This window comes from Equus caballus, chromosome 4 (assembly GCF_041296265.1).
Source record: "Equus caballus isolate H_3958 breed thoroughbred chromosome 4, TB-T2T, whole genome shotgun sequence".
NCBI lineage: Eukaryota > Metazoa > Chordata > Mammalia > Perissodactyla > Equidae > Equus > Equus caballus.
The window spans coordinates 88,191,903-88,480,260 of record NC_091687.1 but is presented as its reverse complement, the minus strand read 5'-3'; the positions used below and the strand labels follow the sequence as shown (position 1 = coordinate 88,480,260).

At 40.7% G+C, this 288,358-nt stretch overlaps 3 protein-coding genes, 3 long non-coding RNA genes and 1 pseudogene across 36 annotated transcripts; 2 read left to right on the top strand and 5 right to left on the bottom strand.

The window, feature by feature from the left end:
- Positions 1-52,872: 52,872 nt before the first annotated feature.
- SMKR1 (small lysine rich protein 1) lies at positions 52,873-61,302 on the bottom strand. 4 transcript variants are annotated; one of them, XM_070264293.1, is made up of 3 exons: positions 60,686-60,824; positions 60,519-60,571; positions 52,878-53,561 (listed from the first exon to the last, which is right to left on the bottom strand). In XM_070264293.1, the coding sequence occupies exons 2-3, from the start codon at positions 60,519-60,521 to the stop codon at positions 53,364-53,366; spliced, it is 201 nt and encodes a 66-aa protein (XP_070120394.1). In that variant the 5' UTR covers positions 60,522-60,571; positions 60,686-60,824; the 3' UTR covers positions 52,878-53,363. The 4 variants fall into 4 exon arrangements, with proteins under 4 accessions (NP_001420501.1, XP_070120394.1, XP_070120396.1 ...); XM_070264295.1 differs by having other exon boundaries at positions 60,669-60,779; XM_070264292.1 differs by lacking the exon at positions 60,686-60,824 and adding an exon at positions 60,949-61,302 and having other exon boundaries at positions 53,037-53,557.
- On the top strand, positions 59,539-64,215 carry LOC138923828 (uncharacterized). 3 transcript variants are annotated; one of them, XR_011437986.1, is made up of 3 exons: positions 59,539-59,734; positions 60,212-60,546; positions 62,879-64,215. It is a non-coding gene; the product is annotated as an uncharacterized lncRNA (long non-coding RNA). The 3 variants fall into 3 exon arrangements; XR_011437987.1 differs by having other exon boundaries at positions 59,559-59,734; positions 60,278-60,546; XR_011437988.1 differs by lacking the exon at positions 59,539-59,734 and adding an exon at positions 59,785-59,910 and having other exon boundaries at positions 60,278-60,546.
- A 2,321-nt stretch (positions 64,216-66,536) lies between these two features.
- LOC138923827 (uncharacterized) lies at positions 66,537-68,046 on the bottom strand. Its single transcript, XR_011437985.1, has 2 exons — positions 67,906-68,046; positions 66,537-66,701 (listed from the first exon to the last, which is right to left on the bottom strand). It is a non-coding gene; the product is annotated as an uncharacterized lncRNA (long non-coding RNA).
- A 3,672-nt stretch (positions 68,047-71,718) lies between these two features.
- Positions 71,719-115,384, bottom strand: STRIP2 (striatin interacting protein 2). Of its 4 annotated transcripts, none has more exons than XM_023639668.2 (22): positions 115,182-115,379; positions 109,828-109,897; positions 106,457-106,531; positions 105,986-106,064; positions 105,318-105,452; positions 103,603-103,723; positions 102,741-102,809; positions 102,435-102,541; positions 101,626-101,753; positions 100,537-100,740; positions 99,061-99,296; positions 98,735-98,800; positions 97,953-98,016; positions 96,839-96,910; positions 93,957-94,031; positions 93,221-93,318; positions 92,627-92,753; positions 89,282-89,382; positions 86,107-86,173; positions 77,487-77,591; positions 76,420-76,624; positions 71,719-74,132 (listed from the first exon to the last, which is right to left on the bottom strand). In XM_023639668.2, the coding sequence occupies exons 1-22, from the start codon at positions 115,259-115,261 to the stop codon at positions 73,882-73,884; spliced, it is 2,535 nt and encodes an 844-aa protein (XP_023495436.1). In that variant the 5' UTR covers positions 115,262-115,379; the 3' UTR covers positions 71,719-73,881. The 4 variants fall into 4 exon arrangements, with proteins under 4 accessions (XP_023495436.1, XP_070121159.1, XP_023495437.1 ...); XM_070265058.1 differs by having other exon boundaries at positions 100,648-100,740; XM_023639669.2 differs by lacking the exon at positions 105,986-106,064 and having other exon boundaries at positions 115,182-115,384.
- On the top strand, positions 80,316-83,445 carry LOC138923826 (uncharacterized). The gene is made up of 3 exons (XR_011437984.1): positions 80,316-80,446; positions 80,881-80,945; positions 83,308-83,445. It is a non-coding gene; the product is annotated as an uncharacterized lncRNA (long non-coding RNA).
- Positions 115,385-119,070: 3,686 nt separating the features above from the next.
- Positions 119,071-287,877, bottom strand: AHCYL2 (adenosylhomocysteinase like 2). Of its 23 annotated transcripts, XM_070265051.1 has the most exons (20): positions 287,495-287,597; positions 286,918-287,271; positions 240,081-240,227; positions 176,366-176,447; positions 165,854-165,965; positions 156,406-156,549; positions 155,134-155,234; positions 148,374-148,476; positions 146,621-146,715; positions 143,664-143,770; positions 142,428-142,544; positions 139,032-139,095; positions 138,574-138,662; positions 135,892-135,962; positions 133,563-133,657; positions 126,551-126,649; positions 124,799-124,867; positions 124,597-124,675; positions 122,784-122,904; positions 119,071-122,132 (listed from the first exon to the last, which is right to left on the bottom strand). In XM_070265051.1, the coding sequence occupies exons 4-20, from the start codon at positions 176,420-176,422 to the stop codon at positions 122,126-122,128; spliced, it is 1,530 nt and encodes a 509-aa protein (XP_070121152.1). In that variant the 5' UTR covers positions 176,423-176,447; positions 240,081-240,227; positions 286,918-287,271; positions 287,495-287,597; the 3' UTR covers positions 119,071-122,125. The 23 variants fall into 23 exon arrangements, 22 of the variants coding, with proteins under 22 accessions (XP_070121152.1, XP_070121153.1, XP_070121148.1 ...); XR_011437983.1 differs by lacking the exons at positions 176,366-176,447; positions 240,081-240,227; positions 287,495-287,597 and adding exons at positions 126,776-126,907; positions 132,691-132,843 and having other exon boundaries at positions 286,918-287,355; XM_070265052.1 differs by lacking the exon at positions 176,366-176,447 and having other exon boundaries at positions 165,854-165,962; positions 287,495-287,594.
- LOC102148992 (ATP synthase subunit g, mitochondrial pseudogene) lies at positions 128,126-131,454 on the bottom strand (annotated as a pseudogene).
- Positions 287,878-288,358: the final 481 nt, after the last annotated feature.

Below are 288,358 nucleotides of genomic sequence, written 5' to 3'. Positions count from 1 at the left end.
GTCTCAGCAGGTTTGGTTTCCTCTCAGGCCTTTCTCCTGGGCTTGCAGAAGGCTACCTTCTCGCTATGTGTTCACACAGTCATCTCTCTGTGTGTGCATGTGTTGGGTATCTCTCTCTCTGTGTCTCTCTCTGTGACCAAATTTCTTCTTCTTAGAAGGACACAAGTCACATTAGATTAGCGCCTTACCTAACAACCCCATTTTCACTTAACCCTTTAAAAGCCCTATTTCCAAATAAAGTCACATTCTGAGGCACTGGGAGTAAAGACTTCAACATACAAATTTTCATCCATAACATACATATAATATAGAATTTACAATCTTGGGGCCGGCCCCCTGGCTAAGTGGTTAAGTTTGCGTGCTGGGGTTTCCCTGGTTCAGATCCTGGACACGGACATGGCACCGCTCATCAGGCCGTGCTGAGGCGGCGTCCCACATAGGAGAGCTGGTGGACCTACAAGTAGAATATACAACCGTGTATTGGGGGGCTCTGGGGAGAAGAAGAAAAAAAAAAGAATTTACAATCTTAACCATTTTTAAGGTACAGGTCAGTGTTTTGTTTATGTATTCATTGTGTCTTATGTGTCTTGCTTGCTTTCTATAGCAAGAAGATATGCCGGGAAAAATGAGATTTCTCAGGCTCACTCCTGCCACATCTGGCAATCATTGATTCCCACACACAGCCCAGGCGTCTTGTAGTGGTAATGGTATTTATAGAGCACAGTCTAGACACTGGGAGTGATCGTTGCTACTGGGTTGTCATTTTCAACGGACAGTGATGTGAAATAAGTATCTTTTGAAAAGAACAAAAAGTTTATACTGATAATTCCAATTCAAATTTAATCTTGCAAGTGTTTACTTAAACTTAACTGATTTTATACTTGTATCCTATTCACTTACACTGAAAATATTAGTTCCTAATAACATGAAGACAATTACCTATTTGCTTTATCATATAATGTATGTAAAATAGTTTCAAAGTGATAATACCAATATCACTATTTACAGTAAGACTACTGAATAAAGTTTAAGATTTCTTTGCAGCTTTAAGTATCTTTAAAAAAATATTCCACTAAGGCTGTATAGTCAAAATACTATGATCTAAAGTGACTTGAAATAATTTTTTTCTCTTTGTGTGACACCAGCGTGATATATACTTAGGCCCGTTCATCCCTGCTGTGTTCAAAACCGTGTTTTGGCCGCCTGCGTGTCTGTGTCCTGCCGTGGAAAATCACGGGATTTGATTTAGTTTTCTTTTTGAATACAGAAAACATTTACATGATTGCAAAACTGAAAATATAATACAAAATAGAGTCAGAGAAGTCTTACTTTCAGCCTAGTGCCTTCCCTTTGCCCTCACCCATGGGTAATCATTTTGTTAGTTTTTATTTCTGCTTCTGGCATTTTCTTCTTGCAAAATCAGCACATGCAAACATACAAGGGACATTTGCTTCCACACACATTCTCGTTTCTTTAGCAGGAGGTGACATTTTGTAGTTAATGTTTGATTAGTGTATCATTTTCCATTCTTTTCTTTCAACCTCTCTGTGTCTTTACATTTAAAGTGTATTTCTTGTAGACAGCAAATAGTTAGAACTTGCTTTTTTATCCAATCTGAAAATCTCTGCTTTTTAATAGGGATATTTAGACTATTTCCATTTAATGTGATTACCAATATGGTTGGTTTTAAATTTATCAACTTGCAAATTGTATCCTATTTGTTGCATCTGTTTCTTGTTCTGTTTTTGTATTTGCCTTCTTTTGGACTGAGGATTTATTTTCTTTTATGATTCCACTTCATCTCCGCTATTGGCTTATTGTAATACCTCTGTTTATTTTTTTAGTGATTGCTCTAGATTTTACAAATATGCACCTTTAATTTATCACAGTCTTCCTTCATTTGATATTATATCACTTCATATTTAAAATAAAAACTCAACTACAGTATAAATCCATTTCTGTCCAGCTATCCTTTCTGCTATTTTTGTCATAGGTTTTTCTTCTATATATGTTATAAACATCACAGTACATTATCCTATTTTTTTCACAGTGAATTATATTTATCATGAGTTTTAAAATGAGAGGGAAGCATATGAAAAGATGCTCAACATCATTTGTCATTAGGGAAATGCAAATTAAAACAACAATGAGAGGAGCCGACCTGGTGGCACAGCAGTTAAATTCGCATGTTCCGCTTTGGCAGTCCGGGGTTTGCTGGTTCGGATCCCGGGTGCGGACATGGCACCGCTTGGCAAGCCATGCTGTGGTAGGCGTCCCACATATAAAGTGGAGGAAGATGGGCATGGATGTTAGCTCAGGGCCAGTCTTCCTCAGCAAAAAGAGGAGGATTGGCAGCAGATGTTAGCTCATGGCAAATCTTCCTCAAAAAAGAAAAAAAAACCCAAAACAATGAGATACTACTACATACCCATTAGAACGACTGAAATCCAAAAAACTAACAATATCAATTGCTGGTGAAGATGGGGTAGGAGAATCTAAACTGACAAATTGACAAATTGTAACTGACAAATTGCTGGAGGCTCAGTGTGGACAAGTTTGAGAGTTAAAAACTCCAGGGGGCCCAGTACTAGGTGGGCTCCCACACTTTTGTGCGTTTTACCTCTACCAGGTTCTCACATTGAAAACAGAAAAATTCCCTTACTCTTCTAAGTGGTGGGGAGGGGGAGAGAGCCATTTTGAAATATGCCCAGAACATTCTTTTCTCCTAACAAGGCCTGTCCTCAGTAGAATCTATTTCACCAGAACATAACTGACCCGGGGGAAGGAAAATACCCAACTCCAGCCCCCTCTAGCATCTTACCTAAAGAGGAGTGGGGAAGATTAAGAAGCACTTGTACGGCCACAGCCCAGGGGTGCAGCCTCATTAAAGGACTGAGACCTAGTCATAGGGCTTTAGGATGCTTCCCCTTCCCCTACAACCCCCTACAAGCATCAGAACCAGACTCAGATATGGCAGGGATGCCGGAATGATCAGACCAGGAATTTAAAACAACTATCATTAATATGCTAGGGACTGTAACGGAAAAAGTAGACAACATGGAAGAACAGCTAGGTAATGTAAGTGGGGAGATGGAAATTCTAAGACAGAATCAGAAAGAAATGCTAGAAATCAAAAACACTATAACAAAAACAAATGGCTTTGGTAGACTAGTTAGTAGACTGAACACAGCTAAGGAAAGAATCAGTGAGCTTGAAGATACGTCAATAAAAACTTCCAAAACTGAAATGCAAAGAGAAAAAATACTGAAAAAACAGAACAGAATACCCCAAAACTGTGGGACAATTACAAAAGGTGTAGTAACACTTAATGGGAATACCAGAAGGAGAAGAAAGAGAGAAAGGAACAGAAGCAATGGTTGAAGCTGTAATGACTGAGAAGTACTCAAGATTAATAATAATGTGTAAATATTGGCTCTCTTGGCCCCAATCCAGTTAAGGATAGACCAGAAATCCTGGGGAGTTAGACGCCCAGGAAAGGCCCTCATCAGCTAACGGATGGGAGCTGGAGAATAACTAACCCGGCTTTCTCACTTCTTGGTTGGGACCACATGAGGCATGTTCTACACTGTCTCCCAGAGTTCTTCGGTGGGATCCATCCTCAATGCCCCTGACAGGACCCTGCTCTGTCACACACCCTCTGTTGCCTTTCTTCTCTTCTGTCTCACTTCTCCATTTCCACAGGGCTTCCCAGGATCACCTCCCAAATAGAAAACTTGCACTCAAATCCTTGCCTACAGATTGCTTCGAGGGGTACCCAACCCAGTACATCAAGGTATGTTCGTTACCATGTATTGCTTCCATAAAAGAGGAAAATAGGAAAAAAGAATCATCACAACTATAAGGTGTTTTCAAGCATGAACTAAAGACAACATTTTAGCCAGACTCTAGTATATTTATATTATCTAAATAGCCAATCACTGATGCATTTGGAGAGCAGGGAATGGAGGAGCATTAAGTACTTTTTAGTTAAATGAGGTAGAGTTCTTTAAGCTGGATATTTGATATTTTGGTGACCAGGCCCACTGTAATGCAAGAAGCTTGGTAGGACAACTTGTGATATAGTTGTGGCCCCATAATTAATCAACAACGTGCCATGTTTTTCATACATAAAGAGTAGAGAAAATAAAACGTTGCCCCTTTTATGCAAATAAGACTATCAAGAGTATAAACTGCTTTGAGGTACTTGAAATTCAAGATATATTATGCTGTTTTTTGAACAGCAAAGTGAAGTTTACTTTGTATTTTTACTTGACATATATTTACAGTGTTAAGTATTTTAGAGTTGACCTTAAATACTGGGTAAATATTAAATTTAAATATATTTTTAAATTATAGAGAAGGTGACTAAAACTCTGAATGAGAAAAAATATCTCATTAAATTTAAGACTACCTAATGTTTGTGAAAGAAGAAAGATTAGAAGAACATATATTAAAATTATAAAGTAATTTATGTTTAAATTAATGAGGTAGGTTAGGTGTTTTATTTGTTTCTATTTTCCAAGATTTTGTTTGTACAATTACATTATTTTCATAATGAATACAAGATTTTAGAAGAAAGATTTGCAGAAACAAATGATACCAGACTTAATTAAAGGAAAGCTACTGTAATATTCCAGCTGTCCTCTTGTTTACATTTGAAATTTCCACAGTAGGAAAAAAAGACTCAGAAACTACTGGACAAAATTTTGTCAGTCACTGTGATTATTATACACGGTCTCCTCACTGGTTTTTTAAAAACATGTTTCCAATTGGGGGCCAGCCCCATGGCGGAGTAGTTAAGTTCGTGTGCTCCGCTGCAACGGCCCGGGGTTTCCCGGTTCGGATCCTGGGCGTGGACATGGCACCACTCATCAAGCCACACTGAGGTGGCGTCCCACATGCCACAACTAGAAGGACTCACAACTTAGAACATACAACTATGTACCCGGGGGGCTTTGGGGAGAAAAAGGAAAAATAAAATCTTAAAAATATGTTTTTAATAAACTTTTTAAATGACATATAACATAAAAGTGCAAAAATCAAAAGTGTAGAGCTCAATGAAATTTCAGAGTCACCTCACCTGTGTATGAAGCACCCCGATGGAGAGCTAGGACATCACCAGCACCCCAGAATCCCGCCTCATTCCCCTCTCAGTTATTACCACCCAGTCCTCCCCAAAGGCAACCATCAGCCTGACTTCTAACACCATAGAATTGTTTTGCTTTGTTTTTTGAGGGGTTTTTTTGGTGAGGAAGATTGTCCCTGAGCTAACATCTGTTGCCAATCTGCTTCTATTTTGTATGTGGGATGCCACCACAGCATGGCTTGATGAGTGGTGTGTAGGTCCACACCTGGGATCTGAACCCACGAACCCTGGGCTGCCAAAGTGGGGTGTGCAAACTTAACCACTATGTCACTGGGTTGGTCCCTAGTTTTGCTTGTTTTTGCAGTTTATATAATTGGAAATTTATGGTATGAATTCTTTTGTGTCCTGCTTCTTTCATTCAATATAGCTTATGAGATTCACCATATCATATGTAGCTGTAGGTCCTTCCTACAGTTTACAAATATACCATAATTTATTCTACTTTTCTGGACATTTGAGATGTTTCCAGTTTGGTATTATTATTATTATTATTATTATTATTGTTTTCTTCTTCTTCTCCCCAAAGCCCCCCAGTACATGGTTGTATATTCTAGTTGTGAGTGCCTCTGGTTGTGCTGTGTGGGACGCCGCCTCAGCATGGCCTGATGAGCAGTGCCAGGATCCAAACCGGAGAAACCCCAGGCCGCCAAAGTGGAGCATGCAGACTTAACCACTTGGCCATGGGGCCGGCCTCCAGTTTGGTGTTATTATTAATAATGCTTGTATCTTCTTGTGCGTGTCTCTGGATGCACATATACATAAGCAGTTCTGTTGAGTAGATACCCAGGAGTGGAAGAGCTGGATCATCGGTTATGTGTTATGTTCAGTTTTAGTAAATATTCCCAGTGTTCTGCGAAGGCTGTTTTTACACTTCCACCAGCGGTGTGTGAAAGTGGTAGTTGGTCGACATTCTTTGCCAACACTTGGTATTTTCAGTCTCTCTAGTTGTCACCATTCTTGTGGGTGGGTGTGGTATCTCTTGGTGGTTTCAATTTGCATTTCCTTGTTGACTAAAGAGGTTAAGCACCTTTTCACATCCTTATTGATCATTTGTATAATTTATTTTATGAAATGTCTGTTGAAACCTTTGCCCAGTTTTCTATTGAATTTTGCCTTTTTCTTTGATTTGTAGGAGTTGTTTGTATATTCTGGATGTGAGACTTTTGTGGGTTATATGTAATGTTATAAAATATTAATATAATATCTTCTCCCATTCTGTGATTATCATTTCACTCTCTTCATGGTGAATTTTGTAAACAAAATCAACCTTTTTCTTAGTGGTTAGTGTTTTCTGTCTCCTGTTTAAGAGATCTTTGCCCACCCTAAGATCATGACGATAGTTTCCTGTATTAACTTCTCAAAACTATATTATTTTGTTTTCATATTTAGATCTACCACCTAAATGGAATATATGTGTGTGTTATGGTGTAAAGTATAGGTCAGACTGCTTTTGTTTTTAAATGTGAGGTTGTCCACTGGACGAGCATCATTTATTAACGACTGTTTTTTCCCTCGTGTTCTGCATTGCCACCACATAAAACAAGGCATGGGATAGATGTGAGTTTGTTTCTGGTTTTGGCCTCTCTATTCTGTGCCATTAGACTTCACAGATTTTTTAGTTCATAAACAACTTTTGGAGGGAGAAAAGAAAAGGTTAGGGGCATTCATTATAAACATATATAAATAGTGAAATTCTTTTTTTAAAAAATTTTTAAAATTTTTCCTTTTTCTCCCCAAAGCCCCCTGGTACATAGTTGTATATTTTTAGTTGTGGGTCCTTCTAGTTGTGGCATGTGGGATGCCACCTCAGCACGGCTTGATGAGCAGTTCCATGTCCACGCCCAGGACTCGAACTGGCAAAACCGTGGGCCGCCGCAGTGGAACTTAACCACTCGGGCATGGGGCCGGCCCCCTAAAATCCTTTAGTATTATTTTAATTTTCTTTAATTTCAAAATTATCCATTTTTCTTTTTAAAAACAAACATTCAAAATGGCAATGTAAACTGTTAGCCACTTGTTTATTTCTTTTTTATTTTAGTTCTATAGACTATTATGGATGAAGGGATGCTGAGGTCACACCGAGCAGACCTCAAGATGGTTCTCCACTGGACCACTTTGTCCCAACTGTTTAAAGCACCGAGCTTTGAGTATAATCTTTCAAAATTATTCCAGCAAAAGTTAAAATGCTTTATTAGAGACTTGTTTATCTAAAAAGCATTTTATATACAAATAATTCTAGACTCCAACAACAGTAGGAGCACACATTTCATAGTTTAAACGTACTGGGATATGAGATGTGGAATTCAACTTTGGTTAGTATCTTTGAAGGGAAGCATCAGCCACTTAATTTTTAAAAATTATTTAAGTTTTTGAATGTGTAATACATACTTGTGGTTCAGACATTAAAATGTATGTAAAGATATACAATGAAAAGTCTCTTTTCACTTCCATTGCCCCATCTATTTAGTTTCCATCTGCCCCAAGAAGTACTATCTCTATTAGTTTCTTATTTTTCTCCCAGATATTTTTAATGTATATATAAGCCACCATGAAAATCTATATTTCACTGTTTTACAATGATAGTATGTCTATACACTCTTTTGCACCTTGCTTTTTTTCAACTTAACAATATATCTTAAAGATCTTTCCATAATAATACAAGAGAGTCCTCATTCTTCTATATAGCTGCATAGTGTTCTATTATATATATGTATCATCATTGAATTACCCTGGTGATGGACATTTAGTTTGTTTTTCTTTTGCTATTATAAATATTGCTACAGGACCTGACCCAGTGGCGTCGCAGTTAAGTTTGCGCACTCCACTTTGGCGGCCCAGATTTGGATCCCAGGCATGGACCTACACACCTACACACCTACAAGCCATGGTGTGGCAGTCCCACGTATAAAATAGGGGAAGATGGGCACAGATGTTAGCTCAGGGCCAATCTTCCTCAGCAAAAAGAGGAGGATTGGTGGCAGATGTTAGCTCAGGGCTAACCTTCCACACACACACACAAAAAGCCACAAAGATTAATTTTGTATGAATGGCATTTTACCAGTGAGAGAGTATAATTGTAGGATACATTTCTAGAAGTGGCATTGCCAAGTCAAAAGTTTCTTTGGCCAGATACTGACAAATTCCTTTAGAGGTTGTTCCAGTTTACACCCCCACCAGCAACAGATGAAGGTACCTTTTTCTCAAGAACTTTGCTAACACATCATGGTTACTTGTTTGTCTGGTTTAATGCAGAGTACATAAAATCAAATATATGTAATTACATTACATGTTATCATTTTTAAATAAGATTTTATTTTATGGTTACTTATCACAAAAAAATAAAATCTTTATCCATAAATGGAATATGCTACCTGCATAATGATCCTCCCATCAGCCAGCTTCAACTCTTCATTTATGGCCAATCTGGTTTCATCCACATTTTCCCAACTCAGGGTTATTTCAAAGCAAATCCCAAACTTCCTATCATTTCTCTATAAGTATTTTCAGATGCATCTATATAGGGACATAACCGCAATAGCTTTATCCTACCCTAAGAAAGTAACAATGATTTCTTAATATCATCATACATCCCATCAGTGTTCATTTTCCTCTGATTGTCTCTTTAAAATTTTTTTTCTCATTGTTTCTTTAAATCCTGACTCGAAGAAAGTCCATATATCATGAGGGGTTAAATTTCTTTTTAAATCTTTAATTTCTTTTCACCTATAAGTTCACTCATCTTATTTTCCCTTGCAAGTTTTGGTTGAAGAGACTGGGTAAATGGTCTTCTAGAGTTTCCCACAATGTAGATTCTGCTGATTGCATCCCCATGTGTATCCTCTGCATTTCCTGTAAATTGGTAATTAGATCTACAGGCTTGATTAGATTTTAGTTCAAAAATATTTTGGGGGCGAGATTACTTCATAGGTGGTGGTGGCGTGGGCTTCTATTGGGGGCCCACAGTATCTAGTTGTCTCTCTTTTTGATATCATGAATTCATACCTAGATCCACTACAGCTTTATAGAGCTTTAATTATGTCACTTTTCACTCCCAGAGTGCACATACACTTTTTCGGTCTGCCCTGTATACCTTCTTTGGAGGTACCACTGTTCCCCGACCCTTGGTCTTTTGGTTCAGGTGGGGTGAACCTCACCCCTATCCTCGTAATTCCAAGACAGGGCACAGAGTCATCCATCCCTGACTACACTGATTAATTTAAAAAGAGATCACAAGCCAGGTGAAAGGAAAGCATCCTTGGGCTTTTTGCTAAAGAGAGCAGAAAGGAAGTGCTCTCTTTTCTTTGGCATTATGACATATAAGAATCAAGTGAGCCCAGGGGCTGGCCCCGTAGTGGAGTGGTTAAGTTCCCAGTTAAGTTCCTGCACTCTGCTTTGGTTTGGATCCTGGACTCGGACCTAGCACCGCTCATCAAGCCATGCTGAGGTGGCGTCCCACATAGCACAAGTAGAAGGACCTGCAACTAGAATATACAACTATGTACTGGGGGGCTTTGGGGAGAGGAAGAGAAGAAGAAGGTGGAGGAGAAGGAGGAGGAGGAGGAGGAGAAGAAAAAAAGATTGTCAACAGATGTTAGCTCAGGTGCCAATCTTAAAAAAAAAAAATCAAGTAAGCCTAGAGCAGCCGGAGCAGCCTTCTCTGCTACCCAGGGAGAGAGCCACCTGGGAATCAGCCGCTCCAGGGAAAGCAGAGCCGAGAGATGGAGAATGACGTGCAGGAGTCCTTGCCTGAATCCAAGAGGTTACCTGCGTCAAGAACAACTTCATCGTTTCCTCCTTCTCCTCTCTTTTTCTTTTCCCTCCCCCTCCCTCTCCCTCCTCCTCCTCTTTCTTTTTCTTCTTCTTCACTTATGCTAATTTTAGGTTTTTTCCTAGACCTGCTATCCAAGGAGACTCAACTAACATGACTCCCCACCTTCAAGTTCTTGAAATAACTTAACATTTTAGTTTACTAAATAAGATGCTCCACGTTCTTCCTTTACCTTCAACTTCATTCAACTCTCCTTTGATTTTGCCTTTCTAGTACCCACTTCTTGTTTAACTGGTGAGTCATCCAACATTGAACAGTACACCTGCAAGAACCCATTGCAGACACTCCAGGAGATACAGCCCTTCGCCTTTAGGTGATATGGCCTGGGGAGGCAGCCAGACGTTTGCATAGGAAAAGGTAATCAGCACCACCAGGAAGATCACAAAATACCAAACCCAGTGAAAGGAGGCCAGAGGAAAAAGGTCTTCCTCTTGCCCAGAGTAGTCAGAAAAGAACTCATATAGAAGACAAGACTATTTTGGTTTTTTGTGTTTTATTTTAGTAGGTAGTACATTGACATGGACCAACATTCACAAGGTACACATAATGTAAAATTTATATCTTAACCATTTTTAAGTGTACAGTTTGGTGGCATAAATTACATTGACATCCTGTGCTACCATCACCATCGTCTAGCTCCAGGCCTCTTTTCATCTTGCAAAGCTGACACTGTACCCTTTAAACAATAACTCCCCGTTTATCCCTCCCCCCAGACCCTGGCAACCACCCTTCTACTTTCTGTCTCTGTGAATAAGAGGAATCATGCAGTATTTGTCCTTTTGTGTCTGGCTCATTTCACTTAGCATAATGTCCTCCAGGTCCATCCATGCGGTAGCATGTGTCAGAATTTCCTTCCTTTTTGGCTGAAAATATTCTCTTGGGTGCATATAACACATTTTGTTTATCCATGCAGTTTTTTGAGAGTTTTACAGATTCTGCTGTTCCACTCCTTCTTAATGTGCACACTCAAGCACTTTTCTAGAAGGTCAAAGGCCTTACATGTCTCTTATTTATTGGGCAGCAGTATCTACTAGCTGACTGTCTTTTCCCAGAGACTACAAGGAGCAGAGCTGACCTCTAATACCTCTGGAGGCCAGAGGACTCATCTCTTTGTTAACTTGATTTCTTTTTTTTTTTTAATATTATTATTTTTATTTATTTACTTTTTTGAGGAGGATTAGCCCTGAGCTAACATCTGCCAATCCTCCTCTTTTTGCTGAGGAAGACTGGCCCTGAGCTAGCATCCGTGCCCATCTTCCTCTACTTTATATGTGGGACGCCTGCCACAGCATGGCTTGACAAGCGGCGCCGTGTCCGCACCCAGGATCCGAACCAGCAAAACCCAGGCCACCAAAGCGGTATGTGCAAACTTAACCACTGCACCACTGGGCCAGCCCCTAACTTGATTTCTTGAAAGAAGCACTTCCTTTCAAAGCCCTTCAGGATCCCAACCCTCTTGGCCAGAAATGTCCTTCAGAAACTAGGCTCCCTCTGCTGACCCGGGGCCGTCAGCGTCCTGCTAAGCAGCTTCTGGCAAAGGCCCTCTGCCGAAGTTTTCTTCACATCCTCGCCAAGCAGCTTCGAGAAGTGCTGCCTTTTTTCCCCCTGCCCTCCTCTTTGGGCACCTGAGGCACATCCTTGTCTGCACTCACCCTCAGCTACATCCTTTCAGATGCTTTATCCTCCACGCATCTGGGACCTTTGAGTGATACCTGGGCCTTTGCTGAATTTTCACAGAGAAAGATTGGGACCACTCAGTCTCCTTCGTTCTTTCTCTTTTTTTGGTTGCTTTTTCACTGTCTTAAAAAAACAAACATTGGTACTCTAAGAAAGTGGCCTTGTTCTTAGGAAATACGCCTGTGCAGTACACCTGGTGAATACACCACATGGTGATGGGCTGCAGGCGAGCCCAGTTCCTGGCTATTTATGGGAAAGGAGCACAGTGCCTGCAGTTCACAAATGGTTCAGAAAAAACCGTGTCTATATAAATATAGAGAGAGAAAGGGACAAAGCAAATTCAATATAATGCAACCACTGGTGAATCTGGTGCTATGGGTTGAACGTTTGTGCCCCCTAAAATTCACATATTTCAATATACATATAAGCCCTACTTCTCAATATTTGGAGGTGGGGCCTTTGGGAGTTGACTAGGGTTAGATGAGTTCATGAGGGTGGGGTCCTCCTAATGGGGTTAACACCCTTATTAAAAGGGGAGGAGACTCGAAACTTTTCTCTCTGCATTCTCCCACCAAGGAATGCGGTGCGAGGACATGACCTGGAAGACCTTCACCAAAGGACCTGCCACACCGACATCCTCCTCTCAGACTTCCACCCTCCAGAACTGTGAGAAATAGGTTGTTGTTTAAGCCACCCAGTCCATGTATGATATTCTGTTACAGCAACTTGAGCTGCCTCAGACATCTGGGTAAAGGGTATAAGGAGTTCCTTTCACTATTGCAACTTTTCTGTGTTTGAAATTATATCAAAATAAAAAATTACAAAAACAAACAACAAAACTTCTGTTTTTAAAACCCCACTACTCCCCAAGAATTAAAAACACAGTTTGGTTTTTGAGGGTTTTTTGTTTTTTGTTTGTTGGGTGAGGAAGATTGGCCCTGAGCTAACACCTATGCCAATCTCCCTCTACTTTGCATGTGGGACGCCACCACAGCATGGCTTGATGAGCAATGTGTAGGTCTGTGCCTGGGATCCAAACCCATGAACTTGGGCCGCCAAAGCAGAGAATTTAACCACTACACCACCAGCTTCCCCCCCCCCCCTTTTTTTTTTAAATGATATCCCAAATTGTAAAACAGGTATTTTCACATCTATGATCACCTTCAATCTTTCAAATATTTATTGAGTGTTTGAAAGACAGAGTCCTGGCTTTTAAGGCCTTCATAGTTTCGCAGGGAATACAGGGAATTAAACAGACAATTAAAATACAGGGAAGTGTTGAGTGCCATATGCACACACGCCAGGATGGGGGGTGATATTTCAGTGGGAAGAGGTAGAAAGGGCCCAGAAGGTCTTCTCAACTATGGGTCAAACCTCAGCTGGCTCATGAAGGATGGAAAACACTGAGGAGGCAAAGAGGCGAGGAGAGAGGACGGAGAGCAGGGAGATTCGTTAGTGATGTCTAGTGAGGTGCTGATTACATACCCACGCATCCTTCTAGCTGTGCTAGAAGCTGTCCTCTGGTATCTGATTTAAACCTTGGAAGTCGAGTCTCAGGGGGAGTCAGTCATTTTCCCATCCAGTATGTAACTATCCGAGTGCCAACCAGATGTGCCAGACTCCAAGCCACACTGCTCTCCTTCTACATGGGAGAAATAGCCGTTATTCCTGCCTCCATTTTCCAGTTTGTTGTTGAGCTTCCTCATTTCCCCAAGGACCACATCTGCAGAGACCACGAACAAAAATGGGTGTGAGAAAATGTAGCAGGTGATGGAGTTGGCCAAGGCGCACATCTCACCAGCTTGCTAGCTCAGTACATCGACTGCCCATCTGCTTCATGGGAGGCTGGAAAAGATTCATCCCACTGGAATAATGTTAATTCTTTCAGACAGAGAAGGAAAAAAAGAAACCGATGAATTGATGGAGCCCCTTGATGAAGAAATCTCTAGAATAGCACTTATTCTCTTTTCATAAGCTGTTCTATCTGGCTTTATGGAGTTTCACCCTATGCATGCAAATTCATATTCAGCCAAAAACTCAACTAGACCCCAATGAGATGTGTAGACCTCTTCTTTGTGTAGCTCCTTCCCTCAGTATGCCCTGCAAATTCTAGTTGCCTTGGCCTCCCCAAACATCAATTTCTGTCTTCTCAGCTCAGCAAGATTGCCAGCCTCTTTCCTGGAACTGCTCTCTTTATGCTGCAGTCTGAGAATTATCTCCCTGCAGACAGCCCGGTGACGGTAGGGAGGTGATTTTTTTGTTTGTTTCCTTTTTCTCGGAGATCATAGTCCTGTGCTGCCTTTGTCTATCTGTGCTGTGTTTGGTTCCGTTTTCTAGCTCTTTGTGTGAGGAAGGTGATTCTGGGCTGCCTCACTCTCTCATCAGCTGAGGCAGACACCTCTACTGTTCAGTTATACTGATGCACACAAAAACTTCAAATTAGCATATTTTATTCAACATGCAAGTTACTTCAGAGAACTTGTAATTGTACCATCAGTCCCCTACATATGTGAACTCAATATATCTGCAGTCCAGAATAAGTTTGTAGTTTTCACAGCAATTCCAGTTCATTTCAGGTGCAGTTTTTGTCTCCAGCCCTGGGGTGCTGCATATTCCTTTGTTTAAACAGTAGATTCAAACTAGACAATGAGAGCCTAGTGATTGCAAAGATGAAGATGCCAAACGTGAGTTACTTCAATTCCGTCATCCTTGGTGACCACATGGAGTTTTTATTTATGTTTTAAATTTTAAAAAGAACATATAATATTTTTGTTTGGGAAATGCAAGTTTTAGTTTATACAGAAAATATTTTAACAAATTTAAGTAATATCTTTAAAACTGAAGTATTTTTTAAATGTTATTGTTTGTTTAAAAAGCTATAGTAATCAAAACAGCCACTATGGAAAACAGTATGGAGATTTCTCAAAAAATTAAAAATAGAAATATCGTATGACCCAGCTATCCCAAGACTGGATATTTATCCAAAGAACTTGAAATCAACAATTCAAAGAGACTTATGTACTGCAGCATTATTCACAATAGTCAAGGCGTGGAAGCAACCCAAGTGCCCATGACTGATGATTGGATAAAGAAGGTATGGTATATATATACAATGGAATAATACTCAGCCATTAAAAAAAGGACAAAATCACCCCATTTGCAACAACATGGATGGACCAGGAGGGTATTATGTTAAGCGAAATAAGCCAGACAAAGACAAACACTGCATGATTTCACTCATATGTGGAAGATAAACTAACACATGTATAAAGAGAACAGATTAATGGTTACCAGAGGGAAAAGGGGTTGTGGGGTGGGCATAAGGGGTAAAGGGGCACATATATATGGTGACTGACAAATAATAATGTGCAACTGAAATTTCAAAATGTTATAAACTATTATGACCTCAAAAATAAAAGTTATTGTTTGCTTTAAAACTAAAGGACAAAACAGGAAAATAGAATATTCTATCAGTGATAAGTTTTAGAAGTTGCATAAATTGTATCTTTTGTGTGCAGTTAAATGCATTAATTAATTAATTAATTAATCCATTACTTTTTATATTCTAATATGTTATTTACTTTTTTTTACTGGCATGATTGTTTATACAAAGTTCAATAACTGAAAATTTTCACTGTTTGCACTTCTTTTCTGTCTTATTATTACTCATTTATTTTTGTAATTATTACTAAAAATAATTGTCACATGATATCTATGGGTGTCAATCATATTAGGTATGCCACTCATCTTTATAGATAAGAGAAGTTTGCATCTATGAAATAAGAATAGGATGCTGTGATAAAGTATGATCATAAAACAAGAGAGAGCTTTTGGAAACTTTTAAATTTTACCAGCAGAAATTTAAAACTCAATAGAAGATAAAATTATGGAAATCTTCCATTAAAGATACAATAAAAAGAGAAAGAAATAGATGATATGGAAGAAAATAAAAAATTAGTGAGGCAGACCAGGAGGTTCAATCTCTGACTAATAAGAGTTGCAGGCAGAAAAAAAACAAAAAGCCAAAGAGAAAATAGAGGGAGCAAACTTTCAATGAAAAAATACAAGAAAACCTCCTGTACTGGAGGATATGAGTTTCTAGAATGAAAGGCCCACCAATTGCCCAGCACGATGAACAGATGAAAAAGAAAAAAAAAAATCGCCTCTTTAGGCATATTTTCATGAAATTTTAGAACACCGGAAATAAAAGGAAGATCCAGTGGTAGGCAGAATAACAGTCCCCCTAAAATGTCTACACCCCAGTCCCCAGAGCCTGTGAATATTCAGGTGATAGGCAAAGGGCAATTAAGATTGCAGATGGAGTTAGGCTGCTAATCAGCTGACTTTGAAAAAGGGAGATTATCTGGGATTATCCAAATGGGCCCAATGTAATCACGAGGGTCCTTAAAAGTGGAAGAGGGAGACAGAAAAGGAAGAACCAGAGAGATGGTAGCATGGGAAGAACACGGCCCAAGGCTGCTGGCTTTGATGATGGAGGAAGGGGCCATGAGCCAAGGAAAGCAGACAGATTCTAGGAGCTGGAAAAAGATAGGAACCATTCCCTCAGAGTCTCCAAAAAGGAACGCATCCTGTCAACGCTTAGATCTTAGCCCCGTGAGATCCCCGTCAGATCTACAGTCTACAGAACTGTAAGGGAATAGATTCGTGTTGATTTAAGCTGCTGAGTTTAGTAGTGATTTGTTATAACAGCAATAGAAAACTAACGCAGCTCCTAAAAATTTTCAGAGAGAAAGAGCAGATTACACGAAAAGATCAAGGAATTAGAGTGACATCAAACTTCTAAGAATAGTAACGAGAGCTAAAACACACTGGAGCAAAGCCTTCAAAATTGGGAGGAAAGACGATTTCCAACCTGGATTAGTTACCCAACCAAACTATTAATCAAGATGGGGTGGTGAAGACGTCTTCAGTCCACCAGGTATTGAAAACTTTTGTACCATGCACCCTGTGCTCCAGTACAACTCAACCTAGGAAACAGGGGATCCAACATAGGAGAGGGGTGAGGAAGTCCACAGGGTGACGATGAGGGAAAATCCCAGGACAGTAGGACTAGAGGGGCGCACTCCCCAGACTGCAGCTGGTGGGCAGAGTTCCAGGGGGTAAATTCCGGGGTGTGGAGGTGGTGGTGGTGGTGGTGGTGGTGTGTGTGTGTGTGTGTGTGTAGTAAAAAGGAACTAACAGAAAAGGAGGCATCCTCTAGTGCTTCCCTCTCTCTTATCTGGACTACAATAGGAACTTACCTTCATCCCAAACTGTTGGCAAGAGTGACTTTGGCCCTTCCCTCCACCCAGGAACCCACTCCCTCGCTTTCCTCAGGGAAGGTGGTGGCACTTACTGATTGATGCTGGAGAAGGCCCTCAACACGTGAGGCATCCCTTTTGTCTGGAGAGGCTTCTCCTCTGGGTGATAGACCCCGGCCCGCATGTGGTCAGCTCAGAGCATGCCCTGCGCCTGCGGAGGGGCAGCCTGCAGTTCTAAGTGGTAGGTCTGATGTGGGGAGAGGGACCCAGCAGAAAGCGTATGGCTACAGGTCTAAGCCCTGTTCTCCCATCCCCTTCATCTAACAATGTTGATATCCCATCTCTATTTCTGCATTGCTTCTGCACTCAGAGGGTGCTATGGACTGAATAACTGTGTCCTCCCAAAATTCATATGTTGAAAACTAACCCCGATGTGATGGTATTAGAAGGCAGGCCTTTGGGAGGTGATTAGGTCATAAAAATAATAATAGGTGGAGCCTCATGAATGGGATTAGTGCCTTTATAACAGGAACCCCAGAGAGCTCCCTCGCGCCTTCCACCGTGTGAGGACACAGAGAAAAGATGGCTGTCTATGAATGAGGAAGTGAGCTCTCACCAGACACCGAATCTGCTGGCACCTTGATCTTGGACTTTCCAGCCTCCAGAACTGTAAGAAATAAATTTCTGTTGCTTATAAACCACTCAGTCAATGGTATTCTGTTATAGCAGCCCAAACAGACTAAGACAGAGGGAAATTCTAAACACAGAAGATTATCTGATATGTTTGTTTGAAAAAATTGGATTGAAAGGCTATTGGAGGTTGTGCTAAATAGAAAACCAAGTAAATGAAAAACCAAGGTAAATATTAACTTTGTGGGGAAGGGGAGGGAATCATACAAACAATGAAATTAAAGCACAGTAAATCAATAGGCTCAGCATAGGTTCACTTCAGATGTTTATTGATAGCCCTCTTTGTGCCAGGTTTGTTGCTAGGCCCTAGGGGACATATCGGTAAACAACATCCCTTCTCTCAATAAATATATAATCAGTATTTAAATCAATAAGTATATAATGTAATATCAGGGTGTGTGTGTGATAAGTCTTTGAAGAAAAGTAAGGCTCGGAAAATGGATGAGGGGATATTTTTTTTAGATGGGATAGTCTGGAAAGACTTCTCTGATCAGGTGATATTTGAGCAGACTCCTGAATGAAATAAGGAAGCAGGTCAGGCAGACATGAGGGAGGAGAGAATTCTGATACTGGGAAGAGCACGTACAAAGGCCCTGAGGTAGGAGTACACTCAGCATGGCCACATGTTTGAGGAACCAGGGAGGCCACTGCTGCTGGAGAGCAGTGATTGAGAGGGAAATAGCAGGAGGAAAAGGGAGCCAGGGGCAAGATCCTAAAGGGCTTTGTAGGACATGGCAAAGACTTGAATGATTCATAATCATAATAAAGTACGCACTGAATATTGATTTAACTAAAACTTGTGATAAGAGGATAGAGGTTTGCCAAAACATGTCAAATCCTCATTTACCATAACAGAAAGTCAATGGATAATATCTCAAATTTGAAAATTAAGAAATATAAGAATAAGCATATTATTTGGAAATGTAGAGATAAATACCAAAAGAAATAGCTGAAAGGGTTGACAGTGGTTGCCTCCAAGAGGAGCCTGGCTGGGTGACAAGGAAGTGGGGAAGGAGATCATTGTCTACTGTCACAAGCCTTTTTGTATAATGTAATTTTAAAAACCATTCACCATATTGCTTTGACAAAACCAAAAAACGACATAGGAAACAAAAACCACCAAAAACCCCAATGAGTGACCTCCCATGCCCTAGTTTCACAGACAGTGACGGGGATGACCTCATTCTATTAAGCTGAAATCTGGTTCCCAGTAATTGTCAGCCACGGGTCTACGTCAAATCTTTAGAAAGACCCGGGGAAGCTGCTGCCTCCTCCCGACGACGGTCTTCAGGTACAGGAAGCAGACCTCTCAGGAAAGAAGCCCTCTCTGAGAGGGACGGCCAGCTGCCCTGACTCCCTCACTAGACACAGCGTCCGCACAGAACCACCTCAGCTCAGCGATAAGCAGCAGCCACAGAGGGCAGGCTGGGGGCTGTGATAAGGGATGGGATGGGGTTTGAACTTACATCCAAGCCGACCGAGGCGTTCCGACTCAGCCTCACCGTGCTGCGGGCCGTGTGAAGTGGGAGAAGTTATGAGAGAAGACAACTTACATTCATTGAGCATGCGCTGTGCGCGAGTTTATGTGCTAGAGGCTTTACACAGGTTATTTCATTTAATCCTCAAAAACAACCCTGTGTGTTTAATGCCTTTGAACTGTACACTTAAAAATGGGTAAGATGGTAAATTTTGTCACGTGTATTTTACCAGAATTTTAAAAACACAACCTTATATGGAAGGTATTGTCCCCATTTTTCGGAAGAGGAAACAGAGGCTCAAGAAATTAAGTAACTTGTTCAAATTCCCCAGCTAGCACTTCTCGGAGCCAGTGTGAGCTCAGGGAGGTCTCACTGAGTCTGCCTTCAAAGCTGGTGGCTCTCTGCCCCGTTGGGCGGTCTCGGGGGATAAGGTAAACGCTAAATGAAATGGAAGGAATCCGCTTTGGGAGGGGATTGTGGTCTTTCTTTAGAGGCTCTCAATTTTGCCCGCTGCCAGCTTGGCGCTCGTCCCGGAGCAGCGAGCGACTGCCGGAGTGCAGCTTCGCAATTGACCTTCCCCAGCTCCCGGCAGCTCTGGGAGAGGGGCCGTCGCTCGGTTTCCCACCCGTGAAGCCCACGTCAGTGAGCGGCTGCGAACGAGCGGCGGCTGCAGCTGAAGAGGCAGCTCTGAGGCGTCTCACATTCTCCGCGGGAGGTTCCCTTCATTGATTTCGGGTTCTGAATTAGCTGAATTTTTAGATGATGCAAATCTGATTCTCTCCCTGCAGGAGTTGGAGGAAATGACAAGTTCTTGACAGAGGGCAAAGAGAGCATCAGCGCCGTTTCATTAAAATGCAGTTGGGAGAGCGGGGGAGGGGAGGGAAGGCTCAGGAGCCCAGGGGAAGGTGGGAAGAATAAACGCGATAATAACACTACCACACACTTTCACAAAGCATGCCGTGTGGTAGCCACTGTTCTAAGCACTTTCTATGTCTTCACCCATTTAATTCTCATAACCACATTATGAGGTTATTATCATTAGCTATTAGCTAAAGAGCACACGGTCTATATAGCATTGAATTATCCTATATGACAATTTCCACCTAAGAAAGTGGGAGAGTATTATTTACAATAGACAAAAACTAGAAACCATCTAAATAGCCAACAACAGGGAATATTAAAGCCATGGAATGTATGCAGACAAAAAGGATAAATAATAATAATAACCATTATTATGTGAGTGCTTGCCACCTCCACGCATGCTGTACGTACATTATCTCCTTTAATCTTTACAACAACCTGATAAGGGAGGTCCTAGCAAGAGCCCTTTTTACAGGTATGGGAGACCGAGGCTCAGAAGCCTTAGAAGGTAAGGTAGAGTCGATCTGAAACCCAGCCCCACCTAACTTCAGGACCCAAGCTCTAGCCCACTCTGTTATCCTGCCTCTGAAGACTGGAAGGTAAAAAGTATCACACAAAGCTGCTACGCTCCAGGATTGCAGTCAGGTCAAACCTGAGGCCGTGGGAAAACGCCGCTTGTGACTATAAGACGTGAACAAGGTAAAGGAGTAATTTGAGTGAAATGAGTGGAAGCTGCTCTCTCTAAACACAATTGTTAAAGGAAGCCCAGAGCAGGGCGCTCTTTTGCCCGCTTTCCCTGGTAACAGTTCCCCTTCCAGCTGTCATCATGCTCTGTGCCACTTTGAGCATCTGGGCCTTCGTGTCCTGGGTTCCAAAAGGGACAGAGGAGGCAGAGAGTAGTACTTTTGCTGTTCTGGGTTCCCCTGGGACCTGCACGCCTGCACCAACACACTCCTCGTGTGACTGAAGTCGCATCTGCTCGGATCAGACGACCATGGCCACAGGAGTCTCTGCCACCTGCATTTCAGTTGAGTCCCAAGCCATCTGGGAGCCTGGGACTCCTCTCATGTGGCCTCCTCATGTCCTGGGTGCCTGTGTCCTTAAAATATGTACTATCAGTGACCCAAGGGGTCTCAGAGGTGAAATTTGGCTCCTTCTTTGACTTCCACCAAACCACTCCCACGGAGCTTCTGTTAGCATGGTGAGTCTGCTGATGACTTCCAGGGGAGATGAGAGAGGTTTACGTGGAAGCCACACAGTGCCATCGCCTTTCTAGAAGTCCTGCCCTTCCTCACCAGTCCCGGCTTCTCACCACCCCTCTGGCTCTTCTCCATGTCTTTAGCTTGTCCCTGTCACTCTTCTCTCTTCTTCACTGGTCTCCTCCCTGTTCAGGAGCAAAGCCAGTGATCCCTCCCTCTGCTTCATGCAGAAGCGCTTCCCCTCGTCTGCCTGCTAACCCCGTTCCCCCGGCTCACGCTAAAGGCCCAGGACACTCAGCAAGGTTTTTCCCTCGAAAGATATGTCCTTTCCTAAGAGGAGTTCCAGTAACAACTGTTCAGAAAAAAGGATTTTTTAAAATAATCCTTTTACATGTGCAATCCGATGAGGTCAGCTTCCCCAAAAAGCAGACTCTGAGCAGAGATATGTGTGCAGGAGGCCTCCTGGCACATGCTCTTGAGAACAGCCCCTGGGAGGAGTGAGGGAAGCAGGACTGAGCAGAGGGAGAGGTTCAACTTCGATGCAGCAGCAACAAGAGTCTTCATCCAGTCCCAAGGAAAGTTCTGGAACAGGAATGGCCCTTTGGAGTTACACCATTGAGGCAAGGGGGCCAGGCCTTTGTACTGTCCTCTCCACACACACGTTGAGTGGTCGACCACCGGATGCCAGACAGCCCACTTGGCTGACGACAAGGCTGGATAGGGACAGAGCTGTGAGCCATCAGCAAGCGAACTCCAGCAGCTGGGAGAGTGAGCGACTGCCTCCTAACGGGGTTACAGGTGGCACACCACAGCGGACATTGCAGCAATAATTATTTTTTAAAAAGTATAAAACACATGGACAAAGAGAACTGTTTAGTGGTTACCAGGGGGAAGGCGGGTGGGGGTGGGCACAAGGGGTGAAGGGGCACATTTATATGATGACTGACAAATAATAAACTACAACTGAAATTTCGCAATGTAGTAAACTCTCATGACCTCAATTAATAAGTAAATTAATAAATAAAAATGTATGAAACGGGGCTGGCCCTGTGGCCGAGTGGTTAAGTTCGCGCGCTCCGCTGCAGGCGGCCCAGTGTTTCGTTGGTTCGAATCCTGGGTGCGGACATGACACTGCTCATCAAGCCACGCTGAGGCGGCGTCCCACATGCCACAACTAGAAGGACCCACAACGAAGAATATACAACTATGTACCGGGGGGCTTTGGGGAGAAAAAGGAAAAAATAAAATCTTAAAAAAAAAAAAATGTATGAAACAACATAAATGCCTATCTACTGGGAATTTGATAAACAAATAATAGTACATCCATGCCAAAGAATACTATGCAGTTGTTAAAAACTCAGTTTGGGGACCAGTCTGGGTAGTGCAGTGGTTAAGTTCGCTTGTTCTGCTTCAGTGGCCTGGGGTTCGCCAGTTCAGATCCTGGGTGTGGACATGGCACCGCTTGGCAAGCCAGGCTGTGGCAGGCATCACACATATAAAGTAGAGGAATATGGGCGTGGATGTTAGCTCAGGGCTAGTCTTCCTCAGCAAAAAAAGGAGGATTGGCAGCAGACATTAGCTCAGGGCTAATCTTCCTCAAAAAATAAGAGAGAAAAACTCAGTTTGTTCACTGACACAGAATGGTAGTCAAGATATATTATGTGAAAAAAGCAAATTGCAAAGCAGTATTATCTCACTTCACCATTTTTATATTTAATAAATATATATGTATTTATGATATATATGTATAGTCTAAAGATATTTAGTTCAAAATTTTAACACCGACAACCTCTGGAAAGGGGATTATACTAAGTGGTTAATAATAAGCATTATTTTTATTCTAATAATCTTGAGAGTAAAACTTTCTGAGGGAAAAAAAAAAAGCCCTAGCCAGAGGAGAGGAGGTAAGAGTTGATCAAATTTAAGTCAAGGAAGTGACTTTTCTTGCTGCCAACTTGAATTTCTCTTCCCATCCCTTTTGTGTAAGAAGTGGCATTTCACTCCACTTCTGGCTTTAAATCGTGCTGCAGCCTGTGCAGCTGTTGAGCAGCTGTCACGTCCCTTCCAACACCGAGGTGGTTGCGGGCACCTAATGGGAAGGCTGCTGGCTTCGTGTCCAGTGGGGGAGGAGCGGGAAGAGCTGGGGCTGCCCAGATTCCACGGAGCTGAGCAACAAACGCCCAGGCTGGAGCGGCTGCTGAGTCCCTCACGGCAGGAATCCCGGGCTGCTGCCTCTCCATCCGTCATCCTTGTCATCATCTTCAAAATAACAATGACCACTTATTGAGAGTTTACCACGTGCCAGGCAGTGAACCAAGAGCTTTATATTCATTATCTCATTTCTTTCTCACAACAGTCTTAGGAGGTTATATACAATTATCCTGTTTTACAGACAAGAAACTGAAGATACATGCTAAAAACCACTGAACTGTACACTTTAAATGGGTGAATTTTATGGTACATGAAAACTATCTTAATAAAGCTGTTTAAAAAGAGAGAGAGAGGGGCCAGCCCCGTGGCACAGCAGTTAAGTTTGCATGTTCCGCTTCTCGGCGGCCCGGGGTTCGCTGGTTCGGATCCAGAGTGCGGACACGGCACCCCTTGGCAAAAGCTATGCTGTGGTAGGCGTCCCACGGATAGGGTGGAGGAAGATGGGCATGGATGATAGCTCAGGGCCAGTCTTCCTCAGCGAAACGAGGAAGATTGGCAGTAGTTAGCTCAGGGATAATCTTCCTCAAAAAAAAAAAAAAAAAAGAGAGAGAGAAAGCTAAAGTCTATATTGGTTAGATAAGATGCCCAAGACCACTGAGGGACAAAGTAGCAGGATCTCATTAGCAAGTGAGACGCAGGCAATGGATGCGGTGCGGTGTCTCTACACCAGAATCTCCTGACAGCGTGTGGCAGACACCGGGGTGCTCAGTGTCACTGATAACCTCAGTCCATGGGGACAATGGGGGGGTCTGGGGTGGCAAGCCCTCTGGGCAGTCACTTCCAGCTGTGAGCAGCAGCATCTGGGCTTCTCAGATCGTGGCCCTAGCAGGGTGGGGGTGGGGAGGGGGTGGTATAAGAGGGAGCGAGAAAAATGAGTGACGTCCGTCACTGGAAGGCCCATGCTGAAATGCTTCACCACGTGGACGGTTACACCAGGAGCTGCCGCAAATTGGCTGTGCACGGGGTGGGGAAAGGGCCTAGGAGCTTCCGGGGTTTAGGTAGCAAGTGTCCTGGGAGCCTGGCATCTGGCTCAGGGGATGGAGAGCAGGGAGGTGGCTGCTGCTGGAGGGGCAGCGCTGGGCTGGGTCCCAAAGTCCTGTCTGGAACCTGTCATTTTGCGGCCCGCGTGCCCTTTGGGTGGTAGCCAAGCCAGCTGTGTGATTGCTCTAATGACAGTGCCGTGTTCTGCTGACCAGATCATCAGCGTTATCTTGAAATGATTGATACGAAAAAGTTTGATGGGTTTGAAATCCTTTGCCTTATCATAAGAAATTTCCGTAAAAGCCGTTAAACTCTTGAAAGATAATTTCAACTGCTATAAAAGTTTGAAGGGCGGTAAAAATGCTTTTAAGTTTTTTATCTCCTACTTGGGCAAAATTTCTCATTGATGGTGATTACTAAGAGCTTGATAGATCATTATTTTAAAATCTTCATTGGCAATTATTTATCACCATTGAAAACATATAAAACAAGAATATTTAAAAGAATTATGTTCGGGCTAGATTGACCATCCTTGCTGCAGAGCAGCGCTGTGCAATCAGGCAGCCGCTGGCCACATGTGGCCACTGAGCGCTCGAACTGTGCCAAATGCAGGCATGCTGTGGGTGAAAATACACCCCAGATTTCGAAGACTTAGTAAGAAAACAAGAATGTGAAGTATCTTGTTAATAATTTTTATATTGAAGACATATTGAAATCATAACATTGTGGGTATATTAAGTTAAATAAAATAAAAAAAGTTTAAGTTATGTTAGTGGAAGCAAGCTCAAGTTTCTTGTTAAAAATTTGAAAATATTTTATTTGGAAAATTTTATACAAATTCACTATTTAATACGTTCTCTAATTACTTTATATATATATTTTATAATTCTTTGATAGAAAGAAAACATAATTCCTTTTTCCATCAACCCCCATGCAGATGTCCTCAGATCCCCTCCAGTTTACTCGAGCCTGCTAGAAAAATATGGTTGTTTCCTATGAATGCGATGACATGACACAGTTTCAAAGAAGGTATTTTTGAGCATCTTTAAGGTTTGGAAAACCCATTTTTGGCATCTCTCCATGCCAGGAACCATGCTGGATTCTGGGGCCACAAGCTGTAAGTATGTTCTATCATACTGTATATAGAGTGACAAAGATTTGAGGGAAATCTTTTTGTGGTCTCACTAAGGAAAGAAACACCTGGTGAGGAGCTCGCAGCAACCTGCTCAGTTGGCCACAGAATTCATGGGCGTCTTAGTGAGGCCTGGAACAGCCACAGAGCAGCGGGCCAGGAGGCCTAAGTCTGAACAGAGTGACAAGGAGAGGTGGGGCCTTTTTCTGTTTTGAGCTTTATGTTTAGGTAGAGCCCCTGGCCTGGCTCCTCATTGCATGTTTCCACCTCATGGGGCTTTCTCTGTCCTCCTGTAAACTCCAGAAGCCCTGGTTCGGCTGCCAACCATCTGTGTGCAGGTTCCCTATAACCCAAATGCCTGAGGTCAGGCGTGTCCAGAAGGCAGAGGCCAGGCTATCTGGGTGCTTGTAAACTCAGTTATTTTTCACACGTGTGATGTTGGCAAATGATTTACTCCTTGTTATGGGCCAGCCTAATGCCAAAGCTGACATTCTGTTTCCAGGCTCGCTCTCCCTGGGCAGAATCCTGCACTCTTCATGAACAACCTCTGCCATGCAGAAAGCCACCCGTGTGCCCTCACTTGCATAATTGGAGATGCTGGCATTTTCTCCGCTCTTCCAAGGTGGAGCCAGGAGACCGTCCTTTTGGAAAATCATCAGGGAGATCTGAAGGCAACAGAAATCACCGTTAGGTCGTGGACTACAGAGTCACTTCCTGAAAATGCAAAGAAACAATATAGCATCCATTCAGATGAATATTGCTGTCTCAAATTCTGTGTGGCCTTGGGGATGCTCTATGAAGTAACTTTGTCATACCCTTCTCCATCTTTGCCCCAAAACAGCTGTGTAATTGTGCCTAAAGCCGTTGGTATACAAATGTAGGTGGTACACATTACCATAATAACTATGTATATGTGTAGGTGTATGGCGGAAGGGGTGTCCTTGGTTATAAGAAATATTGTATCAAGATGACAGAGGTCATGGGTGTTAGTTACTGTTAAGTTGTTCAAATATTAGATAAACATTTAAACTTTAAAAACTGCCCAGTTAAAGGGAAAAACTGATAAAGCCCTTTGCAGAAAGCCTGTTACAATAATTTCAGCAATTTTGGAGCCAGCCCAGTGGCGCATCGGTTAAGTTCACACGTTCCGCTTTGGCGGCCCGGGGTTCCTCGGTTTGGATCCCAGGTACGGACATGGCACCGCTTGACAAAGCCATGCTGTGGTTGGCATCCCACATATAAAGTAAAGGAAGATGGGCACGGATGTTAGCCCAGGGCTAATTTTCCTCAAAAAAAAAAAAGAATTGCAGCAATTTAAATGTCCCACAATAGAGGAATGGTTAAATAAATTACAGTAATAATGAGTTATTATTTATTGCACACCTTACTCTAAACCAGGTACTAGGCTAAGCGCTTCATTTCCATTATTTCATTTTTTTTTAAATGCTCGAAATAACCCAACAGAAGAGGACTATTGTCATTATCATTTCATTTTATAGATGAGAAAACTAGGACGTAGAGACATCAAGCCACTCACCAAAGACCACATAGCTAGTTAGTGGCAGAGCTGGGATTTGAACCCAAGACTGTTGGGTCCTATAACCAAGCGTCAACCACTAGGTTACCAGACAACACACTGTCACACAACCATGGTAAGTTTTCACAGCCATGCACGCTATTGGTGGGGCTACAATGGATAAAACCTTCTAAAAGGAAGGCAGTTTTGCAACATCTATCACAATGTTAAGATGCACATACCATTTGTCCCACAATCCCACTTCTAGGATACCATCCAAGAGGAATGCTCACCCATGTACACAAAGACAATTGTACAAGTGATTAGAAACATTGCAAATGTCCATTAACAGGGGAATGGCAAAAAAAAGCGACGGTACATCTATAGACGCACTATTTTCCAGATTTCTTAAAGTGCAGTGGATCCCTACGTACCGGCAAGGAAATGTCTCCAAGAGATATTATGACATCAAAAAGCTAGTTGTAGAACCATTTATTAAAAAGCTGTTTTATATAAGTAGAGAGAAAAGTCTGCAAGGATAAAAACTAAACTGTTAAAAGTGGCTTACCTCTGAGGCATGGGGGGGAAAGAGGAGTGAAGGGAAATTTTTACTCTTTCCTTTATAGACTTCTGAATTATTTTAATTCTTTACAGTGACTGTGTATTACTTTTTTAATTAAAAAAAACTAATATGGAAAAAATTTTAATGTTTTCAACCAATTTTTAATGATATGGGAAAATATTGGAACAAGCGAAAAAAATTAGAGCATGAAATTATGTAGAGAGTATGATCTCAGCTACAGAAAAATGCATTTAAAATCCAGGAAGGAAATAAATCAAAATGTTAATAGGGGCTGCCTCTGGGTGGCAGGATTATAGGTGGGTTTTTTTCTGCTTTTACTTTTCTATACTTTCGCAATGTGCCTTATTATTTTTATAAGTAGAAAAAAAGTTAGGCAGGTCTGCCAAAGATGCATGGCGGGTTGTAAAACCCGAACAGCTGCTGCCCACGTTGGGTGGCAGGAGGGTCCAAGATTCCTGGCCACCTAAGGGAAATTTCCTAGTTGCAAGGGGACGGATGAGGAGAAAAGACTGTTTTTCTCCATTTTGCTTTTCTGATTCAATTGCAAGAGGAAAAAGGAGAAGGAGATACCAAAGGAAGGAGAGTCTGCTGTAAAGAGGACGAAACTTCCAAATGGGGCCAGAGTGGGGTTGTGAAGGTGAGAGCCCTGGGCCCCCAAGGGAAGGTGTCTGATCCTGAAGGTCAGTGATGGGCTTTCTGGGGCCTTGGGGGGTCCCTGTAGCTTTGATGGTTTCTGCATTCTACAGCTGAGTGACTGCGCCCAGAAGGTTGCTGCAGGGTCCGGCACCACACCGGCTGAGGAGTCTCGTGTGGTTCACAGAGACTGGCGGGGATGCTGCCATGACACCGTGCAGAGGTTAGGGTCACAGTGGTGGTAGCTGCAGGGAGAGCAACTCTGTCACTGGACCCATATGACCCGAGGGATCGAACACTTCTTGGAGTGTTACCTGGGATCCTTCATGGAGCCTGCGGCAATCATACGGCAAGCTCTGGGATTCTGAAGAAAAATCTCTCTCTTTCAACAAGTAATTATTCTTCCTTAGACAAAGGGCTCTTGGCTTATGTGCCAATTCTGGGCCTGTTTGTCATCAAATGCCTTTCTGGCTCTGCTTCTGCTCGGCTCTGTCCATATAGAAGGGCTGTTCCCTGAAGGCTGTGTTTCCAAGCCTCCTGTGTCAGCTGCTTTCTGGCTGGGTTAAGCCAATGGGTTATCTCCTTTTTTTTTTTTTATTTTTTTGAGGAAGATTAGCCCTGAGCTAACTGCTGCCAGTCCTCCTCTTTTTGCTAAGGAAGCCTGGCCCTGAGCTAATATCCACGCCCATCTTCCTCTACTTTTTATATGTGGGACGCCTACCACAGCATGGCGTGCCAAGCAGTGCCATGTCCGCACCGGGGAACTGAACCGGCAAACCCCAGGCCACTGAGAAGCAGAACGAGCAAACTTAACCGCTGTGCCACCGGGCCGGCCCCAAGGGTTATCTCCTTTTTTTTTTTTTGGTGAGGAAGATTGTCCCTGAGCTAACACCTGTGCCAATCTTCCTCTGTTTGTATGTGGGACACAGCCACAGCATGGCTTGATGAACGGTGTGTAGGAAGGTGCGCACCTGGGATCTGAACCTGTGAACCCAGGCTGCCACAGCGGAGCGTGCAGACTTAACCACTACTCCGTGGGGCCAGTGCCTGAGTTAAGCCAATAGGAGACACTGTCGGGAGACTGGAAGACAGGAGGCAGGGAGAAGTCGGAGTATTTCTCCTCCTCCTTCTCTGCCTCACATGATGTCTCTGGCAGCAAATGAGTTTCCTCCATGGCATCAGCTTCCACTGGGTGATCTTGGGTTCCAGTTACCCTGCCTCCTCTCTTTGTCCCCTTCAGCATAGGTGCAGTAGTGGCTTCCTGTTGTTGCTAATCTCCAGCTTGTTTGGCTTCCCAAGGCTTCTGTCACATGTGTAATCAATTCCCTGCATTAAATTCTCACTATCAAAAGTACTTTAAATGGCTTCTGTTTTCCTGGTTAGATCCTGAAGTAATAATACCTCCTTGGTCTGGGGTAGTCCCAGTAAAGAGAACCTCAAGATGGGAATATTGAGGAAGATTTATTATGTGCAATTGGCTTGGGCTCTCCCTCACTATATCCCCCAGGAGTGCCCAGTGCTTCTCGGTCTTTAATTTACATACATATAACTGGGGATCTTATTCAAAAGTAGATTTGAATTCAGTGGGTGTGAGGCAGGGCCTGAGGATCTGTATTTCCTACATGCTCCCAAGTGATGCCAATACTGCTGGGACAGACCTGACTAAAGAAAGAGGCACAAAGGCATCTCGAGGTATGTTAGGGAGGGAAACAGCAGCATCCTTTAATAGCTCAGTGGCAGTGGTCCTCTGTAGCACTGTCTCTCAGAGGCACAAAACTTGGTGCACCTGTGTGGGTCCTAGAGGTGACATAATTCCACATTTGAGTATACTGTTGGCATTTATCGAGTGGGGGACAGAAGGTGGAAGCCAGCTGTTTGGTGACAGATTGAATGCATTCATATAGCTGCAAGAATCCAACTCCTTTATTATGACACATAGAATTGTGCCTGAGCATTTACTTATTTAAATATATATATATATATATATTTCTTTTTTTTTTGAGGAAGATTAGCCTTGAGCTAACATCTGCCACCAACCTTCCTCTTTTTGCTGAGGAAGACTGGCCCTGAGCTAACATCCGTTCCCATCATCCTCTACTTTACACGTGGGACAACTGCCACAGCATAGCTTGGCAAGGGATGCGTAGGTCCACACCTGGGATCTGAACCTGTGAACTCCAGGCCGTCAAAGCAGAGCATGTAAACTTAACCACTGCACCACCAGGCCAGCCCCTAAATATTTTTTATTTTATATATATATATACACGCACACACACACATCTTTAAAATTATTATATAGTTAAGATATTTTACCTCTGAATTTCATTTTCTGGATAGTAAAGGGGATGTTACAAAAAAGCCGTTTTACCAAGAGACCTTGGAGTGGAAGAGGGCGTGACCCCTGGGTTAGAGGATCTAAGATGGGATCTAGAGGAGGGTGGGCTCCACCCGCAAGTCCTGGACCAGAAGTGGAAGGAGGCCCTGATAAGACTCTGGGTGGTTCCCCTCTCTGTGGGGGAGGCACATTCTCTTGATTGTACAAGGGATAAGGTCCTTGTGTCGGTGACAGCATTTCCATTTTTGAAGTATAAGGATGGGGAGAACTGTTTATGTCGCTGCCAAGGAGCCAGAGACGTGGGCTCTGGGGGGCATCTGTCATTCCTCTCAGCTACCCGGCTCCTGAACACCTTTTCTCTGGGTTGGGGACATTCCTCGTCTTATGGGTCTCAGCAGTAGGCAGAACCCGCCTCCCACTGCAGAAGCTGAGAGTCTAGGCACTGGCTTTCCCAGGCTCCTCTGCGGCTGGGTCCACACTCATGTCCTAGGCACACATGGAGCGGGGGCACATGCCCTGGACTTTGAACAAAGACACCATTGCTTTTCCCTGAGGAAGGAGAGAAGCCGCTACTGAGGAGGTGCTATTCAAACGAGGCTTTGAAGGGTAAGTAGAATTCCAGCAGGTTGGGAGGTTGGAGGAGTGAGCGGTAGGCGGATTCGGGGGTTGGGGCGGCAGGCATTCCAGGGGTGGCAAAGGCATAAGCATGAAGATACTTTAAAATAGGCAAAATGCCATTAATTTTACTCATGGATGTTGGAGCCAAGGGCACTGAAAAAGGGTCACAAGACCTAGGATCAAATATGGGTCCTGCCGTGTGTGACCTTGGGCAAGTCCCCGACCCTCTGGGCTATGTTCCCTTACCTGGAAAAGGAAACTACTCCCACTGATCTGCCTTCCTTACATGGTTTTTGTAGGATCAAGTGAAAATGAATGTAAAAATGCTTTTAAATGGAAAAGTCTAAAGGAAAATGAGCAATTATGAAGAATTGAGGGAGGAGGGACAAACAAGATGGATGAGAGAATTCAGGCAGGGAGAGGCTGAAAGAGAATCAACGGTGTGGGAAGGAATTTGTCTATTCAAAGGCCGGCTCTGCCTGAAGCAGGGGGCCTGTCGGTCAGGCTGGGTTGGGGGTAGGTGTGCGGGAAGTGGCCAGGAAGCTTTCACACCTGGACAAGCAGCAGCTGTCCCAAGGAGCATAGACACCCAGCCAGAAAAGGGAGGAGACTCGCCGGTTCCCTTTTCTGGGGCAGAGCTCGTCCCACACCTGCCTGATGTCCTGGTCCAGCCACCTCAACTGCCTTGTGGGTGTTCCCAACATTTCAGCCATTCTTGCTACAAATGCCTTGTGTTATTTGCCTTCTCTAGTTGGACAATGTCTTCTATCACACATTGATTCTTAATTTTCACCCCAGAAAAGTAACTCTCACTTTATCTGGGGGGCACTTTGCCAGCTGCTCCATGTTCCATCATGTAGAATGTGATGTCTGGGAATGAATAGCCCATCAGGCTTGCACAGAAGAGAGGCTCCTTCTTAAAACTGTTCATGTAAATATTGTCACTTGGATGGTCCTCAGAGCCCTTAGGGTTGAGCCTCTGTCCTCCTAATTAGCTGGGCTCAAAATCAGCCAACAGCAAACCCTCCTGTTTGTGTCTCAAACAATCACTAACTCCTGATAAACAGGAGGCCTTCGGACATTCACAAGTTACATAGTCAAGGGTGTGAGTATTTGCAGCAACTCCAAAGTCTGTGACCTCCAGCCATTTGGAATGGGGTCACCACCCACCACGTAGGGTTGTTGTCAGGAGTACAGGAGAAGGTGCAGCAAAGCCTGAGCAGGACTAAACCACAGCACACCCTGTGAGGCCAGACAGCCTGCAGCCCCACAGCCCGGTGAGTGATGCCCTTAAAAGTGGGGATTCCAGAAGGTCTGCAAAAGCACCACCCTTACATGACAGGGCCCACTCTTCCCTCTGCGATGTCCGCGATGTCCCTCTCATTCCGCTCTCCTGGCCCTGCTTCAGATGCCCACCTCCACTTGGGCTCTCTCAGTGACTCCTCCCATTTCCTCCTGTCCCTGTGCACATGGCCTCCGTTGTGAAAATCCTCAAACACGCACCTGGCCACACCCTTCTGAGACCTTTGGGAGGGAGCCACACCCTGTAGAATCAAGACTGAGCCCTCAGCCTGGCTCTCCACGCCCCCACAGTCAGGCCCACAGGCTCTCCTCCAGCCTCCTCTTCCATCCAACCTTTTCCTCGACACTGCTGCCTCTCCTGCTCCAGCCGAGTTCCTCTGTGCCGTGACTCCATGATTGAAACACCAGCCCATGTCACATGCTTTGTCATCTTGGTCAGTGGTGCCATCACCTATGCCATCATATCGTTACTGTTACCAACATTCCAAAGAGTAAATGGTTAGCTAAGAAAGGCTAGACCATAAAATACAGAAAACTGAGCTGATGATTCAAGACACATAAATTAATTGTACAGGGGAGAGAAAGAGAGAGGACAGGCGCCTGCTGGTGCCCGGGTGGCCCCAGGCTGAACGACTGCCTGCTCATCCCATGAGGGCCTGGAGAACTCAGAAGGTGCTGGGTGATGGGGGAGCAATGGGGCCCCATCGTGTTCCGGGGCCTCGTCCCCAGCTGAGTCATCCCTGCCACGCCTGCCAGACATACAACGTCAGGAGATTCAACTTCCCATGAAGGAGTTTTCACATCCTGTGGCTGGAAAAATTTCTGGAGGCAAATGTGGTCTCTCCAGAGCCTCGGTAGATTCAAGCAGGCGCTGACGTGAGAGAGAAAAGGAAGAGAGGAAATGATGTCATTGATCTGGTCCTGGGCCTGGCCTCTGGGCTTTAGGGGAGAGAGCAGAAGAGGCAGGAACTAGAGAGGAGGAGAGGAGCCCTAAGGCCAGCGGCAGGCGGGAGAGCAGCGGGGCGAGTGGAGAAGCCCAGGAGGGGTCTTCCTACAGGTGGAAGAGGGGAGGCTGCAGTGAGAGCTGCCGTCCGGGTCCCTCCTCTCCCCTCTTCCCTGTGTTTTAAAATGAACCCAGGATTTTGGATTTATTCAGGTCTGGTGAGGCCAACTGATCAGGCGACGAGTGCCACTGATACTGTTTTGTTACTCATAGTCCCCCAGGGGAGGGGGCACACCACATGCACACAGGGTCTCCCAGGGAGACACCGGTCGTCAGGAGGCAGGGGAAAGCCAGGGCTGGACCTTTATTGTGGTTTTTGTGGGAAGGACCAAGAGAGGCAGGGTAAGCCAGCTGAGCAGGCTTAGGATGGGATAGATGGATAGCCTCAGTGGGCTCCGGCTATAGGGCTGGTCCCCAGGCGTCTGGTACTCGGCCCTGGGGTGACTTAGGGAAGGGAAATAGTGTCCCAGACTGCAGGAACCTGATAAGGGAGGTGGATGGGGAGGACTGGTTGGTTTGCATGTCAAAGTTATGCTCACAGGCCAGTTGTTTGCTCTCTCTAGAAATTAGCCAGCCTTGGGAGGGGCAGTCCCTCCCCGGGTCTGCAAGGTCCCAAGATCAGAAAATATAGAAAATGAAAAGCAGAATATCAGAATGTACCAGAGCATCAACAAGTCTTTGCAGAGGCTGTAACCTCCCCATGAACCCTACCCAATGAGGTAGAGCATGGGAGCCAGTGATGTGGAAGTAGGAGGCACCGGGGTCAGTCTACAACCCCATTCGTCAACGGGTGAAAACTTCCGCTCTCACCCTCTCCTAGAGGTCAGTCAGGGCGGACCAGAGCTCTGGCTTTGGCGTCTGGCACATAGACCTAGCTTAAATTTCACCTCACTGGTTGCTACTGTGTGACCTTGGGTAAGTTACTTCACCCCTCTGAGCCTGAGAGTATCCTTGGGAGAATTAAACAAATCTGAGTACAAAAGCTTCTCTACTTAGGCTTCTTGCTCTGTGAGCTGCAGGCCTCCTGCCTCAGAGAGCCCTCTGGAGCCACCGGCTAAAAAATGTGAATTTCCTGGCTCCACCTAGACCTTCATGTGGCCAGTGCTGGGCGACTCACGGTACATTGTGGAGAGATAGCAAGACCAAGAGAAGTGACTGTCTTAAGGAGGATTTCAGGTAACTGCAGGGAGACCCTGGGGCAATGTCGAATCACTCCAGGCAGGCAGGCAGGAACCGATGCCCTTGACCGGGAAGGCTAGGCTGGGCGGGCCATCATCACTGAAGGCCTGGAAGTGGGCTACATGGGCCCGGGACGCAGACACCAGCCCCAGAAGGTGAGAAACTCCTTCTGGTGCCACGCACAGGGGGCTGGCACCCTCGGCTGGGTCCGCAGACCTGCTGTAGCCCCAATACTGAAGTTAAAGATGTTCAGCAAACACACGACAGAGACACTGTTGTCAGCTCTGTTAGGACCAGAATGAGAGTGAAATTCACATCCTCAGAGGAAGATGGAAATGTCATATTCTTTTCAAGTTCCTGTACATTCCAAACGGTGGAGAATGGGCCATTTACGTATGTATTTATTTAAGAATGGACATTTGTTTAAAGCAAGCTGGTTTTTCCTGGTCATCTTTTATCTACAAATTCCATGAAGCTAAAAATCTGGAGTTCATCCCCTCTAGTGCTCACTTCTTAAGACTGCCTGCCCCGACGCAAAGACATCTTTGTATAATTTCTGGTGAGAGTGCAACATCTCGCTGAGGTGATTTCACAGAATTCTGTAGCCAACACTCCCTTCTCACCCGTCTCCCAGCCGGCACTGTGACCGTGTGAGGCCTGATCCCGGGCCCCAGGGCACCCCTTCTTTCTGAAATGTCTGACTCATCCCACCCAGGCTTTCTTGAAGAAAGTGAAGTGAAATGAAACCCTCCCACACTCCTTTAAAAACGTATACTGTAAATTCCAGTTGTCGTAGTAACATCTTCGCGCTGCCCTGGTGCCTTCCGTGTATTTTGGGGCTGAAGGACCGTCAGTTACCATGAGAACAGGAGTAGATTTAAACAGGAGTGGGTCTTGTGGCGCTTATCTTTGTCTTGGGAGAAACAAAACCAGCGTCCACAGAGACAGCCTCAGCAGAGCTCATGGACCTTAACAACAACCGAATGATGAAAAGTCTTTGGTCAGTGGGACCTAGAAACCATGAGAGTTTCACTTTATTTGTTCTCTGAATTTTGTTTTGAAGAAAAGGTGTATTTTTTTTTAAGATTCGGTTGCTCTATTAACTGTCACTCTTAAGTGAGTAGATTAGTTTTAAATGCATATTCCTACCTTCAGTCTTGAAAACAAATTTGTCACTCCTGCCACACGGCTGTAGTCATTTCCTGAGCTGCGCTTTGCTCTGCTCCTTCAGTTGGACCCAGCAAGCCACTAGCGGTGGGGAAGTGCCACTGACGAGGTGCTCCCCGCTATTTCACACCCAAGGTCTGCGTATTTATTCTTCCTTTCAAAGCTGCATGTTTGAAAAATGTAAACTCTTTGGGTTCAAAGACATACACACTTCTTCATAACTTTCTGCGTAGTCCTACTTGTTAATTGATTTGACTTTAAGATTTCCCTTCTGATATGCAGAATCAAGCTTAAGCTGAGAATTTTAAATAGTTAATTTCAGAGGATTTGTGTGTGGGAACAAGCTTGAAGGCAGGAAGAAACCAACCCCACAGTCTGAATAGCAGGCTGTGTCAATAACACGTTCTTTAATTAGTCCTGTTGATATAACTGACATGTGTGCCTACCACATGCTGGGTGCTGGGCTAAACATGTGACAGGTATTATCTCATTTAGTTCTCACAATATCCTATGAGGGAAGTTCTGTTTTTAATCTTTCATCCTACAAATGAAAACAGAGCCATAGATATTAGGCAACTTGACCCGAAGTCATACACCTAACTGCCCAGTGGAGCCGGGATTTGATTACAAGCATCTTGCTCCACAGCCTGTGTGTTTGACCTCCATGTTGAGTAAACCTACATTTTAGAAAGACACTCTAAGTGCAAGTCCAATTGGATGGGTTTTGTACATCTGTGCAAACTGGAGCAGCAGATGGCAGCATGGGGACCGTGTTTTAACTGGTCACTCCCTGAATTCTATCTTTCTGAGTTTCTGCTTTGCCACGACCTCCCCATGGAGAAGCAAACTTGGCTCAGCTGCAAGTGCAAGAATCGAGTCACGGTCAGTGGCCCCACAGATCAGTTCCTGGTCCTCTGGAAAATAACATGGCCCTAAAAAAGCAAGAGGCCTCATGAAAGGATTTTACCTTTTTTTTCTTTTGAGGAAGATTAGCACTGAGCTAATATCTGCTGCCAATCCTCCTCTTTTTGCTGAGGAAGACCGGCCCTGAGCTAACATCCATGCCCATCTTCCTCTACTTTATATGTGGGATGCCTGCCACAGCATGGCTTGCTAAGCAGTGCCGGTCCCCACCCGGGATCCAAACCAGCGAACCCTGGGCCGCCGAAGCAGAACATGTGTACTTAACCGCTGCGCCACTGGGCCAGCCCCAAAGGATTTTACTTTTTTTCTTTTAAAGATTTTATTTTTCCTTTTTCTCCCCAAAGCCCCCCGGTACATAGTTGCGTACTTTTTTTAGTTGTGGGTCCTTCTAGTTGTGGCATGTGGGACGCCGCCTCAGCACGGCCTGATGAGTGGTGCCATGTCCGCACCTAGGATTCGAACCGGCAAACCCTGGGCCACCGAAGTGGAGCGCTCGAACTTAACCACTCGGCCATGGGGCCGGCCCCAGGATTTTACTTTTTGACCCAGTAATTATACTCTTCAGAAGTTATTATAGGAAAATTGTTCAAAACAAATCTATACACCAAAAAAAGGCATTCATTCAGCGTTATATGTAATAGCACAAACTAGAAGCAATACAAACGTCCCACTCAGATCTTCAGGTAAATTATAGCACATCAACTAAATGGAGCACCACATACCTCTTAACAGACAGCTGTGAAGACCATGAAACCACAGGTTAAAATGTTTGTAATTCCACAAACATATTCAGTTCAGCCACTGAAAATTACCCTTCACCCAAGACTATGATGATGCTTTTAAAAAAAGTGTTTATAATGTTAAGTGAACAACAGAATATAAAATATGTTTATGCTATTACACTAATAAATATATAAACAGTAAATCGACTATATTTTCCATGGATGTGGAAAGACTGGAAAAAATATGCAAAAAGACCAGGGGTCAAGTCTGATTCATCTTGAGGGCCCCAATCCATAGCCAGTACCTAACACATATGAAGCATTCCATCAATATTTTCAGATGAATTCTAAAATATGAAAAAAAAAAAGTGAGTTGCTATATCAGTTTGGGAGAATCCAGGTTATAATTCTCTTCTTTGATAACTAATTTAATGCTGTTATAATAATGCTAATATGGTTTTTAAAAGGTGGGTCCTAAATGTCTTCTGGATTTGGAGGTTGGGCAATATGTTAGCCTGCTTGGGCTGCCATGACAGAATGGGGGGCTTAAACAGCGGGAAATTATTTCTCCCAGTTCTGGAGGCTGGAAAGTCCAAGGTCAAGGTGCCAGTCAGGTAAGAGTCTTTCTGAGGCCTCTTCTCTGGGCTTGTAGGCACCCCCTTCTTGCCGTGTGCTCATGAGACCTCTCTTCGTGCACAAGCAGAGACAGCATGAGTTCACTGGTGTCTCTTCTTGTAAGGATACCAATCCTATTGGACCAGGAGCTCCCCTTCATGACCTCATCTAGCCCTAATTATTTCTCAAAGGCCCCATCTCCAAATACCGTCACACTGGGGGCTAGGGCTTCAATATATGAACTGGGGGTCGGTGGGATGGGACACAAAAACATTCACTCCAGAACAGGCAGGTTTTGCCCAAAAAAAGCCCTCCGTACATGATAGCAGCTAAAGACCATTCTGGGCTGGACTGACCCCAGCAGTGATGGTGGCAGTCCCACAGTGGGGCTGCATAAGGTATCTTGACATTCCTTGTCCATCCATGGAGCCCACAAAGGGCTGGGGTGAAATTGTGGGCTCTAGGGAGGCAGTGGGAGACCACGGTAGGGCCAGTGAATGGAGAGATCTGGGTAAAAGGCAGGATCTGGAGCAGCAGAGAGGACAGACGAACTTCCACCACGCCCGGTGGCTCCGACTGGACTCCATGGTAAGCCAGACTAGTCATCTGGGGGAAGGAGCAGTCAACAGGCTGCTTCATTTTGACCAGAGGCTGAAACCAGAAGGGGAACTTAAGCTGATTTGGCAAAGAAAGCAAAGCTGGGCAGAGATTCTTCCCGCTACCGCTGCTCCCATAGTCACTCCGTCTTCCCGTGTGTGTGCGCAGGCGCACACAGAGCCAGGCTGTACTGCTGCAGCAGGCTGCCGCTGTCGCCCGGTGGGTTCTGGGAGGCTAACTTCAGCAGTGTGGATGGAGCTTAGCAATCTTATGGAACGGAAGCCCACGGGCTGCTCACACCTGGCAGCAGACTGCCGAAGAGGTCAAGGCTGAAGGACACAAGGTGACAGAAGGGACCAAGTGGCACTGGGCGATTCAACTCCCATAGCCGAAGAGTGGACCCAGATGGGTGGACACTGCTGTTTATAGCTCTCTTGGTGGCCTATTTGTGGCAAATATGACTATGGTCAGTACGACTGTGATTGGTGCCCAGGAAGCCAGGGATCAGGAAGCCCAAGAAGACACAGTCCGAGGGACGCCAGTGGGGGCAGCGGCCCGAAGCTGATGAACTGGCAGGCCTCAGTCTGCCCGGCCTGCACACTCTCCTCGTGCTGAGACTGCCACGGGCCTGAGCCCTCTCTCACAGCTTCTCTGCCTCATTTCTCGGTAATGCATGTTATATCCTAGTCTGGGAGAGAAAACACAAGGTTGAAATAACTGGGGAAGGCTGTTCACAGAGTAACAGATCCAAGGTGCAAATTAGCGGGTAGGAAGTGAGACTCCGAACCAGGGAAGACAAGCGAGGGCGGGGGTGAAGTGGTGGAGTGTTTTCTGTAGGAAGTGGGAGGAGGTAAAGGGGTGATGGTCTGGTGGCACACAGTGTGGCCCAGAGGCCCAGAGGGTGAGCTGTTCGGGAGGGCAGGGAGAGCGCCACCAGTTTCTCTGCATCTCCAGGAAAACAGGAGAACTAAAGCTGTGTGCAGAGGGAGGGAGCCGGCTGAGGGAGGAGCCCTGGAGGGCGATCCTGTCTCTGGAGAAAGTTCCCTTCCTTCGTACCTGCCTCACCCACCACTGCCCAACTGGAGAGAGGAAGCCTTTGTGGGAGGTCTGCCCCGCCCCCCCCCCCCCCACACGCTGTCCTTCCCCTCCCACCTCTACCAGAGATCTCGAACAAAGACGGAAAAGCCTTGATTGATTTTGTATTTTTTTTATTGTTTAATATATATGGAACATAAAGGTTATCATTTTAACCATTTCCAAGTGTACAGTTTAGTGGCGTTAAACACATTCACAATTTTGTACAACCATCACCACTATCCATTTAGAACGTTTTCCTCATGCCAAACAGAAACTCTGTACCCATTAAACAATAGCTTCCAGTTCTGTCCTCCCCTCCACCTCTCGTAACCACTATGCGACATTCTCTCTCTGTGAATTTCTCTTTTCTAGATGACTCATGTAAGTGAATCATACAATATCTGTCTTTTTTGTGTCTGGCTTATTTCACAGCATAATGCTTTCAAGGTTCATCCATGTTGTAGCATGTGTCAGTAGTTCATTCCTTTTCGTGTCTGAATAATATTCCGTTATATATATAGACCACATTTTGTTTATCTATTCACCTGTTGATGGACACTTGGGTTGCTTCCACTTCTTGGCTATTGTGCATAATGCTGCTGTGGACATTGGTGATTGGAGTACAAGTATCTGTTTGGCTCCTTGCTTTCAATTCTCCTGGGTATACACCTAGAAGTGGAACTGCTGGATCATATGATAACTCTATGTTTAACCTTTTGAGGAACCGCCAAACTGTTTTCCACAGCGGCTACACCATGCCTTGAGCTATTTAAATGAAGAACGACTCTTTTCCAAAAGCTTCATGTCAGCCTGTACTGGGAGGATGGTCTAATGTCCAGTTTCAGGAGGCCAGAGCCTCCCTGGGCTGTGAAATGTAGGTGCCCCATTTTAGCTATATGGGCAATGACAGACTGGTGGCACCCAGAAGAGGGTGACCAAGTGAAAGGTGGTCAAAGGGACTGGAGTGTTCGGCCTGGAGGAGAACAGGTGTCCTATCCACAAAGTAGTGTCTCCAGGAGTGTGAAAGGCTGTGGTGTGGCAGAGTGGACAGACGCTTCTTCAGCCACGGAGGGAGACGGGGAGCGCGAGGTGAGATCCACCAGGAGACCAACCGCGGGCGAACGCTGCTCCGAGGGCCGGAGCCCACCCTGGGCAGCGGGTGCAGCTTGTGAGGGGGTTTGTGATGGGTCCTTGCTGAGACTCCATGACCCTGGAGGCTGGGAAAAAGACAGCACAGAGCAGCTGCTGACACTTCATGGGATTCTTTCGTTGTTGTTCTGTTTTTGAACAAATGGGAAGGTTGAGCTCAGAAGATTTTTTGCAACTGACAAAATCTTACACTTTTCTTTTTACACAGGAAATTCAGAAGCACACATTCTCAATACAAATACTACTGTAATTGCTGGATTATGAATTTCATTTTGATAAATTTAAACATTAATCAAAATAAAATATTTAAGAACAGCCATCTTAGGGCCTGGCCCAGTGGCTCAGCGGTTAAGTGCGCACATTCTGCTTCGGCAGTCCGGGGTTCACCGGTTCGGTTCGGATCCTGGGTGCAGACGTGACACCGCTTGGCAAGCCATGCTGGGGTAGGCGTCCCACATATAAAGTAGAGGAAGATGGGCATGGATATTAGCTCAGGGCCAGTCTTCCTCAGCAAAAAGAGGAGGAGTGGCAGCAGTTAGCGCAGGGCTAATCTTCCTCAAAAACAAAAAGTCATCTTATTTGAATGGTCTCTCTAGAAGTTGGAGGTGCAGAAGAAAATGTGGTCAAAAGTAAGAGGTGTCTGAGACTTTAAAGCTCTGCTTTGCGCAGGTCTCCTAATGGCTGTGGACACCACGTGGGCAGCCCGGGAGACAAACAGGAGCACACAGAGGCAGCATCGTGGGACACATTTCTTCTCTAACCCAACTCCAGATATCACTTGTTTCTCAGCCTTGTGTTTCCTTTTTTATTGTTTTCTGAGTCTTTTTTATTTATTACAAAAGTAACGCGTGCCTCAGATGGTTACCAGTGCTGTCCGACAAAGACTTCTGGTTCTCCTCCAGCACGTGTTGTGGTGTGGCGGTTCCCCACTCCCTTAAAGTTAGGGGTGGCCTTGTGACTTGCTTTGGCCAATGAAATGAGAGAAGTGACCTGCATCACTTCCAGGTGGGAGCTTTGAGTCCGTGTGCCATTTACACCTCTTTCTTTCCTTCCCGCTGCCCTGCAACCTGCAACACCTCAAATGCTGGCTGCTCTGTAAACCCGGGTCCCTGGCCCCCAGCCCACCCTCAGTGGAGCCCAAAGGAGAAATAGACCTTCGAGTCAGCCCTCCATGAACTGTGGCCTTAATAAGAAATAAACCTTTGCTGTTTTAAGCCCCTGAGATTTTGGGGTTGTTACTGTATCATAACTAGCTTGTTAGGAAAAATCCTTCCACAAACATCCACACGACAAGGTGGGGACAATAGAGTTGGGAATAGGAAAACCCTCAACAAGCTGACCAGGTCTGGCCCGGTGGCGCAGCGGTTAAGCGCGCATGTTCGGCTTCGGCGGCCCGGGATTCGCCGGTTCGATCCCAGGTGCGGACAGGGCACCGCTTGGCAAGCCATGCTGTGGCAGGCGTCCCGTGTATAAAGTAGAGGAAGATGGGCACGGATGTTAGCTCAGGGCCAGTCTTCCTCAGCAAAAAGAGGAGGATTGGCAGCAGATGTTAGCTCAGAGCTGATCTTCCTCAAAAAAAAAAAAAAAAAAAAAAAGAGCTGGCCAGCCTTGCTATCAGAGAGCTGCGTTCCAGCGTTAACCAATGAGTTGCACAATTAACCATTTAATTGTAAAAGTAGGGAGAAGTACCGAGCCGGAAGAGTGTGTACAGCAGAATGACCTCACCATGTCCGGGTCCTGGGAGACTTCTCCTGGAGGATGTAAAACTGGGATCCAAAGAATGATGAGGAGTTAGGCGAAAAGCAGAACAGTGTTCCCTGCAGAGGGAACCACATGAGCAAAATCCCTGAGGCAGAAGGGAGCTTGAGCTGGGGAGGGCCGAGAACAGGGCCAGGAAGTGCTGGGAGGCAGGAGGTAGGCAGGGCCCGACCACGCAGTGCTTATGGGCCGTGGTGGGAAGTTTGGTCTTATCCCGAGAGTAACTGGTCATCATGGGAATGTTTGAGGCAGAATTCCTCAAATGTGATCTTATCTGTATTTTTAAAAGGCAGCGGCCAACACCGCATTTGTGTGTGGTAAGAGATATCCACGCACAATATTGTATGTGGTGAGGAGAAAATCAGTCCCAAGTTGGCTCTGATCGGCAGGACAAAACAGGATGGAGCCCCAAACCCAGCAGCAGGGGGCTCTGCCAGACGTCTGCCCAGCCTCCGCGAGCATGTGCCCGCTGCAGTGACCCTGCCTCAAGCGGGGGCCATCGCTGGCGGTCACAGAAGCTCAGGGACACATGCTGCATCCTCCCTCCACCAGGAGGAGATGGGAGGCATGGCTGCAGCCTGCTGGGCGGGGCGCCACCGGATTCTGACACCAGGAGGTTTTGGTCTATGTGCCAGCTGAAGCCCCTCATTCCTCCCTTCTATGTTCACTCTCATCTCCTATTTTATAGAGGGGCCTGAGACAAGGAAGACCCCTCATCCAGCAGATCATGGTCCCTGTCCTCATTCCCTCATGCCCTGACATCTCTGCCGCATGCAGCCCACAGACCTCCCTTTTCTTCCAGGTTTCCTCACCCTTCTTGTTTTCCTCCTCCATCTGCGAGGTTCCTTGGCTTCCTTCTGCCCTTACATGGAAGGAGGTTGTTCCCAAGTTTCCTAACTCGGTGCTCCTTTCTCATCTAACTATACTATCCCAACCAGCTCTTAGTTCCAACCATGGGCTTGCATCAAATAGTCTAAACCTACACCCCTGGCCAATATCTCCCCTCTGAGCCCCAGTCCCAAATCCCCCAGTGCCTGCAGCACATCTCCCTGAATTTTCCACGGCTGCCTCTCGTCTCCCAGAGAGAAGGTCTGATTCTCTTAGCTCATGTTTTACAGCCAGGTGGCCAACCTGGGTGCAATGAGGGGAGAGAGGGCAACGGAGTGGGAAGGAGGAGGGAAGTGGTACAGAACCCAGCCAGCCAGGGCAGCTTGGGGAGAACCCTGTGGACGCCAATACGTAAATGGACACCCCGTGGACATGAAGAGGAGAAGCAAAAACAGAGAAGCACAGAGATAGGAGGAGACCTGGAAGAGACGGTGTCAAAGAAGCCAAGAGAGCAGAGAGTATGGAAAAGGGACTGGATGCAAACAGGGCATTGGCTTCAGCAGTTAGCAAAATCCATCCATTCAAAGACACTTTTTTTCCACATTTGGACACAATGTGTCATACAACTGCTAGCATTTCATTGTTAATTGATGGTGGGTTCCCCCCTCTTTCTTAGTGTCACATAAAATGACGGTATGGTTTGCAATCTGTGGACTTTTAGAGTTGATGGAACAATGACAGTTATCAGGCAATTTCACTGGAGCAGTGGAGGCAGAAGTCTGAACATAGTGGGTTGAAGAGAGAGAGAACATTCCACAAAACAACTGGGTCTGGACTTTCAAAAATGTCATCATAAAAGACCAAAAAAAGAGAAGGAATTGTTTCAGATTAGTGAAGATTATAGAGACATGAGAGCTACATCATCATGACAGAGCCAGCACTGATCAAAGACTCCATAAAGAACATTATTGGAACAATGAGGAAAAATGAATACAGGCTATAAAAATATGGTATTGATGTAAATTTCTTGACCACGATAATCTTATTGTGGTTATATACGAGAATGTCCTTGTTCTCAGCAGCTAAAGTATTTGGAGGCAAAGGGTAAGTATGTCTGCAACTTACTTTGAAATGGTTCAGAAAAACATATGTGTGTGTATATATATGCATGTGTATATAGATATGTATATGTGTGTATACATATGTATGTGTGTATATATGTAAGTGTGTATATGTGTATGTGTATATATATGTGTGTGTATATATATGTGTGTATATGTATATATATTTAACATTTTGCCACATTTGCTGACTCCCTATGATTGTATGTATATATAAGAAATATATATGTGCACATACATATATGTTTATATGTATATATACCTGTATGTGTTTGTATTATATGTGTATATAATATATACATGGATTACATATAGATATATATACACACAGAGAGTGTGTGCATGTGCAAATGTGACAAAACATTAGTTCATGAATCTAGGTCACTGGTTCTCAACTGGGGGAAATTTTGCCTCACGAGGGACATTTGGTGATGTCTGGAGACATTTTTGGTTGTCTCAGTTGAAGGGCTCTCACTGCCGCAGCCCGGTTCGTTTCCCTGTCAGGGAACCACGTCACCCGTCTGTCAGTTGTATACTGTGGCAGCTGCTTGCTGCTGTGATGCTGAAAGCTATGCCACCAGTATTTCAGATACCAGCAGGGTCACAGATGGTGGACGGGTTTCAGTGGAGTTTCCAGACTAGACAGACTAGGAAGAAGGACCTGGCTACCCACTTTCAAAAAAATTGGCCATGAAAACCCTGTGAATCGCAGTGGAGCATTGTCTGATACAGGGCCGGAAGGTGACAGGATGGGGCAAAAAGACTGGGCAGGGTTCCCACTCTGCTGCAGACAGGGTCTCTAGGAGTCGGAATCCACTTGAGGGCACCAACAACAACTGTGAAGGGGGTGGTACCAGTGTCTAGTCAGTCGAGGTCAGGAATGCTGCTCCACATCCCACAATAGACAGGACAGCCTCCCACAATGACGAATTATCCAGCCTCAAATGTTAATAGTGCCAAGGTTAAGAACCCTGGTCTGAGCCAGCCCAGTGGCCGAGTGTTTAAGTTCGTGTGCTGTGCTTTGGCGGCCCAGGGTTTCGCTGGTTCGGATCCTGGGCGCAGACATGGCACCGCTCATCAGGCCATGCTGAGGTGGCATGCCACATGCCACAACCAGAAGGACCCACCACTAAAACATATATATATATACAACTATGTGCTGGGGGGATTTAGGGAGAAAAAGCAGGGAAAAAAAAAAGAAGATTGGCAACAGTTGTTAGCTCCGGTGCCAATCTTTTATTTTTTTTTTTTATTTTTTTTTTTTATAATTTTTTTTTTTTAAAGATTTTTATTATTTCCTTTTTCTCCCCAAAGCCCCCCGGTACATAGTTGTATATTCTTCGTTGTGGGTTCTTCTAGTTGTGGCATGTGGGACGCTGCCTCAGCGTGGTCTGATGAGCAGTGCCATGTCCGCGCCCAGGATTCGAACCAACGAAACACTGGGCTGCCTGCAGCGGAGCGCGCGAACTTAACCACTCGGCCACGGGGCCAGCCCCGGTGCCAATCTTTTAAAAAAAAAAAAGAACCCTGGTCTAGGTAAAGGCTCTGGGTGTTCATTATATTTTTCTTTCAACCCTTCTGTAGGCTTGAAATTTAAGATAATACAAAGTAGGTGTAAAAAAAAAAAGAGTAAGAGAGGAGAAATGTGTGACAGAAAGGTGAGGAAGTGAGGAAAAAAGTGTCAGCAAATTCTTTCCAGGATCCTGTCTATAAAGAGATGAATTACAGCTGGAGGGAAAGAAAGCATTCCTGTCAACCGCACACGACACCCCCACCAAGAGTCATCCTGTGTCCATGTGTAGTTACACCCGACCAGTGATACTTGTTCCACCCTCAGGCCCAGGGGAGGGGACCAGCGGGAGTCCCTGACCCTGACAGCTCATCCACTGGCTGCGACAACAGAGCCCGGTCCATTGTAAGACGAGGTGGGTCTGTCAGCGTCTCTCTGCTGTGAAGACCCAGAGGACAAGGCACTTAGGAAGCTGACACTCCAAGGAAGCACAGGAAGAGACCACGAAGGAGAGCTGGAGTCATAGAAAACCTGAGCAAGCAGAACTCAGGAGGAGAGAAAAGATGTAGAGCCTGGAGGAAGGATAAAGTGTCGCAGCTTGCAGAATAGGTGGTCTCTCTGCAAGGGGCACAGGAGTGGGAATCCACACTGCTGCCGAGCTCCTTGGCACCTACTTGGACTCTGGCTCCAAGGGGTCCACTAGGACCCCCAAGGTTCTCATCTCATGCCTCCCACCCGCCCTCTGTGCTCTTGTTCAGTTCCTGTGACCTGCCATGCTCCCTCCTGCCTTTGCACACGCTCTGCCCCCTGCCTAGTTGAGTCCCAGTTAATGCTTTCCTGGGGCAGATCCAGGTTTTGGGGGTCCTAAAGCTTGGAGGCCCTCTTGAAAAAGAAAACAACAGCAAGAATACAAATCGGTAGGGCTTCATCAGCTTCTTAGTAACCTGCCTGCTCCTCTTCACTCTCAACTCCAACATCACTCCCCTGGCAACATCTGCCTGCCCCTCTCCCTCCCCAACTGGGTCAAATCCTGTCATAGGTAATTCTGTGCTGTCCAACACAATGGCCACCAGCTACATGTGGTCATTTAAATTTAAATTAATTGCAATTAAATCAATAAAACATTCAGGTCTTCAGTCTGCACCAGCTACATGTTGGACACGTGCTGGTGTTATATGGCATATATTCTCATAGCTGTATCCAGTGACTACTCACCCCCGCTCCCCCTCAAGACTGTAGCTCCATAACGGGATTGCACGTCTGTTGGCCTCATCATTGTCACCCCAGCCCCTGGCACACGACAGGCCCTCGATAAACATTCATTCAATGAGTGACTGACTGACTGTGCCATTCTTACTGTTCCAAGCATCTTCTTTCCACACTCTCCTGTATATGGAGATGGATTCACGTCACCATGTAGAGAAAAGCTCAGGTACACACCAAATATGCCAAATGTTGGCGGAGCTTCTCTCCAGATGGGTGAGTTGGGTGAGTCTAACTATCTTCTTCATGGTTTTTGTCTTTCCCAGGTGTTGTCCTGTATACAATATTAAAGGGATGATCAGTGAAGTGGGCTCCACGCCCTGAAATGAGGGGGAAGGATTCAGATGCCAAGCGGAAGTGACTAGGTCCAAAACCCTGCAGTCCTCCCGGAAGACGGTGTGAGGGTGGATGGGGGCAGAGGGTCGAGGGGACATCGTCAGCCCTGAGAACTTCCAGATCGCCCGTGAAGGGGGAGAGGAGGGTGAAGGATGAGGCTAGATAAACAGCTGGGGACAGCAGCCCGGTTCTGTCTTCTAGCCCAGAGCCGGTGCCTGCCACATGGGAGGAGCTGAAAACACCTTAGTTGAAGGATGAAACAAAGAATAAAAGGAGGATAGAGAAACGGCCAGCATCCTGGAACCAGGAAGTCACTGGTGGCTTGAGAAAAGTTTGGTTAAGTGATAAGAAACAGAATCCCAGATAACAAGGGGTTTGGGGTGGTTCAGAGGAAATGCAGGCTTGGCTGCACATTCAGGAAATACGACAAATAAAAAGAGAAAAGAAGAGAAGGGCACAGAATGGCAGCTGAATGGGTGGCAGGGTCATGCTAAGGCTTTCGAAATGGAGGTGACTTAAGGACGTTTGAGGAGGGCAGAAGGGTGTGGAGCAAGGATGGAAAACCCTCCCTCACGGCACAGGGGCACCTAACAACTGACCACTGAGAACTCGAATTACAGCTGGATCGCCCTGAAGGGGGAGTTCGACTGTAAAACTACAAGCTCAGGGATGATGTGGCGCGTATGTGATTTGCCTTAAAGTGCTACAAATGAAGAGGGGATAGATGAAATGAATAAGGTGAACCAATCGAAGTGGTCGAAGCTGGGTTTGTCGTACTCCTTTCTACTCTGGCATGAGTTTGGAAATGTTCATAATAAGAGTCAATTTTCCAAGTGTAAAATAAAATAAAAATATTCAGGTCTTGGTTCTTAAAGTTCCACTAACTTCTGCTTCTGTTTTCTTGGCTATGGCCTCACTTTCCCTGGGACAACGGGGTGACTTGGGGGCAGCTGTGCGTGTCGTCTGTGCTTGCAGAGTGGGCCCTCCGTTAATCCCTTGCTGTGGTTAAATGTCTCAGCAGTCAGCTCCACAGGGCTGGAGGAACCAAGGGGCAGGATCAGGGGAGGGTCACTATGAGAAAATGCACCTTGGGAGCCTTGTAGGGCTGAGGGGAAAGGACAAAGGGGGAAAGACCGCCTATGGAGAGGAGGTTGGAGTGTTTCAACAAGAAATTGGCTGTTTTGAACCCTTCCTGGCCCTTGCAGAGGAGGGACCAGACTCCTACTCCATACCGCGTGAGGTGGGGACACATTCCCGGCAGGGAGACCAGGTTATCTGCTAAGGGTGAGGTCAGGAGAGGGTGGGTAGAAAAGGAGCTGGTGGTTGGAACTTGAATGAAGATGAGGCAGTCCAGACCCCAGCGGCCTCCTCCCCTGCAGCAAAGGTGGACACTGTGGGTCTTAAGTCCCCACTTTGACCGCAGCTCCCAATTTTGCCTGCCCCAGGCACCCGGCTATAGGTGTCTGACCAGAACCTGGTCTCTCCGCCTCATCTCTGTCTGGGGCACCTGCTCTGGCATTTGGTTCTTGCCCTCGCCTCCTGCATCTCCTGGTCTTCTTGGACCTTTGTCAGCTTTCATGGGCTTGTTAAACTGAGGTATAATTCACGTACCATAAAACTCACCCTTTTAAAGTGTATAATTCAGTGATTTTCTTATATTCACAAGGTTGTGCAAACATCACCACTATCTAATTCCAGAACACTTTCGTCACCCCAGAGAGGAACCACCCGTTAGCAGTTACTTCTCGTTCCTAGCCCCTGGCCATCAGTAATCTACTTTCTGTCTCTATGGATTTGCCTATCGGAGACAGTTCATATGCATGGAATTATGTAAGATGTGACCTTTTGTGTCTGGCTTATTTCACTTAGCACAATGATTTCAAGGTTCATCCACATTGTAGCACATATCTGAACTGCATTCCTTTTTATGGCCAAATAACATTCCACTGCATGGACAGACTACATTTTGTCTAGCCATTGTTGATGGACATTTGGGTTGTTTTCACTTTTTGGCAGTTGGCAATAATGTTGCTATGAATATTCATATACAAGTTTTTGTGTGAATGTATATTTTCAGTCCTCTTGGGCATATACCTAGGAGTGGAATTGCTGGGTATACAATAACTCTACTTATAACATTTTGAGGACCTGCCAAACTGTTTTCTACAGCAGCTGCACTATTTTACCTTTCTACCAGCAACATACAGGGTTGCATTTTCTCCACATCCTCACCAACACTTGCTGTTGTCTCTCTTTTTGATTATTATGTCATCAATTTTGCAAGGGCACTTCCATTCTAAAAAGTGTCCTCTATCCACATGCTATTGCAAATCTCCCTTCCTCTCAGTGCACGTTTTGCATGTTCCCATAGTCACCGATCCCTTCCCTCCCACTTTTGAACTCCATGGGGCCCTGCTTCAGGCCTCATGTTCTCACGAAAACGCCCGTAGCCTCACAGCAAGGAGGCTTGCCTCCCACAGACAGCGCACGGCCTGTGTGGACTTTCTCATCACGGCTCCTTTCACAAGCTCCCATTTGAATCCTCACCCCAGGAAGAGTCAGGATCCTTGCCGATTTGGGTTTAGGTGAAATAAATACAGCAGTGTTCAAGGATTGTTTTATCATCGGATGCCCTCCAGATGTCCTATAAAGGTCTCTTAGTCTTGCTCTCCTCTTAATCACCTTCTTAAGTTGTACGATGAATGTGTTTTATCGAAAGTGAAATAGAAACTTAACCACCTTCCATCACAATGGAACCTATGCCACAGCCCCCTTCACCAGGCCGGAACCCTGGGGGCAGGAACTGTGTCTTATCTTCCCAGTGCCAAGCATAAGAGATGCTCAATAAATTGTTGAAATGAGATAATTTTGTTGAAAAAAGTTTTAAATGTGGTGTTTCACCAAAAAAACTTAATTTCTCTCAAAGTAAAATGCGTCAACTTTTATATAGCTTGTATGTGATAGTTTGTGTCATATACTATAACACCACCGTAGCTATTTAATTCGGGATTCCTAATGGCTTCTCTCGGAACCCCAGGGTTGCAATGAGCATGTGGCTAAAACAGCCTTCAGTTACTCTGCTAAAAACTGGGTGCAGAACTGAGTACACCGTGCCTCATCGAATTGGACTAGCAGTGCCTCTATTCCAGTGCTTACAGTCCTTTCTGCTCATCACTCAACCATCTCAGAAGAAGAAAGCATTTCCCCTTCCAGATGCTCTCCTTTTCCTGGAGATGTCTGCTGACTGTCACGTCTCCATAGTCCCCTAAATGATGTTATCGGAGCTGTGGATGAGATCAGAAGGATGCTCTGCGGGGGCCACCTCCCCAAAGTCCCAATGAACACGACTGCTGAAATACGAGCTCCTGAACCCAAGTAGGGCAGAGAAGAGCCTCAGACATCCTACAATTTCAAAGACTCAACCACACTTTTGGCACCTGCTTAGGCAGCATCAAGCGGAGCACTGCTTCTCCAAGTGTGTGGTCCAGTGGCAGCAGCTTAACCTGGGAGCTTAGCAGAAATGGAGAGTCTCGAACCCCACCCTTCCTAAGGATGGGGTCCAGCAATCTGTGCTTTGACAAGTCCTCCAGGTGACCATGATACACGCTCAAGTTTGAGAAGGACTGAACTAGATAGTGTGTTCCCAAACAGAAAGTGCTTGGATCCAGCCCAGCAGCCTTGAGCAGAGTGGGTAGGTGCTCCCTGTTTCTAAAGCCTGCAGACAGAGAACAGAAAGGCTCCCCTTCAGGTTAGGAGAAGCACCAACCTTCACCCAAGGGAGCGAGAGCTCCTCTGGCAACCAGCCAAGGGCTCACACCGACTCTGCACAGACGGTCCAGCCAGACGAGTGTCATCCCCAACAAATTCACCTGCATTACGAGCACCCCACTTTTTTTTTTTTTGAGGAAGATTAGCCCTGAGCTAACATCTGCCACCAATCCTCCTCTTTTTGCTGAGGAAGACTGGCCCTGAGCTAACATCCGTGCCCATCTTCCTCTACTTTATATGTGGGATGCCTACCACAGCATGGCATGCCAAGCCGGGATCCGAACCGGCGGACCCCAGGCCACCGAAGCAGAACATGCGGACTTAACTGCTGCACCACTGGGCCAGTCCCCCCACTTCTCTAGTACAGAGTTTCACGTAACTTCCTTTTTTCTCTGCTATGTATGAATTCCTGAGTCTTGGGTTGCAGCCTCCCTTAGCAAGCTCCATGAATCTTTGAGATCCGCACAAGGCAACTTGCGGCTTCATTATAAGTCAGTCAGACAAACCAGAGCATCCTCGGACAGGTGCTGCCTACAGGAGTCATCTTCGGGCTCACAGCTGCGAATGGAGACAACAGGGCAGGTGTCAGTGTGTGTGTGTGGAGGGGAAGTGATGACCACACGTGCCTGGAGCCAGAGCAGGAGCAGGGATGGGATGCCAAGTCATTCAGAGATGATGTTTACACTGAAAAATGTCTCACAGCTGCGAATGGAGACAACAGGGCAGGTGTCAGTGTGTGTGTGTGGAGGGGAAGTGATGACCACACGTGCCTGGAGCCAGAGCAGGAGCAGGGATGGGATGCCAAGTCATTCAGAGATGATGTTTACACTGAAAAATGTCTCACAGCTGCGAATGGAGACAACAGGGCAGGTGTCAGTGTGTGTGTGTGGAGGGGAAGTGATGACCACACGTGCCAGGAGCCAGAGCAGGAGCAGGTACAGGATGCCAAGTGATTCAGAGATGGTGTTTATACCGAAAAATGTCTTTCCCTCCAAGTGTCACATTTGGGGTGTTTGGGCCTTTTGGGCGAGGAGAAAGAACTGCAGTTTTCTCTCTTAGGTGCCTCCTCACAGGTGAGGGAGATCTGGAATATCAGCAGAATGCCCATGGTAAATTCCTAGCAACAAGTCCATAACTCAGGGTCAGCCAAGTTTAAAAGGGAGCCTGCAGAAGGTGGGAAGAAGATGTGTAGAGAACGTCGAGAAGAGGGAGAAGAGTCAGGTGAAATAGAAGAGGGGTGAGCGCTCACCTGCTCCCTTCCCCCTGCACCCCAACCACTGACTGCTGTCAGCTCTTGGCCTCACTTGTTTACACGCCCCAGCAAGGCCAGAGCACAGCGACAATCTCAGTCGCCACTGGTATCTGTGGCGAATTCAATTCAGACAAGAGTCAGACTGCTGAGAAGAAAATTACAGAAACAAGATATTTATTATTTTTCTTGAAAAAGACGGGGAAAGAAAACAGTTCCCGAGGGAGATGTTCATAAGCAAATCCTGTGCTTTTTGCCATGTCTTCTCTAAATAACAAAGCCCCTTTGGCAAAAGAAAACAACTCATGCAAGCTAGAACTGCCTCTGGAGAGCAAGGTTTAATTCTGACCCCAAATTACAATCAGTTTTTAGAGTCCTCTCAATTCCACCACGCCACGTAGGAATTACTCAGACTTTTTTCCCCTTGACTTCTGAAAAACCAAAGTGGCGAACCATACCTGGATTTAGCGGAGGAAGTAACGTGCATTTCTTTATCCTTAACTATCACACTTAGAAAAGCACACTTAGCTTGCATCTCAAGTGATCTGCAGGAAAGTCTATTTTGCTTGCAGTGGTTGTAATAGCCCGATTTCTCTTCCCCATGTTATGTTCTTTGTAACAGAGCTACGCTGTGCAATGCCATCCTTTAAGTCTTGGCTTTCCCCTTCTTTGCCTTGGGAGCGCCGGGCCACCGGAAGCCGCGCAGCTGCAGGCAGTCGGCGACGTTGTGGGCAATGTAGTACAGGTTGAGCATGGCGGCTGGGCTCAGGATGTCCACCTCAGGTTTCTTCTGCTTCTTCCCGTGAGACTTGCCCCGGCCTGTTCCTCTCTTCTCTTTACCTGGCTTTCAAAGACAAGTATATACATGGGGCGAAAATTAGCTTTTATAACTTTGACATAATTTTCAACATTTCCTACTGAACTTAAGAAAAAAAATTTCCTAAAAGGAAAGAATTGTCACCAAAAAAACTTTTGCACAGAGTAGGAGAAGTCACATGCAATTTAACTGAACACACGTGTATCGAGCACCCCAGATTAAAAGAGACCCAAACCTCATGCAATGTGTGGACCTTGTCTCTATTCTAATTGGAACAAACAAGCTGTAAAGACATTGTTTAGGCAATTGGGGAAATTTGATAATATCAAGGAACTATTCATTCTGTTAGGTCTGATAATGGCCTTGGGTAACGGAAGAAAATGTTTACACTTTTCAGAGATGCACACTAAAATCTCTAGGAATGAAGTGAAAGAAGGTCTGAGAATTGCTTTAAAATACTGTAGCTTCCCCCTCCCCACCCCCAAAAAAGCACAGATGAAGCAAATGTGGCAAAATCCTGATAATTTCTGAATCCGAGAAATGGATATATGGGGATTCATTTTACTATTCTATTTTTGTGTATGTATGGAAACTTTCATAATAAAAATTCAGTTCAAAACCTATTAGACAAACAGGATGCAAATATATATTTTGACCCTTGTTATGTGGTCTCATAGTCATGAGGACAGAGACACGGATGTGAGGCGCTTAGCACAGTGTCTGACACGAAGCAAGCACTCGATAAAGGATTGTTGCCATCACTCTATCACCGCTAATCCTCAGAGCTGTATTTCAAGGAAGGTAGGTGATGAGGATTTCAGGCTGGTTAATTTTAAAAAACTGCAGATGAGAAGCAAGCTCCTAGGTTTGGAATTTGCTTGGTCTTTGAGAGATATTTGCATTTGTGAAGGAAGGGGGGATGACCTTGTAGGGACCTGAAATTGGCCACCCCAAGATATGTCTCTTTGGCATCGGGATTGTTTTGGGCTGATTGCTTTCGATAAACTGGTAAAGGGAAGGAGGCTCTGGGGAATGGAACTTGCCCTTTGTTGGGACACATTTACATTTGTAAGGTAAATCTCTATCTGTAAAAGGTGCCTCCCTCTCTGTACCAGGAAGAAGAAGGGAGATGACCTTGTCCCTAGAAACTCTTAATGGGGAAGGCAAGAACTTAAGTTGATTGCTGTCTGGCAATCTCATGTAACTGATTTAGGGTGGTGGCTTCTAACCTTTCTAACCTTTACTTAATCTGATTTGATTCTTGTCTAAAAATCATGGGATCACCCAATGACCAGACCCCACCTGCACTGATACCATTTTAACTTTTTTTCATGTTCTTTCCTTTGTCTTGTAAAGAGATGATTCACATACCCATGCCTTATAAAATTAGCCCTAACCCTCAACTCGGGGCAGCAGCAGGAGCTCTGACTGCCCGTGGGTCCTGTCCCCATGCTACACTATTCTCTAAATAAAAGAGCACTACTGCCAGATCTTGAGAGTCCAAGAAATCTTTCTTTCGACTCCTCGGCTCACCCACCCTGCGTCAGTAGGTATTTTTTCCCGTCTTAAAAATGGAAAAGCAGGGGCAGAGCAAGGTCACAGTGCAAACCAGCATCCACCAGGCTCATCGCCTGTGCTCCTGCCACAGCTGTGCCGCCATGCCACTGCCCTGGGGGGTTGGGGGGGAAAGGAACTGATGTTATCCTGAGCAGGGAATAAAAAGGCTCCGAATCTTTGCTAGAGCTGCACAACCTGAGTGACTTCTCTCTGTCCTCGGATCCACCCACAGGGAAAATAACCAACGGAAGCGTATTATTTAGAAAGTGTCTCTTCTAGGAAAGGGACAGGAATGTATAACTTATCAGGGACGCCTGCAAAGGCTAAATATTTGTATAAAGTAGATGTCCTGTTCATAGCATCTCACTTTAAAAATGTCCCGAGCTAAACAAAGAGAAAGAGTCAATGCGTTAAAAACATTAACATGCATTTTTGTTAAGTGAAACGGAGTAAATTCCTAGATACAAAACCCAGAAATGAAGAGGAGAAGTGGTCTGGCTTCTGTGAGGAAATCCAAATGAAAAGAAACAATAGGAAGGCCCATGTGATAAGGACATCTCCTGATGAAACAGCCCCCGGGCTGGGGGTGTGCCCTGCCAGAAGCTCTTAAAGATTTGGGTCTTGGCTTTCTTTCCAATTTTATACTTTTTTGCATGTCAACCACACTTGACTTACCTGCCATAACCTCAAAAAAAATTGTGGGTTTTAATCTCTAACATGGTTTGAGAACTAAAATTCACACAAAAGTTTGACATTTTTATTCAAAGTTCTCATCTTTTTGTAGAAATTGGCAAACTGATTCTAAAATTCATATGGAAATTCAAAGGACATAGGATAGAGGTTTGACATTTTTATTCAAAGTTCTCATCTTTTTGTAGAAGATCCTAAAATTCATATGAAATGCAAAGGACTGAAAAAGAAGAACAAAGTTGAAGGACTAATACTACTTTATTTCAAGAATTATTACAAAGTTACAGTATCCAGACATCGTGGCATTGGTGTCAAGATAGACAAATAGATCAATGGAACAGAATAAAGAGTCCAGAAATAGATACACACATATATGAACATCTGATTTTCAACAAAAGTGCCAAAGCAATTCAGTGGAGCAAGGATAATTTTTATAACAAATGGTGCTGGAATAATGAATATCCATTTGCTAAAAAAGAAAACTCAATCCACACTTGCATCACATACAAAAATTAACTCAAAATAGACCTAAATATAAAACCAAAAATGATAAAACTTCTAGATGAAAATATAGGAGGAAACCTTTGTGACCCTGGGGTAGGCAAAGATTGCTTGGATATGACACCAAAAGCACAACCCATGAAAGAAAAAAATTGATAAATTCACCATCAAAATAAAAAACTTTGGGGCTGGCCCGGTGGTGCAGCGGTTAAGTTCGCACATTCCACTTCTCGGCAGCCCGGGGTTCACCAGTTTGGATCCCGGGTGCAGACATGGCACTGCTTGGTAAAAGCCATGCTGTGGTAGGCGTCCCACATATAAAGTAGAGGAAGACAGGCACAGATGTTAGCTCAGGGCCAGTCTTCCTCAGCAAACAGAGGAGGATTGGCAGTAGTTAGCTGAGGACTAATCTTTCTCAAAAAATAAATAAACAAATAAATAAAATTTAAAAATAATAAAAATAAAAAACTTGTGCTCTTAAAAAGATATTGTTAAGAGAATGAAAAGCCAAGCCACAAATTGAGAGAAAATACTTGTAAATCATTTATCTGATAAAGGCTTTATATCCAGAATAAGGAACTCTTGAAACACAGTAAGAAAACAACCCAATAAAAAATGGTCAAAAGATTTAGACAGTTCCCCAGAGAAGATCTACAGATGGCCAAGAAGCACATGAAAAGATACTCAACATCAAGTCATTAGGAAAACGCAGTTAAAACCACAATGAGATATGGCCACATACTTCTTAGAATGGCTCAAGTTAAAAAGACCGACCACAGCAAGTGCTGGTGAGGATGTGGAGGAAATAGAAGTCTCACACACTGCTGGTAGAAATCTAAGATGACAGAGCCACTTCGGAAAACAGTTTGGCAGTTTTTTTAAGTGATTAAACACACACCTACCATATGATCCAGCCATTCCACTCTTAGGCATTTACCAAGAGAAATGAAAGCACCTGTCTGTTCAAAGACTTACACACAAATGCTCATAGTAGCTTTAACTTTTAATAGCTAAAAACTGGAAACAACCCAAAAGTCTGTGAGTGGGTGAATGGATAAACCAACAGTGGGCAAATGGTCTAACCACACAATGGAATACTACTCAGCAATGAAAAAGACTAACTATTGATACATGCTACAACATAGGTGAATTTCAAAAGAATTAAAAAGTGGAAGAAGCCAGACCAAAAAAAAAAAAAAAATACATACTGTATGACCCCATAGATATAAAATCCTAGCAATTACAAACCAACCTACAGAGACAGAGAACAGCTCAGTGGTTGTGTGGGAGAGGAATGCCGAGGCGCAGGGAGGGGCAAGAGAAAAGGAATGAGTACAGAGAAGCACAAGGAAACTTTTGGGGGTGATCAACATGTTTATTATCTAAAATGCGGTGATGGCTTAAGGGGTGCATACATACACCAAAGTTATCCAATTGTATATTTAAATATGTGCAATTTGTTATACATCAATTGTAACTCAATAAATCTATTAAGAAATTATTGTAAGAGGGTGGAAATTTTCAGTTTCGGAGCCAGTTGGCTGGTTCTAGGCCACTCCGTAGCTCTTGGCTGTTCCTGGTCTCAGAACACGCAGCACCTGACTTAACACCCGCCAAAGGCCTTAGTGAGGACCCCCTGGCTCCAGCCACGCAGGCCTGCCTTCCAGTCCCCGAACTTGCCAAGCTCCTCCTGCTGCCTCCTTTTCCTGCAGGCCTTCACAGGGGACACGACGTATTTCTTCTCCTTGTGCTGATCACTGCCCAAGCATCACCTCTTTAGAAAACCTCCCAGACACCATGTCTATATTCTATCTATGACTAGGCTGACCATATCATTTATTGCCCAAACCAAGACACTTCAACAAACAGAAACAGGGGCTGTCCCAGGCAAAAGGTGGAGGAGATATAGATGGTCTCCTGACAACCCTCCCAGCAGCATCACTCTCTACCTCCTACCCTAAACACTCTTCACTATTTAACAATATTTTTTTTGTTTATGTCTTTATTGTATGTTTCCCTCACCAGAGGTTTTGTCTATGAGCTCACCGCTGAAATCCCAGGACCTAGACCAATGTCCGGCACACAGTAGGGATGAATAAATATTTGCTGAGTGAATAAATTGCAACTCAGCTACAACGCAGACCCAGGATTTAGAAAGCAAGTATAGATTTCTGCTTTTCTGAATTTTAAGATGTCTCCTTCATTCATTCAACAAATATTTTAAAAATACCTACTGTGCACCAAGCCCTGTGTTAGATGGAGAGCAAAGCAAATCTGGGCTCCTGTCCTCATGAGACTTACAGTCTAGTGAGGGAGAAAGATACTAGTTACCTAATCACAAACACATATACTCACCAACTATGCTGCGAAGGAAGAACCCAGGGCACGTGGCATTGAGGACATAGGAAGGGCAGGGAGAGACTGGTCTGGGATGGGAAGGAAGAGGGTTCCTGAGAGTGGTCTGTGGGCTGAGGGGCAGGGAATTCCCATGCAGAGCAAACAGCATGTGCAAAGGCTCTGAGGCTGGTGAAAACATGCACAGTTGAAGGGATCAAAAAAAAGGTCAATGTGGCCAGCCCATAGGCAACCAAGGCGGTTAGTGAGAGGAGCTGAGGTTGGAAAACAGGCAGGGTGCAACTCTGGCCTGCAGGCCTTGGAAGCTAAGGTGTTTGACCTTTTACACAAGGAGCAGTGGGAAGCCAGTAACTTAAACGGCTTTATTAAGCCATTCTGCTTCAGTTCCCTGAGCTCTGAAAGAAATGGCGATATCAACCAGGTGAAGTAACCCCGGCAGGACTCTCACTTTATATCAAGAGAGATTCATTTAGTGCTTTTACAGGAAATGAACCGGAAGGAACACAGAGATTTACCAAACACTTTTCTACACTGCAGTCAAGTGGGGGTGAGGAGTAAGGCAAAGCTCGGCGAAGGGCAGAGGGCTATGGGTGCTTGGGGAGCAATAGGGCAGCAGGAAGTACTTCTGAGCTGGGTCGATCTTGAAGAAAGGTAGAGATGAGGCAGGTGCCGGAGGCTTCCAGAAGAATGTGGGTCTAGGGTGGGATGTTTTTGGGTTTGTTTTTTTTTAAGCAGAGAACAGGATTTGGTATATCAACCACGCTTCAATTTAAAAAAAAAAAAAAGCAGAGAATACTGTAGATAAAGCTTAAGAGGTTGAGGCCCTTTTACCAAGGACTCTGAGCCCCAAGTTCAAGGAGAGCAGTACTGACACAGTAAAAGTCCCTGAGGACCTGGGGTGGGGGTTACAAGGTCACAGGCATTCTGGACGATCAAACTGTCAGGGAAGGAGGACAAAGGAGATGGACAGCCCCTGGGCAGCGAGGTAGTGGGCTACTGCCAGAAGCCAGGCGGGTGGAAAGGAGGGCAGGACCCGAGCAGCGGCGGCGAAAGCAGGTTGCCAGAGACTGGAGGAGGGCTGAGGAACAGCAAGGCTTGTGAGTTGGAGGCCAGGAGAATGAACGTGCCATTGGGAAGCGCGGAGAGGGTAGTGGTTAAAAGAGCTAGCTTTTGAACGCAGTTTGAAGACGCTCTCTGGTGGAGAAACTCGGGGTGGGGGAAGTTGGGAATGGAGCTATGAGATTCAGAGAGCGACCTGGCCGGCGACTTGGAGGTGAGATGGCTGTAAGGATGTTGCGAGCTTTCCTGGGCATAAAAGGCAAGAACTCCCTGAACCCAAGCTCTCCTCCAAAGCCTTTCCTCAAACTGGGGTTGGAAGAGAGACTCACTCTCCAGGGCGGGCCGTGCGGGTTGCCTCAGGGCTCACTTTCTACCTCCTTAATCCGCAAAGAATCCCGCACGGGACCCAGGGAGGGCGGCAGTAGCCAAGTGCCTGGGCCCGTCGCTGTCGGCATAGCAGGTACTGGCGCCCTGGAGTCCACATCAATATACCAGCCTCTTTATTTCCCACATAGAAACCATCTTCTGGGTGTGAAAGTGGCTCACAGAACCAACGGACTAAACAACTATCTCACAAACAGGGCTTAGCCTGATTCTGCTGCGGCTGTCCCGCCGGAGTGCGCAGGACACCTGGGAAACCCCCTCCGCCCTCATCTTTACCCCAAGCGTCCGGATCACTGAGCTGGACACCAACCACCACGAGAGGAGATGAAGGCGTGGGTACCAAATCCTAGTAAAGCGAGCCTCTACGAGGCAGGACGGCATGAAACTAACTCGACTAGAGCCCGGGAACCTCTTCTACTTAAATAAGACGCGTATTACCATGGTAACTCCTTTCTCAGTTGAGCAGGTGAGCGTGGCATGGGTTCCCAATCCTGAAACAAGGAGACAGACCCAGTTCTTCGCATTACCCGGGGACGGCGCCCATTCCCGCCGCGCCCCGGGCTTCCTCCCCGCGCCTCGCCCGCGAACCGCCGCGGGCCCGGGACCTCGCCACGCTTCTCAGGACCGGCTCCCGCGCCGCCGCGCCAGGAGGCCGAGACGCTCAGCGGAGCCCGGCGGGGTCAGGGGCAGCCAGCCACCGAGCTGCCGCCACGCGGGGCTCCGGCAGCCGCTGCACCCCAGGCGGCGGGCTGCGCGCCGCCCGGCGATGACTCCGCGGGGCCGGCGGAACTCGGCGCTCGCGGGCGCCGGCGGGCCGCGCGCACAAACGCCGGGCGGCGCGCGCCGGGCCGGGCCGCGCACTGTTTACCCGTTGCCGGGACACCGCGCCTGGCGTCCAGACGTTGGGCCGAGCCGGGCCGCCGCGGCACGCGCCCTTGCACCGGCACTGCCTCCCTGCGAACGTCCTTCTCGCCCCCTGCTGGCCGCGCCGCTGGCTGGGCCGCTTCCCCGAGGCCGCCGCCGCCGGCTGCGAGCGCAGAGCCCCGCTCCGCGCTGGGGCGTCCAAGTTGGGGCGTCCGGGCGCGGGACCCGGCGAGGGCCGGCGGCGGGCGGTGCTCGGCGGGGGTGGAGCCGGCCGTGGAGCGGGCCGACCCCGGTGTGCGCTCGACCGCTCGCTGGCTGGCCTTGGAGAAGTCATAGAAGACCTCATGACTTTTTTTTGAAAATGAGATAAAGCCTTTGAGGGTTGAAGTGAGAATAACGTGGGGGGGAAATGTTTGTAAAAGAGCCTGTAACGGTACAAACTTTACAGAATGTTTTGTAAAAGGGCCTGGAAAGAAGTTCTTATATCCCGCGTGGGATTAGGCGAGAAAAGACAGAGTGGGTGCAGTTCCGCTTCCAGCCTTGCGGGTTCGTCCTGACCGCCTCCTCCCTGCAGGGGAAGAACACGGTGTGGGAGCAGGACTCTCACTCCTTTTTAAGACTCATAACTTTTTTTATTTTTAATTATTTTTGGTGAGGAAGATTGGCCCTGAGCTAAGCTCTGTGCCAGTCTTCCTCTATTCTGTATGTGGGACTCCGCCACAGTATGGCTTGATAAGCCGTGTATAGGTCCACGCCTGGGATCTGGGCTACCAACCAGGCCACCTAAGGGGAGCGGGTGGACTTAACCATTATGCCACCCGGCCAGGCCCTCTTATTCCTTTTTATACAGCGGTTATCGAGCATGTATCATGTGCCTGACACTCAGTTCTAGGCCTTGGGAATTCAGCTCTGATTAAGACAAACTCATCGTTCTTTTTGTTTTGTTTTTTTTTGGGGGGGGGTGTCAAAACGGGTGACATGGCAGACATTAAAAATGATAGGTGTGACAGGTGTCTTACATTGGGTGTATTAAACTGATGTGAGGGCTGGGTGCCTTTTTAGGTTGGTGAGTGGGGAAGGTATCTCTGATGAGCTTTAAACTGACATTTGGATGATAGTCAACTATGCCAAGATCAGGGGACAGGACATTGCAGACCCAAGGCAGGAGGAGGAGACTGAAATGGGGAAGCAGGGATGGGGTCCTGAAAGCCTCCCGGAGCAAGGAAAAGGTGCTTTTTGTTTGCCTTCTTTTGATTGATAACCTGGCTTCCAAAGCGGAGTATTTACGTACCAGGTTCTCATATATATGCTTTCCCTAATCCTTCATCAGCAAAGCAAACCCAAGTTCCAGCTACTTTTCATTTGGTAATTTTTTCATGAGTCCATATGCGCTTGATGTGGCAAATCTCCTGCCCTCTGCCTGGGCTTTCTCCTCTGCTGGCCCCTCTCTTAATTTCTGGATGGGGGCAGCCCACACTTCCTGCTTAGACTTCTTCCAGTCATCACCACTCTGTCAGGTTAACCCCTATCCAGGTCACTCCCAAATCTGTTCTAGCCCTGCTTTTCTTGAATTCCACATTGGCGGTCCAGAGTCCTGAACCTCCAATTCAGCTGTCTCAAAAGCAGACCTGTGATTGGGGGGTGACTCTGCAAAGGGTTAAGAGGAAACTTTGGGTGTGATGGAAAAATTCTGCATCTTGATTGTGGTGGTAGTTACACCAGTACAGTACTGGCTACATAATTTGCATGGCTCAATGCAAAATGAAAATATGGGGAAATAAGAAAAAAATGCCACTAAAGGTACTAAGTTATCAAACTTTTGCCTTTTTCTGTGGTCTCTATCAACCTATCTATGATGCTGTTTTTATTTGCTAGTTAATGTTGTTTTGGGGAACAAGGACACGTCTTTTCTCAGGTATCTTCCCTTCCCACAGGCTGCCACCCCACATGAGTGACCTCCGAGGAAGCGAAACATCTGTGCTGGGGGATGCTTAGCACCTGCATCCTGATGGCTGAGATGTCATGTGTTGCTCTCTCCGTGTGCTGGCGTTTTGGGAGTGCGAGTGACGGGAGATGAAACTCAGCAGGAGCTCAGGCTCCAAGCCCCTCCCCCCGACATCATCCATTGTCCCACTGGATTTCATTCACAGAACACAAATTCAAACATAAAATTATTAAGAATTTCAAGACTGAGAACTCATAGCATTAAACTCCAAGCACAGGGCCCTTCTGAGAGTAGCATCCTGTGTGACCACTGGTCACATGCCCGTGAAGGTGGCCCTGCACAAGTGTATGCATTTGTCAAAATTCATTATATGCTTCAAATGAATGGTTTATTATACATTAATTATACCTCCATAAAGTTGATTTTAAAATGTCAGCTCTTAGCAGCCTCAGCCTTACCATATCTAAAGTCGAACATTTCTCATAGCCAGTGTGCATCTCTTTTCGTTTTGGATAATGGCATCAGCAGCCATCTAGGTACTCAACTATAAACTAGTCACCTTTGATGCCTCCCTCTCTCCTCAGATCCAGAGCTTTCTCTCACCCACACCTACCTGAGCTGCCTCCTGAGTTATGTCTGTGGATGGTATCACCTGTGTCCAGTCACCCAGGCTCAAACCTGCTGGTGTGCCCTCCTTTACTCCTTGTCAAGCCATATCTCTCTAAAGAACTGCCCTTTTCCCCTCCGTGATATTGTGATTTATAAGAAGTATATATTTGGTCATTCAGATGACCAAAATATATTTCTCATATATATTTGGTCCTTGTCCACAATTCCTGTGTCACAGCTCCCAACCCCTGGGAATTTCAATTTCCTAAATGAGGAGAGCCATAAAGGTGACTTTTGTTATATTAATGAAGGTGACGTTTGGACCCCACCCTAGTTAGGGGGCTGGTTGCCAGGAGAAATAGCCCTGTGATCAGAAGATTAGAACTTTCAGTCCCACCCCCTGGTTTCCAGGTAGGAGAAGGGAGTCTTGGGGTTGAATCAATTGTCAGTGGCCAATGACTTAGTCAATCATAACTACATAATGAAACCTCCATAAAAACCCACAAGGACAGCTCCTCGGCCCTTTTTCAGAAACCTTCCATGTTGAGGAACCAGAACACTTCCTCGTACCACTGTGCAGGGCCCCAAGCTCCACAAACACCAAACAAACAAAAGTTACTTTGTTCAAGACCTCGCCCTATGTATCTCTTATCTGGCTTTCAATTCGTATCCTTTGTAATACATTGGTAATCTAGTGAATAAAAGGGTTTTCCTGAATTCTGTGGGCCATTCTAGTGACTTAATCAAACCCAGGGAGTGGGTGTGGGAACCTCTGATTTATAGCCATTGGGTCAGACATACAGGTAACAACCTGGGCTTGTGACTGGCATCTGAATTGGAGGGCGTTCTGTGGGACTGAGCCCTTTACCTGTGGAATCTGATTCTATCTCTGGGTAAATAGTGCCAGAATTGAGTTGAATTCTCAGACGCCCTAGTGGTTTCCAAGAACTGCTTGTTGATAGGGAGAAGCACGTGTGCGCGCGCGCGTACACACACGCGCACACACACACACACACACAGGCACTGGAATTGGGTCCAGGCACCCTTTGCGCCCTCTCATTCTCCTGTTCCCCAGACACCACCCATGTTCAGGTCTGTACCGGCCCTGCTATCTCTCAGGCTTCTGCATTCCATCCTGGTTCTCTTTCTAAAGCATAGATTTAATCATGTCTCACTCATTTTAAAAAACTTTCAATGACTATTTCCAACAAGGTAAAGACTTGGTATGGTATTTATGGCCTTTCAAAATCTTGCCTCAATCTGCATTTCTAGCTTTATTTACTCTCACTGGCCCTACACACCTTCTTTTTGCCAAAGTCCTCAGTCTCTGGGACTTGTTGCATCTCATACCTTCTAGCCTTTGCTTTACAGTCCTTTATCTGGAATGCCTTTTCCTCCTTGCCCGTCAAAAGCCTATTCAACCTTCAAGGCCCAGCACAAACTGTACCATCTCTGTGAGCTCATTAATCGCTACGAATGCTTTGTGCCCATTAAAGTCAGCCTAGGCCTCTGGCATTGCACTTATCTGGACCATAGTTAGATATGTTTACTTGTTTCCTCTTCTCTACAGTGAGCAACCTCTTTTAGGCTCATCTTTGTACGACATGGCAGTAATGAGAGACATTAATGGAATAATTTTCATGATTCAGCAGGAAGTATTATCCCCTTCATTCTGCCAAGCCCAGCAACTTCTTCGTTCATTGACCTCTGAGCCTGACTTAAGGTTGCTCCTCTCCCCTCCTTCTCTTAAGTCTCCCCACTTGTTTTGGAGACGTGCACTATACTCCTTGCTCATCCTGACCTCACTTAGTCATCTCATGCCTATCTGCCTCTTGCTGTACTCCAAGTGTTGGCTGATCTCAAAGTTCAGTTCTCAGCCCTCTGCCATTCTCCCTGTGTTTCCTCACATGACGGCTCATCTAATGTCGGTGACTACCTCTCTTGGGATGACACAGTCTCTGTTGTGAAAGAATGGGCTCCATCTGAGCTCCAGTCCTCAGGTCCCATTATTCCCTGGACTTAAGCCATCTCACTTTCATGTCAGCCTCTAAGTTTCCACTGTCCGTGGCAATGCTGGTCTAGTCTAATGCCCTTTGTCACCTCTGCCTCATTTCTCTCCATCTTGAATAATAAGTCCAAGGTCTGAGCATCCACTCGAAATTCTCTTGTATCAAGCCTTCCCTTGACATCCTCATCATTTTAGACTAGACCTTCATCATTTCTTACTGCAAATAATAGTTAACGTTGAAGGAGGGCTGATTTCAGCCACCTTGCTGAGCACTTGCACACATCATGGCATTATCATATCACTATAACCAGTGTGAGCTGTTATGTTCTCCAATTTGCACATGAGGTCAGAGAGAGTAACTCACCCAAGTTCACACAAGCAGAGTCAAAGCGAGCTCTGTCTGTCTGTCCAACCTGTGGTGTTCAACACTAAAATCATTCAGGAAGGTGTCCTGGACTTGAGACCAGAAGATATGGGTTCAAGGCTCAGCCTCACTGCTTACTAGTTATGCAATTTTGGGCAACTCTCTGAGCTTCGCTTTTTTCCTGTGGTTTACTATAATGGTGATAATGATAGAATGAATGTGAAAGTGCTTTGTGAATTCAAAGTATTTCCGGTAAGCCTTACTTTAAAAGATAGAAAGTTGGGGGGTGGGGGAAATGGGGTGGGGAGAGTTGGGGTAAAAGGCTACAATTTTTGGTTATAAGATGAATAAGGTGTGAGGATCTAATGTATAACATGGTGACTATAGTTGATAATACTGTATTGTGTAATTAAAATTTGCTGAGAGTGGAACTTAAAATGTTCTCACCAAAAAAAGTGGGGGGAATGTGAGGTGAGAGATGCGTTAACTCACTTGTGGGAATCCTTTCATAGTGTAAACGTATGTCAAATCATCACATTGTACACTTTAAATATATTATTATTTTACTTGTCAATTATACCTCAAGAAAGCTGAAAAAGAAAGATATAAAGCACAAGAAAGTATGCTTTGTCAGTGGACAGGTGGGACATAAAATGAACGCTCTAGTGACAATCAGAACAACTTCATTTGCACCACCATTTTCCATTGACCAAGTGGATCTCCAGCCTTCGCACTGGAGGCAGCCTTAGCATTGACCTGCAGGGAGGCGAGGAGGGCTGCCGAGGTGTGGGGCTGAAAAGCAGACTTCGTTGTAACTCAGAGCTCACGTCACTGTTAGAATCAAAAGAAAATGTCATTGACAACATATGCATTTTTCTTAAATACCTGCCCACCTAAGAATCACTTAATGTTTAGGATGTAAGATAGATTTGTTTATTCTGCAAGAACTGAGCAAACCTTCCTGTGTAAACTGGAAGATGATGTTAAATTTAGGTAACTATTCAAACTCACATTGGAACAGCATTAGTTAATTTTATGTTTATGAGTGCACATCCTTATGCCTTCTTTATAAATAGTAACACTAACTGTGCTGTTCTTTAAAAAAAGTATAATATTACCAGAATGGAAGCATACATTCTTAGAATATTCAAACTTAGAATATTCTATCACTATCATTCTTAGAAGTTATATTTAAAAATTCCTATTTCCTCCCTACTCTGGTGGTGGGTGCTTGCCTTCTTTCCTTTTTCTTTTTATCACATTAAGTTCAACAGTATAGCACTGCTTTCACTGTACCCATTACAGCCCTAATACTGAAGAGGAAGTTACAGAAAAAATGAAATGTTCATTGTAGGTAATTTCTTCTGGTCAGCCACTGGGGTCCTCACAGAGAGAACCTTGGGGTGCAGTAAGACCAGCTAGGGCAGACTCAGGAGAAGAAATTATCCAAAGCAGGGGTTGGCAAACTCAGAGAGTGAAACTCTTGCTTTGCAGGCCTTATGTCCTCTTGCAACCACTCAACTCTGCTGATGTAGAATGAAAGCATTTATAGTCAGACAAAAGAATGAGCCTGGCTGTGTTGCAATAAAACTATTATGGAAACTGAAATTTGAATTTCATAGAATTTTCATGTGCCATAAAATATTTTTCTTCTATGGATTTTTTCCCAACCATTTAAGAAAGTAAAAACCCTTCTTAGCTCATAGGCTGTATAAAAACTGTTGGTGGGTCAGATTTTGGCTGTAGTTTGCCAATCCCTGAGCTAGAAAATTACAATGCTATTTATTATTCTTGCTAGAAGATTCCTTAATAGGTAGGGGATTGAAGTGGGAAGTAATAACCAGCGATTATTGAACACTCATGTTTAGCAAGCATTATTCTAAGCACTATATGCATATTGACTCATTTAATTCTTACAACTCTAAAAGGTAGGTGTTATTATCCCAAGTTTACTGAGGAGGAATCTGAGGCATGATGAAATGAAGGAGAGATGAAATAACTTGTCGCTTATCACACAGCTGATATAATAACTCACCAAGGATATAAGAACTCACCAAGTTGGGTCCAGCACCCTCAGTCTGAACCATTATGTTGTATGGCCTTTCTGGGTAATACATCTTGTATCTTGAGGTGAAGATATACTTTCATAGGTGTCCTCATGGAAGATCTTTGTTCTGCCAGCTCCATTAAGCATTTGAACAAAAAGTTACAGAATGTTCAAAGTAATGTTTCCACTTGGAGGCAAGGGGACAGATGGTGCTCTTATTTAGTAAGGAAGTCACTGTCACCAAAGGTGTCTGAGCAGAGAGGTGGGATGATTTTTGTACTCTTGCAGTTCCTTAGAAAGATTTTGGTTATTTTCTTTTCTATAACATAAAAGTAAAAATTTAAAATCCTGTTTTTTAAAATTTAAATCTGGCTAATTACTAAAGGAACAAACAGCCTGAACACCTCCCCACAGCCCACTCAGGCACAATCTCATTACATTTACAGGATCTGGGAATCTGAATAGTCAGAAGAACTGCTGTTGGGAAATTATGTTTCAGATTGCTTTGCCTATTGCTATGGGAACTGAATGAATCTCCCTTAACCTCATTCCCACCACAACATACATACACATATGCATGCATGCATGTGTGCATGCACATGTGCACACGCATGCACACACACACACACTATCCTTCCCATCTATATCCTTCCTTCCTAGCTGAAAATATTTTAAAGCAGTGCTAGGGAAGAATGATTTAATTATTAACTATATTAAATTTATAGTCATATGAGAATATTAATATGGAAAGACAGGTCTCCAGGATAAATGATAAAAGTATAGAACTGAATATATTGTGCTCCCACATGTGTAAAAAAATGTTGGTGGGGAGGAGATGGGTGTTACCATGGGAATTTTCTGAAAGGATAAAAACCAAAAATATTGATAGTAATTACTTCTGGGAAACAAGGTAGGAATCTGTGCTGGGAGGTTACATTTTCTATTGTGTACTCTGAAAAATTACTTGAAATTTTTACATGTATCTTCTTAACAAAAATACCAATAAATATCTAAATGTAGTCTTCAATTGTACACCAGCTTCCTTATGTCCTATCCTCTACCCATGCCTGAAGTTCTTTCTTTACTTGAATCTCCTTTGACTACATTAATAGCTATAAGCATTTTTCAAATAAAAGTAACTTCCCCTGAGTCTCGCCTTACACCTCTAATGATAGAGAGGAAGAGTAAATGAATCAGTTTTGCTATTTGTTAGGTGTTTGACGAGTGTTAGTGGGTTGGATGGCGGCCCCCAGAAAGATATGTCCTTATCTTCAGAACCTGTGAATATTACGTTGTAATTAAGTGTAATTAAGTTATTGATCTTGAGAGGAGGAGCTTATTCTGGATTATCCTGATGAGCCCTAACTTCAATAAGATGTATCCTTAAGAGAGGGGCAGAGGGACTTTTGAGAGAGAAGAGAAGGAAGCAATGTGACCACGAAGACAGAAAATAGAGTGATGTGCCACAGGCCAAGGAATGCCTGGAGCCCTCAGAAGCTGGAAGAGTCAAGGAATGGATTCTCCCCTAGAACCTCAGGAGGGGGTGCAGTCCTGCTGACAGACTTCTGGCCCTCAGAGCTGTGAGAGAATAAATTTCTCTTGTTTTAAGCCACCCAACTTATGGTAACTTGTTACAGCAGCCATAGGAAGTACACAGTGGGGGAAAAAGTGCAACTAACAGCTAAAGATAGGTTTTTGGATTCCATAAATGTATTCATGGTTCTTCTGACCTAAAGAATACCATAAGGTGATTGTATTGAAGTACTTAACTAATTCTGTTGTAGACATTTCACTATGAAGTAGTGAGGTTCTTGTCAGGAAAAATATTAGAGGCTAGATAAGCATCAGAGTGCTATTAAAGGAATTCTTGCATTGGATGGAGATTGGCTTAGATGATCTCAGATCCCTTTCAACTCAAGAATGTATTTCCATAGAAAAATTTGCTTCCAAATATTGAGGTTTAACATTTTAAGGATATTAGAACAGCCAAACATTTAGAAAATTCATTCACCTGGAAAGGGTGTTTGAAGGTATAAGGTACTCAGAACTTACCTTCTATAAACATTCCAGATCAGGAATTCTGAAGGGATACCAGAGGCTACTAAAAATTCACCAGTGGAAAGATAAGTAAAATAACTCACGTGTTTTCCAAAAATCACCAATTACCCATGCCAACATTTCCAAAAGTATTTGCATGTCGGTACAATGCTTTGCAAATATAAACAGAGCTTTGATCTCTTCCTTTGTTCTATCCTATTTTAGAGATTACAATTCCCTTATATTGTTAAACTGCCACCATATAAATAGCTCAGTGTTGAGTGGTGAGATTATAAGGGAGGTAAATTATTCTCTTCACTATCACTATATTCTTTTGGTTTACAGAAAATGAGAAAGCAGGAGGAGGCCCAGTGGTTGTATTTAATGTATAGATAATAGACAAAGGTTATATTTAATGTATAGATAATAAAAACATGCTGTAGGCATATTTACTCTAAAATGTATTTTTGATGTTTCTTATGTTGAAAGGATCATATAAGACATGTATTAAAACATGTTATTAGTATTAAACACATGTAAGAATACTACTAGCGGCTATAGAACCTACTGGGTATTTCACAAAGATTTATAGCTAAATTCTATATTTTGTAAAACATTCTTTTATTACAGAAAGCATTCTCTTATCACACTTTTACAGAAAAGTCTGGCCTAGACTTATAGGTAGAGCAGATGCTAATTGGCTGTACCCATTATTTCTGTGATAAGGGCAGGCCTTTCTTAGCCTCTGCAAAGTACCCTCAATACACACTTAGTACCCAGCTTCCTGGAGTGCCAAAAAAGTTGCAAAGTTCATACCAGACCTAGCCTGGATGTTAAGGTGGTTACTTAGCTCATCGATTATAGCGTCAATGAGATCAAGGTCATGAGTTTGATTGTTGTATGAACCAGTGTCACTTTTGTTCCAGAACCACAGCTGCATCTTAATCTCAGCTAGTTTTATTGTATATATGGGTCATCTCAATAAGGTCTAGAGGAAAGAATTCAAACTCACCACAACTACTTGGGGGAGAAACAGAAACCATCGAGATACTCATTTATAGGATTATCTTTATATAACAATGATTATTGTTAGGTGGAAGAGCTGGGGGGACTATGGACAAGGAAGGTCAAGAAAGCCAAAACTGAAAATATCAGCATAAAACACTGAAATGGGTGGTTTCAGATGCTCTGGAAAGCTGTTGAAATTCTCAAGAATCTCTAAGTCAGTCCCACCACCAACCTGAAGAGCTCACTGGGAAGCTGCTGTGACTATCTATCCATATGCCTGGTGGCACCTGCCTCCCTGTGGGTAGAACATGCTTTCTCTGGCCCAGTGTTAGGCTTGTCCCTGTGAATGGCTTTTCGCCATTTGACTTAAGTCACATCCAAGCGGGAGCTTTAAATGTGCTGCATCGTATGGTTTAGTCTCTTGCTCCTGCCCTTCATGATGAGAACAGTATGTCCCAGGTAAGGACTATTCCATCAGCCTAGTGCCAGATTAAGACGACGTGTGCAGCAGAGCTAAATCTAGCAAGTTAACTTGAACAGAGGAGAGCTGCAGCTGATCCCCAGGCCCATCAACAAGAAAGACAGATTTGTCATAAGTCAACTGAGATTTCGCAGCTGTTTGTGTTAGTCTACCCCCAGGGAATACTAATATGAGATCTTATATATTCATTCTCTTTAATTATATCCTTCCTCTCTATATCTAATATGTCTTTAAGATTCTCTTGTATTGAAGAATTTAAAGACCAAATTTCTAACTCCAGTTCAATTTTGTTTTATTAAAGTGCTTCAGTAGATAAACAATGTTATCAACCATCAACATAAACTTTACTGAAATATTTACAAATAAAAATCCTCTATAATATAAACACTCAAATAATGTTCTTCTATGTAGTAACAGTAATCACCATTGGAGGCTGGTTAATCTGAATTTATTCCTAACCACACACATGGTTCTCAAATTGAGAGATTTAAACCAGTTACCTTAACATATGGGGCTGGCTGGCAATACCTGAATGCTAGTCCCAGCAAGTCAGTGAAAAAATGATGTGATTTGAAACTACTTACTTATTCTTGATGCCTCAGTTTCTCCAGATGTACTGAGAATCAATCTTCCTTTAGAGAAGATTTGTAAAAAAGTATGAAATATTAAAGCTTAGCATACTTCAATGCCTCAGAAACCATTCATGTGCATATTTTTTAAAAGGCAACTTATTCTTGACACAAACTAAATACTGTGTGGCTTTAAAAGAAATGGGTTGATGATTGCTCTTTCCTTGAAAATTGTCTTTTCACTCAAATCACATTAAAATCATAGATTAATAGGGTTCATAGATGATATGCTCAGTAAATTATTCTGATTGTAACGAGGACTGCTGTCCTACTCAGGTAAAATTTACAAATTATTCTGAGAAGTTTCATCCATTACATACTTAATCCTTCATGACATTTCTATAAAAACAGAAAGCCTGCTACCCTAAAGCACAAAGAGGTGAAATCCAAGCTTTAATTAGAGTTTTGTTACAGTGCCTTTGGATATCATTAGTAACTCTATCATGACTTCCAAATGAGACTGTGGTTGACAAAGGACAGAATAAATAAGCCATTTTGGACTAGACCTCCTGGCACAACTAAAGTGGCCTGGTGCTATCATAAAAAAGATTCAGTAGTGTCAACGTTGTGGGAGGCATTTAAAGTAAAAAAGCTTGAAAATAGGGATGATATAATAGTGGGGACAGAAGACAAATAAAATGATCCTGATTGAATCAGAAACTTTTCTAAAAACCTTCTATCAGGAAGTATGTGATTCTGCTGTAGAAAAGCTTAAAAAGGTTGGTACATCAACTCTTATATTTTCAAAGAAATGTGCAGTACTTTTAGGTTAAATCTCCACATGACACTTTGAAACCACCAGCAGTAAAAAGGGAAAAAAAAATCAATCAATATAAAAGAAGAAAAATGGTAAGCTGTGATGCTCTTGCTGTTCTATTCAATTAAAAAATAAATCCATCATGAGCACAAATGGACACACCACCTCAATAAATAAAACCTCCTGTAGTTAACTTGTCATTTAAAAAATGAATTGTATGAAAAGGATAATTTTCTGCAGTGTACTCAGTCATTTTAAGACTGAAATAGTTTCAGCAAAACATGAAAGATCCTTAGAGGAGGCCTGACTGTTTCATATTGAGCACTCCATGCCCTATACAGAGTACACAAGGAATAATTTTCACATTGAACGTAGATCTCTTAGGGAATAAAGAAAAAACACTTTACACAACATACCTTTCTATAACATGCAGTATTTAGGTAATAATAAATCATCATCTTTCACAAAGAAGGTGCAGGTGCTCTAAAATCATCTTAGAGCTAATGAATTTAGGAAAAGGTGAGTGTCAAAATTTTAAATTTTAAATATAGACAATTTCAAAGTTGGTTTTGCCAAACCTCTGGTAAGTCCTAGGAATCCAGGGTGAGCAAGAGAAAATGTTCTCCCTATTTTATCACCTGCACCTCCCATCACCTATGATTAATGCCATGGGTCAAATCCCATAATAAACTTATTCTCATTCTTGGGGCAAGCAAAGGCTAGCCTGGTTCTAGACAGGGAGTGGTTCCACAAAAAAGCCTGTCCAGGACTGATCCAGTAGGAGATTTCCAAGGCCAACTGGGCACCCAACTGACCCCACAGCAAGTTGATCAATTTGTTCTGACTCAGGATCCTAGCCTTGTACCATCTCCAGGCCCAAGAGCCCCAAGAATGTCCCTGAACTATACTGGATGTCCTTGGGTTAGGCCAGCTCTCCCCTGGACAAGCACAGTCCTAGAGCTAGAAACAAAGTTTGAATGGGGAGAGTAGGCAGAGCACCATTTATTGGAGCCAACCACTATCTATCAGATGCTTTGTGGACAAGAGCTCAGTCAGTGATTCTGGAGCAGCTCCTCCCAACAGATGGGCTGTGAAAACACCTCTCTCTCCAGCCAGAGCTCATAGGAATAGTGAAAATCCTCAGGCAGATCCAACCTCTGCCCCAGCACACTCTGCAAACAGTTATCCACAGGTGAAAATTCAGAGTCCTGGGGTCTGTCATACCGGCGGCTGTTAAAAGCCTCAATGTTGGCTCTCAAGGTGCATTCTTCTGCTTGGAAGTCCCATGGCCTGGCATCAATGTCTGTGTTGGGAAGAGAGGAAAAAAAAGATGTTTACAATTCAGGACACTGCTCCTCTTACCACAGAGCATAGTCTATGGGATACCAACAATGGAAGTGCTCAGAATTTCCTTTTTTGTAAAGAGCAATGTACAAAGTAAGTATATAACATGCTGCCACTCTGGTTTAAAGAATATGCACATGACCACATACATATGCTTATATATGCAAGGAATATCTTTGGAAGGGCAGTCTAGAAAATGGTAACGGTGATTACCACTGAGAAGGAAAAGTAGCCCTGAGGGAGGACTTCTTTTATTGTACTTCCTTTTCATTATTTCACTTTCTTACTAGTTACATGTATTATATTTTCCAAAATGGCAACTCAATTGCCTTTATTGAGCTTTCCTAGGGGATGGGAGTTTCCCATTTGAATAGAATCACCAGCTCTCAAGGAATGGGAAGAGGCAGGAAGGGGTACAACAAGGAGAATCAGAATAGACCAATTATTGAAGACTTTCCTGATTCCTGAACCTCCCCCAGCACATGGTAAATCAATATGTCAGCTTATGTTGAGATTATGAGGTGAAGACTTCCACAGAGAGAAAAACAGAAAACGGATAATTTGCTTTGCTTCTACTTATTCCACTTTGGCACTTATTTCAGGGCTAGAGACAGATATTTCCCAGATCACTTATGTCCCACACTCAATGGTTTATCATAAGGAAGTACAGTTTGGGTTTGGGCTCATGATGGAGGCAACAGCAGATGTGCCATTTTCAGGATAAAACATTTTCATGTTTTAAAAATCTGTAAGAATTTAAATAGTTAATCGTGCTTTATGTCTTATAGTAGAAGTAGTATGTTGGCTTGTTATCTGCCAATCATATACTTCCCTTAGTTCTCTGAGTTCTTTACTGTAGCATCCTCTAAAATCCAGGCAGGTTACAAATCCCAGCAAAGACAAAGTCATTAGTCATTTTACGAAAAACTCTTAAATACAATTAGGTAAATAATAGTCAAATCTCACTACAAAAAGTGTCAATATAATGAAAAAGCTCTCCAAACTAAATTCTTCCAAACTCTCAGGTCAATCTACAAGGTCTTGATAGGGCAACCAAATATAATGTCTCCTGATATGAGGCAATATGCAGTTCCCAACATTACTTAGAATGTACTATAGCTAAAAAGGTTCAAACTGAATTCACCAAACCTTTAGATCTAACTTTCAGTTTTCAGGTAATACTAGAGATAGAGGAATAAGGTAAATGACACCGTAAAGAAGCAAGCAGACAAATCCAGAAGACAGATATTTTGCAGGACCACTGGTCTAGTCCTTCAATTAGTCAGTTAGGGGGAAAAATAAAAAAAGACCACTAGATTGAAAATGAATAAAAGAATATAACAACCAGATTGAATGTGTGGTCTTGGGTTGGATTATGACTTGGAAAAAATAGCTTTAAGGGGCTGGCCCCGTGGCTGAGTGGTTAAGTTCGCGCGCTCCGCTGCAGGCGGCCCAGTGTTTCGTTGGTTCGAATCCTGGGTGCGGACATAGCACTGCTCATCAAACCACGCTGAGGCAGCGTCCCACATGCCACAACTAGAAGGACCCACAACAAAGAATATACAACTATGTACCGGGGGGCTTTGGGGAGAAAAAGGAAAAACTAAAATCTTAAAAAAAAAAAAAGCTTTAAATAACATTTTGGGCAACTAGGGGATTGGAATATTGACTTGATTTTTAGATAAAATGAAAACAGACTGATATGGAAAGGTGGAGATAATGTTAACTGAAAAGAGAAGATTATGTAATAGCATGTACAATTTGCTTTCACTTTAATAAAATGTGTGTATATGTATATATATATAGAAAAAGATCTGAAAGAATATACAATAAGATGTTAACCGGCAATCTTTGGGTGATACAAATATGGTATAAATATAGTAATATAGTAAAATGTTTGCTTATATTTTCTAACTGCTCTGTAATAATAAAAGCTTATTTTAATTTTAAAAACGTCTGGAGAAACATGCCGCTTAAGGGAGTATCTTGGAAAGGTGGTAATTGTCCCTCAATTTACTTGTTTTATAAAATGGATTTTCATAGTTTACATAGGACAGGGTACATGCTGGAATTTGGGGCAGTGCCTTAAGGTTTAAGGTTTGTCATATCAGCACCTGACTATAATCACATATTTTCTCATCCAAAATATGTAACAATTCATACCAAAAGAGTATAGATAAATGTTTATTTAGTTTTGTTTAAACCCCGGGCATCTCCTGGAGGTCAAGAGCTCTCAGAGTACTCACCATTCCCGTAAGCCCAGTCATCATTCATGCGGTGACGTACTTTCTGGTAAATGGCTGACATGGTTTTCATGTTGCTTTTCCTCCACTGGCGCCCCAGGTACTTGGTCTGTATTTTTAGCAGTTTCAGGACATAAAGTTGCAGCATGGCCTGCTTCACCTTGAGGGCCCGCTTTAAGATTGGAGCAGACTTAAACACCACCAGCATCTGCCCATTTAAAGAGGGGTGGGAGTGAAGAAAGGCAGACAAAGATCTAAAGTTTCTTGGAACTTCTAACTCACAGACAAAATAAGCCAAACCTGGATGTCTTCAGAATACCCTGGGGAGCTTTTGGGAATCTATGGGCCAGGCTCTACTTAGATTTAGTCTTCAAAAACATAGAGGAATGACTCCATTTATATTTCTCAATATAAAGTTTCTAATATTCAAAGTTCATGATAAAGTGCAAAAAGTTTTGTCAGCCACACATGCCATTTCCACTATTACCAGTTTCTTGTGTATCTTCTGGAGATAATTCTATGTATACATATGTTACTTTTATTAACAAAAATGATAGCCAACTACATATCCTGTCAAATAATTCCATACCTTGCTTTTCATTTAACAATATATCTTGAAAACTATTCCCTAGCAGTATAGAACTGCCTCATTCTTTTTAATGGTTGTATAATATTCTAAGGATGCACCATAAATTATTTAACCAGTTAGTCCAGTATTAATGAGCAGAGCATTTAGATTGTTTCCAATCTTTTATGATTACAAACAATGCTGTAATGAATAATCTTAGACTTGTATCATTTGGGATGTGTGACTATAATCCAAATAACAATGCTAACTTCTCTACCAGAGCTGCCCTGAGGGAGGGTCCATATTCAGCTCCCTGAAAAGAAATGAACTGGTGAATAATTATCTCACATAGAATAAGTACCCAGAATTAGGAGGTGCTAAATCTTATACATTATTCAGTGTCTATCTATAGAGCTCATAAAGCAGAAAGTCCATAAAAATTTACTAAAGATTAAAATAATTCAATCAGATGGATACCCCCCTGATCTGAAGTCCCACTTACCATGGTTCTGGAATGCTTCCATTTGGTCAGTTTATTGAGCAGCCTCAGAAGGTTGATGCAGGAAAAGAGGTTCCTCCAACAGAACTGATTGTTGTCTCCAGCTTCCTGTAATAAGGCATGCCCATCATTATCTTAACACCTACAAGGCTTTTATCCCCACAGAAGGCTGGAAGTCACTGTTGGTCTGTTTAGGTGAGGCCTTCTATATGAAATGCTACCCCTTCACCATCTTATTCTCAACACATTGAGGCCTCCAAGCATGCAATATCCCTCATCTGAAAACACAGCTGCCAATCCTGGAACACTCTGTACCTAGAGCAAGTACTAACTAGAAAGATGGTACATGAACATAGGAACTTCATTCAAGCAAGGTTTCTTGTGCAGCTTTCTGCTTTAGGATCAGAAAAGAGACGACAGAATTTTACCCCCCATACTTTGCACTTATATAAGCTATGTTGGTAGCTGCTAGGAGTTTTTCTGGTGATTTCAAACTATATTGGATGGATCTGACATTCATTATGGTTGAATTTTTTTAATCAATCCCCACCCTCCTTTATCAGACCATATTGCAGTAAAGTGCTTAAGTCTCCAGCATGGAAGGAAAAATGGCACATAGTTAATTCTAACCAGATGTTTCTCTTGTATGTTTCTTGATAGCTTGTGCACACCCGACTAGAGATAACAGATGGAGGTCAGATTAGAAACAGGTATCTATTCATAGAAACATCTTTTAGGGACAAAAATAAGAGTCTTTATGGATTTGGCAGGCTGTAAATACATACTGGTATCAGAAGCTACATAAGTCAATGAGCACACATGGTGGCCAAACTAACATCTTGGAAATTCCTCATGTCTACAATGTGATAGGAGAATGTAGGAGTAGGAGACGTGTAGAAGTGAGCTGCTGTCTGATGAATGGAAAATTAATCCCTCCTCTCTCAAAGTAATTTGAAGCAAGCAAGACAGGCATACATCTAATGTGGAATGAACATCCAAGATTTTTGAAAGTATCAGGCTCTTCTAAGTAATAAATAAGACTAAGGGTCAAAAAGTTTCAGGGAGGGGCCGGCCCCATAGCCAAGTGGCTAAGTTAGCATGCTCCACTTTGGCGGCCCAGGGTTTTGCCGGTTCAGATCCTGGGCGTGGACACGGCCATGCTGAGGCAGTATCCCCCATGCCACAACTAGGAGGACTCACAACTAAAAATATGCAACTATGTACCAGAGGGCTTTGGGGAGAAAAAGGAAAAATAAAATCTTAAAAAAAAAGTTTCAGGGAAACTTTTTAGAAATATATTTAGAAATAATGTTTTCCTTCTTGTAGTAAATGTTCAATATTGTGTTTAGAACTAGTCCTAGGAGGACCATTTGTTTCCTTCTAAGGAAAACTTCCATGGGAGTTTCCACTAGTGCATCAGCTAGTTTGGCTTGCCTAAAACAGTGCAGGCCCTATAGACGTTACATCTTGTGTGGCTATAAGAAGAGACAGACTTAAATGTTTATTTTTTTTAAAAGAAGTAAGGGAAACAAAAAACACATGGGAGAGGTACAAATATTTTCACTGTGAGCTTCTTTTATCTTGATTTCTAATATGACAGCAGCTTAAAAAGCCTTGTATTCTCTAGCACCTCTTTAATAATATGTGAGTCAAGGCACGGCCTTGTTGAAGAAACAATGGAGTAGGCATCAGGACACCTGGATTATGGCTTTAGCCCTGGCTGTATGATCCTAGGCAAGTCATTTTTCCCAGTTTCCTATAAGAGGTTGAACTCGATAATCTCTAAGATCCAATTAGCTCTGACCATTCAATAATTCTGTGATTTACTGCAACATTTTCCAGGTGGTTCAAAAGTGAAGTTTTGAGTGAGAGTAAGCTGATGTTGGCTCCTTTTTCCTCAGAGTTCAGTCTTAAGAGTCCTAGGAACGACACCCCAGTTCCCTCCTGAAGACAGTCTTACCTGCCCAGGGCCTTGCTCTCCTTTCTTTCTGATAACACTTCCCGGATAACTAGAACTAGCCCTACTTCTTGCACCACCAGATGCTGCCTAGAGTGGGCACTGAAAGCACATGTGCTGGTCACTGGCTCTCTCAGGATAGCTGAGCCCAGGCTTGTTGTCTCCTTTGCTCGCAGCAGCAGGCTCTACGTGGAGCCCTGCTCAAGCTTTCTGCCTTCTTCCAACACAACAGATACATAATCATTTTCCCAGCAGGCCTTTAGCTCCATAGGTGCCTTTTCAGATTTGCCAAACTGGAGCATTTTTTTCTTTTTGCTTATGTTCATTTTAAGGCAGGTCAACTTCTTTCTCTCCTTTTTTTTTTGGCAAGACTCAGCATATTAAATAAGATATAAACTTCTGTGGAGAGATGTATTTTGCGAACAGCAGCACTTGGCCACATTCTCTTGTTCCTGGTACTTTACACTATCTAAAGGAAGACCTTTACTCACTTTCTAAGCTAACGTTAAAAAAGAAAACATTTGCCCATGTTCCACTCTCACAAATAAATACTTGTTTGCATATACCTTGGGTCTAAAGATTCAATTAAGGGAACACATCCTACCCTTTCAGAGCATCTCTAAGGCACTACAAGGGTTCTGTTCTCAAAGATCCATCCATAGCCCAGCTGGGTAAGCCAAGCCAAATAAATATCCAGGCTTACGCCAATTATGTGGATAATTAACTCAGATGACTGCAGAAAGAACAGAGTGCTTCTTCCTTTGTATGAGGAAATCTGATGGGTTAGAATCTGAGCACTAGAGGGGACTTGCTGTTCTAGTGTAATTCTGTCATCCACAGAAGCAAAAGCTGTGGCCAGAGAGGGGAAGAGGCTTGCCCAAGGTCACATGATAAGTGCCCCAACCAGAGCTTGAACCTAGATCTCCAGTACTCACTGACTTCTAATACTCTATCTTAACGCACTGTTCATCTTCTCATTGCACTTCTGGAATCCTAGGCAGAGAAGGTGATTCCTGACAGAAAAATTGGTTTGATCCCCTGCTTTCTCAGCTTCTTGAAGAGCTAACGGAAGAGAAGTTCTTTCTTATGTCCTATTATAATTCTTACCTCAAACAAGCAGAAGATAACAGTTTCCAGGAAAAATAACAACAAAAAATAGTGAGGTTTCCTGCTTTAAAGGGGAGCATCTGACTTCAGTCAGCCTATGATCAGAGTGAACCTTTAAAGAGCCTTGCTAAGTGTTAAATCTATCTCAAACGTTCTCAATAGCCTATTAAAGTCCCTAAGTGATGATTATTATTTTCAGATTGAAAACCAGCTCTTTGCTGAGAAATCAAAATTATTAATATTAACTTGGTTATTTTATAATGAACTTTACAGTCCTTTACTTTCCTTGAAGTTGACGCTTATCTAATGGTCCAACCTCTCTTCCTTTTACAGATGAAACTTTTACAGCTTACAGAAAATCTGCTCCAGATCACTTTGAGCTGAAGTGGCAAAGCCAGGTCTGTCTCTGTTTTCAATACTACAAACTAGTCTATTTCTTTGCTCTAGGCTTAAGGTTTTCCATGCCATGTCAGCTCTGGAAAAATTTGGAATTATATGCAAAAACATTTGCTAGGTTTTAGTAGTTACTGGTTGAAAATTCACATAGCCATTTCTCAGTAAATGATTCTTTTGATTCATTTCTTTATTATGGTTCACATAACCAAAAATGAAGTCATACTTTCAGCTTAGATTTTCTTTTTCCACATCATTATAGAATAATTCCTTTATCATATGGATTTCTGACAATTAAAGACCTAGATTTAGATATCATAAAAGACAGTTATGATTCTCAAGTGGAATGAAGGGGTAAGGAAGGAGAAAGGAAAATCTCAAAATCATTTGGGGAGCTTTAGCAAACTACTTGTGCCCTGGGGAGAGACCTGGGCATGTGATTTGAAAAATCACCCCAGAGATTCTAATCTCCTTTAGCATTCATCACAGAAATGGTGACTAACAGGAAAATTGATAAAATGCTAAAAAATATTTATCCATGATCCTTCCTCTGTATAAATACCCATGGAAAATGAATATATACCTTTTTTCGGGGGAAGATTAGCCCTGAGCTAACATCTATCGCCAATCCTCCTCTTCTTTTGCTGAGGAAGATTGGCCCTGATCTAACATCCATGCCCATCTTCCTCTATTTTATATGTGGGATGCCTGCCACAGCATGGCTTGATAAGTGGTACGTAGGTCTGCACCTGGGATCCAAACTGGCGAATCCTGGGCCATCAAAGTGGAGTGTGCGAACTTAACCACTGCACCACCGGGCAGGCCCTGAACATATACCTTATAATGTGTTCACATTATATCTAGGATAGAGAAACAATAATGCTAATAATGCTAAAAGCATTATTGGTTTTTAAATAGTGATGATAATTGTCAGAACAAAGATTATATTTATTTAAGAGGTTACAAATCATTGTTAAATAATGCCTGAAAGGAATGCTAGAGACCTTAATACTTGAACATAATGATTATATCCCAAAAAGAAAATAAAACCAAAATAATAATAACAAAAATCTTCTGAGATGTCTGGATTAAGAAGTCATAAAAACTAAATTTAACAAAAATAGATGAAAGCATCAGGTATATAAATTTAAGTAACAGAACATATTTTTATAGGTCTTTCTGAATATAAATCAAACCCAAGTTTGAGGAATTTTGCAAGGAACTAGCTTTTTAAAATTAACTTAATAGTTTCACTTGCCTAGATATAAAAGGAAATGCCAAAGATTTCTTTGCAAATGGCTACGTCAAGTAAATTCTGGCCCACTACTTTCATTCTACCTAGCTATAAGGCTTTGGACAACACTTCACCACTTCATCTGTTTCCTCATCAGTAAAGGGTGTGTCTGAGCAAGACACTGACTAAGAAACTTCTAGCTCTGGTATTTAATGATTCCACAAATACTACTTTTTCTCATTCCTCCACCTTTAATCTTCACAACTACTTGAGCATCCACGTTGTTCAAAATATACCTCCTTTGTATGTGATGCTGCTGTTATTAAATCACATTCTGTAGAAAAAAACAAGCATTTTGAACTTGCTTTGCAGTTGGCTTTGCAGGAATGACAATAGATTTACACAGAATTTTCCACTTTTTTTGGCCCAAACCTTTATAAATAGGAGAGGAAAGGAGAATGCATGATTTCTCTTTAGAGCCAACAGGCCCACAATGACAACAGACCTACAACCTTACTCTCATTTCACCATACTCTAAAGCAGTGGTTTCTAAACTTTTTTTTATTGCATATATCTCTCAATAAATAATTTTTGTGTATATTCCCAAATACATGCATGTTTACTTATAAATTATAAATGGATTGTTAAATAACGTTAGGTGTGTTCTAACATATATAGAAAGTAAAAAGGATATTAGTACATATAAAAGATGTAGTATACTTCATCTTCCAAAGCATCACCTTGCACACCCTACTTTTCACACCACTGCTCTAAACAACCACCCAGATGCTGAGCATTCTACAATACTTGCTGAGGCCATACCTACTGCCTTCTCTAGCAACCTCCTTCCAAAGACCATACCTAACTTCCACACAATCATACATTCACAATCCTTCCCTTACGTTTAGAATTTAATTTTAATTTTTTCCTAGTTTAGTGGGTTGAATTTGAATATAGACATTTGGAGATCCAGAAGTTGTAAGCCCTCCTACACCACAGGTGGGTGGGGAAACCGTTCAGTACACAGGTAAGGATGGCCTATTGTAGAGTTAAACATTTTAACAAAATGGGAAGACTTTAGAAGTTAATGTATTGTTAACTTTGTCTTTATTTCATGTCCATTATATGTACAGCTGGAGTTCCAAATGAAATTGAATTCAGTTCAGATTCAGAAAACCGAGAAAATATGAATCAATACCACCTCAGCCAAGTAATTCCACTTCTAGGAATCTATCTTAAGGGAATAATCAGAGATGAGGTCAAAGATTCATGTGCAAGGATGTTCATGTTGGAGTTATACAGAGAAAACTGAAGTAAATGCCCAACAATAGTAGAAAACAATAATTTTTTTGTTTTTCTGTGAGGAAGTTTGGCCCTGAGCTAATATCTGTTGCCAATCTTCCTCTTTCTTGTCTTCTTTTACTTGAGGAAGATTGTTGCTGGGCTAACATCTGTGCCAATCTTCCTCTATCTTATGTGGGATGCCGCCACAGCATGGCTTGACAAGTGGTGTTAGGTCCGTGTCTGGGATCTGAACCTGCAAACTCCAGGCCACCAAAGTGGAGTGTGTGAACTTAACTACTATGCCACTGGGCCAGCCCTGAAAACAACTGTTTTAAAAAATTAAATTGTGGAATATTATGTGTAACTATTAAAAGTTATGTTCTCAAGAATGTTTAAAATCATATTGTGAACATTTAAATTTTACTATGTGAACTGAAACATATATAAAGTCCTTATTTTCTTAAATGATATGTATTTGTGTGTGTGTGTATATATATATGAATGAACATATACATATATATGGTAATTGCAGCAAAATATTAATAGCAGTTATATGTAGGTAGTATAATTATGGTATTTTTATTTTCCTCCCCATATTTTTCTATATTTCTCCAATTTCCTGCAATACTATATATCAATTTTATAATCAGGAGGAAAACTTGAAATGTTATTTGAAGAAAACCCTATACACTTAAAAAACCAGTACATTTTCTGTGTTTACAATTAATTCACTGAGCCTGAAAAAGAGATAAATTTTACTTATACAAACATTAGTCTTTTGTGAGTACAGAAGCCATCAGTTTAGATAAACAAACCATTATATTGAGGACCTATGTGGACTAAACTTGCTAGTTACTTAAGCCCATGATTGGGCTCAGGGAAGTAGGTATATTTTAAGTTCAAGGAAAAAAAATCTGCATTTACCAAATGAAACCACCAGGTGCCACTATTGCTTCAGAGAAAGGACAGGAATACCTAGCACGAATTTGTTTTTTATTAAGCATAGATACACGCTTTCCCCCAATCTTGGATGATAATGAAGTCTTCTCAGAAGCATAACAATTATTTCAATAATTTTATGCTGATATTCCAAAAGGTCAATTTGAAAAGATATGAAAGTGTAGTTCTCATCAATTCCTACATATGAGATTGAGAAAAGAGAACACATTGTATCAAGAAATAGATTCAAGCCATAAAAGCTGACTTCATGTTTTGAAATACCCTACTAATAGCAGAATTTTAATGCTGTGTACCACTGTTTCTGTGAGAAAGTCCCTTGCTCATTCCAACTCTGAATGGCAGGGACGCATGTCTCCATCCTGGCTCTGCTACTTTCAAAAGTAAGGTTTTGGCAATTATTTAACTTCTCTGTCTATAAAACAGTATTACCAACCTCACACAGTTGTTTTAAGCGTTGAATAACATCATGTACATAAACAGGGTTGGACAACTTATTACCTCTCTCTGTAGAGATAGGAAGCCCCCAGCTTCCTTGGTTGCTGAGATGACATCTAAATAAGACAGGAAACTCTGCCCTGGTGCTAAAAAGGGTGCTAGGACTTAGTGTCTCAGGACATGGGTCTTACTCTAATTCAGGGTGTGTCATCTATGGGGAGTGGACCATAACAAGTCACTTCAGCCACTGGGCCCTCAGGTTTCTCATCTTTGAAATAGGGGGTTGGGCCAAATGGGTCTCGGGTCCCCTCCAGCCAAGGATTCTATGGTTCTATAAAACTTGTACCACAGAAAGTATTATTCTATTTTTGCATAATATACTTTTCTGACACAACATTTTGCAGGTACTAATGTTGGGGAACAAAGAGTGGTGGCACACATGGGTGCCATGATCTGATCATTCAGCATTTATTGAACTCCTTCCACATACCAAACATAGTGCTAGACTCTGAGGATATAAAAATGAACATGATACCATTTCTTCCTTCATTCAAGGAGTTTTTAGTCAAATGAGAAACAGATACAGATAAATGATTACAATGCAACACAGTGAGACTATGGACTGAGGTACATCTAAGGAGCTTTGGGAATACATGATGAAGTAGACACTTGATCTCCAACATGCTATTGATTAGTCAGTTTTATGGAATTCAGAATAACTCTGAGGGACCTTTCTGATTTGCCTAGAGCTGTTTCCAAGAAGAGGAACTTTCTGGGTCATCTTTCTGTGGCTATATTGACTTTTGCCTCAAGGAGACTTAGGCAAGGTATTTTCTGAAGCACACACTCCTGGGTTTTGTAATTTATAAGAAAATGGAAAGTGAATAGCCTGTAGCACAGAAGAAAGAAGACAGATGATTGTTTGGGATAGACTAGGAGATTCTCCTGCCATTTAGCACAGATGTTCACGTTTAATTTCAGTCCCATTATCTTTCTAAATTCCTTCTCCTCCTGAGTGTTTTTCACTGACCCCTTTCTCTTCTCTGCAAAATGCTATGCTCAGCTTTTCCAAATCTTTCTTAAGTGGGTCAGCAGCTCTAAATCTCTACTGCCTCTGTGCTCTGGCCAATATGCCTTTAGTGATCTAAGACTCCCAGACTAGGGCATTATGGGGCTGGAGAAGAAATGGAAGAGCAAATGCCAGCCTCTGCCACCTGGCAATTTCAAAGGCTACCAAATCCCCATCTGCTTACCAGACTCTCTGTAGTAAGCTCCGGCAAATCCTGGATGGTACAGCAAGGGTAATCCAGGACTGAGATGCTGCAAGATGCAGAGATAAGGACAGGCTTTAGGTAAATGGCAATGGCAAGAAACGGCTCTATCTGAAAGGGCAGGAGTTATTTCTCTCCAGCAGACCCCATCTATTTCCCAAATTGCTTTAGTGATCTCAGCTGAAACTGAGGGTTCTGGTGCCAGGCAACTCTAGCTCTAATCTCCTCTCCTCATAGTCATGAGAGGAACCAAGAGAGTTCTTTCAGGCTGGCCCCTATCTGACAGATGCAAAAGAGAGCAGAAAGAACCTCTATTTAGCCACTTTCTCCTCCCTTCTTCAAAGGAATATGTAAACTTGTGTGCGTTTTTGTTTCTGCATTTAACTGAATGCTTGTGTGTATGCATGAATATAACTATGTTCCCAGAGATGTTGCCCAAACTTATCCCACTTAATAACAATCTGTAGATGTGAGGATGAAAAAAAAGACCTCTCCTGTGTCTCTTCCCAGATGTTTCTGAAAGCCAGGAGCTCTGGGGAATGATCATAGAAGGCACTCCTAAAGGAAACTTGAAAAAGAGGCAGGTTTCTACAGTAGGGGTTGTCTAGTAGCTCAAGAATGGTAATAGCTGGGGCCGGCCTGGTGGCACAGCAGTTAAGTGTGCACGTTCCGCTTCAGCGGCCTGGAGTTCACCGGTTTGGATCCCGGGTGCAGACATGGCACCACTTGGCAAACCATACTGTGGTAGGCATCCCACATATAAAGCAGAGGAAGATGGGCAGGGATGTTAGCTCAGGGCCAGTCTTCCTCAGCAAAAAGAGGATTGGCAGCGGATGTTAGCTCAGGGCTAATCTTCCTCCAAAAAAAAAAAAAAGAATGGTAATAGTGTCTGCACCCAAAACTGACAGTGGAGGACTACAAGGGAGCTGGAGGCTCTGCGGTGAGCCCAGGGAAGCAGGCATGAGTCAGTAGGGGAAACAAGGCACCACATGATGACAGGGACACAGTTACTCAAAATGACAACTCTCTCTCTTTCCCCTTCTGCCCTCTTCACTGGTACAATGCAGAATTTAGACTAGCTAATCTCTAATGCTCCTTCTGTTTCCGACACTCCATGAGGTTTTAAACACCAATCTATCTGAACTAGAACAGTTGGAAGCGGATAGAGGATGTTGGCAAAACAGGGGCTATAAAGAGGAGTATGGGATTCCTTGGATCTGTCTCTACATTTCGAAAGTCAAAACTTCTATCCAAGCAAAAGGTTAACAATTTATTTGGCCAGAAATGCTTACCTCTATCCAAGAAACCCACAAAGATAACCTAGAGGAACCAGGGTAGGAGAGGAGAGGGCAGTGGATCTACCTATAATGTTGCTTATCATTTTAATTGACTGCTAGATTCTCCCAGGGTTGCCAATTCTGCACTGCCCCATTAGGATAAACATTCTTGGCTGGCTTATCCACTTATTTACCTACTTCCCACTGACAAAGCCCCATGGCAAAGTAGATGCTGTTGATTAGGAAACGGGGGAGGGAAATCAAAGATGGAATCGTTCCAATCTCAGTGAACTTAAATCTAGCCTAAGGGGGCATAAAATAATTTTCTAGAATATTTAAACTGTAAGAGCCATGAGGAAACCAAGCCAAACTGAGCTGTGGGTGCTCCAAGTCCTCAGGGATCATGCAACAGTAAAGCTTACAGGTGGTGTACAAGAGGATCATCTCATCCAGGCCAACCTTAGCAAATGGTGGTCTGGCACTCTTCCAACTCCAAATTGAACCCAATGGACACCTATTGGATTGTATGCCCCCCACCCCCACCCCTCAGGCCCATGGATGCAGAGGGTCTCGGATGCAGCTGGTTTCGGTTACTTATAACAAAGAGGGCTGACTGATGAACACAGGTACCTTCATGAAGCTGGAGCCCTTACCAGCCTGATCTATATTTTCATTTTCCTTGGTAACCCAACTAGCATGTCTAAGTGCCATTTTTAAAGGGCAAAAGTCTCTGTGTAGTTAGGAAAAAAAGCCATTCTCCAATGCTTTCCACAAACCAGAAAAGTATTTAAAGCATTCTCATATATGTTTATTTTAACTGATGTTTACAAAAGCTCTATGATATAATCAGAGGAGGTACTGTTGAGAAACAAAGTGTCTCACTTGAGATTACATAGCTAGGAAATGGCAGATCCAGGTCAGAATCCAGGTCTCATGACTTTAGGTTCCACGTGCGTTTTAAACTACATGTGAGTAGGCTGCCTCTCCATGGTAGAATTTCAGGCAGTACTGACAGACTGCTGAGGCAACATCTCCTAGCCCCTCTCCAGTCACCCCAAGGATCAGATTAGCCTTCTTCTACTTTAGGAACTTTGCCTTTGGTAAAGCACTTCTGGTAAACTCTGATTAGCATGGTTCTAGTTGTCATGGAAGAACCAAACTAAAGAACAAGGATCTACTCCAACCTTTCAAATCCCCAGTTGGCTGGAGGAGTGGAAATCAATTTGTATTCACAGTAGTGGTGATCAGAAAGCAATTCATGTTTTGATCCTGCCTCTGCTGCTTACTTAATGAGTCTCGCTAGTATGTCAATCTTGAGCAAGTCGATTAACCTCTCTGAATCTTTCCTAATTGGTAAAATGAGAATAAAACTATTGTAATACCTCTTTATACCGCTGAGGAGATTAAATGAAATAATGGATGTGAAAGCACTATTTTTTTAAACTACCAATTGATCTATCTAAGTAAGGGTCTATTATTTACCTTCACTTACAAATTCTTTAAACACTTGACAGTTTACAAAGTAGTATAATTAATTGATCCAATTTATGACATACTAAGATTAGGGCTGGACAAGCAGGCTGTTTCATAAAAAACATCTTCTGGATGCTTCTGTCATAGGAAGAAAATGTCATTGTTGCAGTTTCATTTCTTTGAGTCATGACATTTGTCAGTTTTCAAAACTATTAAAATACAAACACCTCTGTGAAGAGGCAAAAACCATATACTCCATCAGCTACCACTTCAAGGAAATTAAATTTAACAGCAACCACTCTAAGAAAGCAGGGACTAGGGACACCAGGAGAACTGACAGGCTCAGAGATGATGTAACTTTCTCAACCATCCCAGCTCTTTGAAATAAACCTGTCCAGAGTCCATACCTGTTTTTGGCAGTGATGTAGGACAAGATATTTTGATTGAAGAACTTCAGGATCAATGGAATGCAGTTGGCAAATACCAAATGTTGTGATACATATTCAAACTAAATTAAAAGATCAAAGCAGAAAGGGCTGTTTATTTGGGGGAGAACAGAACGTATGTGTGAAAAAAAGGGCGGCAAGTACAAATTAATTCCATTCCTAAGACTATCCACTGTCCACTGTGTTATCAGTCTGGGGAGAATAATCTTCATCAGCCCATCCTACACGGAGGGGGACAATCTGCAGTGTGTGTATGTTGCAGGTGCCTGACCAAAAGCACAAAACATAAACAAACCACAAAGAAAATTCTGTTCCAGATAAATAGAAAAAACTGCTGTGAGATTTGTTCCTAAGCTCAACAGGAAAGGAAGGCTCCCTGAGGGAGCTGTCTTCCATACCAAATCTCTGGCTCATACTGCTTCAACTGAGATTGATATAGAGGAACAGGTGCAGCTTACTCCTGGCAACTGCTGGCATCACTCAGTCAGGATGGACATGGCCACACAGTAACCAAATCAAACACTGAAATGTGGGCTCCAGCATGAGTCTGTCTGGTTCACTGTATTACCCCCCATACTTAGAATATCAGTATTTTAATGAATGAATCAACAGTAGCCCTTCAGTCAACAGACACTGCACTGAGAACAAGTCCAAGATCTCTTTGACGGGCTAAATACCAGAACATAGGGGTTCCATTTTGCTCTCTTCAATCTGGATGGGGTTTGTGTCCAGAAAGACCTAGTGATCAAGAATCATGGAGTTGCATCACCTGAATTTTGCCCATGATACACTGAGGAGACTCAGACACAGTTTGTCTCTAGATTCAGAATCTAGACTCCTGGGGCAGTACAGAAACTGGGTTGAAAAAGCAGAAAATTGTGGTGTTTTAAATCCATTAGCTCTTCCTGATCACCAGGAAGTAGCCATGGCAGTGAGCTAAGCTGCACTCTGCCCCTGGGTGTGTGGTTAGGGGTAGGCAGTCAGCTTGTGCTGCCCATTTTCCTCTTCTGCTCAAATATTTTCTCCCTGGCAGCTGACCTAGAGTATTTTCCAAAGCCTCAGAAGGAGGAGCTGATACATATCCACTATCAGATGATGGAAAATGTTTTTCAGTTTGAAATGTGTCTGTATCCTTCTCAGGATTCACTGACACTGACACACACTAGCAAGGCCCATCAAGCCACCCACCTCTCTGGCTGTTGATCCACATACTGCCCACCAAGAGAAGCAAACAGAAACACACATCCACAGCTCTCTGTTCTTTCTACTAGGAACACTATCTCTCACCCACCCCTACTCCTCCCAGCCCTGCTGCTGCTCAGCAAACAGTGGCAGAAGTATGAGAGCCCAGGACACCCTAACACACCCAAAGATGTCTTTGAATGAACTACTATGAAAAAACACCCTGGCTATATAGTCAAACCTGCCATGGGCACAGACCTTGCAGGGGTCTCCCTGCATTCTGAGGACCTGCTCTTCTACCAGCAAGCTCGGTTCTGACTTCTTAGGAGGAAAATGGGGCACAGCCTCTGGGCAGGAATGAGAAGCCTCACTCTCCTCCCCATGGTCTCACCACAGAGACCATCTATTCACTGCGCCCCCATCTTCCCCTATATCTTGGAAATGCCCACAGCACCAAGACCAAACTGCTTAGCATGGCAAACAATGCCTTCCTGGGAAGTAGGTTCTTTTTTTTTTTTCTATAAATAAAGTTTTATTGGCACCTAGCCACACTCATTCATTTCCATGTCACCTGTGGCTGCTTCCAGGACACAAGGGCAGAGGTGAGTAGTAGAGGCCCCATGGCCCTCAAAGCCTGCAATGTTTACTGCTTGGCCCTTTACAGAAAAAGTCTGCCGACCTCTCTTGTAGACCATGATGAAGCATTTGGATTTTGTTCTCATCCCAAAGAGTGTGGCACAGAAACTAGTTTACCTGGCATACGAATTAATAGATTGGTGGTATCCAGTAACTGGCAGAGTGACAGCCAGTATCTCTATATATATGGGGCACTTTTCTAAATCTTTAAACTTCTTTAATCTTCTCAGCAACCCCATTCATTATTATTATTCCCAATTTACAAAACAGGAAGATGAGTTAGAAAGATTCAACAATTTGTCCAAAGTTACGTGGCTAGTAAGTGTTAGAGCTGAGATTCCAGCCATGTCAGTCTGGTTTCAGAGCCTGGACTAATGGTTTAAAATACTTTTTTTTTTTTTTTTTTTAGTAGTGAACACGTGCAACTTTATTAATAGGATCAGTTGTTTATCATTGGGGTTTCCTAGGAAGGAACACCCCCTCCTCCAATCCATTGTCACCTACAAACAGACTTAAATTTATACATGGTCTCCAGAAGGCTTCTGGGCTGGGAAGCAGGTTCTTAACCTTTCTTAGCCTCAGTTTCCTCAGCTACACAACAGGGATAAAATAAGACCTACCTTGTAGGGTTGAGAGAATTAAATGAGATCCCACATGAACTTAACAGAGTGCCAGGCACATTATAAGTACCCAATAATTGTGTGCTATCATATGCATTATGATCTGCCCCCTGCTGTCCTCTTCAGCTTCATGTATCACCAGACCTCTCCATCTCCCCTGACCTCAGGCAGAACTCCAGCAACATTTAATTTGTTTCCAAAGGTACTTTGCTCTCTCCCCTCGGGACTTTCACAAATTAGCTTTTCTGCTTGAAATGCTTCCTGTCTTTCTTCCCTGATAACTCCCATCTCCTGGCTAACATCTGTTTCTTTAGGACTCAGGTTAGAAGGCACCTCTTCTCCACCTCAGGTTGGATTAGGTGTTTCCACAGCAGTCAATGCTTACCTTTATCACAGCACTTATCACTCCATAATTGGCTATTTATATATCCACATCCTTTACAAGACTTCAAAGCCCTTAAGAGCCAGAATCGTGCCTTACTCAGAATTATATCTCAAATGTTAGAAAAGTGCCTCACATATAGAAAAGTATGCTCAACACAGTTTTTTCTCCCTTTTTTATGGAACGCTTGAATCCTGTCTTCCATTGCTTCAAATCAGGTTAGGCATATTCCCAAGAAGCTAGGGATTCCTACCCAGAACCCTCGAACAGTGTTAAAAGGACAAGACTTCTGTACCTTTCTAGGACAGTTCCCCACATCCCACTGCATACCTCACCCGTGAGCAATAGGTATCTGGATTCCCTGACTGAGACAAAGAAAGGGCTAAAAGATGCTCAGCTGGACTACAAAGGCCCTTGTATCCTTCCTTTGGGAGACAGGGCCTGGAGAACACCTGAGATCTGTGGAGAAGCACACTAGCAGCTCACCTGGTAGATATGGTTTAGTTTGAAGTGTTTGAGGAGGAGCAGGAGCAGGGCAGAGATACTCTTTACGATGATCTCCTTGTGCCTGTTCACATCGATGCCCAGCTTCATGCTCTGAAGTACAGTGATACTACAATGGGGAGAGGAGGAGTCAGTACAGAGGGTGGCCTTCGAGAGAGGCTTACAAGGACCCAAGTATTTGGGTCAGATACAGTATACACAAGAGAGCCAGAACTTGGGAAATTTGAACTTCTGTGTTAGGAAAACCTCTGGAGTTCCCACTTACGAGCCCGTCTGGAGAAAAGCTCCTCTGATCTCTTTGTTTCTCCCTCTCCTTTGGCAAGCTCATCCCTTGGCAATGTCAACCCACATACCTGTGCAGCCAGTCACTGGTACTAATGTTGCCCTCCAGACCCTGAATTCAGAGCTAAAAAGAGCATAGCAGAGAGCACTGCAGTGGAAAGGGGCTACTAGAGGGGGAGGGGCGATCTCTTTGGAGACAATCCCTGTAAGTGTTAACAAGGTGGGGTGGGCACTAGAGAGACCCTGCAGACAAGACAGCTAACATTCAGCAGGTGCCCCAGCTGAAGCACTCACGGCATCTCCTCAGGCAGGACATCTGCCAGGATATTGATAGAGTCTGTCTTAGCCTTGGAGGTGGGGGCTGCAGCCAGCAGAATCTTAAGCAGAGCAATCTAGGAAGTAGAAAATGAGGAAATCCATCCCTGTCCACCCCATTCAACAAGGCTATTCTCCCATACTTCAACAGCCCTATGAGAAGTGTTTTAAAGCCTTCCTCTAAGTTCTTACCTCAATGACCTGTGAGGCTAAGGAGTCAGAAGGAGCTTATAGACTGTCCTGCCTCAAGACTGCTCCTTCCAAGGAGGAAGATGGAAGGAGCAAAGCAAGAGGGACAATGCCTAGAAATAAGGTGGGAGGTATAAGCAAGATCTCACTTCCCCCACCCTTTTCCTTCCTCTAACCCTAATCATCAGCATCCTCACCATTCTCAGCCTGAGGCTATTTAGGACCACAGCAGACCTCAGAGTGACTAGGGTTTTACGTAGGAGGAGGGTCCCCAATACATCCTACATGTACCCCACCTTATTCTCCACCCTTCCCAAAGAAGGACTTGGGAGTACAGCCAAGTCCTCCTTCCTCTCAGAGGAGCCCTGAGGAAAGCTCAGAATTCTAATATGTTAGAGAATGCCTTGCCTTAGGGGCTAAAGCTCAGAAATCAAGCTCAAATGATAGAAAGCTCAGCTTGAAATGGCTCTCAGCTGTCTGTTCCTTGCAGCAGAGAAGGGCAGCTCTGGCTCGGCTGTCTTCTTACCATGTATTGGGGAAGGCTATACAGCATGCCCTGGTAGAGGATTTCACATGGTGTCTCTGGTACCATCTCTTCCCCCTATGGCAGGAAACACACAGTTTGCCCAGGCCATTTTCCAGTTGACCAAAGGCTACGTTTTCTTGGTTGTCTAGGGTGGCAGTGAAAAGAGCACTGAGCTGGTAGTCAGATCTAGGTTCCTATCCTAGCTGTGCTAATGACTCATTGTATGACCTTGGGTGAGTTATTTTCCCTCTCTGGGTCCTAGTTTCCTCTTCTATAGGATCAGTGGGCTGGTCTGGATGACCTTTGAGGGCTCTTCCAGCCCTGACAACCTATGATTTTAGTTTTCCTATTATCTGGAATCAATCCAGAAATCTTCTTGCCATGTCACATGCTGAATCAGGAGTCAGAACTCCCATGTAGAGGTTGGCTCAGACCACGAACACAGAGGGGTGTAAATCAGGCTGCAAGTATGCCTCAGACACTGGAACAGATGCCTCACACAAAGGCACTTCCCATGGTGTCAATCTGAGGCCATCTGAGAACTCTGGAATGCTCTGAAGCCAGGAAAGAGAGGTAGGTAACTCAATAGAGAGAATTAATAAGGGAGTTGGATAATCTATGGCCTGAGACAGGAAGGAGTATTAGAAAGGAAGGTTTTAGGTGAAAACTATTTTCCTTCCTTCTCTATGAACACCTACAACATCCCTTCCTCCTTTCTGACCAGACTCCTCATGTACAACTCTCTTTCTCATTTTGATGACTCTAAGTCTTTTATCAGAGTGGGGAGACATGGGCCTCCGGTGCTCAAGAGCCTGCTCAGGCCACAGTCATCTTTGGCCAATGCAGTCCTTCCTCTCCCAAGGTCCCTCTGTTCTAGGGTAAGGGTCACTGCCATGAGACCCTAAGGCAAGGAAGAGTAATCAGGTCCCTTCCATCCCTCACAACTCACCTGCTGCTTAAATGGACACAAGTCTTAAATGGGCATCTAATAAACCCTGGCAATCCTGCATGTTTGCCTTTTTGCTCTCCAGAAGGCCTATTTCATACCTTCTCCTCTCTCCTCAAACCAATCACCTCAACAGCTGCTGACCCAGCCTCACACTTCTTGGAGAAAACAGAAACAATCAGATAAGGCATAGCCTCATCTTCTCAACACCAATTCTAGCAGAGTCTCTACCTTCCTTCTTGACATGAAGGATGAACGGCCTGTGCTCTTATCAAGGCCAACCCTTCATTCGTGCATGGGATCTCACACTCTTCTACTTTATCAAATGCATCAGTTCTGTAATTATCTTCTCTCCTCTGGATCATCTTTTAGGACATAAACATTCTCTGATATCGCCTAGATAAAACACTTTCCCTTGACCTTACATCCTCCTTCAGCTACCATCCCATTTCTATCCTTTTCATAATAAAACTTCCATGGTGTCTATGTTGACTGTCTACCTCCTTTCCTTACTTTCCTTTTTCAACACATTCCAACTAGGCTTCTAGCCCCACTACTTCATTTAAGGTTGTTCTTAGCAAGGTCACTAGTTATTTTCATGTTGCCAAATCCAATGGGCACCTCCAGTATCATCGTGCTCCATTTATCAGCAGCATTTGACATAGCTGATCACTCCCTTCTTGAAAGAATTTCTTTTCTTAGCTTTTACATATCACAATCTCCTGGATTTCCTCCTACGTTACTGAGAGTTTTTCTTACTCTTTTTTTCTGGCTCCTTTCCTAACTCATCCCACCCTCAACATATTCGTGTGCCCCAGGGCTTTGTCCTGGGTTCTATCCTCTTCTCTATCTCTACTCTCTCCCTGGGTTACCTCAGCCAGTTCTATGGCTTTTAACACTGTCCATAAGTCAACAGCTCCCAAATTTATTTCTCTAGGCTTGTCCTCTCTCCAAAACTCTAGACCCACATATCTAATTGCTTGGCTGTTCCGCATGGGTGTCCAATGAACATCTAAAACTGAGTATGACCAAAACAGAACTCTTGATAAAACAGAACTCCCCATCTTGGCAAATGGTACTTATTCTTAATTCCCTTCTTTGCCTCTCTATCCACATCCAATTGAACGGCAAGTCTTGTCAGCTACACCTCCAAAATATAATCTAAATTCATCTACTTTTCACTATCTCCACAATTACTACTGCAGTCCATGTCACCAGCAGCTCTCACATTGATTATTTTAAGAGTTTCCTAACTGACTTCCCTGCTTCTACTCTTTCCTGGTCTAGCCTTTACACAGCAGCCAGTGGTTTCTAAAAAGATAAATCAGATCATGGTCACTCCCCTGCTTAAAATCTCCAACACTTACCTGTGTACCGTGAAACAACTTCACTCTTCCTATCTTTGCTTACAGGTCCTGTGTAAAGTGGCCCCAGGTCTCCTCCCTGACTCCATCTCATACAACCCTACCCCCTTGCCCCTGTGCTCCAGCCACAGATCTTTGTTCACTATCCCTAATACTCTGAGTCTGCTCTCACCTTGTTAAGGCCATTCTCTGTTTAGAATGCTCTTTTCCCTGATCTTCCTATGGGCAGCTCCTTCTTGTACCTCACATCTTAGCTTAACTGTCACCTTCTCAGAGGTCTACCTATCTTGACTGCCCAACCCAAGCTAAGTAGTCTACTACATGATAGACGCTCCTAATATATCATCCTTTTAAAATTTTCTTCATTGTATCTCCCATTCTCTGATAGTCTTCTTGTTTTCTTAATTATTTGTTCATTATCTTTTTTCTCTACCTTTAATGTATCATGAAATTAGGGACCTTGCCTTGCCTGGTACACAGTAAGAGCCCAAAGGCACGCACGCATGCTCTGTGACAACACTGAAGACAGATTTCCTCCTGCCCTCCTCCTGTGCAGGACCCCCTTGGCTCACCAAAGACATGGGGCACTTCTCCAGCTCCTCCTCATTTTTGATCTGAACATCTGCGATGGAGACGTACTTGTGCTAGGAAAAATAAGACATCAACAAGGGGCTGAGGGCCTCAATCACATGTGTACCAGCCTCTTGATTAACTTCCCCAATAACAAGGAAATGTCCTGTTTATGGGTCTGTCACCCTAAACAGACCATGAACTCTTTGAAGGCAGGAGTCTTATTCCCTTTTGCATCATTAACACTTAGCAAAGTGTTTCATGTACAGTGTTTCTTTTTATTCCATGTTTCCATATTTGTTGAAAAGCAGCAAAAACCTAAGCATTTACCTTCAATCAAAGTGTAAGGGGAAGCCAAAATCAGGCCTTTGCCTCTGGACCACTGCCCTGAGAGTTTTGCTGAATGTGTGTGTGCTATGTGTGCATAGAGTGATGATGACAGGGTTGGGGAGGGTTTAAGATCTGTGTGAGAAGCCTGGCCTGGTGGCATAGTGGTAAAGTTTGCACGCTCTGCTTCAGTGGCCTGGAGTTTGTGGATTTGTATCCTGGGTGTGGACCCACACAACACTCATCCAGCCATGCTGTGGTGGCATCCCACATACAAAATAGAGGAAGATTGGCACAGATGTTAGCTCGGGGACAATCTTCTTCAGGCAAAAAGAGGAGCACTGGCAACAGATGTTAGCTCAAGGCCAATCTTCCTAAAAAAAAAAAAGATCTGGGCAAGAGATGACTACTTTTATTCTTTGTGCTCACACACACTTTGGATACAGAGCAGACTGCTATTCAGTCTCGGGCCTTTGGAAGTTAGTGGCCCTATAGGGAGAGAGAAGTGAAAGGAAGTGAGGAGTGGGAAGAGAGAGGGAGGAGTGGCAGGAGAGAAAAGCAATGAGAGGAAAAAAGGAGAACTTTTTCATCTATCTGAATGTAGGAAACTGGGTAAGTAGGGAGAGATCTCATTTTTTCTTCTTTGGCCAAAATGCCTGCAGGGGAGATATAGAACAATAATTCAGAATGTGTCTGGTAAAAGAGGCCTAGCCAATACCCAGGATCCTAGTAATCTAAATTGCCTTGAGGGTTCCCTATCCCTGAAGACTGAGAGCCCACCCTGGTCACCTGCTTTAGGGTCTTCACACTCTCGTGGATCGGCCTGGGTAATCCAACCAAGGTATCTGTGTCCCTGTGAAATGCAAGACACACCAGATCATAAGTGTCAAAAGTATAGAGAACAAATGATATCCCCTAGAGTTACATGGACCATGCCACTTTCAACATGTGGTATCCCAGATCTTTTTATGCAAGCTTCTGGGTCCTCCATTACTGCTTCAGGACACAAAAAGAACAATGGTACAGAGAAGTATTCCTGAAAATTAGAATTTTTGTACAGTCTTTTGGGGACTCACTTTGTCTGGGAGTGGTAGGTTCCTACTTAAAACGGCATGTAGCCCAATGACACTTTTGACAGTAAAACACCAGTAACAATGCCATCTCAGCTTTTATAGAGGCCAGAGGGAAGGATTCATGAGGCTGGGGAAATAGGAGAAGATTGGATCTGTTCTGACTGTGTTGCTTCTTCACAGAATTCTAGCCCATTAAAGCAGGATGGGGCCCCCAGGGACTATCTAATCCAAAACTCTCATGAGAAAATTGAACCCCAAGAGGGAAATGACTTATTGCTCAAGGTCCTACACCTGGCTAAGAACATAAGAGTTCTTCTAGGAAACTGGAAGGAAAAAATTCCATGGCAAGAACCCAAAGTAGTCACTGGGAGTTGCCCATGGCCGAATGGCTCTAGGTTGCATCATGACTACCATGCAATATCTCTCCTTCCAAGCCACCCACTACTCTGGCCTCCTAAGAACCCCTTTATAGCCAATTCTGACCATTCAGTCACTTACTGCCCCAGAGTGAATCCAATGAACTTGTTCCTGCTCATCTCTAAGAAGTGTTCAATGTCCTTCTGTCTGAGAGGATGGCGGAGAGACAAATCCCAGAAAAGGAAAGAAAAGCAAACCTTGAGAGACAAAATCTTTCTGGGCTCCTACCCCTCCAACTGGAGGATTAGAAGCATTGGGCGAAGACAGCAGCCAACAGACGGAACTTCAAACCCAGGTATTCTGACTTCAAGCCCAGCTTGTTGGGACTTGAATACATCAACACTCCACCCTGGGCCTTCAGCAATTATACCTCCAAAGCTCAGCGTCCCCAGTATTATCAAACCTACCTGACCTTTGGGGCCCAGGGCAGGCCCTTGGGAAAGGCCACTCGCTCAGCAGAGAGGAGTGTCTGTGAGGGTGGAGGTGGCACCAAAGGGTCCTGCTCTAGCAGGTCTAACTCTCCATCCAAAGTTCGTTCTCCATCGCCAGTAGACTCCTCTTCCTCCTCTGTGGCTGGTTCCTCAGTCTTAAAGAGATCTCTTTCATTGTAGATGTCCAGGCTGTCCTGCTTAGTGAGGAGTTGCTGTGGGGAGGTGGGGGGGTGCAGAGAGGTGTACAGAGATCTCACCCTGAACATCCCTGTTTGAAGCCACCCTCTACCCTCAGGCTGCAAGACTTAAGAAACATACAACAACCATGCAGCTCCTGTGAGACTATCTCATTCCCCACTACAATCCTAGTATCCCCACCAGGCCCAATTCCAGGACAAGTAGCTCTCAGGCAAAGACGCCAATGATCAGGGAACAGAGCGTAGATAATCCCAAAGTCAGTTACTGAACTTTGAGAAAACACTGATGCCTTTTTTTTGCCAGCACTTCCCTTCCTAATTATGCTCTGCTTAGGTGAACATTCAATTAGTTTGCCTTCTGTGAGCATAAACCAGCTGGCTGACTGAGGAAGAGGAAGACAGAAGCTTGCTGCTAGGCAGAAGGAAGCAAGTTTAGAATTTTAAATCTTGTCACAGAAAGAAAAAAAGATTGGACAGAAATAGGCCAAAAAGTTAACCATGACTGCCTCTGGTTGTTAAGCTTGTGGGTGATTTTTTTTTCCCTTCTTCATATTTTTATATTTGTTCCAAATTTTCTACAATGAGTAAGCATTACTTTATAAAACAAAAATAAAGGTTAAAAAAATCACATTGCAGATTATGTAGACTAGATTACTAAGTGTGACTATTTGGTCCTGTCACCTGTAGTTGGTGAACTCAGGCAGATCAGGCAAGTAAGTTTGTAGGAGTATGGTCAGCTCAGTGTAACTTGTCATTCTGACCTTTTCAGGGATGCAGACTATACCCAGAACCCTAAACAGTTACCTTGTAAATGTAAGCCTCTGGTTCCAGGGCCAGACAAAAGTGTGACTGGCTCAGAGTAAACCTTCTTGCTGCCAAGAAAATGATAAGTGCCTCACTGTGGGCACATGGATTTGTTGGGAGCCCTGTTCAGGTGCCCTGGGTCCCTATCCCCAGGATTATACCCTAAATGTTGTTCAGGATGCTAGGGAACTCTAGGCACTGAGGTCTAAGCCAATGACCCTGTAGCAAGATATAGATCTATGATGTGATATCACGATAGCCCTGTCAGGGGCTGTTAGGGCTCAGGGACAGAGGCCAAAGAGTAGACTCTAAGGTTTCAGTTTGGTCACAGGGCCAACCAGGGGAAGGATGAGCTGGGTCATTTTACTGCCCTTTCCTACCACATCCAGAGTAGCTTAGAATCTTGATTTCTGGCCAGTGTCACAGCACCACTGTCTGCTTTAGTCCATACCCTTCGAGAACCGCGGCGGCCTCGCAGCTTAGAGGGTGGTGGTGCCAGCTGAGACTCCCCCAGGTCAAGAGTGTAAGAAGGTGGAGAGGCAGCACGCATGCTCTTTACAACCTGGATACTGTCCTCAGCCAGTGGAGGTAGGCCCAATTCTGCCCGCTTCTGTACTTTCAGAGCCTGAAGATGCTCAAATCCACCGAGTGTAAACTAAGGGTAAACAAGAAAAGGGAAAAAAAGAAAGAGGAAAGGAGGGAAGTCCGAGAGAGTAAGGTCAGGGAAACATGGATAGAGAGGAAGAGCCCCAACTTCCAGCCCCCTCGGACCCCATTCTTAATTAGGAAGTAATAAAACAGGAAGGGGCAAATGTGTTTACTATCCTCAGTCTGAGGGGTTCAGGAGTCTGGATAAAGCATTATTTACTGATTCAGGGCTGGAAACATCACCAGAAATTAGGAAAGGGACTCTTGGGAGCCTCCATTGAAAAAACAGGAAACCATGTCCCCTATTTAAGGAGCACATCCACATGCTACAAACCCCCAGAGTCACTCAATTTCCTCTGCAGTCAAGAGGTAGTTCCTCCTATGAGGTCTGCCCTGGAGGGCAGCCAGTCCTGTGGGGTGGGAGCCAGAGATGAAGGTTCAGATTGAACGATCAGTAACAACTGCAACCACAGACTCACAAGGACTTTGTTTTTTTAAAGCAAGTCTATTTATCTGGATGGAGGGCAGGCACTGAACCCCACATCTTACAGGTAGAGAAGCTGAGGCACAGAGAGTTGTCCAAGGTTCCTCAGCGTCAGCAGAGGCCAGACTCTCAGCCATTGCTCTTTCTATGAAATGTCAGCTCTATCAGGGTAAGGTGCAATGACACCCCGACTCATAGAGTGGCATCTCCTACCAGTTCAACAGAAACAGGTAACCCGTGCTGATACAGAACACCTGATTTCTCTAGGGCAGCCTTGTTGCCCCTCCATTGGCTAATAGCTGCCCTATTCTTCTGCCTAGCTCAAGCCTCCTGAAATTAGAAGAAACTGAGGTGGCAGAGGGCACTTCTGATCTGATGAGATAAGAGCGGGGAGAATCAGCCACTCACCATGACCACCTTCCAGAGCAGAAGCAAAACCTTTTTTATGGGGAAGTGGGGAGCCAGGCCACTGCAGAACTTGGTAACCATGGAGAAAAGAAGAAGGGCAAAAGGCTCCTCATTATGCATGGAAAAGCCTAGGGGGGTGTGGAGAAAGGCAAGTGAGAAAGTAAGGATGAGGTGGCTGAAACCCTGCCCCTGTAACCCTGATTCCGGACACAGTGAGAAAGGCACTCACCTCCCCTGAAGAATTTGAGTACTTAGTTCTTAGAAGGAGGCTTAGAGAGCCCCCAGAGGAAAGCCCCTCAAGGGTAGGAAGGGAGGCCACGTAGGTAAAATGACTTAGCTCCCAAAGCTTGGGGCTGGATGACACGCCACAAATAATAAAATTGCTTTCTGGCTGAAGGACTCAACACATTTTGTGGATCACAATTCACTTCCCCACATAAATGAATATATTTTTAAAATCACATAGGCCTTCGTATCTTATCCCTGTCTGATGACAACACCAACTTATATTTTCAAGGTGATTCAACTCATTTTTTCATGTGGAATTTGTGATGGAATGAGAGAGGGATGGCTATCCTCATTTATAACCAAGGAAACCAAGGCATAGAGAAGACGTATGACTGGTCCTAGCTCATAGACACAGGGCAATCAAGCCAGGCCCTCATGCCTGCCACGCAGAATCTCTATCCTAAAAGAAAAGATATTAATTCTAAAAAAAGAAAGGCTGTCTGTCTCTCCTAGGTAGATGCTATACTTCCCCTCCACCATCAGTATCCCATTCCTACCCTTCCTCAAGTGCCACTTCTTACTCAATTCAGTGCGGAAGGTATCCCGGGCTGTCCTCCACCCGCAGGAGTCTGTCTCTCGCTCCAGGCGAATATTTTCCACCATGAGATACATGACACTCAGCAGCACCCTGGGGTTATAGAAGGATCACAAGAGATTCCCAAGGCAGCTCCCTGCCTGTAGTCAGAGACCTCAGGGATGGTCTCTGTGGGAGCCCAACCCAGCGGAATTAGCAACTTCTAGTGGTCTGGGTGCATCTTGGGATTTGGGCAAAGGGTGACCCACTGCTAACCATCCCCTCTTCCAATCCCTTGGCCAGCCTCACTCACCGGAGCTCTGTGCTATCAGCAATGGAGATGGCTGGTTTCCGAAGAGCACTGCTACAGGCCTGGCTGTTGCTGCCACAGGGAGGAGGGAGAGAAGGGGAACCCATAAGCTTGCTTTACTCGCTGTGTTTCCACTTATCATACACATAAACATGAGTATCTGCCATTCTCTGGCTAGGTAGCTATAGAGAAAGTGGTCTAAGGTAAAGGAGCCCATAGAATTCCTGTCACCTCAGCAAACTCTTATCTGTGATGAAGACAGGCAAGTGCAGAGTGATATAAACTCTGTGATATAAACTCCTCTTGTAATCCCCACTGTGCCTAACACTGTGCTAGACACAAAAGAGATGCCAAGTGACACATGATGAGTAATAAACAGAATTCAACCTATTGAAAACTCCTGGGTGAAAGGCACGAGACAAAATGAGGGGTCACTATAGTGGTAGCAGCAGATAAGGCCACTTCTAGAGCTATAACCCATGATGGAAAGAATCGGGCACAGCGACAGGAATTGGTCCTGTCCCTCTTGGGTCATGTTTTCAGGTAGAACAGTTTCCTTCATAGATTCCAGAGTTAGACTGAGCTGAGGTGTTTGGATAAAAAAGGAAACCACGCAGGATAGGCCCCTGAAGCCCAGGATTGAAGCTGTAAGTGGACAGAAGCTGCAGGTGAGAACAACCTCAGGGAAGAGGACAGAATATCAGAGAGAATGGCTGAATGGAGGGGAAGTGTCAGTGAGCTTTGGACTGAGGTGTGAATAGACACAGCTCCCACAGAGATCTCTAGTGAGGGAACCAGCAAAGGACATGAGGCACCCTTCAAGGAAGGGGGTTGTCTAGACCAGCCCTCCCCTAAGGCTTCTCACTCGATTTCCATGTGAAGTAGCTCCAGGAAGGCCGAGAAGGTCCCCATCTGATACAGCAGGAAGCAGTTGTACCTGGACCAGTGTAGCACATCGACCTCTGAATCACATTCCCCAAAAGTGCCTAAAGGACCAGACAGTGCCATAGGGGTTGAGGGGGAGGGGAGTATCCCAGTTTCTTCCACCCTGTCCCATGATCTTAAAACTATCTTCCAACGCCCTGCCCAACAATTATGCAGACAAAGGTAGGGCAAGGGCCTCCCAGAGCTTCCTAGAATGAGGCGAGGGAGAAGAGAGGCAGTCTCCAGGGTTAAGTCCAATGTGCTCATCACTGGCTTAAGTTTGAGTTCCCTGAGAAGCAGATCTAGGAGATAAAAGATGCAAGTGCAAGTAGTTTATTTGGGAATTGATCCCAGGAACCATCAGTAAAGAAGTAAGAAAATGAGACAGGGAAGAAAAGGCAGCCAAGAGTTCAACCCCAGGTTGTGGGAAGCTCTGGGAAACAGTATTAAACACAACTCAGAATCATGCCACCCAATAAGGTTGAGGTAGTTGGACTACTCATCCACTAACTCCTGTCATTGTTGATGAGTGCTGCCGGATCAGGGGAGCACATTAATTCCCTAGCACTTCCTGGCTGCCCTATGTGGGCTGCAGAGAAAGCCCTCAGACAAAAGATGAAGGTATAGGTAGTTGGAAGTTGGTCAGTGTGCCAGCCCAAGAGATATGGTTGGTTGGGCACTGCCTTGTTTGCTTAGTCTTACCTTTGCCTAATGTCCCCTCTCTTCCCTCTCCATTTATGATTTCCTTTTACAGCTTTTTTTTTTTTAAAGATTTTTAAATTTTTTTTCCTTTTTCTCCCCAAAGCCCCCCAGTACATAGTTGTATATTCCTCGCTGTGGGTCCTTCTAGTTGTGGCATGTGGGATGCTGCCTCACCGTGGTTTGATGAGCAGCGCCATGTCCGTGCCCAGGATTCAAACCAACGAAACACTGGGCCGCCTGCAGCGGAGCGCGCGAACTTAACCACTCAGCCACGGGGCCAGGCCCTCTTTTACAGTTTTTTAGCTCCCAACTGGTTGGTTCTACCAACAGTCCTCTTAGTTATGATCTCAGGGCTTATTTTTACTATTCTAGCTAGGAATTTCATTTCTCTTTCCAACACTTGGCTAATAGGTCTCGTCTGGGAAGCTTTCCTCAATTAATCTCATTGAGTTCTGAGCATCTCCAAATTACTCACAGCATCCACTCCTGCTGTTCTGTTGGCTTGAACCTTCTAAATACCAACGAGAAACAATGCAGAGGGTCCATGTATGAACCTGTGGCACCCCCCTACTTCCCCTCAGTGTCAGGGCCAGGCCACAGCTGATGGAAGAAGCCTTCATGCTCAGCTGGTGGTACATCGTCAGCTCTGGCGCACTGACCCTCTTGCTAGTCTCCACATATGATTACAGCCCAGGTTAAGAAAAAAAGAACCCTATAAGAAATCCTTGCATACCTGGTAAGACAAAGACCGATTTCAAGTGATCCAAAACCGTACCCACCAGCATCTCCTCATCTTCCTCATAAGTACGAGGTTACCCCTAGCACACAACAAGATCTGTCCTTGAGAGGCAGGGACCTTGCTTTCCCAGCATGGCTTGCCTCATCCTAGTCTTGATAACACCATTTCTCTGCCCAGTTTCCGCTCCTCTCAAATTGGCAAAGGTGGTCACTTACCTTGGGCCAGGTAGAGAACAGCCCGGGCCACCTTCAGTCGCCGCTCCCTACTGACCACCTCCAGCCGGTCCAGGAGTCCCATCACATAGGCCTTCTGGGCATCTTCTTCCAACTCCAGCCATTCCTTGCCCTGCACTGGGGACAGAAGGCCATACAGATCTAGCGTCAGCTGCTGCCTCCCCTTCCTGGAAAAGCATATCCTCCTCTCATCTCAGCCCCCAACAAATTCTTCTCTTGAAAAGCTTTCCTTATTTAGCTGAGAAAGAATAAGGGACAGAAAAAGTAAAGGACCCAAAATATTTTGGCCCAAACCCACTCTGCAGCATCATCTTCCTCTACATCTCCTCCATACTCCATACACAGACTGTACTGTCCAATCTCTCTGCCTTTTCTCAAGGAGTTCCCCGTCCCCCTACATATCCAATTCCTACTCATCATTACAGGTCCAATACAAAGTTACCTCTTTCCATTAATGCTCTGGCCAGAAGCTCTGTCTCCACAAGATACTTTTTACTTCTCTTATTACACTTACCATTTTCCTCTTGGCCTCAACTAGGTCTGCGATGTACACATCTCCCCTCTGCTACTAGACTATAATATCTTTGAAGATATTGCAAATTCACCTTCACCCCTGCCTCCTGCATCTCTGGTGGAAAGCAGGTACTTACCACACACTCGTTGAGCTGAAAATTGAATTGCCACTGACCAAGTAAGGAAACGGAGGTCTGAGAGGATCACAGTGTTGGCCTATGAAATTATTATTAGATGCTATTGGGAGTGAGGCAGAGTTGAAGGCAGGGGTTGAACATTAAGGTCAAGGACAAGGTTAGGCACAGGGTTCTACGAGGCAGCAGGACACCTGCCCAGCCCCACCTCCCCACCCCGCTGTTCTCTTGGCCCTTTATAGCAGGGAAAGGGACCCAGCTCAGGCTTCTCTTGCTTGAGATATAGGAAACTCCATAGCTTCTCCACTTGAGATATAGGAAACTCTGTGTCCCATATGCAAGAAAGGATTAAGAAGTTATACGGTTATGGAGAGGATGAAGAAGGATCATACTTTGTTTTAGGCTCTTTCTAGGTCAGGCTGGGGTATCATGGAGGGAAACAGTAGGTCTTTATCAATAAGGATCTGGGATCACCTTGGGTCTTGAAATCTTCTTCAAAGCACCTCCTGTTAGTGGTGAATTCCAGGTTTTCAGTGTAGCTATACAATTCTGTTGCAGAAAAGATAGGACAGAGTCATAAACATTGAGCAGACCCTTACAGAAGGGGGCTGGGATGGAGAGGGTGGCATGAAAGAGCTAAAGCTTCCAACACGTTCCTACGTCCAAGTCAATCCAGAGCCAGCTTCCTCCCTTTCAGAGCAGTTAAAAATAGCCGCTTGTGTCCCTGGGTGATTAAACCATCAAACCTGTCCTCTGCCTGCCAGCTGGCTGCTACAGCAGAGAAGGCAGCCTTCAACATTTGGTGAGGGCCAGGAGGAGGGTTGGAGCAGAGAGGGTTTAATGTTATTACTCTTGTTTCTTAGGGTTGCAACCCCTTCTGCTTGTCAACCCATACTGAGACTATCCTGTCTCTAGGGAATAAGAGGGCAGCACAACTCCTGAAATTCAGAGGCAAGATCCTTGTGCTATTCAGGGAGTCAGGGTGAGGGCTGGAGTATGTGTTAGACGGCTCTTTGGGGTTGGAGCCAGTTCATTCTTTCCCTGCTGAGTTTCCTCAAAGGGTATAGAAGTTTCGGTTCCTGCCCATGGCCACTGAGGCAGAGGCAGCATCAAATCATGTAGAAGCAGCCATGGTTGCCAAAGGGCTGCCTGTGGCCCAGGAAATTCTAACTTTGCTGACAGTAGCCTCTCAACACAAAATGCAGAGAGCTTATGAGAAATAAAAATACCCTTTTACACACATACACATGCATACACACACACTCCAGAACACTATCCCAGTACCCTCACCTTACAGAGAATGAAGAATTGAAGTCAACAGGTGATAGAACAGATTTTCTCAAAACTCTGTTTCCTACCTAAGACCCTTGCTAGAAATTTAACTAGGTCACAAATAATTCACAAAGCAAAAGAAAGTCACTTATGTTCCAGCCAACTGTCTAATGGTTGAGAAACACCTCATCTGGGAGCCAGGGCTTTTGAGTCCTGAGTTTCAGAATCCTGGAATGACCAGAAGCAAATCTTATCTCTGCATCTTAAATTTTTCATTCATTAGTGGTTGGTGTGGATATATATTTTTTAAGAGTAGAGTACAAATCCAGTAAGAAAAGGGAGCAAGGCTCTTAGGTATTGAACTTTGTTTGTTTTAAATTTTAGATCATGAATTTTCATATACAGATAAATAAAGAATACATATAAGACACCTGTGTATCTTCTACTCAGATGAAACAAATGTTAACACTTCTTATATTGCTTCAGACATCTAAAGTCCCCTCTTCCTCCCTGGTCCATCTTATTTCCCTCTGTAGAGGTAATCACTATAATGAAATTGGTGTGTATGCTTCACATGCCTATTTTTACTTTTTTCTACACATGTATGTGCCTGTAAACAACACATGATATTCTGTTTTCAAATTTTTTATCCAAGCAGTATCACATTGCATGAATTATTTTTCTTAGGAAGCTTTTTATGTCTTTCAATAGTTTTTTACATGAAAAACAGTGTCATTAACATATCCATAAGAAAAAAATCCATTCACCTAACTGATACTGTTTGCAATCAAGTATGCAACTAGACTTGCCAGAAACAACTTTATTTATTTATATATTTATTTATTTGGTGAGGAAGGTTGGCCCTGAGCTAGCATCCTTTGCCAATCCTCCTCTTTTTGCTTGAGGAAGATATCCCTAAGCTAAAATCTATGCCAATCTTCCTCTATTTTTATATGTGGGTCACCGCCACAGCATGATTGACAAGTGGTATAGGTCCACGCCTGGCATCTGAACCCATGAACCTGGGCCCCTGAAGCAGAGTGTGCTGAACTTAACTACTAGGCCACAGGACCAGCCCCTAGAAACAACTTTTAGACTTGTGTGTTTAAGCCATTTTTTGGATACATGTATATATTATTTTGTCACTTCTTTTCTCCCCATCAACATGTTTTTAATATTTATTGATACTGAAGCATATTGATATAAATCAATTATCTTAATGGCTCCACAGTACCCAACTATACATAGCCTATTATAGTGATACACTACAGTTTATCCATTCTCTTACTAAGTTGTTTTCAATTTTTCATGATGGCCACAATAAACATCTTTGTACATGTTTTCTTGTGCTCAAGTGTTTCTTTAAAGTGTACACCTAGAATCGCTGGGTCATAATAAGTGTGCATCTTCAACTTTGCTACATATGACCAAACTGCTTTCCAATTTTATACTCTGCTTCCTCATGCCAAGCAGTGTATAAAAGTACTCATTTCTCTGCACCTTCATCAACCCATCTTTTAAGTTTTGCAATCTGATGAATGAGAAATAATACTTCATTATTTTAATTTGCTTTTCCCCACTTACTAATGTAGTTGAACATCTTTCATATATTTATTGACCAGAAGGTTTTCTATTCTATGAATTCCTATTTGTATTCTTTGATCACTTCTCTTTTGGATTGTTCATCTTTTCTCTCTCTTTCTATATATGTATTCATATTCTGGATTCTAATCCTTTGTGGGTTATTAAACTCAGCTCTCTATTTCTGTCACTCATCACAAAAATTATTCCCTGTGCTTATTCACAAGAATTTCTTCAAAAATGTTTGTCTCTTTTCTCTGAAAAAGCCTATCTCAAAGTATCAATTCCATGTGACGGGATATTTAACTTTCACACCATCTCCACCCAAAGTTTGTTTATTAATAACTGGTATTCATAGCACATGTAACATGGAGGCCCTTAATGTGAGATCACGTTTAGCCTAAACTAAAAATCCAGACAGAGAGAAGCAGCCCAGCACTGAAAGAAGAATGGGATCACTTAACTCCAGCTCAGAAACATCCAAGCAGAGTTCCACTATGATGGATATAGGTGATATGTCCAGCCTTGCTCAGCTGGCTAGTTGTCTATAAGTTTTCTCCAGACATTGTTGAGATTTTAATAAGGGGCAGGTTTTTAGGGGGAGGGGGCAAGACGGAGGTAGAAGAAAAAAGGAGAGAGAGGTGGAATGGGATTGAGAGGGAGAGGGTGGCAGAAAGAAGGTGGCATGCAAAAATATGGGTAAATAACGAAAAGAGAAAGAGAGGAGAAATGGGGAGAAGGTTAACAGAAAACAGATTTGAGAGTGCACCAAAAGAGAATAAAGAAGGGTAAGCAGAAAAGAGTGACAGAAAGACAGAATGGAGAAGACCACAGCTGAGGGATGGTTCACAGAAAGAAATGTCAAAGCAAACAAAGAGATATTTACCACTGGAGAGTGGAGAAAAGAAGGAATGTGGAGAACAGACAAGCTGCCTTCCCTCTCCTCCTGGCCATCCTTCCACTCTCCAAAGACGCATCTACCTCATTCATACCTGATAACTCTGCTGCATGCCCATCTGAATCTCCATACTCAAATTCCAGAGTGGGACAGTCCACAGAGCCCTGTAATGGAGAAATCTTTGTGGTAACTTGGGAAAAAGGTTGACAAAAAAAAAATTATACTGTCATTTCATCTCTTCCTCTCTTGGAGGCCAAGGTTAGACTAGGGAGGCAGCTAGGAGAGTCCCATCTGGGCCTTTCATCCAAGAAGTACCCTCCTCCAAGCCAAAATTTGAGGCTCAGGGCAGGGCAGGACTGAATATTCCTATATAGAATCAGAAACTCTGGGTAAAGGGCCAGGATGGTGAACAGACATAAAAGCTACAATCTATGCCCATATCTGATCTATATAAACACAGACCAGAAAAGCATCTAGTTAATCTCTAGTAAAATGAGATGGACAAAAATAAAAGAGGTGAACTGGATTCTAACTTCAGCTCTGTCATTAACCCACTGTATGATTTTGGGAAAATCTCATTCCGTGGATCCTAGTTCCTCATCTATAAAAAGAGGTCCTTCAGCTCTGATGTTTCACAACTTTAGGACTGTCAAATAAGGTATCATTTCTACTCTAAGTTGTATTAAAGTCTAGATTTCCTATGATATTGTATGTATAAATTCATAATCCCATTAAAAAAATATTTTTAGTATAACCCCACTCCCTAACCTCTTCAAGCATTTTAGGGTATTTTCTACCAGTATATATTAATATATATTTATTTTTAAAAATTTGAATCTCAGCTCTGTCACATATTATGTGATCTTGAGCAAGTTATTTAACCTTTCTGTGCCTTGGTATGGTATAAAAAACATATTTGGTCTTTGCCTCCACCCCATACCTCTTCTTCCTAGCACAGAGCTTCTAAAACCTTTGGAATTTCCTAAGTGACAGGGGTCTGTTATTCATAATAAGTCCCTCTCAACTATACTTGAGTTTATGCTAATGGGGTGACAGTGTGAGCCTTTAGAGTTTCAAAGTGGGGGCTGGCCCCACACTCAAGGAAGGGAGGCGGCTGGAGATTGAGTTCAATAATGTGGCCAATGGTGTAATCAACCATGCCTAGGTAATGAAACTTCATATAAAAACTCTGAAAAATGAGGTTTGGGCACACCAACGTGCTCGGAGAGTGATAAACCAGAGAGGGTATGGAAGCTCTGTACCACCCGACCCCCACAGCTTGTCCTATGCCTCTCTTCATCTGGTTGTTCCTGAGTTGTATCCTTTATAATAAAATTATAACCATAAGTATAGCACTTTTCTAAGTTCTGTGAGTTGTTCTAAGCGAATTATCGAACCTGAGGTGGGGATCATGGTAACCCCCAAATTTGAAGTGGCCAGGCAGAAGTGCAAGTAGCTTGAGGACCCCACTTGTGGCTGGTGTTGAAGAGGGGGCAGTCTTGTGGGACTGAGTCCTTAACTTGTGGGGTTTGTGCTAACTACAGGTAGTGTCAGAATCGAAATGAATTGGTGTTAACGAACTGTTGACATGCTCAGTTATCTAATCTGTAAAATAAGGATAATTTATACGGTCATTGTAAGGACTAAATGAATTAATATAAGAAAAGCACCTAGCACACCACCCAGCATTTGGTAGCACTATGTAGGTGGTTACTCAGAATTTTACTTACAATTTTTTTTTTTTTGAGGAAGATTAGCCCTCACCTAACATCAGCCACCAATCCTCCTCTTTTTACTGAGGAAGACTGGCCCTGAGCTAACATCTGTGTCCCCCTCCCTCTACTTTATCTGTGGGATGCCTGCCACAGCATGGCTTGCCAAGCGGTGCCATGTCCGCATCAGGGATCCAAACCTGCGAACCCTGGGCTGCCGAAGCAGACCATGCACACTTAACCACTGTGCCACCAGGCCAGGCCCTCAACTTACAATTTTAATATTAGATTATAAAGGCATTTTCTTATATTATTATGATATCACTTTAAACAACTAAGTGGACAAATTTCTATTGGTTTACTTAACCAGTTCTCTACTGTTGAACATTTACGTTGTTTTTAATTTTTCTTTACTGTATGCATGAAGCTGTAATACACTTAAAAAGTTTTTAATATTTAGGATCATTTCTAAGGATAGATTCTTATTAACAGAATTAATGCATCAAATCTTATTAATATTTACATAGCTCTTTGTATATGACAAGTTGTTTTCCAAAACCACTTTATCAATTTATACTACCAAGGCAAATCACGTTTAAATCCACTATAGCAAAGATTTTCAAACTTCTGGATTACAGAGACTGGTAAGAAAAAAGAAAAGGTGGAGCGTGGGGAATGACATAAGGTTATTAGTGTTTTACTCTGATAAGTAGATTTAAAAAACCTTTTTTAAAAAAAATATATTTCAGGGCTGACCCAGCGGCACAGCAGTTAAGTTTGCATGTTCCACTTCGGCCGCCCGGGGTTCGCCTGTTCAGATCCCGGGTGTGGACATGGCACCACATGGCAAGCCATGCTGTGGTGGGCATCCCACAGATAAAGTAGAGGAAGATGGGCACGGATGTTAGCTCAGGGCCAGTCTTCCTCAGCAAAAAGAGGAGGATTGGCAGCAGATGTTAGCTCAGGGCTAATCTTGCTCAAAAAAAAAGAAAAAAGGAAATTAAAAAAGTCATTAAAAGCAGTGCTTTTCAAACTTTTTTGACTGTAAATCAAAGTATATCTAAAGTTTACATCCTGTCCCAACACACACACACACACAAACTGGAAAAAAAGTTTAACAAAATAATATTCACCATTATTATATACGATGCACTGATGTTTTCTATACTACTTCTTAAAAAAAGAGTTGATCTCAACTCACAGGTTACCCTCTACAGTTTGAAAAACACTGTTTTAAATCGCATACATCCTTTAAATTTAATGTATTGAACTACGTTTTATGAAAAACTCACTTCAATGCCCAGAATTTCCCTCATTTTCCTACAAACCAATTAAAATTTTGTCAAGGACTTTGGGAACCAATTAAACCAGGGGATCTGGCTGAAAGAGGCTGGAGGTGAATCCTTTCATTAGGGTAAGAATCTTTTTATTAAGCAAACAATTATTCTCTCATTTCCTTTTTAGGCTGGAAAGTTACTACGCTAAACCATTGGGAGAGGGTAGTTCAACAGAGCCCCTATAAACACAGTGATGTACGAGGAGGCTCTCTTGACTTGTGCCAACAGTAATTCTCTTCCAGTAATTCTTTAGAAGCCGTAGAGAGGAAAGAAAATCATCTCCCCTGAGGACTGTCATCCACAGGAAAGCAAAAGGGAGGGAGGGAAGGAAAAGCAGGTAGTCATCTGAGTCTGGCACCTGGGTGCTATGGTGGTAGGGGACGTGCTGACAGGTAAAAGCAGCACTCCTGCTGCAGGAAGGTGGAGGGAAGCTAATCTCTCCAGCCAGCCTTTAGGCAGGTGATGGGCCCAGATGGAGAGGATCGCTGCAGTTGTTCATTTATTTCCAAGCAGGAAATGCAGCTGCAGACAATCAGGAGGTAAACTGCAGTGCTGGTGGAAAGCTCTGAGCCTCCGGATACTGAACTCACTGTCAAAAGTAAAGTACAATCAGAGCTTTTTCCTGAAGGAAGACTTGATAGGTAGGGAAAAGGCCTCCTACTTCTGGAGTTTTAATTCCCCTACAGAACATATCATTCTGAAATTATTTTATTTACTCGCATATACGCTGTCTCTCCACCCCAACTAGAATGTTACCTCCACAAGGTAAAGACCTTGTCTTGCTCACTGCTATACCCCTAGCACCTAAAACAGTGCCGGGCATAGAGAAAGGACCCAATAATTGTTATATTAACGAAGCAGTCATTCCCCTGGCCCCCAAAAACAACATTTGAGCAAGAACAACATCCCTATGGGGGAAGAAGGCATAGAGTGCCCTAAAAGGCCAGATTCACACTGAGGCAGGGAGGGACGTGAGGCGGTGAATAGAACCCTCAGCTAGCATGACAGGAGTGCTGAGCTCTGCCTCTGAAAGGTGGTGCGACTTTGGGCCAGTCTTTTCACCTCCTCCACTTCTCCTCTTTTAAAAAACGGGATGGATTCCTACTCGTTTGTATCAAAATGGCAAGCATACACGAGATCCCTTTGGAAACTGTGAAATAGTATTCAAACGGTAAACTGTGCACTGGGAGTCTAAGACCTGCCTTCTAGTACCAGCTCTGCCCCTGGATGATGATGATGATGATACAGAACTAACAGCCACCAGGTATTGACCAATTACACGCACTGTGCCTGCACTGAATTAAACATTTTACACTGACCTTGTCCCAACCTTCTGAGGCAGGTAGTGTTAACCTCATTTTACAGACGAAAAAACTGGAGCTCAGAGAGATTTGGCAATTTGCCAAAAGTCACAGAGCGCAAATGGTAGGTAGGCCTGTGACTCAAAACCCGGTCTGAGCGACCTCAAAGCTTTGTGCTCCCGGCCACCATGCCAGCGGCATGATATCGGGGGAGCTACCTCCGTCTCTTACTTCTGTCAAAGAAAGGGCTAAAACCAGATGATCTCCACAGACCCTTCCAGACCGGACATTTTGTGGTCTGTTCTGATCGCGCTCAGAGCCACATCTACTCTTGGCTGGTTGGTGGAAACGGGCTGGATGCGGGGGTGGGGGAGTGATAATTCACCCCCTTCACCTTCCTTGTTAGGACTTCTTTTCAAAAGAAGAGGCGGCGACCCGAACCTTCACACTCCCGCCCGCGGGGCTGCATCCTGGCACAGCCGCATCCACTCCCGCCTGCACCGCCCCAGCCCGAACCCCGTCTATGAACCCGCACAGGTAGGGGTCCTGATGGCCGCGGAAGGCGCTCCCGAAACGACCGGCCGACTCACCGGCGCGCCGGCCGGGCAGGAGTCACGCGGCACGTCCGGATGCCCCGAGGGCCGCGGGGGGCGCGGGCGGGCGCTGCCCCCACGCCGGGCCTCGTCCCCGCGGCCGGGCTCCGGCCTCCCACCCCTCAGGCCGGTGCCTCAACCTCCCCGCGCCTGTTTCCTCCTCTGAAAATCGGAGACGCGAGTCCCCACTAGAACGGGCTGCAGCGATTAAGAGGCAAACATCTGAAAAGTATCTGGGACGCTCGATCTCACGCTCCCTTCGCGCCCCTAGAGCGGAGGCCAGAGGGCTAGCCAGCCCCCGCCCACGGCAGGAGACGGGCGGAGACGCGGCACGGGCTGCAGAGCCCAGGTCCAGGCTGCGGCGGACCCCGCAGGGGCCGGCTCCGGGGGGCGGCCCGGGAAGCGCCGGGGGCTCCGGGCGGGGGACGCGGCCGAATCACCTCAGCCGCCGCTTCCCGCCCGCGGGCGTCTCCCGGCACCCCCCAAAGCTCTCCGGGCTCCTCACCTCCGACTCGCGCCGCTGACTTCTGAACGCTTCCCGGCCCTTAGGCGCCGCCTGCTTCCCTTTGCCGTTGCCGTTGCCATCGGCGGGCGGGCTCCCGGCCCCGGGCGCCGCGGGGTCCTCCATGCGGCCCGGCTCAGCCGTTGCCCTCAGCCGCTCCGCGCTCTCTGTCCCGGGCGACCCAGCCGCGGCGCGCCGGGAGCCGGGCCCCGCCCCCTCCACAGCTATTGGCTGCGACCGCTGCCCGCAGCCCCGCCCCACGGCGCGATTGGCGGTTCGACCGCTCCGAGCGGGACTAGGAGGAGGTGGGGCTCATTCAAGGGATTTTTTTCTTTCTTTCTTTCCTTTTTTTTTCTCTAAGTACTGCGGCGTTGCTGGTAGCAGTATCCTCTTGGGTTGGCTATCCGCTCCACCTCCCGAATTCTGGGCTTTGAGCTCAGGCGGGTTATCGATTTGCTTCTCACTCGGTGTGCCTCAGCCCTCACCCCCTCCTAAACAGCGACCTTTTCGGGGACCTCTCTCTCGGCCTCCTGCTCCACTGCAGTCTCCGTTTCCCCTTTACCACAGACCTCCATCCCCGCTCCTGCAGGGAAGGGATGGCACCACCGGGGGGCCAGGCACACCGCAGGAAACGAGGGACTCGCTGTCTCTGAAAGCTGTGATTTCTGAAGAGATTTCATCCCTCGCGGAATGAGGGCTTGGCTGGGAGACTGGGGGCTGAGAGGTGGGGTGGGGCGTTTTTATTTCTCTGAGACTGCTGGTGCCCTTCAGGGCTGCTCCTGGTCATCTGCCTTTCTCTGCTGGAGGGGGGCACCTTCCTCATGGTGGGAGCTAGAGAGTAAATGTTGAATGGAGGGCAAGTCCCCAACCCACCTGCTCCACAGTCCGTTCCTTCATTCCTCTAAAGATCCTTCCTAAGGGCTCAGCGTTACCTGGGGCAAACGAGCCTCTGTGGTCTGCCCGCTCCGGAATTTATCTCAAAAACAGTGTACAGTAAATATTTAGGCAGTCTGGGTTGGTAATAGAAGCCCCAAACAAGCAGCCTGAGGGGAGTGAGGGACCAAATGGGTAGGAGCGGGGGAATAATGTTGAACTGCTTTGTTCCAGGCATTGCACTAGACACTTTCCAGATATCCTACCATACCTCTCTCTGACAGGTTGTTTTCACTAATCCAATATTACTGCAGAGGAAACCAGGACGCACAGAGATTCATTACTCCTTCCAGTTCCCGAGGTATCACCTATTTTTCTCAGTGTCTGCATATGCAGTTCCCTCTGGAGAGAACTTTGTTCTTCTCTTGGCTAACCTCTGTTCTTCCTTAAAGATTATATTTAGTCATCACGTCCTCCTCCAGAAAGCCTTCCTTTTGATCCTCCTTAACCTACTCCCACAACCACAACCTAACCCACAACCACAACCCAACCCATAACCACAAGGTGTGTTGGCATCATGTCAAGTCTGCCTGGATCCAAAATTCTTATATTTTCTACTATATCCCCAAAGTTGGAGGCCCAAAGGAATTACTACCCCTTTCTAAATCTTAGGAACACCTCTGTCCCTTTCTTAACCATCTCTCTCCCTCACACTTTCCTCTGCTAGTCTGTAGGTGACAGATCAAGACGGAGTTGAGAGAGAGAAGGGGAGAGGGCACTCCTTGAAGCTTTCTGAGTTCCTTTCTCTCCCTGATTCCCAACATCTCCTTATTGTACCCACCCACCATTTTCCCTTTCCTCTCCCATTCCCATTCCCACCACCCAACCTGGAAATATGCTCCTTGAAAGCAGGGCCAAGTTTTGTTCATTTTTGTACACCTTCATGTATATATATTTAAAACAGAGTTTCTGTACTATTGACTGAAAAATAATTTGTTGTAGGGGGTTGTCTTGCGTGTTGTAGGATGTTTAGTAGAATTCATGGCCTCTCCTCACCAGATGCCAGTAGTACTCTTGCCCTAGTTGTGACAACCAAAAATGTCTCCAGATATTGCAAAATGTCCCCTGGGGGGGCAAAATCTTCTGGAGTTGAGAGCCACTATTTTAAGAGAATTGAATTGATATGAATTTCCAAGAAAGTTCCTGGCTCAAGGCCTAAACTATTTGATTTTGGAACTTTTTTCAGGGTATAATTTGTTAAACTCTTAAAGATTCATACTCTACTTTAAAATTCACAACCCACGCCTAGCTCATCACTGCTTCAGTGTGGTAAACCTGCCACAGCACAGCCTATTGGGGTTTCTTAATAAAAGAATTAATTATTCTACCTCCCCTCTTCCCAATACCTCTCCTCCTAAGCAGGCAGAGCCCTAGAATTGACTGGCCCAGAAATTCATATTTTCTTTTGTAAGCCTAGGCAATCATCAGGCTCTCCAACAGTGGTGGCAGACAGGAGTGGCCAGTTTTGTTCCTTTTCCAGCCTATCCCTAGGGCAAAGAGAGCAGAGCGATCTTCAACTGGGAGTAGGCTTGAGGACAGCTCTCAAGTCCTCTCTGGCCTCGACGTAAAGCCAATTGCTGAGCCTAGAGCTCCATCTGGCTTCACTTTCAGAGAAGCAGTTTGAAAAACTGGTGTTATGGAGATTGCAAAGAATCAACATGAGAAGAGATCTCAATCCCAGCAGAATGGGAGACAGTAAAGATCAGACATCTATCTGCTCAGTATAGGCTTCAACTTTCAGAGCTTGTCATAAGGAAGAAGATACTTGGAAACAACTCCTGGAAGATGTAACAATAAACCACAGATTAACTGAAAACTTTGAAACTACAGGCCATGGAGTTGGCACACAATTTCTTTGAGCTTATTTGTAAACAAGAAGTGACAGTCATCAATACTATTGACTACAGAGGCACCCATAAATATACCCGGGAGCTGATTAGTCAGGGCTGGTCTACAAGTTTTTCCATTTTGCAGAGATGGCTCCAGTGCTGAGCCTACACTACCTACACCACCACTTTCCCTTGTCCCAAAACTCAGGTATTCTGAAGCTGCTGGTAGAGGACTGGAGGTATAAATAGGTATAGTTACAAGGACTGAACATCCCTTTTCCCCCATAAGTACTCTACTTAAACCACAGTCAGATAGATGATTAAGTAGATAGTAACTGGTATGGAGACAGCTTAACAATAAGATGCAGGAAGCCTTAAAATACCTAGTTTTCAAGGATATTGGGCAGCCAGAATAATGTAGTACAAACAGGGTAGAATACCCCTCTCTCTGCATCCAGGGCACATGTGTGTGTAATGAGGCCATGGAGGCTGTAGGGCCCTACACTGAGACAAGGAATTGTCTCACTTCTTTGTTGCATCTTGCCTACAGATGTAGAACTAGTTCAGGTCGTCAACTAAAGAAAGCGGCTATCAGAAAGCTACTAAAAAATGGCTATTCTCGTAGTAGTTGAGAAGGAACAGGCAGTTGAACACATCCTCTGGTTACCGATTTAGTCAGGCAAAACCTGACAAATCTCTGCAATTCATTTCTTTCTTCTCTTTGGTTGGATGTAGTCAGGCCCTGGGTTTTGGGTCCTTTGATAGCAAAACATAGCTTCCTGTGCTCTCCAGTTAAGGGCAGCACACAGAGGGCTTGGGGGACCTAAAAACAGGCTTTAGTTTCTCTGCCTTAAACCTATACTTCTCAACTCCCCAGGGTGGTGGTTCTGAGAAAGCAGATTCTTTACCCACATAACTGGTGGGTGGGGGAGTGGGGGATATTTATTAGTGGAATGGCCCACCATGGAATAAGGATCTCAAGGCTAAAGCCACTCAAACATGCCTATTAGCAACTACTTCAGCTTTTCACATCCTTGCCCTGCAGCAGGCTCTTCGGCCTGTTGCCCAGAAACCTCTCTCATCTCTGGATTCCTAGTTAACAGAAGCAAGGAATAATGTCAAGACAAGAATCCATTTTAAGAATATTTTATTTATCTTTTGAGATTACATAGTCATTATTGCTGATCTAACCAATCACTTAGACATAAAGATTTCCAAGAACCTCTCAGAAATGGTGATCCTTAGAGGTTTTATTTCCTTTCAATAAGATGACAATGAGAACTAGATTTATTTATATATATATATATATATGTGTGTATGTATATATATAGTTTAGAACTTGTCCACATATAATTTGCTGGTGTTGCCTATTTTCTTTCCATAATTTTCCTTTATTAAAAAAGCTTAATGCAACAATGCATTTTGATTTCTTTTTTAAAACCATGACACAGTTAGTTAATTTTGAAAAACCACAGGAGCAGCAATTTCAGATCTGTTCAGAGAAAAGCCAAGCAGCAAAAAAGCTTTGCAGGAGTATGTGGCCCTGGGGAGCCGTGCTCATATGGGAGGGTAGGAGGGCAGAAGGAAGGTAGACCAGATCTCTTTTTTTTTTTTTTTACTGAGAAAAAGAAAACTGAGTATTTCCATTAAGAAGGCAAAAAGACCTTGAAAACTAGCACAAATTCATTGTAGAGAAAATGGTAAGTATCCTCACAGGCCAGGGCCACATACAAAGAGATAATCAGTCTTCTTCCTCATGCTTCTAGACACATAGGATGCATCTAAGGTGAGAGCTTAAGGAAAGAAGACACATTTGTTGTGATTCCAAGGATAGAGGGAATAATGACCAAATTCCAACACTAAGGTAGAACCCAAATACTCAGGAGACCTGGGCCTCCTTGTTCTTAATGGTTGATGACACAGGGCCCCCAGAGAGAAAGGAAGAGAGATCATCTGAAACTCAGAGGCAAATACCTCACCATGGGTAGCAACACTGGCAATCTAATCTAGAAGCCCAATGTGGCTCCTTTTTTATTTGGAATAGGTCTCTTCACTATAGCAAGGCAGAATGTGCACTGTCAGGATAAGCACATAGTAAGCTCCATAGAGAGCCAGCCTTTTCTGAGAAGCAGCAGGTTATGATTTTTGGCCTAAGAATGTAATAGGCTAGAGTCTAGAGATCTGCCTAGTAGACTCTGCTCTGGATATAAAATGAGGTACAAAAATCTGAATCTTTTCCTAAAGGAATCCAATTAGTTAATAAAAAAATTAGAACTGGTTAGGCAAAAGAAAGAACTGAGTGGCCTAGCAGAATTTTCAGCATTTATGATCTTCTTCATGAAAGCATATAGCCATGTATATGGCACTTTTCCAGTATTTGCTAAGACATAACATATGGCCTCTGAGTAACCAAACTCTATGGGCTGAGCCTATATACTGTATTGAATGAGGCAAATAACCATTTGCCCAAGGTCCATCTCACTACCTCCAAAAGGAAGGTCACTTCCAGACTAGCTCTGAGGGTATATGTGAAGACCAGGGCAAGTTGAAGAAGGTGGCTGGATGGGAGGAGAATCAGAGTGGGAAGATTACAGTGATCCTGGGTGGTCTGGTGGTTACCTTGAGTCATCTTGGTCTTGACACTTTGAGGCAGACCAGCATACGAAAAAAATGGGAAAACAAACAAACTTGAGAGTGTTAAAGAGGGTTGGCAGGAAGAAAAGGGACTCATTTCATCCAAGATTCCTAGGGCCATTCCAGACTCTAACTCTCAGAGTCAATCTGGTCACAATGGAACCCTTAAGACTAACAGGTCAGTCTCCAAATGAATCCAACTCTCAGGTGGGACATAAAATTTCAGGCTGCTCACATTACTAACTTTTTATAATGTTAGAGTTAAGAAACTACGTGTGAAATATAGAATCCTAAGATGGAAGAGGCCAGAACATAAAAACATATACCAGCAGAGAGGAAAGCCCAAAGACTAAATTGCAGAGACATTAGATCTGAGTTTCATTAATGGCAATGGCCAAAGGAATGAATGTCTAATGAGGTTCAAACTAGTTAAACTAGCTTTGATCATCTGGACACAGTTTACACTGTCATCTCTGTACAGCTTAGCCAGTTAAGCTGCAAAGCCCCTTCCCAGGAGACAGATAAATACATTCCTCTTCTTTAGAGTGTCAAGCTGTGGACCTGAAAGATCTGTCCCATTTCCGAAGCCCTACTGCCCCAAATCCTTTGGAAAGTATATCTTTCCCTGCTCAGTTTCAGAAGTAGTTGTAGGCAATAAGAGGAAGTTTCAGGAAGCAATGTTTCACAATAAGTCCTCCTTTTCTGAGGCAGTTCCAATCTGGAGGGAGCTTCCTGGGGAACTATCCAGTTAAATGACAAAGAAGTAAAACTACGGGCCAAAGTGGGGTTGGCCCCCACTTCCTGAGTAGAAGTTAGTTGGGTTAGAAAGACAGCAAAACAAATGCCTGACAAACACCAGAGCTGCTTAGGAAACAACAGAGGCACAATTCCTCTTGGAACCAGAAAGTGTTAAAATAGACATAAATATTTAAGGAGAAGAAAGGAATCCTGGGTAAAGAAAGAGACTCCCAGTAAGCACAAGCACAGCCAAGTTCTTGGTGTAGCTTGCCAAAATCAAAACACTCCTTCCTTCCTAGCCATTTTATAAAGAAGGCAGTGATAGTGATGGTCAAGGCTGGGAACCCAGGCCATGTAAATTTAGTAACTTCCAAAAGGCCTCACCTGTGGAAGGGCCAAAGCTGAGAAAGGCAGCAGATGCTGAAAATTTATTCCAGAAAACCCCAAGGAACAAGGAATCTGGAATCCCTGAACTAACTCCTGAGCTTGGACAAGAGAAAAATGACCATTGCTGAGGATTCAGAGTCAATGGGGAATGTGCAAAAGATGCACTGGGAATTGTTACCCCATTTCTTTCCTTCTTCAGCCTGTCCTCTGTGGCTCTCACAGCCCTCAGAGCAGTAACCACACTCTGGGCCAAGGTGACAGGCACAGGATTCTAGATTTTAATAAATAAATAACCTAACATATAGAGTGAGCACGGCAGGCAGCTGATTAGAGAAGCAGCTTGCTGGGTTCTTTCCCGTATAGGAGTGGAGAAAAGACTTGAGAGTTCTATTCCTTAAAACTTCTTCTGGCTTGAGGTACAGGAACTTAATACCTGGAGGGAAAAAGAAAGACGAGACTGTGATGTTATCAGCTTGTGGGGATGCTGGGACACGAAGGGCCTGCCTAAAGGTGTAACAGGCAGGCAGGGACTTTACTGGAGTGTACGGTGAGGGTAGATAGTTGTGATGCTTTTTCACATCAGTGAAAAAGGCCAGTATTTCTTCATAAAGGGGTAATAATCATTATCAAGAGGGTGAAATGGAGGGGCTGACCCCGTGGCTGAGTGGTTAAGTTCGTGCGCTCCACTGCAGGCAGCCCAGTGTTTTGTTGGTTTGAATCCTGGGCGTGGACATGGTACTGCTCATCAAACCACGCCGAGGCAGCGTCCCACATGCCAAAACTAGAAGGACCCACAATGAAGAATATACAACTATGTACCGGGGGGCTTTGGGGAGAAAAAGGAAAAAAAATAAAATCTTTAAAAAAAAAAAAAGAGGGTGAAATGGAGAAAGGCAAATTCAGGAAGGGAATACTACTTAATATCTGGAGAAGGTCTCAAGGAGTCCTTTGGGTGTGGTAGTGAGGGGGAGAGGGTTTAGTTTTCTGAGTTCATGTAAATATGGTGATGGATGCAAAGACCAATTCCAGTGCAGGAAGCTCTTCACTACCCAGCCTTCCCTATTTTCTGAGGAGCCCAAAGCACCTGTAGTAATTAGGCTTGAAGGGCCCATTCTTGTTGAGTCCCAGATACTTGGCCTGTTCATCTGTCAGCTCTGTCAGGTGGGCATCAAAGGTGGGCAGGTGTAGGCTCGCCACATACTCATCTGGAACAGACCACAGAAGTCCTGCTATAAGCATTCATGCCTCTTGCCTGGCTATTCTTTCCAGGCTAGGCCTTAAAAAGTCAGAAGACGCCATCCAATTCTTGGAGGTAAATGAAAAATGCTCAACTTTTGCCTATTGGTCCTCAATTCTGAGGAATGGTTGCTTGAGCCTCAAGCCCAGTGCTTTTCAAAGCCATAACATTTCTTCCTCACAAGCCGTTTCAGCCTTGAACCTTTCCTTCTCTTTAGAAAGGTGAGGGAGAAATGAAAGAAGCAATAAGCCTTAGAGTCTAAACGAAAGGATGGGACAGCAGGAGGACTAAAAGATGGGAAGTTCCAGCATTGGTTCTGCCTTGGCCTCTATGCTTGGGGTCACTCAGAAAAACTAACACCTTGGGAAATCTGAAAGAAATGACTAACAAGGATATTACACCATTTGTTTGGCTTTTAGTACCTCAGTTCTTACGGGTTTCTGTTTACATTCTCTTACCTGAATATATACTACTTATTCAGAATTTTATGTTATTTCCTATGTATTTGTTTGCTTTCCCTAACTTCATTATACATCCAGTCAGAATACGCACTGTTCTATTTCTTTTACATCCTTCCAAAGGATATATTAAAGGGAAAATAAGTCAATTTCTAATAGTTGCTATGCATCTAGTGCTAAAGCAAAACAAAATCAGAAGGTGATTTATTCCCTGATCTTTGCCTCAGGAGTTTACAAATGCCCTGTATCAGTTCAGGTGCTGGAGGCAGGTTCTTTAAAAATTTAAGATAGTTTAATGTTTCTCTTATCAGCCAGCCCTGGTGGTGTGGTGGTTCAGATTCGGCGCTCTCATCACCATGGCCTGATTTCATTTCTCAGGCAGGGACCCACACCACTCAACTGTCGGTTGTTGTACTGTGGCAGCTGTGTGTTGCTAGGATGCTGGAAGCCATGATGCTGGTATTTCAAATACCAGCAGGGTCACCCATGGTAGACAGGTTTCAGTGGGGTTTCCAGACTAAGACAGACTAGAAAGAAGGCCCTGGCCACCCACTTGAAAAAACTGGCCATGAAAACGCTATGAACAGCAGCAGAACATTATCTGATATAGCACTGGAAGATGAGAGGATGGTGCAAAAAGAGAGAAAAGCGTTCTGCTCTGCTGTACACAGGGTCACTAGGAGTCAGAATCTACTCCATGGCACTAACAACAAAATGTTTCTCTTATACAAAACACCCATATAACTAAACTTTCAAAAGAAGCTAGTCAGAGTCTTTCTTTGGCCTGAAACAATGGGGTCAGAGTTAGAAGATGCAGTCTTGCCTGGTCTGAGAAAAGTTTGGTAGGGGCTATTTAGCAGCCTAGAGTTAGATGTCACAAGGTAGGAAATGATTCCTGTCTGTCGGGAGAAGACTTTTTTCTCCTTTGAGATTCTTGCATACAAGATACTTTAAGAGAGAAAATCCTTAAAATTCACAGGCAGGTAAACTAAATCACAGCAAAATGTCATGACTTCACAAAAGCAACCCATGTGGAAAACTTGATAAATCAACTGGGAATGGAACCTAGGAATCTTAGCCACTACTTTACAAGATAAAGACATCTTTTTCTTTCCATAAGAAATATAATGCCCCTAAACTTCATTTAGCCTCTAACTCTGAACTACTTTGGTAAGGATGGTCATGGAAGAATGCATGCTTACCCATTTTCTTGGGCAACAGGTAGACATCCTGCTTATAGCGACCCTCAGGAGCATTGTAAAGCTCTATCAAGGCAAGAGCCTAGAAAAGCAGAGAGATGGATGCTGACATGCCATTCACAGCAGTCTACCCCATTATCAGGTGAAACCCTGATGGTCTAATGACCCTCTCGAGCCCACTGCTTTCCCATTCTGGAGGGCTTACCTGAGTAGTAGCAGTGATTGAGAGCACAAATGTAGGCACTGTGGAGCAGCTTAGGTTCAGCAGACGGCCCTAGAGAGGAAGAGTTAAGACACAAATGGGTTAGGACAAAGACTGGCCTTTGAGAAATGAGGGAAGAGCCCAACTGCCATTTTCCAAACACTTTCCAACTAACATTGATGGAAAAGTAGGTGTTCAATTAATAGGAATTAATTGATTGACATTTAAGTGAAAATATATTCTTGAAAAATTTGATTAAGGTAATAATATAAAAGATCTCTGGGATTATGTAAAAAGGAACAGAGACATGTGATACTGAGGCTTATGCCAAGGAAGGATATATTTCTCCTCAATTTTATACTTTCTACTGCAGAACACCTTCCTTCTGAGGTATCAGCATTTCTTTGAAAGACTGTCCTAAACAAGGATCTAGTCAAATCCAAGGACAATCTCTCCAGATTGTGAGGGGAGATATTTTTGGACTTAGGAAGCTGTGATGACTTCTCTGCTTCCTCCTCAATTTGGTTCTTCTGAATTCAGGGATAGCCTTTTATTTCTAGTGGGTGCTTCAGAAAGTACAAGAACTAGAAACTATCTCCAATGCCATCCTTTCCTACTTTGTTTTCTAGGAAGCTTGACTACCTTTTTTGCTCAACCATAGTAGCCAAAAACAACTGTGGTCTGTGGTGCTTGCTTTTTTCACCAGTGTTACTAGATGGGACCTCCCAAGGCAACTAGAAATAAGTCACCAGATAGCTGGCTGACATCAAAGCAATTAATGAATATTTAGCAACGTGTCCATCCCCTCCTCGTACACACTACTTTCTTGTGAAGAAATAATTCACTTCCTTTACAGATGCCCTAAAGTACTTGAGAAGGTGAGATAAGGTGAGGAAAGGTGAAGAGAACAGTAAGATACTCAAACATAAATTTAAGGGCCCCTAGATGAACAGTACATCTTTTACTTTTCATATTTCCTTAATTAAAAAAAAAAAAAAGGAAAGAAAGCTGCCTGAAAATCAAAACGCCAGAAAAGTATTATTATTGTCCTTTTTATTTTGGTATCTTTTCTTGAAGAAGAGAAAGTGTCAAGGTAAGAACAGGGGGCATCATTATAGCTGTGAGGAATCTAGGGCTAGGGAAGAGAAGCTTTCAAGAAAGGGAAAGTGGCTAAACATTGACTTGGAAGGCTAAGTGGAATGAAAGTCAAGAGTTAATTCTGAGCTAGAAGACGCCAGGATGGGGAAATAGCGACCACACAATCAATATACAGCGAGGTACCTACTACATGTCTGGCTCAATTCAGGGGAATGGACACTCAAAAACAGGAAACCTATCAGCAAAGACATGACCTTCCTAGAGCTTGCCTAAGATAGTCTTAGTTACAGTCAGGAATATCTACTTTGTGCTTACTGATTAAGCCATCCCACAAATGACATTATCTCTTTGTAAGCATCACTCAAAATGGCATTGGTTCTATCCATTAATTCCTTCCACAGTAATAGTCATTATCTGACTCAAGCTGTAGAATGACATGGAGAGACAGGATAATTGGTGAAAAGTGGGGAACCAAAATAGTTTCTTAATTGCTGAATGAAAAAACCTTTCACAGTTAGATGTAAAATCCATTGGAAAAGTATTTAAACTTGTGCTCGAGAGGAGTTGAAAGTATAAGAGGACATGAGGCGGAAGGGACTTGGGTATTCCGGTCTCTCCTGTCAGGGGTAAATCTCTCTTACCAGCCTCAGGTCTTACCTCTGCCAGCAATACTATCCTCTTGCCATCAGGCCATATTACATGGTCAACCTGGGATCTCACTCGCTCCCAGGTCAGTTCTGGTGTCCGTAGACTCGCCTGGAATACATACAGCAAGCACATCATCAGCCATGCCAAGTCCCACTTTGTGGATGGAAAGATGTTGAACGGAGCCATTTCAAACAGCAAGTTGAAAGGAGCAATCAACATGCCAGATAAGAATACCTGTCCTGGGTTGTTTAGGACTGTTCCATTTCAGGGAATTTAATCTTAGGCCCAGCCAGGGAGGGATCACTCAGGTTGTCATTCCACAACATATACTGTACGCCCACTCTCTGCTGAGCACAGTAAAAGGTGCTATGGGAAATACAAAAGAAACCAAAGGCATGGTTTCTGCCTTCAAAAAGCTCATACTTTAGTTGGGGACACAAAACAATACATATGTGATGGGAAAAAAAGCCTTTAAAATACTTACAAAGCAACATGCAAATAAGTGCAAATTAATACAGTGCAAACTGAATACGTAAGTGCTGAAGACACAGAGAAAAGGAGGAGCAGAGCTGAGTGAGATTAGTTAGAGAAGGCTGAATGTCCTAAACATAGCATGCTGGGGCCCAAGGTTCTGCCCTCATGTCCCATTGTCCCAGGTTCCACCTTCTCAATGATGGTGGTTCACCCTAAAGTTACAGAAGCTTTGTGACCTAAGTGCAAATGTGAGGTAGTCTTTAGAGGAATGCTTAACGGTAGAGTAAAGCTCCCAGTGGCTCACCCTCCTTCCATTTCTGTATATTGTATATTCCGAGAACAAGAGAAGAAATGTTAAGTTTATTAACAGCAGCAATCAAATAACAGTCACAGGGTTTAGACTTAAGGCAGTAACTTCCTTCTTCCAACAGGCAATGCCTAAAATAGAAAGGGAGTCTGCCTTCTAAGACCACCCATTGGCTCAAGTTAGTAAAACTGAGAAGTTCTGCCAAATAGTAGATTTCAGACAAATCAAGAGAAACATTTTAGTTACACAATAATCATTTACTAAGTACATACTATATTCCAGACATTGTAGTAAAGAACACTGCTATACATAAGACTGTGGACTGCTCTACTAGACTGTGAGCTTTTTATGGACAAGGACTGTATCTTCTTTTCATTACCAATCTAATGGGAAAGATAGACATAATTATATTTCCATATATTCCACACTGTATCATTGGTCTGGACCATTTCTTTATTAGGTATACAGGAAAGACAAAATTTTTTAAGATGTCAAGTTTCATAAATTGGTTCAACCTTTCTAGAGGGCATTTTAGAAGTAGCTAACAAAATTTTATATGTACCTAATTTTTGACCAATCATTTTTACTTTTAGGGCTCTATCCTATAGAAACACTTGCTCAAGCTCAGAAATATAAGTGCCCAAGCATGTTCAATCCAGCATTATCTGTAACAGCAAAAAAATGTAAATCAACAAGGGAATAGCTAAATAAATTAGGATAATTACACACAATGGAATATTATGCAACTCTAAAAAAAGATCTATATGTGTTAACGTGGAAACCAATCATTATTGTTAAGTGAAAAAATCAAGTTGCAGAACAATATACAATAACCTCAATTTTGTAAATTTTTTTGACACATCATCTTATTTTATTCAAATACCAGTATGATCACACATGGTCCAAGAACACTCAAATAATAAACCCAATAAAAACAGATGTTAAAGATCGGTCTTCAAATATTATAGCCAATGATGCCTCATTTCCCTATGATCTCACCAACACAAAACCACAACCACACCTCAGTAGCCATCAAAACATTCAGCAGACCTTCCTTAACTGTGAGCTCTTTAAAGCTACCAGTTTGAGCACTACTGACTATTCTTTTCAAGCTCTGAATAGCTGTAGGGATCTCAGCAGGAATTGGAGGAACCGCTCCCGTTGGCATAGTGACAAAATGTGGCCAAATGGCGGCATCAGTAAGTCATAGCAGCATTTTACCAGTGCTGTAGCCTTCTCCAAAAGGTTACAAACTGGGTCACGGTTCTAGGATGGAAAGTCTGTCACCTTGAACAGCAGACTTATAAATTTTTTACTTCTTACTTTAAATACATTTATATTGATTAAAATTTTTAACTAAGCAAGTATTACTTTAAGATTCAAATTTTAAAAACAAATTTTATAAATAATTACTGTAAATAGAATTAAAAAGAATTTAAGCAAACAGACCATTTTGGGAAGTTAAGCATATAGAAGGTAAATCCCTAAGACTTTAGAAATGTCACCACAGAGGGCAATAACCACATAGAGTCGAGAGATACTCCTTGGTGACACTGGCATTTTTTTTATTGAGATGATGGGACTTTAAAGTATTTGAAGTTCTGGGTGTCTCACAAGCCTAATCTTCCAGAGGACAAGGATTCTTGGTGATTGGGAGTCAAGAGCGAACACCATGATAACAAGAGACTCCTGTCTTAGGAAGTATTCCATGGGAAAAAAGATTTGGTGGAATCAAGGAAAGGACACTTCTTATGAACATCATAAAATGATCAGTGCTTAGGAGAGGCAGTTTACCAGGGCACTGGAATGGCTACGATGCAAGCAAAAGACCTGAGGGTCAGTTTAAAATAGGTTTGAAGAGAAATTCGATTAAATTATCTCTAGCACTGTCCAGGCAGCCCAAATAACCTATTAAAGTCTATTTGAGGTGCCAGCCCAGTGGTGTAGTGGTTGAGTTCGACACACTCCACTTCAGCAACGTGGGTTTGGATCCCGGGCACAGACTTACACCTACTCATCAGCCATGCCGTGGTGGCAACCCACATGCAGAATAGAGGAAGAAGGGCACATATGGTAGCTCAGGACCACTCTTCCTTCAAGCAAAAAGAGGAAGATTGGCAACAGGTGTTAGCTCAGGGCCAGTCTTCCTCACCCCACTCCCCTTCCCCCCAAAAAGTCTCTTTGGCAGTTAGACTCCTCAAGAGAAGGGTTTCCTATGGCCAGCATAGTTTTACAGGGATTTCTCTTAAAGACATCCAGTTGTCTTTTCTGTGGATTTACAAGCACTAAGCAATCTACCAGGAAAAAGGTTCCCTATGCAGGTTACCTTCCCAAAATAGGTGTACATCCCACTGTAAATTAGCCAGTTATTATACTTGCACAAATAGGTATTATTTGATTTTGAACAGTGCACATAAGTTTTTTTCAGGGAAAAGAACTGTGGTTCCAGTCCCGCAAAATACTGTCAATAGCAAGTCTCAGGTTGTAATTCTTTGGCTGGCAAAAACTTTTAAAGCATGTGTACATAATGGTTTAACCACTTGAATTGTGAAGCTTACAATCATTCAGGCTGTCTATCTGATGCATATGGGTAAGCAGGTCTGTTTTCAAGAGAAAGGAAATATGTGAGAAAAAGACATGGCCAAAGGGCAGCTAAGAGCACAATCCCTATCACAGCTTCCCTAAGTATTCACAGCATTAATAGTTCTCAGAAAAAAATGCAGCTTTCTAAATGACCAACTCTTTTGATGAGCTATTCCTTCCTAAAAATGCAGCAGTCAACATCTCAGGGTCAGGTGAAACTATAAATTCCTACCAAAAAACCCCACCAAATTTTAGATTACTTAAAATATCTGGCTAAAAACTTATGGAATCATTCTCCTTTGCAGTTCCACTGAGTAGACTTATAGTGATTCTCCTCTCTTTCTCACACTCTGCATCCAATCCTTTGAGCAAATCCCATTAGTTACAACCTTCACAATACAGTATAGCACTTCTTATCACCTCCATTGCTTACCCATCTAATCCAACCTACCACCTTCTATCACTGGAAATACTGAAAGAGCCTCCTGTTGTCCTTATGACTACTCAAGCTCCAAAAGTGTCTTCTTTATACAACAGCTAGAGTAATCTTTTAAAACATATGTCAGATTTTGTCAGCCACATGCTCAAAACCTTCCAATGGCTTGCCTGTATCGAGAATAAAATCTAAAGTCCTTACCATCACTTACAAAACTCTATATAACCCACTACCTCTTTGAGCTGCCTCATCCTCATGCCCTTGCCCATCCTGTTCTTGCCACAATGGCATCTTTTCTGTTTCTCAAACACATTATGCACGTTTCTACCTAGGATCTTTTACCTTTTACCATTCTCTCTGAATAGAATGCTCAGATGGCTTGCTCCTTCAATTCATTCAGGTTTTTGTTCAAATGTTATCTCCTTCAAAGACACCTTCCCTGATCACCCTAACTAAAATAACATCCTCAAGTCCTCACCTTGCTGTTTTTCTTCAATACTAGGCACTAACTGACAATAACTATTTGGTTATTGTTTGTCTCCCACACTCGAATATAAGCTCAGGAGAGCAGGCATATTGTTCACTGCTCTTTCTTCAGCCAATTAGCACTCGGCACAGAGCAGAGCAAGTATTCAATACAATTAGGCTAAATAGTGAATGAACATTCTGGTTTCAATAATTAGTTGAGTTTGCTATTTCCTTAAATTTCATTTTACATGCCCTGTGACACTATCATCAAAGGCTGAGTAATTTAACTTTTCCAAAGCCCTTCTAAGCGTCTCCCTTTATGGACCATTTAGTGTAGTCATATACCTTCTACTAAGAAGAACACAAAGACGTTTGAGAGACGGCCTCTTGGCTAGTACCAGCAGCAGATACTGGGGGTATCTAGCAATACCTGCAAAACTAGGTCTAGTCTCAACACAGCAGCCAGGGTGATCCTTTTAAAATAAAAGTTATCCTTTTAAAACAGAAGTTAGATTGTTATAAATCCTACACAGGCTCCCTATTTTTCTCAGAACATAATCAGGAGTTCTTACAATGGCCTATGAGGCCACATAAGATCTGACCCATTACCTCTCTGACCTCATCTTCCACTCCTCCCTGTCCCATGCTCATTCTGCTCCAACCACGCTGCCCTCATTGTTGATCCTCAAACGGACTAGGCACACCCCCACCTTTGAGCATTTGCTCCAGCTGTTCTCTCATCTTGAAATGCTCTTTACCTAAAAATCCACATGGCTAATTCCTTTAGGTCTGCTCAAACATTACCTTCTTCATGAAGCTTATACCTTGATCTCTCTACTTAAAATTACAACCCAGAACTCTTGATTCCCCTTACCATGCTCTGCTGCTTCTTTTTGCTAAAGTGCTTTCACCTTCTAACAAAAGAAGTAAATTTTACTATTATTATGCTTATTGTCTTTCTTTTCATTAAAATGTAAGCTCCATGAGGGCAGGAATTTTTGCCTGTTTTGTGCAGTGACGCCAAGCATCCAGAACTGCACCTGGCATATAACAATCACACAATAAATACTTATGATTGAAGGTAAAGACTCTCCTGGCTTTTATCCTGAGAGATTACTTATGTCTGGGCTGCCTTTGGAGGAGAGATTACCATCACAATTTGAAGTTAATCTAGAAAGTATGAGGAGATAATAGTACAACATACAGGCAAACAAAACAAAAACCGAACTAGAAATCAAAAAACCTGGATTCTGTGCTCCAATTTTATTTTTGAATCAATGGATATGACTGAACAATGTACTTGACTTCTTAGTTTCCCAACTGAAAATCAGGAATAAGAGTAATGCCTTGTGGGGTGGTCAAGAGGGTGAAATGAGATAAAGTAAAAATGTGAAAATTACATGATTGCATTTGGAATTATTTTTATTTTAGAGTTTCTTGAGGGTTTAGGAGGGAAAATTCCTTCCCCTTTCCCTTACTGAGAAGATTTCTCTTTAGGGCTCAAAGCATGACTACTTCCCTTTAAGCTTTTCCCATGTGGGGGCTCTATAAGCAGATTAATCCATAAAAGGACAATCATGTTCTAGACAGTTTAAGAAATATTAGTATCTTTGATCATTTAGTAAAGGGGCAGTATGGCAAATAAGTGTAACTTAACCAAAAAAACAAAAGAACCAACTAAATTATTCATTATAAGCAAAACATGGTAAGACAGAATAATGGAGTCATGCCACTCAGAAACCTCAAGGGTAGAAATAGGCTTTGGTAGGTTGTTTTTCCAGCTATTTTTAATAACAGAAGAATAGAGCACAGAGTTAAAAAGAGAAACCATTTAAAATAGATATTATCCAATAGGTTCTCAGTATATCAACCGATCCTTACCTGGCAATGCTGAAGCTCAATCAGAGCAGCCCTCAGTGGAGATGAAAGCATGCTTTGCTTGAGCCATTTACCCAGACAGAAATACAGTTGTGCCAGAAAAATGCCATAAAATTTTAAAACCAGAAAGTCACACTGAGAGATACTTTGATAAGTCTGAAAAGAAATAAATAACACTTCTATTAACTATTACTTGGGCAACTTAGTAGGACCAAGTGTTACGCTGGATTGGAAAATTTTAGGGTGAATATAATCAAATTAGGAAGCAAAGTGATAGATTTTCCAGGTTTGAGGAACACATGCTATTGAAATAATTGTGACACCTACACACCCAATTACTATAGTTTAGAAAATATGTTAAGGGGAGACCTAGCCCAGTGAAAGAGAGAGAGAAAACAGAAACCACCGTATTTGACAGTCACAGTCAATCTTAAGCAATGTTCTCAACATAGCCCATAGATTTCTCTCCTTTGACTTGTTTCCTTGGACCAACCTACTTCTCTCACCTTTATGGTAAAATTAAACATCCCCAAAATACTGACTACCATACTGACTCACATTTGTTGTGTGCTTTTTGTAGCTTTGAGCGTACCCAGCTCTTAATCCTAAACAGAAAGATAAAATGGCTTACAGTATAAGTAGATATCAAGCTTGCGCAGAAGAAAACAACCATTTGAAACAATTAAGTTTAGATGAAGAAGCTTTACAGAATCTACAAGCACAGCCCACAAGGCTAGTAAGTGAACAGACTGTGGACAGCTCTGCCGGAATAGTCATGTTTAAGATGGCTGCTAACCCTGCTCTTTCCTCTTCCAGTTTATGTTTCTTGTGAAGGAGAGGGAAAAAAGCCCCCATTATGAGTCACTTGATCTTACCACATCAATCTCCGTGTTGGAATGTCCCATGTTACAAACGATGCAGCTATTCTTCATGCGATCCAAGTGCTCTCTGGTTACCACATTCTTGTTACCTTAAAAACAGAAGAGATATCCACATGAAAAGGAATGAAATTGGACCCCTACCTCACACCATATGTAAATTTAACTTGAAATGGATCAGACACCTAAATGTAAGAGCTAAAACTATAAAAATCTTAGCAGAACATAGGAATAAATCTTTGTGACCTTGGGTTAGGCAATGATTTCTTAGATATAATACCTAAAGCACAAGCAACAAAAGAAAAAATAAACCAGACTACATGAAAATTAAAAACTTTCGTGTTACAAATGATATCACCAAGAAAGTGAAAAGACAACCCACAAAATGAGACAAAATATTTGCAAGTCATATATCTGATAAGGGACTTGTATGCAAAATTTATAAAGAACTCTTACAACTCAACAATAAAAAGACAAATAACCCAATTTAAAAATGAGTAAAGGATATGAATAGACATTTCTCAAAAGAAGATATATAAAAGAAGATGTGCCAACATGCACATGAAAAGACACTCAGCATCATTAGTCATTAGGGAAATGCAAATCAAAACCACAATGAGATACTACTTCACACCCACTAGAACGGATATAATCAAAAAGACAGACCATAGTAAGTGTTACCAAGGATGCTGAGAAATTGTAATTCTCATGCATTGTTGGTGGGATTGTAAAATGGCGCAGTCACTTTGGAAAAGTTTGGCAATTCCTCAAAATGTTAAAAGTATGGGGTGGCCCGGTGGTGCAGTGGTTAAGTGCACACGTTCTGCTTCGGCAGCCCGGGGTTCGCAGGTTCAGATCCTGGGTGCAGACGTGGCACCGCTTGACAAGCCATGCTGTGGTAGGCCTCCCACATACAAAGTAGAGGAAGATGGGCATGGATGTTAGCTCAGGGCCAGTCCTCCTCAGCAAAAAGAAGAGGATTGGCAGTGGTTAGCTCAGGGCTAATCCTCCTCAAAAAAAAAGTTAAAAGTAGAGTTACCATATGATCCAGCAATTCCACTTCTAGGTATATGCCCAAGAGAAGTGAAAACATGTTTACAGAAAAACTTGTACACAATGTTCACAGCAGCATTATTCATACTAGCCAAGAAGTGAAAACAACCCAAGTGTCCATCACCTGATGAATGGATAAATAAAATGTGCTATAACCTTAAAATGGAATATTATTCAGCAATAAAGAGGAATGAAATATTGATACATGCTATAACATGAATGAACCTTGAAAACATTATGGTAAGTAAAACAAGCCAGTCGCAAATGACCACAAGTATGATTCCGTTTACATGAAATGTCTAGAACAGGCAAATCTAAAGACAGAGAAACTATCAGTTGCCTAGGGCTTGGGAAAGGTGGAGAGTAGAATGAGGAGTGACTGCTAATCGTATGGGGTTTCTTTTTGGATGATGAAAATGTTCTAAAATTAGATAATGGGACGTTGCACAACTTTACTAAAACCACTGAACTTTATACTTTAAAAGACTGAATTTTATGGTATGGGAATTATATCTTGATAAAACAAATTGGATTGTGGTGATGGGTGTATGATCCTGGGAATCTGCTAGAAAACACTGAATTGTACACTTAAAATGGCTGAAAAAATAGCTCTTTAAAAAATATGAAGCAAGAACAGTTTCTTATGGTCTCTCTTCTCTGCCCCCAGCTTTCCCTAAAGCTACAAATATATTTTTACTCTCAAATATTCTGATTTTCTTCCTTTAAAATAGAACTATAAAAGAAAACCAATATTCCAATGGTTTATGGTTATACCATAAAGACAAAATAAGTATCTCAGTCCAAGGAAATTAATCATATCTGCATATTCCTCTCTAAAACTCAAAATCTACCTCTCACCATTCCCACTTTCTCTAACTATGAAGAATTTTGCTCTAGCCTTGCTTTAATTATAGGGACTAGAGAGAAATATACATCACTTTTGGAGGTAAAATAAAAAATCAAATGTACAAGTTTAAGATCTGACTTCCCAAATAAAACTCATCTTTAGCCATCTCCTTGGCAGCTGAGGATGTATGGAAATATAGAAGAGTTAAAAGGGATGGAGAGAAATTTTCCCCTGGGGATGACCTAATGGTATACTTTTGATCAGAGCTCTAAAGAGGCAGGAAGAATGTGAAAGACTGACTGGTTTTGCGGACTACTATCTCTGGCTTTTAGAGTTTGGTTTTGTTCAGAACATTTCCAGTCATTTTTCACTTGTTCCATGTAAGCATCTCCAAGTGCCACCCCATTTTATATGTGATAATCATACCTGTACAGGTAATAACAATATCCACTTGTCGGATGACTTCATTTAATTTCACCAATCGAAATCCATCCATACTGTAGAAATAAAGCATGATCAATTAACCTAAATAGACAGCTAGGGAGCCTTTTGCCACAGAACGTCAAAAGCTATTACCAAGGTACTTTAGTACCTACGTTGTCACTTCTTGATATAACCGGACTATTTCTAGCAGAGAAAAATTCACACCATTTCCTTACTTCATACAGAAATAAAAGGTTCTTTTGCATCACTGGAACCTAATTCTTCCTGATAGTAATGAACCAGAGTTAACCATGAAATTCCTCAACCAAGTTTTTAGAAAGTGCCATTTCATCACAGAAACTGCTCTCCCCAAGATCAATGATCTCTTGAATGTAAAAAAAAAAATAAAAATTTTTTCGTAGACTCTTATATTACTTGATTTCCACTGCTACATTAAACATTATTTGCCTTCTTAAAGTCCTTGATATTGTTTTCTCCTGGTTTTCCTACTTTTCTGATTACTTCTTCTTGATCTCAGTCAACTTTAAATGTTAGTACTCTGTAGAGTACTCTTTTCTCTATTCTTTCAGCACTTGTCCGTACCCTTCTCTTGGCTGTAAATGACTCCTTATAGGTGGCTGATTTGCACATATGTCTTCAGTTTAGATCTCTCCAAAACTTCAGAGCCATGGATCAAATTACCCACTGGATAGCTCCTCCTGGATGTACCACAAGGATCCCAAACTTACTACGTTTGGAAATAATATCTTCTCTGCACCCTCCAACTCTATTTCTTCTTCTATATTTTCTATCTGGATCAATAGCACTACTGTTCACTCAACTTTATGAGCCAAATAAACCAGAATGTCCTAGCCTACTACTTCTCCTTAATTGAAGTTGTCACCATATCTGGTTGATTCTTTTTCCTTAATTTCTTAAAATCTCTTGAATCTCTTCCCTCCTCTCCATACATGCTGCCATTGCTTATGTTCAGATCTTATTATTTCTTGCCTAGATTACTACAGTAGCCCCTGGCCCAATCTCATTGCTTTGAGGTTTACATCTCTCTAATTCATTTTGCAGAGTGATTTCCCTAAATGCAATTTGCATCATGTCATTTCCTTGCTTAAAATACTTCAGTGAGATTGCCTGATCTCAGGATAAGACCCAAATACTTATATTGATACATGATTACATTGGCAAAATACCTCAGATATTACCACTCTCCCAAATTTATCCTATCAGCCAGCTACATTAAAATACCCAGCTTCTTAAATTTGCTGTGCTGTCTCCTTCCTCAGTGACTATGCACATGTTGTTCCCTGTACCTGGAATTTACTGGAAACTAAGAAATCACTTACACAAGTTTCAAGACCCAGCTTTGCTGACACCTCTTTATACTCTGCCCTCTTGCTTAGATATTTCTCCTTTGTGTTCCTACAGAAGCATGTGCTGTTTATCTTCATCAGAGGACTTATTATACTCCACAGTGGTTATTTGTCTATGTGCTTCTAAAAGCAGGGAGCTTGTCTCATTTATCTGTTCATCTTATTCATCCTTAGCACACAGCACAGTACCAAATATATAGTAAGTGATCAGTTCACGTCTATAAGATAATTGAATCAGTACCTCAATCAGTATTAAAACATGTTCAGGTTTCTCTAAGAGACCCTGAAAGTACCAGAATGGTGATAATCCCTTTGTGTGCTAGAGCCCTGACTCAGAGAACACCAACAATTCTGCTGGGGAAATCTGGGTTTATGGCTAGGATGCGTGAGGAGCGATAGCATAGCGGGGAAATGGTTAGGGTAAAATCTTGATGCCACGCTTCATTCTATCCTGGCTACTTCCTCTGGAGGGTTAACAGTAAAGACTGAGTGGATTATCCAGGCTACAGACACTGGGACTCTGCAGTAGTTTTCAGGAACAGTGGTATTTCCATCTTGCTGAGAGACGATTTTAATAACAGCTACCATTTAGTGAATATTTATTATGTGACAGAAGCTCTACACTTTATATAATTATATATTACATAATATACAATCAAACATAATAATTATATAATTATTTTACTGAACTTTCACAACTCTTTGACATAGGTAAGTTTACCGACATTTTATAGATGGGAAAGGAACTATTCTTTTTTTTTTAACTTTTAATGTTGGAATCATTTCAAACTTAAGAATTATAAGAATAGTACAAACAACTCCTATATACCCTTCACTCAGCAGATTTTACTCTTAATTTAGATTTGTCTGATGTTTCCTCTTGATTAGATTTAGGTCACACATTTTGGGAGGGAATTTCTAGGAGTGCTTTTATCAGTGCACCACATCAGAAAGGGTCTGATGCCAGTCTATTTCTTTTTTAATCACTGTTTTCAAAGGGAGAAGCATTACAGAGAGAAAAGGTAAGGGGCTGTTTGTTCTCTGGTTCAAGGCATCCTTTGTTACTATTTCCACAGGAATTCTAAATTTTAGTTTCTCTGATAGTCTCTGCTCTCTCAGAGCAAAGCTTCTTGATCTTTGAAACACTAGCACTTACAGTTAATGGCAGTCTCTCTCAGGATCTGAGCCCCTCTAAGATAAAATGTGGCATTCATCAGGCCATTCTTAGGAGGCAGCTACAAGATCACAGTTAGATGGCAGTGCAGAGGAAAAAGCAAGTCTCCTTTTGCATGCTTACCAGGCTTGAAGAGCACAGATGGGGTCAATCTCAGTTACATACACAATGGAGCCCATGGCTTTTAAGGCAGCACAGCACCCCTTCCCCACCTGAAGAGGGGAGAAAGTATACACAAAAAGGAAAGTCAATGAGAAAACAGTTTCTCAAAGCTTCTGGTAAAGTGTACCCCTCTTTCTGCCCCCAAAAAGAATTTCACTGAATAGATTTATGCTTGGGGAAAAATAAGAAAAACAAATAAATGAATGCAGTTCATAAACAAACTCCCAGTCCCTGCTTAGCACATGCATGTGAATAAGAACACCCACACTCACGATTTATAATCAAAACACAAGCTAAAAGAATATCACAAATAGTGCACTGGAACAGTCAGAAAATCAACTTAAGAAAAAACTGCAAAAATGCAAAGGGAAAAAGAAGGACTGTACTTTCTTTAAGCTCTAAAGCTGGTTAAACCTTACCTCTCCATAGCCACAGACTACCACCTGCTTTCCACCAAACATCATGTCTGTTGTCCTTTTAAGTCTAGGAGGAAAAAATACTAAGTCAGAAAAATCTTCTCTTGTTTCTCCCTTGAGATTAGATTGAGCCCCTTTGTTTTCATGTTTGTTTTCCCATTCTGAAAGAAAGCCTGGTTTCTATCCTAGAGAAACTATTTAACGACTAGAAAGTAAACTTCAATAAAATACATATTTTCTCAACTACATGCTATCCAACCAATTTCACCTATATTGAGGTTTGTTTTTTTTTTCTTTTTTTCCCTTGTCTTTGGAATGATGCAGAAGAGAAGCAGTTATAGACCACAAAGTAACTTTTAAATATAAAAGCAATATATATATTTATTATATAATATTTGGAAATAAAAGATACAAAGAAGAAAATTAAAATAATGTAATTTTTATTTAGGAGGTGACAAAACTCTGGCTTAATGAAAATATTCTAGCTTACTGAATTAGAAACATAAAATATAACACTGATAAATGAATACTACATTTAACAGTATCAGAATGGCCAATAGGTCTCACATTAATTCAAAAGGGAGGGTAATGGGCAACAAGGTGGAGAAGAGCTTTGAAACATGCCAACACTGACTACATGAGATAGTGAGTTTTCTGGGGCTGATTCCTTTTCAGACATGTTCTACTTCTTTGTCTTTGATTTTCTACGAAGCTAGAATAATGGTCCTTACTATTTTCAGGGTCTCTTGGAAGAACTTGTAGGAGCAGTTTCTAGTTTCTCTATAGGTTCAGTCCATCTCCCTTCTCTAGGAATCCCTGGCTATGCAGAATAAAGTTTTCAACTAAAACCAGCCTATTCTGAGATAGATAGTTCCTAAAAATATTTGTGGATCTTTCTACTCACTATCCGTTAACCTCTCCTGTTGAAAAGAGCTTATAAATGCCCCAAAGGCAAAGTAGGAATCCTGTCTTTTTAATGATTTGACAACAGGTATAACTCCATGAACCCAATGAAAGTCAATAAATATCAATTAAATGCAGAGGCAATTTCTTATTGAGTGAAGAGAGTAAGTCTGGCTGGGTTACCACCATACTCAAAAGTCATGGCTTAGAAGAACGGTCCTGGAATGGCTAGGACAACAAGAAAAATCAGTAAACATATTTCTGATCCTTCTTTGCTTTGACTACCCTCAAGCCTTTCTGCCTCTCTTCCCAAGGGAAGATGACTCTCTCTGTGTGACTACAAATGATGGTGTGGTGGAAAGGAAACTTCATCAACACTGCTACTCTCTACAAACGATAGGCTGACAGACCTGGATGGATTTGTCAGGTAATGATTTCCTTGTGATCTTAGAGACCCAGATCTGCCTCAGGGTTTGAGGATAAAGGACAAAAAGACCTCAGTCAAGGAAGGACTTTTTGGGGGGGATGGGAATAAGCTTCCTGGTGGTAAATAAAATTCATGCCCAGTCTCTGACTTCTCTCTGATTCTTCTAGCCACAGGACCCTCTAGAACAGTTCCTACAATATGATCTATTTTATGATCTGAAAATCATAGCTGGGATATCCTTATTCTTCCTACCAAGTGGAACCTCAGTCTCCAGAAGGCTGCACTTGCACTGCTTTTTGGCATTGCAGTCCAATTGCAGAAGTATCCTCCAGGAGTCAGCCGGGCCATTCCCTTACAGCTTATGGCGTATTGTGTAACCAGCTCAGAACTATAGAAGCTTAATCACTAATACCTTTCTCATGTGGACTTTCTATTGGCCTGAATGTCCTCTCCTTTCCATTGCAGACTTTCCTGGAACATACTTTGCCTCTTCCTTAACTTCTCCTGCTCTCAATTCCTCTGAGAGGAACAACTGCCCATGATACAGTTGGAAAGTTTTTCACCATCTAAAGGTGCCAATGAGCTTTTACTACTCAGAAGGTTTCTGGCGGATAGCCGATGTTTTCCTGTTTCTTCATTAACCTTAACTCCTGTTCCACTGCTTCCATCTTACTCTCACTTTTGTATACTTCCGACATTAAAGAATCTTTCTTACCCATAGGGTATATGCTGCTTAGCAGGAACTCTGTCCATTTTTATGAACTGCTATAGGTAGCTTTATGCATCTTTTACTGAACCTAGTACAGGCAGATTTTAGGCTCATAGATTTGGGACGCGAAAAATCTAAAAGATGGTTGTAGATGAGTAAATATTTTAATGAATATATACCCAGATTATTATTGATTTTATCAGACACAAGGCTATTCATCACAATAATACTTATATATGGACAGAACTAGGGACAGTGTACTAACAGACTGATGGATTGAGAATTCACTCAAATGTCCAATCTATTTGATAATACTATTGACTCTATAGGAGTAATAATTAAAAATTGTTCAAATTTGCATTGAACATTCTCCTGCAAAAAAGATTTCAAAGCAAAAAGTTTCTTCTACGATCTAACTCAATCCTAGAATCTATTGTACAGGGTTCTAGAAAGAACAGTAAGGGAACACTGAACATGAGGATTCATACCTTATCTCATTTAATTCTCACAATAACTCTATGAGGTAGGTCTTACTCTCACCATTTTACAGATGAGGAAATAGACACAGAGAAGTTAAATAACTAGTCTGAGGCCTTATAGTTAATAAATGATAGAGCCAATAGTCAAACCAAAGTTCTGGCTCCAATGCCTATTGTGTCACAAACTGCCTGGGATCTAGACTTGTTAGTAATGTGGCCCACAGGCCCTTTCTTCACTTTTCCATTGACCTATACATGGTGTAAACCATTTAGTTTGGCAATATTCTAAAACAACTTAATGGTTTCACATAGGGAATTATTGAGTTTTCCCAGCAAAAATAAAGGAATGTTGGAACACAAGTGTAGAAACAGAAACTGGTTACCGGAAGAACATAGTATTTGGTAAATATCTAAGTAGCTTTTGTCAGCTTTGCAATTCTTACAGATTTGAACAACTAAAAATGCCTCAGGAAATTGACTCTTTGCTCACCAAAACTTTCCAGATGGCCATAGAATTACATGACAGTTGGAGTTTGAGAACTGGTAACATGACCTAGAATGAGAACACTAGGGATCTTTTCCCAAACCATCAAAGATATGTACTTGTTTATAATGACTTTAGTTACTGACTCACAGGCCTGATAGGGTCACAAAGTAAAAATTCTGCCACCAGCAGACATAGGCTAGTCTGACTTTTTAAGTAAAATAGATTTGCTTGTAATAGTGATAGCAATGGTAGCTCTGGGTCATAAAATATCGAGTATGATATGCTGATAAATCCAGAGGGGCTATATGAATCATTTCCAGAAATAACCAAAACCAAAAAACTCAGAACCTTAATTCAACAACTCAAGTTCATCCTAAAGATAACAAAATATTACCCATCAAGAATTGATTCACGGCAACAATAGAGGTTGTCAAATTTCTGTTTGGTGACTGAGTCATTGACATTCATGGCTGGAACACACAGCTTCCCAGCTTTGGATAGCTGGTACAGCCTGAGGATGAAGGAAATCAAGAACATAAAACAATGAGATATTGCAATCTACTGTCAGTTTCATATCACATTCCAGAAATATTTTGATTGGGTAGGCATGAGACACTACTAGTTTCATCCTATTAGTTGTATATAGAGAAATAAAGAATATCTTTCTAGAGCCTGTATACAGCTTAGAAATAAAGGTCTTAGTCAAAAGGCATGTGGGGAAAAGCTTTGACTTACCTCTAAATTTTAAGGACTAAAATGTAAAATTTTAAATTGCTTATTAATTTTATTCTCCTGTTTAATTATAAAAAGAGTAACTTTAAGTACTATTTTAATCCTACTACTCTAATGCAATGATTTTAACTTTCAAATAGTCTCAATTTTATAGTCTCATACACATATCTGTAAATATGTATATCTATATACAGGAGTTTATTTAAATTGAGTCAACTAAAAATTAGAACTGGGTCTTTTACTCAAAATTCATCCCTTACTAAGAATCTGAAGTATGGTATAACCCATAGTTTTGTATATTCAAAAAGATCACAATATATTGAAGCCATGATGGTGGCTTATTTAGAATTACCTCCCTAAAACTTTTATTTCATACTTTCAGTTCTTTCTGGGTGAATAACAGTAAATAGAAATGATTCCAATTTTACTCATGGAATTATTGCTTATTTGGAAACAGAACCCTAAATCCTTGCTCTCCATGTTAAGAATGTAAGCTCTATGAGGGCCCAGGTTTTTGTCTGTTTTGCCCACTGCTAGATCACTGGCACAGTTCCTAGAACAGTTCCTTGCTCATTGCAGAAGTTCAATAAATAAATATCTGTTGAGTAAATGAATTCGTCCAAAAAGGACAAGCAGTCATTGCATTACAATGACTAGGAAACATGAGGACCACACTCCTTCTCCTACCCATCCCTCTCTCACTATTTTAGGTTTGTTATTTGTGTTGTTAATTAAAAAAACAAATGTGCAGGCTCAGATCTCATCACCTCATAGCAGGTTCTAATTTTTAACATAATGTATTCCATAGGTATGTGAATATAGAATATATATGTCTATATATATATATATATATAGAATATATATATATGTCCATAAAATCAGGTATGTCAAATCTTACCTATGGACTCCAGTAACACTTTCCTCTACTATGCCCTTGATTTTCTTAAACATGTTGGGATACTTCTTATAAATCCAGTGAGTAAGATCCCCTCCATCATCCAAGATCTGCAATAGTAAGCATCAATAATGTCATTCATTTTGCTAAAGGCTCAAGGCTTCCAGTGTTTCTCTGGGTCTTGTATCACAATTTCTAATGGTCAATTTACAGATATTTCAAATTTCCTATATGGTTATGAAAAGTAACTTAAAGGCAGTATAATGCCCAAATAGTCGATATTAATTAATAAAAGACAATGAGGGATAAAAGGGCAATTGTAATTCTCACAGCCAAATGAGTTTCCCACATGACACACCTACTAGATCAAAATACACAGCAATGCCATGAGGATTTTCTTATGGACTAACAGCTTAAGTGGTTATCTAAACCACTAGTTCTTGAATGTACTGTAGATATTCAGAAAGCCTAAACTTGCTATTAGCATATTTCTATTGGTTAAATTCAAGACTTTAAATATAATCAGTCAAAGCTTACTTTAAATGAATCCAGATAATTAGTCTCTCTCTCCCAAAACAATGGTTTATAAAACTCTATTAGTTAATCCTTTACTTTTCCCAAAGTACAGGCACTCTCTTACCCAAAATATCAGGCAGCACTGCATGGTTTTGCCTAGTACAACCTCACACTCTCTATAAATCAAATTAAAAATAACTAGGGAACTGTGCAGCATGTAGGTGTGCAAGCTTTTCTCTGAACAGCTCATCACTATTTCAGGTTGTGATTAAAGATAAACACAATGCTGTGCCCACTGAAGCTTTCACCAGCAGAGGAAAGTTTCTGAATTATAAATAAGCTAAAGAAAGACCTGTTTAGCATACTATTAGGCACCAGGCTGTGGCACTTCAGCCCTTCACCTAGCTATGAGAAATGCTTGGCAGGACTTTTCAATTTTTTTTTTTTTGAGGAAGATTAGCCCTGAGCTAACTGCTGCCAATCCTCCTCTTTTCGTTGAGGAAGACTGGCCCTGAGCTAACATCCATGCCCATCTTCCTCTGCTTTATATGTGGGACGCCTACCACAGCATGCTGTGCCATGTCCGCACCCGGGATCTGAACCGGTGAACCCGAGGCCGTCGAAGCGGAACATGCACACTTAACCGCTGTGCCACCTGGCCGGACCCAGGACTTTTCAAATTATACCCATCCTCCTGGAAAGTCCCACAGAACTGAGTTGCCCTCTACTGGCATGCACCCATTTTGCAGTCCCATCAGTTATCAACTCTACTACAAGTGCCAAACATGCCATCCTGGATTCCTGGGTACACAAAATCCCCAACCTCACGTCTACCACTTGATCCCTTTTTTGCTTCTCCTCTTGGTGTTGATCTATTTTCTCTGACTCAACTAAACCTTATTTGAGAGCAGAGATCCAAGGTCGGACTCTCATTAAAACTCTTACACTCACTCCATACTACAAGTTAGTGGTCCATTTTCTCCCAGTAGAAACCCTCAGCACAGATGCCCTAAGAAATGGAAAGGCTCCTCTGAGTTTCTCTCTCTTTCTGCATGTATGAAAACCCTCATGGAGTTTCCCCTTGCAGCCTCTGATCCCTAGCACACAAAAGATCAGACACAGAAGACTGAGCAGTTGTATTTTTGTCCATGTTTCTCTTTTAACAAAGGTATCTAACACAGGCAGGTAGTAGCTATCACTAATATTTATTAATGAATGTAGCCCATAATTCTCACCAGGTAATTCTATTGTAGAAAATTCTTGTTCCAAGGAATCTTCCTGAGGTTGGAAAGCAAGTAAAATTACTAGATCTTGACAGGATCCAAAGAGATATGGGTCCTGTTTTCTGGAGCAACAACTGTTTTTATCCTTGTCTTACTTTCTTCATCAACCTTTCCAGCAGTTTGTGCTGGCTCTACAGTTTATAAAAGCTCTCTGGGTACAATCCAATGTCCTCCCTGTGTTTATGACTATAAAATTAACGTTTTATTTCCAGTAGAAAGCCCCTGGCATATCTTCTTTAGCGCCTGTCAGTCATACTCCCTTCTGTCACTGTTAAACTCTGTTAGAAAGAGCTGACTCATCTTACAGCTGACTCCTCCCTCCCTTTCAGGATATGAAGCCTTTAACCCAGCTTCCTCAAACCAGCACTTGGTGCAGTGTGACCTGGCTCACAGAATCCAGAAAGATAGGCTGCTTCTCTCTGCTGTGTACCAGGTGAGGCCTACTTGACAGTCTTTAGCAGCAAGCAATAGTTGGACTAAAGTTTCAAGGATTCTTTTTTCATTTGATTCCCTAATTTCTCCTCTTACTCATATGTAGAAATGTCTGCAAAGTAGGAGTGCCTCATATTTTGTGCAGCTTTTTGTTTCTCCCTGTGAATCTAATATGCTATCAGCCTTCGAGAACTTGATCTTCTAAAAAATGAAAGAAAAATACAAATGAAGCAAAACAAAAAACCCAAAACCTAGTCATCTTTCTTAAGATGGGGAATGAATAAAGAGAAGAAATTTGAACTTGGAATCTCTTCAGGTTAACGATAAATTTAGCATATGATTCTAGAGAGAACACTAAGTACCACAGCAGCTGTGTGTACATGTGTGTGTTGTTGTTGTTGTTGCTGGGGGTGGTGAGCAGTGGTAGGGGAGGGTAACTCATTAATCTTACTTTTCAACCAGACATGTGTGAACCTGAGTGTTGCTGATGAATATGAATGCTTCTAAGATCAGAACCAACAATTACAGCACTTTGAGGCTACAACGAGATTCAATATTCTTGTAGCACCCTAAGCATAAGCATCTAGTTCTGCTGGAAGCCTAGGTACATCAGATAGAAAAGTAGGCATTTTCCTTCCTTCCTGTTGGGAAACCCTCTCCCAGGCCACAGCCTCTTCCTCTTTCCCTTCCAAACCCCTATAGAATTGTGTTAGCAGAAATCAAACCCACCATGTTTGGCTGCCAGCCTTCCACATTCACACATCTATCAATGCACCACCAAAAGTCATCTTCTGATTCTCCTTTCCAGGCAAAGACAGGAAAACCTGAGAAAAGGAACAAAGAGAAACCATTAAAACCTGAAAAAAGGGCTGACCCTAAATTCTGGCAAGAAGATGCTGGTTTTCCCCAACTCCAAACTCTCTTGTTGTGCTGTACTCCTTGGATTGACTTTCTTCACTGCTTGGTACTGTCTTCAGCCCCTTCATCCACTCCCTTGTCTTTGGTGGTCATTTTGCTCTTGTTAGACCAAAGAGAATAAGGAAAAGGGACAAAAGTATGATAGATGCTAAAAATATGACTAAACGGAAAAAAAGAAGAAACCAGAAATACGTACTTCTTGATCTAGTCCAACTGGAATTCTCACCATTTCCCAACTATACTTTGATCTTTCTTGTTTCTATACTTTAGTCATCCCATCCTCTTCATCAGGAAAACTCTTACACTCTTCTCCAACTATTAAAATATTGTCACACTTCATGTCCCAGTTAAGTGCCATGTGCCTAATGAAGCGTGATCAACTCAACTGGAAGTGATCTCTCTTGGAATTTGAGCTGTAATAAGCCCCTTGTTTCTGTTCTGAATGTGGACTTATGATCTATCATAGCATTTATCATTTATGTCCCTGTATTATCATTATTATATATGTGTCTTCTCCTCAACTACGGTATAAGATTCTGAGGACAAAGACATTGTCTTATTTGTCCCTGTATCTCTTAGAGTAGGTCAATAAGCATTTTTTGGAGAAAAAAGAAATGAATGTATCTGTACAATTCATTGAGCTATATATTTAGTACTTGTGCACTTTTTTATACATATTTTATACATTAATAAAAATTTTATAAATGAATAAATGTAAATGAAAGAACCAATGAAATGCTGAAAGTGCTAGCAGGAGGAGAGACATACATGCACTATCGGGTTTTCCCAGCATTTCTCAAGAGCCCTGAAGCAAGAGTTTGGTACCATGATCTGTGCTGTGTTGTCAGAGAGTGAAAGCAAGAAACTGACAAAGTCCAAATTTCTCTATTTCTTTTGTCCTTCAAGTGTCAGTGTGATCAAATATTAATCTGCCAGGTCAATTCCTGTTAACTTCTGAAGCAGAAACACCAAACATTAAATCAGAGCAAACTGCTGAAAAACCAGCAGGACCTCAAAACTATGCCTGAAGCATTTTCTTTTCTAATCCAAATTACCTTAGAGATAGTGACTGGTGTTGACTGGTGCTCTAATATTAGCAAGTCAAGGCAATGCACTGACTAATAATAGAATATTAGACATAAGAAGATATTTGTGACTGTAAAACAACAAAGTTATCTAGATCGTATTTAACAACAGAAGCCCAGAAAGAGAGCAATCTCATCAAGACTAGGGATCCATTTCTTCTAAGACAGCTTTGTTAATGTCAATCGTCCTTAAAGATTTAAACAATCATTTGTTGCTTAACAACAGGGATACGTTCTAGAAATGTTCATAGAAATGTGTCATTAGGTGATTTCGTCATTGTGCAAACATCAGAGAGCATACTTACACAAACCTAGATGGTATAGCCTACTACACATCTAGGCCATATGGTACTAATCTTATGAGACCACCGTTGTATATGCAGTTCGTCGTTGACCAAAACATGGTCATGTGGTGCATGACTGTCTTGAAACAATGGAACTTTTCAGAGACTTACTAGAGAACAAGCAAAAGATCTTACCACTTTCTGCTAGAGCAGCAGCCACTTCATTGAGAGTGGAATAGATGTTGCAGGCAGCCCATCGGCACTGTGCCCCCAGAGCACCCAGAGTTTCCATAAGCACCTATATTAAAGAGAAAGCAGGAGATGAGCATGCTTGGGCCAAAAAATTGGTCAAGGAGATTAAATTTATATATTTGACAATGAGAAAGTACATCAGGAATAACTGAGGCCAATGATTTTCAAATTGTGCTCTACAGAAACGCTTCAGTATTTTGAGAAGAGGGCAAGTATTGGGGGTAGGCATGGGGAAGGTTCCAGCTGAACTCTATGTAAGATTCAATTAAACCAAGGATTTCGGAGCCAAAACGTTTTTTAAAAACCACTAATTTACAGTCCTGCTTCTTCTCAGGATGTAGAAAGTTGCAAAAGAAGCTCCTACCCTAACAACAAGAAAAATCCAAATAATCTACAAAACCATTACTTTTCTTGCACTCATCAAAGAGCTGAAGTCATAAAACAACCAAGTGAACTGAACTCCAAAAGTAGCAAATCCCTTGAAGGAGAGAGGGAACACTGTTTCACCTTTGGCAGAGCATGGAAGGAAGAGGTGGCTGCCACACATAAGGGTAAGAAAAAATTAGCTAAAATTGTAATGAAGTAGTAAAGGCTGAGTGTGGGAAAGTGTGTCAGTTTGGAATTTCTAGTAGTCCCAGGCACAAGGAGATTTCATATGCGCATGCATATACTTTTCCAGGCGTTTCCACCCAGTGCTCACAAGAAAGACTGAGGGCAAGGAGCTGACTGGCTGTACTCAAAGATAAGCATGAAATGTGGGCACTTCCCCACAATCTTCTCCCATAGGAAGCAAAAATCTTAAGCTGTAAGAAGTGGAGCAGGAGTTATGCCTGCCACCAGGGACCAGGCAAAGATCCACTGCTTCTGGGGGAGGGTAGAAGCAAAAATTCTTTGCTCCTGGGGGAACAGCACGAAACCCTCTTGGGCCCAGGACCCCACACTGATAATAAAATAAAGATCTGCTACCTTTCCAGGAGGGGCAGAACAATATCGCCTGCTCAAGACCTTTCACAGATATAAGGCAAAATTTGGCTACTACTGAGCGGAGAGACGGGAACACTAAAAAAGCGCTACCTTCACAGAGGCCTGCCTAAGACTGAGGCTGGACCAGGAGATTCAAGAACCCCACTTGCCCTAACCATGAGCCTAGCTCCAGGAAACAAGCGGCAGCCATCTAGTGCTGCAGGGAGGGAATGCACTTGAAGAGAGAGCCCTCCTGTGGCAAGCATGTGCAGAAGCAGCTGAAAGATGAGGGTGAAGCCAAAACAGAGGGGATCACTCAGGTAACCTCAAATCACAAGGTAACAGTAGTCCACTGCTGGAGGAATTTGAAGCCTATGGTACAGAACTGAAATCCAGTCCAATTTGTGATAATAATGGAAACTAATATACTACCATTCAATATAAAATTTCAAGACACACAAAAAAGTGAAAAAGAACCCAACCCACTGTCAAGAAATACAGTATTTAAGAGAATCAGACTCTGAGATGAGATAGATGTTTAATCAGACAGGAACTTTAACTACAATTAATATGTTTATGTTAAGGGTCTAGCGAAAAAGAGGGACAACATCTATGAACCGAAAGAGAATTTCATCAGAAAGATGGAAATTATAAAAACAAGCTGAAATGTCAGAAATAAAAAATAAAATAAAAGGTAGCAGAGATTAAGAATTCTTTGAGGCTTTTCATCAGATTGGGCATATCTTAGGATAGAATCAATGAACTTGAAGACAGATCAATAGAAATTACTAAACTGAAATACAGAAAGAAAAAAGAGTGGGGGGAAATCAGAACAAAGCATCCAAGATTTATGGGATATCATCAAACAGTCTAACATAAATGTAATTGGAGTCCTAGAAGAAGAGAGAATAGGGCAAGAGAAATATATGAAGAGTTAATGGGCAATTATTTTCCAAAATTAATGAAAGAGGATTCAGGAACAATGGCATCTCAATAGCAAAGAGCACACTATTGTACAGATCCACTAAAAGGAACCAGGAGTCCTTGGAGAAACGGCTAATTACAGGGCTAGAACAGGGAATGTACAAGATGAGCTTAGATCATCTTGTACCAGAAGCAAGGAAATGCTCAAAGAATGAGAGGGCTACGTCAAATGACAAGCCATATTAGCCAGACTAAAGGGGCTGTGCATGGCCAAAATTGGAACAATTTGAGCATGATAATAAAGAATGATAGTAATGGATTATAACTCATTAAACAAAATAGAAAACAATGACTCAATACAAATAAAAATAAACAAATGAGTGAATAAATCACAAGTTGAATGAAGAATGGGATATTTACAGTTTCATATCACTACCTCACAAAATACTTATTAATTACAAGGATGAAAATAATTTGTACAATGGAAAAGTCTAGCAGACACCACCTCAATCAAGGGATCAAAATGAACATCAGTCATGGGACAAGTCAAAATCATGTGATACCTAATAAGCTTAAATTAAAAAAATGCAGCATCAGTTCCAACTAAAGATGCATAGCGTGAATCTAATAATGAGGAAGCATCAGAAAAGCCCAAATTGAGGACATTCAACAGAATAATTTGTCTATAATCTTGTAAAGTGTCAAGATCATGAAAGTTAAAGAAAGACTGATGAACTGTGCTGCACTAAAGGAGACTAAAGAGAGATGACAATTAAATGGGACACGTAACTGTGGACTGGATCCTTTTGCTATAAAAAATATTACTGGGACAACTAGTCAAACTCAAATGGGGTCTGAGGATTAGATGGTAATAACGAATCAATGCTAATTTCCTAATTGTGAATGTTTGTACTGGTTGTATAGAAGAATGTCCTTATTTGTAAAAAAACATGCACTAAAATATTTGTGGGTAGAAGGAGCACCAGGTTGGCAATTTACTCTCAAATGGTTCCGGAAAAAAGTTATGTGTACTGTACTTGCAATTTTTCTACAAATCTATGAAAAATATTTTAAAAAAATATTTAAAAAAATGTAATCCACTGATTTGACCCTGACTTACTTTTACTTCAACATATATGATGGAGATAGGATTCTTTTAAAAAAGGTAGTGTACCACCTTACTGCACTGATTAAGAGCTGTATTAACAAGGATAAAGCCTTGGTTTAAAAGCTTGCATTAAAACCTCTTGGCAGTGATAAACTCTGAGTACTGACAATTTTCATTCTTTAAAATTTGCATTTTCTAATATTTATTTACTAAATAAAAACTCTAATTAAAAATATGCTCTAATTTAAAAAAAATATTTGCAAACAACTCTACTAATGTAGGCTAACCCCTTCATGTAATTTGTCCCAGGCCATATAGCAAGTTGATAGCAGAACTATTCATATGTCTTAATTTCTAGTTGATGCTACCTTTCAGTACCTGATCTCATTTTTTTGTTTTATTTTTCACCTTAAACAATTTCTGAATTCCTACAGCTAGGATTCCTGAATTTGTCAAACTAAAGAATGATACTGAGACTTACCTACAAAGCAATATAAATTAACTAGAAAAGTAATTGAGACCAAGAATATAAGAACTGTTCCAAGAACTAAGTCAAGACTGCTGACTATTAGGGCTCAAGCAGGAGTGATGGCAGGTAGGAGTGAGAGGAGGACTGAGCTTAGAAGCTGGTTTAACCCAACTTTAAATCATTACCGTTTAGAAAGAGTAGCTAGGGAATCTGGTTAAAAATAACCATGAGGCCAGCCCTGGTAGCTTAGTGGTTAAGTTTGGTGCTTCAGCAGCCGGGTTCAGTTCCCTAGCGTGGACCTACACCACTTGTCTGTCAATAACCATGCTGTGGTGGTGGCCCATGTACAAAAAGAGGAAGATTGGCAGCGGATGCTAGCTCAGGGTGAATCTTCCTCAGCAAAAAAAAAAAGTAACTATGGAAACTCACCTAAAAATATCAATAGATCCAAGTGTATTAGATACATGGGCAGAAAACTGTTAACTATAATAGTTATTTCTGGAGCATGGACTTACAGGAGACTTTGTCTTTCTATATTATAGATTGTAGTAATGTTTGAATTTTGTAAAATGAACATGAACTACTTTTGTTATCATAAAAATAACAGAGATTAAAAATAAAACAAGCAAAATTCCTTTGTAATTTTTTTTTAAAGGAAAAAGAAGGGGCTGGCCCTGTGGCTGAGTGGTTAAGTTTGCGCAATCCACTTCGTTGGCTCAGGGTTTCGCCAGCTCGGATCCTAGGTACGGACATGGCACCACTTATCAGGCCACGTTGAGGCGGCGTCCCACGTGCCACAACTAGAAGGACCCACAACTAAAACATACAACTATGTATGGGGGGGATTTGGTGAGAAAAAGCAAAGAAAAAAAAAGAAAAAGAAAAAAATGTGGGGAAGGAACAATAACGTAATATTAAAATTGGTAAACTGGGGCTGGCCTCGTGGCACAGTGGTTAAGTGTGCACGTTCTGCTTCAGCGGCCCAAGGTTCTCCGGTTCTGATCCCAGGTACAGACATGGTACCCCTTGGCAAGCCATGCTCTGGTACGCGTCCCACATATAAAGTAGAGGGAGGATTGGCAGCAGATGTTAACTCAGGGCTGATCTTCCTCAAAAAAAATTTTAACAATTAAAAAATAAATACATAAGTAAATAAAAAAATAAAATTGGTAAACTAATTTTGATTACTACATTCAGGAAAAAATAGAAAGGAACTTTGAAGAGTGGTAATGTTCAGTGAGCTAGGGGGTAAAAAAGAAACTAGATATAATTTAGCAACATGAGACAGTACAGAAGCACTTACTATTTTAAGCCACCATACTGAATTCTCATGTCCCTGACTGGGGAAGCCCAAAAAGGGTTCCAAGAGTGATTCTGTCTTGATTCATTAGTCTGTAGCTCCAAAAAGAGATAGCTTTTCAAATTATTATATTAATTTTGGGCTGTCAAGGTAGTCTTTTCCCCAGAGAACACATAACCCAGAAAAGTCCCATAGTGAAGATGCTAACAGTAGCTGTCTGTGTCTTGAGGAATCTCTGCTGTTCTTAATAAGGAAATGTGGCCACATAAATGTTGTGCTTCAGGAGACAATCTTTTGAAAGTTGATCTGGCCATATAAATGACCTGGATTTTATAAATCTTATAAAAGATTCCAGACCATCTCTCACCACACCAATTTCCTGTAGTGGTCTCACTGTGGTTGGCAACTCAGTATCTACTCCATCTTTGATGATGAGTCTAAATCAGTGGTTCTCAACAGAGGAACTTTAGAAAACTGTGGGGTATTTCTGGTTGTGACAATAACTGGGAAGGGAGAGCTACTGGTATTTAGCGGGCAGGGCCAGGGATTTTGACATTTTGAAAGAGCAGGACAGTCTCTTACAACAGAAAAACCATGCCACATCTGGTATAATTTTCAAATGTTCCAATGAAAAGTTCACATGAGTGAGAAACCTATTTATAATTGTCTGAGTTTCAAATGTTATTCCACTTCACATATTAACAAAAAGCATTTTTGTAATTTTAATACAAAACAGTTTTTCCAAGAATGCAACAACTATGAAAATCAAGAGAAAACGCATACGTTTTGTTGTTGGTGTTCTTCAGAAATTTACAAAAACTTGTTGACAATTTCAGAAAATCATATAATTTGGCAATACTGCTCTGATGCTCTGGAAACAGTAACATATTTTTATCTATATACACTTGTAGCACTCCTGTTCAAATAATGCTATGAGTAAGTACAGATATCTGACTATTCTACTATACTTCTACCCAAGCACTTACATATTGAAATGCACAGTATTTTATTATAAATTACTTTTCCTTCATTCTTTCTTCATATTTCAGTTAAGATTTTATGTTGATTTTTTAAAAAAATTATATGCCTGTAGATATGTTATATCTGAATTTCATTTCAAGATAATACAGGGGCATTGCAAAATATCTATTTTTTTAATAAAAAGGGGACATTGAATCTGCTGGGGTGAGTCACTGGACTAAACCAATCATGGGAATCCCAGTGCCATTCCCAGGACTGGTGGGGCATGGGCATGTCTTCCAGTTCTGCTCAATGACACATGACAGAGCATCCTGGAAGACTTCAGGGAAGGTTTCCTTGCTCTTGGGAGAGAGGAAGAAATGGTCCTTCTTCCTCTTCATGTCAGTTTGTGATGGCTTGAAGAGCTGTAACCATCTTGCCATCAGCCTGAAGATGAAGTAAGCACAGTGAGGGGGCCGCTCTAAGGGAATCACAGACAGATGAAACTGGAGCCCTGAGATCCTGCACCTGAAGTCCACCTTACCTCTGCACTTCTAGCTCTATCACATAATAAATTCCTTTATGTATAAGCCAGGTTGAATCAGGTTTTCTCTTATTTGCAGCTGAAAGCAGCCTAACACAGAGTTGCCTCATAGAAATGACACTGGAAGGGAAGATAAGGGGAAGCAGTGTAGTATAGTGGAGAAAACATAAGCTTGGTAGTCAGATACACTGAAGTTCAAATCTTGATTCTGTGATTTACTAGCTGTATAACTTTAGACAAATTACTTAAACTCGCTGAGCCTCAGCTTCCTCATCTATAAAATGGAAACAGGAATACCTGCTTTACATGACCATTATAAGCATTAATGAATTAATACTTGCTAAGCTCTTAACCTAGTGCTTGGCATGTTGCAAGCACTCCATAGCTTGTGGCTATTATTAACTATTGTTATGTGGAGAAAAGAAAAGGACTCACAGCAGTCTGAGCAGTGATGTGTGTGCAACCCACAATTTTGGCTCCAGCCAAAGGTTTTTCTCCTTGAGCTCTCTTCCTCAAAGCCATCAGTGCCGGCATTTCTGAAAAGGTCCAATACATACACAGCAATATTAGAAAGGAGGGAATGAGAGATAAAGAATAAACAGAAAAACTTACCCCCTTAAGGTAAGATCCTTTCCCTGGTCCAGTTTTCTGTTAGATTAGGTTTCTCAAGGAATCAAGACATTAAACCTGATTTGTCTTTTTTTTTTTGAGGAAGATTAGCCCTGAGCTAACATCTGCCAATCCTCCTCTTTTTGCTGAGGAAGACTGGCCTGGCCCTGAGCTAATATCTGTGCTCATCTTCTTCTACTTTATATGTGGGACATCTACTACAGCATAGCTTGCCAAGTGGTGCCATGTCTGCACCCAGGATCCGAACCAGCGAACCCCGGGCCGCCGAGAAGCAGAATGTGCAAACTTAACTGCTGCGCCACTGGGCTGGCCTGTCTTTTTTTAGATTGGCACCTGAGCTAACAACTGTTGCCAATCTTTTTTTTTTTTTTTCTGCTTTTTCTCTCCAAATCCCCCCAGTACATAGTTGCATATTTCAGTTGTGAGTCCTTCTAGTTGTGGCATGTGGGATGCCGCCTCAGCATGGCCTAATGAACAGTGCCATGTCTGCACCCAGGATCCGAACCAGTGAAACCCTGGGCCGCCGACGCGGAGTGCGCGAACTTAACCACTCAGCCACGGGGCCGGCCCCTGATTTGTCTTTTATAAGGGACGTTCAGAGGCAAATGCTCCAGTATTCTAACTCCCTATATTCCAGTCCTCCTTATCTAGTCTCACTCCCTTTTCCTTGTATAGGGGTTGCTTCTAGACCCACTAGAGTTTTCTCCCCAACCCCAGTGTTTCCTGAGCTTAGATATCTTTAGTTATAAGTATTCTTCAAAATCACACTGATGGGGCCAGCCCCGTGGCCCAGTGGATAAGCTCTGCATGCTCTGCTTCAGTGGCCTGGGTTCAGGTCCTGGGTGCAGACCTATATACCACTTGTCGGCAGTCATGCTGTGGTGGCAACCCACATACAAAATAGAGGAAGAAGAAGACTGGCAACGGATGTTAGCTCAGGGCAGATATTCCTCAGCAAGGAAAAAAAAAACACACTGAAATTTCACAAGCTACTAGACCCCAGGACACAAAAAAGGGATTAACATGGACAAAAAGTCACAGGCAGCTTAAGAAGGAAAAAGTGTTTGTTTGCTTTACCTTGTTCAGCAATTTCAATTTCTCTTCGTCCAAACTCTGCCTGTTTGATGTTCTTGACACAGAAGTCACCACTTCCTTTAGAGTTCTTTTGCTGCTTGTCCCTAGGAGATGTCTCATCATCAGAGCTATCTGTATATGAAGCAGCTAGAACAACAGAATAAAAAACCCTCAGGTCTTCTGCAAGGCAAAGGAAATCATGAACAAAACAAAAAGACAACCCATCAACTAGGAGAAAATATTTGCAAACCATGTATCTGACAGGGAGTTAATCTCCAAAATGTATAAAGAATTCATACAACTCAACAACAAAAAAACAAACAACCCGATCAAAAAATGGGCAGAGGATATGAAGAGACATTTTTCCAAAGAAGATATACAGATGGCCAACAGGCACATGAAAACATGTTCAACATCACTAATCATCAGGGAAATGCAAATCAAAACTACAATGAGATATCACCTTATACCTGTTAGAATGGCTATAATTACCAAGACAAAAAACAACAAATGTTGGAGAGGGTGTGGAGAAAAGGGAACCCTCATACACTGCTGGTGGGAATGCAAACTGGTGCAGCCACTGTGGAAAACAGTATGGAGACTTCTCAAAAAATTAAAAATAGAAATACCATAAGACCCAGCTATTTCACTACTGGGTATTTATCCAAAGAACTTGAAATCAATAATTCAAAGAGACTTATGCACCCCTATGTTCATTGCAGCATCATTCACAATAGCCAAGACATGGAAGCAACCAAAATGCCCATCGATTGATGAATGGATAAAGAAGATATGGTATATAATAATGGAATACTACTCAGCCATTAAAAAAAGACAAAATCAGGGGCAGCCCATGGCTGTGTGGTTAAGTTCACACGCTCTGCTTCGGCGGCCCGGGGTTTCACTGGTTCAGATCCTGGGAAGGGGGAACATGGCACTGCTCATCAGGCCATGTTGAGGCGGCATCCAACATAGCACAACCAGAAGGACCTACAACTAGAATATACAACTACGTACTGGGGGCCTTTGGGGAAAAGAAGGAAAAAAGAAAAAAAAAAAAGAACCTGGAAATGTTATTAAAGACAAAAAACCCAAAACTGTCCCATTTGTAACAACAAGGATGGACCTTGAGGGTATTATGTTAAGTGAAAGAAGCCGGACAAAGAAAGACAAACACTGCATGATTTTACTCATATGCGGAAGATAAAACAAATACATACACAAAGAGAACAGATGAGTGGCTACCAGAGGGGAAGGAGTTGGGGGCTGGACATAAGGGGCAAAGGAGCCCATATGTGGTGACTGACAAATAATAACGTACAACTGAAATTTCACAATGTTATAAACTATTATGACCTCAATTAAAAAAATCCTCAGGGGGCCGGCCCCGTGGCTGAGTGGTTAAGTTCTTGCAATCTGCTTTGGCGGCCCAGGGTTTCGCCAGTTCGAATCCTGGGTGTGGACCTGGCACTGCTTGTCAAGCCATGCTGAGGAGGTGTCCCACACGCCACAACTAAAAATACACAACTATATACTGGGGGCTTTGGGAGAAAAAGGCAAAATAAAAACTTAAAAAAAAAAAAAATCCTCAGCAGAAAAAACGGCTTCCTCTAAAACTCCAAATCATGGAGTGAACTGAGTCTTCTCTAGTCATCCAGCACCATACAAATTTACATCTGGAAAGCACCTAAATGGAACTGTGGAGCTGTCTCAATCATCTCTTATAGAAAGTGCTATCCAGGGCCAGGCCCATGGCCAAGTGGTTGAGTTCACGCGCTCCACTTTGGAGGTCCAGGGTTTCACCAGTTTGGATCCAGGCCATGCTGAGGTGGTGTCCCACATGCCACAACTAGAAGGACCCACAACTAAAATATGCAACCATGTACTGAGGGGATTCGGGGAGAAAAAGCAATAAAAAAAAAGAAAAGCAAAGATTGGCAACGCTTGTTAGCTTAGGTGCCAATTTAAAAAAAAAAGGTGCTATCCACAGGTCAGAAAAAGAAAGCTCAGAGAGGTTGACAAAGACATTCCCTCAAGACAGCATTAACTTGGGCTAACTTCATCTTCAGAACATTCAGAGGTCATTGAATATGCAAAAAAAGAGAGGTTATACCATGGTAGTATAGGTTAAAGTTCTTAATGCAAGAGCATGGTCATTAACCTACGGGTTTCTGGGATTCTAGCTACCCATCTCTGTCTGCTGCTTAAATGTCTGATGTAATTTGTGTTCTAGTGTAATAACCGAACAGATAGGGCCCAGAAAACAAGGAACCCATGGGAGAGTAATTAAGAACCACATAACAAGTGTCTGTCTGACATAACAGAGCTTTCTTTTTTAAGACTGGCTCTGATGAGGCTGAACTATGCCTGCAGACCCAATTAGACATGACAATGAAGTATTCAGTGTGCTCTGCCTTCTTGCTGGCCTCAATGGGTCCTGCATTAGGCATTTCAGATTCCCAAAGAAGTGGATAAATTCTGTTCTGGTATAATAAAATGCTCTGATGACTAATCCATTTAGCGATATACACTAGAGGGTGGAAGGTCTAAGACTTTTCATTGTGGCTAACATGCAGCTGCTGCTGCTATTCCCATGTTTAGCTGAGTTCTTTTTAGTTTTCATATATTTTGTAGTTGCTAATCATTTGCTGGATGATTTGAATTAATTTCCTTCCTTGATTTACATTTAAGTTTCTGAGCATAGTTTCCTCCTAAGTAGTCCTCAAGGTTTTGGGGGGAAGAAGGTTGGGAGACATAAAGCACTGTCTTTAAGGCATTATATATCTCTCAATGAGATAATAAGTATTTCCATCACTTTTGAGGGAAGAAAGCTGCAAAAGCTCAAAGCTTCTAGGGTCTACAGTGCTCTGATCTACTTATATCCAGGGAATTAAGACATTTCTGGGATTTCTTAGCAAAGGGTCTACCTCTGGGAGGGCTGTAAAAGGCAAGTCTGACCTTGTCCAGTTAATCAGGCATGGCACTACAAAATGTTTGGGCAGCAGGGGCCTGAGTATCTCTCTTGGAGCTGGAAAACTGCCCTAGAGCAAAGTCCTAACACGAGACAACAAGAATGAACATGGGCACCAGGGGAGGTGGGGGAATTAATAAATCCCCAAAGGGACTTTTGTTCTTGAAAGGAGCTAATCCGCACAAAAAGTTTGTGGTTTGCCCTCCTAGGGTCAGCGAGAGCTCAAAGCACCTTTGGCAAGAGGCCAGAAACAGCTTCCTGGGCAGTCATTTGTTTCACTAACCAATACTCAGAAATAGCTCAGAAGTTGGAGGTTTAGGGGAATCATGCTTCTACCACTTGAGAAAAGAAAGATAATAGCCATCCCTAGTCCTGATCCAAATTTATAGGATAATTCCTTTTAAAGAAAGTGCTTACATTCAGAATATCCTGAAATTTCAAATCCTTTTCCAGAGCCATGATGATTTTTATGCTCCCTAATGGCCATTTAAACATAGTAGTTATGTGTTGTAGAGTCGGACAGACTTTGGTTGAAATCTCAGTCTCTGTTTCTGGGTATATAAAGTAGAGGTGATACCAGAACCTGTTTAATAGGGTTGTTTATTCACTCATTCACACATTCAGTTGTTCAGTCAATAAATTTTTATTGCGCATCTACTACATACCAGGCACAGTATAAGTGCTGGGGATACAAGACAGATATGGATTGTCCTTATCTTCATGGACTTTTCAGTCTAGCAGGTGAGTCAGACATGAAATAACTAATTATAAAATTAATTATTTAGAGTTTTTCTTTCCAGTTGGTTGTAACATGTGCTATGAAGCAGAGTGTATAACAGGCAGACATGACTTGTCAGAGTAAAGTTGTTGAGAAGATTAAATAAGACAATGTAAGCAGAGTGCTTAGTGCCATGCTTGGTGTAAAGTAATGGAGCACTCAGTAACTGAGACCTGATATTAATAGCGGCTCTTGCACATATTTTTAATTCAACATCAAGTACAACATCCTTAAGGATTCTTACTCAGCTTTAGGATTTTGAACAGGAAAGAAATGACATACATACAATATTATGTAGCAGTTTCTTTTTGTCCTACCTCTGTCATCTACTAATCTACCCAAGCAGCAGGCGGTTGGCTGGCAGTGATTAAAAAGGCTGAGACTGGAGTCCTAACTTGGCTCAGCATAGCTCTCCTCCCCTGTGCCTCTTCAGCTTCTAAGGATGAGTCAGGGAAAAAACAGACGACAACAAAAAAAAACCCAAAATTTCTCCTCAAGAGAACACTCCAAGTTTTGGCTTGAATTGTTCTCTTTCAACTCAAAGAAAAGAAATTATTTATACCACTTCTCTAGTCTAAATGGAAAAAATGGTATTTTACTTTTTTTACAGTAGTCAACTGGTTATAGTTAGTTCAACCAATGTTTTTCTTTGAGCCAAATGGATTTGCTTTCAAAGAGTCCTTTATACAGACCTGTTATCATGTGAGAATCAAAAGTATGAGCTGTCTAGATTAATGTGAATGCAAAATGGCTGACAGATCCAGACCGAGAGAGTGTTATTTCTGCAAAGCCAGTGGAAAGATTATTCCTGAACCAGCGTGACATTTATTTATTAATCCATACTCATTTCTGCCACTACATTTAAAGTAGTATATTCAAGAAAATAGTTGACATAGCATTAAAGATTTTTCCTAGGAAAATTTAGAGAAACTCAACACATATGTATACACATGCTTGAATAGTTTCTAAAGTTTTTGTAATTGTTGGCACACTCTAAAGCCCAGAGTCATAATTTAATCAAAAATGAGCACTTGATAACCAAGGCAATAACCAATTGACACACAGGCCTGAGACCTAGTTGCAGCTTTACCTCTAATTGGTTAAGTGACTAATTTTCAATTTATTTGACTATAAAATAGAGAGTCTAACTGATCCTCTCTCTCCCATGCTCTCCCTTTCCTCTAACTACCACCAGAAAATCTTATGAATAAATGAAATAATACCTAAAAAGGGTTCAGCTTCTAGGTAGAAAAGTAATATAAAGTACAATATAATTTCTCCATGGGATGTTCTCTTGTTTCATGATATCCCAGAATAAAACATAACGATGAATCAGTAATCCACAATCTATCCCACAGAACATGCACACCTACGTTCTGTGGCTCAGGCTGGATTGATCCTTACCTCCTAGCAGCAGTGATATTGTGGGTTCTTGCTAGGAGAAGCAGCAGTCAGACTCCTGGTTGAATTAGTCCTACTAGACTATTTTAAGTCAGGCAATTCCTCTTGGGCTCCATCTATTCTTTTGGTAATGTAAATAACAACAGGGCCCTATGTGTCAATGTTCAGCAGATTTTACTGATGAATGACACTCTAGAAATCTGTGAGAAGCTATCTTAGCAACCAAAATACAAACAAACAAAACTCTGTTATTTGCAAAAATCTGAAAATATTTCAAACTTTATAAGAACCAATTATGAACTAAGATACTTCAGTTCTCCTTTCTTATCCCTAACCAATTAACTCACTGCAAAGAAAGCTTTTCAGAAATATATCACTAAGAATGATCTAACTTTGAAGAAAAGTCTCTTCTATTAATTTGTTTTCATGAGGTTTGTGCTTAGGGAAAGAGCTGTTTTGTTTTTGTTTTGTTTTTTATAAAATAATTTCAGAGATTAATGCAGACTTTTTCAACCTGGGTTTCACTATAATTAAATCCTAATGCCTTGACGCACCCACTGAATATATGAATAAACTTCTCTCCTATGCATCTAGAAGGGTACTAGTTATGAACTATCCTTTGAAGAACTGAGAAATCAGTCTCTCAAATCATTTTCTACATTCTGTGACTCAGATGAGGAACCCCACTTGAGAAAATCTGGTAGAGGTTCCTAAATGAAAGCATGGCAAAACTTAGTATTAGGATCATTAGGAAGGGAGCAGGCCACAGCCTAAGTAAGCCTCTACATATCTTCAGCAAAACATGCACTTTGAACTGGAAGGTATCTTTTTTTGAAATGTCATAAATGTTGTTCTAGCTGTGTACATACATAGAGTGTATCAGAGACCTGACCAAGGGGGTAAAGTATAATAATGTCTCTGGACACCTTTCACCAATATTTATTTATTGAGCACTGCTTATGTGTCAAACACAGTTCTAAGTGCTGGGAATAGAGCAGTACAAAACAGACAAAACCTCTGCTCTCATGGATCTCATATTCAATTATGAGAAGAAAGACAACAACAAATTTGTAAAATATATGTTACATGATAATAAGTGCCAAGAAGAAAAATAAAGGAGGAAAATTTGATATGGATTGTTGGCTGGGGTATTTGTACAATTTTAAAAGTAACCAGGGTAGGCCCCAATGAGATGGTGATCTTTGGTTAAGAACTGAAGGAGGTAAGATACACAGCCAGGGTAGCTTAGAGCATTCCAGGCAGAGGGAAGAGCAAGTGCAAAGGCCATAAAGCAGGAGAGTGCCTGACATGTTTCAAAGTAACAGTAAGGAGGCTAATATGACTGGAGTGAAACAGCTGGGGGAAGAGTGAGGTTTGGGAAAGCAGAGATGTGATTAGAAATAAAATGGGAGGCTGGATGGAATAGGGCCTTGTAAGCCACTGTGAGAACTTTCTAATCTAGCCTTTACCCAGAGTGAGAGTGAGAAGCCACTGGAGGGTTTTGAGCTGAGAAGTGATATAACCTGACTTATTTTAAAAGAGTGAATCTAGCTGTAGTGTTGAGAACAGACTGAAGAGGGGCAAGGTTGGAACTCAGGAGCTCAGTTTTTAAGACATGGGAGGTTTGAGATGCCTATAAAACATCCAAGTGAAAGGACTGAGCAGGCAGTTAATATATGGATCTAGAGTGTAGTGGAGAGATTTAAAGTTTAAAATCAAATGCCAATACTACATGGTATTTTAAACTATGAGACCGAATGAGTTCACCTGGGGAGAGAGAAACAGAGAAGGGAAGAGGTCCAAGGTTCCGTCTTCGGGGCTCTCCAATGTTAATTTCTACAGTCAATTAGATTATAATATATGCTGAAAAGGGTTTCAAGTTCTTATTGACATGCATCTGCATATCTTCCCATATTTAGAAAGCTGTGAGTCAGTTCTGTTATTCCTGGCTTTTTATTTGAGGGGTATGGAGTTTTTTCTGTATCACCTCGTATAACTTCCCATTGCCTCTGTTATGAACATCAAGGGTTGCCAGAGTTTTCCAGGATCACACAACAAATCACACATGGATCAAAGCCTAGAAACTAGGTCTCTCCTAACTCTCAGTCCAAGACTCAAGGCAGCAGGCATCTCCATTCACACTTTATTTAAAAGGGTTTGACAATTGTTCATTTGGAAAAAACAGAACAAAACAAAATGAGGTAACAGGGTGAGTGACACAGTTACAAAAGAAGCAAAAATAATCTTAGGTTTCATTTTAAAAGCACTGAGTTTATGGAGATAGTACTTCCTATAGATTAGTTCAGACCATATCTGGAATATTATATTCATACGCATAATATTTTTAAAAGGACACTTAATCTGGAATATATCCAGATGAGGTAACCAGGACGTGGGATGCTCCAAAAATCAGGCAACCAAAAATGGTGATTTTTATTCCAGTAAAATCTTTAAATTTCAGGGAATGTGTAAGAGCTTATCAGGAGCTAAATAACTAGATAAAGCAGAGTCACCCTATCATCTAAAATGCTCCCAAAGAGGCCTAATGGCCATTTGTCAGGGATGCAATCAAAGCAATTCCAGCAACCAGTGAAAAGCTGAATAACTGATCTTCAAGTTATTTTCCATGTACAGGATATTTTGACTTCATGATCCTGAAATTAACATCCTTAAATGGATATATAAGGTTGATCATTTTTGACTATAAAAATGGCAATTACAGGGCCGGCCCGGTGGCACAGCAGTTAAGTGCACATGTTCCACTTCGGCGGCCAGGGGTTTGCTGGTTCAGATCCCAGGTGCAGACGTAGCACCGCTTGGCAAGGCATGCTGTGGTAGGCGTCCTACATATAAAGTAGAGGAAGATGGGCACGGATGTTAGCTCAGGGCCAGTCTTACTCAGCAAAAAGAGGAGGATTGGCAGCAGATGTTAGCTCAGGGCTGATCTTCCTCAAAAAAATAAATAAATAAAAATTAAAAGGCAATTTCATATAGTTCGACCAAAAAGGTCCAAGTTTTCCAGGTAACACCAGTCAATATCACTCACAAATGAGCAACACCAGGCCACTATGCGTTCACTTAGAAACAAAGGGCATCAAACACACTCTTCTAGGTAAAGAGATATTTTGTAAGTACCCTCCCTGCATATGGGGGTTTGATGGGAAGGCAGGCATTGTTTTTTCTGCAGGAACACAGTTGGAAATGTGGATCTAACATGTAGGGAGGAGATTGAGCTTGAGTTAAAATTTGCCATAGTTATTATTATGGTTTCCAGAGTTATATTAACCGGTTCACGAATTTTCAACACTGGTTTTTTTCAGCAGAACAAGATAGGTACAAAATTTGGTAGCTTTAGACAAAAATGCAAAGGGGTTTATGTCATGTGCTTTATTTAAATCCTTCAGTTATTGTGGGGGGAGGGGGGAATAAAAAGAGAAATGTAAAAAGTAACAATTTACCCAATTTACCCAAAGTTACAGCTTCCGAAACAAGCTTTCTTCAACTTTATATAACAAATACTACTTCCCTATTTGTGTGAGGAACAAATAAAATTTCAGGTCACAATGAAAATTTTCTAATGAATATTACTATTTATAATGTGAAGAGATAACTGGAGCAAACACTCAGCTTCCTACCACATTCCAACATAAGAGCAAAATAAAATAGCTCCATATTAGATCAGACACATACTGGGCACTGTTGCACAAATGGTCAATGCCTTCAAGGGGTTCCACACAGTAATAGCTCATCTGACATTAAATGATAACTCAGCCCCAGGGCCCATATATTTGAAGGAATGTCATTGCAAAAGAAGGAAAGAGTAACAAGCAATACAATGTCACAATTTAGAAGAGAAGGAAAAGGACTTAAAACTTGAACTAGCTACAATGTTTTCATTGTTTCTTGGGGCAATTAAGGTTTCCCTGTTAATTTGCAAGTACCAGATGAAGGGATGGGGAACCCCTCTTTTATTTCCAAAGAATGAAAAAAACAGAAGTCTTTACACATGCTGTTCAGTGAAGATCATCAGTGAGCTACATACTTCCGCCCTCTGAATAACTCAGAACTGTTTCCTTAATCACTTTCTTCTGCCTTTATTGGAAGAGGAGGCTTCTATTAAGCTCCACTCCGAATCTCCAAGAGGAATCCAAAGATTTCATCCAGAATTTTGGTCTAAATTTCAACTGAGAGTCAAAGTGTTTATTCCAAAGCACAGGTTTGTTCATGCTTAATTGGCCTTGGATAGACAGCAGGTTCCATTGGTCATACTTAATTAGCCTCCATAGCAGTTCAATACTCACCTGAGCTATAGCTGTCAGTAGATGACTGAGAAATGGAACGAGACAGAGAGCGACGTCCAATTTTGGTGGGACGTTTGTTGAACTCTTGCTTCTGGTCAGCAAATTGGATCTGCTAAGAAAAAGAATACCTGTTATATAAAGGAAAAGAACCTCCATTTCTGAGACAGCAATTCAAGGCTTGCATTAAAGGGTCTTACCTTCTGTCACAGTTGATCTGACTGTGCCTACCCATATCTGGAATGTTAAGACTCTTGGAGAGAATGATTTTTCACTCTTTTTTTTTAAGGAAGATTAGCCCTGAGCTAACTGCTGCCAATCAATCCTCTTTTTGCTGAGGAAGACTGGCCCTGAGCTAACATCCGTGCCCATCTTCCTCTACTTTATATGTGGGACGCTTACCACAGCACGGCGTGCCAAGCGGTGCCATGTCCGCACACAGGATCTGAACCGGCAAACCCCAGGCTGCCGAAGCGGAACGTGCGCACTTAACCACTGCGCCACCAGGTCAGCCCCTGATTTTTCACTTTGTACCTATTATATTTCTATCAAATTTGAATCTTTGATCTACTGTCTGACTATATGCCTTTTATAATAAAATTGTAACCAAAAAAAAAAAGAGAGAGAGAGAATGGGACGTTCTGGTTAAAATAAATTCTGGCTAAAATAAAATAAATTTAGAAAGTTGAATCATATTCAGAAATGCTTTCTATAGCAGTTTAACTGAAAATTAAAGCTGGAAAGAATCTTTGAGACTATCTATTTCAATCTTCATATATCTAGATGAGAAAACTACAAGGTACAGAAAGGTAAAGTGACTTGCCTTGAGGTTTTAAGATTCTCAGGAAATGGCATGGTATAATGGGGAAAAAAAATAGGCTTTCCATTAGGACAGAACTTTCTGGAACTGCATTCAAATCCTGACTATGCCACTCATTAGCTATGTGATATTGGTGAAGATGATTTTGTGAGCCTCATTTTCTCATAAACACAACAAAGATAAAAGTACTTACCTCACAAGTTTTAGAGAGTTAAATGAAACAATGTAGGTAAACTGTGAAACACAGCAGAAAATTCAATAAATCTACCCCCCAACTCCCACCCCTACAGTTCAGTGTTCTTATAACTCTTGCAGGTAGTCACTCTAGCTTTTAAAAGCCTTTCTAAAATATATTAATTAGCTTTTCAGTACTAAAAAGTATAGTAAACATTATTATTTTTAATGTTGGTATTATAAAATACCTAAAAACCACAAGATTGATCATTTATTAACTATAATATAACAGATCTAGAAGGAGTGAATGACTGGACTGAGTATGTATAAACCTCAATACACTGGAGGTTGCATTTTGGACAATATATGATAATGACTTTCTTAGAATTTTCTCTCTTTCACCTAATGTTGGAGGTTCCAGCTGATACTTTATAACATTTTACGAATCAAAGCCCATATCATTTATTCAACAAATAACTGGGGCCAGCCCGGTGGCTCAGAGGTTAAGTGAGCACATTCCGCTTCGGCGGCCCAGGGTTCGCCAGTTCGGATCCTGTGTGCGGACATGGCACGGCTTGCTGTGGTAGGCGTCCCACATATAAGGTAGAGGAAGATGGGCACGGATGTTAGCTCAGGGCCAGTCTTTCTCAGCAAAAAGAGGAAGATTGGCAGCAGATGTTAGCTCAGGGCTAATCTTCCTCAAAAAAAAAAAAAAAACCACACAAATAACTTTTTTTTCTTTTTCCCTAATTGAAAGTTTGCATAATTGCTTAGATTATTCTGGATCCAACGTGGCATAGAGGCAGGAAAGATCAAAGATTTGACAACTGATTCTACCTTTTATGATAAAAAGATAGTGCCTTGATGGGCAGAAGGCAGACACAACATACTAGAATGAAAGCAGCAACTGACAGCTACATTTCCTGCAGTTAGAGATAACTATTGAGTCATTTGAGTATTGAGATAAGGAGACCGGTGCCAAATTGAATTAGCTTAGCATACATTTTAGGGGAATTCATAGCATTTCCATAGCTATAACAACAAATAAAGCCTGTGTAGTTGTTTACAGAGTTTACAAATTGTTTTCAGCAATAGGAAAATTCATTGGATTAAAAGTTCTTCACAAAATTATTTTGCTAAAGTAGCAATTTATTCCAAAAAGATAAAGTGCCCTTTCTATGCATTCCCACTGGATGTACATGAACTTCCACCATCCACCTTACTTCTCCTATCACAGCACTTATTACACTGAACATAACTATCTACCTGAATCCTGGGTAAGCTACAGGCTCCATAAAGGCAGGAGTTGTGTATCTTTATTCACTCTTATATCCTTAGGCACAAATGCTTGACACATGGTAGGCAATCATGTGCTGAAGCCATGAATCTAAAGTAGCCTATTCTATCTTCACTGTCTGTCCTTGGTTGAATATTAAGTAAATATGGTAAGCATAAGCCAAGTCTAAAGTTAAAAGAATTCTTACGGGCACAAAAAGTTGGGAAAGAGAAAGTAAGTGAGAAGATGGGGAGGGGTACAGCAGTCAGGCTCAAAACTCTGGCTTCCATTTCACCAAACTTGTTCAAGACAGTGATATTTCTTTATTCTTTTTTAGAGGACCATGTAGGAAAAACAGTAGTAACTGCCTTTCCAAAGACCACGAGTCACTAATTCAGCACTGCCTCCTTTTAAAAAAGAGTAACGATAAACCCTACCTTAGATATGCAACACCCCACCACCACCACCACACACACCACTAGAGGGGGCCAGTCACTCTACTTCTCTAGATTGTAGGATCGGGATGGGTGGGTACACACCCATTTACCCCACTAACACTAAACCATGTAGCTATCTAAATGTATCATCATCTCAAACCAGTTTCCCTAGGCTGCGCTCTCTTCTCTATAAAGTCTTCTCCATTTACAGTAATTCTTCCCATCTAGGTTAAGTTTAGGCTATCTTTTGGCTCCTAAAGAAGACCAGGCTGTGTAGACTTTCTCCACTCAAAGACATAGGATTCTAAATCTTGTTTACTTGTTAGATGCTGAACTCAAGTTTCTTTAAGACGGAAGAATATTAGAAAGAGACAAACCACTTATATAGAACGTTATACAATTTTTCCAAGAAATAAATGTTCACCTTTTACTGACAAGCAGAACACACGGTTTAATCAGGTCATCCCTCGTACCCACCTCCCTTGCAACCGTTAAATGCCATTACATTCTTCACTCAACAGTTCACCTCGTTATGTAGTAACCTACCCAACCCATACCCCGCCCTGCACCCCAGTTGTGGGACTCTGGTAGATTCTATCCCTAACATTCCTACTTTGGCTGAAATCAAAGAGTCCTTTAAGGTAACCGTCCTTTTCCATTTCAGAGAGAACTGCCTAACTCAACAGGCAGCAAGGCAAGGGAGGGAAAGAGACTGCTCGGAGAGGAGCAGCTCACCTTATGCCAGAAGGAGGGATGAAAGCAGGAAAGGAGGGAAAAAGCAGCTGGCCTTTTACAATAATGGCTACAGGGGCAGCAAGACTAGTAAATAAGAGCTTAGCCTCACCTGGGCTTTAATCCCAGAGTTGTCATTGACAATGTATTTCTTCTTGCTGCTCAGCATAGTGACATTACCAGCCCTACTGCCACCTCTCCGGTCCAGGGACCCTTGTGGCAAGGCCTTTAAACTTTCCTCATCAGCAATTCTGTTGGCTCTGGTTTCAGCTGGCTTTCCTTTTTTTTTTTTTTTGGTAGGGAGGCTACCCTTCCCTGGAATCCCTGAAGCAGCTCCAACAACCCCTCCAGCAACAGAGCCCAGTTTAATAAGGCATTTCTGTTAGTGGCTCATCAGCCATTCCTAATTCTGGTGGCTGCTTTGCTTTTATTATTTTTTTCCTAAACACCTAATTACATGGATCCTCTGACCTCTAAACCTTAACAAGTCCCTTGACAAGGCCCAACTTGCATGCGCATAACAATAGCTTATTTATATAACCAGTGCACTTTTTGGCCTGCTATAATTAACTTGCTAATTAGGTTCCTTTTTAACCTTACCTCCTCCTTTTCCTTGTCAGATGATTTTAGTTAACCTAGTCTCATTAGAAAAAAATTAACTACAGAGTCACAACAACAGTGAGGGAATTTATTAAGACTGAAAAAAAGAAAAAAATAATGGTGCCAAGTGCTTACGCAGTCCCTACCCTACACTCTGTGTCCTTGGGTTAGTCAGACTGGGGACACTGGTTCAGCTCTGTCACCAAGGAAATCAACTTAGTCTGTTGCTTTACTCTTAATTGTGCATCTTTTATACAGGTTTGATATTCGTTTCTAGTTCTATCTCAAGATTGTTGCTGACTAGGTATTGAGTGACTGTGCTTTTTTCAAAAAAGTTTTTCAAAACCTGTGTTTTGCAGAAAGTGTGACTACAAAGGGGAGTTTCCTAGTTCCTCACGAGTCCCGAGAATTGCAAGGACCTTGTTACATATCAAATAATGAGTCAAATGAAAGAGCAAAGAATAAAATTATTTATTTATTGATTCCTGAAAGGGACCCAGTGAGTAGGAAAGCTACATTCAACTATATGTTACAGAGACAGGGCTGGGAATGTGATTCAAATTCTTCCTAAAAAAAGAGACTGCTTGCTGAGCACAAGAAAGAACATAAAATGCTAGATTCTTTTTTAGGATAATCTTTATTTGGAGAGAAAAGGTCTCTAGAAGAACACAATAAGGGGAGGAGAATTAATATTTATTAAGCGCCTATAATGCACAGCCCTGTGTATACGTTGCTTCTATTAACCAGTATAAGAATCTTAAAAAGTAGGCATTATTATCCCCATTTGACAAATGAGGAAAGTGCAGCTCTGAAAGGACAAATAATGTGCCTGAGGTCTCACAGCAAATAAGTGACAGCACTAGAATTCCAGCCTGTGTTTATGTCAGAGCCGAAGCTCTTTCCACTATACCACACCTATGATATTAATCAGAAGACCAAAAACTCCTCTGCCCTAATTTTAGGTACACTAGTCCCACCTCATTCTTCTTAATTTATCTTTAATTTATTTAACTTAAAATTACTCTCTAAATTTACTTTGTTACCAGGTTGGGTCTCAGAAATGACATCACCCTAGATGATGTTGGGCCCCTGATCAAACCACAATTCTGAAATGGCTAATTATATAAGAATTAGAAATCTAACAGCCCTTTAACTGGCAACTTTTTCCAATACCACTACCAAAAATTGAAAAGGACTCAAATATTGATGTTCACTATAACCCATGACAATCCTAATCTCTTACTTCATAATTTCATGAAATGAGACAGACTAATCTTTTTCTGCTTGCGTGATGAATCTCTAAACTTCTGCTGTTCCTAACCAAGGATGTTCACCCTTGTACACTCTCAGCTAGTCTTTCTCACTCAGGTGATAAGGAACTTCTTGGTCCAATGGCTTAAGTCACTGGACCTCAGCCAGAAGGAGCTGCAGGTCTGTACCAAATAAAATCAGAAGACATTTTAGGATACTATTATTGATAGGAAAAGCCCTAACAGTTAACAAATTTATCTAATAAAAGAGTTATCAAACTTTACGTGCATCAGAATCATCGGGAGAGCTTATCACACATTGCTGGGCCCCACCCCCAGAGTTTCTGATTTAGTAAACCTGGGTGGGGCCCAAGATTTTGCATTTCTAACAAGTTCCCAGGTGATGCTGACGCTGGTGGTCTGGGGACCACACTTTGAGAACCACTTATGTAACACTTTCTTCAAGTATGAATAAAGCAGCCCTAATTCTCTCCACTCTTTCCTTAGCCAAACATTTTATACTATCTGTGGCTACAACCATGGAGGTATATTCACAGGCAGAAAAGAAAAGGTTATTTGAAAGGTCAGAGAATAGATGAGGTGATCCTTTCTTATACTCAACCAAAGTATAAAGAGAACTGGGTTTAACTCTGATTTCCACAACTTAAGGCTCTTAAGAATAGATGGCTAATACATTAAGAAAAATTGGACTCATGGAGAGGACAGAAGATCTATTTACCCTAAAGAAGATCAGGCCAAAAGAAACCAATTAAATCCTTTTCAAGTACATAAAGTAGTACAACAAAGGATGATGATTGGAGGTACTCTCTCTCTGTATGTCTGTTTCTTTTTTTTTCCTCTTCTTCTCCCCAAAGCCTCCCAGTACATAGTTGTATATTCTAGCTGTAGGTTCTTCTGGTTCTGCTATGTGGGACACCACCTCAGCATGGCTTGATGAGCAGTGCTAGGTCCGTGCCCAGGATCCAAACCAGCAAAACCCTGGGCCACCAAAGGGGAGCACACGAACTTAACCACTCGACCCCAGGGCTGGACCCTATGTCTATTTCTTAACATTTCCATCACATAACAATCTGTAATCCTCATTTATAAAATGGGGACAATAATATCTACTTTGCCTATCTCAAATGTGTGCTGAGAAAATAATGTATGTGAAAAGGTTTTAAAGACTACATAACAATACACAAGTATAAAATACTAACACTTCTATTCTTTTTAGAAGGTCAAAAGTTCTTCATCTAGCGTCCATGGACATCTAGACCTCCTTAAAACAGAATGCAAAAATTTTGTGTAGGAGTCTATTTTCCTGGGGAAAGGGCCCATCGTCTTCATCAGTTTCTCAAATGGGTTTCTGCTTTAAGTGTCAATCCTGACCCAGAGTTATAGTCACGCTATCTCTACCACCATTTATCAGATACCTTAAAGGTTTCTGTCTCACTTCCAAGTAGATATGGTTCAAGCATTCTTAGAGACATCTCTCCCTTCTGAGTCAAATGAGCCGCTTGAACAAATTCTTCACCTATAAAAAGGATTACTTCTAGCCAAAAGAAAATCGGGTAACCAGCTGGCTAAGTACTCAAGAAAATCAATCAGATTTCCTGTGGAAAATTACCAAGTACTGCACAGAGCTTGGGTGGGAGGAGGAAATATTAAAATATAGGAACTTAAAAAAAGGTTACTGCTGATCTCCACGCACATAAGAGGAGGTATTTCACCTACAAGTAAGGACTCAAGATTTCTCAGGGGAAGTAAAAACCTATTAATAAGGAAAATCTTTAAAAGGATGTGTTCCCCAACCTTTTAGCAATAAGACTGCCTAAACAAGGCTAAGAAAATACTTCAAATGAAAATAGCTGTGGAGCAGAGGCTCCAGCAGAAGTTTTCCAGCGACTGATTGAATATTAACTTGGAGGTCTACCTTGTCAATTCTCGAGATTGGGGTTCTTCAGACTTCATCCGGTTTATTTCCCTGCTTGGAATCAGAGATGTGAGTACTGTCAGCTGCTGTCTGTGGTCTGAGTCCTAGTCTCTGAGGGGTATGCAAGTCCATTTTTGCTGATCATTAACAAAATGGGAAGTGTTAGAATGTACCTTCCCTGCTAAATTTTCCTCCTGAAAGAAGATCTGAGAGCCTTCTCATATTTCCTCTGGAGGCAAGGACAGTCTCAGTGGAAGTTTCATTATATTAATATGTAAACTGGAACATAAGTCAGATATTTGCTAAAGCTTTCTTAAACTGAAATTTTGGCCCAACATGGGAGCTGGCTGTAGAGTTTGCTCTTGGGAATTAAAATGCACTAACATTTCACAGGTAAGATCTGGAAATCTATAGGCAATACACTAGAGGGTGCTCAGTGGCTCTCTTTGCTGGCTAAGTGGATATCAATGGCAACCTAATGAAGCACTTCCAGACCAGGTCAGAAATCAATGACTTATGTGGTACCTAAAAGAAAGGATCAAGAGTTAGTCTTTGGCAAGGAAAAGACAGCAGATGAAAAGGCCTTCCCTACAGTTCTCGCTGCTGTTAAAAAATATACTGGGGCCGGCTCTGTGACCAAGTTGTTAATTTCATGTGCTCCACTTTGGCACCCCAGGGATTCACCGGTTTGGATCCTGGGTGTGGATCTAGCACCACTCATCAAGCAATGATAAGGTGGCGTTCCACATGCCACAACTGAAAGGACCCACAACTAAAATACACACCTATGTACCGGGGGACTTTGGGGAGAAGAAGGAAAAATAAAAAATAAAATGTACTGATAAAAGGTATTTTCCTGGTTTTTGAGAAAGAAGGGCCAAGAAATCACCAAATAAGAGAAATGCCATATTGAAAACAAAGCAAAGCTGTGCTTTAATAAAGAATGTTTTCTAAAAGCTGGGAAGTCCTAGGTCATATCTCTTAAGCAACATCACACTAACTCCTTTAGGACAGTTTTTGTGTTTTTGTTTTGTTTCTGCTTAGTTTTGTTTTTGTTGTCGTTGTTGGGGTTTTTTGGTGAAGAAACTTGTTACTGAGCTAACATCTATGCCAATCTTCCTCTATTTTGTATGTGGGATGCCACCACAGCATGGCTTGATGAGTAGCATGTAGGTCCATACCCGGGATCTGAACCCTCTAACCCAGGGCCGCCGAAGCGGAGCACATGAACTTAACCACTATGCCACTGGGCCAGCCCCTAGGACAGTTTTCTTGTTCACACAAATAAAAAGAAGGTAAGGAGGTAAAAGCTCAGTAGGAGTTCCTCTTGAGAGGATGTGCTCAGCAAGTAAGACAGTGAGGACTACTACTTATGAGAATAAGCGTTACTATAAACTCTTATTGATTCTGAGTTGACCACACTAATATTCGGTGGAATTCTTCTGCAATATTCCTTTATAGAAGTACCAAAGTTTAATATCTTAATGTAGTCCCTCCCCTGAGAAAACCGAAATTTTTGATCCTACTTCTTGATATTAGTGAGTGGTTGGAGATTTAAAAACCCAACTAGAATTATTATATGAATCCTTTCCGTTAATTCTATAACATTACATTTTCTGAAATAAACCTGTGGATGGGTAGGATTTTTTTCCATCAAATGTTTTCAAACTCATCAAAAAGTTCTGAAACAACACTAAGAACAACAACAGCAATAACCTCAACGAAAATAATAAACAACAGTTGTGATAAGAGTTGAAATGTAGGCTCCTCAGTTTGTTAGGACTACTATAGGATCAATCTCATTATTGATGGTTATTTCTTTAAATCCATAATTCCATAAACATGAAAAGAACTTGGAATGCGTTGTATATAGTCTAACCAGTTTTCCATAGAGAAATATACACATACATTAGTCCCCTCTTATCTGCAGTTTCACTTTCCACGATTTCAGTTACCCGCGGTCAACTGCAGTCCAAATATTAAGTGAAAAATTCCAGAAATAAACTATTCATGTTTTAAATTGTGCGCCAATCTGAGAAGCATGATGAAATCTCGCACCATCCCACTCCCTCCCTCCAGGATACTCACACTATATAAGATACTGGCCCATTAGTCACTTAGTAGCCATCTTGGTTATTAGATCGATTGTGTTAGTATCACAGTGCTTGTGTTGAAGTAATCCTTATTTTACTTAACAATGGCCCCAAAGTACACGAGTAGTAATGCTGGCAATTCTGACATGCCAAAGAGAAGCCGTAAAGTGCTTCTTTTAAGTGAAAAAGATGAAAGTTCTCAACTTAATAAGGAAAGAAAAAAATCCTATGCTGAGATTGCTAAGATCTATGGTAACTTTTATTACAGTATATTGTTACAATTTTTCTATTTTATTGTTAGCTATTGTTGTTGATCTCTTACTGCCCCTAATTTATAAATTAAATTTTATCATAGATAGGTATGCATGTAAAGGAAGAAACATAGTACATATAGGGTTCAGCACTATCCGCAGTTTCCCTCATCCACTGGTGCTCTTGGGATGTGTCTCCCATGCATAAGGGGGGATGACTGTAAACAAAAAACACAAACCAGTATAGACTGTAAGAAATCAGGCTAAATCTAGAAGAAACCACAGTTAGGAACAGAAGGATCGTTGCTGTTTTTACATCATAAGATGAATTAGGTTTTATGTGCTAGTTCTTATCAATAAATAAATCCTTATTACCATTATATTAAAAGTATTTATCAGGTAAATATGGTATTTTGAAGAACGGTGCCAAAAGAGCTATAGTTCCTGCTGTTTAGACACATACATCTAAAGATCAGTCGGGGAAAGTTTTGACTGGGGGTAAAAAAAAGGGCAGGTAGGGGAGAAACACTTTTTAGAGACTTGAAAGAGCACCATTTCTATAAATTGTGGGGGGTTTTTCACTATTCTTTTTCTTTACCCCCATGAGAAACAAACTAAGCATCGGCTTGCAAATAGATTGCAAAGCACTCACAGGATAACACAATGTAGGCAGTACACCAGCAGCAATAGGGAAGCTCCAGCCCAGACAACCAGGCAATAAGCTGCCTCTGGCCAGGCAGCTCTCAGACCTTCCCCAGCTTCACTCGTAATTAAGAAACAGGGGTGACCCAGGACATAAGAACTCATCAGAAATTAGAGTAATAACTGTTTTCCCAGCCACAGATCTTGGCAGGGACTTTTCACAGGTGATCCCTGTCACCTGTCAGAAATGGTTGCCTCATTATCAAGAAAACAGAAGGAAAAGCAAAGAGACCAAAGAACTCACCATCCACTCAGGCACGTGAAAAGCTGAGGTGCCCTCATTACTGTCCCACTTCTCCATAGTGCAGGCTTCTGTAATATATGTCCTGAAGCAAAAGGGAAACCTGGTTTGGAAATGCCAGGGTTTTTTGAGTGCCCAAAAGCAGAACCAAACCTAGTGATTCAGAAGTTCACAATGCCTAGCAGAAGCTGCATCCCCTTTTACAGAGGTTTCCTATTCAAATCAACATCATTAGTCGACTGCCTGACAAGTCCCTTACTGGCCAGCTTCAAACCTCTGCTTCTGATTCAAAATCAGAGCTGATGCAAGGTCCTGCACCCAGGCACTCTCTTTAACACTAACCAAACACTCTACCCCCACTTCCCCAGTGGGGACTTTCAGCAGCAATAGTCATGCTTCCTCTCTTTTCCTGTGTGTAAGGCACTTGTTAATTTTTCTCCTGCCCCTCAGAGGATGCGTCACTGGAAGTGCTGATACCAAGATCAATAAGGATGGAGGTCAAGAAGGCACTCCCATTTCTCAAGAGTTGCTTGATTTGGATCAGTACAGTAAACAGGCGTTTCCTTGAAATCAAAAGTTCCTTATGGCTTTCAAGTTTAAACAACTATGCAGAAACTCCCCATCTGTTCACACTAGGGGTCTGGCACCAAACTAAGGCATATCTCAAGTTAAATTTTTATTGCATGGGAGATTTGGATGGAGCCAGGGAAGATCTCTTGCAAAATCAGAACTTCTTAGAAAATCTGAAGAAAGTTCTGGGACCACAACTCCCTCTACTGGCTCCCTGTGTGTACATGAAAGTCTAAGAGCCTTCAAGCAGCAGAAATAATATAGGTGCCAATTGTAAATTAGCTGCTTCCCTGAGTCTAGTCAGGAGCTACCACAGTGTAGGTTTAGAGAAAGCCAGGGTTTTCTCAATCAAGACTAGTGCTGCCTCAAAGTCCCTATCCAATGCTGGTTTTTACTCAATAGGTCCAGTTTCAGGAAGAAACAGGATGCCAACACAGTAGCTCTATACACTATCACCTTAAGGGACCTCAGAAGCTGTTTCCTCTCTATGTCCCCATACCAACTCCTTCCTCTCTGCACACTTAATAAGTGTGGAAATAAGACAAAACTAGAAAAAGAGGTGACCTAACCTATTTTACCTGCTTAGTTCATTCCTAGAGCATATTACCCAATTAGAGTACTGTAGATTTCAGAAACAAAAGAAGCCCAACAAGATATGCCTGCTTTGGTCCCCTTCAAAGGACTCTTAACAGTGTTAATTCCCATTGCAGAGGATAATTTCTTTGGAGCTGATAGTCATAGTATTATAATTAGGATTATAGATTCATTGCCCTTTAGGGCCTTGCCTTCACTGGTTAAGAGAATGGTCCTTTGGATGTGGAATGGAGGAGAGGGAGGTAATGTCTAGGGGAAGAGGTATTGTAAGATGCCCAAGAGGGCAGAATTCAAATGACTGACCTGGAAGTCTAGACTAGAGAGAAAGACAAGTGAAAACAGAAGGGGACTGTTGGACCAGGTGAATGTGGAGGTATCAAAGGATTAGAGATCACAGGGCAGGTGGAGATCAGATGCAATAAGAAGAGAGAACAGCAGAGGTGGAAATAAAGGAAGCTGTGGTCACAGAGGAGCTATGGAGGGAAGCAATTTTGAGTGATGACAAGACACAGAAAGTTGATGAAATGCAGGGGTGATAAGGCCCTCTGAGGTCAGGGTGCCAATTTTGATAAAGCCTTAGCTCTTAACAAGCTCCAGTTATTGTCCTCCGGTCTTTTAATCCAAACTTCCTAATAAAATGAGAAGTTATATCTGCTGCCTAAATTTCCAACGGTATCTTTCATCTGTGTTTTAAAGGCAACGTATCTAAAATCAAAATGATTTCTTCACCTTTCCTTTCTCCCTACCCTCCAAACCACAGTTTCTTCTCACTTTTCTACCTCTGTTCCCTCAACGACAGAAAACTTCAGTCATCTTTGACTTCCCCCTTTTCCCTCGTCCCCAGAACAACCAGTTGCCAATTATTTTTGAGCCCTCCTCTACCAAGCCTCTCATCTATCCCTCGCTGTCCATTTTCACTGCCTCCTAAAAATCCTCTATAAACCCTTTCCAGGAGGATCTTCTGCTACATATCCTTATATATACTCTGTCCCCAGGTAAGCAGTATTACTGCCTATTTCCTGAACGTGAAGACCACACAGCACAGCAGCAAAGAGTACTGGTTTTGGAATAAAACAGACCTGGGTTACAATCCTGGCTCTGCCACTTAGTTATTAACCTCTCTATCCCTCCCATTTTCTAATCTGTACAGTGGAAATAATAATAGCCATCTCACAGGATTGATGCAAGGATTTAAAAAGTGTGCATACACTAAATACTTCATAAATGGTAGCTCTTACTTATGTCATTATGCTGTGTCCTCTTCTACCTCAAGGCTTTTGCTCATGCCATCTTCTCATGTTGAAATGCATTTGTTCTGCCTTCACTTTCATCATCTTCATTTATTCAAATTCTTCAAGGTTCAGCTCAAATGATAATTCTGCCATGGAATCTAACCTAAAAACAGGAATGTCCCTTTCCTCTACTATTGTTCTTTGGTCACATCACTATTTTCACCCCTCCTCAAATTATAGCTACTGTGTACAGATGTTAGATTCCAGGCTCTTCAGGGGTTGAGCCAGCTTCTATTTGCCTACAGTGCATAGCATACAGTAAAGGCTTAAGAAATTGTCAAATTTTCTATGCTGTATGTACACCTTATAGTACTCCGGAGGTAACTTGCATAGTCAATGTGTTCAATATATTTATGTCCATTTTATAGGATTTGGAACATTATTTTATATATACAGAGGCTTAGATCTATTACTGACCACAACTCTGACTTATTTGTGGTGAGTTCTTAGTAGGGTTTTAATCCTTAATTATAATATTACGTCAGCAGGAATATATAATCCACTTTCCATTGCTTGATCTGCATCAATTATAACCCATTATGATCTGTATCATAATGAAGCTTTTAGGAATAAATCAAGGCCAAAAGACTATTTTACTGCTAGAATGGAGCCCAACTCTTAAAATATTTCAATGATCAGCAAATCACTAGATTATTGGTGCTCCTGTTGATGTTTTTACGCAATCACTTATTAAATAAATGGAAGATGATTTGCCTCATGGTGGTGTCAAAACATGGAAGAAAATGACTTCAAAAGAAGACAGTAATGGGAATAAAAGAATAAACACATGTAAAATACACCATTTTGGCAGGCAAAACTAAATGTCATTTTACTTGTGTTATGTTTTTTTTGGTTTTTTTAATGTAGGTTTTAACCAAAATGGACTTCATTTGAAAACTGCAATCTCACTACATCTTTCTATAATGACTCTGAAACAAAAATAAAACAGCAGTTATTACATTTGGTCTATTAACTGAATGGGACTGTATAAGCAATAAGGTATAGGTGTTGTTTTCAATCTAATTTCATTTTACCATAATGTGCCTTAGAAGATATACCTATGGCAAGGGCAGGAGTGAGACCACTGCAAACAATTATCTATAATAGTCACTCTTAACATTTCAGTGAGGAGTTTGCAACTTCTGAAGAAAGTTACACAAACTGCACCCACTCCTACAGCCTTTAAGCTTCACAAGAATTGACCAAGTGTGTAAAAAGCTCAAAAGAATCTCATTTTTCACTCCAAGAAGAAGAACAACTCGAAGCTCTATGTGCCAGTCGTGTCCCTACCAGTGGGGACTTAATGGTAGTATCACCATTAACGAGGGCAAGCTGGATGACCTGCCAGCGTGAGTACGTGCTAGGAGCTAGAGCAGAAAGGAAAGAAGTTAATATTTCCACGGGTCAAAGTCAAAAAGAACCAGGCAGTGGTGAAGAAGTAACTACAATGGCAAAACAGTTTTAACAGGAGGTGATCAATCTATAACCTGGTGAGTCATAAGGCACAGGGCAAAAAAACACAAGAATGTCACCCTGTCCTCTATATTCTTGGTTTGTCACTTGGTTTTACTAGACTTTGGCAAGTCACCTAATTACTCTCTTCTTCAGTTTCCTTATTATAAAATGAGGGGGAGGTAGGTAAGAGTGGACTGTGGAAGGTTAGAACTGGTTCCTTCTAGTTCTGACATTCAGTATTTTCTAATCCACCTGGATTCTCTGAGGTTATAAGAAAAAGCAATAACTACTCCTTAGTCACCTAAGTTACAGCTTATTGTAGAGGCCAAGGTTCCTAATCACCTGAGTTCAAAGTTCCATCTGGTCGATTATGTGGATGGCTGGAATTGCTAGGCCTTAAATTTCCCTTCCCCTTCAATCTTGAAATGCCAATGCTACCAGAGCAACTGGAATTGTTAAACCCTCCCCCTACCCGGCAACCTTAATATTAGGCATCCTAACTTTCAGTTCCTCAGTGATCTTAAGACTCATATCCCACAGGTATTTCAAACTCAACATGGAGATATCATCATTACCGGTAAAGGATAGTACAGGCTTTAGAGTTGGATAGGCTTGGGTTTGAAGGCTAGCTCCATCACTTACTAGCTGTGTAACTCTAGGTAAGCTATGTAACTTTTTGAGCCTTTACTTCCTCATGCAAAATACAGAATAATAACTTCTTCACATTGATGTTATAAAGATTAAATAATACATAGAAATACATATAAAGCACTTAGCATAGTGCCAGGAAGCTATTTTGTCCAAAACTAGACACAGCATAGTAGTACCAGACTGTCTGGTTTAAATCTTGACTCACCACTTACTAACTATGTAACCTTAGGCAAATTACTTATCCTCCCTGTGCCTCAGTTTTCTCATCTGTCAAATGGGGATATTAAGAGTATCTATCTTGTAGGATTGCAGAGAGGATCAAATAAATTAATATACATACTTAGAACAGTGCTATTTAAAATTTACTATTATTGATATTACATATAACATGTACATCCCCCAACACACTCAAATTCATCTTCTCTTCTTGAATGGTGAATTCATTCATTCAATCAAACCACAAATATTTACTGGGTGCCTATCTTGTTGTGCCAGGCAGCACAGAAAGGCAGTCCCTGTCCTCATGGTGCTTAGGGTCTAGGCAAAGAGACAGGCAATTAAATAATTACAACAAAAGTGTGAAAAATGATAATGTAAGTACAGGCTACTATGGGAGTATGTGGCAAGAGCACCAGTCATGTGGCATTAGAGAAGCTCTATGTAAGCTGAAAAGTCAAGGATGAGTAAGGGGTACCTTGGTGAGGAGGAGGATTGAGAAGAGGATTCCAAATAAAAAGAAGAAGATGCACTCGATCTCTTGCATTCTGTCCCTTCTTCATACCAGCTGTCTAAGGCCTGACCATCATCATATTCACCTAAATCAGTGCTTCTTAACTTGAATGTGCATGCAAATTATTTTGAGATCTTACTAAAATGCTGATTCTGATTTAGTAAGTCTGGAACAGGTCACAAGATTCTACATTTTAACAGCTCTCAGAGGATGCCAATACTGCTGGGATTATGCTTTGACAAGGGCCTAGATAATTCCATCCCTCTAATAGCCTACTTCAGTCTGTTAAATTTAACTTATACTTGATTATCATTAGCATTATCACTTTAAAATCTGATCACATCATTTTCTTGCTCATAATGCCTCAATAGCTCCCCACTGTCTTCAAAATAAAATCCAAACTCCTTAGCATGACACACAAGACCCTTCATGACTTAGCCTCTGCGTACCTCCTGAGCCTCAGCTCTCTGAATTTCCCCACATCCCCATTTTGAACACACACACACAAACACATCTTTCAAAATTTAGCTTAGCTGTAATTTCCTTTAGTACACATTTCCAGCTCCTGGTCTAGGTTAAGAATCAATTCTACAAGCTACTGAGTAATCCTCCATACCCATCTCTATCATAGCACATATCAATGTTGATACTATATCATTTGTCTGTTTCCACACTGGAACTGCAAGCAATTTGAGGGCAGAGATTATGTGTCTTATTCCTGTGTTACAAATGCCCAGCATGTAGTAAACAACCAATGAATATGTGCTGAACGAAAAAATGACTTAATCAAAGAACAGCTAGCTCAGAGTAAAGCCAAAAATGAGTAAAATATAGGACAGGCACCTGAAAGGTAAAAGGGAGGAAAAGGGAATCAGGTGTGAGTAAGAACTGAAAAAACTATAAATAGAAACATCACTATAACAAAATTATGCCCAGTACAGCTAAATGTACCTCCTTGCCACAGACTAATCCAATTCTCAGGTAAACAGTTAAGCAATACGGAGACTAAAGTACACTAAAAGCAGGCACCGAGCCACATTTTGCACTCTCTGGTAAGTCCTCTAGAATCTGGGAGTGGAATGTGGACTTAAATCCTCAATATCTCTGACACAGCTAATAGAGCTCCACTTAGGTCAGAGTTCAGCTTGCTGCAGTTAGCGCCTCTAGCTAAAACTGTCCTCAAAGAGAGGTCAAGCTTAAACTTGAAAACAGTCAGAGTAAGAGCAGAGAATTTGATTCAGGGCCCTCAATTTTATCATAGAGTTGGGGGGGGGGGGGGTGCTGTGGGAAGGGTATAGGGTAAAATAATGAAGCACAATGCTATTAAATAAATGTAGAATGTGGGCTTCTCACTGTATTCTTTTCTTAAAAATAATTTTTTATTGAAGCACAACCTACTATAAAAAAAGTACACAAATCAAAAAGTTACAGTTCAATAAAATTTCAAGTCAACACACCTATCCACTACCTAGACAAGGAAATAAAACCCTATTACTAGCACCCTAGAACCTTCCCTCACGTCCCCGTTCAGTCATTAACCTCACTCCTCCCTAAAGATAATCCTTATCTTGATTCCTATCTCCACTGATCAGTTTTGCCTATTTTTGAACCTGCTATAAATAGCATAAAAGATGTATTCTTTAAGTGTTCTTTTTCTGCTCAATATGTTTCTAAAAGTTATTTAAGTTTGTTGCGTTTAGCAGAAGTTCATTTATTTTCATTGCTGGAAAGTATCCCATTGCAGGAATATCCATAATTTATTGAATCCATTCTCCTGTTGAAGGTTGTTTTCAGTTTGGGGGCCATAAAAAATAACGTTGCTATGAATGTTCTTATATATGTCATATGGTACCCATATGAAAATATTTCTGTTGGATATATATCTAGCAGTTAAACTGCTGGGTTATAAGGTATGTAGATGTTCAGCTAGGTTGACAATGTCAAACAATTTTCCAAAGTATTTACACTAATTTATACTCCGAGGAGCAAGATAACACTGTCCCAGTTGCTTCATATCCTTTCCAGTGCTTAGTATTTTTGGTCTTTTTACATGTTAGGCATTCTGGGTAAGGGTGTCACATTGTGATTTTAATCTGCATCTCACCACCACCACTACCATCACGACCACAACTGAGCACACTTTTTAAAAATGGATTTTATTGTATTGAGGCACATTTCCTCTATACTCACTTTGTTCAGTTTTTATCATGAATGGACGTTAAATTTTGTCAAATGCTTTTTCTGCGTCCACTGAGATGACCACATGATTTTATCCTTCATTTTATTAATGTGATGTACCACATTGATGGATTTGTGAATGCTGAACTATCCTTGTATCCCTGGAATAAATCCCACTTGATCACAGTGTATGATCTTTTTAATGTATTGTTGAATTCAGTTTGCTAACATTTTGTTGAGGATTTTTGCATCTATGTTCATCAGGGATAATGGCCTGTAACATTTTTTTGTGTGTGTAGCAAGATATACATAAGATTTGCCTTTTTAACCATTTTAAAATGTATAGTTCACTGGCATTGAGTACATTCACATTGCTGTGCAACCATTACCACCATCCATCTCTAGAACTTTTTCATTATCCCAAATTTAAACTCTATACCTATTGAACAATAACCCTCCATTTCCCCCTCCCTACCCCCTGGTAATCACTATTCTACTTTCTGTCTCTGTGAATTTGACTATTCCAGGTACTTCACATAAGTGGAATCATACAATATTTGTCCTTTTGTGTCTGGTTTACTTCACTCAGTAGAATGTTTCTGAAGTCCATCCATGTTGTAGCATGTATCAGAATTTCATTCCTTTTTAAGGTTGAGTAATATTCCATTGTATGTATATACCCCCTTTTGTTTATCCATCCATCCATTCATGGACATTTGGGTTGTTTCCACCTTTGACTATTGTGAATAGTGATGCTATGAGCATGAGTGTACAAATATCTCTCCGAGGCTCTACTTTCAATTCTTTTGGGCATATACCCAGAAGTGGAATTACTGAATCATATGGTAATTCTTTTTAATTTTTTGAGGAACCATCATACTGTTTTCTACAACAGCTGCGTTTTACATCCCCATCAGCAACGCACAAGGGTTCTAACTTGGACAAACTAGAACCCTTATGTAGTGCCAAGCACATTTTTATATGCTTACTGGCCATTTGATATCCTCTTATATGAAATGGACTTTCAAGTCTTTTACTCATTTTTCTGTTGGGGTGTCAATCTTTCCCTTATTGATCTGTATGAGTTACTTAGATATTCTGGTTATGAGTTCTTTGTGGTTATAAATCTTGCAAACATCTTCTCCCACTCTGTGGCTTGCTTTTCCACTCTTACCGTTGTCTTTTAAAAATACTTTTATTTTGAAATCATTTTAGACTTAAAGATAATTTGCAAAAATAATACAGACAGTTCCCATATACACTTCACTCAACTTCCTCTAATGTTAACATCTTGTGAAACCAGATTAATCATCAAAACTAAGAAATTAACACTGGTACACTACTATTAACTAAACTACATTACTTGGATTTCATAGGTTTTTCCACTAATGTCCTTTTTTAGTTCCAGGATCAAATCTAGGATCCCACACTGCATTTAGTTGTCATGTCTCCTTAGTCTCCTCCAGTTTATGATAGCTCCTCAGCCCTTCCTTGTCTTTCATGACCCTCACGATGGTAGTTGATTGAATCCTGCAATAAAGCTGTGCATTGACTAGACTAAAAAAACAAACGTGTATTACCTATTCATCTCTTTTTCTTAATTTTTTTCAGTTTTCTCCTCAGTTTTATTGAAATATAATTGACATATAATAATGTATTAGTTTAAGGTGTACAATATAATGATTTGGTATATGTATTTATTGTGAGATGATTGCCACAATAAGTTTAGTTAACATCCATCACCTTACAAAGTTACAATTTTTTTCTTGTGATGATGTTATCTATTCATCTCTTTTGATTAATTTTTGGTAGACTAGAAATACCAACTTTATATATTAATAGAGATAATTTTAAAGATCAGCTAATTCAATTTTCTTATTTTAAGGATACAGAAATCAAGACCTAGAGAAATTACTTAGCCAAAGTCTTACAGCACTCCTTTTCCCCATTGATTTCATTTGGAAGGTAATACTTTTCTTGTTTGTGAATTATGATAGACTTCTGTAGTGCTTAAATGCCTTAAGTGTTCAGAGACCCTCTCTTTTTTTTTTAATTGAGGTAACACTGGTTTACAACATTATATAAATTTCAAATGTACATCATTATGTTTCTATTTCTGTGTAGATGACATCATATTTACCACCCAAAGACTAATTACCATCAATCACCATACACATGAGCCTAATCATCCCTTTTGCCCTCCTCCCTCCCTTCTTCCCCTCGGGTAACCACCAATCCAATCCAATCTCTGTCTCTATGTTTGTTTGTTGTTTTTATCTTCTATTTAGGAGTGAGATCATATGGTATTTGCCTTTCTCCCTCTGACTTATTTTACTTAGCATAATACCCTCAAGGTCCACCCATGCTGAGAGACCATCTCCTCTTAATCAACATGAAGTAAGACGAAATAAGTTTCTCCATTTCCATTAAGAAATTAACAGCGCCAAAACAGCTCCTGAATTGCTGGTTTATTTTCTAATTTTTCTAAAATGAGGATGTATTGCTCTAGTAATAAGAGAAAAGAAATGCGTAGCAGACAGAATAATGGCCCCCAGACATGTTCATGTCCTAATCTCCAGAGCCTGTGAATACATAGCATAAGTAAGGCTGCAGATGGAATTAAGATTGCTAATTGGTTGACCTTGAGATAATCCTAAATTATCCAGGTGGGCACAATGTAATCAAAAGGTTCCTTATAATTGGAAGAAGGAGGCAGAAGAGTAACAACTTGAGAGAGATGTGAAGATGCTACACTGCTGGCTTTGAGGATGGAGGAACCGGCGACAAGCCAAGGAATGCCGGCTGCCTCTAGAAGCTGGAAACAGAAATATATCTAGAAGGTAAGGAAACTGATTCTCCTCTAGAGCCCCAAAGAAATGCAGCACTGTTGACATCTTGATTTTAGTCTACTGAGACCCATTTTAGACTTCTGACCTCTAGAACTGTAAATTAATACATTTGTGTTATTTAAGCTATAGAAAATTAACAGAAGAAGGCTTTGAAATTTTAAGATGTGGGGAGATTAGGTGTTTGGTCTTAAATATCTCAATCATTTTCAGCTAACTACTCATGCATGCTCAGGTTAGGTTGGAAATGTTTCCATAAATTTTAAAACTCTGCACAATAAAATGACTAACATTTTACAAAGTGTTTGAGAATAAGATTTCATTTTTACCAAATCCTTGTTCTGTATGATTGGAGCACTGTCAACGAGAGAGTGGTAAGAGATGTGACTGAAGAGGTAGGCAGGGACTGATCACATATGGTTTGCAGGCCACAGAAAAGTTTTAATTTTATTCTAAGAATAATGGGAAACTACTAGAGATTTATGTTTTTAGAAGATCACCGTGACTGCTGTAAGGAGAAAAAACTGAATGAACATGAATGGAAATGAGAAGACTACTTAGCTTATTAAAATATGAGAGGTGATAGTAGCCTGGATTAGGATAATGGTAGTGAAAGGATTTAAGACATATGTTGAGGCCTGGCCCCATGGCCGAGTGGTTGAGTTCCCACGTTCCACTTTGGTGGCCCAGGGTTTCGTTGGTTCGGATCCTGGGCGTGGACCTAGCACCGCTCATCAGGCCATGCTGAGGCGGCGTCCCAGATGCCACAACTAGAGGGACCCACAACTAAAATATACAACTATGTACTGGGGGGATTTTGGGGAGAACAAGCAGGAGAAAAAAAAAAGACGTTTGCTGGTGGTTGGTTCAACAGGACTTGGTAATAGATTGAACGTGAAGGGTGAGGAAGATGTCAAGAATGACTATCAGGTTTCTGGCTCAAGCAACTGTTAAATAGGGATGCCACTGATTAAAATGGAGAACAGGGGAAAAATAGATGTGGGAAGAATATCAAGACTTCAGTTTTGGTCCTGTTAAGTTTGAGATGTCTAAGAGATATGCAAGCGGAATTGAAATAGCAACTGAATACAGAGTCTGGAGCTCAGAGGAAAGTCTAGGCTGAAAACATAAAATTAGGAGTTACTGATTTCATCCATTTCTATAATTTAAATCCCATGCATACACAGATATATAAAACCATGAGAATAGATAAAACTGCCAAGAGAGGGGAAAAAAGCAAGCAAACAAACAAACAGGATTCAAGTCTGAGCCCTGATCCATTATACAAGGTAGGAGAAGAAGAAAAGCTAGCAAGTGAAATTTGAAAAGCAACCACCAGAAAAGAAAGAGGAAAATCCAAAGAGAACAGTGTCACTGAAATCAAGAAAAGAGATTATTGCAAGAAGGAAAGAGTGGTCAGATATTTCAAACACTCCTGAGAAGTTTAATAAGATGGCAGTTGAAAATAATTATTAGGATTTGGCAACATGGAGGTTTTTGGTAACTTGGGAGTGATAGGGGTGAAAGCAGGATTAGGGAAAACTGAAGGATGACTAGGTGGTTAAAAGTAGGATAGACAGTTTGAACAGACAAGTCTTTTGAAAAACTGGGCTGTGAAGCAGAGCAGAAAGATATGGAAATAACTAAAGAGACATTACAAGTCAAAGGAAGTTTTGACTATTTGTATATGTGTGCTTTTTTTTTTCTGAGGAAGATTCACCCTGCACTAACATCTGCTGCCAATCTTCCTCTTTTTTTTACATATGTGAGCCACCACCACAGCACAGCCACTGACAGATGAGTGCTGTAGGTCCAAGCCCGGAAACCGAACCCAGGCCACCAAAGCAGAGTGCACCAAACTTAACCACTAGGCCACTGGGGCTGGCTCATGTGTGCTTTTGTTTAACAAGATGGTTACTACAGCTTGACTGAACTCTGAAAGAAATGATCCAACAGAAGGGAGGATGAAAATGTGTGTGTGTGTGTGTGTTTAGAGGAGTAAACAGAGAAAGAGAGAGAGGTAAATGCAGTTGCCAGAAAAAATCCAGGATGCCCAGAGTTTCAGATAAACAAATAATTTTTCAGAATAAGTATGTCCCAAATACTGCATGGAACATGCTTATACTAAAAATTATTCACTGTTATCTGACTTCAAATTTAACTGCGTTCTGTGTTGTTGTTGTTTTTGCCAAGTCGGACAACCTTAGGAGCAAATCAAGAAGAAAAGTCTGAGAAGGTAAGCGAGACGGGGATCCAGGGCACAAGTGGAGAAATTGTTTTGTTAGGATTAGGAATACTTCTTTCTTTGATATAGAAAGGAAAAAGAAGGAATAGATATAGGCAGCTTTATAGATGGTGGTAATAAGATGAGGGAATTAACATCTAAGAGGCCTCCCAACAATGAATTATGACATAACATCAATTAAGTGGGGAGGGGAGGAAGGGCGGTAGGAGAATTAAAAAGAGTGAAGAGAAATGGTTTATAGTAATTTAAAAATAGACAACTAGCAGTCACTGAAAGTTTCTAAGTAGGGCAGTTCTTCTCTACAGAATGATATGACAAAAATACGCTTAGGAAAGATGCATTCAAAGAAGAATGTGGCTGAAAGAAATAGTAGCAACTTTAAGGTCAACCTTGAAGATGGTTAAAGTCTAGATTTCTAGATTACAACTAAATGAATGAAAAAGAAAGGACAAATTTGAGAAATAAAGGGAGAACTAGCAGGATCTAGACAAAGATCTGGATGCAGAGTTGAAGGAGAGAAAAGCTCATATTATTTATATATATATATGTATGAGAAGCCATTTTCAACATAACACATTCAAATTTCACGCATTCAGCTACTTACATCATTACTACTTTTGTGTTTGTGATAATAACCGTTATGATTATTTTTCCCTACCTGGCACTTTTGTATCAAAGAGTTCTGCTTTCCAAAATCCTTTGTCTTTTCACCTTTCTCCATGAAAGTCAAATAGGAAATATTCTAATGAGTTCCAATGGAAATCAATCAACCATAACCATGATTAGGAAGCAGATATTTTTTACATCCAACGGCAGGATATTATATATTTAAAAGATTCCTAATAAGAAGCAAAATTGTCCTAGAATCTGAACATTAAAGAAAACCTATTGGGCTGGCCCCGTGGCCGAGTGGTTGGGTTCGCGCGCTCCGCTGCAGGCGGCCCAGTGTTTCGTTGGTTCGAATCCTGGGCGCGGACATGGCACTGCTCATCGGACCACGCTGGGGCAGCGTCCCACATGCCGCAACTGGAAGAACCCACAGCGAAGAGTATACAACTGTGTACCGGGGGGCTTTGGGGAGAAAAAGGAAATAATAAAATCTTTAAAAAAAAAGAGAGACCGTTTAAAAAAAAAAAAAAAAAGAAAACCTATTAAGTGGATTGCCCCCTACCTCCTCCACATAACAAATAACCTAACGTCTAGCAGCCGATTTTTGGAAGTTGTGTTGATGAATGAGCTGATGTCTGTAAGATACTTTAAAGTCTTTGGGAAAAATATATAAAATACAGTAAATTCTCACTATTCATAGTAGTTATGCTCTGTAAAGTCACCAAAAATACTGAATTAGCCAATCCAGAAGAAATGTTCCTATGGGAAACTAGAGGGTTAGGCTCCTGTGAGCCTCTGATCACAACATTTTTGTCAAGTGATCAACAGATAACGTTGTTTTATGTGTGTTTCTGTTAAAGACACCTTATTTAATATATATTGTTGATTCAATAATATTGAACTCACAGCCAACGGCCCTATAACTCACAGCTGAATGAAGCTTACCTAACACACATACTTTCTCTATAAAACACATCCAGCTTTTTTTTTGTGCTTAGGAACACCAGTCAGCACTTCAGCACTACATTTGGGGGATGTTCTAAATAGTGAAATCACCAAGAAAAAGCATAAAAATGCAAAAAACATAACATTAAGACCGCAAATAGGACACTTGGATGAGAGTATGAGAGCTTAAACAAGAAGGCAGAGCACTGTTTTGTTTGACTTTAGCTGGGAACATACGTGAGGTGTTTCAAATTTTTTGCCACTTTGTGCATGTCCATGAATGACCACTGAAAACACCACAAGTATTGATTTTTGGGGTTACAAATAAATTTCAGCAAGTAGGCAAATTGGCAAATACAGAATCCTAGAATAAGGGCATCGACTGAGCTGTTGTGTTCACTTGCTCCAGATGATTCCTGGGCAAATTTGCTCTGATTTTTGAAGATTATGAGTTAATTCTTGCCTGCAGATGTTGTAAATACTTCCTGAGGACTATAAATCACCTCAATTTTACTTCTAAGTGCAGCTCTCTACAAGATAAAAATGCTCCAGTCAAAGTATTCTGCCAAGTCTAGCAGCGACAGAGAAAGTGGAAGAGAATTCAATCTTCTTAAAGCAATACTGACATGTAGTGTTAACACGAGTCTATACCTGGTTGCAAAAGAAGGTTTCACACAATGAAGACTCATAAGAGGTCATACTCAGACATGCAAGACTACCACTACCAAATAGGCATGGCTATGCTTGGGTGACTCTGCTGCTGAAACCACCCAGGCACACAGATAGGTCAATACAACCTAGTGATTCTGCCATGTTCCCCTACTCACCCCCTTTTTCCCACCTCTATACCAGCCGTCAAAAGTTCTCTACTCTTCTCAAATGTCCAACTATAACACCTAACCCTCATTCTCCGTACATTACTTATACTTCTGTTTCACAGAGGAAATAAAACCATTAGATGGAAAGAAAATTTTCAACTTCTTGACACCAAAGCCTACAACTTTACCCACATCTATCTTGTCTCCCTCCTGTTTTAATGGAAGAGGATTCTCTCTTCCCATCTGTTATGGACTAAATTGTGGTCCCTAAAATTTATATGTTGAAGCCCTAACTCTGAATGCAGCTGTATTTGGAAATAGGGCCTTTCGGGAAGTAATTAAGGTTAAATGAGCTCACTAAGGGTGGGGTCCTAATCTCAATGGGATTACTGTCCTTATAAGAAGAGGAAGAGGTACCAGAGAGCACTCTCTGCAGCACATAGAGGAAAGGCCACGTGAGCATACAGGCAGAAGGCAATCATCTATAAACCATCTATAAATCAGAAAGAGAGGCATCACCAGAAACTAACCCTTATAGCGCCTTGGTCTTGAGAACTAGCCACCAGAACTGTGAGAAAATAAATTTGTGTTGTTTAAGCCACTTAGTCTGTGGTATTTTGTTTGGGCAGCCTGAGTAGACTAATTTGTTAGTGCCATCGAGTTGATTCTGACTCCTGCGACCCCGTATACAGCAGAGCTGAACCCTGCCCGATCTTTTTTGTGCCATCTTCTCATCTTCCAGTGCTGTATCAGACAGTACTCTGCAGCTATTCATTCAGTTTTCACGGCCAATTTTTTCAGAAGTGGGTGGCCAGGTCCTTCTTCCTAGTCTATCTTAGTCTGAAAGCCCCAGTGAAATTTGTCCACCAAGGGTGACTCTACTGGTATTTGAAAAATAGGTGGCATAGCTTTCAGCATCACAGTAACACAGAGCTGCTGTAGTATGACAACCCACAGACGAATGGTATGGTTCCTGACAGAAAATGAACCCCGGCAGTGGTGGTGAGAGCTCCAAATCTTAACCATTAGACCACCAGGGCTGACTAATACACCGTCTCCAACCAGTGTGCTGGATCAAATAAATGTTCTCTCACCTTCTCAGAGACTGCTCTCTACCAACCATCCCCTCTCACTTGTGTCTCTTCAACCTTTCACCCTCTACTGACTTCTTCCCATCAGCAGAGAATATGTTCAGGTTTCTCCCAAGCCAAAAATAAATAAATCTTCACCTTCCTCTTTCAGCAACTGCTCTCTGTACTTAACTTCAGAGTGAAACTCCTTGGCTTTCTAAGCTCACTATCTCTCCAATTCTCTATTTTCCAATCACTTAATAGTCTAAAATAAAAATTTATTTACATTTTTTACATTTAAGGATGAATTATTTGCTTTTAAGAAGAAGATCAGAAGACATTTTTTTCAACCAACAGTCACATCATTATATCTAAAGATGCTGAAAAAGATGTAACTAACATATCAAAGAGTTCTCTGACTCATATAAGAATCTACTGCCAGGGGCTGGCCCTGTTGCTCAGTGGTTAAGTGCACACATTCCGCTTCGGCAGCCAGGGGTTTGCCGATTGAGATTCCGGATGCGGACATGGCACACTTGGCAAGCCATGCTGTGGTAGGCATCCCACATATAAAGTAGAGAAAGATGGGCACGGATGTTAGCTCAGGGCCAGTCTTCCTCAGCAAAAAAAAAAAAAAAAAAAAAAGGATTGGCAGCAGATGTGAGCTCAGGGCTAATCTTCCTAAATAAATAAATAAATAATAAAGAATCTACTGCCAAAGAACCGGAGAAAATTTGTAAATAAAAAATGAAAATATAATGAAATCTATATTTCCCTCAGAATTAAAGTTGATCATAATTTATCTTATTTTGTCTTATGCAACAGAATATTTTTGAATAGAATTATGGTGCATCATTTTGAGACTAATTTTGTGTGTGTGTGTGTGTGTGTGTGTGTGTGTGTGTGTGAGGAAGATTGGCCCTGAGCTAACATCTGTTGCCAATCTTCCTCTTTATTTTTTCTCCCCAAAGCCCCAGTACATAGTTGTATGTCTTAATTGTAAGTCCTTCTAGTTCTCCTGCGTGGGATGCCACCACAGCATGACTTGATGAGTGGTGTGTCAGTCCACGCCCAGGATCTGAACCACGGAACCCTGGGCTAACAAAGTGGAGAGTGTGAACCACTACACCACAGGGCTGGCCCCAAGACTAATTATTTATAGTTTAAGAAAAAGGAATTAGGGGCCAGCTCCATGGCCGAGTGGTTAAGTTCTCGAGCTCCGCTGTGGCAGCCCAGGGTTCGGATCCTGGGTGCGGACATAGCACTGCTTGTCAGGCCACGTTGAGGTGGCGTCCCACATCCCACAACTAGAAGGACCTGCAACTAAGATATACAACTGTGTACGAGGGGTTTGGGGAGATAAAGCAGAAAAAAAAAAAAGATTGGCAACAGTTGTTAGCCCAGGTGCCAATCTTTAAAAAAAAAAGAAAAAGGAATTAAATATTTTCAACAGAAACATAATGAGCTCTTTAAAATATGTAATAGAACATGAAGACTGACTCAATACAAAGATGAAATGATCCCAAATCACCTCTTAAATGTCAGTTATCCTGAACTCTTCCCAGAAAAACCACAGAATAGACAGAAAGAACAGAATAAACTGAATAGAACAGAAAGATAAACCTTTAGGATTAGAGGTAGAGTCTACCTAGGAGTTATAAATGATGAAATAATTAGTAAAGCGGCCAACTGTTCTTCTAAACATAAGAAGAATCTCCTTTAATTGTGATTCAGATAGATACCAAACAAGGAGAGAAACAAACAAAAACTATGAGACCCTTCTAGGTGGGAAGCCCAAACCTACAGAGAAACAATGCAGCCAGTGCAATCTGAAAGCCAAGAGATCCAATGGTTGAGACCTGATTCTGAACAGCTTTTCTTTTCTTTTTTCTTTATTGTCAAGAAAACAATAGAAGGCATGGGCATTCAGAAAGACATCATTACTGTGGGATTTATGCAACAAAGTAATCTTGGGAGAGAAATGGCTCTTAATTCTGATAACTGACAACTCTATTCAACTCCTTATCTACTTGTTCTACACCTCACTGTGGAATCCAGGGAACCTAGTCTCTTTATAGAAATGTGCACTCTGACCTACTCCTCCAGTGAGGGCCTTCAATTCAAGAAAATGGAATCCTACATCTCTGACTAACCAAGTGCAACAGAGGGCCATTTCCTTAAAGCAGTCACCAAAATCATGAAGGATATTCTGACTGTAGGATAACAGAATAGGTTAGCTCTCAAAAGAATAGTAATTTGAAGGTCATCATTATGCCACCAAGAACATGGCAAAAAGAGAGCACGACATTTTTCCAGGTGCCACCTAGCTTTGGGAGGGCTAGATTCTCTTCAGTGAAAGTTTTTCCTTTTGTCAATAATATTTGAGAAATTTTTGAATTGACTACTGTTTAGAATTCCCAGATCACCTAATACGGTGACTAATATGTCCCTAATGCTTACAATGAAGACTGCTTCAAACTTATTACTGAGAGAAAGTAATGAGGAAATGAACAGCACCTTTACCCAAGAGGAAAGACTAGGGATGGTAGTACTCGGTTTATAAAACCTTGTGTATCAAATTAAAACATGGACAGATAAAGAAGAAAAGTCTTGCTGGATTCAAACAAGTCAGCTCAAGAGCTCACTCTCGTGGAGAGAGGGAGGGAAAGCAGAAGAGCTAGAGCCCAACACAAATACAGAATGTGTATACAAACTAAATTCAGCAATCACCATTCTAAAGCAACCTGAAAGAAATGACTATGAACACAATCAAGATTGTAAGGGGGTGAAGTTGAGGTATAAAAAGTGTTACACATGATCCATGGAATTCATCCCTCAGGTCTCAGCTCAAATGTTACCTCTTAAAGACCTTCCCTGATCATCCTATCTGGCCCTGCCCCCATCACTCTGAACCCATTACCTTATTTTATTTCCTGCAATTAACTATCACTATCTGAAATTATTTTTTTTTTGCTTTTCCATTCTAGAATTTAAGCTTCAAGAGGGCAGGGATCTTATCTGTATTGTTCATCTAGCATAATGCCTGATACATACAGATACTCAATATATACTCATTGAAAATTGCAGCTTCCACCACGGAAGTCCTAACAGTTCGGTATCAAAGAGAGTTTACAATAAGAAGTGGCTGCAGGACCACAGCTCAACACCTGTGGGATCTGGGAAGGCTACACTAGGGAAAAAATATTAGATTTGGGTCTTAAAGTTATACCTAACTCTTTAAGTCTCCAAAGTTGTCATGGTGCCTCACATCTCCATGCCTTTAACATCAATAATAAGAAAAAAGGGACTACGTTTATTGAATACTTTCTATATTCCAAATACTATGTATTTTGGCATGTATTATCTCATTTCATCCTTATACTAACCTATGAGGTAGGTGCTTTTATCACATTTCACAACTAAGAAAACTGAAGTATGGCTAAGTTAAGTAACTGACTCAAGATCACAAATAACAGACAGAGCTAAGACTGGAATCCAGGTGTCTTTGCCCTCTTTATCTGAAATGCCCTTATCCTCATATGCTTGTTGAATGAACTCTTATTAACCCCGATCTACCTTGTAGGTCAAGAATCCCATTCTCTCTTTAAGCCTTTTGAAGCAATAGACAAAAGTAAACATAGCTGACCACCATAAAGATGTGGGATACAAGATTCTGAGGAATTGGGTTGTGCAACAGTATGAATAACTAAATGAACAACTGAGGTAAAGTGTGCAGGTTGAGGTCAAACTAGTAGGTTATAATTCTAATTTATGAAAGTTGGTAGCAGATAATGATCAATACTGTTCAAGGAAATTCTTATTAGTATAGAACTACAACTCACAGAGTTGTGTCTACTTTTCTCCCCTTTCCATAAACAAAGCAGAGAAGTCATTGAGAAGGGAGAAGTTATACAGAGACATCACCTCTGCCTCACAGGGCCACCAGAGCATCTTACACAGCCCTATCTCATTAGTAAGGGAGCTTTACTTCTGGTAGGAAAATAAATCATAGCTATTCAGTTTGGGATTGAGCCTACATGGGTTCTCACACACGTATACACAAAACCCTTGTTTCAGATTTTGGTCTCTGTCTAAGGGTTATTCTTAGCATAAGGGTTCTTCTTGGTTTATGACAATAGTTCTAATTTTTAAAGCCCATACATAGTATATCTAGATAGAACCATAACATTTTCAAGATAAAGGGAAGCTCTGAGTTTATCCAGATCAATCACTTCATTTTACAGTTAAGAAACTGAGATCCAGAGAGTTTAAGTTACTTTCCAAAATATGACATAATTAGAAAACACATGGATCCAGAAAAGATAGTTATGAGGGAAAAAGACCAGCAAGAGAACTAACTGATAGCAGAGTATTTTCTAGTGGAAGGAAACATAAAATAGCAAAGCAGGGGCCAGCCTGGTGGCGTAGCAGTTAAGCACACATGTTCCGCTTCAGCGGCCAGGGGTTCGCCGGTTTGAATCCTGGGTACAGACATGGCACTGCTTGGCAAGCCATGCTGTGGTGGGTATCCCACATATAAAGTAGAGGAAGATGGGCATGGATGTTAGCTCAGGGCCAGTCTTGCTCAGCAAAAAAAAAAAAAAAAAAAGAGGAAGATTGGCAGCAGCTGTTAGCTCAGGGCTAATCTTCCTCAAAAAAAAAAAAAAAATAGTAAAGCAGCTTAGAACAATGTGTCTTACCTCATTAGGGCCATGGCCAGATTTCCTTAGAAAATCTGATGAAAGTCACAGACTAGAATCTAGAGTCTGGCATCTGCACATACTTACACAAAATTTGGTACACAATTTCAAAGGGTTCATAGATCCATTTGGATTGACAATCCGAATTCATCTTGGTCTATGTGAAGAAAATAAATCCTGGGAACCCTCCAAACAGTAATTACAGAACTGGAGGGAAAAGGGCAAGAGCAAAGGCTATCATTTACAATATACTTACTATGTGCTAGGCAGCACTGCCGGAGACTTATACATGACTCATTTCATCCTCAGCCAATCCTGTAAAATAGGTTTTTTAAATCTGGATTTTATTCTTTTATTTCTTCATTTGTTTTAACTAGGTAACAAAGGTTCACAGGACAAAGTTCAACAGCTACAAAGAGTATATTGTGAAAACTAAGTTTCTCTTTCTACTCCTTCAACACTTGATTATTCTAAAGAAAAATTCTCTTGTGCATTCTTCTAGAGATATCATTTGCATAAAAGCATAAACACTCACACACACACACACACACACACACACACACACACACGAGCGCATATGGGTTTCTTTGTTTCTTTTTCTACACCAATGGTAGCACATCATACATACGGTTCTATACCTTCCCCCTCTCAACACTGTCTTTAAGATTGTTCCATATCAGTATGTATAGACCTGTCTCACTCTTTTTAACTTCTGCACATTATTCTATTTTAAGATATACCAATATTTATTTAACCAATCCCCTACCAATGGACATTTAGATTATTTCCTTCTTTTTGCTATTTGTCTATTACCATGATATAATGCTATAATGAATATTCTTCTATATATGATATTTTCCAAATGTGTGAGAACATCTATAGGATAAATGTCCAGAAGTATTATTCTTCTCCTTTGTGGAAAAAAATGACTTTGCCATCCCCTCCTCACCAAATCTGCATGCAATAAGAAATGAAGGGAGAGTATCCACCAGCCAAAAGCTAGCCAATTACTTCACCTTAGTTTTACAGGCTTTTCTGTATAATGGGTATAACCCAAGACCCCTTTCCCATTGTTTCAGAAATTGTTTTGGACCCCAAAGAGGAAGGAGGCCCTGGTACTCAAAGTAGATTAATGTATCTATTTGAAAAGTTTTCAAGTATGAAATGGTACTTGGGTGTAAAAGTAAACAAGGTAAGAAATACAACTGAAAGGAGATTCAAATATTTGTTAGATTAGTGAAATAAATTTCTTTTAATTATTTATTAATAAATAATTGGGTTGAATGTTTTCCCTCATCATCTCTCCCCCAGCAATATAAAAATCCAGACATTTATATCTATACATTCATTAGACTGTAATTATATCTTTCCAAGGACTGTAATTGTTCACTCGCAATAATTTTAAAGAAAAACTTGACAGAGGTAGTGAAGGTGAGGAAGGGAAGCAAAATCTTCCCATTAAGCAGCAGCAAACAACAACTGAAAACAAAGACCCATGAAGCCTAGAGTGAGTATTAGCTCAGCGATTTCAAGTTTAGACCAGTAGTCTTGTAATATTTGACCTGTCTCCAAGCAGTTTCTTATTACAGCTGTTTTTCTTTTTAATAGACTTTATTTTTTAGAACACTTTCAGGTTCACAACAAAATTGCGTAGAAAGTATGGAGAGCTCTCATATATCCCCTGCCCCACAAGACACACAGCTTCCCCACTATCAACATCCTGCAGCAGAGTAGCACATTTGTTACAATGCATGAACCTACATTGACGTATTATTATCACCCAAAGTCCACAGTTTACATTAGGGTTCATTCTCGGGGTTGTGCATTTTATGGATTTGACAAATGTGTAATGATGTGTCCACCACCATTACATTATTATATAGGATAGTGTCACTGCCCTAAAAGTCCTGTGCTCTGCCTATTCATCTCTTCCACCCTCCTACCCCTGGCAAACACTGATCTTTTACTGTCTCCATAGTTCTGCATTTTAGAAAATGTCACATAATTGGACTCATACAGTATGTAGCCTTTTCAGATTGGTTTCTTTCACTTAGTAATACGCATTCAAGATTCTTCTGTGTCTTTTCAAGGCTTGATAGCTCATTTCTTCTTGGTGCTGAATAATATTCCATTGCCTAGATGTACCAGTTTATTTATCCATTCCCTTAGTGAAGGACATCTTGATTGCTTCCAAGTCTTGGCAATTATGAATAAAGCTGCTATAAACATCCATGTGTGGATATGTTTTCAACTCATTTGGGTAAATACTAAGGAGTGCAATTGTTGGATTGCATGGTTGAATATGTTTAGTTTTATAATAAACTGCCAAATTGTACTCCAAAGTGGCTGTACCATTTTGCATTCCCACCAACAAGGAATGAGAATTCCTGTTGCTCCATATCCTCACCAGCATTTGGTGCTGTCAGTGTTCTGGATTTTGGTCACTCTAATAGGTCCTAATAAAAGTCCTGTGCTCTAATAGGTATGTAGTGGTATCTCATTGTTGTTTTAATTTGCATTTCCCGATGACATATAATGTGGGACATCTTTTTATATGTTCATTTGCCACCTGTATATTTTCTTTGGTGAGGTGTCTGTCAAAGTCTTTTGCCCATTTTTTTTTTTTTTGGAGGAAGATTAGCCCTGAGCTGCCAATCCTCCTCTTTTTTTTTGCTGAGGAAGACTGGCCCTGAGCTAACATCCATGCCCGTCTTCCTCTACTTTATATGTGGGACACCCACCACAGCATGGCTTGCCAAGTGGTGCCATGTCCACATCCAGGATGTGAACCAGCGAACCCCGGGCCGCCTGAAGTGGAACATGCGAAATTAACCACTGAACCACTGGGCTGGCCCCTCTTTTGCCCATTTCTTAATCGAGCTGTTTGTTTTCTTATTACGTAGTTTTAAGAGTTCTTTGTATATTTTGAACAATAGTCCTTTATCAGATGTGTCTTCTGTAAATATTTTCTCCCAGTCTGTGGCTTGCCTTTTCATTCTCTTGATACAGATGTTTTTAACAGATAAAAGAATTGAGACTCAGAAATTTTCCTGCTCAAGGCATACAGCAGGAAGTGGCAAAGCCAGGACTTAAACTCTGCTCTTACCACCATTCCATGTTGTATTTGCTAGGACTCATTTGGAAAAGGAGACAGAATACTGAAGGCAACAAAACAAAACACCAATAACCACCACAACCATTCTGGTTCTGAAAAAAGGAAACCACATACCCTCCCCTTCTCTTATTATACAAATTCCCTCTCATAATCTCTACCATCACCATGTTTCAGTTAGCACCTATGTGTTGATCACTCTTAAATTTCTATTTATAGCCCAGATCTCTCAGATCTGTATATCCAAATACCCACTGGCCATCCCCACTTAGACATCCCATGGGTTCCTCAAATACAGCGTGTCCAAAACTGAACTCATCATATTACCCCTGAATCGGATCCTCTTCCTCTTGAATTCCCTATCCCAGTAAGTGGATGTCCATTTCAGAAACCTCAAAGTCATCCTAAGACTACTTCCTCCTATCCTACCACTTCATTTGCAGATGTAGCCCAACTCATTAAAAAAATTGTCCATCTTGAACATGACTCTCATAAATAATTTCACTCCCTCTCTCCCTTCATCATTTTTACCATGCAAAATCTCAATCCTGATGACCCCTACCAATCCATCTATTCCATGTTTGGGCCCAAGCATCTAAATTTTGCAAGAGAAAAACCACATGACCAGGCTGACTGGTTTCACTTTAAATTCATCTTCCCAAACCTCAAATGAGCACCAATAGTGCCTCCGTCACCTTATGAAGTTTCTTAAGTAGTACATACTTCCTTTGTCTCCTCTCAGGAAGAACACTTCATGTTTGTCCCCTCAAACTTCTTCTACCCTCACTTTCAAGTGACAGCCTTACCTTATATAGAAAAAAGAGAGTAAATATAAGAAAACAGGAAAATATCTGATACAAACTCTCTCACATTCCAACTACTAGGTATACTCATTTGCCCAGCTTCTCCTTCTTCCCCCATTTCACTGAAGTAAAGGTCTCACCCTGTGCTCTAAAGTCCATTCCCTCTCAAGTTCTTTTTTTTTTTTAAAGATTTTAATTTTTCCTTTTTTCTCCCCAAAGCCCCCCAGTACATAGTTGTATATTCTTAGTTGTGGGTCCTTCTAGTTGTGGGTCTTTCTAGTTGTGGCATGTGGGAAGCCGTCTCAGCATGGCCTGACGAGCAGTACCATGTCCACAATCAGGATTCGAACTGGCAAAACGCTGTGCTGACGCAGCGGAGCATGCGAACTTAACCACTCGGCCACAGGGCCGGCCCCCTCAAGTTCTTAAGGAACTGACTCTTTCCACATGATTTGGCCCTTACTTATCTCTCCAAATCCATCTCCTCCATTTACCCTCTTGTTCATAATACTCCTCTAGAAATCAATCTTCTTTTCCAACTTAGGACCTTTGTACATGCTGCCTATGCCTTCTTTCCTTCATAATTTGCAATTTTTTGGTTAACTCACTTGTCTATTTCTCCTGCATTGATGCCCCACCACCACCACAATGGCCCTACGCAACCACTGATCTACCTTCTATCACTATAGATAGATTTGCCTTTTATAGAATGTCATATAAATGAAATAATAGACTATACACTCTTTTGTGTCTAGCTTCTTTCATCCACATTTTTTAGATTCATCCATATTGTTCCATGTGTAGTTCACTCTTTTTTATTACTAAGTAGTATTCCTTTATATGGATGTACTATAAATTTACTTATTGATGGATATTTGATGTTTTCTCCAGTTTGGGGCCACTATGAATTAAACTGCCAAGAACAACAGTGTACAAGTCTTTGCGTGAACATAGGATTTCATTTTCTTGGGTAAAAACATAGGTAGGGGTAGAATTGCTGGGTCATTTGGTAAGTGTATCTTAAATTTATAACAAACTGGAAAACTGTCATCTACCAGTAATGTATGACCATTTCAACCGATCCATATCCACATCGATAATAGGTATTGTCAGTCTTTTAAATTTTAAAAGTATCTAGTGGGTGTGCAGTATCTCATTGTGGTTTTAATGTGCATTTCCCTAATGACTCATGATGTTGAACAACTTATGTGCTTATTGGCATTCATATAGTATCTATTGAGGCATGTCTGTTCAAATCATTTGTCCATTTAAAAAACTGGATTGTGTATCTTATTGAATTGTAAGAGTTCTTGAAATATTCTAGATGCTAGACTTTTGTCTGGTATATGTATTGTGAATATTTTCTCCCATTCTGTGGCATGCCTTTTTATTTACTTAACTGTGTCTTCTGAAAAGAAGTTAATTTTAGAGAACTCTCTCAAATTTTTTCTTCCAGAATTTTTGTTTCTTTCAGAATTTTTCAGAATCCCTCCAGTACATAGTTGTATATTTTAGTAGTGGGTCCTTCTAGTTGTGGCATGTGGGACGCCACCTCAGCGTGGCCTGATGAGTGGTGCCATCTCCGCGCCCAGGATCTGAACCGGTGAAACCCTGGGACGCCAGAGCGGAGTGCGTGAACTTAACCACTCGGCCACGGAATCGGCCCCCACCTTTTCTTCTTTAAGCATTTAGCACAAAATAGTATTCAAAGTCAAAATTGTTAGCACAGAAGGTACTATAATTGTCCATATATGCCAAACATAGAGTGATCTCAGGATGTAGATTTTATTCATATTACAATGCAGGATAAATAAGAAAAATATGAAAGTTTTAATTCTAAATTCACTAATAACAGCCACTAAAAACAAACAATATCCTAGTGCCCTCTAGTGGGGAGAAACTGTAGAAATATGCCAAACAAGGGAGAGAGAGGCTAACAGAACACTATTGAGAGGAATACTGAATACCGACAAATGTGATTAATATTTTCACTTATTCTCCCCACTCTTTTTAAAACAAAAAACTTCAAATAAAAATTAAAATCCTTCACTATTTTAATCCAATGCGAATACAATGAAACAGAGAATTTTATTTGGTTAGAAAAACCAAACAGGTGTTTGAAATTTGTATTCCCATAGTATACTCCCTATGCAAAGGAAATGGGGACCAGAGGTCAGAGGAAAAGAGAAATGATTTCACATAACTGATTGAACAAGGATGTAAGTGAAATGGTTTCAAGATATATAGTTTAAATACACTATCAAGATACATATGTTAATATATACATAATAATGTTTAATATTAAACACACAACAAATTTTTCTGGAATAGAGTACAAGAAGCTGTCAAAACAATGATTATCTGTGGGACCAGGGGTGAAGAGAGAGAAAGGGAGGATTTATACATTTATATATTTTAAATATATATAATAAATGCTCTTTAAAAAATGTAGATCAAGGGCCAGTCTAGTAGTGTAGTGGTTAAGTTTGTGTGCTCTGCTTTGGCAGCCCAAGGTTGGTGGGTTTGGATCCTGGGTGTGGACCTACACACTGCTTATCAAGCCAAGCTGTGGCAGTCCCCCACATACGAAATAGAGGAAGATTGGCAACAGATGTTAGCTCAGGACCAATCTTCCTTACCAAAAAAACAAAACAAACAAACAAAATGTACATCAATCATTTTGGAACAGTGAAACAGAATTTTATATGCTTATCCATGAACCCCCAAAATGGGTAGCAAGTGAATAATGCTTTGTTCAGAACAGTCTGTTTCCCAACAGTTGATTATAATTAACTAACTCTTGTTAGGTCCCACAGGGTACATAGCTACATTAACCTCCAGCATTCTCAACCATGCAGAAGGAGAAAAACAATAAATTTAAAGTACTTTTCAATATCAATTTTGCTCAACAATTTAATCCTTTAAATATTTCCATATCCCCACAAAGCCTCCAGGATCTGAAGGAGGAAATTCAAAATGTCTGCTCTCTGAAAAACTCATTCTTGAGCAGCCTCTTAAGCTGCTATTAGCTCTAAAGTCATTTTTCCAAATGGAATACCATAATTTTCCAGTAGGTCTTGAAGAATTTCCTGCTGAGTCCCAAAGCTTTTTTTGCTAATTCTATATATACTTCCACCTCTGAGGAGTCCTAGCCTCAGTTAGCCAATGAGCCTTCTACTTAGAAGACAGATTACTGAAAGTTTCTTCATCTTTTAATGAAAATTTCTTGGTATATTCACCTACCTTTTCCTTCATCCTTCCTATTTTAAAGGAAGAGGTCTCTCTCCTCATCGCTCCTTTCAAACTACCTCCTTCTCTTTTCTTTAGTATTTTTTAATCTTTTTTTTTTTTTTTTTTTTTTGAGGAAGATTGAGCCCTGAGCGAACATCTGCCGCCAATCCTCCTCTTTTTGCTGAGGAAGACAGGCCCTGAGCTAACATCCATGCCCATCTTCCTCCACTTTACATGTAGGACACCTGCCACAGTGTGGCTTGACAAACGGTGTGTAGGTCCGCACCTGGGATCTGAACTGGCGAACCCACAGCTGCTGAAGTGGAACGTGCAAACTTAACTGCTGTGCCACCAGGCAGGCCCCTATCTCACTACTATTTTTTTAAAACATTTAAAATCTATTATTAGTCTAATAACTTAAGTTCAAAATTTCAGTCATTATTACTCTTCCTCTCCTTCCAAAAATGTTGTTTCTTCTTGATATTATTTTTGAGTTAACTTATCAGGGAAGAGGAGCCTAAAATGACTCTGAGGTTTCTGCTACTCTGCTACCTGCTGATAGGGTGAATGATGGCACTAACAATGACAAGGAATTTTATAAGGCTCTCCCTGCACTTACACAATTTCTTCCGTCTAAAATGCCTTTTCGGTCTCCTTTCTATATACTCTATTTACTTTCCATTCTGCTTCCCTACTTTTCTTCTAATGCCAAAATGCATACTGCTTTCTATCTAAAGCTTTACCTTTATATCCTTGGAGATAATCCTTTCTTCTGAACTTCTGTTGTAATTATTGCCTGTATCATTTAACTGGCTTGCCGCCCAGGCTCTTTTACACTGATATTCTTCCCTTTAAGTACTTAAATCTTCCCAATTCACAGTAAATTCTCAAGATTATAGGCATATTTTATATTTCTTATTTCCACTATCTTACCCATAATACATTTTATATGATAATCATGAGTATGTCATTCCCACCCTATAAATTCATAGAATTCCACAAGAGCGCTTTGAGGACAGTAGTCACTTGTACTGCTCTCAATAACTTACAGGTACTCAGTCCTCCATTTCCATCCTCATCGGCCCCATCATCCTCCCCCAACTGCTGCCACTGCCCACTTCTCCTCCTCCTGTATCTCTTTTCTTCCTTTCTCTCTCTGGTAAGTGGTACCAAAGAATTATATGCTATGCTTTTAGTTAATTCTATCTATAAGGGTAACTTGTAAAAGCGACTTATAGTTCAACAGTATAAAGTACTAAATGCACTGAATTATCCTCCCACTGGAAACAACTAAATATACAGCATAAATATCTACTTAAATTTACTACTTGATTGACTAAAAGTTATGAACTGGCAGGGCCAAAAAAGAGAGACTCCAAGTAAAAACTGTCTAGCTGAGCCATTGCCATAATTCTGACCACAAAATTGTGAGCAAACTAAATGTTTATTTTAAAGCTCTGAATTCTGCCAGTCATTCGTTATACAACAATACTAACTGTAATAGGTATTACACAGTAGTAGACAAGCTCTCCACGTCATACTTTGTTGTTACTACCATGGAGTGCCTGGTCTTTTTGCGCCATCCTCTCACCTTCCAGCGCTATATCAGACAATGCTCCACAGAGGGTTTTTGTGGCCAATTTTTTTCAGAAGTGGGTGGCCAGGTCCTTCTCCCTAGTCTTAGTCTGGAGACTCTGGCTGAAAACTGTCCACCATGGGTGACCCTGCTAGTATTTAAAATACTGTTGGCATAGCTTTCAGCATCACAGCAACATGCAGCCGCCACAGGACAGCCAACAGACAGTATGGTTCCCTGACGGGAAAAAAACCCGGGCCACAGCGGTGAGAGCACGAAGACTCTTAACCACCAGACCACCAGGGCTGGCTTTATACTATTTGAAATCAATATGGCATCTTGAAGACATCTTTGCTTTACATTTTTTTCTATTCTTGCCTTAAAATTTCAGAGATATACATCTTTTTAACTCCAAACCACTCATTTCATAGGTGTGGAAACTTAGGCCCAGGGAAGTGAAATCACAGACCAAATTAATAATAGAAGATAGATCAAAACCCATGCACCCTGATTCTCAATGTAGTGCTTTTTTTCCTAGCCAAAACTTCTTTGTATCTTCTCCTTCCTTTCTTTATTCCACTCTTTCCTTGTTGCAGGACAGCCAAAATAATATCAATCGATCACCCTTTTATGCTTCCCTCCAAAGAGCCTAGGCTTATTTACCACTCAAGGATTTAAAGAGCATTTCCCAGTCCTGCTTGTCTCTACTCCTGCTGAGCCTCTAGCAATGTAAGGTGCCAGCCTCAAAGTAGTTGGTGAGTGTGTACGGATTATGACCAATAGAATGCAAATTTGTTACTAAGTGTACCTTGGTAACAGGGGAACAATGATAGTAGAAGATCATTATCTGAGTAATAAGACTTAAAGAGCTTTCAGCAAAGAAGACAGCAAGAATCTCATCCTCACCTGGACTAAAAACTGCTATCCTTTGGTGACTGTAAAATGCAAAAGTCATCTGCAAGTCTAAAAATTTCCTAACAAATGTCTAACTAGCAGTTAGGGAGGCTGGTCTATTAGATAGGTCTAGAAAGCAACTGAGAAAAGAAAATTAAAAGACAAAAAAAAAAAACAAATGGCACAAGAGAAACATAGTGAGGAAAGAAAAACAAAGTAGAGGGAAGTTGCAGGACTATGAAGTTATGCAGACATCTTCCCATAGCCCAGATTACAACTACAGCTGGATTTGTAACTTTTCACTTATATTCTACTGGTTTCTATGTGTTAACTTCTGTAGCGTGGCCTCAAAGTGAGATGCAAATAAAAGGCATTTAAAGGTACTAAAATTCCAGCTTACTATTTAAAACCTGCCAGATGTCCACCAACAGTGTTGTGATTGCATTCAAAGAATGGAATATTATATACCTGTAAAAAGAGGAAGCTTCTTAATACTCATACAGAGGTTCATATTATGTGACCCTTTTGTGTAAAAAAGGGGGGATAAGAATAAATAAATAAATATATATATATTACTTATACGTACATAAAGAAATAATAAGAAATGAAGACAAGGCCATGAAAAAAAAGGTTTTGGCTACTTACTTGTAAGTTCATTATCAACCTTACTGCCCAGTAACTTAAGGTCATTATAATAGTACTTTAAATAACTCCACTCTTTCCTAACTTAAGGACAAACAGGACCATCTAGATGAGAATGCTTAATTTAGCAGTGGATGGCACAATAGGGTCTGAGGATGGAGGAAATGATGCTGATTGATTTCAAAGTCTCCTCAGATTGGAGAAGAGATGATTTTTCTCCAGATCTGGAATAGATGAGTAATAGCCACACTCACTTTCTCTTCCCACAATCATACATCACCCTATGTTTACCTCCCCTAGCCCCTAATCAATATTTACAATTTAAATAAACACCTTATTACCTGATTCCAAGGACTTACCTAGTTTCTGTGCCATGTGTTTTAGGCTTCAGCTGTTATTGTCCCTCCAGTTCTAACTGTAAATGCTTGGAAGTTACTGACCAGCTATTATATATAGTCTTTCATAGTGGCTCCAGTGCCCATTTGATTAGACACCTTGGAACTACTTTTTTATGCCAACCCCCCAAAATGTAACCCTTTATAACCCCAAATCACAAACCCTATGCCCTGCCCTACAACCTTTCATCTTCCTAGGTTTTCCAGTCCTGAAAAATGGAATCTATTAATTCTACCCCCAAATAGCAACAGTTTCCAACATGCAAACAGAGAAGAAGTTATTAGTCAGCTACATCTCTCAGCTGCTGGGAAATGACTAACGACCAACACAAACAGCTATAGGTAACATTCTAATCTCATACTTAAAGAAACAGAGCGAGAATCAAGACTAGGAATGTAAACACAATACTCTCTTCCCTCAATTTCTACCCTTTCTTCTCGTCCTCTCCAATTACCTTCATCATCCTTTCCCTCCTCTAGGGAGGGAGGCTGCAGGCAGCAGCTAATTTACTCTTCTAGTTTTATTTGGTTTACATGGCAACAGAAATGCACAAAACGTCAGGCACAAAAGAGAGCTATTTGTTTATGACTGGTGCAAATTCTTTTCACCCAGGTAAAAAGAATTGGGAGAAAGGAGAGGTGAAGGATTTTCTAGTGAAAAGCTAAAAGAATGGGGCTGGGGAATTGCTAACTGTGTAAAATTTTGAGTACTGTGTTTCCAGTTTCTGAATCCTGTTACTAGTGGCCATGGTCCCAGATATAGGGAACAAACTGAATAATGGTTACAATATTATTATTTAAAGATCTTTCATCTGTTCACATCTTCAGATCTCAGAATAACACTGCCCTTTCAACCTTCTGGTTTTTATAAACTAGTGCCAAGAGGAAATTACAGGCAACATCAAGAGTGGATACACCCAAACTCCGAAATATCTCTCTTCAGAAACTGAGGGGAAGAGGGAATGATTGTTTTTTTAAACCACCCCACCCCTCTGCTATGAAATGAATATCTTTTAAAATTTTAATTATAAAAGTTACTCATGTTCATTGCTGGAAAAAATAACAAAAAAAGAGACAAAAATCAACCACAATCCCAACATTCAACTATTATCATTATTGACATTTTAGAATACATCCTTCTGGTAAATTTTTCTAGGCAAAAAATGAGATCATGTGATAACCTTTTTTCATGTAATGTATATTATTATATATTTAATGTCTATAAAATCATTAAATATTGTAATTGAGAACATGGATTTTGAAGTCAGACAGATATAACTGGGTCCCAGCTCTCCCACTTACTGTGTGATTTTCAACAAGTCATTTAACCTCTCTCAATGCCTGAGTCTCCTAATATATAAAATGGAACTTGAAAGTGCTTAACTCACAGGCTTATTCTAAGGATTAAATAATAGATAATAGATAGAACAAATCTAATACATAATGAGCACTCAACATATAACACGTGTTGCATAAATTTTGTACTTCTGCATTTTATTAAGTGGCTAGTATTCCACTGAATAAATGTATCCTAGTTTATTAAAGATCTCCTATTGTCAAAATAAACTTGTTTCTAAATTTATAATATTACAAATAGCAATGCAACAATCTAAATTTTTACATGTCTGTGATTTTTTTCTTTAAACTAAATTCCTAGAAGTAGAATTCTAAATCAAAAGGAGTAACTGTTCTCTATGGCAGAGTGCCTCCAGAAAAGTTGTACCAATTTATAGTCTCATATGCATATATAAAAATGTTCATCTCTTCACCCTTTCATCCATGTAGAGATTAAAAAATATTTTAAAAATATTATACATCTTTTTATAACTATGTCTTAGAATTCTAAAATATAGAATTCTGACAGAAAATTCCATCGTTTCAGAACTGCTGGAAGTGAAAGTTTCCCTTGCTCCAGTTTTTTCCCTATTTGGAGGTTAATTTTTACGTAGTCAAATATATTGCTCTAATGAATTCTGGGTTTTATGTCCTATTTAGAAAATAATCACTGACGGCTTCTTTCGTACTGTTATAGTTCTGGTTTTATTTATGTATGCTTAAAATGTAGAAGCTAATCATTATATGTTTATATACATGTTTATAAACATTCATATGTTTATTAAAAATTCAAACAGTGCACAAATACAAAGAATTAAAAGTGAAATTCACCTTTCATTCTTTCCCAGCAGTGACTGCTAGTATTAAAGTTCATCCTTTCAGACTTTTACCTATGAATTTACAAACAGACACATTCACAGTTGTTTTTTTTTTTTTTTTAAAGATTTTTTATTTTTTCCTTTTTCTCCCCAAAGCCCCCCAGTACATAGTTGTATATTCTTCGTTGTGGGTCCTTCTAGTTGTGGCATATGGGACGCTGCCTCAGCGTGGTTTGATGAGCAGTGCCATGTCCGCGCCCAGGATTCGAACCAACGAAACACTGGGCCGCCTGCAGCAGAGCGTGCGAACTTAACCACTCGGCCACGGGGCCAGCCCCAACAGTTGTTTTTTTTAAAATATAAATGTGGTTATACACCATCATATTACAAAAAGCAGTTTGCTGACTTCCTTTTTTTTTTTTTTTAACTTATCAGAGTATCCTGGAGACCTTTCCATGTCCAAATACATAAATCTACATCATTCTTTTTAAACACTGGATAATATTCCATTGTATGAGTATACTACGATTCATTTAATCATTCTCTGTTACTCTATTATTTCCAAATTTTCACTATTACAAACAATGCTGCGGTAAAAAATTCTTGTACTAGGGCCTTTATGGATTATGTGAATATTTTTCTAGGGTAAATACTAAAAAATGGAATTGGTGCATCAAAAAAGCATGAGCATTTTCTATTTTAATAGCTACTACCAAAGTGTCCTCCAAAGAAGATGTATAAATTTATTCTTCTATCAACTGTGTATGAATGTGGCCATTTCTAATACCCTTGCCAAGACTGAATATTATTAATCTTTTTAATTTTTCCAGTATCATGGGTGGAAATGGTATCTCATTTTAATTCACATTTCTCTGATTACTAGTGAATATGGGTATCTTTTCAAATTTTTAGTAGCCATTTGTAACTTCTCATCTGTCTAAATCTAGTTTATATCTTTTGCCCATCTTTCTATTAGATTGTTTGTCTATTTCTTACTAGTTTGTAGAAATACTGTAATAATATGGATATCCATATTTATCATATATATTACAAACATTCCCTCCCAGTCTGTAACTTAATTTTCAACATTGTTTATGGCAGTCTTTTTTTGTTGTTTTTTTGAGGAAGATCAGCCCTGAGCTAATATCTGCCAATCCTCCTCTTTTCGCTGAGGAAGACTGGGCCTGAGCTAACATCCATGCCCATCTTCCTCTACTTTATATGTGGGACACCTACCACAGCATGGCGTGCCACGCGGTACCATGTCTGCACCCAGAATCCGAATCAGCAAACCCTGGGCTGCCAAAGCAGAACGTGAGAACTTAACCGCTGCACCATCGGGCCAGCCCTGTTTATAGCATTCTTTTTTGTATAAACATTTTTTGCTTGGCTGTTCAGAGTCTTGTTTAAGAACTGCTTTCCTATCCCCAAGACTCTGAACAGCCAAGTAAAAAATGTTTATACCTCATTGACCCTACATTGTTATTTGTATTTATTTAGAACTATTCTTACTGAATTTCCCTGTTTGCTTTGCTCCTTCTCCAATTTACTAACATTATAACAAATTCTGTCCCTATCTTCTAACATGAAATAGAACAACAATAAAAGTAGGTAAAGACGTTTATACTTTACACATCTTATTTGTTTTTCACAAAAAAACATACGAGGTGAGTGTCATCCCATCCATTTTACAAATGGAGAAACTGAGGACAAACAGATTAGAGAACTTTCCAAAGGCTACTCAGCCTAGCAAAGGCTAAAACTTAGAATTTTAACCCAGATCTACAGATTCCAAACATCCCATTCTCCTTTCAACAAATCAAGACTGACTTCATTCCTGCCACAGTTTAATATCATATCTATATACATGATTATCATAATTATGTGCTACTATCTAAGAAAGTAATAGAAAAACATTAATAGCAGGTCTAGGACCAACTCCTGCAAGATATTCTCTCACTGGGCTGACAATGAAACTTTGGTCATCACTGGAACCCAATCCTCTGGCCTAGGTTTTCCAAAGGGTATAGCAGGCAGATATCTCATTTTAAAAAGTCCACCTTCAAATCAAAGACTTTCTCGAGCCAGCCCTGGTGGCCTAGTGGTTAAAGTTTGGTGCGTTCTGCTTCAGCAGCCTGGGTTCAGCTCCTGGGCGTGGAGGCACACCTCTTGTCTCTGAGTAGCCATGCTGTGGCAGCAGCTCATGTAGAAGAACTAGAAGGACTTACAACTAGATATACAACCATGCACTAGGGGTTTGGGGAAGAAAAAAGAAAAATCAAAGACTGTTTCCATGTATAAAAAATGGTAAGATAAGGTGAAAAGTGAATTATCTAAGCAAAATATGAGCGTAAACATTCAAAGTTGAAATACTGACGGGGAATATGACAAAACAGAAGAAAAATAGGTATGCAGCAGTACAAGAAATGCTAAAGGAAGTCCTTCAGGCACAAGGAAAATGGAAAGATGGATCTAAACAAAAATGAAGAGCAACAAAAATGGTAACTACGTGAGTAAATATAAGATATTTTTTCTAATTATTTAATAGATCTCTTTAAACCTTTATAGTGTGCACATCTTTGCCAATACTGGTTAGCTCTTCTTCTCTTTTTGATGATAGTCATTCTAACAGGTATGAGGTAATATCTCATTGTGGTTTTGATTTGCACTTCCTTGATGATTAGTGATGTTAAGTACTTTCTCATGTACCTGTTGGCCATTTGGAAGTCTTCTTTGGAAAAATACCTATTTAGTTCCTCCGATTTTTATTTTATTTTAATTATTTTTTTTTAAGTGAGGAAGATTGGCCCTGAGCTAACGTCTGTTGCCAAACTTCCTCTTTTTGCTTGAGGAAGATTGTCACTGAGTTAACATCTGTGCCAATCTGCCTCTATTTTGTATGTGGGATGCCACCACAGCATGGCTTGATGAGTGGTGTGTAGGTCTACACCAGGATCTGAACCAGTGAACCTTGGGACACCAAAGTGGAACATGTGAACTTAACCACTACACCACTGGGCCAGGTCCCCTTTGCCTATTTTTAATTCAGATTGTTTGGTTGTTTTGTTATTGAATTATATGAGTTCTTTATATATTTTGGATATTAACCCACTATCCAACATATGGTTTGCAAATATTTTCTCCCATTCTGTAGGCTACCTTTTCACTTTGTTGATTGTTTCTTTTGCTGTGCAGAAGCTTTTAAGTTTGATGTAGTCCCACTTGTCTATTTTTGCTTTTATTGTTTGTGCTTTTGGTGTCATATGCAAAAAAATCATTGACAAGACCAATGTTGAGGAGCTTCTTCCCTATGTTTTATTCTAGGAGTTTTATGGTATCAGGTCTTATGTTTTAAGTCTTTGATCCATTTTGAGTTAATTTTTGTGAGTAGTGTATAATAAGGGTCCAATTTCATTTTTCTGTATGTGTTTATCCAGTTTTCCCAACATCATTTGTTGAAGAAACTATCCTTTCCCCATTGGGTGTTCTTGGCTCCCTTGTCAAATTATTGGTTGACTGTATATGCAAGGGCTTAATTCTGGGCTCTCTATTCTGTTCCATTGGTCTATATGTCTTATTTTCATGCCAGTATCATATAGTTTTAATTACTATAGCTTTGTAATATAATTTGAAATCAAGAAATGTGATGCCTCTGGCCTTGTTCTTCTTTCTCATGATTTCTTGGCTATTCAGGGTCTTTCGTGTTTCCAAACAAATTTTAGGATTGTTTTTTCTACTCTGTGAAAAATGCTATTGGAATTTTGATAGAGATTGCACTGAATCTACAGGTAGCTTTGGGTAGTATGGCTATTTCAACAATATTAATTCTTCTGACCTATGAACACAGTCTTTCCATTTGTTTGTGTCTTCTTCAATTTCTTTCAATAAAGTCTTGTACACATTTGGTGGAAATGTAAGTTGGTTTGGTCACTATGGAAAACAAGATGAAGGTTCCTCAAAAAATTAAAAAAGAGTTACCATGTGATCCAGCAATTCCATGTCTGGGTATATACCCAAAGGAAATGAAAAGATGATATCAAAGAGATATATGCATTCCATGTTTATTGCAGCATTATTCACAATAGCCAAGATATGGAAACAACCCAAGTGCCCATCAATAGATGAATGGATAATGAAGACATGGTGTATATATATACAATGGAATACTATTCCGCCATGAGAAAGAAGGAAGTCTTGCAATTTGTGACAATGTGGATAAACCTTGAGGACATTATGCTAAGTGAGATAAGCCAAAGACAAATACTGTATGGTAGCACTTATATTTGAAATCTCAAAAAGCCAAACTCGTAAAAACAGAGTAAATGGTAGTTACCAGGGCAGAGGGGTAGGGGAATACGAGAGAGGTTGTTTAAAGGTACAAGCTTGCACCTAGTAGATAAATAAGACCTAGAGATTAAATGTATAGTATAGTGATTATAGACAACAATATTTTATTATAAACATCACACTTGCTATGAGACTAGATCTTCATTATTCCCATCACAAAAAAGAAATGATAATTATTTGATGTGATAGAGGTCCTAGCTAACACTACAATGGCAATCATATCACAATATACAAATGTACCAAATCAACATGTTGTACACCTTAAACTTATATAATGTCATACGTCAAATATATTTCAATAAAAACCAATACAGGTAATAAAGATGCTTATAAGAAAAAAGTTTATAGCCTATTAAAGCAAATAAATAAATTAAATGGTACTGTGGAGGTTACAATATGTGCACAAACAAAATGTATGATAACAATACAAAGGATAGGAGGGGAGAAGTGGAAGTATAGTATTACAAGATTGAAATACTATGTGTGAAGTGCCATAATATCATATGAACATAGTCTCTGATTAAGTTAAAGATGTACGCTATAAACCCTAAAACAACCACTAAAAAAAAGGAAAGAAGAGTTATAGCTAATAAGCCTGTTCGGAAAAAAACGTGAATGATTAAAATATATTCAATTAATACAAAAGAAAGAAGAAAAGGAGAACAAAGGATAGATGGGGAAAACAGAAAAATAGCGAGATGGCAGATTTACACCCACCCATATGAATAATCACACCAAATGTCAATGGTCTAAACACTCCAATTAAAAGGCAGAGATTGTCTGGATAAAAGCAAAACACACCTATGTGCTGCCTACAAGAAATATACTTGAAATAAATTTAAAAATACAAATATACTAAAAGAAAAACAATGGAAAAAATATACTATGCTAATACTAACCAAAAAAAGCTGAAATGACTACCTTTCATACATATCCTCAGGTGATTTCAAATCTGATGATGTGATGAGACAGTATTTACCAGCTTCCACCTTATTTATCACACTTAGTTCATTTCTGAGGATTAAAGGCTTGAGTCATTAAAAATTATGTCTCATTTAAGCAGGTTTTATGCATACTTTACTCTGGGAAAGAAACTGAATGCATTTCCCCCTATATAAATTATGTCTTGGGGCCAGCCCAGTGACACAGGGGTTAAGTTCACGCGTTCCACTTCTCAGTGGCCCGGGGTTCACCAGTTCGGATCCTGGGTGTGGACGTGGCACTGCTTGGCACACCATGCTGTGGTAGGTGTCCCACGTATAAAACAGAGGAAGATGGGCATGGATGTTAGCTCAGGGCCACTCTTCCTCAGCAAAAAGAGGAGGTCTGGCAGTTGTTAGCTCAGGGCTAATCTTCCTCAAAAAAAAAAAATTGTCTTTTTTTATGATTTATCAACATTTAAACCTAGTGTATAACTGGATGCCTCTCAGCCTCAAAACCTTGTGGTACATAATTCCTGAAAACAGCAAACTTAAGTGATAAAGGCACCCCTCACAGTGTCCCCCTCCCATCCTTAAGCAATTGTTCTTGGGAGGAAAAATCCCAGAGTTGTAAATTCCTTTTATCAGTCTATATATTTTAACTTGTTTTCATCATATACAGAAACTAGAACATCCCTCCCTCAGGAAATTTAACCAAATGATTGTTTCAAAATACTATTTTGCTGCTTTTTTAAAAAGTGTGCATTTTTAGAAATTAAAACATGGCTTCTTTCCAGAAAGTTGAAATAGCTATATTAATATCAAGTAAAGATATTTCACAGCAAAGAATATTACCAGGAATAAAGGATATCATTTCTTAATCATAAAGGGGTCAATTCATCGAGGATATAATCCTAAGTGGTTCTGTATCTGATAACTAAGCTTCAAAATACATGAAACAAACACTGATAGAACTGCCAAGAGAAACAGACAAATCCACAATTCTAGCCAGAGATTTCAATACCCCTCTCTTATTAATCAATAGAAGATCAGAAAGGATTATAGAAGACTTGAACAACACTATCAACCAACTTGACCTAACTGACATTTATCACTCAACCCAACAAGAGCAAAAAATACATTTTTTTCGAGTGTACGTAGAACATTTAACAAAATGTAACATTTGGGGCCATAAAACAAGTCTAAATAAATCTTAAAACAATCCAAGTCACAAAAGTATATTCTCTGACCACAGTAAAGTTAAACTAGAAAATAGTAGCAAAAAGACATCTGAGGGGCCAACTCCATGGGTCTAGTGGTTAAGTTTGGCACACTCTGCTTCGGCGGCCCAGGTTTGGTTCCTGGGCACAGACCTACACCACTTATTGGTGGCCATGCTGTGGTGGCAATCTACATACAAAATAGAGGAAGACTGGCACAGATGTTAGCTCAGGGTAAACATTTCTCAGCAAAAAAAAAAAAAAAAAGTCTGAAAAATCCCCCAAACAATTGGAAATTAAATATAACACTTCTAAATAACCCATGAGTAAAAGAAAAGAACAAAAAATTAAAACATATATACATATTTTTTTAAATTAAATTTGGCCCTGAGCTAACATCTGTTGCCAATTTTCTTTTTTCTTTCTTCTTCTTCTCCCCAAAGCCCCACAGTACAGAGTTGTATATTGTAGTTCTGCTACGTGGGACGCCACCTCAGCATGGCTTGATGAACAGTGCTAGGTTCGTGCCCAGGATCCGAACCAGCAAGACCCTGGGCCTCTGAAGCGAAGCACACAAACTTAACCACTCAGCCATAGGGCCAGCCCCTTAAGACATATTTTAAACAGACTGAAACCACAACATATCAAAATTTGTAGGATGCAGTTAAAGCAGCTCTTAGAAATTCATAACACGGGGCCGGCCTGGTGGTGCAGCAGTTAAGTGCGCATGTTCCACTTTGGCAGCCTGGGGTTCGCTGGTTTGGATCCCGGGTGTGAACACGGCACCGCTTGGCACGCTGTGCTGTGGTAGGTGTCCCATGTATAAAGTAGAGGAAGATGGGCACAGATGTTAGTTTAGGGCCAGTCTTCCTCAGCGAAAAGAGGAGGAGTGGCAGCAGTTAGTTCAGGGCTAATCTTCCTCAAAAAAAAAAAAAATTCATAACACTAAACATTTCTATTACAAAAAAAGAAAGGCCTCAAGTAAGAAACCTCAGCTTCTACCTTAAGAAACTAGAAAAGAAAGAGCTAATAAAACCCAAAGTAAATAGAAGAAAGGAATAATAAATATCAGAGCAGAAATCAATAAAATAGAAACTAGAAAAGTAATAGAGAAGATCAATGAAACCAAAAGCTGGTACTTTGAGAAGATGCATAAAATAAATAAACCTTCAGACTGATGAGGAAAAAAGAGAGAAGATCCAAATGAACAATATCAGGAATAGGAGAGGTGACATCATTACAATTCTATAGATACTACAAGGAAAATAAGAAAGTATTATGAACAACTTTTTCTAATAAATTCAACAAATTCTTTGAAAGACACAAAGGTCACTCAAGAAGAAACAAATAAACCTGAATAGCCCTATATCTATTAGAGAAATTGAATTTGTGGTTAAAAATCTTCCCATACACACAAACAAAAATAGGCCCAGATGGCTTAACTGATAAATTCCACCAAATAATAAAGAAGAAATAATACAAATTCTACATAAACTCTACAAAGGCATAGTGAGAGAAGAAAACTATAGATAAATGTTTCTCACTAACACAGATACAAAAATTCTTAACAAATTTTTAGAAAATAAATTCCAACACTATATAAAAAGAATAATGCATCACAACCAAGTGGGGTTTATCTCACAATGAAAGGTTGTTTTGGCATATGAAAATCAATTGATGTAATTTACCTTATTAATAAACTAAAAAAGAAAAACCACACGATCATCTGAAAAGGTACCGAAAAAGCCTTACGTTCAAGTCTTTATATGTACATATGCTTTCATTTTTCTTGGATGGGTTTCTAGGAGCGTTAATAGCTGGAGTGTAATTCTGCCCTATATAGGATTACCCTACCAGGCAACTTTTGCTTGGGGACTGCACATCTGCCTGGCTGAGATCTTCTGTATTGTGCTGTGGTCTGAGGTTTTTTCCTATCCATCTTTCTTTCCCTGTCTCCCTTTATAGGTTTTAGACCTGCAACACATTCTGAAAGCTCTCCCTGCCTACTCCTAAGTTCTTTCCCTTTGTAGTTCACAGGTGCTTCCCTCAATAAATCTTGCACTTCTAAGCCTGCCTGGACATCTGCCTCTTGGAAAATCCACATTGACATAAGGAGCATAAGATAATTTAGTTAACTGAGGAAAGAATCAACTCCTTGTTTATAAGAGACCTGCCTCTACATTCTTCATACCCAACATTATGTTTAAAGCTGCATCATGGATGCTTCTCTAGACAAGTAGTTGGAAGCTATGGAGCCCAGATATGAGGAAAGAGATGTCAGTTTTTCTTTTTGTTTTTAATCTCAGTATACTGTTGGCTCTTTCAGCTATTTCACTTGAACACTCAAATACATTTGCCTCAGGAAACAGAGCTGTCTCTAAGTTAAGCACCATACTTTTCTTTGTCCTATCTTGAACTGTGAAATAACTCAGAGATCTGGCCAGCAATGAAGGCAGTAGCAACACTCTCAGGCATTTAAAATGTCGTGAAGGGGGGCTGGCCCCGTGGCCGAGTGATTAAGTTTGCATGCTCCACTTCAGTGGCCCAGGGTTTCGCTGGTTCAGATACTGGGCACGGACATGGCACCCCTCATCAGGCCACGCTGAGGCGGCATCCCACATGCCGCAACTAGAAGGACCCACAACTAAAATATACAACTATGTATTGGGGGGATTGGGGGAGAAAAAGCAGGAAAAAAAAAAAAGATTGGCAACAGTTGTTAGCTCAGGCACCAATCTTTAATAAAAACAAAAAATAAATAAATAAAATGTCCTGAAGAACAAATATGTTATCAGACCAAGGTTTCTTCATCCCCATCACCAAGGAAAATCTCAACCCAAGGATAGATGTTATGCCATCTTGTGACAGGCAACATTCGTTTAAGTAGAATTTCTTTCGTATTTTTTTTAAGTTCACATTTAGCTTATTTCTACCGTCATTCTGGTCCAAAGGCACAACGTTATGAAATCCACCAAAGTTTCTAAATTATTGAGATAAATTCAGAATGCCAAAAGCCTATAATGACCAGTGGTTTTACATTACAACCTCTAGAATTATGTTGCCTTGTTGTATACAGTCCTCAACATACTGTGTGTGGCTAATAAATACTAAACCAATCCTCCAAAACATACCTTCTAGGACAAAAACTCTCCTTATTCATCAGACCAAAACAATCCTCAGCAATTTTTCAAGGGAAAGAGTTTCTTAAATCTGACATTTTGGCCTTATAGTTTCACACTATAAAAAGGTCTGAGAGATGAAGGGGACACAATCACCCAAAAACTACATCAGGGCATTCCTTTTAGAGATATGAATTCTCCTACCCTTAGTTTCACCTTCTTACAAAGTTCCTTCAACCAGTCTAAATAATTCCTCCCTTGCTCTAATGTTAACACCCTTCAGATATTTGGGAGTGTCTCTTTCTCTCCTGGATCTTGTAGTTACTAGAATTCAGTCAATCCTGTATGCTTAAAATCTTTAGCTGATCTTCATAAATTCATCTATTTATCCTTTTCAGTGCTACAGTTGCTCTCAGAGCTCACCATCTTCTGTTTCTATCATGCTGACACTGTGCTAAATGTAATACTCCCAGTGGGCTCTTGCCAACTCCCCATGCCGTGGCACAATTCTTTGTTCGCTGCCTAGAATAGCAGTGCCTTTCCTTTGACTGCCAGATCACATTTCAACCCAAACCAAGTTTGTTATCTGCCATTCCTGTCAAGCCTCTCCTTGCCCTCTGGGGTTTCTTTTTTTTTTTTCCTGTCTGATCTCTTGTATCTCCTCTTCAGCCTCCCAAACAAGAGTAGAATTGTGCCCTAAAGCTAATTTCCCAGACAAATGAATATTGCTCATATTCTGGCTGACATTAGTAGCAGAAATTGCTTATTGATAATTTTCGTAACTGAGGTTTCTCTCTTGGGTTCTACCTAAGCTCTTTCCCTGTTAAATCTTCACTTGAACCTACATCCTTCTCCTAGTAACTGTTTTAGTTAAAACAAAATAGACTGTATACTCTCCATAGTTCCTTTACTTCAATAAACTTTTACTAAGCACCCACTAGATACAGGTGTTGTGGACAAAGATCAATATACTGCTTTTGCCTTCAAGAAGCTCACAATCTTGTTTGAAATAAAGACATGTAAATATATATTTATAATACAGTGTAATAATGCAATAATGGAAGATTACACAAACTACAAAGGTCAGGTAAGGTGGTAACTTTAAGAATGAATAGGAATCCATCAGACCCAGGAGGAGGAGGACATTCCAGTCAGAGAGATATTCCAGAACAAAGGCAAAGAATGTTGAATAGTGTGAAATGCTTGGGAAACAAATAGCGTGATGTTGCCAGAGCATAAAGGGCAGAGAAGGGAGAAATAACAGGAGATCAAAGTAGGGAATTAGAAAAGAACCAAGGTACTAGACCCTGAAGTGCCTTGAATCCCAAGCAAACGAGTTTGGACTTAATCATGTAAGCAATGAGAAGAGGTTAAAGAAATATATATATAAAAAAAAGAAGACTGTTTTAGAAGAATCTCTCAATATAAGTGTAGAAAAGAAAACGGAAGGACGGAGAACAGAGGTAAGAAAATCAGTCAGGTGTTAACTGCAATAGTCCAGGTGAGATGTAAGGGCTTTAAATTTGAAAATTTTCAGGAGGAAAAAAATCAAGACAGCTATTTTCAGCCTATAACTTACTAAGCATCAACTATGTACAAGGTGCTGTATTATGTGCTTTCCATGTTTTATGTCATTTAATGGTTACCATAACCCTGTCAGATAGATACTGATGTGGATCCAGTCTGCCCTAGGGAGAGAAGCCTAAGGCGTCCTAGCCTACATGCCAATCTGTATGACCCGATTCATACCTAAAGTTATACGACCATCTGATAACCAGACCCCACCTGCACTCATACCATTTAATGACTTTTTACATCATCTTTCCTTTGCCTAGTAAAAATAAGTCACATACCCATGGCTTACAAATTAGCCCTAATCCTCAACACATTGCAGCTCTTCACTGCCCATGGGTCCTGTCCCCATGCTATTCTCTGAATAAAGGAGCACTACTACCAGACTTTGAGAGTCCAAGAAATCCTTCTTTCAACTCTTTGGCTCACGGAGCCCGCATCAGATACTAACATCTTTTTTTTTTTTAAGATTGGCCCTGAGTTAACATCTGTTGCCAATCTTCTTTTTTTCTTCTTCTTCTCCCCAAAGCACCCCAGTACATAGTTGTATATTCTAGTTGTAGGTCCTGCTAGTTCTGCTATGCAGGACACCACCTCAGCATGGCTTGATGAACAGTGCTAGGTCTGCATCCAGGATCCGAACTGGTAAAACCCTGGGCCACCAGGGAGCAGGCGAACTTAACCACTTGGCAATAGGGCCAGCCCCTGATACTAGCATCTTAATCTAACATAGGAGGAAACTGGGGCTCCAGGAAAACAAATAAAGGTCAAAAATGCAACAAATAAACCACTACCAAAGAGTCAAATTTAGTAAAATATCCTTTGTACTGTCACTGTGATTTCCAGAACACTATTCCAGAATATATGCTTAACCTAATTACAGACAGCCTCATTTTCTCTATTTCAATTCATTTATTCAGAAATACAAACTAGTACCTAAAATGTGCTAGCACTTTACGTAATACTACAGTCAATGAGTTTACAATCTGGTGGAAGAGAGACGTGATATAATCACATAATAAAATCTATAATTAGAAAGCAATAAAGAATCATAAAAGAAAAAGTATATGGTATTATGAGGCCGTATAAGAGGAGAACTTAATTTAGACTTGAGGGAGGAGACACAAGGGAAGGTCTCTTGAGAAAGTGACATTTGAGACCTGAAGGATGACCTAAAGGTGAAGCTGTTCTTATCTTCCTCTCTATTGTCACCTGCTACCTCTAGTTGCTTCATCTCACCTGCTGAAAGCTCACAACTAGCTCATGAGTGTGGGTCTTCAAAGTTCAAGGGTATGACATGTCTAATCAGATGCGTCACCTCAATTCCTTTTTACCCTCTCCAATGGCCACACCCTGCTAACCTTGTCAGTACCCATAACTGCTACACTTTGGAATCTAAAATTTAGATACCAAATTTCATCAAATCTAAGATGCCACCAATTGGAAGACTTGCCATTATTTCACATACCAATAAGATAAAAGTGTTACCAATTAAACTGACATTTCAACCTCAGAGATATTAAAATGGAAAATAAAATACTTCTAAAATCAATTAACTATGGTATCTTAACTCTGATGACAACTGCTAATCTTTTTGCCAGTCTCTCAGTCTATTTTTCCCATTATATCTACTCTTTTGACCTCAACACCTCTGGAAACTTGACCTTTTTATCCCAATCTGTTAGCTCTTGCCTGTTAAAAAACGAGACTGAAGTTTAGAGACATGAATTTAGAAAGGCAGCAATTCTATAACTTCACAGTACTCAGTCACATAAGCACAGACAGAAACAGAGAAGGCAGACTATAGGTATAATCCAGGAATTTGGGGACTGGTAGAGGATAAGAGCCAAGGAGGTTGAAGGTATTTACAGGTGACTAACTGAAATGATCAACTATTTGTCACTACCAGCATTTGTAATTCAATGCTTTAAAATACTTATCTCCCAAAACGTAACAGACTTAGAACCATTACATGACCATAAAGCATGGCAAAACTGTAATGATACACACCAGTCTCCCTCAAATCATGTGGCCTACGTGCCCCAGCACCAATACCACATGCCCCTCATCACAGCAAATTATTCTTCATCATGATAACGGTTTATTTTTTGAAATCTCTTTAGAATAATTCCATTATCTGAATGTTTCTGGCTTTTAAACTCACATTAAAAATCCTCTCCAACATATATATATAATTATGTACTAAAACATCCTTTAGAAAAATCATTCTGGGGTTTCAGACTTAAATTCTCTAAACTGTAGAAACATAATAAAACCAGAAGAGATCAGATCTGTTTTTACCCATATGTGTGGGTAAAAAATTATCTTCTATACACACAAAGTTTTATACTTCTACACTATGTGGTTGGCGATAATGGGGAACAGGTACAACACCCTCCAGACAAGTCATAAGAGCACGAAAGTACTCCTAAAAGTTGGGAAGTTCTCTTCTGGACTATCACTTCCATGAGATATGAGAGCTTCTAAATGGATTTTTTAAACGTTTCTGAATAGAAAGCAGGGGTCAGTGAACTATGGCACACAGACCAAATTTGGCACACTGACTATTTTTGTATAGCTCACGAACTAAGAATGGTTACTACATTTTTAAATCATTAACAAAAACCTTAAGAACAACAATACATCATGGAACATGGAAATTACATAAAATTCAAACTTCAGTTTCCATAAATAAAGTTTTATTGGAACACAACCACGCTTATTGGTTTACATATTGTCTATGGCTACTTTGTGCTACAGCAATAGAGCTGAGTAGTTGCAACAAGACTGTGTGGACTGCAAAGCCTAAAATACTTACTATCTGACACTTTACGAAAAAAGTTTGCTGAGCCCTGACCAAAAAAAGGGGCTTATTTTATTGTATAACTCAGTGATGACAGTGACAATTGTTTCCAAATGGGCAAAAGAGCTTGAACAAAACAATTTGAAAAATGATGACCTTATTCAATCAAAATTAACAAAGATTAAACAGTTTAATAAGTAAATTAGTTTTAATTCCATTGGTAAAATGCAGATATCAATCATACTACTGCAAATGAGCCACTTAAAAGAGTTAATCTTTGGTTTAGCTCTTGTAAGCCCTTCCCTGCTTCTCTTCAATTATTCCCCAAGCAACCCTAAGTAAGAACTCTCAAAAACTCCTCCAGGATTTTTAGGAAAAGCTACATAAAGGTATAGTATTTAGTCACTACAATCCTACCTAAGTACCTTCCATAGCTGTCATATTTCCATGTTTCAGGAAAACAAAACAAAACAGAAAAAGCAAGTGTCCTCATAAAATGTCAAGTGAATTGTGGCCAGTAGGTGGAGACAGTTTCTAACCAAACTACCAAACTAGAGGAGCAAAACTTGACTGAGTTGCAGTGGAAATTTAAACTATCTTCCATCCTTATCTTGAAATGTTTAGTTAACTAGATGGGACAAAGTGATTTTTCTCCTAGTTCAACAGTAAAACCAGGCTACCTCATACTTCCTAAATCAGACTTCACTAAGGGATCAGAAATAGAAAGGCTCGTTGTTGAACATTCCATTCCCTATAGAATATAAACCTACTTTATCAGCTAGAATAAATCAAGGTTTTTCTTCACTTACCAATAGAAAACGACTATTTTTTGATCATTTACTCTCAATGAGGTTAGCCATCTTTCCTCCAAAATCAAACCTCACGCCTTCTCTACTACTCTCTAGCTACTTGATTATTTAAACTGGGAATAACTGACTATTCTGTGGGTAACGATTTTGATAAGAGCTCCAAAGCACCTTATCAAACACTATTTACCTTCACTCGCAAAAAAACATCCTTTTCGGGGCTGGCCCTGTGGCCGAGTGGTTAAGTTCGTGTGCTCTGCTGCAGGCGGCCCAGTGTTTCGTTGGTTCGAATCCTGGGCACGGACATGGCACTACTCATCAAACCACGCTGAGGCAGCGTCCCACATGCCACAACTAGAAGGACCCACAACGAAGAATATACAACTATGTACCGGGGGGCTTTGGGGAGAAAAAGGAAAAAATAAAATCTTTAAAAAATATATAATATCCTTTTCAAAGATTTTTCTCATGTCATAAACAAGAAAAAAGTTTCTTGGGGGTCAGCCCCATCGCCAAGTGGTTAAGTTCATGCACTCCGCTTCAGCGGCCCAGGGTTTCGCTGGTTTGGATCCTGGGCGTGGACATGGCACTGCTCATCAGGCCATGCTGAGATGGCATCCCACATGCCACAACTAGGACACACAACTGAAAATACACAACTATGTACTGGGGGGCTTTGGGGAGAAAAAGGAAAAATAAAATCTTTAAAAAAAAAAAAAGTTTCTCAGGGGCTGGCCCTGTGGCCCAGTGGTTAGAGTAGTGCCCTCCACTTCAGCGGCCCAGGGTTCACAGGTTCAGATCCCGGGCACAGACTCACACCACTCATCAGCCATACTGTAGAGGCATCACACATACAAAGTGGAGGAAGACTGGCACAGATGTTAGCTCAGGGCTAATCTTCCTTCACCAAAAAAAAAAATATATATATTTCTTTTATATACTGCAAATGATAGGAACAGAATCATGATTCTAATTTCTGGGCTACTAGTCTAGAGCTACAAGGCAATTTCTAGCAGTACGCAGGAGGAAGAAGGCTATTTCTATCAGGCCTCAGGCAAAAGCATTCTAAACTTCCTATCTCAACTCCTGACACTTCTGCTACCCAAGCACTTAGTGCTTTGGAGCTGTTCACTAGCTTTCCAAAGCTCCCAACAGGAGCTTCACTTTGGGATTGGTCTATCCTACACTTTTGTCAGTACCTCTAATTTCAGTAGTATGCACAATCCAGCCAGGTTTTAAGATGTTGCTTATTTTGAAGTAAAGCATACTAAATGCAAAGGGCTCACAGGCAAGCCCTGCCACCATCACTACCCAGGAGATATAGGCAGTACAGACAATTTCTAATTGAAATAAATGAACAGTGATGTCTCACCTCTCCAACCACCCTACTTATAGTCACACGTTGTGCTAGGGATACCACACACACACACACACACACACACACACACACACAGTCTTGACAAGTGGGATACCTACTCCAGAAAAGTTGACATATCTTATACTAAATCTTAGAAAGAAGAACACAAACTAAAGCCTCTAAAAACTCTGACTCTTCAGGCAAGCATAAGGACTCTAATTTAGCAAGTTTAGTTTAATATCAAACTATACATTCACCTCTTTTACAAGGCTATTTTCAGAAACCATTTCTTTTGAGTATTGTTCTAAACCACCTAGTATGAGAAGGTCCTGAAATTTTTATTTTACCTTTCAGGTCATGTGAAATATAGGTGTAAGCATCCTAATCTTTCCATATTAATACAGGCATTTACTCCTTATCAATTGCATGGACCACCCTAAGAAGCCAAAATATTTAAATCCAATCAAAGCCAACATGGCCCCCCAAAATAATTTTATCTTTCTTCCCTGGATGTTTCTGCTCTTTTGAAAAAGTACCTAATTGGAAAGAAAGTCTGTGGCTGATGGTATATTAAGGGATACAGTGGTTCTTCATTGACTCCCTTTAGGTAGCCTCTCCTCTCCTCTTCCTATTATTTCCTTGATTTTTATGCTTTCAACTAAATATCTGTTTTGAGTAACCCTAAACGATTCCCCAAAATGAGACTCTCATAACCACACTTTGAAGTCTCCATCAGTTTCTTGAAGTAACACACACCGGGAGGGGCAAGAGTAGAGCAGCAGAGCTAAGAGGCTGGCTTAAGGTACCTAGGATTCCAGGGTCTAAAATCAGCTATATATTTATCCAAAATCAATTTAGCAAATAAAGGCAACAGTATGAATGTAGACAACCTTTAGAAAGACTAACTAATCTTTTATCCTGACTTTGGCCAAATTACTTAAACCAGTGGCTTTATCTCTGCATATATACACACAAACCCCCAGCAACACCAGTATTTGTTGGAATAAAGGATTAAGCAAGATCTTCTTAGTTAGAGGCAATTTGAGTTCCACCAGGGAGTGTGGTAACCCCTCCAGGGATGCTTGTAGTTACAGAAACTCATTTCAAGTCGTTTCTCTGGCCATTTGCTGCCTTCACCTTAAGAAAATAATTAGGCATAATTCTAATTGCTTTTACTAAACATTCATACACTTACTTATTTTGTACCTACCATGTGTTGAGTGTTGCGCTTTAATTTTCGTTCTCTATATAATGGAAAATGTCCCTGAGTCAGCTCACTAACAAAGGTTTGGAGAAATACCAAATAATGCCTAAACAGGGACTCAATCCCTACAATTGGTCCCCCTATTACTTATTTTTCTGCTTTCACAATCTAGGCTTCTCTTTAAAATACTATGGAATTGTTGAGGACTACTACTCTCTGAACTTAAATTAGTTGCAGTTTTTGCTCTCAATCTCAGGAAAGACTGACTCATATATAACATTTTTAAAGCTGCTGCTCTGCAGTGCACATCCTCATAGAACCTTAATCACAATAAATTTAGTTAAATCCTTTAAAACCAGATTGCTCTAGCTTCACAGAACAAGTCTGGCTGCTCAGCTTTAATTCCCTGGAGAGAAGAGAGAAGCTCTACTCTATTATGAAACCAGCTTGCCTAATCAAATTCTCTTTCAGAGAAAGAGGTCAAGGAGAATAACTGCTGTGCCATTTTTTAATTCTTCCTTCCAAGAAATGACTGTGATCGACAGATGCTATTTCTTTGAGTCCCAATGGCCTACTGCCAACATCAACTAATTGTTCCTTAGTTTAAAGAATGATACCAAGCTACATGATTCTCCATAATCCATAACACTTTACATTTGTAAAGTTTTATAATTTTCAAAGCTTACACACACACAAACATACAAACTCTCTCTCTCGTTCATTCTCTCTCTCAACACCCCAGTGGGAAGGCAGAACAGATACCATCCTCATTTTACACACTGGGAAACTGCATCAAAGGCATATATCACTTGTCCAAGATACACATGTTAGGTGGTGGATCTAAAATTCTAACCTATGTTATCTGATAATCCTGTGATTTCCTACACTTACATATCTTTGCAATCTCCTTCGTATGTCTACTAATTCCATTATCTGCCCCAACTTACTGAAACATTTACTAACATGTTCAGGTGATGTAGTGGTGTACTGGATATAGCTTTATGTGCTGTAGTAGAAAGAGTGATATTTGGAGACTGAGATGGGTTCAAATGACAGTTTTGCCACTTAAGGTGTATGACTTAGGATAAATTGATAATTGGCCTCGATTTCTTTATCTGTAAAATTAGTATACCACCGACCTCACAGAATTCTAAGAATTAAATGAGTTAGCACAAGTTAAATTCCTGATACATAAAAGGCACTCAAATATTAATTTCCTTCTCTGGAACAGTCCTAAACAGACCACTAGCCTCTTGAGAGCGTCTAACTCATCTGATTTCAGTGATCCCTAAAAACTGAAGGACGGAGATTAGTAGGGAAAGTAGAGCATTAACACTTTCCTGGCACTTTCCTCAGACGTGAGCTTTATTGGCTGTAGTCTAACTAGTAGCTTTTAGAGATGTAGTCAAACCAATTAAGATAAAAATAGGAAAAGGCAAATGTATCCAAATAAATAACAGTTATTACGGGCACACAAAGTAACTGTTCTACCAACTAAACATATATTTGAATGCCAGCTGGAATTTACCATTCCGTCTCCCAACAAAGAAGAGCTGAATTAACGTTACTTTTCTTACAAAATAACTAGTTAGATCCATATAAAGAGAAATAGTATGAACACTAATCTAAACAATCTTTCTCCACTAGTACCAAACAAGCCAAATGGGATAAAGCACTTTTCACAATCAATCAATAATCATGTTCACTGTGAAATAATTTCCTAAAAGTGAATTAACAGTCTCTAAAATGAATTTCCTAGTTTAGAATAAATCACATCTGAGACTTATTCTCAATACCATATATAAATCCATACTAAGCCACCTCTTTCCTGAGATTATACTGTGTTTCAATAGACTGTTAAGAGATAATTGCTATAAATATTTGAATGACTTCAACATGTTAAGCCCCTGACCTATAAGAACTTACATCTGTTGTTACTGCTTTAATGTTTTCCTGTTTGAAAAAAGTTGTGTGTGTGTGTTGAGTGCCCCCAGACAAGTTTTATTCCATGGTTATAATCAATCCACAGCTTCTACTAGAACATTTTCAAGGCCATATGCAGACACTGATATTAGTTGAAGGGGCATACATATATTTGCATCTAACTTTCATGTACTGCAAGAGTATTTTTTACCTCTCAGTCTTGGGAAATCAGCAAGATATTACTTATTATAATAAATTTAGCATTGTTATTTCTTGGTTTTCTTTTTTAAAAATTCCTTTTCCTCAACCATTAAAACTGAGCTTACCAAAAGTAAAGTTTCAAAGATAGAAAGAAAATAATGCTACTAGATATGTTTGCTGTATCAATTTGATGAAAAGTGGTTAAGCAAGATGTTTGAAAAGTAGTAATGTTCCTCAATCTAGAACTCAAGTTGTAAAACTATCTCCCCAAGAATTTATCCCTAGTAATAACTCAAGTATCTGTTAACAAATAAATTAAATTAGATTCAAAGCTTTCCCTATTAACATCACTTTCATTCTCATATGACATCCAATTTTACTGAACAGGAGAGGAAGGAGTGACATATAGCCAGTCTGCAAGGAATATTGCACAACCAGAAGACTCTACTGTATATATGCTACAGCCTCAGCTGTGACACTCACTGATTATTATAGTCCTTGTGAGTTATTTTCTCTTTGTCACGCATAAATTCATAATAATGAAGGAAGCAAGGAGAGATGAGGAAACTAGGACAACTGCCTCTTTAGGGCTCACATATGAGAATGCCATGAACATGTTAGTAACCACAAAAAACAAGTTATAATCACATAATCAAAGGAAAAGTGATGGCAAACAAATTATGTTACAAGCACCGTTCCTTCTAAAAATGTTTAAGATTTATAAATTCTATGAATTCTAATTTTTTTACAATAAGACAGAGGATCATAAGAACTTACTCTTTAATAGTTCATACTTATTTGCCTTAATATTACCTATGAAATGATGACCTAGGGAAAAAAAAATAAGATTCATTTTTCTGGGGATAAAGTTTCACTATAAAAAAACAACTGGGGGCTGGCCCTGTGGCGTAGTGGTTAAGTTTGGTACATTCTGCTTCAGCAGCCTAGGTTCACAGGTTTGGATCCTGGGTGTGGACCTACACCACTCATCAGCCACGCTGTGGTGGCAACCTCCATATAAAGTAGAGGAAGACTGGCACAGATGTTAGCTCAAGGCTAATCTTCCTCAAGAAAAAAAAACCCAGAAAACGAAGAAGGTTGGCAACAGATGTTAGCTCAGGGCTAATCTTCCTCAGCAAAAAACAAAACAAAAACAAAAAACAAAAAAAAACACAAAGAAAACAAAAAAACTGCCTTAGCCATGATTACTTATCATTATACAATAATAAATGAGTAATTTTATTTCTTGACCATAAAATCTTTTTATGAACGCCATCTCATCCTGCAAAGAGTCTGTAGTAAAGTTACTAAAGGTAATTTAACAGCACAGACTCTGGAGAAAGAATCCATGATTTGAATCTTGGCTCTAACATTCACTAGTTGTGTGACCTTGGGCAAGTTACCTAATCGCTGCGCCTCAACTACTTCATCTATAAAATATGGAGGGGGGCTGGCCCAATGGCGTAGTAGTTAAGTTCGCACATTCTGCTCCAGTGGCCTGGGATTTGCAGGTTCAGATCCCAGGTGCAGACCTATGTGCCAGTCATCAAGCCATGATGTGGCAGCATCCCATATACAAAACAGAGGAAGACGGACACAGATGTTAGCTCAGGGCTAATCTTCCTCACCAAAAAGTAAATAAAAAAATAAAATAAAATATGGAAGATGATAATAATCCTATCTACTTAACAAGGCTGTGGTAAGAATAAATGATATATACATAATCCATGTAAAAGTACTCAGAACAGTGCCTATCATATTATGAGTAAAGTTAATTTTCTTTAGTTTCCTGCGAAAATTTTTTAGGTTTTGTAAAATAACTGGATAAACTCATGGGGAACATGTGTATGATGACATGAATGTTCTTTGCCATTTCTCTTAAGGGAGAAAAAAACGGGGGGGGGGGATGCTTTTAAACATTATTTATTTATAGCAAGAGAAGTAAAAACAAAGATCCTGATTTATTCCTTTGAATAAAAATACTGTGAAAAGATTCACCAGAAACAATGGAGTAAACAACTCCATATCTGCTAACAAATAGCAATTAAATAACACTCACTTTTTAAAAAACACCTATTTATTTCACATTCACCTAGAATATTTTTCACTGTTATATCACCTTTTTTCAGATCAAGCAGGGAAGCCAAACTTGACACTGTTCCTCTGTCATGCCTCTAAAATGAACTCATATTTTTAAATGTTGCTCAGAACACTCATTCATTCAACAAACATTTATTGAAAGCCATGCACCAGTCATCAGGGACACAAAGATGACTAAGACATGTCCACATCTTCAAGCTTAGTCTATTAGAAGAAAATATGTAAAATTACTAGAAAAGGAATACTGTGTGATAATAATAGCAATGAATTAAACATATTACAAAATGTTTAAACCTAGGAGTTAATAATGACACCAAAAACAAAACAAAAAACAAAAACCCTAACCAGTCACTCTTGGAGAATGCCAGTTAACCAGTTCACTATTTTGAAAATTGGAAAATAAAAGGAAAAAATTAAGCATTCATGCTGACTTTTCTATATGAACTATGCCACTGGGTAATCAAATAGTAGATAAGGGGAAGTTTCTGTTTATAGAAGTATTCCATCTGATAAATAAAGAATGATAGACTGAAACATCACCATTTTGCAGCTCTTAATGATTTAATTGATCTAAACCAATATTATTAATAGCTACTGACATCACAAAAAGAGAAACAGGAATGCACCTCCTGACAGAAGTACTTACCATTCAAGAAGAAAACTGAGCAAACTTCTAAATCTAAGTACCAATTTACAGGAAATGTAGAGGACAAAAGAACATGTTAAAAGACACCATAGAGACACAATCAGCAAAATTCAGACTTGTCAGACAAGACAAATGACTCAGTTTCTACAACAAAAAATTATGAAAGAAAATAAGAGAGAGACAGAAAGACATCCAGAGTCTTAAGAAACAAATCAACCTACTGCACTGTACAAAATTTATTTGCATCTCAATTCAAACACACTGAAAAAAAATGTATGAATGACACAATTAGGGGTATATAAACACTCACTGGGTTCTTGATGCTATTATTGTTAATTTTTTAAATGTGATAATGAAATTGTGGTTATTTATTTAAAGCCCTTATCTTTTAGAGATATACATAGATATGTTTATAGATAAAATTATAAAATGTTGAGAATTTGCATACAATAATCCAGAGGAATGGTGGAGTGGGTACGTGTATACATGAAACATTTGGCCATGAATTAACAATTGTGGTACATGTTTGACATTTTCTACCACTAAAAACAATGAAAAGAAACAGTAAAGATCAAAATGATGAGAGAGCACAAGTGAGACTGTATGTAAAGCACTTAGCCTATGCATCACAAGTACTAGTCATAACTATTATAAAGCTTACGGATTGGACTAGATGACCTCTCAGGTACTTTTCAAATCTGAAAGTCTAAAATTCTATGACTAGATCATTTTTAAAGGTCATTTTTATCTGTAAAATTCTTCAGTCCTTCCCCAGGGATCTGGCTCAATTTTGTTCTCCCACTGGTTCACAATAGCCTACAAAAACAGTGAACAACTACTACTTTTAAAAAACACATGAACTGGGATTGACTCCCAGTCCAGTGCTTGGAGTTTCGGCTATAATATCACCCACTTCAATTCTGGAGTCTGGATGTCATACTGCTTAATTACCAGGTTATACAGCCAGTACTGATTAAACACGTGGGAAATCTTGCTTTACCCAACGGTGATAACTCTTGTGTTTCTTTTTCCCTACACATAAATAGTTTGGGAATCGTAGTCCAGAAACCCCTGGAGGTAACAAGATACTCTCAGGAGTTGCTTGAGATCAAAAGTATTTTTGTGATAATACTAAGATATTTTTCCTTTTTCAGTCTCATTATATCATAAGTGTACAGTGAAGTGTTCCAGATGATATATGACGTGTGGCGATGCACCAGACTGAATGAAAAAGCAGATATGAAATTTCAAGCTGTTTTTAATAAAGCTAGATATCAAAGAGATTTGCAAAAACATAAAACAATGCCTTTCTTCCCACTAAATGTTTTATTGTTTGGAAAATACCATTATTTTTCATGAAAATGTCATTTATATTACCATGTAATGGGCTTATTATTTTCAAATAAAACATAAATATTTTTAAAATTTCTCAGTTTTAAATAAATAGTAACACATAATGTTATTATTGTTATTTTAAATAAAATAAATTTAAATTCTCAGTTTTAATTCCTAATACAGTAAATATTGATAGATATAACCCACATACACAAAAGCTCTTTGGGATCCTCAAATTTTAAGAGTGTAAAGGGGTTCTCAGACTAAGAAGGTTGAGAACTAGAATACACACAATTCTGTCTGATTATGTCTGTCACTATACCACCTCACATTACCACTATCTTTTATGTTGCATAGCCTCAATTCTTTCATTTTTACCCTACAAAGGACACTGTGCTCTAAAACTAGTTGGTTTGATATACCCAAAATTTATTTGGAGGGTGGAGGGTGTCCTGGTTTAAACAGAGAGGATTACTGCTCACAATTATAAAAAATATGAAAAATCACATGCATTCTACAAGGTCAGGAAGAACACTTCCCTTTGGAGGGAGGTTGGCATTAAGTCCAAGGACCTAAGTTCTTTCTTTTATGATCTTTTTTCTTTTTCATTAAGACTTGCCAGTGCTGGAAGTCCTTAATCCCAGTTCCCTGACACCACTGGAAGACTTTGGCAAAACAATCCTTCCTGGTCAGGCTGGGGAAAGCTGGTCATCTCAGGACACAGAGAACTGTTCATTTCTTTGCCTTGTGGATTCTTCTTTAGGAATCTCTAAGAACTGATCTTTGCCCAGTACTTCTAACAAAAACTTGAAGTTTAAATCAGTTCAACAAACTTGGGTGAGCTCTTGAAGGAATGACAAGGAGACCACAGATGGGAGAGAAAGAAAAGAATGCAGCACTAAACATAGCCAATTCTAGCTATAAATACATACTTACACACATATAAATGCAAACATCTAGAGTTGGCTGCCCCATCCTCCCTAACCCCTGAGTAGCACTGGACCCTTCTGTATCACATCTTCTATTCTTTTACACTCCAAAACATTTTAACTGAATTTCACATTTATAAAAATAATGTGGAAGAAATGTGAAAATGGCCCACCTTCTAAGAGCTATAACTCCATAAACTGACAGAAAAAACCTGTACTATTCCAATTTGCTAAAAATAAAGCTCCAGAAACTAATCATTTGACTTTTTCTATTTCTTGATATACTTTCCTGCTTTGAAAAAAGTTTCTTTTCAAAAAATTTCATTCCTGCTCCTTTCCAATTAATTAACAATTACATATTGAGCATAGAGAGAAAAGATAAAGCAAGAGTGAAAGTGACAATCTAGAATCCTCCAAGAGGATTCCTCATCCTCATTCCTCATCCTTGGAGAGGTCACACTGCCTCAGGATAGCCCCCCAACAGTGATTTCAAGCTTTTTCTAACCCACCTAGAGGTTGAATTTTCCTATTCCTCATTCTTGTCAGGTGATCCTACTTCCTCTCTGAGAAGACTGCTGAACTCTCTCATCTTAACTTCAAAATCACTCCCTACTCAAAATCAACCCCATCTCCCTATCTGTCTTTCCTTTATTACTTCCACCAAGAGAATTCATGTCCTTCTCACTTCCCTTAAACTATTCAGCTAGAACACAGTCTCCCTACCCTAGGAAATCTTGGAAATAAATCATTTATAATACAATAGTATTCAAATTAAATAATTCATTAGGCTAGAGGACAGTGATCTTTTTTTTTTTTTAAATGACTCCATTGTAGAAGGATTTAAAAATATTAAAATAGTTTTAATATTTGGATCTTTATTTTGTTTTTTAAAGCCTCAGGATGTAAAATGTTTCTTTATTCTATTCCTGGGAGGTTTCTTCCCCAAGGTCACAAGAGCAAATCAAACCAGATTAGTAGACTGGTTTTAAAGTAAAAAATGACCACCTGATGATATTTGGAACCTAATATGAAACAAGATAGTGATAGTGAGTTCAGGTTTCTGAGCCTGTAGTATAAGTATTATTCTATTCACACAGTCATAGAACATAACAAATTTCTTTGTTTTAAAGATAATCACTGAACCCTACTAGAAAAAAAGCAAAAAGAATTACCTAAAAAACACTTAAAATATAAAACTTAAGTCTCTTGAAGAAGGTCAAGTTTAACTCAAGTCTGGAAAATTCTAATTTCTAATTCTACCTTACCTTGACAAATATACCTGTTTGGTTTATGTATTTATTATGAAACATTTTAAGCACAAAAAAATGTATAGAAAATAAGGGGGCTTCCATTTCCAGACAATATGGAGGAAAAGGTGCATGATTTACCTACCTGCCTGAAACAAACAAAAAACCAAACAAAACATATGAAACAATGGTTTTAAAGACACTGCTCATCAGGCAATGAATGAAGGACAGTGATCCCTGAGAGACAGGAAAACAAGTGAGGTGAGCCCTGTGAATGCCTCAGCTTACTGCCTTGAGACCATTACCAGGGCACAGGTCAGGGATGAGGAACCCAGGTAGAGTTCAGCAGATTGTCTTAGTTGAGGAGATGGAGCTGAGAGTTAGAAGAGATGAAGGCAGACAGAGTTTGCAGGAGAGAGTGCTGGAGAGGAGAGGGCTGCACAGAGAGAACACTTTGGAGATACGCGGTAGACACCCTTCAGGTATTCAGCACAGTACTCATCAGTGATTACACATAAGGATTAGAGAGAACACTAACTGGCAGTCAAATAGAACAGGAATAATGCCTGTTCCTACCAACCACAATGGAAAACCCCATAATTTACAGAGGAGAGGGTGGAGTAGCCAGAAGGGTCTTAGGGAACAATTACCCCAGGTGGAAAACTGCTCTGGCCCCACCTAACAAATCTTAAAGGCAAGACCAGAAAAGGTCAAATCGTATCAATAACTTAACTGTGATACAAAAATAAAAAAAAGAAAAAGAAAAAGATCCTGTACCCAACAAGGTAAAATTCACAATGTTTGGAATCCAAGCAAATTGACCAGACACGCAAAGTAGTAGGAAAATACGACCTATAAAGGGAAAAATCAATGAGCTGAAACCAACAAAGAATTGGCACAAATGTTAGAATTAGCAGACAAGGGCATTAAAACAGTTACTATACCTGTATTCTATATTAAAAAACTAAGTAGAAATATGGGAGATATAAAAAGGACTAAATCAAACTTCTAGAGATAAAAAGCACAACGTCTGAGATGAAAAACACACTGGATAGAATTAACAGCAAACTAGACAAAACTAAATAAGAGATGGAACAAACTTGAAGATACAACAAAAGAAACTATCCAAAATGAACCACAGAGGAAAAAAGGGGGAATAAAAGACCATCAGTGAGTTGTGGAAACATTTTAAGGGGCCTAACATATATATGTAATTTGAGTCCCTTGAAGGAGACATAAGAGGGACAGAAAAATAGTAGAAAAAATAATGGCCACATTTTTTCAAATTTGATAAAAACAATAAACCCATAAGCCCAAGATCAAGATGTTCAATGAATCCCCAAAACAAGAATGCAAGGAAAACTACATCAATAACATAATAATCAAATTGTTCAAATCACTGTAAAAAACACAATCTTAAAAGCAGCCAGAAAAAAATGACACGTAATGTATAGAGGAGCAAAGATAAGGATGACAGCAGATTTCTCATCAGAAACAATGCAAGCAAGTTAACAGTGAAGGAACAGCTTTAAAGTAATGAAAAAGGAAAAATGTCAACCCAGAATTCCATACTCAGCAAAAACATATCTTTCAAAAACAAAGGTAAAATAAAGACATTTTCAGATACACAGAAGAATTCATTACCAGCAGGCCCACACTAGAAGAAATGTTAAAATAAGTCCTTTGAGCAGAAGGATAATACCAGATGAAAATGTGAATCTATACAAAGGAACAAAGAGCCACAGAAAGAATAACTATATGGGTACTTATTTAAGATTTTTTTTCTGTATTATTTAAGTCTCTAGGAGAGTTTACTCTTGATACAAAAATAATAACAAGATGGTGTGGGGTTCATAATAAAAGGAGAAAATGTATGACAAAAATAGCACAAAGGCTGAGAGGCAAGAAAGAAGAGTATTCCTTCTATTGTCTAAGAACTATTGTAAACTTTTTTTTTTTAGTTTATCATGAACTTTTTATACTATAGGTGAAGAGGTATAACATCATTTAAAGGCAAACTGTATACTACAAATGAAGATGTATACTACAAATCCTAAAGCAACCATCAAAACAAAACAAAACAAATAAGCCAACAAAGGAATAAAAGAGAATGATAAAAAATGATTAATACAAAATAAGACAGAAAGACAGAAAAAGTGGAACCAGAACAGATAGCACAAACAGAAAACAAATAGCAAGATTTAAACCTAACCATATCAATAACCACTTTAATATAAATGGTCCAAACAAGTCAACTGAAAGACAGCGATTGTCAAATGCATTAATAAGGCAAAACTCAACAAAAGCTATATACTACTACACAATTATTAGAATGACTAAAAATAAAGACTGCCCATACCAGATGGTGACAAGGATGTAGAGGAACTCAAAATCTCCTATACTGCTGGTGGGAATGTAAAATGGCAAAATCATTTTGGAAAATAGCTTGGCAATTTCTTAAAAGTTAAACATACACTTATATGATCCAACTATTACACTCTGAGATATTTAACAAAGAGGAATAAAAGCGTATGTCTACAAATACTTGTACACACATGTTCACAGCAGCATTATTTATAATAGCCCCAAACTGGAAATAAACCAAAGCCTGTCAACAGGTGAAAAACAAACTGTGGTCTAGCTGCACAAACAAATACTACTAAGCAACGAAAAGAAATGAACCTTTGACCACTCAACTACGTGGATGAATCTCAAATCAACAATGCTAACTGAAAGAAGCATAAGCCCGCCCCCCCCAAAAAGAGTATATACTACATGGTTCCATCTATATAAAATTCTAGAAAATGCAAACTCATCTACTGTAACATAACACGGATCAGTGATGGCCTAGGGAAGAGGTTAGGTGGTAGAAAGAGGCAGAAGACTTTAGAGGTAATGAATATGTTCTACACCCTAATTGTGATGACAGTTTCATAGCACCATACCTATGTCAAAACTTTTCAAACTGTATACTTTAAAAGAACAGTTTATCATATGTCAATTACATCTTTATAAAACTTTTAAAAATTCCATCTGTGCCTCCTTCCTACTGGGTAGATTTTTACTAATTCAATATACTTAATCACTATAGGTCTATTCAGGTCAATATTTAATGATTATAGGTATATTTTTATTCCTTCTTGAGTCAGTTTTAGTAAATTAGCTTTATTTCTAATTTCTATTATTATTTCTTCTTTGACCTATGAGTTACTTAGAAGTGTGCTTTTAAATTTCCAAATATATGAATTATTTTGATCATCTTTTGAAGAGAACATAGTCTGTATAATACTCATTCATTGGTTTTTTTGAGACTGGCTGTATGAATTCAGCATGCGTTCAGTTTTTTAAAAACTGCTTAAAAAGAAAGTACGTTCTCACCGACTAGGTACAGGGCTCTGTGTAGGCCCACCAAATCAAGACTGTTGGTTGTCTGCACAAGTCCTCCCAAATGTTTTGGGTTTGACCATCAATTACTGAGAAAGAGATATTAAAATTTCCTGCTTTGTAGATTTACCAACTTTTTCCTTTAACTGTATCTATGTATTTTCTTCCTGTATTCTATCTGTATATTTTGAGGCCACACTATTGGATACATACTGATTTGGAATTATTATAGTGTCCTGATCAATTATTCCTTTTATAATTTTTTGTGATGATGTTTAACTCTAATAATGAACTATGCCTTCAAGTTAATTTTGCCTACTATTACTCTGCTATACTAACTTTCTTATAGAGAGTTTTTTCATACCTTTACTTTGAATCTCTCTGATTCCTTAAGTTTTATTAGGTATGTCTCTTTATAAGCTGCATAGAGCTAGATTATTTTCTATTCAATCTGACAATGTTCCAGTTATCTATTACTACATAAAAAAATACCTCAAAACTTAGTGGTAAACAACAACCATTTTTATTATTCTCATGATTCTGGGGGCCAGAAATTCTAGCAGGGCACAGCAGAGACAGCATGTCTCTGATCCACAATGTCTCAGACCTCAAATAGGATGACTTGAATAGATGAAGATGGCTGGGATATCTCCAGGTGGTATTTGCTAGGGCTGAACTGTCCAACATGGTTCCTTCACTCACTCACATAGCTGACAGTTAGTTGATGCTGGCTGTTTGCTGGTACCTCACTAGGGCTATCAACCAGTGCCTACATGTATCCTCTCCATCTGGCTTCGGCTTCTCACAGCATGGTGGCTGGGTTCTAAGAACAAGTACTCCAAGAGAGAGAATTTCAAGAAGCTTAGGCCGAAGCTATAAGGCTTCTTTATGATCTAGCCCCAGAAGTCCCCAAAAGCCACATTCAACTAGTCAAGCAAGTCACTAAGCCGAGCACAGATTCAAGGGGAGAAGAGAAATAGACTCCACCTCTCAACAGCAAAAAGGGAAGAAACTGATGATGGCCACTTTGGAGACAAGCTACCACATACCGCCCTCTGGCCCCAACAAGTGCCTCCCACATGCAAAATACACTCACCCTCTCCTAAGACCTTCAAAAGTCTCATCTCATTATGGCATCAGCTTGATGTCCAGAATCTTGATATCTAATTCAGGTCCAGGTGTGATTGAGGCTCCTCAGATGTAGTTCCTCAGGTACAGCTACTGGAGTTTAGTTCCTCTTGATCTGAATAAAGAGACAAATTATCTGCTCCCACACACCCAACATACAAACATACAATAGTGAGACTGACTCAGGATCACCACAATAGATACTCTCATTCAAAATATAAGGAAACAGAAAAGGAACAGGAGACACATAGCAGTTATTGGTCCATAGCAATTCTGAAATTTAAGCAGACACAAATCACCAGTTCCTCGATTACAGCCCAGTCCTACTCCCTGAGAGTGATTCTCCATAACTCTTGGCTCCACTCTGAGTCAAACTTCTTTTTACATTAAGAGATGGTTAGTATTTGCAATGGAATTGCCTTCTCAGCCTGCTTCCTGCCTGTAGATGGCTGGAAGTCCAAAGGCCTACTTTCATTTTTTACTGTCTCTGTTTCTTTTAATCCAAGCTGAAGCTGCCTCTATTCTTAAAATTTTTTTAAAACCTTTAGATTTCCTATGAATCTTATAAGAGATTCACTCCAGTAGACAGAGCAACACTCACTTTAAGTTCTGTGTGAGGCTACTATAAGAAAACACCCTCAAGATCCTTAAAAGCCCTATAGTTTAAAAGAGTGGGTCTAAGGTATTCCCTTAAGATCTTAGACAACTTTTTTTTCCTGCTTTTTCTCCCCAAATCCTCCCAGTATATAGGTGTATATTTTAGTTGTGGGTCTTTCTAGTTGTGGCATGTGGGACACCGCCCCAGTGTAGCCCAACAAGCAGTGCCACGTCCACGCCCAGGATCCAAACCAGCAAAATCCCAGGCCACCAAAGCTGAGTGCATGAACTTAACCACTCAGCCACAGGGCCAGCCCCTAGACATCTTTTTATCTAGTTGAAAGGTTCTTGAGGCACTGCCTTAAATCTTACTGAAGTCTTAACAAAGGGATTTAGAGTTGCACCCTTGAGATCTTTACTTTGAGGCCATGTTTTATTGGCAGCATCATGAATCTTATCTTTGCTCTGAAGCCATTTCTTTAAAAGTCATTAGCCATCTGGAGCAAGTGGGGATGAGAAAATGTTTCATTTTCTAACACAATAGATCCTGCGTTAGAAATATTCCCAAGTTCTGCTTAAAAATGTAATAGTTCATTTTTTAGCTCATTCATTTCTCTAGTTGTACCTTATCATAGGCAGTTAGAAGAAGCCAGGTAACACTTTTCAACATTTTGCCTAGAAATTTCTTTAGATAAATCAAATTCATCAGAAAACCAAATTCATCAGATACATTTTCTATCTTCCGTGTTACCACACATGACAGTGCTAACAAGCCTTATACCACTATTTAACAAAGGTTCTCTTGTATCCAGCCTCCAGTAATACTTTTCTCACTGTGTTTCTCACTTTACTAATACTCTTCTCAAGGTCCCTCCAGCTCCCACCCACCACCAAGTCCCAAAGCCAGTCCAAATTTTAGGTTATAGCAGTGTCTCACTTCCAGGTACCTAATTCTGTTTCAATTATCTGTCACTACAAACTACCCCAAAGTTTAATGGCATAAAACTACAGCCATTTTATTATGTTTATAATTCTGAGGGTCAAGAATTCAGGCAGGATGAGCAGGGATGGTCTGTGTCTGCTCTATGACATCTGGGGCCTCAGGTAGGGTAGCTCTAATGGCTGAAGATGGCTAGACTGGGTCCCTATGCCTGGTGCCTGGGTTTTTCTCCACATGATGTCTGCTAGGGCTGGAATGTCCAAGACGACTCCTTCACTCACTCACATGGCTGGCAGTTGATGGTGGCTGTTGGCTGGAAGCTCAGCTGCGCCTCTCCATCTGGCTTGGGCTTCTCATAGCATAGCAACTAGGTCACCAGATTGAATGTTCCATGGGAGAGCATTCCAAAAAAGATGTTCACAGAGGCTAGACAGAAGCTACAAAACTTCTTATGACCTAGCCTTGAAAGTTCCAAAATGTCACTTCTGGCATTATCTATTGGTCAAACAAGTCACCAAAGCCAGCTGATATTCAAAGTAAGTAGAGAAATAAACTCGATCTCCAGGTGGGAGGATGGTGTACATGTAGAGGAAAGGAACTAACGTTGACTATCTTGGAAACGTGTTACAACAATCTGTCTTTAAACTGGTAAGTGTAATTCATTTATTTTAGTATGGTTACAGATACATTCAGATTTATTTCTACCGTCTTTTACTGTGCTTTTTATTTATCCTATCTTTTCTATAATATTTATCCCATTTTCCTTTCCTGCTTTCCATTATATTGAGCAAGTATATAAATTATAAGCTCAATGAATTATCACAAAATGAGACAGTTATGTAACTATCACCCAAGTCAAGAAATCCAATGTTACCAGCACCCTAGAAACCCTCCCCCCGCCCCATCACTATCCCTTCCCTCTTCTAGAAAGTTACTATCATGACTTCTAAGATCATATGTTAGGGTTTTCAGCTTTATATAAATGAAATCATATAGTAGGTACTCTTTTTGTGTCTGGCTTCCTTCACTCATCATTATCTTTATTCAGCCATGATCTTGTGCATAGCAGCAATTTATTCATTTCCATTGTTTACAGTATTTCATGAATATACCACAATTTATCCATTCTACCATTGATGTTGTCCACTGAGTTCTAAATTTTAATGACTATATTTTTTAAAGTTCTATTTTTCAAAAAACATTTTTAGGGCACCTTTAGCTGTAGGAATTCTATGTAGCCTAGATTGAGAATATTCCTATAAAGAAGTTTTGCGTTTACTTCAGCCTGATGCCAAAGGAGTGTCGCTGATTCAGGAACACTTTATATGTTAATTACTTGGTTTTAGGTTTCCTGAACTGCAGAGAAAGAAAAACATTCTAAAACAAAGTTACAAGAGAGCAAGTACATGGTAATAAATTCTCAGAAAAAACTGTTTCATCTAGAGCTCACAGAGTGTGGCAAACTTCCTTGACAGCTGTGTCACTGGACAGATGTTTTTCTAGACCATCTATTCAATGATGTGGCAACCTTTTGAGGAACTTAGCTTTCTAGAGGGAGACAGGATTGTCTCCTGTTCCTGTTATGGCTGTTAAAACAGAAGCCTCTTAGTTACCCAGGGCAGCCACAGCTTTAGTTTATGTACTCACCACTTTGGTTTTTAATTCTCTCTTCATTTTTTGCCCCTGAGGATTTTCCTTACTTTTTTTTTAAAAGCACAGCTATAAAATTTAAAATAACATTTATTGTATTTTATCTGGCATTTGACTAGGAATCTTGAGTGCCCTTTTTGCCTTTTGTCAAATGTAACACATATGACAGGAAAAAAACCCGAAAGGCCACAGGAAGAGGAACTCAAAGAGAGGAAAAAAATTAAAAATTTTCTGCCTTTTATCACAGACAGGACAAAGTACTCAGATCCAAGGTTATCTGCACTAAGAAGATTGACTCTAACTAAAGGAATGCACATACTTTACCATCCTATCTGAATCTCTTTGGTAACTAATGGAAGAGGACACTAATCAAGTAGGTATACCAAGGCAGTTCTAAACAAAACTGACATTATGTTAGGAAGGCAGAATCCTTCAGTAAGCGTGACCCAGATTATACAATGAGGAAGGGTCTAAAGGAACTGAGAAATGAAGTATTAAGATATACCTAACAGTCTCCTGATGGTCTTCATTTTCTTTTCAGTAAACTTTTGACCCCTCTCCTACCAACTACTGTCTAATTACATAAATCTGCAGGAATAAAGAGGGTCTCAGTAAAAAAACTTTACATCAGGGGCTGTCCCTGTGGCCGAGGGGTTAAGTTCGCGCACTCCACTGCAGGCGGCCCAGTGTTTTGTCGGTTCGAATGCTGGGCGCAGACATGGCACTGCTCATCAAACCACGCTGGGGCAGCATCCCACATGCCACAACTAGAAAGACCCACAACTAAGAATATACCACTATGTACCGGGGAGCTTTGGGGAGCAAAAGGAAAAAAATAAAAACAAAACAAAAAAAACTTTACATCAGTAGTGTAAATATAAACACTATTTAGCTAGAAAGTGAGTAGTTTAGGGGAGAAAATGCAAATAAGAAACAGTAGATGAAATTCAGACACTGGGACAATATCAACAAAGAACATCTTTCAATAATCCATAGATCCATGTAACAATACAAATTATTTATTTGATATATACTATGTACAAAGCATTGTATTAAATGATAGGATATAAATACAAAATAAGAATCAAGCAAATTTATCAGGCAAGATAGAGTTATAAACACTATAAAATTTAACGTGACCTCTGAAAATAGAGAACACACAAAAATCATTTAGGAAGGGAAAAACTTTAAAAGTCAAGAGGTCTACACATATTGTGTGATCCCATTTATATGAAATGTCCAGAACAGACAAATCTATAGAGACAGAAAATAGATTAGTGGTTGTCTTGGGGTGGGGTGTAAGGAGTAGGGAATGACTACTACAAGGTTTCTTCCTGGGATGCTGAAAATGTTCTAAAATTACATTATGTTGACGGTCACACAACTCTGTAAATACACAAAAAAAACCACTGAATTGTATATCTTAAATGAGTGAACTTTATAGTATGAAATTATATCTCAATAAAGCTACTTTTAAAAAGTCAAGAGGTCTATTTATTTTCAAAAAGCTAGAACATTCTACCGAAAGAGGAATTCAGCCATCAAGAAATCTTCAAGATCTTTTTTGTTTGTGTGTTTAAACAAAGGAAAGATTCAAGCCCAGCATTAATGCTGTCTCCAAAAAAGCACAAACCCTCCAAAACTCCCTAATGTCTCCTTCAAAACTGCAGCATTTTCATACCTAGATCTTTCTACCTGGTTATATATCACACTATTCTGCCAAGTTGAACTTCTTTAGGGTCTAGCTGATAAAAAAAAGATCCTCAAGACAGCATAGGGATTTAAAAATCATCCTATTAATTGCTAAATTCAGACTACGAAATTATTAGTTTAAATTAGAACTAAGAGTAAAAGGGGAGTAGATCAAAATAGCAAGTTTTTCTAAAAGGTCTTCAAAAGAAATTATTTCTCACTTTCTTCTCTCTCTAGGTATTTCCCTTCATCAATTTTTTCTTAAAACAGATAATTTGACATTTTCAGTGCTTTTTCTCCCACATCATAGGGACTGAAATAAACAGGTGGTACTAGCATTCATCTAATAAGACTAGAAACTCATCCTTCTCTCATATCACAAACAGCACCCACCCCAACACAGAAATGTCACCAAATTCCATCAACTCTATCATCTTTTATTAGATCTCCTCTTTCTCTATTTCCTGAACTACAACAGCCTGACTGTTTTCTTTGCCTTCAACACTAGCCTCAACCCCACTTCCAATATATTATCCACTCTAACATTCAAATCTAATAAGGCTCAAGTGAACTCAATAAACTGGATGGCTTACACACACTCTCACTCTCTCCTTTCTCATACTTTAAAAATTACAAAAAAATTTCTCTTCCACATTCTCTTGCTTATCTTTCCTTTAAAACTTTTATTTACATCTAAAAGTAAAACTATGCTATCCCTGTTAATACAAAATCATCTTTGTTTCCTACCTTTTATAGCATTTATAGTATTTATTACATCCTAATTTAAATAAATTATTACATAATTTATTAATTCTACTCTATTATAGTATGTACTATATTTTATTCAGCTTTGGATGCCTCCTCCCCACCATTCCCATTCCAGCATCTAGCTCAGTATCATTATTAGATACTCAATGATATGAGTCATTTATCCAGATAGGGTTACCCTGATAAAAATATTATGTCCATCATGCTACCTAGACCTCTGTGAGATAACACTTGAGTCCAGGGCTCTTCAAAGGTCTGATTCTTCAGCATTTCCTGTGATTCTGTGAGTTACTCCTATTATCCTTATAGTATCCTCCTTCCTCCCTGCCTCCCCATCCCTTTCCTTTTTCGCTTTAGTCAATTTGCAACCAAGAAGCCTGACTGATAAAGGCTGGGACATTTTGTAACTGCTCTCGACAGACACTTGTTTGTTGAGCAAAATAATGAACGAATGTACTGAAAGCCAGTTAAATGTGCACTGAGAAGGAAGAAAAGGATACAGAGACAAGAAACAATAATACATTGAAACAGGAAGATATTGACTACACTTACATTAGGTCACTGTGCCAATACAATTATCCTCATTTTGGACAACTTTTTCCTGTTGGTCTCATCCTTACAGTTGTTCTGGCTAAAGCCTTTGAAGTCATCCTTAACTTCTCTCTTTCTTTCAAACACTCATCAAACTCATTAGCATATCCTATTTGCTCCACTTTCAAAATATATGCAGAATCTAACCACTTCTCCAACTTCACTGCTATCATCTGGTCCAAACTATCATCGCATTTCATCTAGTTATTGCAATAACCCCCAAGTGGTCTCTCAGCTACCACCCCAACCTCCTTTGGTCTATTCTCAACCTTGCAGCCAGAATGATCTTGTTAAAACTTAGGTCAGAGCATGTCACTCTGCTCAACCTTCCAACAGTGTCCTATCTCATTTAGAGTAAAAGCCAAAGCCTAAAATCCTTAATATGGCCTATTAAGACCATATATGATGATCTGTATCCCTGTTACCTACTGGCCTCATCTCTACAACTCCCCCTCTCATACTCTACTCCTGCCACACTCGCCTCCTTGCTATTCCTTAAAATATACTAGCATACTCCCCCCTCAGAACCTCTGCACTTGCCATACTTTCCGCCAGAAAACTATTTCTTCACTCTCTTATAAAAAGTAGCTCCTTTAAGGTCATGCCATTCAACTACGTCATCTCTTCCAATCATGTTACTGCCATCTATTAAACTCCTCTCTCTCAGATTCTAGTCATCCTAAATTCTACCATTAACCTGAGTTTATCAGATGAAAGGTAAGTGGACGATGTTGGGTGGGGCTTCTGGGAAAGCCCTTTTTTGTCTTTTGTTCTTCCTCCTTCTTGCTGGTTGTAATACACAAATAATGCCTTGATCTCCAGCAGTCATCTCGAACCATGAAAGCGTCCCTAAGGACGGAAGCAACAAACTAAGAATGATGGAGCAAAATGACAGGAGTCTGGGTCCCTAATCTTTGTGGAGCTACCAAACCAAGCTTGTAAGGCTTATCTATGTATTTTTTTCTTTCTTTCTTTCTTTCTTTCTTTCAAGATTTTATTTTTTCCTCTTTCTCCCCAAAGCACCCCCGTACATAGTTGGGTATTTTTAGTTGTGGATCCTTCTAGTTGTGGCATGTGGGATGCTGCTTCAGCATGGCTTGATGAGCGGTGCCATGTCCGCGCCCAGGATCTGAACTGGCAAAACCCTGGGCCGCCAAAGCAGAGCGCACGAACTTAACCGCTCGGCCACAGGGCCGGCCCCTATGTATTTCTTTATAAATAAAATATAGTACGTACATTCTGAAGGTTACAGTTGATTAGAATTAATAAATCATGTATATAACTTTTCAGTATATAATAAATATCATAAATGCATTGAGTAGGCAACTAGAAGTTCTACAACACTTGGTGATTTCAACAAGGCATATGGGTGACCAGTGAAGACCTTGGCCTTCAATTTCTTTCATCTTATCTCTAATGATGTTCTCCTCCATTCCACCTCAGCTAACCACTACCAAGGCAACCACACCCCAGATCTTATCATCATAGAAATTGTTCCATCTCCAAAATGGCTAATTTGGGGTATCCTGCTCTCTGACTTCTATTTTTAGCTTACTTGTTTAAGTACTCCTACTATGCTCTTACATTGACTTTAGCTCACTGATCCTTTTACTTTCAATCTCTTAGCCACTTCCTTTATTCCTTTTCCTTCTTATCCATAATTTCTTACCCTTACACTCCCTGAATCATTTTAATAACCCTCTTTACATCCTCTGAGCTCCAAACCAGTATATCCAATTTGTCTACTAGCCATTTCCATTTAGACATTCCACAGACACCTCAAACTCAGCACGCCTAAAATTAAGATATCTTCTCCAACCACCTGTTTTACCTCCTATGTTGGTGAATGGCACCACCATCCACCTAAATGTCCCAACTGGCCATTACTCTCTTCCCTCTCTTTCACTCCTCCCCACAATAACCAGGAATTAATTCAACCTCTGGAGAAACTCTAAAAAGTCCATCTAGATTTTTCCAATCCCACTGCCAGGTCTCTAGTTTGTATTTCCATATCTGAAAGAGATTAGTAATCATTTTTTCTGCATAAGGTATTAACTGTTCTTCCTGCTTCTACCCTGAGGCTTTCTCCCCATTCTCCATACTGCATCCAAAGTAATCTAAAATGCGAATCCGATCATGGCACTCTCCTATCAACTCAGAGACACGAAAAAGTTTCAGGAATCAGGGCAGCATAAGGAGTGCAAAAACTAAAGCTGCCAGGACATTTTCTGGTCTCTCATTTTTCTGCACACTACTAGCTTCATTCCCTCAGGTTACTTTAAATTACTGGGAACACGGCCATCAGCAGCTCCAGGGTAATCCCAGAAAGCAAAAAAATAAAATTCAATACATGTAAATAGATTCTATTATTATTCAAAATATTCACTGTACCTCCCTGGTGGAGGATTAGACATTCCTGCCTAGTTGATGTCAAGCTTGGCTTCTAGTAAGAAATCAACTAGAATACTAGTAAGAAATCAATTTTAATATTAGTTGATGATTAGTTGAGTTTAGTTGACTATAAGCCCGAGATGAGCCTTCAGTGTGAAGTGTCAGCTTAAAAGCTTACACAAATTCAGTTAATAAAATAATGGTACAGTGACCTGAACAAAGAAGAAAATCACTTGGGATCAGGCAATTCCCTGAGAATTACAGAATATGAGAATTTGGAATATGACTTCTTGTAAGTGACAATGAGCACAGATAATAAATCCAGAACAACTAAGAGAACCAGGAATGATTTCCTCAGAGAAGATCTGAGGTAGAAAAAGTAACATCAGAACTGTTTCCAAGTATTTGAATGACTCTTATACTCAAGGGCAGGAGTTACGCTTTTAAATATTTTATATCCATTCCCTATGCACAGAGTTCCAAGTTTTGCAAATAACAAATGCTTGAATATTTGAAATGCCAGATCAACTCACCTGTTGACAGCTAAGCCAACAAAGACAGTTGTTATACAGGAGTATCTGATGTGATCTGAACCACAATTCAACAAAAGGGTAAGGATGGAAGAAGGAAACTTAAAAACAAAAGTAAAAACATTTAAAAGCCTTAACTGCAGCAGGCAACCTGGGATAACTGAGGCATATTATCCTAAAATTTAGAATTTCTGTCTTACACCAGATGATATTCTTGGCCATACCACTAGTTATATTTGTTTCCTATGGTAAATATTTCCCCACAACAGAAAGAGTCATTGTTTTCACTCTTCCTTTACAAAGAGAAAACTGAGGCTGATGGAAGCTATTTGCTTAGCACCAACAGCATGACAATGGTTAATCTTGAATAAGAACCCAAAGCTTTTCACTCACAAGCTCTTTGTTAAAACCACTGGACTCATTAGGGAGGTAGTAAACAAGTACAGTACTTAACGCAGCAAACTCAACCCATTTGGTAATATTTTGGTTTCACTTTTATTACTCCCCTCTAGTCATTCAATCGCTAAATCCACAAAGAGTAAGACTACATTAAAAGTCTTAAACATATAGAAAATTTTATTTTTTAAAGCTTAAAGGCTAAAACAAAAAATTAAGATTGAAACCAAGGATTTGTCTCTTTAGTGCTGCTTAAAGAGTAGACTTGGCACTATCAGTTCTACCATAAGCCAAATCTTGGCCAACAGGGTATACTAGGCACACACCATACCGTTTCTCTGGAAACATAAGTGGCTTCCTTCATGCATCATAGATTTGGTGCAGAGCTGCAGCAATGTTAGTGCCAGAAGGCAGTGAGAAAAAGGTAATGTTAGTAAAGGAAAAAGAAGTCTTCGTGTGTATAAAGAGGATAAGCACATCAGAGATTCATTTTGTTTTACAGACATATTAAAACATGCTGTTAGCTTCTCAGAAAACTAAAGGAAGGCTGGAGTGGCATAGGACTCGACTGTGTCCAAGGAGCAGCTATATCACGATTTTAAAAGCAAAATGCTAGTCAGCTCCAGTTGCAAAAGCTGTAAAGGAATGCCTTAACAAATGCCCACGCTCTCAACTTCCTTCCCAAGGAGGCTCATTTGCATCACAATGGTTGCCAAGGTTACTTTAATTCCTTCACAGCTCCTTTCTCCAGTTGTTAATCTGGAGCACCAGCCTGGGTGGTACAGTTAAGAACCAAAAACCTCAATTGACGCTAACTCAAATCTCAGGCTACCCAAAAGTTCATGACCTACAAAAGGAAAGTAGTTCTAGCAACAAAAATTGCAGAAAGGTAGGGGCTGTTTGTTTCTACACTCTATTCTGCCCAAGACCCTACTGCTGCCTCAGGGAACTCCAGGAGTCAGTATTTTCATCTGCCCTAACCAGAGATTCTTGCAAGAAAAGCAAGATAAATAACAAATTTTGTAAAGGATAAGGAATGGATCGAAGGAGTGACTGCTTTATGCCAAATATTTTTTCCCTTGCTTTAAATTTAAAAAGGCCATTATCTAAAAGGACAACAAAAAGTCTCTCTTACGACTCATCACTATTATCTTCTAAGAATGACAACATATAGTACTGACTATACAAGGAGTACCTAAACCAGACATAAACAATGAAACTAGTATATTCTGTATTAAAACAACAACAAAACAGAACACATAGTAACAGAAAAAGTAAAGAAAGGAAATAAAGACCAAACCCAAAGGTAGCAAAACTGGGAGACATAAGGGTAGTGACTCTGTAGATAACCTCCTAGTCAGCCAACAGATGCTTCAAAGAGCACCTTACTGCAGAAATGAAGTGTCACGTTTACATATTTATTTTGTTTATTCTCTTTTATCCCCACTACCATCACCCTCAATTTAGGCAATCATTGTAATGTATTTAACATGTTTACATGTTTTCTCACAAACTGTGTAATGTGTTTTACTTACATACATTTTTTAATTTATATAAATACTGTTGTGTTAGATATTTCAGTCTGTTTCTGTTTTTATTCAGTACCACTGTTTTTAAGATCCACCATGTTACCATGTGCACATCTAGTTCATTGCTTCAAACTGCTAGATAATACTCTGTGGTATAAATCTATCAGAATTTATCCATCATTGGGGAAAGAGTATGGACAACAAGACTGTTTTCCATAAGCACAAATGACCACTTATGGATCCATGTAAGCATTTCTTTCAGATGTATAGCTAGGAAAAGAACTGCTGAATCATGGGGTATAGCTAATACTATAGTCTGATTAAGTACTACCCTCCGAAATGGTTAGACCAGTCTACACTTCCACCAACAAGGAACTTAGTGTAACCGAGCAGCCTCTACTTACCAGGCACTGGACTAGGCACTCTAAATCCTTTTTCTCCTATACAACCTCATCCTTTTCAGATAGTCTTTGCCCTTTTTGCTTTTCATATCAGCTGTCACCATTTCAGAAAAATGAAGCCAAGACTTCCTCCCTTGCTTTTCCCTGTCCATCAAATTCCCTATTCTACTCTAATGATGCCTTAGGCTGCCAAGGCCTCGACTAATCACGAAGCTTATGAAAAAATCAAACAGCAATTGTTATTTCATTATTTATTTATTACTTTTTTAAATGAAACTTTTTTTTTGTGGCAGGGAAAGAGTCACCCCGAGCTAACATCTGTTGCCAATCTTCCTCCCCCCCCCCACCCCACCACCCCGCTGCATGGCTGTATATCCTAGTTGTAATTCCTAGTTCTGCTATGTGAGCCGCCACCAAAGCATGGCAAGTGACAGACAGGTGATGTGGTTCCACGACTAGGAAATGAACCCGGGAAGCAGTTAAAGCATCGAATTTTAACTATTAGGCCACCAGGGCTAGCTCAGCAAATCTTATTTTAAGAAGGTTTAATTCTCAAAAAGTCATTAATTGAGGTTTACTGGTTACAGAGAACACTACAAAATTCCTTTTGTATCCATTTCAGAGCCATTCCTATTTTTCTCTGAGGATTCTATAGTCTATTTTCATTCAACTTTTTGGGAAGCCTTTGAGGAAAAGCTCCATTTCTCAGAACTCTTTGCTTCATACATAAAATAAGGGGAGCTGGATTACAATCAGTGTTTTCAGTCTATATTCTGGAACACTAGGGGCACCTGTGAGGTGGCTCAAGAGGATCATCTCAAGATAAAAGGGAGTTACCTACGCCTCTTCAATTACAACAGCACAATAAAAACTTTTTATCCATAAATTTTGTTTTCTCCTAAGAGTCAGTTTGGTGAATCAGTCCTGTTTAAGGAAAGGTTTACTCACACATTACCAGTTGGGAGTGTTAACTGGGACAACCTCTATTGTGTTTGGCGATAACCATAAAATAAAAATATATACATACCTTTTGAACCAGAAATTCCACTTTTTAGAATTTATTCTTCAGATATTCACATACGTGTCCAAAACATATATACAAAGATATTCATCACAGCTTTGTTTGTCAGGGCAAAATACTGAACACAACTTAAATAACCATGACTACCCAAATGATTATATAAATTACGGTACATCCATACAATGGAATATTATATAGACTTTAAAAACAACAAAGTGGCTCCAAGATATATTGGAAAGTGGGGAAAAAAGCAAGATTCAGAATGGTGTCTATAGTATACTAACTTTTGTATGTATTTTTTTTGAAGAAGATCAGCCCTGAGCTAACATCTGCCACCAATCTTCCTCTTTTTGCTAAGGAAGACTGGCCCTGAGCTAACATTCACTTCCATCTTCCTCTACTTTATATGTGGGACGCCTACCACAGCATGGCTTGCCAAGCGATGCCATGTCTGCACCTGGGATCTGAACTGGCGAACCCCAGCCTACTGAAGCAGAACGTGTGCACTTAACCACTGCGCCACAGGGCAGGCCTCCTTTTGTGTATTTTTTTAAAGGATACATACACTTGTATATGTACAGATGACACATGAAGGATAAATTAAGAAATTAAACAGGGGCTGGCCCTGTGGCCGAGTGGTTAAGTTCATGTACTCCATGTGGCCCAGGGTTTTATCAGTTCAGATCCTGGGCACAGACCTAGCACTGCTCATCAAGCCTGCTGAGGCAGCATCCCACATAGCACAACAGGAAGTACCTACAACCAGAATATACAACTAGGTACTTAGGGGGGCTTTGGGGAAAAGAAAAGGAAAAAACAAAAAAAAGACTGGCAACAGATGTTAGCTCAGGTGCCAATCCAAAAAAGAAAAAAGAAATTAAATATTCTGGGGCCAGCCTGGTGGCATAATGGTTAGGTTTGCACACTCTGCTTGAGTGGCCCGGAGTTTGCGGGTTTGGATCCCAGGCGCAGACCCAGACACCACTCATCAAGCCATGCTGTGGCAGCATCCCACATACAAAGTATAGGAAGATTGGCACAGATGTTAGCTCAGTGACAATCTTCCTTAAGCAAAAAGAGGAAGAATGGCAACAGACGTTAGCTCAGGGCCAACCATCCTCAAAAAACAAAAAAGGGGGGCCGGCCCAGTGGCACAGTGGTTAAGTGCACACGTTCCACTTCTCGGCAGCCCAGGGTTTGCTGGTTTGGATCCTTAGTGCAGACATGGCACTGCTTGGCAAAAGTCATGCTGTGGTAGGTGTCCCACGTATAAAATAGAGGAAGATGGGCATAGATGTTAGTTCAGGGCCAGTCTTCCTCAGCAAAAAGAGGAGCATTGGCAGTAGTTAGCTCAGGGTTAATCTTCCTCAAAAGAAAGAAAGAAAGAAATTAAATATTTTGGTTGCCTCTAAGGAGGACAATCAAGTGACTAGAAGACAAGAGGTTTATTTTTGCTATATAATCTTTTTATATCTTTTTGAATTTTATACCATGACATGCATAATCTATTAAAATTTTGGGTGTTTTTAAAGATTGACTCCTGAGCTAACATCTGTTGCCAATCTTCTTTTTTTTCTTCTTCTTCTTCTCCCCAAAACCCCCCAGTACATAGTTGTATACTCTAGTTGTGAGTGCCTGTGGCTGTGCTACGTGGGATGCTACCTCAGCATGGCCTGATGAGCAGTGCCATGCCCGTGCCCAGGATCCAAACCAGAGAAACCCTAAGCAGCCAAAGGGGAGCAGGTGAACTTAACCACTCGGCCACAGGGCCAACACCCTAAAATTTTTAATTTATTTACCACACTAACAACCTATATTACCTTCTAAAGTTTCTTCTAGCCCCCATATTCTGATTATAACACACTGACTTCCAATTAGTATTTCTTTCAAGTAATCAGGAAATCGAAAATAGTTCAAGGGTAACAAGAAAGCAGCTTTCACTCAGCAAGGTGGATGTGTCTACACAGGATGATGACATTAAATTTAGTCTTGGCACTGCCTTCTTCTTTCAAACGTATTTCCTTCTAACTGGATCTCACCTTATTTCTTACTCATATCAACTTCCTTTGAGTTCAGCAAACCACGTCTATCAAATGAACTGCTTTATCCCTAAGAACTGCTAGAAAAAATAACATATTCATGTAAATAACAGATGATAGTATCTATGCAGCTCATAATGTATTTATCTGTAATTACTTTTGAACAACACTCTTCAACAGATAGCCACTAGCCACACTTGAAACATGGCTAGTCCAAATTCAAATGTGCTACCAATACATAAACCACACCAGATTTCGAAAATTTAGTACGAAAAAAGAAGTAACTTATCTTAATTTTCACATTGATTACATGTTGAAATGATAACATCTTGGATTTACTGGGTTAAATACAATATGTTGGTAAAATTTTACCTGTTTCTTTTTACTTTTTAAAATGTGGCTACTAGAAAATTTAATTCTACCATATTTACTAATTAATTAGGGAACTCTGCTGCATTTCTGATTAACTCACACTCCACAAAACACTATTTTAAATTTTCACTATTTTACTCTGAATCCTTTTCCTCTTCCCCTCTTCAGCCGATGTATGACCTAGCCTCAGAAAAACAGAAGGGTAGCTTTAATGCTGCTTTCAAGTCTATTTACAAAATTGTATTTTCTTTTAAGTAAAGCTTGCAGATAAAATTGTTTTGGCCAGGTTAAATGAAAAGTGACCCAGGGCTTAATGAACACTGATGGCTTTACAGTAGTTTGGTGCAACAAAGAGACCCAAATAGAAAATTAAGAGACTTGGGCTCTAATTTCAACAAAATTGCTATTTCTTTGAAAAACATTAACAACGTACCAATCAAGCACAAAATAATTCAATGTAAAGTAGCTAGGTTTTTTTCCTCATAGTTTTGAGGGAAAAAAACAGTAATAGCTTCCCTGAAATTAATGTTATATTAAGAAGTCAGTTTACTTCAAACTCTATTTCACTATCAAATAAAATGATGGATTTAACTGGATTAAAACATAGAAAGGACGATACAAAGGCAAAATTATAATACTGTAGAATAATAATGTAATTTTGCCAATACTATTCTTCATCCTGTCCATTAATGATGGTTGGTACCCAAGCTTCTCTCACTAGCCTTCTTTGTCCTCTCTTCAATCCTTCGAAGTATAGCTACCATTATGATTAGGACCTTCATGATAACTTCCAAAAGATTTCTTGACTCCTTCCTCCCATTTCCACTCTGACTCCAGTTCTAACTATCTATAAGACCTCTTCATTTAGATGTTATCCTAACATTTCAAACACAAGACAAAGAGCTGAACTTGAGTTCTTACTCTATAATACTTTAACCAAGTGCTCATATTGTGATTTTTGTCAAATAAGCATTTGGTTGAAGTATTATAGAACAAGAGCTCAAGTTCAGTTTTTTACCTTGTGTTTGATTTGACTAAATCATAATATTTAAGCAGAGAAGATACAACTATAAACTAAGTTTGTTTCTTATTTTTCTAATTCTGACTTTTTACCCCTCTGAAAATTCATGAAACATAAAAACCTAGATAAGTATATTTTGAAACACTTGCATTCTAATCTCTGCTCAAGAATACAGTTATGCATCGCTTAATGAGGGGGTATGTTCTGAGAAACGCATTAAGAGATTTCATTGTTGTGTGAACATCATGGAGTATACTGAAGGGGAACAAAATCTGCCACCCCACAATATATCTCTTTGAAATGAGGATTATTTTATTTATTTATTTTTTTAAGATTTTTTTATTTTTCCTTTTTCTCCCCAAAGTCCCTCGGTACATAGTTGTATATTCTTCGTTGTGGGTCCTTCTAGTTGTGGCATGTGGGACGCTGCCTCAGCGTGGTTTGATGAGCAGTGCCATGTCCGCACCCAGGATTCAAACCAACGAAACACTGGGCTGCCTGCAGCGGAGCGCACAAACTTAACCACTCGGCCACGGGGCCAGCCCAGAAATGAGGATTATTTTAGGTTGATTATTTTTAAGACACAAAAGACTTAGAAAGTTTTTCTTGTTACCTCCCCCTTAACTGCCTAAAAGAATTCAGATTTAAAAACCTGCTTCAGGGGGCCAGCCCCAGGGCCAAGTGGTTAAGTTCTTGCACTCTGCTTTGGCTCTGATTCACCAGTTTGAATCCTGGGCATGGAAATGGCACTGCTGATCAAGCCATGCTGAGGTGGCGTCCCACATGCCACAACTAGAAGGACCCACAATTAAAAATACACAACTATGTACCGGGGGGCTTTGGGAGAAAAAGGAAAAATAAAATATAAAACCTTTAAAAAAAAAAAAACAAAAAACCTGCTTCAGGAAGTGAGCTATCACCTTAGCATAATATAAACTAGGTGGCTGACAGGGAGGAACCTAGAAAAGCCTGTTTGTTGGGCTCCCCTCTGAGCTCTTCTGTTTCTGCGTGGCTAAACAAATATTTGTTTTCTAAACATTTTCTCCTTTGCACCTACCTGTAAATTGCCTTCCTTCCCTTTGAAATCCCTGACTCTCCCTACCCCCAACATCTTCTTTTGGCTTTGGCTGAGGATGGTATTTACGCTGAGGGCTTTGGCCATTTTGGCCAATTACTTGGTTTTCCTGGGTTTCTCCCATGTATACATGTTGATAAACTTTTGTTTTTCTCCTGTTAATCTGTGTCATGTCAATATAATTCTTAGACCAGCCAGAAGAACCTAGAAGGGTAGAGGAAAATTTCTTCCTTCCCTACAGTACTTATACAAACCTTGATGGTATAGCCTACTACACACCTGGGCTATACAGTACTAATCTTATGGGACCACCATTGTAAATGTGGTCCGTTGTTGAGTGATGCGTCATCATGTGGTGCATGACTGTATTTCCTTATTATAATCTTATAACTCTGGAATTATTTATATTTACAGATACAGAAACTCAGATGCTATTTTGGCAAAATGCAGCATTTGTTTTTTGCATTTACAGCTGTCTGCTCTGGAGCCTTGAACAAGTACTAAGTACAGTGCTTAATGGCATTTAACAAACATTAATTGAATTTCATTTTATTCGGCCTTTCCATTAGTAAACTACAATTGCTTACCACAGTGCTATTGTAAAAACTAATTCACATTTATAAGTGCTCTAAAGAGAGTATTCTTTGATACTCTGCTACATCTTGGCAAGGATCCAAAATTCCTAGGGTGCCCTTCCTTTTCTTCCAAGATTGGGACAGAAGCTTCAGGAGTCTAATTGTGAGTCCCAACATACCCATCACCTTTGCTCCCTTTAAGCCAACAGCCCTCCTGCTGAGTCTCTCAGTCTTCAAGTGGAGATACATATCTACCATAATCTCTGCTACATATTTAAAGAACAATTCTGGAGAAAAAGAGTAGATCAAATTGTAAAATCTACAAAGTAGATTTTAAGCCAAAGGAGTCTTAACTAATTTAACACGATGTTCTTGAATAAAACCAGTATTGTTTTAGAATTGCCAAGTATCATGATGTCACTATGTACTACACACTGTTCTTGTTGTCACTGTCTAGCCAGAGAGCCTGGAAACCCATGGGCTCTTCCCAAAGGCTTAATTATCAGTGCCACAGGACAAAGAATCTAACCAAGATTCATATAACAGCTGAAAAGAATACTAAAGTTTCTGTGTGTGTGACTGCATCGGGGATTATATTCATTTAAAGGACAGAGGTTATTGAGTTGCAAAGGGAAGAGAAGTACGCTATAAACCAATGGTCCATGACTGGGGTTCAGGTCTATAAACACAAACATTTATTAAGTACCTATTATGTGCTAGCATTAAATTGTGAAAGATCCACCAACAGCAATACCTAATGAAAAAAAGGTCAGCTAACCAAACAGAAGACATTAAAAGACACTACCCCAAGAGAAGGAGAAAAAAGTCTCACTCAATGACTTCTGGGATATGCAAAGGATCCTAAAGACAATAAAATTTGTAAGCCATTATAATAACTCAGAAGACAGTGTGACAGGAAAAGAATTTAGGATTGGTTGTGCAGATTAATGGGTGTACTCAAACAGGAAATAATTATTTTTGGATATCATCATTATCAACCTATGTGAGTTATCATCATTATTAATGGGATTCAGAACATACTACCCCCAAATATGGCACCTTGGCACACTGAATATCTAAGGCCTTGCTAAGTTTCCCCCAGTTTACTACCCTTAGCTCAAACCCTTTTGTCCTATTGATGCGGATTAAGGCTGCCCCAGCTAGAGAAGCCCAAGGTGACCTGGCCTACATGCCAAACTATATGACCTGGTGGATTTTTATGGTATGAATTAGGGCTGCCCCAGGGAGAGAAGCCCAGGGCATCCTCACCTACATGCCGATCTATATGGCCAGATTCGTATCTAAAGTTATATGACCGCACAATAACCAGACCCCATCTGCACTGAAATCATTTAATGACTTTTTACATCATCTTTTCTTTTTCCAGTAAAAATAAGTCATGTACCCATGCCTTATAAATTTAGCCCTAACCCTCAACTCAGGGCAGCAGCAGGAGCTCTGACTGCCCATGGGTCCTGTCCCCATGCCTGCAGCTCTTCACTGCCCATGGCTCCTGTCCCCAGGCAGCAGCTCTTTACTGCCCATGGGTCCTGTCCCCGTGCTATTCCGTACTATTCTCTAAATAAAAGAGCACCACTGCCAGACCTTGAGAGCCCAGAAACCTTTCTTTCGACTCCTCGGCTCACCGACCCTGCATCACTATCACATTTTGAAACAACTTTTCACCTTTCATCAAAACCAGTATAAAAATATTCAGGTTTAACCATTTCTTTGAGTTTTCATTTCCTTATGAAGGCTCTCACCTCATGTAAAACATATTAAATGCCTTATTATGCTTTTCTCTTGTTAATCTGTCATTTGTCAGGTCAATTTACAGGGTCCCAAGCAGAGACCCAAGGAAGGTAGAAGGAAAAATAATTTTTCCTCCCTTACAATTTTGGCAAAGATGAAAGGACAGCCAGGAGACCCCACTCACCCCAGAGGCTACAGTTAAAAATCCTGGGACAACTGGCAAAAGCCAGTGAAAGGTAAGAATTCTTACCAAAGTCAGCCTCCCAGATTTCTGTCTGCAGTGTCTGCTCAAGAGAGAAAGGTGAACTTCTCCTTGTCCCTTTTTTCCAAATTCAGATGAGCAGGAGAAAAACATTTCTAATAATCAGTTCTTTGGATTGTGACTCTTATGAATTTGGTTTTGGATACCCTTGGGTTATTGATCCTTAGCATCCCAGAAATAGTCATTGTTTTCCTTCATTGTATCTCTGTCTTTTGTATACTTTGTCATAGGAGGTTCTTTACACTACCTGCAAAAACAGCAAGTCTACTTTCTCAGCCTATCTTTGGAAGTAATTCTGGATTTTGGAGGGGTCTGTATCTTTTGCAACCTCTTTGGGGACACTTTTTGCATCCATATTTAAGCCATAAAAAGGTTTACTGGCCTGGAGTGACATTGAAATAGGTATACTTTTAAAAATTTGGACTTTTATTTCTAAAAGGATTTTTAGACAGCATAAAATGTCCTATTGGTACCTATAGGAAGATAAGAGTGAAAAAAAAGAAAAAGAAAATATACAGGAAAATGCCTGGGCTGGTCCGAAGGAAAAAAAAAATTCCCTTAACAAGATTAGGAGGCAAGATCAGACTTAGAGCAGGCTCAAGATTTATGTTAACACTGATAGCCAGAAAACAGTTTTGGCAAAGGCTCAGAAAATGTACAGGCCTTCCCAGACTAAGCTCCTTGCAATATTTTGGACTCCCACTGCAAAGAATTCATTCAACTGTTTTGTACTTCAAAAAAAAAAGAGAGAGAGAAAGAAACAAATAATAATTACCCTAGATTTCTGATAATAAGCAAATATGCTTCTGAATCCCTTCTTTGAGAAAACTTACATCCTTTCTCTGTGTCTTTGAGATGTAAATTTTCTACCCTATCTTCTCTAGGACCTGAGAGCCAACTCTCTGAAATGCAAACTTCCAAGGAGATAACTCTTCCGTCCCAACTCAAACGAAAAAAAATGAAAGAGGCTTTATGGAAACAAACTGCTACTTGACCTGTTTCCCCAGAGTCCTACACCCAAAATTTAGTCCAGAGCCTCCATAAGGGTATTTATCAAGGACAAATGCAAATCTTAAGTCTTCTCCACAAATATTGGTTAAAAAAAAAGAGCTTTAGCAATCATTGAGCAGGTAACCTTAACTTGTTCCATCCGCCAGAAACACATTCGGATTAAAAAATAATAATAAAGATGAGAATCAACTCTTACATAAATTAGTGAATTGTGTGCTTATGTATTTATACCTAACTCATGACTAAGATGTAAAATGAAAGTTATAATATCTCTGTTTACAAATGTCTGTATGTTTTTGCATGTTCATGTATGTGCGTATGTATGTTATATATCTGTAATCGTTTCCTACCTTCACATGGCATTACCAAATTAATTTATAAAATCCTTTAAAGGAGTTTTATTCAAATTGGCCTAGGGGACAAATGAATGCTTATATAAAAATAAGTATTCCTAAACTCTCAGAGACACAGAAACAAATTCGAATGCTCTTTTGAAGTTCTTGTGATCTGGGATAATCTTTGGTAAAAAAGACTTTAAAATTTTTGGTTTAATGAAAACAGGTATATCTTTAGAGTTGTCAGCATTAAATACAATGCAGATAGACAATTTTTTCTGCCTAGATTTACTAGCCAACAAGCTTATGTTATCTCTACTAGATGTTTAGGATTATAAAACTATAAATCCAGCCTAAGAACACAATGTACAACAAAAATGAATTTCTTACTGTATGTCAAACAAGGCAGTAAAAAAAAAAAACAAAGCCATATATTTAATTTTTTAGGTTCCTTGCTTCTGTGATTTGTTTTTTTGATAATTGCCCTATTTGTCAACAAGAAAAAAATAACATGATGATGGCTAGCTTGCTTTCTGTCTCATGAAATTTTGTTTAAAAAATTCATAATTTGGGGCCAGCCTGGTGGTGTAGTGGTTAAGTTCCCACACTCCACTTTGGCGGCCTGGGGTTCACCGGTTCAGATCCCAAGCACAGACCTAGCACCGCTGGTCAAGCCATGCTGTGGCGGCATCCCACATAAACAATACAGGAAGACTGGCACAGATGTTAGCTCAGGAACAATCTTCCTCAAGCAAAAAGAGGAAGAATGGCAACAGATGTTAGAGCAGGGTCAATCATCCTCACCAAAAATAAATAAATAAAAATTCATAATTTTAAAGTTATTCTTAAAATAAGTAAGCATAATTATTAAAAACAAGTAAATTAAATAGATGTAAGTGGGATAAAAGTTTATAAGTGAACTTTTCCCCAACAAATATGTTTTCTGTTACTTAAAAATAGTTTCCAAAATCTTTTTGGTAACTTGAAACCTTAAAGCTATACTAAGTTAAATTAAACAATGAATATCCTTTGAATATCTAGATCCAGCTCCAAATAAGATGAAATACTGAAACATTAATCACTGAATTTAAGTTGACCTATTTTTGGCTTCTTAATTTTTACAGAAACACAAAAGATATTGGGTCCACTAGTAAACATGCCCTTTACCTTTACCCATTGAAATATTATACTATAAGGAAAGAGTATACACCTATAAAAAATGTGAGATGGCATATTCATAAAATTTGCTAATCTGTTACAGGACACTGGTATGTCACAGGCAATTCACCATTATCTACTTCCTAATTTTCTCAGTAAAAGAAACGCTACTAATGGTTAAAAATTATAATAAATATATGTAAATGAAGCTACTAGGAATAATAAGAGTGAAAAAAACAACTGTATGCAAGTAAGATGTGTTTTTAATAAGGAAAGTGTGAGGTATGAAGGATGCATTTTTGTCAGGGGAAAAGAGAGTAATTCTGTCCTAAAGTAGAATGACTGGTTGTCCAAATAAGAAAGATGAATTAAAAAACTAAGCAGATGTAAAAAAATATTGTACAAGGTCTGTAGAAAACAAATTTTAAGTGTGCTCAAACTGCTAAGATTGAATGGATTTATTTATAAGTTAAAAAAAAATGATGAGCTTTATCAAAACTATACTGACACAAAACTAGAATGACAAAGTTTTCAGGGATTACTGACCTGCTCTTATCAAGAAATTGTAAAAATGTTTTTCTTTGCCTTTTAATTAATCTGCCTAAGAAACAAATATTTTGTATCTTATCAAAATAGTTTCCTGGGCCGGCCCAGTGGCGCAGTAGTTAAGTTTGTACGTTGCGCTTCGGCGGCCCGGGGTTCACCAGTTTGGATCCCAGGTGCAGACATGGCACTGCTTGGCAAGCCACGCTGTGGTAGGTGTCCCACATATACAGTAAAGGAAGATGGAAACGGACGTTAGCTCAGGGCCAGTATTCCTCAGCAAAAAGAGCAAGATTGGCAGCAGATGTTAGCTCAGGCCTAATCTTCCTCAAAAACAAAAATAATAATAATAATAATTTCCTGCACTTCATGTTGCCTTTATCACGTCTTTGATTACTTAAAAAATAAAACTGAGGGGCCGGCCTGGTGGTGCAGCAGTTAAATGCGCACGTTCTGCTTCGGCAGCCCGGGATTCCCTAGTTTAGATCATGGGTGTGGACATGGCACTGCATGGTAGGCCATGCTGTGGTAGGCGTCCCACATATAAAGTGGAGGAAGATGGGCACGGATGTTAGCTTAGGGCCAGTCTTCCTCAGCAAAAAGAGGAGGATTGGCAGCAGTTGGCTCAGGGCTAATCTTCCTCAAAATAAAAAAAAATTTTTTTAATAAATAAATAAAACTGAGTCTTCCCAGTATTGAAGGAGCTAAGGTTTTTATTTCAAAGCTATGTTACTTCTTATATTTGCCTTTAAAATCTTTTACTGTCACTTTCATTAGATGAATAAGTATTGTTTCATAGTGACCTCTGACCCTATTAAATGTTCAAACCTTTTGCCATTTTTTACAAACTTCTTGAACTCAAATTCTAAATGAAGTCTTTTTAACCTCAAAGTAACTTGAGATTTCCCAGCAGGGCCCTAGAAAATATCAAAGGATTTGTTATTTTACCTCATAAAGAGAAATGTTAAAATAATAATAATAATTCAGTTTATTTGATATATTAAATTGCATGGAAAACACTATCAGATAAAATGGGATACTTAAGCTTCCATAGGTTACATTTTTATGGGTAAATGTTACTAATGTAGGTATTCCAGAAATTGTATGAGGCTCACAGAAATTTGTTAATACTCTCATTGTCCAATTATGTTAAAATGTTGTGTGCCCTGAAATAACCCAGTTTCCTTATCAAATGAATTTTCATCACATCTGCAGCCTCAATCATTTTATGTCTTTTGTCATCCACAGACAGTTTCTGTTTTACTCTGATTCCTCTCTGAAAACATCCGAAACTGCTAACCAAAGATCAGGCAGAACAGGAATTAATTAAATGGGACTGAATGAACCAACGAAGAAAGACTATAATTTTTTACGGCCTTCGTGTTTGAAACTTTGCTGGTTCTTTAATGTTCTATATTCCACATATAAAGCACTCCTTTCTCTTTTCTCTTAAGCTATATATAATTTACTGCAGTTTAATAGATTACATCTTGGTAAACACAAATGGAACATCTACCTTTTCTCCCTGCCTGATCTCTCCAGAATTTGGAAACTCTTATGAAGTGTTCTTATTTTCATGACAATACAGTTATTTTAATAAGTTCAATAAGAATCTGTTCGCCTTGTTAACAGAATATAACTGGAAACACTGGTTATATTACTAAGGCTTTGACTGGAATATCATACTTAAGAACAGTGCATAAAATCAGATATGATTAGACAGGATTAAGGAACTAAGATTGATTTATGGAGCCAATGCTTACAAAGCCCTCTTGGAAAAACCAGCCTGGTACTTAGCTTAGAGTTCCCAGCCTCACTGGTGAGTAAGGTCACCTTAAGATATCTTGGGGACCTCAAAAAGAAAGGAATTCACCCAACTCTACAGGTGCTGCAAGTGAAATCTGGTGCTGAGTTCTTAGTTTGGCTTCCTAACCTCCAGGGGTTTTTAAAAATCTCATCTGAGATTCCTTATGAGAACTTCTAGAAAACTTAAAAAGGCCTGTGTGGTCAATTACCATTCTTGTTGCACTTATGTAAATAACCAGGCCAAATCTAATGAGACCAGACATTTCGTAAACAAAAATAACCTCACTTCAGTTCTCTTTGATGAACAAGGAGGGTGGCTGTAGAGACAAATTTTCACAGTTGAATGGAATACTATATAGTGCACTCCTGTGGGTTCTCAATTCTTCTAGTTTCCTCAAATATCTATCTACAACTCTCCAAACTAAAAGTCTCAATTTCTCTCCCACCCTCTTGACTTCGCACCACTAAGAACTAAATCTGCCCTTTTTCCAAAGCCCTGCAAGCCAAAGGTGGACAACTTGATATAACATTCAAAGAAATCACCACAATGGATCATATATGGACAAGCTTTGTGCCTGCTGCTGTGTGGATCACTCATAAAGTTTACTGGAACAACCGACTGCATCATCAGAGACATTCAAACCGCAAACCAGGAAATTCATTAGATCGCTGGATGCTTGTCCTCACTCCATCATCTAAAGATGCTTCGAGACTAACATCTAGAAATCTCGACTGACTACGCTCTGGACTCAAAAATTGAGTTTAAAGCTTGTTCTTCTTTTTTTTTCTTTTTGAGGAAAATTAAGCCTGAGCTAACTGCTGCCAATCCTCCTCTTTTTGCTGAGGAAGACTGGCCCTGAGCTAACATCCATGCCCATCTTCCTCTACTTTATATGTGGGGCGCCTACCACAGCATGGCTTGCCAAGCGGTGCCATGTCCATACCTGGGATCCAAGCCAGCAAACCCCAGGCCACTGAAGCGGAACGTGTGCACTTAACTGCTGCGCCACCGGGCCAGCCCCTAAAGCTTCTTCTAATCATTAACGTTTGTTTTTCTTTTGTTTTTATAGAAATGCCCATCATTAAATGCCTGATTGCTCACACCATATAAAGGCTTAACTTAGGTGTGTGCCCTACTCCCACCTATTCCACTGCCTCCTAAAATGAGATACCACTATTTAACTGGACTGACCTATTCTCAAGACTGAAAGATTGGTTCAGTGGGTTATGGGACAATCTACCAACCGAGTTTCTGGACTGTGAAACTTTTTGGGAAAAGTTTTAGACAGAGGGAATAATGGCATTCAGAACACATTACCCTCAAATATGGCACCTTAGCAAATTGACTACTTTAAGCTGAAGGGATATGAAAAATGGTAGGTGTAGGAAGGACTCTCTGACCTCCCCTTGTCCTCTGAAGCAGGTCAAAAGGCCCTTACGTAACTATAGAGGGAGGAAAGGAGCACCCTTATCTCCAAAGATGGAGGGATGCCGAGAAGAATCCAAACGAACAGGCCTCGTGAAGTTACCCCCAGTTTACTGCCCTTAGCTCATATCCTTTTGTTCTATCACATTTTCCCATGACTTTCCACATCTCATCAAACCTAATGTAAAAAGACTCAGGTTTAACCACTTCTTCAGGTCTTCATTTCCTTATGAAGGCTCCTATGTCAAGTAAACTTACCTTAAATAAATCTGTATGCTTTTCTCTTGTTAATCTGTCTTTTATCAGTCCAATTTATAGGGCCCCAGCCAGCCATCCCAGGAGAGTAGCAGGAAAAAGAATTTTCCTTCTTCTACATTATCAAGCAGCATGAGAAATACAGATGAAAAAATTATGGGCTAATGAGCTCACTGAAGCATCAGTGACGCACAAGGACAAAGGATAAGGCTGGGAGCCAAAAACTTCAGCTCACCTCCTGATGTTCAAGTTCTAACAGTTCTCCATGTTGTAGCAAGGTCCTAGTCAACAAACCAGAGAGAAATGGAGAAGAAGACTCAAATCCCAAATATTAATTTTTCATTTCAAGCAACCCAAGTGAGCTGTTAAAATCAGAATGTATTTATAAATCAATTACAACTAATAAATGCTGACCCAACTTGAAAGGAAAAGATTTAGGAGTGAACAATGCCATTTTACTAAAAATATATCAATTTCCTAAATGATATTCATAACTATTCCTTTCTGACAATTGGGTATCCCAAAGGTTTATAGCTAATTATTGAAGCAGGTTCCTACAAAATTACCCAAAATGAGTCACATCTGGCTAGGCCTAAAATCTCTAAGAAATGATGTGAAAATAGTTTGAATAATTGCCAGAACCATAGCACAGATTTACTTTGAAATCTACCAAACTGTAAAGGAAAAGGGATAGGTTTCAAACTTTTTAAAATGTACATATGTAAGAGCATAACAACAAACTTAGTAATATCTAGCTTAATTACTAAGAGGAAACTGGAAAAATTTTCTATTTAAGCTAAATAGACAACAATCCGTACTCTGAAATGCTTTGAGGACTAGAGAATGAAAATTCACCCTAAAGCCAAGCTAATTTACACTAATCACTCCTCTTTATGCAAGTATCACAAAACAGACTGATTTCATCATTCTTTCATTCAAAACCTTTACTATCTGCCAGATGCTGACAATACAGTGAAGGAGAAAGATGTGGTCTCAGCCCTTGAAGAGTTTACTCTAAGGGATAAGGCACTTAATTGAAATATCACACATAAACTTATCAATCAAGGTATGCAAACCTCAGTGTCTCCATCCACGAGAAGAAGAGTGCTGCCTGTGGATCTTATGAGAACAGCTGAAACAACAGGATTGGACTACAAAATAAAGTACACTTATTATTTGGACATGTAGTTTAGTTTACACACAAACACATATATTTTTACATTAAAGAGAAAATATCACAGAATCTCTCCCCATAGAAGGAAAACTATAATGAACTTTAAAACAGCATCAGGGAATATAAAGGCTTCACTTTTTTTGGTCACAATCTAGATACCACAGACTTAAACATGGACAGGCAGCCTATGAGCTGCCAATTTAGATTACTGATTAAAACAATAACTCAAAGTAGAAACTTAAAGGGTATCAAGGTTGCCTGATTGTACAAGAGATAAAAGGACTGTCAATTTTATAGCTAAGATAATGTCAAGCAGGTGATACCACTAATACAGGCCAATTTATCCAGTCTCTCAATCAGTTAAAATTAAGACATTAAAGAATGTATTAGGAGAAATTTGCCCTACCAACTATCAGCTAATTATCACACTTAATGGTGAAAGACTGAATACTTTTCCTTTAAGATTGGGAACAAGGAGAAGATGTCACTTCTCACCGTTTCTATTCAACATTGTACTAAAGGTTCTAGACAGTTGAATATGGCAAGAAAAAGAAATTAAAGGCATACACATTGGAAAATAAGAAGTAAAATTGTCATTTGTAGATGACATGAACCTCTATGTAGAGAAATAGAAAGAATCTCCAAAAAACTACTAGAGTAATAAGTTTAACAAAGTTGCAAGATACAAGATCGATATACAAATATCAATTCCACTAACAGGTATATATCAAAAAGAATTGAAAACAGAGAACTCACACAAATACTTATACACCTGTGTTCATAGCAGCGTTATTACTAATAGCCAAAGGTAGAAACAAACCAAATGTCCAACACTGGAAAGGAGAAACAAAATGTGGTATATAGATACAATGGAATATTAGTCAACCCTTAAAAGGAATGAAATTGTGATATGTGCTACAAAATGGATGGACCTTAAAAACATTATACTAAGTGAAATAACCCAGATACAAAAGGACAAATATTGTATGATTCCACTTATATGAGGTATCTAAAGGCAAAATCACAGAGACAGAAAGTAGAATAGAGGTTTCCAGGGGCTGGGAGAAGGAGAGAAAGGGGAGTCATTGTTTCATGAGTACAGAGTTTTTGTTGGGGATGATGAAAAAACTGCGAGTATAGACAATGGCAACAGTTACACAACACCATGAATGTACTTAATACCTATGACTTGAACATGTTAAAATGGTTAAAATGATAAATATTATGTTATGCATATTTTACCACAGTAAAAAAAATCACTTGTATTTCTATATACCAGCAATAAACAAGCTAAAGATAAAATTAAGAAAACAGGGGCGAGCCTGGTGACGCAGCAGATAAGTGTACACGTTCCGCTTCAGTGGCCCAGGGTTCACCGGTTCGGATCCCAGGTGCAGACATGGCACCACTTGGCACACCATGCTGTGGTAGGCATTCCACATATAAAGTAGAGGAGGATGGGCATAGATGTTAGCTCAGGGTCAGTCTTCCTCAGCGAAAAGAAGAGCATTGGCAGCAGTTAGCTCAGAGCTAATCTTCTTCTTCAAAAAAAAACATAAAAAATTTTTTAAAAAATTAAGAAAACAATTCCATTTATAACAGTATCAAAAAAATAAAACACTTGAAAATAAATTTAACAAAAAAAGTGCTAAGCATGTACACTATAAAGTACAAAACACTGCTAAGAGCAATTAGAGAACATCTGAAAAAATGGAGAGATGTTCCATGTTCATGGATTGGAAGTCTCAATATCAGTAAGATGGAAATTCTCCCAAAATGACTTACAGATTCAACACAATCCCTATCAAAGTCCTGGCAAGCTCTTTTGTAGAAAATGACAAGCTTATCCTAAAATGTATATGGAAATTTAAAGGACTTAAGATAGTCAAAATAATTTTAAAAAAGAAGAACAAAATTGGAGCAGTTACACTACCCAAGTCCAATACTTATTATAAAGCTAAAGTAATCAAGAGAGTATAGTATTGGCATCAAGATAAACAAGCAGATCAGAACAGACTACAGAGTCTAGAAACAGACCCACACCATCTATAGACAACTAATTTTCAACAATGGTGTCAAGGCAATTCAATAAGAAAATAACAGTCTTTTCAACAAATAGTCCTGGGACAATTAGATATCTATATGAAGGGCAAAAGATTAGGCCCATTCTCTTACCCTATAAACAAAAGTCAACTCAGAATGGATCATAGACCTCAACGTAAAATCTAAAACTATAAAACTGCTAGGAGAAAACATAGAACATTTTTGTGAACTTGAGTTAAAGATTCTTTAGACATAACACCAAAAGTACAATCTATTAAAAAAGTAATAAATTGGACTTTATCAAAATTAAAAACATTAGCTCTTCAAAATATATCATTAGGAAAATAAAAAGACAAGCCACAGACTAGAAGAAAACATTTGGAAATCATACATCCAAAAAAAGACTTGTATTCAGAATACAGAAAGAATTCCTACAACTTAGTAATAAGAAAACAACGCAATTTAAAAATGGGCAAATGATCTGAATAGACATTTCACCAAAGTACATATACAAATGGCTAATAAGCACATGAAAAGATGCTCAACAGCACTAGTCACGGGAAATATAAACTAAAATCATAATAAGATAGCACTATGCAACCACCAAAATGGCTATAAACAAAAAGACTGATAATGCCAAGTGTTAGCAAGGATGTAGAGAAAGTGAAACACATACATTGTTGGCGGGACTGTAACATCATACAAACACTTTGGGAAAGTCTGCCATTTTCTTAAAAAATTAAACATAAACCTAACACATGACCCATCAAGTCCACTCCTAGATATCTACCCAAGAGAAACTAAAACATATATACACACAAAGACTTACCAACATGATTGTTCATAGCAGCATTATTCAAAATAGCCAAAAGCTGGAAAAAATCAAGATGTCCATCATCTAGTAAACTGATAAATAAAATATGGTATATCCATAGAATGGAATTCCATTCAACAATAAAAAAGAAAAACTACTGATATATGAATGAAACTCAAAACATTATGCTAAGTGAAAAAGTTGGACACAAAAGATTATATATAGTATGATTCACCTATATAAAATCTCCAGAAAAGACAAATCTATAAAGAAAGCAAGCAAATCTGGGGCCAGCCCCATGGCCTAGTAGTTAAGTTCAGCATGCTCCACTTCAACAGCCCAGATTCGGTTCCCGGGCACGGATCTACACCACTCATCAGCAGACGTGCTGTGGCAGCAACCCACATACAAAAAGAGAGGAAGTCTGGTACAGATGTTAGCTCAGAGCAAATCTTCCTCAAGCAAAAAAGAAGAGGAAGATTGGGAACAGATGTTAGCTCAGGGTGAATCTTCCTCAGCAAACAAAAAAAAGAAAGAAAATCAGTGATTACTTGGGGTGAAGAGTGGGAGCAGGGATGGATTGCAAATGGAAAAAAGGGACTTTTTGTGGAAATAGAACTGTTCTAAAACTGGACTGGTGTTTTTAAAACTCTACATACTTCATACCCATTAGGATAGCTATTATAATAAATAAATAAATAAAGGTTAAAGAGGTAAATTTTACATTATATATATCTTTTACCACAGTGAATAAACTACAAATATATTTATTAACAGTCATTGAGCTGTAATTTACAATGGGTGAATTTTATCCTATGTAAATTTTACTTCAATAAAGCTGTTAAAAATAAAGAAAGAATACATTAGGAGGAATTTACCCAAGCAAATTCAAGAGTTATCATAAAATTCGAGCACTTAGAAGTGTGGTATCGGTAAAGAGATTGACAAAGAGATCAATGAAACAAAACAGAGAACCCAGAAACACAATGGATACAGAGTATATGACAGAAAGTGGCATTGAATATCAATGGAGAAAGGATAGGCTTAGTCAACAAATAGGACTGAGACAAGTGGTTTATCCATAGGGAAAAATAAAATAAAACTAGATCATCATCTCACACCATAAACAAAAATAAATTCCAAATATATTAAAGACCAAATTGTGAAAAAACAAAATGAAACACGTTAGAAGACTATATAGAAGAGTACATGACCTCAAGACAGGGAAAAGTTTGTAAAACAAGACTCAAAACGGACAAACTATATACAGAAAAAACTTGATCAATTTTATTTATTTATTTATTTTAACTTGGGCTCTTTGTAAAGCTTGGCACCTGAGCTAACAACTGTTGCCAATCTTTTTTTTTGCTTTTTCTCCTGAAATCCCCCCAGTACATAGTTGTATATTTTAGTTGTGGGTCCTTCTAGTTGTGGCATGTGGGATGCCGCCTCAGTGTGGCCTGACGAACGGAGCCATGTCCATACCCAGGATCCAAACCAGTGAAACCCTGGGCCGCCAAAGCCGAGTACACAAACTTAACCACTTGGCCACGGCCCCGGTCCCGATCAATTTTAAAATAAAAAATATAACCTCTGTATAAAAGTCATAATTTAAGTAAAAAAAAAAAAAAGAAAGAAAGCCACAGGCCAGAAGATACTTGCAAGACATATATGTGATAATAGATTAAAATGAGTATATCCCAAGAACTTTTACAAATCAATAAGAAAAGCCAATGAAATTCCAACAGGAAAATGGGAAAGAACATAAACACAGATGACATCTTACAAAAAAGGAAATCCAAATGTACTACAAACATATTAAAAGGGGCCAGCGCTGTGGCTAAGTGGTTAAGTTCACGCACTCTTAAGCGTGATGCTGAGGTGGCATCCCACATGCCACAACTAGAAGGGCCCACAACTAAAATATACAACTACGAACTGGGAGGCTTTGGGAAGAAGAAGGAAAAATAACAAAAAAATTAAAAATAAACATATTAAAAGATGCTCAATCTCACTAATATCCAAGGAAATGCAAATTAAAACAACAAAGATATCAATGCACAACTACTAGACTGACAAAAGTTCAATATCTGACAACAGCACATATTAGTAAGGATTCAGAAAACAGAAATTAATAAAACCAATTTACAAAGCAATTTGGGAATATCTGGTAAAGTTGATATATCTTAAGCAATTTTGCTTATCGGAATATAACCTAGAGAAACTATCATACACGTGCATAAGGAAACATGATTAAGGGTGTTCACTCCAGACTAAAAGAAAAGAAAAGAAATTTAGTAGGAGAATGGGTATACTGTGGTATATTCATACAATGAAATACTCCATAGTACTTAAAATGAATCAACTAGAAAATCTACACGTTATCACAGGCCGGTTAAAACTTAAAATAGAGGCTGCCCCGTGGCCAAGTGGTAAAGTTTGCGTGCTCCGCTTCAGCGGCCCAGGGTTTCACTGGTTCGAATCCTGGGCACTGATATGGCACTGCTCATCAAGCCACGCTGGGGCAGCGTCCCACATGCCACAACTAGAAGGACCCACAACTAAAAATACACAATTACGTACCGGGGGTATTTGGGGAGAAAGAAAAAAAAAAAGATTGGCAAATGATGTTAGCTCAGGTGCCAATCTTTAAAAAAAAAAACCTCAAAATAAAGTTGAGTGAAAAAAGTAGGATGCAGAATAACATCTACTCTATAATACCATTTATGTTACGTTTTTAAACATACAAAACAATGCTATATATTGTTTATCAATATACAATTCATATTGATAAACAATATATAGCTAAAGTATTAAAATATGAAGGGGAATTATAAACAGCCAAGTTTGGACAGCAGTTACCTCTGTGATGGGAGGAAGAGAAGGGAAGAAAAGGAATGAACACAGAAGGGGTACAAAGGGGTCTTAATTTTATCTACAATGCTTTTTATCTTTAAAAAATATCTACAGAAAATTCAGCAAAATACTAACATTTGTTAGTTTGAGCAGTGAGTACAATTTTCTCAGTACTCTTCAACATGCTTGGAAAAAATCATTTTTAAACAGGCTTTTGGTCAAATGAACACACATGTACCAGGCAGCAAGAGAAAAATATTTATCTCTTTTTGGAACCAAGATTTGTAAAACTATTCTACTAATGTCTCTCTGGGGTCTAACCCCCTCAGTGTGATAGAACCTTTCAAGTATTTTGGCACAAACCTGCTGTACGGTTGAGTCTTCTTTTCCCTAACAAGATCTGTTTCATAAAATGATGCTGAAGATACTAGAAACCCTGGCTATGTGGATACCAGTGATCTATCAACCAACACAATCAGTGTGCCATCCCCCACCCACATCAGCGTAGTTTAAAAATCTTTTATAACTAAATTATTCCCAAATCATTCTTAAGTTTCACCACAAGTCTCTACGAAAACTTAGACTACAAATGCCAACAGCTAAAAAACGCAAAATTACATCTCTTTCTAGTTTTTTTTTTTAAAGATACGCCCTGAGCTAGCATCTGCTGCCAATCTTTCCCTTTATCTTCTCCTCCCCAAAGCCCCAGTGCATGTCTGTATATCCTAGTTGTAAGTCCTTCTAGTTCTTCCACATGAGCTGCCGCCATAGCATGGCAAATGACAGACAGGGGGTGTGGTTCCACAACCAGGATACAAACCCGGGCCACTGAAGCAGTGAGAGCACCAAACCTTAACCACTAGATCATCAGCCTGGCTCGCTCTCTCTCTAATTTTAACATAATTTTCCCTCGCAATCCTATATTCTTCAGTCCCACACACCCAATGGGGACTCAGTACAAGTACTCCACATAGGTACAGTGTTTCTGGATCTTCCGATCCTGGGCAGATTTATGTGACTCAGATAGCATTGAGGGAGTGTCTTAATTAGTGCCAAGGAGAACCGAGCATGGAACTTTGCTTAACCAGCAATCTAGGATGCAAGCTCCTGAAAGAAAGAGGACAATGACTTTCCATCCAAGCATGATGAGTACATCAAACTGAAAATGATGCCCAGGAACAAGCAGTTCGAGAGAGAAGAATTCAAATAAAACTGGCTTTATAGCAATCAAAGTTCTGCAGACCCAATGACAGCCCATCTGTTTTTGCTCTATTTTCTGACTCAGTAAAAAGTACCTTAAAGAGTATACTTGTCCCTTCTCCTCAAAATAACTATGGAGAACACTACTCAAGTCCTATGAAAATCTTGAGTTTTAAGCATTACCCATTGGGTGTTAGTGTATGTGTGTCTCTCTCTCTGTGGGGTCTCTACGTTTTTGTGTGAGTCTGTGTGGGACGTCTCTGTGGGTGTGTCTCTGTGTGTGGGAAGGGTCTGGATAGAGGGATCGTGAGGGGTTCTGCTGTATGTGAGGGATCACTGTGTGTCTGTCTTTACATCTCTGTGTCTGTCTGCGTTTCTATGTCTCTATGTCTATCAAGTATTTGATTACAAGTTTTATAAGTTTTATTATAGATGTCTACCCTTCCACAAAACCCTAAAATGAATTTCTTACTTCTCTACTCTGAGGTTTCATAGAAGAGAAACATGAAATAAGACCAACTGCTAAGTCAACATTATTCAACAATGAGTAAGAAACTGAGGTTCTGGTGGGTATACATTAGCAGAGAACCAGAGTTGCCTGAGATTGTGCATTTCTAACAAGCTCCCTGGTGTTGCCAATGCTTCTGGTCATGGACCAGCTTGAGTGGCAAGGATCTAAAAGATTCCAAACTACTGCCTCTACCTATAATTAGATTTCCCATGATAGATTTTCCGAAGTATCCTCTTACTGACATGTGTATCAGATCAGCTTGAGTGTTATACACCTGACCGTAAATTAGAATTTATCATTTTGTTTTAAATATGAGTCTCTTGTGAGTTTGGCTTGAACGAGCCAGTCCTAAAAGGTGAATGATCTCTAGGTGTACTAAAAATGTGAATTTCTGGATTTGCAAAGCTGGAACATGGAAACTTCACAAAGGTTCTACTACATTGTGAAGCCTCCTGGGTGGACAACCAACTAGTTTCCCTAACGTGATACACCTCGATTTCAATGCTGATCTCTTCAAACTGCAACAATTCCTGCTTCCAGTATTGCTCATATCAAACTATACTGTATTTACTTATTTCCATATCTACATTCCGTACTCTCTCCTTGAGGGCAAGAATGATACTCTGCTGCTGTAATAACTCTATCTCTTATCAGTGTTTAGCACACAACACATAAACGGTTTTTGCACAAAGGAAGCTCACAATGTGTCAGGAGAGATTATTAGACAAGTATCCAAAAGTAGTAAAGTTCTTCTCTATTTCTATAATACAGCCCAGCAGAGACCCTAAAAAGGAACTAGCATTAGCATCTATCCCTCGTAGAAACAACAGACATGAATGTAGTAAAAAATTCCTGTTCCATTTCTGTCTCCCAAAGCAAAGTGACTCAAGACTAAACTCAGTCAAGCTCTATCCAACAAAGCTTTGTTGAAGAAGACACTTTATCTACCTGCCAGGAAAAGAAGTCCTTCTTTAACTTGGAGCAGGCAATGTCAACTTTGAAAGGCAGATACACACAACTATCTAATCAGGGCAAAAATTTCTCTGACTACTGTCTCATCACACATACTCAATTCTTGGCAACGTCTTAAAAAAAAAAATCAGATTTCATTTTGCAAAAGGACCACACAGTACTACATTTTTCCAACTTAGAATTTAACTGCAGAAGGTAAGTTCCTCTGCAGACCACTGTTGCACAGGATATATATTTGAGATATCGCTAAGGCTCCAATGTCTTTTTTTTTAATGATTTTTATGTTTTTTAAAAAAATTTTATTGATTGATTTATTTTGTGAGGAAGATTAGCCCTGAGCTAACATCTGCCATCAATACTCCTCTTTTTGCTGAGGAAGACTGGCGCTGAGCTAACATCTATACCCATCTTCCTCTATTTTGTATGTGGGATGCCTGCCAAAGCATGGCTTGATAAGCAGTACATAGGTCCGCACCCAGGATCTGAACCAGCGAACCCCGGGCTGCTGAAGCAGAGCACACAAACTTAACCGCTATGCCACCAGACTGGCCCCTCCAATTTCTATCAAAAAATAATCTATACCCACTAAACAATAATAACTATGTTTACTTACAAACAGTAAGTAGAATTTGCTAAAATAGCAGTGCTTCTATGAATAACTCATTATAAGCACTAAGTTGGTACTACCAAAATGGCAAATTTTAGTGTCATTCTTGACTTAGATAACAGTCGGGGCTGGCCCCATGGCTGAGCAGTTAAGTTCGCGCACTCCGCTGCAGGCGGCCCAGTGTTTCGTTGGTTCAAATCCTGGGCACAGACATGGCACTGCTCATCAAGCCACGCTGAGGCAGCATCCCACATGCCACAACTAGAAGGACCCACAACGAAGAATATACAACTATGTAGCAGGGTGCTTTGGGGAGAAAAAGGAAAAAAAAATCTTTAAAAAAAAAAAAAGATAACAGTCTTCAATCAAAAGTGACTTCTACATGTCTAGCTAAAACTTAAGAAAGAAAAACAGTTAAGGAGGACAAGTTAAAGAGAAAGAAAGAGAGTACAAACCCGAAAAAGTAAAACATTAAATTTTATTTGGGGACAAACAGTTCTCTTACATTACAAATAGCCCCTATCTTACACTACAAACAAAAATAAATCCCAGATGGATTGAAGACCAAAACAGAATAAACACAACCATTAAAACAGTTGAAGAGGGGCCAGCCCGGTGGCACAGTGGTTAGGTGCGCATGTTCTGCTTCAGCGGCCCGGGTTTCGCTGGTTCGGATCCCTGCTACGGACATGGCACCACTTGGCATGCCATGCTGTGGTAGGCGCCCCACAGATAAAGTAGAGGAAGATGGGCATGGATGTTAGCTCAGGACCAGTCTTCCTCAGCAAAAAGAGGAGGACTGGCAGCAGTTAGCTCAGGCCTAATCTTCTCAAAAGAAAAAAAAACAGTTGAAGAAAATATAAAAGAATTTGTTTATAAACCTGGGGTTGGAAAGGCCATTCTAAGACACAAAATGTTTAAGCCATAAAGGAAAAAACTGGCCAATCTGACTACATAAAAACTTTTAAAATCATAAAGTTATAAGTCAACAAGAAATAGAGTAGGAAAAAATATTTGCAACATATACACAAAAAATTGATATCCAGAACATACAAAGAATTCCTACAAGCTGACACGAAAAAGACAAGTCAATAGGAGGGCAAGGATCTTTATGTTGTTCACTGCTATATCCCCAGCACTGGGCACATTGTAGTCACTCAATAAATATTTGTTAAGGAACTGGCAATTACAAGAAAAAGAAAATAAATTGCCAATATATGCATGAAAATATTCTCAGCCTCATTATAAGTGGGAAAAATGCTAATAAAAACACCAGGGTCAGCCTAGTGGTGTAGTGGTTAAGTTTGCACACTCCACTTCAGTGGCCCAGGGTGTATGGGTTCAGATCCCAGGCACGGACCTACACACTGCTCATCAAGCTATGCTGTGGCAGCATCCCAAGTACAAAATAGAGGAAGACCGGCACAGACGTTAGCTCAGGGCCAATCTTCCTCAAATAAATAAATAAATAAATAAATAAAAATAAAAATAAAAATATCCACTATTGGTGAAGGTTTTGTGAAAGGGTTGTCTTGTATATAGTTCGCTGATGTGTAAAATGGTACTACATTTTTGAAGGCAACATGACATTATATATCAAGTTCAAAACGTGGATATCTTTCAACTCCAAAATTCTACTTTTAGGTATCTATCCTAGAGAAACACTTATACATGTACACAAAGAGAATGCATGCAGATAGTTACTACAGTACTTTATAAAGAAAAAAATTAAGTTAAGTGTACATCAAGAGAAGAATGGTTTAATAAATAATAATGGTATAGACTTTGGAAATCAATTCAGCAGTTAAAAAGAATGAGATAGAGATATGCGTAGTGATATGTAAAAAGCTCCAAGACATGCTGTTAAGTGAAAAAAGCAACCTGTAAAACAATGTATTTATAGTGTTTTTATTTATGTACAAGTTATTATAAATCTATAAATTTCTCTATGTATCAATATAAATGTAAAGTCAGAGAAAAAGGTCAAAAAGATAAATTGATAGCAAAGGTCACCTCTAGGGAGGGGAATGAGACCAGCTAAAGGCCAAGGAAGGACTCTGCTTTATTAGATTGAATTATTTCACAAGAATATATTCAAGTATTACTTTTGTAATTAAAAACAATTTTTTTAAAGAAAAATACTATAAATGCATTTTACTGATATGAAGAAAACAAGGAGAACATATTTTGGGGATTGGACAGGGAGATAAAAAATGCCATTTTGGATATCTTAGTTTTGAAGTTCAACTATAAGCAGGCAGTTGTACACGCCCAAGATTGGCATTTAGAAGAGGGATCCTGGCTAAAGAAATAATTTGAGGAGTTGCTGGTATATAGATGATATTCAAAGGCATAGCAATGACTTAGGGAGAAAACACAATGGAAAGAGCAGAGGGCCCAGGATCAAGTAGAAAGAGCCAACAAAGAAGACTGAGGAGTGGCAGCCAGAGAAATAAGAGGAAAACTGGTAAAGAGCAGTGTCATGGAAGCCAAGAGAAGGGAGTGTTTTGGTAAAAAGTTGGTGCCAAAAGAAAAAAAAGTTGGTGTCAAATGCTGCCAAGAGGTCTGATATGGTGAGGGCTGGGGGGGAAAAAAGACAGCAATGTTTCCCAATCCGATGGACATTAGCAACTTTAACAAGAGGGCTTTGTCTGGGTCAGAGCATTGGAGTAGGAGTGGGTTAAAGAGTTGAGGGAAAGAAAAAAATGTGTATATAGCACGTACTGAAAACTCCTTTAAGAAGCTTAGCTGTGAAAGGGAGTAGTAGAAAGACAGGATCATAGCAGAAAGATACAGGGGTCAGAAGGCAGAGTTTTCCAAATGGGAGAGATTAGAGCAAGTTGGAATAGTAGGAAAGGCTGTAGTAGAAAGAGGAAGTAACCAAAGGAAGTACTTTAAGAAGACAGGAGAATGTGATTAGAGCAGCTGTGGAGGGACTGGTCTTGATAGAATGAAGGATACTTCTTCTAACATAACAGGTGGGAAGGAGAAAAAGATGAGCCCCAGATGCAAGTAAGTTTATACAAAACTTGGGGGGTACAAAAAGGAGCGAATTACCTTTTGGTGGTTTCTGTTTTTATAATAGACTATAAAGCATATCACTGGTTTAAAAAGAACACATGTGGGGCAAGCCCTGTGGCCAAGTGGCTAAGTTTGCACATTCCAGTTCGGCAGCCCAGGGTTTCACCGGTTCAGATCCTGGGCATGGGCCTCCCACGGCTCATCAGGCCATGCTGAGGCAGCGTCCCACACAGCACAGCTAGAAGGACTTGCAACTAGAAAATACAACTAGGTACTGGGGAGCTTTGGGGAGAAGGAGGAAAAGAAAAAGACTGGCAACATAGGTTAGCTCAGGTGTCAATCTTAAAAAATATACATATATGTGAGATTAGAAATAAATAGAGATGGTATGAAATAGTCATTTGCAGTGAGTGGTAAAGTGAACTTACTAGAGAAATGTATAACATTGCTAGGCAATGATGATTACACATACGAGGCTATGGTTATGAATTTATAGTGACATCAATCTGCCTGGTTTTCTGATTTTCTCTAGCAACTCTCTGCTCCAACAATGCAAGCAACTAAGAAGGCAGATGGTTGGGTTCAACCAGTACATCACTCAGAGTTCCACAAACAGCAGAAGTCAACTCTGGCTGAATTAACAGAAAAAGAATTTACAGAAAGGATATGAGGTAGCTTTCAGAGCAGAGAACCTGCTTCAGGGCTACACAGCTAAAAACCACCACCCAAAATCATACACAGAACAGGCCTGGCAGATGTCATGATTACAAATGCCAAGCAGGAGATGCTGCAGCTTGGGTTGCACCATTATGTTCTGGATACAGGGGCCACACTAACAGCACCCCCAATGTTGCCTCTGTTACTTGATCTTGCTGCCTGAGGCTGACGCTGCATAGGCATGTGCTGATAAGGGAGGGACAAGTTGTAGAGAAGACGGTGAAAAGATTTTGGGGGATTGGATCAGCTGAGAAGATGAAGAGAGTAGTAAAAGAATGAGTATTAGGAAGATAATGGATGACTGGACATCACATAGAGACCAAGGTAAACAGCGATATGAGGTATGGTGGTTTAGTCTTCCCCTCCAAAAGGGTGCACAGAGCGGCCTTAGCAGCAGCCTACATGCAGTAGCTTAAGCAGATTTCACATGGGATTTTGGTCAGAAAAGTAGGGGGTTGGCAGTGTAGCAAGGCCTCCCACTGTTGCTATTGGCAGTGTTTCATCTCACTAATCCCAAAGGCATCACAGGTTGGCAAAGCCACAAGCAAATTAATTATCCTCTTTGAGCTTATATTTTCTCATCTGTGAAAAAAGATAATTTTCATCTGATAAAGTTATGATTAAATGAGATGAGAGAGAGAGAGATGCCTAGCAGACAGTAGGTATTCAGTAAACGGTAGCCATAACTGAAGAGTTATAACTGAAGTCAAGAGAAGAGTTTCCAAGAAAAGGTAGTCAACAGTATCAGATCTTTTAGAGTGATCAAAAGGGTTCACAATAGAGCATTGCAGAAGATAAGTTTGCAGGGAAGATGAAGCCAGTTTTAGTCTCAGGTTAACTTTCAATGTCAGCTTTGCAGTATTCAGAAGGGCTTTAAGGAAAAGCCTGATATATAGTCAGAAACTCCACCAGTAGCTCTAAAACCTGTGTACCCTTCCTTAACATAAGTACTGAGCTAAGAAGAACCAGGTGCCCCAAACAGACACATTTCTACGGCTAGACCCTTGAAAAAAAGAATAGGAAATTACAAGCTATTAATGCAGCGTCCAAGGGGGAAAATGGCTAATTGAATTGTTGTAGAATATAGTTGGAGAAGAGGGAGACTGAAAATCATATACATGATATGTCTTAAGTCATTTAATCAAAAATAGTTTTAGACTTAGAACTGTTACAGAAGAAATTTCAATCCACCGCTTTCTCCTCTGCTCAGCTTTCACTGAATCTCAGGCCATAGGTCATTTAGACTATAAAAAGCTCCTACAGTGGGCCAGCCCCACGGCCGAGTGGTTAAGTCTGCAGGCTTGCTTCGGCAGCATGGGGTTTCGCCAGTTCGGATCCTGGGCGCAGACATGGCACGGCTCATCAGGCCATGCTGAGGCGGTGTCCCACATAGCACAACCAGAAGGACTTACAACTAGAATATACAACTATATATTGGGGGGCTTTGGGGAGAAGAAGGGAAAAAAAAAAGAAGAAAGAAAAAAGCTCCTACAAATTCTACAGAAACCTGATCAAATTTACTAAACTCTTATTGGGTAAATGGAATTTCAGCTCCTCTAATTGTGCCTATCACCTGAACGTGATGGCACAGCAGAGGGCCAGGGCAACTACCAGGACTATTCTCCCATTCACCTCAGTTGTACCTCTCTGAAGTATTTAAGCAAGAACTACCATGAAAGAAACTACGTATTTTTAATAAACTCAACTTGACAACAGTCTGAATAAAGATTCCAAAAATCTCTCCTTTGTTTTTCTTTCACTGTAAGGGAGAGGATCACTTTCAAGGAAATGATATAATAAACTCACCCTCCCTTTTTCATGAACTATCCATTTCTTGAATTAACTGGACACTAAGGACCTAAGTAGTCTTCCTTAAGACGTAAAATACACAATTGCAACTTCAGCACTGAGCAACCCCCTAAAAAAACACTTAATGTTCAATCTCTCCCAGGTCCAAGGAGAACAGAATTCACAAATTATGCTAATATAGGGGCCAGTAGAGGAAGTAAAGTAAAGTAAAGTAGAGGAAGATGGGCACAGATGTTAGCTCAGGGCCAGTCTTCCTCAGCAAAAAGAGGAGGATTAGCAGATGTTAGCTCAGGGCTAATCTTCCTCAAAAGAAATAAATAAAGTTAAACCTTTGAAAACAAAATAAAACAAAACAAATTATGCTAACATAAAATAAGAGCTGCTTTCTCAGAAAATTCATAAATATTTGGTAAATGTATGGTTAGACATTAAATAAGTTCAATAAATAAAAAGAAACTACCTGTTAGTGAGATAAAAACATCCACAAAAAATAAACAGATTAACTAAGATTTAAAAGGTTCAATCTGAGCTTTGAACAGAGAAATACTTCAACTGAAAAGAAACAGAGTTTGAGCTTTGGAGTCCAACACATTTGAGTTCTGTTAGCTCCATCACATTGCTAAATGTATAACCTTGAGACAAATTCCTTAATCTCTTCAACCCTCAGCTTCCTCAATAAAACAAGGATAACACTACCTATCCCTGAGAGTTCTTAAAAGGACTAAATAAAATAGTATATATAAGGCTCTAATACAATGCCTGGTACACAGCAGGAATGCATAACAGTATGCTGCCCCCTCTAATTTTCAAAAAGTTTAATTCTCTAATTGATTCATAGAGATAGTGGGACTTAAAAAACAGGGAAAACCTGTTAGTTGGACAGGAAGGAGGAGCATATTCCTCAGGCACTCCAGATTTATTTATAACTTTGAAAATAAGAATAAATTTCTCAGATCAGTAAATTACTAATGTGAAAAAGCATCATAGATCTTGAAATGCTTTTCTATACAGTCATGCACCACATAACAACATTTTGGTCAATGATGGACTGCATATACAACAATGGTTCTGTAAGATTAGTATTATATAGTCTAGATGTGTAGTAGGCTATACCATCTAGGCTTGTGTAAGTACACTTTACGATGTTCACACAACCATGATATCGCCTAACAACACATTTCTCAGAACATATCCTTGTCGTTAAGCAATGTCCAACTGTATATAAGATATTCTTCTCCTCTTTTTTACAATTTTACAAAGAATTTTACAATTCTTTGAGGTTCTACATTTGTACAATTTTTTTCCATCCTCCTCTTAAAGCCCTGACTCAGACCCTCCTTACTTTGGTTTGGGGATGACCAACGCGTTACTCCAGACAGACATACCTTAGAGTTCACTGAATATTCTGAAAGACTTCTGGGAGAAAGCCAGAATCCAGCAACCAAGAAGTTAGAAAGAATTGGTGTGGCATAATGAAAAGAATATGGGCTATGGAAACAGACAAAGGTTTAAGACAGAGGTTTAAGTCCTACTTCTGCGACTTTCTAGATGTATAACCTTGGCCAAGGCACTTTACCTCTCTGGACCTCATTTCCTTATCTATAACATGGAGATAATGCCACCTATACTGGTGTGGTGTTGTCAGGATTAGAAAAATGCCTAAAACAATTCCTGGCATATAAAAGGCCAATTAATGGTAACTGTTATTAGGGTCAATCTGCCAATTGCCTTTCTGAACATAGTACAGGGCAGTACTTTGCTAACTGGCAAAAACGAGTCATACTGCTCCCACATTCCCATGCCTATACCCAAAAGGTTCCATTTGAGTAATCTATAATTAAACAAATCAAGAGCTTAGGAATTCAGGGCAAGAAAGCACTAACATGGCTCAACTCATTCTCTGCTGACAGCAACAAAGCCAGTGCAAGGTTAATACGTGTGCCAAGAAAAAATAAAGAATCTGCTTGAACATAGTCATTATTGATACTGACGTAAGCACAAAGTAGTTGCGGTTCTTGGGCTCGCAGCCTTATTTTCAGAAAGTTTTAACTTCTCTGAAATAAATCCTCTCCTGCCTTGTTTTCCCTGCTGTGCTATGACATTCCTATTAACCTGTATTTTCAAGAATTCAGGGAAGAAATCCTCTCAACTATTACTCCTGCATTCACTGTGGAACTTATCTTCTCATTTCACAAATCACTTCTTACAGAGATTTTTGGTTTGTTGGGTTCACTTGATGTGAGCTTATGAAGAAAGATGCTATATACAAATACATCATAGCCATGATGACAAGATCTAGTCCCCAGAGCACCACAAGTTACAAAGATAAGATGTGACTGAATAACCTGCACACCAAATGTTCATTCTTACTAACTACTGTACTTGGGAATTCCGACTTTCGTAAAAAGTTTATTTCCCTTCTGTGGCTGAGCAAAGTAAGAAAACTAAGGAAGCTGATGACAGACACATAAATGCATTAAGGGAAACCATCAATGGAAATGTGACTTAAGATAAAAAAGCTTGTGTATGACAGTTACAAAACAAAAGCAACAGTCAACAATTACACAGCCAAAGGCAGGTATTTCAAATCCCTAGTACCCCCCCACACACACTGTAAAAAAAGCAAAAGGGAGTCAAGGTCAGAATGATTATTTAAATAAACAATCTAAGAATCAAGAAAGGCTCAACAAACAAAAATATCACATTGCAGTCCCTTGGTGAGGTGACTTTCAACTTGGGGAAAAAGGGCAGTCTCACGCACTTATTATAATTTAGCCAATTCAATATCAAGAAAGTAAAAGACTCTGTCCCCAGAAAGTAGCTTGGCAATGCCTTTAGTTGTGTCATACAGCTGCATCCTTGCCCAGAGCTTCACTTGCTTAACTTTCAGCAGAGAAGTTGTTTTTTCGGTTGCAATTAACATTGTAAGGCAAGCTTAGCCCTGTCTTCCATAGCCTTGAGGCTGCTGAGTAAATCTAGAATCATAGAACTTACATTTTGATGCAGGAAAAACAGGAAGGAGGTGGTTCAACAACAAGGAAAATAATCAAGAAGTACATGTAGAAGTAAGAGAAACAGATTGATACACTGGCCTGTGGTTTTCTAACTTCTTTATATAGAATTTATTGAATTGTATGTACCTTTCAGAGAAGGTCATCGTGGCATCCACTTAAGCTATGATGGGAGGAGAAATAAAATAAAATCAATTCTTAATAATAATAGCTATCCTTTTTTAAGCTCTTACTTATATGTGCCAAGTTCAATGCTAAAGCTCTCTACAAATATTTCTAATCCTCAATGGTATTGCCATCCTCATTTTATAGAAGAGGAAACTTAGAGTCAGAGAATTTGGAAATTACCCAAAAGCTAGTTAGTGAGGGTACTAGGATTCAAATCCAGGTCTGCCTGACTGTAAATCTCATGTTCTAAAAGTAATTTGTTAAACATTCTTGCCCTCAAGAAATCTAATCAAATTACAGATTTTATACAAAAAGACCCTTAGTCACAGGGAAAAGATCTGGCCAAAGTTATAAAGCAACTCAACTAGTCAGAAATATGTTTCAGATTTCCAGACTCATATCCAGGTACTATCAGCACTGATGCCTGTCCTGCCTCTCTTTCCTCCTATAATTCCTCCCAAAGGAGTTTCATATTGCAAATGACAAGAACACTGTTCTTTTGCATCATTAAGAAAATTCTTTCAGTCCTGCCTCTGACATCGTTTGTTTATCACCTATATTTGGGTAATTAGAATGAAAGGGTTATCTGTTTTAGACCTTAATCATGAGACTATTACAAACAAAAGTTAGGCTGGTTCCAATCCAGCCGAGTTCTACAGCAAAACCCATATAGACTTTACACCACTTTATTGCTGTTCTGAGAACGCAATTAAAAATCATTCGCAACAATAAACATAAATCACTGTGTTCGGAACATGTTGTGCCTTGGAAATTAGAGCCATCATCTCTTTTTATACGACCCACATCTCAGTCTTTTCCAGTATTTGCCCGTTTTTTCTGTGCTGATTCAGCTTTATGAGAAGAGAGACACCCCAGGGAGAGCCACTGTAAGAGTAACATGAGAGTATCACACATCCAGGCACTCTTACTCCTTGGTGTTCTGAGGTTACTGCCTCTTCAAAACTATGTCTGAAAGAAGGTGACAGCTGAGACAGAAAGCCCCACTAGGCTCGCCTTTCCTAAAAGTAGAAGCATTTCTTCCTAACACTTTGAGATCATAGTAAAGGAACCAATAGAACAATCATTCTCTTCATACACAGTCTAACAATCCTGGTGACCAGCTATTGAGCAGAGAGGACAAACCCCAGAGAAAAGAGTAAAGAGAATCTCTCCATCACCCTTCTACATTCAGAGAAGATGCCAGGATACTGCAGTACGTGGAATGAAGAGCACAGCATCAGTACTGCTCGATGGAAGCGAGTGGCCACAGAAAGGCAGAAAGTCATCATCTGCACAGAAACCAGACAACTGAGAATTCCAATGCGAGGGAACTACTGCTTACTCGTTCTCCAAATAGGAAAGATCTGTCCCCGCTTTTTGCTGGGGGAACTCTCACAAGCAGTAAGGTTTTTCTATGCCATCGGGGTGTTCTCCCCGGATAGTCTGAAAAACAACACACGAGAGTATGTCGGGGGCGTAGGGAGGAGTAGTATTAGGTGCCTCTCCTCCTCCTGCCTATTCCAAGTAGTAGGGGAGAGCGCTCCCTCCACGCTATCCACAGCGAAGTACCGGAGGGCCACCCGGACACTGCGCTCCCCAGCACTGGGGCCGGGTGGGGGCATCTCTCGGAGACCGGGTGTGAGGGGAGAACGGGTCTCTCTGCTCCCACGATCGGAAGGGAGGGCGTGGAGGGTGGTGCCGCCGAGCCGAGAGGATCTGCCGTCCCCCTCCCTCCCTCTCCGCGAGAGGCAGCCTGGCCCCAGTACCTTCTTGACTGTGCGCGGCGCCTCGGTGACGGTGCCGTCGGGGCTGACCAGGGCCTCGCCGCCGTCGCGGTGCCGCTGGTGCTGGTGATGAGGGTCGCTGCGCTTCATGGCCGACGCCTGAGGCACTTTCCCGGCGGCAGGGCTGAGAGCGGCGGCGGCGGGCCCCGAGCCCGGGCCAGGGGCCGGGGGCCGCTCGCCAGCGGGAGCTGGAGCCTCAGGGTCCCCGCCGCCCGCCGCGGGGGCCATGGCGCTCACGGCCGCCGTGCTCAGTGCCAGCTGCGGCTGCGCCTCGGAGGGGCTCAGGTCCTTCAGCTCCACCTCAGGCACCTTCGCGGCAGCCGCTGCTGACACGACCTGCACCGACATCACCGCCTCCACTGCAACCGCCGGCTCCGACTCCGGCTCCGGCTCCAGCTCCTGCTCGGCCCCGCCTCCCGCCTCCCTTCCCCTTCCCTCCCCCATTCCCCCACTCCTCCCCTCCATCGCCTCCGCTCCCACCCCCTTCCTCCGCCTGCCCGCCCGCCCGCCAGCCAGCCCCGGCCTCTCCCGGCCCCACTCCGCCCCGCCCCAAACCTACCCGGTCCGGCCCGGCTCGCGCGCGAGGCGCTACGGAACCTGTAGTGCGCTTGCTCCGCGCCGCACGCGGCGAGGTGACACTGGGACCTCAGCCCCCGACCTACACTGCGCGCTGCCGGGGGCGGGACCCGCGATGCCTCCTGGGAAATGTAGTCCTAGTGGAGAAGAGAAGGGGCTCTAGGGCCCGCGACTAACGGAAAGGAAAGGAGAGAGAATGGGTGACACGACGAAGGGGATGAGGAAGACAAGTCTCCAGAGGAATTGTGGCTTCCGGAGAGGGGACGCCAGAAACCCTAGGGTTAGGAAGGTCGGGGAGGAATGACTCTCTACGCTGACAGCGTGAATTTCCTCCATGTGTGCGCTTCTGCGATCATGTGAGCCGGCGTTTAAAGGAAAAGCGCCTGCGTCACGTGAGGAGAGCGCCGGCCTCGGGCTTAAAGTGGCTTATTTTTTTTGCTTCTGTGGAGTCGGGACCGTAACACCTTTCTCAACTTTAATGGCTTTGGTTTTAGAAGGAATAAAATACGGCCTTGCCTGCTGTGGCGATTTCTGGCATATTCTAGGTTTGAAAGATTAAAATAAATCTAAAAAAGAAGTAGGTATCGCTAGGTCTAAATTTCAAGGCTAAGGAATTACACGTTGCCTTAAGCGAGGCCAAATCTTTTGACCTATTAATTCTAGTAGAGAAATAATATGAAATTCAGATAAATATATCAGCAGAAAGGAATATTAACTAAAATATGAATAGTGATTTCCTTAAGTGATGGGATTTGGGGTGATTTTTTAACTTACTTTGTACTTTTCTGTATTACTTTAAATTTTTACATTTATTTTAGAAAGTGTAAGTCCGAAGACACGTATGGCA

Bases quoted from the DNA above. Each gene is read 5' to 3' on its own strand.
- STRIP2 (XM_023639668.2), bottom strand. From the start codon at position 115,261: ATGGCAACGGCAACGGCAAAGGGAAGCAGGCGGCGCCTAAGGGCCGGG. The intron at 99,297-100,536 runs GTATGGACTAAA...ACCTCCCCACAG, and splicing joins GCCGCCGCGGTTCTCGAAGG to CAACTCCTCACTAAGCAGGA. The intron at 96,911-97,952 runs GTGACCAGGGTG...TATTTTTCCTAG, and splicing joins GTGTGAAGACCCTAAAGCAG to CACAAGTACGTCTCCATCGC.
- AHCYL2 (XM_005609359.4), bottom strand. From the start codon at position 287,283: ATGTCGGTGCAGGTCGTGTCAGCAGCGGCTGCCGCGAAGGTGCCTGAG. The intron at 165,966-286,917 runs GTACTGGGGCCA...TCTTTTTCTTAG, and splicing joins CGCCGCGCACAGTCAAGAAG to CAGATCCAATTTGCTGACCA. The intron at 124,676-124,798 runs GTAAGCCCTCCA...CTGCTTTTCTAG, and splicing joins CAATCACTGCTACTACTCAG to GCTCTTGCCTTGATAGAGCT.
- SMKR1 (XM_070264292.1), bottom strand. From the start codon at position 61,290: ATGAGGTCTTCTATGACTTCTCCAAGGCCAGCCAGCGAGCGGTCGAGC. The intron at 60,572-60,948 runs GTAAACAGTGCG...TCCTTGTTTCAG, and splicing joins GCGCGGTGTCCCGGCAACGG to GATTGGGAACCCATGCCACG.